Genomic DNA, 259,479 nt, shown 5'->3' with positions numbered 1-259,479 from the left:
GCAACAGCAAATCGCGATGTCCCAGCACATGTGATCGCTGTAACAGCCAGTCACAGCGGTCACAATACTGCTGGGATATCTGATCCGCCTCCCTCCACCTCGTGTGGGTTTGTGAAGTGGAGAGAGACGGATCGTTGCAACATTGTGTTCCAGAAGAATAGTGAATATCTTTAAAAAGTTCCTAATCCCTTTCCCCTTCCTTAAAAAAAAATATTAACCCTTTCCCTGCTGCGTGATCACTGCTAGCAGTGATCAATATACAGGTCACAGTACTTTACTGTGATCTATTTTTTTTTTTACACTTAAGGGTTAAATTTTATTTTTTTTGTAACCCTAAGGGGTTAAATTTTATTCTTTTATTTTATTAATTTGTGATTTATTTAGTTGGTGGGTGGAATTTAGTGGTAATTTGGGGAATTTAGTTAGGGGTTTAAAAAAAAAAAAAAAAAAAAGTTTAGTTATTTAGTTAAAGTTTTCTTAGCTGTGTTAACTGTATTAAAAATGTTGCGAAAGTATAGCGCAGAGGAGGCTTATGCCCTGTTAGCCGCCGACTCAGAGGCGACCGACACTGCCTCAGAGAGTGACGCAGGGAGTGACGCAGGGGACAGGGACTATGTGCCAGATAGTGCAGTAACATCAGAGGAAATCGCTGATTCCCCTAATGTTCAATATGGCGCAGATGACTGGGTACCCCCTAATCATTTTTCGCCAGACATCCCAGTGTTCACTGCCAATCCTGGCATACAGGCTGACCTGTCTGGCTATAATGCGCTGGATTGTATGGAGCTGTTTTTGGGGGATGATTTTTTTGGGGAGGTAGTTACCCAGACGAATCTGTATGCGGAGCAATATCTTGCACGCAACCAAGACTCCCGAATCGCCAGGACAGAGAGATGGTACCCAACCAGTGTGCCAGAAATTAAACAATTCTGGGCACTGACCATGTTAATGGGGGTATTTAAAAAGCCCACAATTAGAATGTACTAGACTAAAAATCCTATTTTTAATACCCCCATTTTTTCCCAGACTATGCATAGGGAGAGATATGAGGACATACTGCGTTTTATGCATTTTAATGACAATATGAAGTGCCCCCCAAAAGGTCATCCGCAGTATGACATTCTTTATAAAATACGCCCTCTAATTACCCACTTAAATGAAAAATTTGCCACTATTTACACCCCCAAAAAACAAATTTCAATTGATGAGTCCCTCATGAAATATAAGGGAAGACTGGGATTTAGACAATACATCCCATCCAAAAGATCCCGGTATGGGATAAAATTCTATAAATTATGTGAAAGTGGCAGTGGCTATGTATACACCTTCCGTGTATACGAAGGAAGGGATAGCCACCTTGATCCCCCAGGTTGCCCAGATACAGTAGGGACAAGTGGGAAAATTGTCTGGGACTTAATAATGCCATTACTCAACAAAGGTTATCACTTATACATCGATAACTTTTATAACAGCATCCCACTCTTACAAATGCTGTACTGTTTTGAGACCGTGGCCTGTGGCACTATCAGGAAGAGTCGCACAGGTTTCCCAAAGGCTCTAGCAGAAAAAAAATTAAAAAAGGGGGAAACAGCAGCTCTCTGCCAGAATGAACTGCTGGCACTCAAGTACCGCGATAAAAAGGAGGTTTTCATCCTAACTACGATCCATGGGGAAAACACTCGCAGGGTCGCAGTTCGTGGCAGAGAGGAACATAAACGGGTGCCAGTCTGCATTCAGCAATATAATCGGCACATGGGGGGAGTTGATCTATCCGATCAACTAATGCAGCCGTATCTAATCATGCGCAAAACCAGGGCATGGTACAAAAAAGTGGGCATATATATAATGCAGACGGCAGTCCACAATGCCTTTATTATTTTTAAAAAGGCAAATGCTGAGCTGAAATGCACATTCCTTTCATTTCAATTTCAGCTCATTTCTGGGTTACTTGAGTGCCACAGAGGGGGACCATCAGTGGAGCCTAGAAGAAGAATGGAGGCAGGTCACTTCTGCTTTAAGATTCCACCAACCCCTAAAAAACAAAACCCCCAGAAAAGGTGCAGGGTGTGTTACAAGAGGGGCGTAAGAGTTGAGACAAGCTATTACTGCCCTGATTGCCCTTCTCAGCCCGGCCTATGTATTGGCCATTGTTTTAAAGTTTTCCACACCCAGGCCGAATAGTCAACTGTCTGGTTACCAAATCTTGGCTTTGTCTCCCGTTTATCCTGTCTTCTCTGATCCTTGACCTAGGCTTGTCCTATCGTTGTTCCGTTTCTCTTTACCCCTTTGACTTCGGCTTGTACCTTGACTATTCTCTGCTTGTATAGCCCGGCCATTCTAAGGACCGGTATTACAAGTTTCTCTCTCTGTGTTCTCTCTCTTTGTGGTCTGTCTGTGTTTTGGAATCCGTGACAGCGTTGCCCGTGACACATTGTTGCACTAAGAGGACATAGCTGAGCAACATATTAGGTGTTATACTGCCATAGCACACATAAGGATTGCAAAATATACAGTAACATCTCCAAGTGTGTGTCAAAAAGGCAGAAAAAAATGCTAATTGCAACTAGACTTGGTACAAACTAACAAAGAAATGATTCTACGCTGAGGTTTAAAATATGCCTTTTGAAATGCCCTGGGGTGTCTACTTTAAGAAATGGTAGGCCCTTGTGGGGTAGTTTGAACTTAAAACCTGCTAAGATGCTTGGAAATTGCACATGGGCAGAGCGTCAAAATTCAAAGTTCGGTAAAAACTGATATGGCTTGGTCTCCAATGTGCCCCTTCAACATCCACATATCCCCAAAAAGGGTACACATGGGGGTATTGCTGCACTAAGAGGACATAGCTGAGCAACATATTAGGTGTTCTACTGCCATAGCACACATAAGGATTACAAAATATACAGTAACATCTCCAAGTGTGTGTCAAAAAGGCAGAAAAAATGCTAATTGTAACTAGACTTGGTACAAACTAACAAAGAAATGATTCTACGCTAAGGTTTAAAATATGCCTTTTGAAATGCCCTGGGGTGTCTACTTTAAGAAATGGTAGGCCTTTGTGGGGTAGTTTGAACTTAAAACCTGCTAAGATGCTTGGAAATTGCACATAGGCCCAGCGTCAAAATTCAAAGTTCGGTAAAAACTGATATGGCTTGGTCTCCTATATGGCACTGTAGCTTCATGAAATAGTGCCAAAGACATACAATGGGGGTGTCATTTTACTCAGAAGACTTAGCTGAGCATAGTTTGGGGGGTTTGAACTTAGTGGCACATGTGAAATATACACAATGCCTAGCAAAAATGCAATCCATATGTAAAAAACGCACAATTATTTTTTACCACATACTTTGGCATATATTGGTGAAATAATGGGGGCATGTTAAGGCACAATATGCACCTTATGAGATACCCTGGAGTGTCTACTTTTACAAATGGTAGGCCTTTGTGGTTTTTTTTTTGAACAGTCAAACTGTTATAATGCCCCAAATGGACACATAGGCTCATTAAATCCGTCTCTCAAAATTCTACTGTGAATACTGAAATGGATAGGTCTCTTATATGGCACTGTAGCTTCACGAAATAGTGCCAAAGACATACAATGGGGGTGTCATTTTACTCAGAAGACTTAGCTGAGCATAATTTGGGGGGTTTGTACTTAGTGGCACATGTGAAATATACACAATGCCTAGCAAAAATGCAATCCATATGTAAAAAACGCACAAAATTATTTTTTACCACATACTTTGGCATATATTGGTGAAATAATGGGGGCATGTTAAGGCACAATATGCACCTTATGAGATACCCTGGAGTGTCTACTTTTACAAATGGTAGGCCTTTGTGGTTTTTTTTTGAACAGTCAAACTGTTATAATACCCCAAATGGACACATAGGCTCATTAAATCCGTCTCTCAAAATTCTACTGTGAATACTGAAATGGATAGGTCTCCTATATTGTAGCGGAGAGCCGATCTTGCACAGCTATTCTCCACTAGAGATTCCAGTGAGGCTCAGGAACAAGGTGATGTTAAGTCCATAGGCAAGGTTTCCAGCAGGTAAAGTAATACAGCGGTATCCCCATCGCAATCCCAATAACTGGACGACACACAGTTTCAGGAGTAGACTGACAAGCTTTATTCCACAGTTCCTTATAAAGCCCTCTCCCATGCAAGGGAGGAGGTTCTATCACTTAAGACATTATCCAATCTCTAAGTAGTAACCTCCCACAGATCTCCTCCCCTCCTCTAGCATCATAATCCCCTTATTGTGTACACAGTTTTCCCCGAGTTTTGGATGTACCCTAAATACTTGGGGTACATCCACAAATCCAACATCCCCAGATAGCTCTATTCTGGGGGACCAACATACTTAAAAATTAGCCCATTCGGATGAATGGTTCGTGAGATATGGGGTTCCAAAGATTTGACCGACCGCATGGGTAAAGTATCCGAAAACAGTTCCATGCATTTTGGCCCTGCGGTCGGTCACAAACAAGGGAATGAAAACAGGCGAATTGCCTGTGTTATAGAGCCTAGAGAGGGTTTGAATGAATTCCCTTGTTTATGGGGCTCTTTCTACCGAACGGCGGGTCATTCGGTAGTTTCCATACGAATTTCTGGAAGTATGGAGGTCTCAGCGGTGTTTGCCTAGTCAAGTGTCCGATTTTAGTTCCAGACACTCGACGGCAAAACACCGCTGTTCGGTAGTTTAAGATGGCCGCCGCCACGTGTTTGTTTCCCGAATGGCGGCCACCCAGAGGACAAAGACCACACTGCACTGATTGCCAATTACCTGTTTGCAACATTGTTGCAAACGGTAATTGGAGGCACACTCATTCCTGGGTGGTCTGGTTGTTCGGTAGTTTCATTCCCTTGTTTTATTTGAATGATTCTACCGAACAACTAGAGGAATACAATTCTTTACATACATTTAACTGTCATTATACCCGGATACCATGCTTTCTATACATGTACATACACATTAAACCAGCCATATGACCAAATACACTTATTCTCATACATGTCGTGGGACAGCCCGGTACCAATCCGCTACACTGCTCCCCCTTGCCCACAAGCCGGCATACACAGTCTGATCCAACACGGATCGGCTTGGGGATGTCCGGGGGCTCACGGATCATTTCTCTAAGTCAGTTTGTCTTGACAACCCGTCAGCATTTCCATTCTGCTTACCCGGCCGGTACTGGATATTAAAGTCAAAAGGCTGTAGCGCCAAACTCCAGCGCAGCAGCCTGGCGTTGTCTCCAGCCACCCGGTTCAGCCAGACTAACGGGTTGTGATCCGTGAGCAAGGAAAAGGGCTGTCCATATAAATAGGGTTGTAGCTTCTTTAGGGCCCACACCACAGCCAGGCATTCCTTTTCGATGGCGGCGTAGCTTACTTCTCGAGGTAACAGTTTGCGACTGATGTAAGCCACTGGATGTTCCCCGCCATCGGCCCCGACTTGACTCAGTACTGCCCCCAATCCAAACATAGAAGCGTCTGTGTGAACAAGAAAACGTTTAGTTGGATTGGGAGCTGCCAAGACAGGGGCATTTATCAGTGCATTTTTCAATTGTTTGAATGCCTGCTCACACTCCGGGGTCCAGTTTACTTGGCGGGGAAGGTTCTTACGGGTCAGGTCAGTGAGGGGTTTGGCCAGGGCGCTATAATTGGGAACAAACTTCCGGTAATACCCTGCTGTCCCTAGAAACGCTAAAACCTGGGTCTTAGTCCTAGGGGTGGGCCACTGGGCTACAGCCTCTACTTTGGCGGGTTCGGGTTTTTGTTTACCGCACCCTACTCTATGTCCCAGGTATTGTACCTCAGCCATGCCGATACTACACTTGGCCGGCTTCAAGGTCAGACCTGCTTCCCTTATCCTATCTAGTACAGCTCCGATGTGAGCTAAGTGTTCCTGCCACGTATTGCTAAAAATAGCAATATCGTCCAGGTAGGCACATGTATAGTCCTGGAATCCATCTAGGAGTCGATCCACCATCCTTTGGAAGGTGGCTGGGGCGTTTTTCATCCCAAATGGCATGACCTTAAACTGGTACAAGCCAAATGGGGTGACAAAGGCCGACTTCGGGATGGCGTCTGGGGCCAGGGGGATTTGCCAATACCCTTTACACAAGTCAATAGTGGTGAGGTATTGGCCCCTGGCCATTCTGTCCAGTAACTCGTCTATCCGGGGCATCGGATAGGCGTCAGATACAGTCTTCTCGTTCAATCTCCTATAGTCCACGCAGAAGCGGGTTGTACCGTCTCGCTTTGGTACGAGGACTACAGGAGATGCCCAAGGACTGTCTGAGGGTTCAATCACCCCCAGTTGGAGCATTTCGTCGATCTCCTTACGCATGTTTGCCCGTACCGCTTCTGGAATGCGGTATGGCGTCTGGCGCATGGGTAGTTGCCCTGGGGTCTTGACCCGGTGAGTTGCCAGAGGCGTGTATCCAGGTACATTAGAGAACGTGTCGCGTTTCTCTTCCAATAGTTGCTGTACCTCGATCTGCTCCTGTGGGCTCAGCCGATCTCCCAGCTTAACCTCCCCTAAATCTCCGGACAGCTGCCCATCCCCCAGCAAATCAGGGAGGGGTAAGCTGTCAAACTCTTCCGTGTTAGGGGCACAGATGGCGGTTACCTCCTCAGTACGCTCGTGGTAGGGCTTCAGCATGTTCACATGGAGCATGCGTCGCCCCCCAGTCCCTGTGCAGGGGCCGATAATATAGGTGGTATCGCATCTTTGCTCCACCACCTTATATGGGCCCTGCCAGGCGGCCTGTAACTTATCATGTCGGACAGGTTTTAAAATTAGTACCTTCTGCCCGACCTGAAAGCTACGGTCCCTGGCTCCCCGATCATACCATGTACGCTGGCGGGTCTGGGCCTCCTGAAGGTTTTCCCGTACCGTCTTGGTCAACGCTTCTAGGCGGTCCCGAAAGGCCAACACATATGGTAGGATGGGAGTGCCATCTGTGCTCCGGTCTCCCTCCCAATGCTCTCTAATAAGATCCAATGGGCCTCGGACCCTCCTTCCAAACAATAATTCAAACGGGGAGAACCCTGTGGATTCCTGCGGCACCTCCCGGTATGCAAATAGGAGGTGCGGCAGGAATCGTTCCCAGTCCTTGTGGGTCTCTGCGAAGGTTCGGAGCATCTGCTTCAAGGTACCATTGAATCGTTCGCAGAGCCCGTTCGTCTGGGGGTGGTAAGGGGCGCTGATAATAGGCTTAATGCCACAGATCCTCCAGAGGTGTTGGGTGAATTCTGCGGTAAACTGGGTACCCTGATCCGAGATAATCTCCCTGGGTAATCCCATCCGGTAGAATATCCGCATGAGGGCATCCGCGACCGTCTCAGCGTGGATGTTGGTCAGAGCCACTGCTTCTGGATACCTGGTGGCATAATCTACGACCGTTAAAATATACCGTTTTCCTGACGGGCTAACTTTATTGAGGGGGCCTATCAGATCCACCGCTATTCGGCTAAAAGGTTCCTCTATTATGGGTAAGGGGTGAAGTTTAGCCTTCCTGCGATCCCCCCTTTTTCCCACTCTCTGGCAGGTATCGCAAGTCGTGCAATATCTGCGTACTTCCTGGCTAATCCCTGGCCAGAAGAAACTCTGGGTTAGTCTGTACCTGGTGCGACTAACCCCTAGATGTCCGGATAGCGGAATATCATGCGCTATCCGGAGTAATTCAGCCCGGTACCGCTGTGGTACCACTAATTGTCTCCTCGCTATCGGGTCTAACCCCGTAATCTGTTTGGTTGTTTCCCTGTATAAAAGTTGTTTATCCCAGATAAACTTCTCTCCCTCCGCCCCGGGGGAACCCGTGCCAACCTTGTCCCTATACACCTGAAGCGTGGGGTCTGTTGCGACTTCAGCTACAAATTCATTAGGTGGAGCCCAGGGGACACATTCTAGAGGGGGGGTAGGGTTGCTTACCTGGACCTCCGGCAGTGTGTTGTGGTCCTGGGTGCGGGCCTGTTGTCGGGTGACTACAGGGTTGACCTCTCCTGTGGTGGGTGACTGGGGCTCAAAAGCAGACGTGAGCCTCCCCAGATCGTTCCCCAATAAAACCTCCGCCGGTAAATGTGGCATCAACTCCACTTCCCCTGCCCCCACTCCCCAATGTAAATGTACCCTTGCTGTAGGTAGCCGGTACACTGCTCCCCCAGCTACCCGGACGGCAACAGTTTTGTTCAGTTTTGCCTGATCTGAAATCAGGTGGCTCTGTACCAAAGTGATGGTGGCTCCCGAATCTCGTAATCCCCGGACTGCTGTACCATTCAGATATACCGTCTGTCGATGGTGCCGTAGATTATCCACATTGGCCTGGACCAGATCTGCCTCGTGCAGTACCTCCCATTGTTCCACAGTAGTAATGGGGACTGCGGAACCATATGGGGTGGTGACTAGGTCCTGGTAGTGGTGGGCTGCGGCCGCCCTGGGTGGAGGTGGGCCTGGACGAATCCAGGTGGAACGGTCCCGTAGCTGTTGACATTCCCTTTTATAATGTCCCCACTTCTGGCAGTGATGACAGGGGCCAGCGGTGGGTTGTCGGAACCGGGGCTGTGCAGCGGGTGGTGGAGGTGGTGGTAGCGGTCTCGGTGGAGCTGGGGTGTAGTTGTTTCCCCCGAATGTTTTAAAGGTTGCTTTTGGAGCTGCAGGTTTTTGTGACCTGCGTGCATCCAGGTAGTCATCCGCTTTCCTAGCCGCCTCGGTAAGGGAAGTAGGGTTTCTGTCCCTTACCCATTCCTGGACCTCATTGGTTACTCCCTCATAGAACTGCTCCATCAGCAACATTTGTATTACATCCTCCATAGAACGTGCCTTGCTAGCTTGCACCCACCCGAGCGCTGCCCCCTGTAATCGGCATGCCCACTCTGCGTGCGAGTCCTTCTCTGTTTTCTTTAGATCCCGGAACCTCCGCCGGTATGCCTCGGGTGTTATAGCATACCTGGCGAGTATAATTTCTTTCACTTTACTGTAATTCCTTATTTCGTCATTAGGTACAGTCCGATATGCCTCTGCTGCCCTCCCGGTTAACCTTCCGGCCAAAATAGGTACCCAGTCCTCTGCGTTAATTTTATGCAGTGCACACAGTCTTTCAAAGTCTTGCAGGAAAGCGTCTATATCTTCCTCTGCCTCCACATATGTTTTAAAAGCCTGGTATGGTATTTTAGGCTTACCTTCCTGTGGCACATTAATTGCAGAGCTTTGTTCTGGTGCCTGTGTCCTTAGGATGAATTCTTGTACCTCGGCCATGGTCCTGGTAACAATTTCTGTTGGGGGGTTTTCCCCATAAAAGGATAGCCTGAACTGAACCTGCCTCTGGAATTCCGATCCTTGTGGTGTTCCTCCCGGCTCCCTCTGTGCCGGAACTGAATCGCCCTCCATTCTGTACTCTGCCATGAGTTCTGTAACAAGTACTGCTTTCTTCTTATTGCTGGCTTGTATACCCCTAGCCTCTAGGAGGTCCTTTAGCGTGGAGCGTTTTAGCGCAGAAAAATCAATCTCCATCCGTACTCCATTTACGCTTGTTCCTCTGTGAGTTTGGATCCCAGCGCTGCCAACCAATGTAGCGGAGAGCCGATCTTGCACAGCTATTCTCCACTAGAGATTCCAGTGAGGCTCAGGAACAAGGTGATGTTAAGTCCATAGGCAAGGTTTCCAGCAGGTAAAGTAATACAGCGGTATCCCCATCGCAATCCCAATAACTGGACGACACACAGTTTCAGGAGTAGACTGACAAGCTTTATTCCACAGTTCCTTATAAAGCCCTCTCCCATGCAAGGGAGGAGGTTCTATCACTTAAGACATTATCCAATCTCTAAGTAGTAACCTCCCACAGATCTCCTCCCCTCCTCTAGCATCATAATCCCCTTATTGTGTACACAGTTTTCCCCGAGTTTTGGATGTACCCTAAATACTTGGGGTACATCCACAAATCCAACATCCCCAGATAGCTCTATTCTGGGGGACCAACATACTTAAAAATTAGCCCATTCGGATGAATGGTTCGTGAGATATGGGGTTCCAAAGATTTGACCGACCGCATGGGTAAAGTATCCGAAAACAGTTCCATGCATTTTGGCCCTGCGGTCGGTCACAAACAAGGGAATGAAAACAGGCGAATTGCCTGTGTTATAGAGCCTGGAGAGGGTTTGAATTAATTCCCTTGTTTATGGGGCTCTTTCTACCGAACGGCGGGTCATTCGGTAGTTTCCATACGAATTTCTGGAAGTATGGAGGTCTCAGCGGTGTTTGCCTAGTCAAGTGTCCGATTTTAGTTCCAGACACTCGACGGCAAAACACCGCTGTTCGGTAGTTTAAGATGGCCGCCGCCACGTGTTTGTTTCCCGAATGGCGGCCACCCAGAGGACAAAGACCACACTGCACTGATTGCCAATTACCTGTTTGCAACATTGTTGCAAACGGTAATTGGAGGCACACTCATTCCTGGGTGGTCTGGTTGTTCGGTAGTTTCATTCCCTTGTTTTATTTGAATGATTCTACCGAACAACTAGAGGAATACAATTCTTTACATACATTTAACTGTCATTATACCCGGATACCATGCTTTCTATACATGTACATACACATTAAACCAGCCATATGACCAAATACACTTATTCTCATACATGTCGTGGGACAGCCCGGTACCAATCCGCTACATATATGGCACTGTAACTTCACGAAATAGTGCCAACGACATACAATGGGGGTACCGTTGTACTCAGCAGAAGTAACTGAACACATAATAAAACTTTGTACAGGAATAGCACACACCAACTTTACAAAATACATTTGAGAAGTTCTTTGTTATAAGTTTGTGTGCGAAAACCCCCAAAAAACACAATTTTACTCCAATATTTAGCAGAGGTTGGCGGTAAAATGGCTACGTAGAAAGTGTCAAAACAACCTTAGGTAAATAGCCTGTGGTGTCTACTTTATATAAATATATACTTTTGTGTGGCAATTTTGTTTTCTTTTATGGCTATTAGGCTTACAAGACAAACATACCAAATTCTAAAATCGCTCCACATTAAAATTTTATTTTACTCCTTGTGCTTTGTGACCTGTAACTACCAAAAAAAATTTAAAATCCCAGACACATTATATATTCTGTAAATCAGAACAAATAAATGAATTTATTTTTAATTAGTTTCCTTAACCTGCACTAATTATGCACACATTATTATTGCAAAAACTGTAAAAAAAAACAATATTTTTCATTTTTTTTGCATTTTTCTGTATTTTTTTTATAATAAGTAAGCATTTATATATATATATATGTTATATCAAATTAAAGCCCTTTCTGTCCTTTAAAAAACAGTATATAATATGTGCCGGTGCAATAAATGAGAGAGATGCAAATTGCAGTTGAACGCAAACAGCAAGAAAATGCAAAAATTGCTTGTGTCATTAAGCGTAAGTCAAGCTTCTGAAGCTCTGTCCTTAAGGGGTTAATGACAGTGAATTGAGCAGTGACATTGCAGGGGAATGATCTATACACTAAAACTGCTTTAATTAGCTTAAGTAATTTAGGTGACTATAGGGTTCCTGATTATCAGCAAGTGTGACCACCTCTATAAAAGCCAACGTTTTAGCAGTTTCCTGTTATGGAGCATTCAGATTTGTCAAGGAGGAAAGACACCAGCAATGATCTTAGAGAAGCAATTGTAGCTGCCCATCAAACTGGGAAGGGTGGGCAGTGAGAAATATTTTTCAAAAGTGGAAACCATTCAAGACGATTGGCAATCTTCATTGCAGTGGGTGTCAAAGTAAATATTCACCACAAAGTCAGACCTTATAATTCTCAGAGAAATTGCAAACAATCCATCTCAGACTCTACAGGACTCAGTTAGCATGTTAAATGTTAAGTTCATGACAGTACAATTAGAAAAAGACTGAACAAATATGGTTTGTTTGGAAGCATTGCCAGAAGAACGCCTCTTCTCTCTAAAAAGACCATGGCAGCACAGCTTAGGTCTGAACAAACCACAAAGCTTCCTTTGGACATATAAGACCAAAGTGGAGATGTTTGGCCATAATGCACAGTGCCATGTTTGGGAAAAGCCAAACAGAGTCCAAACACCTCATACCAACTGTCAAGCACAGTGGTGGAGGATTAGTGAATCGCCTTGTTTTGCAGCCCTTGAAACCTTGCAGTTATTGAGTTGACCATAAACTCCTCTACAATTGGGTCATGTAATAGGACAATGCATCAGGACAATGATCCCAAGCCCAATAGCAAAGCTACAATAAACTGGATAAAAAAAGAAAATAATCCAGGTGTTGCAATGGCCCAGTTAAAGTCCAGACTTCAAACTGATTAAAATGCTGTGATGGGACCTTAAAAGAGCTGTACATAAGCAAATGCCAGCAAAACTCAATGAACTAATGTTGTGGTCGGGGCAAAATTGCCGTAATGGTTAGATAACATATAATTTGTAGTAACATATGAATAGTAATAATAACAGTTTACAAACACCAGTCAGTTGTAGTGTGCCGGAACAGACAATGCAGTAGACCTGTAAAAAAAAAGAGGGCCCACCTATAGAGAGTGATGTGAAAGAGGGAATGGTGGGAGGGTTACCTCGCCAGACCAATCACGGTATGTGAGAGAGGATTGAAGCCCCTTCCACAACTACAGGCCCTGCCTTAAATTTGTAAAGAAGAGTGGACCAAAATTCTTCTACAATGATGTGAGAGACTGATAAAGTCATACGGATTATTTCAAGTTATTGCTGCTAGAGGTGGTTCTGGATGCTACTAGACATGTGCAATTCGTTTCGTTACGAATGTAAATATGGCCGAATTTCGGCAATTCGGACATTTGGATGCTTCCGAATTGCCGAATTTCCGAAGTGCCAAATTGCTTCGGATTTCTGTAAACTGGCAAAACAGGAGAGGTAGCAAAAATGAAGGGAATGATGACAGGAATCTAACCCTAACCCTAGTAGGGGTAGGGTTAGGTGGTATGGTTAAGTATTACGTGTAGGGTTAGGGAATTGCCGAAGTCGCAAATTTCAGAAGTGCCTAACCGAACCGAATTGCCGGAGTGCCTCACCCTACCCCTAACCCAAATCCCTAAACCTAGGGTTAGGGTTAGGGAATTGCTGAATTCCCGAACCGAAGTCCTACATTTCGGTAGTTGGCGAACCAATTTTTTTGCCCATGCACATCCCTATATGCTACTTGTGAAAGGAGCACTCTGGGGTCTCATGTTGGGTTAGTGACTTGAACAGATTCCATTAGGGACATCTGAGATCACTGTTCAGAAGAGTGCAGTTCTTGGAACAGCTAACATACTGAGCAAAACAGTCAGTCAGTCTCCCAGGCCTCTCGTAGAAAACCCAGGAGGGGTGAGAAAATCCGTTATTAATTATATACTTGCATATATATATATATATATATATATATATATATTTGTGGTCAAGAACAATAGGTAGAGTTGTTTGTGGTGGTGTTAGTCGGTTGTGGTGAAACAAAACAGACATACAGGTAGGCCTGAAAAAAAATTTAAATTAATACAGTATTATGTTCATGAATTGATGTGTAGAGTGTAAAACGTGCTTCTGCGTGAATAGTAGTTGGCGAAGTGAAGGGCATGAATTTTCATGCCCTCACAACAGTATAAAAAACATTCAACAAAACCAATAATATCAATAAAAAACAACAACAATGTGCCAAACACAGAGTATTAGTGCGCCCTCCAAAAGTAATACAAGTATATAATCAAATGGTTAATACTTAGATATGTACACAACATAGATGGCAGGCGAATATCAGCAATGCCTAAAAGAGAACCCTATAATACATAGTGTGTACTGTAGGATAGAAGTGAGTAATATATAATAAATGGTTACACTCACGAATTCCAGAGCCATATCAGGCTCTGTATAGTATGCCCAATGGTGGTTAGCAGGCTAGCGGTAAAAACCCATGGACCACTGTAGCAGATGGACCACGGAAGTTAGGATAGCAGCAGCAGTAAATGAAAAATGTATTATAGTGATAAAACACTAGGAGGTTAAAATGCAAACAAGGGCAAAAATCCTTCTGGATATAATAAAAGAGATCAGATGTGTTTCGACAATTCAGTCTTTGTCAATGTCTCTGAAAGTTCCCGTGTGTTGTTTTGCATAAGTATCCTGTTCAATAAGGATGTGACCTCTCACCTCGAGGACTGGAAATTACATCTCATCTCGCAGACCGGAAATGATGTCACGCGCGAATTGGAGCCCTCACAGGTGACGGTAATCGTTACTTGAACAGGATACTTATGCAGCACAACAGACGGGAACTTTCAGAGACATTGAAAAGACTGAATTGTCGAAACACGTCTGTTCTCTTTTATTATATCCAGAAGGATTTTTGCCCTTGTTTGCATTTTAACCTCCTAGTGTTTTATCATTTTAATACATTTTTTTTTTATTATTATTATTTATTTTTGTTGTGCTTTAGAGTTACAGACACGCTTGCACTGCCCCAACAGCGGTAGTGAGAGAATTAACATACATTGTTAAACAGTAAAGGGCAAGTGATAAAACAAGCACATTTTTGTTTTTGTAGTGGTAAAGTTTGATAACAAATACGCTAGATAAGACATCCTACGCTAAACAGTAGCGGGGTAACTGACATAAATGGGTGCCTGATAGTACGAACTAAATAGAAGCCAGTAGGAGTACCGTAGGTTAGTCGTTAGAGGGAATACTGGCGTTGTATATACGTTTCGGTACATGCTTAGGGTAATAGGTAGAAGACCACTGGGCCCACACCACTGTGGATCATAACAGTGTGCCATACTTGGTCTCTGCTTCCCCAGGATGGTTATGAGGGTAGATGCCTATGCAACTGATGTGTTTGGTGTCCTGTCATGGCCCCTGGAAATTTGTTTAGGTGATAAAATGTAAGCATTTGCAATGTGTAATATCCTTAGCTAGGTAGTGATATATATATTTTTTAATTCTTTATTTTTTGTTGTGCAGGGTGGTACATAGCATTGGCAAACGCCACAACAGCGTGTTAAAAACATACTTTCACATGAGCTTGGCAGTGGCTAGTGTGTATGCACAATTTTATGGTAATATTAACAAGCTTAATTACAGGCTTAACCTAGGCGAAGTGTTACTGCGTGACAGAGTAGTTTGTGTGTATATTGGTGTTGTGTCGCTATATTCTACAGTAGTGGGGTAGATGTTGGAACATACTAGTCTGCTAATAAAACAAGACATTCAATTCAGAGCAGAGTTTTTGCAGATATGTAGCTTGGCATTGGATTAAAACAAGTGAGTGAGGAAGTCAGTTAGCTAAACTGGTACAGTACATCCATACCGGTGGCCTCTATGGCTACATCCCTTTGATCATATTAGCAATTTGTGGGTTACCATTAGACATCCCTCGGTTGCCTCTTTAAAGTGCAGACTGACCTTGTGTCAAGCAGTGCGGCCCTATGGCCTATGTATATCATTACATGCAGACAGGCATAGGAGATGTATTTATCGAGTGATAGAGCACCTTCCTCATGTGCTTACAGATGTAAGCCTTATGTTATACTCGAGCTGAATGTACATGCTATGGACAATCGTTAATCTAAACGGTAATCTGTTTCTACATGTTACATTTCAAGGGCCTACATCGGCAGTCTAAAAGAAAAGAAAAGTGAAAAACTGGGAAGAACATAACGGTGTGAACTGAGGTTCTTGGGAGTTCATATGGGGCATATGGGGCTGGGAAAGTTCCACCTGAAGTGGGAAGTCCAATCGAAGAAAAAAAAAAACGGTCTTGTCGGTCTTCTGTGTTCTTTAGGGGGTATTCCACTGTGTGGACAGTGCAGTTCTTATAGCCCATGGGACTGCTGCAGCGGAAAAGCGAGGATCCTTCGTTCCACGAGGAGAATCAAGGTTGGCACATTGATGGTACCGTTGGAGAGGTTCTTCTCGGGACAAAAGTCTCTGAGGTGGCCGGATTCCAGGTGTGGGTGACGATGGGCCTGATGGGTTGTTGTAAGGCGTCGTGAGGGAGGCCCCAGACCGTTAGGTGTCTTCTCGCCTCTGTTAGGTAGGCTATCAGGTAAGAGTCGTCTCCCTTAAACACCCGTAGTTTATGGGGTGTGTGCCACTGGTACTTCATGCCGTGTGCGCGGAGTAAGGTGGTGAGCGGCCTAAGGGATGCTCGCCATGCCATCGTACCTCTAGACAGGTCCGCATAAAAAGTGAGGGACATATCCTCAAATACGTAAGGAGTGTGGTCTCTAAGGGCGGCCATTAGTGTCGTTTTATCCTGACGCTTTTGAAATTTAATTATTGTGTCCCGGATGCCGCCGTCGGGGCCGTTGTGGGTTTGGTTATGCGGAATGTGTGTTCAATGCAGATACCTTTGGCCTGCTTTGCGGGGAGGATCGTGCTCACCAGGCGTCGCATGAGGTGGGGCACTTCAGCGTCTGAGACTGAGTCCGCAATTCCTCTTACTTTGAGGTTGTGAGCCCTCCTCGTGTCTTCCATCACCGCCATTTTCTGGTCTACTTGCAGTTGCTGGCGTTGTATGGAGGCTACGTCTCGTTGTAGCGCGGTGAGTTGTTGGGTATGGCTTTTGGAGTCACGCTTGGCTGCACTCATTCGGTCCGACAGGCCCTGGATGTCTTTTTCCATACCTGCCATGTCAGCCTGGAGGCCTAGTCGTAGCTCCTTCAGCAGCTCTTTCATCGCTGCACTATACTCTGCATCTGACGGATGGCTGTGGCATTCTTGGTGATGGGACTTTCTCAGGTTTTTAGTGGAACACACGTGCTTTCCATTGGTTTTATCCGTAATCTCTTCATTCCCAATCTAATTAAAGGTACTTTGTTAATGGTCTATATATTGTGAGTCCACTCTGTGGTATTGTGACAAGCTACGGGGATTGTTCCGTCCATGTGAATTACGGTAGAGCTCCTAGTCAGCTCTATCAAATGTGAGTGTATATTGCTTTAATTCACTCCCAAAACTTCACCAATTTATCAAATCATATTGCACTATTGTGTTTCCTCTCTGTTTTTTTATCTTTGAGGTTATATGCGAATTATTTGAAAAACTTTTGTGTACGTATATTATTTTATAATTACTATCTGGGGCGCGGTTCCTCTTCTTTTTTAATATGACTCTTCTTTCACAAGGCTGGGAACCCTTGTATTGGTTACCGCTGCCCATAAATACTTTACATTTAATATTGGAGTGAGCATCTATTACATACTTTTCTATATCTGTCTATAATTTATAGATATGCTATTACATTATTATGCATTGTATACTTGGTACCACTGTGCTGCATTGTTGGCTAATTCTGTGTGTATTTTCATATTGTCTTAAGCTTTAATTTTATTGCTCTACACCAAGCATGTCAAACTCGCGGGCCGCAATGGACCTCCTTGCGGCCCGGCGAGCACATGCCTAGTGTAAAAGCAGAGTAGGCACCTGCTCGCCCCACATTGCAGGTGCCTACTCTGCTATCATTTACCCAGCCGGAGGAGAGGAAGCAGGATACAGGCGGCAGCGAGGGAACTTAGTGTTCCTGCTCTTCACTGCTCCCTCGTGCCGTCTGTAGTGGTGCCGGAATATGACGTCATATTCCAGCACCCGGCATCACTAAACTGCGCGCGAGGGAGCAGTGAGGAGCAGGAACACTGAGCTCCAGCTAGAAGATCCCACGGAATGTGGTGGTGGGGGTGTTTTTTGATGGCCGCGGCTGGACAGTGGAGTACCAGAGGCACGCCACGTCACGTCACATTCCGACGTGAAGTCAATGTGCTACACCTTCACAGGGTTTCAAGAAGTAGCGGGAGGATTTTTTTTTTTTTTTTAAATGGCTGTCACCTTCTGGGGTCTTTTTTGGAATGTAAGTTTTATCTACCTGTTCACCTACAGCTGTGACATCTTGACCCGGTGCATGCGCTTCAGCACCTGTCACTTTATCTGCCATGAGACCACAGTTTGAAAGCAGTTTTAGATATATCCTAAGTGAAGAATTTTTTTTTTTTTTTTTTTAAACAGCATAATTAAATGGTCATTTGTGGTATATCTACTAAACATTGATTTTAAAATGTTTTGTATTTGGGTAGTGGAGTGTTTCTTTAATATGCTTCACATGCCTTTGCAGCAAATTTCCCTGATCTTCAGAAACTATAGATCTTTGTACATCTCTTGGTTTGATAGAGTAAACACTATTAAGATGAACGTCCTGAGCAGGTGCTGCATTTATTCATAATTATTCAGGTAAAAAATACCCTGGGTGTTCTTTTCTTCTTTACCATCTGCCCTTCTCAGATTTGTCAGATAGGGGTGCGTTCTCACAGTGGGAAGAGGGGAGGAAAAAAAAAAAAAAGACACCAGTTTCAAAAACATGGGCCCCGCATTTGCCTCCTCCGTGTCAGCCGTGATTGCACTGCTCTATGCAATCGTCGTTCATTTAGCACTTTAGGAGAAGCCGCATTCAAGCCTCGCAGTGCGCCCGATGGTGAAGACCAGAGAACAGTGGGTTGAAGCTGCATGCCTAGACGCCTTCATACGGCACTTGAGTTTGGTCCAGAAATCCCAAAATATTCTGTCGAGGCTCTCCAGGATAAGGGCCATTGTGGTGCTAGATTCGGGCGTGCACCATTTCGTGGCAGAGAAGGAGGCTATCGCTTGTAGCGGTTAGACACCCACCACAGCCCTGAAGATGTTGCTGGGATATCCCTCCATGGCAAGGAGGGGGACAGGGAAAGACCATCGGAGTTGCAGAATTTGGAACAGTCAGCACAGGGATCGGCCGCATTCCCTGCACCAGCCGTTAGTAGGCTGCTTGAAGGCCGCAGGTCTGCTCCACTCCTAATCTGCAGAACTCTAGTGGGTCGATGCCCAAGTGTACTCCACCAGAGCTCACCCTGTTATTTCTTACGTTCAGTAAGTTTTAAAGCGGCACTGTCATGCCGAATTCAGTTTTTTTTTTTAACCCCCCTCCCGCCTCAACTACATCCAATCGACCCCCTAGTCATCCCCAAATGCCCCTATGCCCCCCACATTACCTATTTTTGATTCTTTATTTTCTGCCCCGATCTATATTCAGGGCGCCGCCATCTTTGTGTGGGTAGGTGAAGTCCCTGTGGGACACGTCATCTACCCACACTAGATAGCCCTGAGATTCCCGCACATGCCCAGTGAAACATCTGGACATGCGAACGGGAATTTCACCTATTCACTCATTCATCAGACAGACGAATGAATGAATAGAAAAAAATCAGACGAACAAACTAACACTGTGTATCAGTGTTCGTTTGTTTGTTCGGTTTATTACAAGGAGGGAGCTACCGGCGTGCAGCTCCCTCCTTGCAATATGTAAAGACAGAAGCGGCAGGGAGCAGTGCTCCCCACCACTTCATAAGCCCCCCCAGGTCCCCTCCTCACTCTATGGGGGTCAATATGACCCCCATAATAGCACAAGGGAGATTAAAATCTCCCCAATGCCCCTACTCGCTATATCGCGAGTAGGGGCATGTCCACTAAACAGTGAGCAGCCTGTGGCTGCTCACTGTAAAAAAAAAAAAAAGAAAAAAAGGGGTAATAAGGGGGGGGGGACGGGGGACCTACTGTCCTCCCCCGCCGGCCCCCACCCCTGGACGGCGGGTGGGGGCCATAATGGGAATGAGGGGGAACCTACTGTCCTCCCCTCAGGCCCCCACCCCTGGGCGGCGGGTGGGGGCCATAATAGTAATAAGGGGGGGGGAAACCTACTGTCCTCCACCCCCCGGCCCCCACCCCTGGGCGGCGGATGGGGGCCATAATAGTAATTTTTTATTTGGGTGGGGGGTGGGTGACTAGGGGCTTGGGCACCCCTAGTCACCTTGATGGGGGGGGGGGGGGAATTTACTTAGTGCCCCCACCTGCCGCTCGGGGGCCGGGGGGGGGCAGTAGGTCTCCCCCCCCCTTATTACTATGATGGCCCCCACCCGCCGCCCAGGGGTGGGGGCCGGGGGGGGAGGACAGTAGGCCCCCCCCTCTTATTACTATGATGGCCCCCACCCGCCGCCCAGGGGTGGGGGCCGGGGGGGAGGACAGTAGGTCCCCCCCCCCCCTCATTACCATTATGGTCCCCACCCGCCGGCCAGGGGTGGGGGCCGGGGGGGAGGACAGTAGGTCCCCCCCCCTATTACTATTATGGCCCCCACCCGCCGCCCAGGGGTGGGGGCCTGGGGGGGGGAGGACAGTAGGTTCCCCCCCCCTATTACTATTATGGCCCCCACCCGCCAGCCAGGGGTGGGGGCCGGGGGGGAGGACAGTAGGTCCCCCCCCCTACTACTATTATGGCCCCCACCCGCCGCCCAGGGGTGGGGGCCGGACAGTAGGTGTCCCCCCCTCTTATTACCATTATGGCCCTCACCCGCCGGCCAGGGGTGGGGGCCGGGGGGGAGGAGACAGTAGGTCCCCCCCCCCTTATTACCATTATGGCCCCCACCCGCCGCCCAGGGGTGGGGGCCTGGGGGGGAGGACAGTAGGTTCCCCCCCCTATTACTATTATGGCCCCCACCCGCCAGCCAGGGGTGGGGGCCGGGGGGGAGGACAGTAGGTCCCCCCCTACTACTATTATGGCCCCCACCCGCCGCCCAGGGGTGGGGGCCGGACAGTAGGTGTCCCCCCCTCTTATTACCATTATGGCCCCCACCCGCCGGCCAGGGGTGGGGGCCGGGGGGGAGGAGACAGTAGGTCCCCCCCTTTATTACCATTATGGCCCCCACCCGCCGCCCAGGGGTGGGGGCCGGGGGGGAGGACAGTAGGTTCCCCCCCCCTTTATTACCATTATGGCCCCCACCCACCGCTCAGGGGTGGGGGCCGGGGGGGGGACGACAATAGGTCTCCCTCCCTTATTTTACTTTACGGCCCCCACCCATCATTTAGGGGTGGGGGGCAATATTTTTTATTTTTTTTTCTACAGTGAGCAGCCACAGGCTGCTCACTGCTTACTAGACATGCCCCTACTCGCGGTATAGCGAGTAGGGGCATATTATTTACTAATACCAAGTCATTTTTACTTGGTGTTAGTAAATTTGGCTGAAAGACCAATTTAGGTCTTTCAGCCTTTTAGTAGATAGCTCCCTGATACCGTGGGAATTAGGGAGTTATCTACTAAGCGGCTGTAAGATGCAGCCGCGGCAATGAATAGGATCGGAGTTTCATTCATTTGAATGAAATTCCGATCCGAACAAAGTACCGAATTGCATCCTAACACCAATGGAGAAACAGTGCTCATTCTGTTAGGATGCAATTCGGCAGTTTTGCCGGCGTTCTGTCTAAGTGACAGGACGTTCGGCAATACTGACAGGAAGCATTGTGGGAACAGGGAGGAAAGCTAGGGATCATGGGAAAATTGCTCTGACCAGCGGAAATGAAGCACACTTTGCTCCTCCGCTGGTCAGAGCTGGTCAAGCGGAGGAATCCTCCATAAGACAGAGTCCCTACTTTGTCTTATGATTTTAAAGAAGACAGGAAGAAAAGAATAACAGATCCCGAGAGAGGGGGAGGAGAGGAAGAGATTGAGGAAAGGTAAGTTCGGCATGACAGTGCCGCTTTAAATTGTGGTTTAAAGAATTTTCTGCTTAATTTGTAGCTTTTGTCACAGAGCTTTCAAAGCATGTGACCTTCCATTATGGCAGACAGGCTCCGCCCACAAATGCCATATATTTATAAAATTACTTATTTACTACGTTTTCAGCTGTGTGAGACCATTAAATTAATTTTACCATTACATATCTTACCAGACATGGACCTGTCATTCTGTTGTCTATTGTGCACTTAACAACCATGGGATACTAATTTAACATTTATGAAATTTACATCACATTACATCACTAATTAATATAACTAATTACCAATATATTCAACTAGATTTTGAACATTGTAGATGAGCATTTTATAGCATATAATCAATATTTTCAACTGCTTAAAGGGACACTATAATCACCAGAACAACTACAGCTTATTGCATTTGTTCTGGTTAGTAGAACCATAACCTGCAGGGAATGACTGCTGTAAACAGTCTTTTCAAATAAAATGCAGTGTTTACATTACAGCATAGTGATAACTTCACTGGTCGCTTCCTTAGGCAGTCCTGCCTAATGTACAACAAGAAGAAAGAGGCTGCACCAAAAGGAAATATTATATAAAAAATATGAAAAAATAAATCCATATATAGAGAAAAATGTAAAAATAGAAAAAATAAGTTCCAATAAATATCAGAAGGTGAATAGGTATAGTCACTGATTCCGCTGGTGGAGTATATAAATTCCCCTGGTGGAATGTATAAATATATAGCCAAAAATAATTTATTATATAAAATACACAATATTTAAAACCATTAAAGGACCACTCTAGGCACCCAGACCACTTCAGCTTAATGAAGTGGTCTGGGTGCCAGGTCCAGCTAGGGTTAACCCATTTTTTTATAAACATAGTTTCAGAGAAACTGCTATGTTTATAAATGGGTTAAGCCTTCCCCCAAATCCTCTAGTGGCTGTCTCATTGACAGCCGCTAGAGGCGCTTGCGTGATTCTCACTGTGAAAATCACAGTGAGAGCACGCAAGCGTCCATAGGAAAGCATTGTAAATGCTTTCCTATGCGACCGGCTAAATGCGCACGCAGCTCTTGCCGCGCGTGCGCATTCAGCCGACGGGGTGGAACGGAGGAGGATCGGAGGCAGAGAGCTCCCCGCCCAGCACTGGAAAAAGGTAAGTTTTACCCCTTTTCCCCTTTCTAGAGCCGGGCGGGGCACCCTCAGGGCACTATAGTGGTCCTTTAACGCGTTTCACCACTGGGGCTTTATCAAAAATGGGTTTATCAAAAAAATGGTTTTAAATATTGTGTATTTTATATAATAAATTATTTTTGGCTATATATTTGTGCCACTATCTTTTTACACACTATTTTAATTTCTCCTGGCATTCTACTCAACTAATCCTAAGGTGGGGATTATACCACCAACGCTACTTCCAGAGTGCAGTGTGGTCTGCACTCTATTTAATTGGATATTATCACCCCCTGGAGGACAAGCATTGACATATCCTACAAGCGGGGATTATTCCGCTGTATGCCTGTTATACCTGAGCTAGCCATAGCTCATGCAAATGTGAGTGGTATACTTTAATTTTATTTTATGTAATATTTCCTTTATACACTCCGCACGATTGGTCCTCTTTTTTTGTGTCTTCCATATCACGAGACGATTTAAACAATAAACAGAGAAGATACTCCACCAGCGGAATCAGTGACTATACCTATTCACCTTCTGATATTTATTGGAACTTATTTTTTCTATTTTTCTCTATATATTGATTTATTTTTTCATATTTTTTATATAATATTTCCTTTTGGCGCAGCCTCTCTCTTTCTTCTTGTTGTACATTTCTCATATAGAGGGTAAGAGGGTTACCCTCTGTTAGGCCGCTGCCTATCCACTGTATTATTAGCGCTAACCTAACCTTTTTTCCTGCCTAATGTGCAGAACTGCCATTCGGTGTCTCCACCCTCTGCATGCAGACACTGAACTTTCCTAATATTATAATTATTATTGCTGATTGGCCAGGGCTGTGTTTGACTTGTGCTGACTCTGCCCATGATCTGTCTCCTTGACCGTCTCAGCCAGTCCTATGGGGAAGCATTGTGATTGGCTCAGACCACCACTTATGATATCAGCAGGCAGGGACAGGTCTAAAGCAGAGCCAGGAGTTGTAGACTTGAATACAGGTAAGATTTTACTGTTAAGGAGGCAAGAGGGGGCCAGGGGAGCTAGATGGTGTATGATCCCGTGCATGTATAGGAGTCCACTAAGGTATATTTCAGACAACTGCAACTTCTTAGATTTAGTGGTGATGCCTGGTTGATACCTAGTAACATTAAAACAGTTTTTATAGGTTAGGTTATGTAGTAAATTCCACCTATTACCTCACTTTAGCAACTTCGTTTTTTATATTTTCATACAACTGCTTATTTTCTCTTTTTGGTGTAAAAAACTATGCAAAAAAAAAAGAAAAAAATTGTGGTTTAAACAGTATGGGGTCGGGAATACATGTTTGTCTTCCTGACTCTATAGTGCTTCTTCAATCCAGGATTAGGCAAAAGCATCAAACTGATGAGCTACGCCCAGCAATATGGGTTCTGGTTCAACAGCATATACGCATGTCTAAGTTTGTACTAGTTTTTCACCATAATCTAAATTTTGTTATTTTTTATTATAGTCAATTTATTGTTGCCTTTATATTCCCAGTGTAAACAGTTTAAAAACATAAATAAATACAAAAAAATAATTTGGTTTTGCAGCTCAAGATTATTGCAGGGAATGAGACAAAAATTCAAACTATTAAAAAGAATGATTAATTAAACCAGATTTCTGGATATACCACTTGAAACGGTACCATGCCAACTTTATTTCACCTTTATTTTATATAGTTAACAATGCTAATTATTTACCTCTTGCTTTGACACAAAAAAGAAAAAAATATAGAAGCTCTTTATCTGCCTTGTTAGAAGGAAGAGAAAGTTTATATATATATATATATTTATATTTATATACACAATCTATGAAGTAAGAAATCACCTCTCGGATAGAACAAAGAAGATCACAATTAAAAGGGGGGGAAAAAAAGTGCTTTTCTTGACCAGAATATGCTACTGTATGTTTCACTTCTGCAAGGGGTTACACTAATATGCATTTATATTGGGGAGAAAGGGAAGGAGGAGAGGATATTTTGCAGTTTAATAATTAAATACACACATTAAAAAAATATATATCAGAAGGGGAAAGTTCTGAGAAAACAAAAATTTATGAGCGTTCTATAGTGTTACGGAATATAAACCCCCCTTAAGAGCCACATTTATAACCCTTACAGATCACAATCTGGTACCTAAAGACCATATACTAGTATGGAACGAGTCTGCTTATTTTGCTTTTGCAGCTCTACACGACTGTGCATTTGTTAATGAGTGGGACATTCCATTTTGATCTTTAAAGGCTGGCTTGTTAAGTCATATTTATACACAACTTGTCCTTAAGGGGTTTAAAAAAAAAAAACAGACTTAATTTTCAATAGTTTCACTGTTAAAGTCCTATAATCCGCAACACATTCATTACGCACCATATTTGCTTTCGAGATCTAAACTGAACAATCCAGTTGCTAGAGAAACCAGCACATTGCAAAGTGACAGTGCATGGATTCACTCCAGCTAAAGTGGCGGCTTGCTCATGGAAATATTTTTATATTTCTATTTAGAGAAAAATTCATATTGAATCACAAGCATTCCCCCACAATACTTAAAGCAAATCCAGTCACTTGCCCCCTTCTTCCTCATCCTGTTTCCAGGGTGATAACTGTATTGAGATCCAGCTGCACTGCAGTTGAGAAAGTGACATTGTGATTGTACCCCACTCACTCCTAGTTTACCTCCTTTCCCACTGACCACAGCTGCCTCCTTGGGATCAGTGATATGCAGGTTTACCAATTAAGTGCACTCAAGTGAGGGAGGAAAACTAAATAAAAGGAAAATAAATATTTATACAAAAAAAATTGGATTAAGTGCAGATGATTTAACTCCTCTTACCAATTAAATTCTCCAAGATTGTATAAGACTCACCAAATGGCAAATATTCATAGACAACGGTTTTGTGGTATATTATTATGAAAGGACCAGTGTACCCAGACAGGGAGTCTATCATTTTGGAGTCTAGAGAAGTGTACAAGTCAAAGAGCTAATCCTGCAATGTTTAAACAAAAGCATCACAAAATAAACAGAGTATGTGCTAGCTCATAAGCAAGCAAGCAAAGTGGTTTTACTATGTCTATGCTGGTGTGTGTAAATGGTTTGCAGTTAGCCAAACTGCTGTACTGACTCACAACATAATGTAAGTTTCAACACTGAAAGTAGCTAGAAAACAAACAGGAGAGGCAGGTAAGAGGTCACATGTTGCACATATGAATTCTAGTGACCAGGGCATATTTTCATTTTCAAGAGTGACGGGAATGGGATATAAAAAAAAAAAAAAAAAAAAAAAAAAACATGCTTTCTTGTTCTTTTATCTGTGCTGTTCCTAAGCTATTGGCTGGAAAAGTAGAGAAACCGAATTCATGTTGCATTGCAAACTGGTACTGCAAATCCAACAAAACCAGAGTTAGGAAGGAAAAAGTGTTGATTTTTGCAAATATAAATAAAAACATGACCGTTGCCATCTATTTCCACTCCTGAGGGCAGAATAGACACACACACAAAGTCTTCATGGGTGTCTATCATGCAGTTTAGTCATTCTAGTCTTTGAAAACTAAAAGTTTAAAAAGTCTGCAGGCCAACAAAGATGAAAGTTTGTCTTCCCTAAAGCTATTTTACATTACATAAAATGCGCATAGCAGCTACTGACAGATACTCTCTATATTATGCTTGCCCATGCCTTTAAAGGGCACCAGGACATAAAAAAAAGACATGATAATGTGGTGATGTTTGTGCCATGGTTGACCACAGCTACTTTAAGGTTGGCAACCCAGGCAGTCTTCAAAAGAACTAGTGATAAAGAGTTATAACTGAATGGGCATTAGCTAGCCCCCAGAAACATACACAATCTCCTTAACAGGACATCAAGATCTAGTCGGTAATGGAGACAAATGAATGCAAGAATTATCTAAATAAATTAAAAAAAAACAAAAAAAAAACAGTTCAATAATGGATAAAAAAAAAAGTCCCTCTGATGAACTACTCTGAGAAGGAATACAAATTGTTAGTATATTTTTTCTTGCCTAGAATGATAAGTACAGACTTCAGTATCTCTACTCTCCCAAGTTGCCAATATAGCATGAGGATAAAAATGAAGTTTGTAAAGAGAAAAAAAAACATGACAGTGTAGTCCAAATAAAAAGGTTGATTTTTGAGAATTATCTTCCGCAAGCAGTTCCTCCAACTCATCCAGTGAGCAACAAGGCTGGCCTCTTTTCCCCACCTCTGGAAGAATGATTGCCTAGTTAGAAGAAGCCGTAATAGGGTTTTCCAGTTCCAGGCTGGGGTGCAAGTTGCTGTAACACAACTTACAAACTCTGCTGGGCTCAAATAGTTGCTGGCTAGGAACTGGCATTTTCTGATTACAGCAGCTGGAGCAGAAAACATTCCCACAATTCCTTTCAGAGAGAGAGAGAGAGAGAGAGAGAAAATAACATATTTAAACTGTGTTACACATAGGGTTAGCAAGTCCTCAAGCACTGTAGCTGCATATCACTGGTGGAAGATGCCTTGGCACAACCCAAAAAAACAACACACTTTATTTTTCACCAACCACATTATATTTCCTGCGCTGGTAGGTTGCAATAATGATAGGGTCTTTAAAACCGTAACAAATTGCCAATATTTAAACCCATGTTTGACATAAGTAGGAATTGATTTGTAAATAAAATGCTGCAATTTTTGGTCTCATGGGTTGGTGGACAAGCAATATGAATTTTGCTGCAGTGCACAGAAATGCACAATAAATACATAAGCTTGGTAATTCCGCATGAAGTATAAAAAGCATGTTTGTTTTTTGTGGTATGAACCATTGTTTGAATAAAGCCTTTTATACGGTGCAATGACAGAATTCTGTAGGTATTAGAAGACAGACAAGGAAACAAGGCTTGACAAATCTATTGAAAAAGCATGCAACTGCAGTAAGTGTGCATGCTCAGGAGAAGGATATAGCACATGCACAACAATAATAATGTGATGGTGATAAAAACACTACCAAAAGAACTGGTTTGTCCCAAACTGGTTACAATATATAAATATACACACACTATTCTATAAGCACATTCATAATAAAGAGACATTTCAATCATCATAAACATTGCTTATAATGCAAGTGGTATATTGCTAGGAAGCAATGAGTGCAGTCATTTGGCTTTTTGACAAACTGTCCTCGAGACACGTGACAAAATAATTTTTTTTATAAGATTCCCAAGCATCATAGACTACCCACTCAGCTGCAGAGATTTTATGGCCTCAGTTATCCAAATATTTGTACTACACAAACATGCACTACCTACAACGAAATGGTGTGAACATGGAGGTAAAGGAGGAGTTGGCTGTCTAATCTATGTTGCTGCTTAGGACAGCTGTCCAAAAAGACCCTATACATGGGAAGATGTCTGATATTTTACTGGGACTGGGACTATAGAGATATAAAAGTTGCTATGTGTAAGTTCTTTAGTGTCTAAATATATACAATCAATTATTGCACTGTATCATAACACAATCTCAAAAAGGGAGAATGACTGCTTTCAGAAGATCCACAAATTATAGGCATTTGGTTAGCCATTCACAGTTTCTTAGACAGAAGATATATCAACACAATGCCTACACAAAACATACAATGGCAGGTTTATTATTTATTCAGAGTTGGTGGCTAATCTATAATATTTGCTTCCTATATATTGTAGATCCTAATGTAGAACACCATTTACATATTCTGACATAAATCATGGTATCGGAAACTTTTCTTTAGGGTTTGTCAAAACACCATGTCCACTCCCGTGTTTTGAAGTGGTGATAGTGCTTGGAGTCTGTAGATCCAAAAGTTTCAATAAGAAACACTGCTCATGCTCAAATATTTTAATGAAGTGTAATTCCACCTCAAGCAGCGTCATTAGTACATCATTAGCCGGCCGAGAACAAGAAATTAGCTGATGCTCTCAGGAAATGAATGAACATCAGGATTGGCTCTGCAGAATCCTGATGCTGGTTAGCAGCCATGTCTGAAGGCTCAATGCTAGGTGGAACCCAGGTAAGTGACAAACTGTTGCTAAACGGTATGCACCCTGCTGCTAGGGACCAAGCGCAAAAAGCTGCCAAAGCCACACCAAAAAAAAAAAAGCCGACATTTTTTTTGGTTTCGATGCTGCCCCAATTTTATTTCACTTTCTTCTGACCCTCTAACTGCTTATATTCCTATTGCATTCTCTGTACAGTTCCTAGAAATCTATCCCCATCATTGCCATTAGCACAAATACACCACTCTACAAACATACAATTTAGCTAAAGACTGTGAATAGGGAAAAATAAAAAGCCCAAAATAGTTGCAGAGCCTAATACTAACCAATACATCAACAGGGCATTACTATGAATTAGAGTGGTTTGGTAGGATGTTTTACTTATGACTATATGAACATCATGTTAAGCGACTATTACTTTAAAGGAACAATATTGCATTAGGAATACAAATCTGTATTCCTAACACTATAGTGTCCCTGTCCCAACTCTTTTTCGGTCCCACTCCTGAGTGCAATAAAAATGTAAAAGAATATACTCACCTTTTTCCAGTGCAGACTTCCTCTGCGCTGCTCACCTCTACACATCTAGTGATGTCACAGAGGCATGAGGCTCTCTAACTCAATCCGTAGTATTAATGGGGAGCTACTGATTGGCTTAGAGTTTAAACTGACGCTCTAAGCCAATCAGTATTGCCCCTGCCCTTCCTGAAACGGAGATTCAGAAGTCGGTTGTTGCTTGGGAATCTGAGGATTGGCATTGGAGGTACACTTTAGGGTTAAACAGTTAGAGAACCCCTTAAGCCAAGGGTGCGCACAGAGGCATCCTAGCACAATAACAACTTAATTTAGATAAAGTGGCTATGGTGTCTGGAGTGTCCCTTTTGAAAGGACACTCAAGACCCCTAAAGCACTTTAACTTGCTGAAAAGCTTTGTGTGTGAAGAGTGTCTCCTCTTTTTTCATTTTGCAAGAAGTGCAAGAGATTGACACTTTTATAAATTAACCTGCTAACACCCCATTGGCTTTCAAGCAGACAACCAATCCTGTCACTTCTTGGTTTGATAAGCTCAGTGGAGCGAAACTCAAGAGGCAGCAATTGCTCAAAGGACCTGTCTTCAAAGAATTTTCATTGAGCTGCATTGGGAAGTCTGTGATTGGACAGTCACAGGTAGTCTTGGGGGGGTTAGAAGGGGAGGGTTTGCAAGTTGTTTTTAGATATATCCCAAATGGAAAAATGCAAAGTTAAATGTATGAAAGTTTTAATTTGGGGGTATAACTACTAAACAGTGATTGTTATGCATTTTGTCTTTGGGCAGTGGAGTGTTCCTTTACGGCCAAAATAGCGGAACTGAAAAAAAATCTCTAAGTCAGCTTTGCTTTCAGTTCACCTACTCTGGCCGTATATTTGAAACTCACTTTACTAAATACTAACCATGTTAGTATTTTATAAGGAATACTAACAATCACATAAACACCGTTAAGGAGTGTGAATGATTGAAAGGGGAACGACGGTCCGACTTAAAATTTTAAGGTGTTACAATTTACGCAAGATATAATGCCAACTTTAGCTAGGTGACAGAGGATACATTGAAATAAATGGAGCTACGTACCATTGTCTTTTACATGGGCTTTGTTTGCTTGGATGTCCAAATTAAAGTTTTAAAAAATATTACCCACAAATGAATTGGCACTTAAACTTACAATTAGTAGGTCATCATCAGATACCGTTTAAATAATCTGGACTTTATTTGTCCAAAATAACATCTAAAAGGGTATGAAAAAAATATAAATAAAAATTATTGACATAAGCACACACATACACGCAGCATGTAAGCTGTTCATTTCATTCAGCATATACAACTCTATTATGGCAAGACTGTCTGGGACTGTCTGGGAAATAAAGGCATCTCTTTGCTCCTTCAAACCTTCCCAGTGATGATGTGTATGTGCTGAAGAAATCAGGGTGGGAAGGTAGGAACACTGTTAGTTTGGTGATTGTAAATGGACAAACTGACTGACCGACCTCAACAGAAGCTCACCACGTTTCAGCCACAGCTTCTGTATTCCTGTAAGGAGTGAAACACGGCTGAGTGTAGGAAGGATTCCAATAGTCTCTGCGTTTATCAGTATTTTGGAACATGGCAGCTGGGCTTAGTGGGACTCTCTGCTTCTTACCTACAGTGATGTTTCCTGCTTGCTAACCAGAACTTGCTCTCACAGTTATAGCAGTTCACAGCTAGATGATCTGGTAGCCACCTTGTCACCTAAAAATACAAAAAAGATAAAATAAAATGTTTCCATCTTGTTCGAATTGAAGATGAAAGCGAAAACTGACTTTATACTTGAAGAGATCACATTAGTAAAGGTGAAAAGGGACGACTATTAGCAGTTCCTTGGGATACTCTCAAATGTTTACCATAAAATGCAGAGGCCTAAATTGCATGTGGCAAGACCATTACATGCACAGTAATATTTCTACCATCACAACAAGAAAAGAATTCAATGAGGGAGTTTTAGAAAGCCAAACCAGACTGGTGATGTTAGTACAGAGGATGGAATATATGCATGCATTTGTTTTAAATGGAAATAGAAATTGCAAATAATTTCATTCAAAGTATGCGTTTGCAAAAAGGGCAGACAGTGTTTAAAGTGTTTTATTAAACATAAAATCAATCACCCTTTCCCTGACATCAGTCGAAAATGATCAAAGTGCAGATTAACCATTACAAAAAATTCAGTTTTTGTGTTTCTTACAAAATTGCAAAGCAAATGTTTTGAAACCACGAATCAAATTCCATTGAAGAAGAGAAAAATAAAAATAGTTGGGCAACTTCATTTAAAGGGTATAAAGCCAGTTTGTCTATTACTTGCATAATGTGAGTTTTAGCGCTATACAGCTAGAGGGCTACCAGTTGGCTACTCTGGGTTATTCATGTTATAAAAACACCCAGTGCGATTACATGCAGGCAAGAAAAACTGGGATATATACTCATGTTAATTACAGGAATGCAATCAGCTGTATGCCAATTAACAGATGAAACTAAAGGAATAATCGGTATAAAGTATGTAACAATCTTTTATGGGCTCCCCCACCCTCTAAACTCATTTTGTTCTGGTTTTTTATTTTGTACTTAGGAGGATACTAGGATCGATCGATTATAAGTCTGGCCAATATTGCCCAGCGGTCCTGGGGAGGGAGGGCCGCAGCAAGCTCTTTCTTCCCTTCAGCTCCCCTGTCTAAATCTAGTGACCGCGCCGGCAGAGAGTTGCCACGGGTTACCATGGCAATGCTCCTCGCGGCACACAGGCCGCAAGATTTAGACAGGGGAGCTGCTGGGAAGGTAAGTAAGAGCTTGCTGTGGGCCCCCACTGCACAGTCCATGCCACTTGACCACCAGGGAATGCCATATTCCCCCTCCTTGGCCAGGTAAGAAGCAGGAGGGAGGGGGACATATATATATATATAATCCTAAAAGGTTATGGTGGGGAAAAATTGTGATTGAAAACCCCTTCCACCTGAAGTCTGTGGATAGTTAATACAATGTTAAACAAACCAGTTTTGCATCTTCTCCTAAATTGTGTTCCAAGCAGTTGTATACTGCAAACACAGATTAAAAGGAATCCATGTTGAAAATGGAATGAGGCAAAAATGTGATTTTGTTAAACTAATTTGCATATGCCCACCCAGAATCCTTTGCGGTTGCAACATCGCTGCAGTTTTGGGATTTCTGTGGGAAAAGCAAGTCTTATGGCTTGACTGGTGTGCAGATTTTTGTTTAACATTGTATTAACTATGTGTGTGTATGTATGTGTGTATGTGTGTATATATATATTTGAGTAAAATTAAAGGGGGGGGACATTTTTTTAATATATATATATATATATATATATATATATATATATATATATATATATATATATATATATAAAAAATAAAAAAAATGTGTCCCCCCCCCTTTAATTTTACACAAATTACATACCTACAGAAACACACACTCTGCATTCATTATACACACACACACACACTACACAAACACACTGCATTCATTATACACACACACACAAACACACTGCATTCATTATATATATACACATACACACACACACACACTGCATTCATTATATACACACACACACACACACACACTGCATTCATTATATATACACACACACTGCATTCATTATATACACACACACTGCATTCATTATATACACACACACTGCATTCATTATATACACACACACTGCATTCATTCATTATATACACACACTACACACACAAACAATGCATTCATTATATACACACACTACACACACAAACAATGCATTCATTATCATTACATACACACACTACAGAAACACACTGAATTCACTATACACACTCTGCATTCACTATATACACACACACTACACACACAAACACTCTGCATTCATTATATAGACACTACACAAACACACTGCATTCACTATACGCACAAAACACACACTACATACACACACTATGCAAACTCACTGCATTCACTATACACACACTACACAAACACACACTCTGCATTCATTATACACACACTCACTACAAAAACACACTGCATTCACTATACACACACACACACAAACACTGCATTCATTATACACACACACACTGCATTCATTATATACACACACACTGCATTCATTATATACACACACTGCATTCATTATATACACACACTGCATTCATTATATACACACACTACACACACAAACAATGCATTCATTATATACACACACTACACACACAAACAATGCATTCATTATATACACACACTACACACACAAACAATGCATTCATTATCATTACATACACACACTACAGAAACACACTGAATTCACTATACACACTCTGCATTCACTATATACACACACACTACACAAACACACACACACAAACACACACTAAACACACAAACTCTGCATTCATTATATAGACACTACACAAACACACTGCATTCACTATACGCACAAAACACACACTACATACACACACTATGCAAACTCACTGCATTCACTATACACACACTACACAAACACACACTCTGCATTCACTATACACACTGCATTTACTTTACGCACAAAACACACTCTGCGTTCAGTGATATATATATACACACACACACACTACACAAACACACTCTGCATTCATTACATACACAAATATACCCTGCATCCACTACACAAATATACCCTGCATCCACTACACACACACACACACACACAGCTCCACTAAACACACTGCATCCACTACATGTGGCATGTATATTTTGTGCATTTACCTTTAGAAATAGTTTATTTTTTCAAAATGGTAAATGTACAGAATATCGGTAAGTTAACGGCTATCGGCCTGAAAGTTTCCATATTATCGGTATCGGCTCTAAAAAAAAAAAAAAAAAATCTACATCGGTCGATCCCTAGAGGATACAATACAACTATAACGCAAACAAGGAAATGCAAGAATATTCAAAATGGGGGGAAAAAAACAAAACAACCCACAAATGGAATAGCCTCAAAGAATGCTAGAGAGCTATACTGATTTGGACACACTTACAGTTAGCCAGGTCACAAAAGCAAAATCAAGCACAGACAAGGTCTTAAGAGTTCAAGTAAGTAAGGAAAGGGATAAGTGGTCCCTATCAGTCATCAAATCCAGTAAGCTCCGTTTCCATGCAGAACACTGCCACAGAAAAAGAGAAGGTATGATGATGGTGGAGAGCAGAGTGGAGAGCAGAGTGTAGCTGTACCTCTGTGTCCCGCTTGTCCACCTGCTCCCAGCTGGCTTCAGAGAATGGTTCTGTGCTGCAGCCTGACAAACAGCTGGGATCCCGGTTGCTTTCAGAATCAGGGATTGAGGTCTGTAGGGGGCAAGATCATACAGGAAGTGGGTAGAAATGCTCAAAACTGCATCATGTCTAAAGTTTCTGATCCTTGGATGCCATCATCATCTGCAGTACAGACTCGGTTGCAAGTAACTCTAATTAGGAATTACTGATTTCTACAACTCAAAAAGACCCATTATAAAAGTTATCAACAGTGATTTCATATATGCCTATCAGTGATTAACCAACAAACTCAAACACTTAATTACGCAATAGTACTCACCACCTCATCTGTAAATTCCCCATTGAAATTTTGTGGGATATTATGTAAATGGCTTTCAAGACGGCAGCGAAGCTCTTGCACCTGTTTCTTCAAGGTTTCAACCTCCTGTTGGTGACCACTCTCCATCTGTCTGAGCCTTTGTTGGATTGCATCTACATAGAGTGGCATTCCATCATCATCTAGATGGTTTCGTGCGGGTTGCTCAGGGGTATTTCCCACACGAGCTCTTCCACCACCATGCAATGGGCACTTGTGTGGGAAGTTTCTTAGCTGGGTCTGGGAGTGGGTTGTGCAAGAATTTTGCCGAGAAAGTGCCTGCATTCCTCTTCGATTGTCTCCATTGAGACATGGCTCATCAGGAATGGGAGGAGAAGATTGGTCAATGTTACACGGAGTGTCTGCTATGCATTCAGATTTTGGGAAGGCACTATGACTGAGGGGTGAAGGGGAACACGTCCTTTCACTATGGCTCTGCAGTCCCACCATATTAAGGCCATCCTGAATTACCTCACCAGGACTCTGAGACAGTTGATTTGCTGCAGTCACATGATCCATCCTGCAAGGCCAGGAAGTCGGAGAGTCATCTGTCAGGGTGTCTGTGGATTCATCCAGAACTGGATGTGATGAAAGTGTTGGGGAAGGGTTGTTGAGAATGCCCTGCATTTCACTTTCCAATTTTGCCACTAGTTCTCCTTCTCCCACTTCTGGTTCAGAAGCATTAGATGTAAACTCTTTGGGAACATCATGTTCTACTTCCTCTTCAGAAGTTACCGGAGTAGAATAATCTACTACATCTGCATTATACTTATCACAATCTTCCCTGTTTGAAAGGTCAGCAACAGAACACAATCTCTCTGGATTTGCAATTGCTGTTCCCACAAACCTCTCACACTCTTCTTCAGAGCTCTCAATTTCAGACGAATCTGTAATAGTCCCTTCCTCCTTTTGTCCAGTTTGCTCTGACTCCTCACAATTCTCTGCTTCCTCTGTGATCCCTGTCCTCCCTGCCCCAATTCCTGGTTTACCTGTGTGTTCTTCATTCCCCACTTCCTCTTTGCTAGCCTCCTGCAAGATGTTCTCCATCTGTCCCTCCCCAACACCAGCAGCCATTGAAAGCTGTGCCCCCAGTGACAGCCTTTCTCCCTCTTGAAGATCATCCCCAGGGTTCCCCAGGCTATTTAATTCCAAAGAACGTCGATGCTCCTGCCACTTTTCATTGAGGCTTGGATCACTGCTGCGTCTGTTCGTGCAAGGTACAGTCATGTCACAGGTTGTTGGTATGTCATCATATGAACGGGTCTTGGGTAACCTGGATGGAAACAAAACAAATCAGTAAGTACAAATATTATTATTTATATAGTGCAAACAAATTCTGCAGCGCGTTACAGTGGGTGGACAAACAGACATGTAGTTGTAACCAGATAGGTTGGACACAGGAAACAGAGGGGTTGAGGGCCCTGCTCAATGAGCTTACATGCTAGAGGGAGTGGGGTAAAATGACACAAAAGGTAAGGATAGTATTAGACTAGTGACAGTTGCAAGAGAGCAATACTTAATTCAGATCTGTTTAGCCGCTACAAGTTGTTTTTGCATAAACATGGTGTGCATTAAAATGAAAATAGGTTATCAAACATTTCATGTCACTAAAGCAACATAGTATTTTCCCCCTAATGTGATGTAGGAAATTTACAATTTGAAATGAAGTGTAACATTGTGAATGCAGAACAAATATCAGAATTAACAATTAATTGTTAAAAGCAATGCAAACTCAACAGAAAGGTGATTTAAGAAATCAACTCTTATAGTTAATCCATCAACTTATTTGTTGGAGATTCCTTTAATTATAGAAACAAAAATACTAAAGATCAGAGTGGAGAAGCTTGACTTTACGCTTTTGGAAAGTTCTGTTTATTGTTAAAAAGACGGATTTTACACAAATCACATCAACAGTGCCTAAATTCTATTTACTCTAAGCACTGTAATAAGTTGTAGTGGCTAAAGTGCCCCTTCAAGTGTAAGAAATGTGTTCGGCTCACAGGAGCCGAGAGTTAATTGGAACCTGGTATAATGACAGTTGATCTCAGCTAATAGCATTCTACCAAAAATTAAAAAGGGTTACAAATGGCATGGTGGTTATTGTTCCAGGAGTGCCCTAGAATGTCTCCAATTTAAACAAAACAGTGAAAGTTTAGTAACAGCTTGATTTCTTATCTGGGAGCTGCCATGTGACACCCCCACCTCCACCGAGCCTTGAGGAGGGCTGGAAGCTCCTGCTCATGAGCTTCCATTTGCTATCCAAAGCTGAGTTAAGCAGCTCGTTGGGTGTAAGAAGCACCTGATCGCTCTCAGCCAATGAGCTAAATCCTGCACTACCAAGCATAACTCTGAAGAGAACTTCCAGTTGAGTAGCATCACATAGCGGCACCTGGTGGACCCCAGGTAAGAAGACAAACTGTTACTAATCAGCACCTGACTAGATCTTTGGGGAGGGGGAGCAAGGCACACTAGAGTGGTTATAGTGCTGAAGTAATTACAGAAAGCAGTGGTGTTCTTCAGCAAATGAAAAGCCAGTTAACAGGCACAGATTAATCAGCTAATCCAAGCAGGTTACGCTTATTAGATTTTGTCCTGTGCTGGTGGACTGTGCAGACATATTACCCTAATAGCTGTCCCTGAACTCTCTTCTGTGAGCACAGTACCTCTGGCATACCAGACCTAAATTTCAAATTCCTCAGTTACAACGTGCAGACATTTTTTCCGCTTATTTACTGTATGTTTGATGATAGCCTTGAAGTTGGTTTTAAGCGAGTGAGGGAAATGGATCTCATATGATATAAAACCTGCCAACCTGCAAAGAGGCTGCTCCTCTGCTGATGATCCACAAGCAGGATAAGGGGTGCAAGACTCTTCACTAGGTGTGGATGGCGATGATCCAGGGAGGTAGACTGCACTCCACAACATCAAATTCCGCACATGGCATACAGGATGCAGTACCTAAGAAAGCATGGAATCAAAGAGGGGCAATGATAGGTTACAGGAAGCAAACTTCAGCAATTTGCGTTCCATATAATTAGATGGGGAGATTTAAGAGAGAGCATCTGGATGTTTTAGAGAACTGCATTAAGAATCAGAATAAAGAAATTTCAGAGTGCAGTTTGCATGTTCAAAAGGTGTACAAAGGAGTGTACATGTTAAATGAAAAATCTATACACCATGCCAAAGGCCAGTAGAATAACAGGTAACAAACTTACTGTTTCTGACTGAGAGGAGTACAACAAATTTTTGAAGGCCCGATTCCCGGCACGCAGTAGTGACCAAACTGAGCATGTGCGTTCTTGGATGTGCTTTTCACTTCGCTCCTTAGCATTGTTACAGAGGAAGGTGCCAAATAGACAGGAGTATGTATGCTGCACCAGCTTCACCTGCAGGAAAAAACAAAAGCTGTCACTAGCACTCCCCTCAGCGTGAATGTCAATTGACCTTGCACATGCTGTACACCGGTGGGAGAGCAAAGCGCTGACGCCAGCAGGTATGTAAAACTTTTTTTCCCCTGCATCAATCATTTAGATCACCATCAATGATCTTTGCAAATAATGCAAAGACCCCAGAAGGTCACAAAGACATTTTAATGACACATTAGATTGGCAGAGTGCTGAACATCACTCATTAAAACCATTTCATGGCCCTACAGTCCTTCAAGGTAACCAGGTACATTATTCCACATTTACAATCACAATATGGCATGCTATTCCTTTACAAGGTTTATCAATAAATGTCTCTTCCAGAAGGTTGCTCTCATATGTGACAAATCCTATGCTTAAGATATTTTAAGATAACTTACATAATGGAAAACTAGAAGCACTAAAACTAAGGGATTATTGCTATGGTATGATTTATTACTGAGCTCTCCAATGAAGTATAGAGCTTGGTTGCTTCATCTAAGTGTTGCTTCTAAGTGTGTGTGTGGTTGGAGATATTCTGGAGAGTTTTACAGAAGCTTCAACTGTCTAAGAGTTGTGCTAAGAGTTCTTTTTTACTGTTACAGGTAAGATTCATCTGTAGGAAAAGGTTACTGACTGCACAAGGTTTGATTTCCTGTTGGTAATTATAAGGCATTTGATTGGATTAGGTAGCTACTTGCTATTGATTGCTATTTAAATTAGCTATTGTTTGCTAATAAGCAGAGGCCTACCCAGGTGTTAAACATTCCTAGTGGGAGGTGATTTTAGGAGTATATAAGGGTAGTTGTCATTAGCTTGGCTAATAGAGCTTGGTTGCTTCATCTAAGTGTTGCTTCTAAGTGTGTGTGTGGTTGGAGATATTCTGGAGAGTGCTGCTTCTAAGTGTGTGTGTGGTTGGAGATATTCTGGAGAGTGCTGCTTCTAAGTGTGTGTGTGGTTGGAGATATTCTGGAGATAAACTGGAGGTAATCTGAGGTATCCAGGAGGATAAATAAAAAAAAAAGGTAAAATTTGTTTGATTTAAATTATTCGCCTCATTGGAATGGCAGACTTAGTTCAGTGTAATAGTTGCTTTGCATTTGTTTCACGTTCCACTTTTTGGAGGTTTGGTTGTTGTCTAATCTGTAGACAGTTCTCTATCTTGCGGCAGGAGATTGTATTTTTGAAGTCTGAGATTTGTAAATTATCTGGTAAACAAATTCAGGCTGGAACTGCTGCAAAGCCATTGCCGCAGAGACATACTAGGAATGGCAGATGGATTACTGTAGGATCTGGTAGACTTGGAGTTGTGGATAAAAGGCATATTGCACAGTCTGTTGTTCTACATAATTCATTTTCTGCACTTTCAGAGTGTAGTGGTGTCCTGGAGATAGGCACTGAGGCTAGTGGTGTTGTGCAGAGAGGCACTGAGGCTAGTGGTGTTGTGCAGAGAGGCACTGAGGCTAGTGGTGTTGTGCAGAGAGGCACTGAGGCTAGTGGTGTTGTGCAGAGAGGCACTGAGGCTAGTGGTGTTGTGCAGAGAGGCACTGAGGCTAGTGGTGTTGTGCAGAGAGGCACTGAGGCTAGTGGTGTTGTGCAGAGAGGCACTGAGGCTAGTGGTGTTGTGCAGAGAGGCACTGAGGCTAGTGGTGTTGTGCAGAGAGGCACTGAGGCTAGTGGTGTTGTGCAGAGAGGCACTGAGGCTAGTGGTGTTGTGCAGAGAGGCACTGAGGCTAGTGGTGTTGTGCAGAGAGGCACTGAGGCTAGTGGTGTTGTGCAGAGAGGCACTGAGGCTAGTGGTGTTGTGCAGAGAGGCACTGAGGCTAGTGGTGTTGTGCAGAGAGGCACTGAGGCTAGTGGTGTTGTGCAGAGAGGCACTGAGGCTAGTGGTGTTGTGCAGAGAGGCACTGAGGCTAGTGGTGTTGTGCAGAGAGGCACTGAGGCTAGTGGTGTTGTGCAGAGAGGCACTGAGGCTAGTGGTGTTGTGCAGAGAGGCACTGAGGCTAGTGGTGTTGTGCAGAGAGGCACTGAGGCTAGTGGTGTTGTGCAGAGAGGAACTGAGGCTAGTGGTGTTGTGCAGAGAGGCACTGAGGCTAGTGGTGTTGTGCAGAGAGGCACTGAGGCTAGTGGTGTTGTGCAGAGAGGCACTGAGGCTAGTGGTGTTGTGCAGAGAGGCACTGAAGCTAGTGGTGTTGTGCAGAGAGGCACTGAGGCTAGTGGTGTTGTGCAGAGAGGCACTGAGGCTAGTGGTGTTGTGCAGAGAGGCTTGAAGACTATGGTGAGGCCTAATAGAAAGCAGTTGTTGTTGGGGGATTCCATCATAAGAGGTGTGGAGATGGACAATGGTGGTCTTGTGAGGTGTCTTCCCGGAGCTACTGCTCACAGAGACAGGAGACGTATCTGTAATATTGTTAAGCAAGCAAAGCAGGAAGGGGAATTGGATGTACTTGTCCATTTAGGGACAAATGACTTGGCTTGCAATGAGGTTTCAGAGGTTAAGGAAGTTTTTAGTGTTTTTGCCAATGATATACGGCAGGTTGCTTCCACACTGTCATTCTCTGAAGTTCTGCCTGTGCATAACACTCAGAACGACAGGCGGATGCGTATTAGGGACTTTAACTTGTGGCTTGGTGAATGGTGTCGGGAGCAAGGATTTGGCTTTATTGTTCATGGTAGCTCTGTTTGGAATGGAAATAAACTGTATAAAAAAGATGGTTTGCATCTTTCTCAAAAGGGAACAAATGTTCTCAGTGAGCAGTTCAGAGGTTTTGCTAGGATGTTTTTAAACTAGGAGGGGGGGGCAAAAGGGTGATAAAACATCAATCCAATTGTCCCCCAAAACAAGGACAGAAGGTGCCTGTAGCAAGTGTGTTAAAAAATGATAAGCTTAGAGTCATGTCTACAAATGCTCGCAGTTTAGGGAATAAGATCCATGAACTTGTGGCAATAATGGCAACTGATAGTGTAGATTTAGTCGCTGTTACCGAGACATGGTATAATGAGAAAAATGACTGGGACATAGCAATACCAGGGTACTCTTTATATAGAAAAGACAGGGAAGGCAAGAAAGGGGGAGGGGTGGCCCTGTATGTAAAGGATAGCATAAAATCTAGCCTAATAAAGGTTAGTGAGGCGAACATAGAGTCCGTTTGGGTTACGTTAGAATTTGGTAATCACACAGTAACTCGTGTAGGTGTGATTTATAGGCCCCCAGGACAAATTGAAGAGTTAGATAATTTACTAGTTGAAGAAATAGCTAAAATGACAATGAAGGGGGAAGTTATCATCATGGGTGACTTTAATCTTCCTGATGTGAATTGGAAAACAAAAATAGCTACTTGTGCCAGGAGCACACATATTCTAAACTCCCTACTGGGATTGTCTCTAAAACAAGTCGTTGAGGAGCCAACTCGTAAAGAGGCCATACTAGATTTAGTGTTAACAAATGGAGATTTGGTATCAGATATTACTGTAGGTGAAAGTTTAGGATCCAGTGATCATCAGTCAGTGTGGTTTAATATAAGAACAGTGACTGAGTCACACCACACAAAAACAAAAGTTTTAGACTTTAGAAAAACAGACTTTTCTAAAATTAGAATATGTGTAAAGGAGTCATTATCAGACTGGAGCAATTTATATGGAGTCCAAAATAAATGGGATTATTTAAAAGTTGCACTACTAAAGGCAACAGAAAATTGCATTAGGCTTGTCAGTAAAAGCAAAAAATTCAAGAAACCACTGTGGTACTCCGCAGATGTGGCCAAAATAGTAAAAAACAAAAAGTTAGCATTTAGTAATTATAAAAAAAACCAGAGTGAGGAAGACAGAATGACCTATAAGATTAGGCAGAAAGAGGCTAAGCAAGTTATAAGAGCTTCCAAATCCCACACAGAAGAGAAAATAGCACAGTCAGTAAAAAAGGGGGACAAAACTTTTTTTAGATACATAAATGAGAAAAGAAAAGTAAAACAAGGATTAGTTAGATTAAAAACAAAAGAAGGAAGGTATGTAGATGAGGATAAAGGTCTAGCTGACTGCCTCAATGAATATTTTTGTTCGGTATTTACAGATGAAAATGAAGGAAAGGGACCTCTGTTAACAAAAAGGATAAATGAGTCATTTATTACACGTGAGTTTACAGAGGAAGAGGTTCTATTTCAACTGTCAAAAGTAAAGACAAATAAGTCAATGGGACCTGATGGAATACACCCAAAGCTATTAAAAGAGCTTAGTGGTGTACTAGCAAAACCATTAACAGATTTATTTAACCAATCATTGATAACAGGAGTAGTCCCAGAAGATTGGAAGTTAGCGAATGTTGTGCCCATTCACAAGAAAGGTAATAGGGAGGAGTCGGGCAACTATAGGCCAGTAAGCCTTACTTCAGTAGTGGGGAAAGTGATGGAAACCATGTTAAAGGATAGGATTGTTGAACATCTAAAAACACATGGATTTCAAGACCAGAGACAACATGGGTTTACTTCAGGGAGATCATGCCAAACTAATCTTATTGATTTTTTTGATTGGGTAACTAAAATTATAGATCAGGGTGGTGCAGTAGACATTGCTTACCTAGATTTCAGTAAGGCTTTTGACACTGTTGCACATAGAAGGCTTATCAATAAACTACAATCTTTGAGTTTGGATTCGAATATTGTTGAATGGGTAAGGCAGTGGCTGAGTGACGGGCAACAGAGGGTTGTAGTCAATGGAGTATATTCGAAGCTTGGGCTTGTCACCAGTGGGGTACCTCAGGGATCTGTACTTGGACCCATTCTCTTTAATATTTTTATTAGTGATATTGCAGAAGGTCTTGATGGTAAGGTGTGTCTTTTTGCGGATGATACTAAGATATGTAACAGGGTTGATGTTCCAGGAGGGATAAGCCAAATGGAAAATGATTTAGGTAAACTAGAAAAATGGTCAGAGTTGTGGCAACTGACATTTAATGTGGATAAGTGCAAGATAATGCATCTTGGACGTAAAAACCCAAGGGCAGAGTACAGAATATTTGATAGAGTCCTAACCTCAACATCTGAGGAAAGGGATTTAGGGGTGATTATTTCTGATGACTTAAAGGTAGGCAGACAATGTAATAGAGCAGCAGGAAATGCTAGCAGAATGCTTGGTTGTATAGGGAGAGGTATTAGCAGTAGAAAGAGGGAAGTGCTCATGCCATTGTACAGAACACTGGTGAGACCTCACTTGGAGTACTGTACACAGTACTGGAGACCCTATCTTCAGAAGGATATTGATACCTTAGAGAGAGTTCAAAGAAGGGCTACTAAACTGGTTCATGGATTGCAGGATAAAACTTACCAGGAAAGGTTGAAGGATCTTAACATGTATAGCTTGGAGGAAAGACGAGACAGGGGGGATATGATAGAAACATTTAAATACATAAAGGGAATCAACACAGTAAAGGAGGAGACTATATTTAAAAGAAGAAAAACTACCACAACAAGAGGACAGTCTTAAATTAGAGGGACAAAGGTTTAAAAATAATACCAGGAAGTATTACTTTACTGAGAGGGTAGTGGATGCATGGAATAGCCTTCCAGCTGAAGTGGTAGAGGTTAACACAGTAAAGGAGTTTAAGCATGCGTGGGATAGGCATAAGGCTATCCTAACTATAAGATAAGGCCAGGGACTAATGAAAGTATTTAGAAAACTGGGCAGACTAGATGGGCCGAATGGTTCTTATCTGCCGTCACATTCTATGTTTCTATGTTTCTATGTACTGGTACAAATTTCAATGGGAAAACCTCAGAATTAGAACTACTGTTGGCATCGCAGCGCAGCAGCATAAATGCCTTGAAAAGAGATTTTCCACATGCAATAAATACCTAGAGGCACAATGTACAGGTTTAATGGGTTTTTGCAAACTTACAGGGATCAAATGTAGGGCATTCCCCTTTTCCATACTTGCACATTGAAATTTGACAGATTGGGTTGCTGGGCCTATGTTGCCTTTGAGACCGTATAGCAGCCCAGGAATGAAAATTAACCCCATCGTGGCATAACATTTGTAAAAGTAGACAACCCACAGTATTCATAATGGGGTATTGTCCAGTCTTTTTTAATAGCCACAAATGCTGGCCAAAGTTAGCGTTTTTATTTGGTTTTTGCATTTTTATTTTTTTACACAAAAACTGCACTTTGAAAATACATTGGCCGCAGGCGGCGAGGGAGCAGTGATCTCCCTGCTCAGCTCCCTCACGCGTACAGCAGTGACGTCGGAGCCGGAATATGACGTCACTCCGGCTCCAGCATCACTAAGAGGCGCACGAGGGAGCTGAGCAGGGAGATCAGAGCTCCCTTGCCGCCCGCCTCCACCGCTCACCTGTCTGCCAGACCTCCCGACAGTCTGCCAAGCTGCAGCCAGCCCCACCGGACCCCAGAAACTCCATGCCAGCACTCCTAAAGGTAGCTGGGCTGGGTGGAGTAAAATGTATGTTAGGGAGTTTGTATGTGTTTGTCAGTAAGAGTGAATGTGTGCTTGTCAGGGAGTGTGTGAGTGTATGTGTTTGTCAGTGAGAATGTATCTGTTCTTGTCAATGAGAGTGTATATGTGTTTGTATGTGTGTCAGTGTGTGTGCCATTATGTATCAGTGAGTGTGTGTGTGTGTCACTGTGTGTATCTGAGTGTGTGTGTGTGTGTGTGTGTGTATTTGTGAGTCAAGATGTGTGTGCCATTATGTATCAGTGAGTGTGTGTGTATGTCACTGTGTGTATCTGAGTGTGTGTGTGTGTGTATTTGTGAGTCAAGATGTGTGTGTCAGTGTGTATCGGAGTGTGTGTATCTATGTGTAAAGGTGTGTGTCAGTATGTATATATATGTATATATATATATATATATTTGTGTGTGACAGATACATATACACACAGAGAGATATACACACACCGGCACATACAAACACAGATATACACACCTTGACACACACACACACTCACACACAGATACACAATGTGTGTCAAGGTGTGTGTATCTGTGTGCCACTGTTTGTCAGATTCATACACACTGGCACATACAAACACAGATACACACACCTTGATACACAGACATATACAAACACAGATACACGCACCTTGACACACAGATACATACACACAGACACACACTGTGTGTCAAGGTGTGTATCTGCCAGTGTGTGTGTATCTGTGTGCCACTATCTGTGTGTCAGATTCATACACACGGGCACATACAAACACAGACACACATACACAGATACACATCTGTGTGCCAGTGTGTGTGATTATCTGTGTGTCAGATATACGACTGGCACATACAAGCACAGATATACACACCATGACACACCGGCACATTTAAAAAATAAAAATAAATTGCCATTTTTTTTCGGGAAAAATTAATTGGGAACCCCTGCTCCAGAGAACAACAATAGAAAAGTTACAGGGTCAATATAGGACTTGCCCGATTCAGTTTGCTGGGTTTGTGTTGCCTTTTGAGACCATATGGTAGCCCAGGAATGTCAAATAACCCCATCATGGCATACAGTTTTCAAATGTAGACAACCCAGGGTATTCAAAATGGGGTATATGTCCAGTCTTTTGTAGTAGCCACTTAGTCATAAACGCTGGCCGAAGTTAACATTTTTTTTGTTTTATATAAAAAAAAAAATTAAAAAAAAAAAAAGATTCTATATATGCACACATATAACACACAGAAAAAAATTATAGATTTGCACTCCATCTTACTGGTGTCGTTGCCCGGTGGGCGTTTCAGTTTGCAACCCAAACTTTCATCAGGATAACATGACATTTAAAAAAAACAAAAAAACAATCTTATATACCCATCACCACATTACACTTACCCAATAACATAGAGGGTGCTCCCTGCGACCGCTATTCCTGGAGTCTGACCGGGTTACTCTATGACCTCGATGATGTCACCATGGACTGCGTCGTGACATCACCCAGGTCATCCACATGGCAACCAGACGCCAAGACCATGCGGGTAGAAACCTCGCACAAAAGAACTATGGCAACAGAAAAAGAAACAAACTAACCGGAACATAGCCTAATCTCACCTTGCCGGTATTATGGTGCAGAGCAACACCTCGAATAAAAGCATTGAAAATAAAATCATAACGGAGGCTGGAGGCTCCGTGGGCATAATTCAAATTAAAGAAATCGAAAAACCAAGACTAAATACTACGATCTAAATGTTCAATTACTGACTATAGTTGTCCCAACACTGGTTTTCCCTGGTGCTCCTTCACATTAATGCATGTGTCCGTTCTAAATGAACTAAAGGGGAAAACTCGAACCAGAATAGAACCTTATTTACAAAGAACTACAAACAAGACCATTACTATAATACCCTAAAATACCATTCTAAAGGGATTAAGGTCGCATAGTATGAAAACAAATACTCAAGGGCAAATGTGATACCGTCTGCGCCAGTTGTAAGCTCTATAAATGTAAAATTGGAGAAACAAATTTACAATCCAGATTCAGACCATTCATGAACTGGATAAATTGATATGGTTGGTATACCACCATGCAACAGTATGCAAGGTGTATTATCACTGCAATTCTTACTCACCAACACAGCTCTTAACCCCAAAACTATATATTCATGGCTACATTGCCACCTGCAAAAGCAGTGAAATGGACAGTTCGAAAAATATTTAAAGGAGTAAAGCTGTATATCTCCCCGTATGGGATTATTACAGGGCAGTACATGAGGAGATTAATTGCTGAAGTAACAATTAAATCAAAGCTTTTGGCATCATAAATTACAATAATCTTAAGTACATGTGGTGCATGTATATTGTACATTCATAATTCTCAAACTATAGGTCCAAAATATATTTCCCCCGGGGTGGCACCATAGGCTATTATTGTGACCTTTTCTTGCACCTAAATATGCCAGCTGATGTCAAACTCTGTGTGGGGTAATCAGTCAATCAAAACCATAAATTAAATCTTAGAAGAGAGACTCATGCCTTCAGGGTGATAACAGAATCCAACTTACGAAGATAGTCCTTTATGTCCCAGGCTGAGGTAGATCTCCCAGAGAATTAACAGAACAATGAAAAGCAGACTTGGCCCTATAAGGGGGGCCAATCCAGAGTTAAACCAACAGCGCATATTGGTAACTTTGGACATCACACTTAACTTAGAGGCACAGATTCAGATAAAGACAGAACCTGTAAAAGCGGAGATTCCGATCCCCCTGGGTGGGCAATCTCAAAAGGTGACCAGGGTTTCATCAAGAATCATGATACCAAATCCAACCTATACACGGAATCAATAGCAAGAGCTGTCATACCCAACAGGTCCACCAACTCTCGCCTAATCCCTTGCTAATGAGTTGGAACCAACATAACTAAAGTTAAGGCTATGCAATCATAGAAATACTGATAATGAGTATTTCTCATTAAGCCCATGATGTTGAACTGTATTTAGAGTCCTAATCCAAAAACGTTCACGTTGGAGCAATAGTTTACTACATTCACCTCCCCTCCGAAGTGGGGTTATGTGATCTATAGCCATCAACTTTAAAGAGGGTAAAGTGTGGCCCAAGTCCAGAAAGTGTTTAGCCACTGGTTTTTCGGTCTGATCTCTGTAGGCTGTCCGGATGCTGGACCTGTGGTTCCTTATCCTCTCAGGCAAGGGAAGGTCAGTCTTGCCTATATAGGACAACCCACATGGGCACGTTAATTTGTAGACAACAAAATCTGAGGTGCATGTCAATCGGTGTTTAATCGTATACGGCTTCCCTGTATGTGGGTGTGCAAAGACCTTTCCAGGTACCATGTGGCCACTAGTCATGCAGCCCAAACATCTGTAACACATAAGTTTATTATTGGCCTTTTAAGTTGATAACTTTGAATAGGATCAGTATGGACTAGTAAGTCTCTCTCAATTTTTTGTTCCTTTTAAAGCACATCATAGGTGGATTCCTAAACTCCACAGGGAGTGATGTGTCATTGGTGAGGACCCTCCAATTGTTACTGATGAATTTTTTTAAACTCGGGTGATGTAGTGGTATATACAGATGGAAACACCAGTCGTGGTGTCTGGACCTCCGTTATGTCAGTTGCGGTTTCAATTTGGCATCTCTGTAAGGATTTAAAGGGAAACTCCAGTGCCAGAAAAACGATCCATTTTTCTGGCACTGGAGGGTCCCTCTCCCTCCCACCCACCAATCCCCGGTTACTGAAGGGGTGAAAACCCCTTCAGTCACTTACCTGGGACAGCGGCGATGTCCCTCGCCGCTGTCTCCGCCTCCGCGATGCTCCTCCCAGTGATTGCGTCGGCCGGTGGGCGAGACTGATCTCGCCCACCGGCCGAGGAGACGTAATGCGCATGCGCGGAAATGCCGCGCATGCGCATTACGTCTCCCCATAGGAAAGCATTGAAAAATTATTTCAATGCTTTCCTATGGGGGTTTTGAGCGACGCTGGAGGTCCTCACACAGCGTGAGGACGTCCAGCGACGCTCTAGCACAGGTTTCCTGTGCTAGAACCCAGGAAGTGACCTCTAGTGGCTGTCTAGTAGACAGCCACTAGAGGTGGAGTTAACCCTGCAATGTAATTATTGCAGTTTATGAAAAACTGCAATAATTACACTTGCAGGGTTAAGGGTAGTGGGAGTTGGCACCCAGACCACTCCAATGAGCAGAAGTGGTCTGGGTGCCTGGAGTGTCCCTTTAAGGAGTGTGTGTTCCTTAGAGCCTCTTTTTTCAAATTTCTCCCACATCAAGTTAATTTGTGCCTTGGCATTTTCCTGATCAGAATTATTTCTAAACACACATAAAAACTGGGAATAGGGAAGGGACTTTCTCAGTGCCCTTGGATGGAAGCTGGTTGCATGTAATAGGGTATTCCTATCTGTGGGTTTCGTGAAGAGAGTGTGGGCTAGTGTGCAGCCCTCTCTGTAGACTCTTACATCCAGAAAATCCACTTGCTGTGGGTCCATAGTCACTGTGAGTTTGTTACTGGTCGCTCTGTTGATAGCCTGGATCATGTGCTCTACATCCATGATAGTGCTGTTAATCACCATGAAGATATCGTCAATATAGTGTGTGTATGCCAGTATCTTCTCTTTGTATGGTTCCAAGATATGTATCTGTTCAAATTAGTACATATATCCATTTGCATACATAGGTGCCATTGCTGCACCCATCGATGTACCCGAAATTTGACTGTACCATGACGTCTCAAATCTAATGTAATTTTGAGAAAGAACAATATCCAATAGTTCCAGTGTATATTCCACTGGTGGACCATGGTAATGTGTAGATTGAAAGAGTAGTATGTGCAGGGCCTGTATCCCGTCCAGATGAGGAATCACTGTGTACAGGCTTTTGACATCACAGGTCACCAATATGATAGAATCAGAAGGTAGTCTCAATGAAGATACCATCTTAAGGAACGCTGGGGTGTCCTTAATGCAAGTCTCCAGATTTTCAACAGTTTTGTTAAATAAAAAGTCCAACCACTTAGCAACTGGTTCTAAAATGCCCCCCCACAGCAGGTACAATTGGTCGGCCAGGCGGTCTGTCAAGGTTAGTGGTAGTGTGCTGGTGAAGCGCTCTAGAATATTAAATTATAACAGTTGTGAATTTTTATTATAATATTAACAATTAGTGAATAGACTTTAACGTGTAAGTATATGTATAAACAGTACCTATTAGGTATACACAAAGGTGTCCTAAGTTGGTAATCAATACCTTAAAAAAAACAGAATATACCAAACATAGTGTAAACTGTGACAAAATGAAAATAGATTTAAATTAAGAGGGAAAATTCCCACTCACACTTTGGAGAGCTAATAGTGTATAGCTCAATTTGATCGCCTGCGGGGTCCGTGAAGGCGACCCTATCCTTTCTTTTTGCTGGATATTGCTGTCTTGAAACTCTGAAATGTTGAAACATATATATATGGTGCAGTACCGTATGGTTCCAAATAGATTTGTACTCACAGACACAGAGCCATCCACATCGGCTCTGATCAAGGGTATATGTGGTTAAGGACCACACACCTTCTTTAAAAGAGCAGGAACAATGCCACCAGTGTTATAGAAATATAAGTATATTTATTACATAAAACTATTTGTTTTGAATATTTTTATTGTTTTCACAATATAAACGCATTTATCAAACTGATTTGTAATAAAGCAAGTAGTTGCCCGCGCAGGGGCATAAGCATTGGTAAATAAAGGTGCAGACATTTCGGCGCTTACGCAGAAGCGGATTCGTCGTTGCCTGTGTAGCAGAACATATTGATTCATATTGTAAACTGATCTATGTAATTAAATTGGATTATCGCTTAAGCAAACGTAATTTCTGGTCGAGGCGTGGGTATGCAATTATCTATGTATTGATAAAGACAGAAACACCATCTTGGAAAAGCGTTGAACAACACTATTAGCTATATATCTAGTTAATTTATTTAGTTCTGCTCTGCCTAAGCCACATTAAAAACTCGGTAAACAAAAATAAACTAGAAAAGGAATTAAATGAAAGTAAGCCTTGATTCGCATGCCCTTAAATACCACTACCAAAAGAACAATCAAACCTATGCACCAACAATGGCACTTCAAGGGTATATTTAGTAATACCATATTTAGTGCCTTACTGCGTGTTAACCCTGTCAGTGCCCGTGGCGACATTGCGGCCCCCTCTCAGGCTCCATGTAGATCAAGGCATACATAACTGTGGTTTGCTTGGCACATTCCAAGATAACAAAAGGTGCATCATTTGTTATTTGGGGACCTTGAAACTAAAGGTACTAAAAACAATCAGATATAGAGCGCGTTGTGTAATAACAGTTGACTAGGGCCTCTGAGGGCAACGTAGAGCAAATAAAAAAAAAAAATTAAAAAAAAAAATTAAAAAAAAAAAATATAAAAAAAAAAGCAACTTTTTTGTGCATATTAAATCAACAGTAGTGAATTCTCAGCGTGTATAAACTCAGTCCACAAGCATTGGGGGGGCCACGGATACGAGCCTTCCGAGCGGGGGAACCGGCTGCTGATGCATCTGCGGCTGATCCCAGGGGCACCGGTCCTCCGCAGCATCCCCCCAGGCTGCGCCAAGCCTCCATCCGGGAGATCCGCAGCACAGCGGGCACTCGGGGACCCACCAGTCCACAGGACCCCCCACCTAAAGTCCGTGTGCCTGCCAGTCATCCCCTGCACCCCCACCGCGCCACTGGGGCCCCAGATGGTCGGGGTGAAGGTCGCCCTGTGTCTCACCCTTCTCCGGCCACTCGGGGCAAGCGCCAGCCTCCTCCCAGCCACCGGTCCACCGGGGGCTGCCGCGCTCCACCCCACGAGGGCTCACAGCGTCGGGGACAGCTACCTCCAGGCCCTCCTCAAAGCCTGAGGGTGACGGCACTTCAGTCCCCGCGTGGCACAGTCCAAGGATCGCGGCATCTGGCCAGCGGGTCCCAGGAACATCGCAGCAACATCCCGCCTGGCCCCCCCGCCCACGTGTATCGCCTCCAGGGCCCGCTTCACCCGCAGCTGTAGCATCCACGGGGTAGCTTCTGAGGGTAAGACAGGGCTGTTGTGGGCCGTTAAGTCCAGGGTGTGTGTTGATCCTGTAGCTCAGGCAATAATCGTCCCTTGACTTCGGGTCTAGATAGCAGGCGGCCGCGGTTAGGCAGCCATTGCCTGTACAGGAGGCCAGCGTGTACCTCGGGCGGCTGCGTCCGTCCCAGGGCTTGCATCCTCCATGAGGCCGGGATTACCCCCACCGGCCGGGGGGGGGGGGGGTGGAGCGGGGCCGCTGCTCTCACCCGTGTAAATCCCCACCAGCGTCCACATAGCTGGTGTGCTTTTTCTTCCGGTCAGGCAATCAGGCATCTGTTCTCGGTCTGCAGCTGCCCACAAGCAGGCTTATGCAGGTGTGTAGGCCGGGTTTATCAGTTTCGGTGCTCCCCGTGAATTTTTGGCCGTAATCCGGTATCATATGGGTGCTCGGGTAGTGCCCCATTGTATTGCAGCATGTAATCCGGTCCTGGGGCAGGTTTTTAGCAAGTTTTATGCCGTTTTTTAGGGCTTAAGCTCGGAGCCTCCGTGTTCTGCTGCCATGCTGCTTGGCGGCCCGGCCCCGCCCCCCATAAAACTATTTGTAACAATAAAAAACTATATATAGCAATATAAAAACACTGTATAGGCATATAAAAAAGTCCAAATAAATAAAGACCGGTATTCTCCAAGTTCCAGGACGCGTTTCGCTTTAACAGCTTCTTCAACTGGATAAAAAAGTTTTGCAAAGTGTAAACAACGAATGAGCAGCTTTAACACCAAGTTCTTATCTTTAAGAGTAAGTCCAGTGGTAGTGTGCTGGTGAAGCGCTCTAGAATATTAAATTATAACAGTACTTGGATGGGGTCCTCCTTCACATCCTCTATAATGATCAGCATGAGGTCGAGAGAGCACTTGATAAGAACTGCCGTCCACTTTTTACACATCGTAGGTTTCTGTCGTCATATTGTGGGTATATTACTGACCCTGGAGCCCCTTGGAATTTGTAGGTTACAGTGATATTTAGACAAAAAAAAAAAGATCTAAATCAGTTTCTCGCTTCTTAAGTCTTAGTAATTCAAAATATATGTATTTCAATGATGTAGTGTTAGGCAACTCTGAGGTGTATTGCAAAATTTCCCCTTCACTGTATATAAATCCCCTTCACTGTATTGCAAAATTTCTGCCTGCTCTGATAGCCCACCAGCCAACGTAAAAAAAATCTTCGATGAAAAAAAAAAAAAAAAGTGTAGCATAACAAGCAAAGGTATATACAGATAATCGATTCCAAAAAATTCCAATAGTTAAGTTAATAGAAAATCACCATGTACAGAGAGATAACAAAAAATAATTGACCGTTAGTATTTGTTTTCATACTATGGGACCTTAATCCCTTTGGAATGCCCTTTTTGGGTATTATAGTAATGGTCTTGTTTGTAGTTCTTTGTAAATAAGGTTCTATTCTGGTCCAAGTTTTCCCCTTTAATTCATTTAGAATAGACACACGCACTAATGTGAAGTAGCACCAGGGAAAACCTGTGTGCTCAGTCCTACTGGGACATCTATAGTCAGTAATTGAGTATTTAGATCGTAGTATTTAGTCTTGGTTTTTCTATTTCTTTAATTTGAATTATGCCCACGGAGCCTCCAGCCTCCGCTATGATTTTATTTTCAATGCTTTCATGTGAGGTGTTGCTCTGCACCAGAATACCGATCTTACTAGTCAGCAAGGTGAGATTAGACTATGTTCCGGTTAGTTAGTTTCTTTTTCTGTTGCCATAGTTCTTTTGTGCGAGGTTTCTACCCGCATGGTCTTGGCGTCTGGTGTCCATGGGAATGACCTGGGTGATGTCACGACGCAATCCACGCAGTCAGACTCCGGGAATGGCGGTCGTAGAGAGCACCCTCTATGTTATTGGGTAAGTGTAATGTGGTGATGAGTATATAACATTGTTTTTTTTTAAATGTCATGTTATCCTGATGAAAGTTTGGATTGCAAACTGAAATGTCGATCTTTTACTATGGACATTAAAAGTTACGCTTTACTTTACATTTTTGGAGTCCTGAGAGTGCTATCTTTAAGACAGTTAGATAGATAGATAGATAGACAGACAAGATAACGTGCATCGGCCTGTCCTTCATCTATCAGATCTTGGACTATACCACGCATTCAAGCCGAACTTAGAAGAAGAAGCATTCCATTCCCGGGTACTGCCAGGAAAACAGAATTATTTAGATTAATGCAGATACACATCGACAACTCTGGCGCAGGGGAAGGATCTAGCGGGAACATCAACATGCCTGACTTACAAAACAATTTTGAGTATTATTATCTTGCTTAATTGCGGTAATCGTATGCGTTAAAAGAGCCGCTTGATGAGCCTCCCTAAACGTAGTAAAATCTTACTCGTATTCAAGTCTGCACCTGCTTACATTGTCCCGGTTTCCTTTTGACCTGCCCACTGCCTGCTGACATCAGCATAAGTGGTACCCTGATCCAATCACAATGCTTCACCATAGGATTGGCTGAGACTGACAAAGAGGGAGATTGGGGCAGAGTCAGCATGATTCAAACACAGCCCCACAGGCCAATCAGCATCTCCTCATAGAGCTTAATTGAATCAATGAATTTCTATGAGGAAAGTTCAGTGTCTGTATGCAGAGGGAGGAGACACTGAATGTTTTGATGCATTTTAGGCAGCCATGACCCAGGAAGAATCTCTAACAGACATCTTAGGAGCAGCCAGTGAAGTTATCACTAGGCTGTAATGTAAACACTGCATTTTCTCTGAAAAGACAGTGTTTACAGTAAAAAGCCCGAAGGTAATGATTCTACTAACCAGAACAAATTGTTGTAGTTGTTCTAGTGACTATAGTGTCCCTTTAACTCTACCCCACCATGATATTTCAAGTATACTCCCATGTTTTAGAAGGTGAGTAATTTCCCTTATTAATGGAATTAAATTGGCCTTCATTATGTTAGAGGGATCGTATACAATATTTATGCCCATATAATTAAAACCCTTCTTTTCCCATTTAAAGGCGTTTTCTTCTATATACATGGGTAATACAACCGTTTTTTTGGACATTGAGTTTATAATTTGTAAGACGGCTGTATTGCTCTATTATATTCATTACTTATGGTACTGAAGAGATAGGGTTCACAAGAGTTAATAAAGTGTTGCCCGCATATTGATTAATCTTAGATTCTTTATCATTTATTTGAAAGCCCCTTATTTTTGAATATGAACGAATTTCATGTGCTAGTGGTTCGGCCACTAGGATATAGAGTGGAGAAAGTGGACAGCTTTGGCGAGTACCATTTGAGATATCAAACCATTCAGACCTAAATCCCCCTCCCACTATCCTGCTCGATGGGGATGAATAAAGGGCCATAACTGCTGAAAGAATCAGTCCTGAAAAACCAAAAACCACTAAATTTGTTCTCATAAAGTCCCAGCTAACTCGGTCAAAAGCTTTATCCCAATCGAGAGCCATAACGAGAAAGGGAATTTTTGTAGCATGGACTTTTGCATATATATGCCCCCGCCTCTTATTTATTTGGCGTACAAACCCAACAGGTATTGTCACGGGGAAATACTCTTTAAAAAAAAAAAAAAAAAAAGAGGCTGATTACAGACCTCTCCGCATCTCACTCCTCCACTATCCCCAGTTTAAATTCTTTAATTCCATCCAAAGAAATCGCTCTACAATACGCCACAATAGATAATGCGGTTCAAGCCATCATGTCAGCCGGGGTTGGGGCATGGTTGAACAAGACAGACAATGTCAATGCCTTTAAGTTACTCCCGATTCACCCTTCATTATGGCATCTCCATGGTAAGTGGAGAAACTAGTATTACTTTTTTAATAGGCTAACATTTGGTTCTAAAAGTAGCCAAAAAATGTTTGACACCTTTGCCGAGGTCTTATGCTGGTTACTCCTTAACTCATAAAACTGTTGATTTATATAAACGCTTATTAAAATGCATGTGTTATATCGATTGACAGTGCTAAAAAAAAAAAAAAAAAAAAAAAAACTTAGCTGCTACCACACTGTAATGTGCAATTCTCAAAAAAAAAAAATCACATCAAAGACAGACTTTTTTTGTACCAGATTCAGTGGAGCGCTTAAATATGTGCATAAAACTGAATAGTACACCTAGTGCAAACAAGGAAAATGTTATACATCATATTTTTACTTAGCCTTGAACATCCAATGTTGTGTATACCTTTAAGAAAAATACAATTAAAAAAAAACAAACAGAAATAGTGCAGTACCCTTATGTACAAAAGTGTGATTATACATATAAATTGGACCACTCACATATTCTTGCAGGACATCAGGGGAGAGGTCCGGAGAGGAAGAAAGAGCAGTTGTAGATGTGTGTTAAGGAGGGCACAAGACAAGAGGAGAGAGATCTGATAAGGTGAGACGAGACAGAATCTAGCAGGCAAGTGGTGGGGCGAGAGGAAAGGATAAGCGCAGCCACCTCTTGTTCAGTAGCCTGGGAGAAGGTTGGAAGGGTTGGAGAGGCATGATCCAGGTGAGGTTAAGAAAGTAAGGGGCAAGGTGGTGAGAATTCAATCCTTAGCTGTTCAATCTTGTCAGTAAAGTAGCATGCAAAACTATCGGCTGTAAGGTTAGTTTGAGGGGTGGTCTCAGCAGGGCAAAGAAGAGAGTTAAAGGTATGAAGGAGACGCCTGGGATTGTGGGAGCATGAGCTAATAAGAGAAGAAAAGTATGACTGTTTGGCAAGGGCTGTGCAGTATAAACGCAATATGAATTTGTAGTGTAGAAACGTCTGACTCGGTGTGAGACTTACATAGAATCAATATATATATATATATATATATCTATATCTAAGTGTATTTTGATATAAAGATGAAAATTTATCCATACTTACCGTAATTTTCCTTTCCTGGTCATAGGCCATGGCAGCACAACAATGGGTAGCTCCTCCCTATCCCTAATTAGACAGGAACAGATTTAAATCAGGGGTATAAATACCCCCTCCCACCAATGAACCCTTAGTCTTTGTTAACAGCAATATCCCAGGGCGGAATCTAAGTGCTGCCATGGCCTATTACCAGGAAAGGAAAATTACGGTAAGTATGGATACATTTTCATCTTTCCTGGCCATATCCATGGCAGCACAACAATGGGTAATACCCAAGCAATAACCCAGGGAGGGAAAAAGGAAAGAAAAACACAGATTCAGACATTCTTTTAAATGCTGGTGTATTAGAAAACATACGTGCAATAGAAAATAATCAAGTAGAGTTAACTGCAGATAAGACTGATTTGCCAAAGGAGTCTGAGTGGCTGGCTTTAACATCAATCTGGTAGTGCTTAATAAACGTGTTCGGAGAAGACCAAGTGGCTGCTTTGCAAATCAGTTCAGGTGACAAATTAGCTGCTGCTGCCCAAGATGAGGAAAGGGACCTCGTGGAGTGGGCCTTGAGCCCATCAGGAATTTTCATCTTTGATGCTTGGTAAGCCTGAATGATGGCGGCAACAATCCATCTACTAATGGCCATCTTAGAAGCCTGAAGCCCACTTCTGGGACCGTTGGGGAAGACGAATAGTCTTTTAGAGATCCGCCAGGCTGAAGATCTTTGTAGATAGATAGACAGACATCGCACAAGATCTAACGGAGAAGGTAGAGGTTCAGCATCCTCAGTAGAAGACTCAGACTGAAGAGCCGGGAGTACTATTTCTTCGTTAATGTGAAAAGCTGACACCACTTTAGGACGAAATTCGGGAACAGTCCGTAAGATAACTCTGTCCTTATGAAAAACTGTAAAGGGCTCTTTAGTTGATAAGGCATGGAGCTCAGACACTCGTCTACCAGAGGCTAAGGCCACCAATAGAACCGTCTTAATGGTAAGTAACTGAGGAGAGATGGATTCGAGAGGCTCAAATGGAGAATTGCTCAGAGCTTTCAGCACCAAGGGAAGATCCCATGGTGGGGCGAAGGGCTTGATAGGAGGCTTGATTTTTAAAACTGCAGCCATAAATCTGATCACGTCTGTGTTCAAGGCCCATCTTTGATCCGTAAGGGCCGAAAGAGCTGAAATATGTACCTTCAGGGTATTGTAGCTTAAACCCTTATCAAGACCGGATTGTAGAAATTCCAGAATCTCCTTGGTGGAGATAGACTGGATATTCCTGTGGTTGGATGCAGCCCAGGAGGAAAAAACGTCCCAGATTCTGTAGTAAGTGGAAGATGTAGAGCGCTTCCTTGCTTGTAGTAGAGTATCAATGACAGCACGAGAGAATCCCTTGCAGATCAATCTTTCCCTTTCAATTTCCATGCCATCAGCTTGAGGGAGGCAGGGTCTGGGTGGAGGACAGGACCCTGATGCAGAAGGGAAGGAATATTCGGAAGCTGCCAGGGGTCTGCACTGCAAAGGCTCAACAACAGAGGAAACCACGGTCTGCGAGGCCAAAAGGGGGCTATGAGGATGATGGATACCTTCTCCAGCCTCAATCGTCTCAGAAGGGGAAAGATGAGGGGTGTAGGAGGGAATGTGTAACCTAGGTGAAATTCCCACTCGATTGAAAGAGCATCCCTTCCTGAAGCTTGGGGATCGAAATTCTTCGAAAAGAAGTGCTTCACCTTCTTGTTCTCGTGTGTTGCCATTAGGTCGACTTGTGGCATGCCCCATACTTGAGAGATGTCTTCGAACACCTTGTATGACAGACTCCATTCCCCCGGATCTAATTCCACTCTGCTCAGGTAATCTGCTATGGAATTCTGGACTCCCGGAAGATGAATCGCTGTTAGGCCTGCTAGATGCTTCTGGGAGAAGGACATTAGTGGCCTCATAATGGACATCAGTTGTCGACTCCTCGTTCCCCCTTGATGGTTTAAGTAGGCAACTACAGTGGAATTGTCTGATCTGATCTTGATCCACTTGAAGCGAATGAGGGGCAGGAGAACCTCTAGAGCTTTTAGAACTGCCAAAAGTTCTAATTGGTTGGAGGGAGTCTCTGTTGCTGGAAAGGTCCATTTCCCTTGGACAAACTGATGTTGGAGGTGAGCCCCCCATCCCCACTGGCTTGCGTCTGTGGTAATAACAGTCCATGTAACGTTTCCCAATGGAAACCCTTGGAACAGGGATTTCTTCTGTAACCACCAAATCAGAGATTGATGGACGTGAGGGGGAATCTTGATAGGCTGAAGTGGATTTCTCGTTCTGAATTGTAGGATGAAATTCTTCTGGAAAATCCTCATTCTCCAATGGGCCCATCTTGTCAGTCCGATGGTGGAGGACATTGTTCCTAACAGGCTCATGCATCTTTCTGCTGAGGTCACATTGGATGCCAACATGTCTTTGACCTTGTTCATCAACTTCGTACCTCTTTCTGGAGACAGTCGCACTGTGCCCGACAGTGTGTCGAATATGGCCCCCAAATATTTCATCTCCTGAGCTGGCTGTAATTGGCTCTTCTTCTCGTTTATCTTCCAACCATGATGGCGTAGAAAACGTAGACAAACCTTCCCATGGGTCTGAAGGGTAATTGAGTCTTCTGCCAGGATGAGGATGTCGTCTAAGTAATGGTAAATGGCTATGCCCATTTTCCTGAGTTCCGCAATTAAAACAACCAAGACCTTGGAGAATGTTCTTGGAGCCGTGCTGAGACCGAACGGCAGGGCTCGGAATTGAAAATGCCCTTCTTCCACCGCGAACCGAAGGAATTTCTGATGTTCTGGAGCAATGGGGATGTGGAAATAAGCGTCTGCCAAGTCTATAGAAATCATCCATTGGTGTGGAAAAACGACCTTTATGATGGATTGAATAGACTCCATCTTGAACTTTCGGATGAGGAGATGCTGATTTAGTCTGCTTAAGTCTAAGATAGGTCTCCAACCGCCTGAAGCTTTCCTGGTGAGAAACAGGTGAGAGTAAAACCCTTGACCTTGCTGTTGCTGGGGAACTGGAATGATGACATGTCCTTCTTGGAGTGTCGATATGAAATATTTTAAGGCCTGTCTTTTTTCTGCGTCTCCTGGCCACTTGGTCGTTTGAAAGGAGCAAGCTGGAGGGGGTCTGAAGAATTCCAAACGATATCCTCTTCTTACGATATCCAACACCCATTTGTCTGTGGTGGATAGTTCCCAAGCGTTTTGGAAGAGTAACAGACGTGCCCCCACACCTATAGACCGGGGGGGGGACCAGTCATAAAGATCTGGGGTTCTTGTTGAACGAGGCACCTCTAGACTTACCGCCTCTGGTAGAAGACTATCCACCTCTCCAAGGCTGGGGTCTACCATGCTCCCTTCCTGGCTTGTAAGATCGGGCATCTCGAAAGGAGAAATAGTCTGGGTATCGTTTGGATCGAAAGGAACCTCTGGGTTTACGATCCTGCAGAAGAAAAGCTCTTTTGCCTTCAGCAGCTCTCTTAATACAGTCATCCAAGTTTTTACCAAACAACATGTCGCCGTGGAAAGGTAAGGCACATAAACTAGATTTTGAAGAGGTATCTGCTATCCAGGACCTTAACCATAAAGCCCTCCTGGCTGAAACGGAGAGGGCCATATTTCTGGCAAAGGCCTTAACCAGATCCACCGAAGCGTCAGAAGTAAAGTCTACTGCAAGCTTTATATCGTTTAGACTGTCCAGAAGACTGGATCTGCTCCTGCCTCTTTGGATGTCTGCTTCTAGATTCTCCATCCAGATCTTTAAAGCTCTGGAAACTGAAGTGAAAGCGACTGCTGGATGGAGGCCTGTGCCAGGAGCCACGTAAGCCTTGGTGAGGTTCAGATCCATTTTTCTGTCCATAGGGTCTCTAAATGAGCCAGCGTCATCAACCAGTAGAGTAGTGTGTTTGGCCAGTCTTACTACGGCTGCATCTACCTTAGGAGCCGAATCCCAACAGCTGGAGTCTTTCCTCTCAAATGGATAAAGACGAGCAACCCTGCCTTGAGATGTCAGTTTTCGACGAGTATTAGACCATTCGTCTTGAATCAGCTCCTTGATAGTCTCATGAGCTGGAAATGTGGCTCTCTTTTTCTTGAGATCAGCGAAAAATCTACTGGAAGTAGAAGGTTGCTCTGAGGATATTTCCTTGAGACACAAGGATTTGCGAACTCTGGAGATTAAATGGTCAACTTGAGCAGGCTCCATGAATTCTGGGGCATACGATTCTTCCTCTGAAGAGGACGGCCCGTCCCTGTAGGGGTCCATGGACTCATCTGAGGATTCCTCTTGAGAAAACCCGAAGGATTCAGCAAATCTGGGTCTCTTGTGGGACTTCCCAGCTTCTCTGATGCCCTGGGAGACCGCATGCTTGATAAACTCCATCACATCTGGAGTAGGGGCAGTAGTAGAAGCACCAGCGGCTGTAGACAGGCATTCTGCGCAGAGACGTTTGCCTTCTAGTGGTTTACTGCTGCAGGCTTCGCATCTCTTCTTCATAGGCGACTTGCCTTTGGAAGTTATGGATGCTTTAATTCCCGTAGAGCTGTCATAATAGGGAAATACAATTAAACCAGGCACTCTTTTGTTAGGTATAGATAAAGAGAGAGAAAAAAAAAAAATAATGATGATGGCTTACCTATAACCTTTAGATTGTGACCTTTGTTTATGGATGAATGCCTCAGAGTCCGATGAGAAAGACTTGTCCATCTTCCCTGATATAACATAGGAAAGAATTGATATATTTATACCCAAAAAAGTATAAAAATTCAATATGTGAAAAAAAAGGGGATGTGCCTTTAAAAAATAAAACCATACCCGAGTACAGAAAACTGGAGGCTTGAAAATAAATTAACAAAACTGGAACAAAAGATGCTGCAAGAGCTCCCAGGTGTCCAGGCAACCTGAAACAGGTAAAGAAATTCAATTTTGGCGCCTTTTTAAAGGCGGCGAATGACGTCACCGATGACGTCACCGCGAACCCGGAAGAATGCTCTGCGCATGCGCGCGAATACACCGCGCATGCGCATAAGACCGTATGACGCGCCCCAGATCCGCGCATGCGCGGAAACATCTACAGACGCAGCCACCGGTCCGCGCATGCGCGGGAGAAGCATAACGCGGCCGTCAGACCGCGCATGCGCCCGCGCAGGCGCAGAGCACCAAGAGGACGCCGCCAGGATGGCGGCAAGCCGGTAAGAATTTAAAAATTTTAAAGGGAAAGAAAGGAGAGCACAAAATCCTTATTTGAAGGAGAATGAATGGCACAAATAGGTGGAAGGGGGAAACCTGACAGCCCTTAGCAATTTAATACGTAAGTTAAAAATGCATTTAAACTTACTATGCCCGTCAGGTAGAGGTGAGAAGAATCTTCTGAAGATGAGGTTCTTCTGCCACTTCCTGCTACCGCTTGGTTACTGCAGGGAATGTTCCTTATTGGCAATTTTTTCCTTGCTACCCCTAGGGTCATTGCAAGTGGCTCCTGGTCACTAAAGGAGCATCTCCAGGGGGTTATCCTTTGCGCAGGGCCACGTACTGGAGACTTCCCAAGGAAGAGAGGCTGAAACTCCCTTGAGGCCGAAGGTAAAAACCCTCAGGTAAGCCAAAAAGAAAAAAGTAAGTTCACAGTCTACACTGACTGGAGTCCTATAGGGATAGGACAGGAAAAAAAGACTAAGGGTTCATTGGTGGGAGGGGGTATTTATACCCCTGATTTAAATCTGTTCCTGTCTAATTAGGGATAGGGAGGAGCTACCCATTGTTGTGCTGCCATGGATATGGCCAGGAAATATATATATCAAAATACAGTTCGAATACAATTACATATATTTTTAAAATTATTTTAAATTATAATATACAAGAAACTATGAGTAGGGGAAGCAGACTTCTACCATATAACACCTAACAATAAAGATGTCGCTGATAGAGGCAAACTTGCCCAGTACCTAATGGAGACTCCATATGTAGCTCTCAATATTGAGGATGCTTTGCTGAATATATCTAATCATTAGAGCTATCTATAGAAGATTATATATATGCACCTTTATTCTTATGGTTATTAGCTTTATGTGTATACATATTTCTGAATAAAAGATATAATACATACCTACATGTATATATTATATATAATGTTTCACTGCATTAGCTCTATATTGAATAAAAAAAATGCAAAGTTATGCACTTCGGCGTAAAGAATACACAAGCAACGTATACCTTTAATGGAAGTGAATTAGGGATAACAACACACGAAAAGGACTTGGGAATTGTTATAGACAACAAACTATGCAACAATGTGCAATGTCAATCAGCAGTGGCCAAGGCCAGTAAGGTATTGTCATGCATGAAAAAGGGCATTCATTCTCGGGACGAGAATATCATTTTGCCTCTCTATAAATCACTGGTAAGACCACATATTGAATATGCTGTGCAATTTTGGTCACCTGTTCTAAAGAAGGACATCATGGCACTAGAAAAAGTGCAGAGGCGGGCTACAAAATTAATAAAAGGAATGGAACATATCAGCTATGAAGAAAGGTTAACAAATTTAAACCTATTTAGTTTAGAAAAACGTCGCCTGAGAGGGGATATGATAACATTATACAAATATATTCGGGGCCAATACAAACCATTGTGTGGAAATCTATTCACAAACCGGACTTTACATAGGACACGAGGCCATGCGTTTAGACTGGAAGAAAGAAGATTTCGTCTAAGGCAAAGGAAAGGTTTTTTTACTGTAAGAACAATCAGGATGTGGAATTCTCTGCCTGAAGAAGTGGTTTTATCAGAGTCCATACAGATGTTCAAACAGCTACTAGATGCATACTTGCAAAGACAGAATATTCAAGGATATAATCTTTCAATGTAGGGTAATAACTGCTTGATTCAAGGATAAATCTGACTGCCATTCTGGGGTCAAGAAGGAATTTTTTGTCCTAGCTTGTTGCAAAATTGTGCTTCAAACTGGGTTTTTTTTTTTGTTTTTTTTTGCCTTTTGGATCAACAGCAAAAACAGGTGTGAGGAAGGCTGAACTTGATGGACGCAAGTCTCTTTTCAGCTATCTAACTATGTAACTATGTAACTATGTAATAGATATGCCTTATTCTTTTATTGTACATTTACAAACAATTCGGATCCATAGTGTTTTAATAAGCACTTTGTAATAATACCATTGTTTAAAAATTGTAATCATTGGGCATATAACGATAAAACAGCAGCATAATGTCATTCTACACGGAGGAAAGTGGGAGGAGCCTATCTCAATGGTTACACGCTGTCTGTTCTAGTCTCTCTGACGTCCTCGAGTTAATCATACCGGATAGGTCTATCCGGCGCGGGAAATGCCAGCCACGCCCCCTATTAAGGTAGGACACCTATTGACTGTCGGACTTACAACAAAGGATATATAAAGGACTTTCCGAGCAGTATACTGTTTGCCTCTGACGAAGGTGCTTTGAACAGCACCAAAACGCGCGTCAGGCGTTTGTCTTTTTTAGACTTTACACTTTTTCACAGTATGGCACTGTAATCACTTCACCTGTGTTTTGTTTTATGTCTCAATAGATAGTCATTTATTTCTAACACAGTAAGAGGTTGAGCATATCTAGCTAAGCAGACAACATAGTATCTTAACAACTAGACACTCTGTTGTTTTCTAGGCTGCTACTAATTTAAGCAGCTTTTGCCACATCTATCCTGCTTATACATCTTGACTACTACTCGGTCTATAGATATGCCGTGAGCATTCTAAGCTTCACGATATCTATATTTCTCCAGCTCTCTATATATAACTTTATATTATATGTATTAAAACCCAATTCAAAATGGTCCAGAACTATGCCACTTTCAATTTTACAATATTATTTACCACAATTATAATTCAACAGTTTGCACTTAAAATTCATCTATAATGTTGTTGTTTTGTTTTTTCTCTCTTTTTTTTATGATTCCTTGATGTCATTTAAAAATGTCATAACAAAGTATGATTTAGATGATGATATGGCACCTCAGTACTCGCTCTACCCCAAATTTCTAAGACTATTTTTAGATAAAAAAATAAATAAAATAATAATAATATAATTCGTTTTAAATGGATACACACACACACACACACACACTGGAAATACACTAACACAGGACTTTCATCAGGAACAAGAGATACATAAATATATATAAGTATATGTATATATATATATATATATATATATATATATATATATATATATATATATATACACATATATATACACATACATACATACATACATACATACATACACACACACACACACACACACACACACACACACACACAAACAAAAGGGATTTCAGCCTACAGTAGAAATTGGAGGAATGGTTTGAAATGGACAATCAATCAGTATAAAATCCAGTACTGTTGGTACCTGGCCCCCTCGAGACTACATAAAATAAAAAAAAATCAATAAATAAAAAAAAAAAAAAATCAGATAAATGCTGAAGGGGCGGTGGGAACCTCTGAACTTTGTCTGATTAAAGGACCACTCTAGGCACCAAGACCACTTCAGCTTAATGAAGTGGTCTGGGTGCCAGGTCCAGCTAGGGTTAACCCATTTTTTTATAAACATAGCAGTTTCAGAGAAACTGCTATGTTTATAAATTGGTTAAGCCTTCCCCCAAATCCTCTAGTGGCTGTCTCACTGACAGCCGCTAGAAGCGCTTGCGTGATTCTTACTGTGAAAATCACAGTGAGAGCACGCAAGCGTCCATAGGAAAGCATTGTAAATGCTTTCCTATGCGACCGGCTGAATGCGCGCTCAGCTCTTGCCGCGCGTGCGCATTCAGCCGACGGGGCGGAACGGAGGAGGATCGGAGGCAGAGAGCCCCCCGCCCAGCACTGGAAAAAGGTAAGTTTTACCCCTTTTCCCCTTTCCAGAGCCGGGCGGGAGGGGGACCCTGAGGGTGGGGGCACCCTCAGGGCACTATAGTGCCAGGAAAACGAGTATGTTTTCCTGGCACTATAGTGGTCATTTAATGGTGGCACTGTGGGAAAACATCAACATTTTTGGATTGGAATTTAATTAATTAATAAGATTGACCCGTTTATTGCCACATTTCCACCGAAGATAGGTTTATTAAAAATATTTTCAATACATTTGAAAATGTTTCAATAAAAATCATACGAAAATCTCTTTTTTGGAGCAAGAAACAGTTACCCCACAAAATAAATATTAGTTTAACATTGAAAACAAATTACATTGTGAGTTTGGTTTTTGGATTCCCTTTATTTACATTCAGTTTTTTCTTTTATATTTGGAGAGTCACTGCCATGAAAGAAGGATAGACCCTCTGCACGAGACGCTTCACCATATTTATTAAATATTCGTTCTCCCATATATGTTGACTTCCTACCTCCATTATCTGATGTTAAACACACACAAAAAAACAAAAACCCATAATTCCCCCAAAAACCTTTGTGGTTTGTGGGTTTGTTTATTATTGACTACACTTACCAAGAAGGCCTCATTGAATTCTAAAGAGCAGGGGAACTGCCTCTGTAGTTGGTGTACACAATCCAGCCACTGCAGAAAGACTGGACAGCGCTCATTTAGATCTTCAGAATTTTCTCCATGCCCACAACGGTCTGCAAATTTGTGCCCAAAATCCAACCACCCAGTTTCCACCAAGACCTGAAAGCCCTGCAAAAAAACCAGCAAAGCTAGAACATGAGAAACGACTCATTCACACCAGACATTTTTCAGTTTAGTAGTTATATATCCAAAGAAACATGTATGCATTTTTCTGCATGTTTTCTTTGGGGGAAACATGGGAGAAGAAAATAAAAAAACTTGCAAAATGTTCAGATCTGGTGTCTGCAAGGTCTCCCCCTTTTCCCTGGCAGACTGACCAATCAGAGGCTTCTCATTGATCTATACAGATATATAAGCACCCATGAAATGGAAAGGCTGCATGTTCAAACCAATTCCTGTTCTGCACACAGTCTTAAATGCATCAAAAAACTTTCCAGTTCTGTTAGAATACTAGATATTTACCTCTAAATATGTTTTAAAAAATCCATTCAGACCCCAAAAAGTGATGTTTAAGAAGTTCCTGTGGGTTCACTGTCAAGCAAGTCAAGTTATTTTTCTCATCAAACATCTAATTGTAGCGCATTCAAAACAGAATTGTAAATTAAAATTCATGACAGCACAAGTGATCCAACTGCTTATCTGAACAATTTAAAAAAGACAATACTACGCGAAATAGATAGCTCATTTTATGCACCTCTATGGTCCGGTAATAAGGGTCCAGCAGCAATTTGGCGAGAGCTACAATCTGGGGAGTGCGGTCCCAACCATCAGAACAATGCACGATGACGGGACGTTGGTCTCGATCCACTGCATGTACTACCATCAGAGCAGACTTAAGCAAAACAGAGAGGTGCTGTAACCACTTTGTGCCCTCTAGGGCAGAAAGCCAACTAAAAGAGGAAAGATAGAAATGCACAATGAGACCATGGGTGTTTTTCTTGTAGTTACCTGATGCAAAAAAACTGTAACCCTTTTTAAAACAAAACATATCACAGACACAATTGGCTAAACATGAAATCAAATACATCAAATAATCCTAATTGTGATCCAATGTATTTTATAGAGAACAGGAGCAGGATTTCTGACGCCACAACTTTATACAATGAGTGCCAGACCCATAACAGCATCATGAATAATGTAGCCTCATTTATACAATTAAATGTATACAAATACTCTACTTGGGCATTAAATGAATGGAAATCGCAGGGGGAGCTCACAGTAGAAACCAACACACAAACTAACACAAAAAGCAATACACTGCTTGGTATTCCTACCCTGAGCTTCTGTGTGCTGACTCTAGACATTTAAAGCCGAACGTTTTGTTTTTTTAATTTGCTTATACGTGTTCAATTAAGGCTACATTATCAGAGACCTGGTGTTAAATGTAAGGTGTTTATGTTTGTTTGTTTGTTTTAAAAACAAAACAACATAATCTTAAAACGCCTTCTACCAATAAGGTAAAAAACCCTATGTTGTTATGTATTTTATATACAGAATACTCGGTTTCTAGTTATGTTTTACATATTCAATTTTTATTTTGGCTCTAACACATTAATTTCTTAATAATGTTGAGGTAATATTTGTTATACAACTGCATTGTATCAGCTCTTATCGAAATCATGTACATTTTTCAGAAAAGGATTCAGTTCAGTAATGACAAAAACTAAATATATAAAGACACATTCAAAACAATTAAGTTGTAAGAATAAATCATCCTGATTTTCAGCATGAAAGATTTATAGATTAAAGCAAAGAATTGTACGTCTACAGTAAACTTCTACATCAGTTTATAGTAGACATACAATTCTTGATGTGTATCTCACTGAAAAATCAAAAAAACTGGGTCTTTTATTATTAAGGTTTAGGTTATAGTGTATAAGTAAGAATTTAGTCATATGCTGCGTTCATCTCCACATGGACATTGCTTTCCATAAGTAATTTATACAAATGTTAGCATCCTATGGCTTCAATTGGCAATATGCACTGGGTGAGTTACAGTTTAAAGTGGTAAAAAATGAATAAAAACCTTTATATTTCGAGCTAGAAAGTGTTCTTTCAATAGTGTGTTATGTAGGCCATACATTCACTACCAAACCAAAATCTGAGTCTCAATCCATCCCAATACGGTTAACTCTATCAAAATAATAAATAAATATATTTAATGAGAGTATGGAATTAGTTAAGGACTGTCTTTTAAAAATAATAAATTATTTACAAGCTCTTTATAAGATATTATGTGTTAGAATGGTTGCACAGGGACTTCAGGTGCAATGTTAAATTATACATTTATCTCAGCCTGTACATTGCAGTTCCGTGTGCAAGGGGAGGGAAAAATGTGTGAAAGGAAAACAAAAACAAGAGATAACTTGATGAGAACACAAAGGTTACATACATGTTTCTACAAACTCTCACCTATTTGGGTCAGGTATCTGTGTGCAAACTAGCCGTAGGCACTGGAAGCTCTTGCGGATGGAGTGTATATTGGCCATTCCCATAAAGACAACCTCACAGTTTGGGTAATACTCTGACATAAGACAAAAAAAATTGCAGTTCATCACTATTGGTGTTTCAAAAACAGAGGCATGAATAGGACAATTTGAAGTGAAATTTTTTTCAGTTTTAACCCCTTATGACCGGAGGGCGTACTATTACGTCCTTTTAAAAGCGGCTCTAAACGCCGCAGGGCGTAATAGTACGCCCTCCGGTTTTTAGTAACTTACCCGGTCGCCGGCGGTCCCACGCCGGCGATCGCGGTTGGGGGGACTCCCAGGGAGCCCCCCCGCGGCACATCTTCCTCCTCCGGTCCCTCCCGGTCATGTGAGAGTGAGGTCCTTGCGAGGACCTCACAATCACATGGCCGGTATAGCTGGCTTCTGTATTGCCAGCAGGGGGACCAACTGTAATGACAGTTGGTCCCCCTGCTGGCTGGAAATAAAATTTAAATAAGTTAAACAAGTGTAAAAAAAAAAAAATATATACTTAGATCATATATATATATATATTATATATGATCTAAGTATATATATACACATATACATACACCGTCTAGGTGTATTTTAATATTAACATGTATATAATTATATATATATTAATATCAAATTACACGTAGACTGATACTGATTAAATATATATATATAATTATGGTTATATATATATATATATTTATAAATAATATAAAAAAATAAATATGTAAATACGTAAAAAAAAAATAAAAAAAATAATTACAAATAAAATATTAAAAAATATATAGATGTGTTTTATTTCGTTCTAACTGTATTGTGATATTAATATATATATATATATTTATATCAAAATACACGTAGAACGAAATAATATATTTATCTATATACATAAATATATACGTATATATCACTATATATATACCTATATATAAATAAAAATATTTTAAAAAAAAAAAATATATATATATATATATATATATATATACATATATTAATTCTACACATATATTTATGTAATAATTTTACATAATTAGGTATCCTAATTAATTACAATTAGCGGGACCTGCCTGACCACCCATGCCGAAAGTATAGGGAATTTAATTTGCTAGCACTATATTTAACCCTATAACTTTCCAAGACACCATAAAACCTGTACATGGGGGGTACGGTTTTACTCGGGAGACTTCGCTGAACACAAATATTAGTGTTTCAAAACAGTAAAATGTATTACAACCATGATATCGCCAGTAAAAGTGAAGTTTTTTGCATTTTTCACGCACAAACAGCACTTACACGGACGATATTATTGCTGCAATACTTTTTACTGTTTTGAAACACAAATATTTGTGTTCAGCAAAGTCTCCCGAGTACAACAGTACCCCTCATGTACAGGTTTTATGGTGTTTTCAAAAATTACAGCGTCAAATATAAGGCTTGTGTTTCATTTTTTTCACATTAAAATTCGCCAGATTGCTTACGTTGCCTTAATGACCCTATGGTAGCCCAAGAATGAAAATTACCCCTATGATGGCATACCATTTGCAATAGTAGACAACCAAAGGTATTGCAAATGGGGTATGTCCAGTCTTTTTTAGTAGCCACTTAGTCACAAACAAAATTGGCGTTTTTTGCATTTTTCACACACAAACAAATACCAACGCTAACTTTGGCCAGTGTTTGTGACCAAATGGCTACTAAAAAAGACTAGACATCCCTTATTTGCAATACCTTGGGTCGTCTACTATTGCAAATGGCATGCCATTATGGGTGTAAATTTATATCCTGGGCTACTATACAGTCTCAATCTGGCGAATTTCAATTTCAAATGTAACACGCTATATTTGACCCTGTAACTTCCCAAAACACCATAAAACCTGTACATAGGGGGTACTGTTTTAAACGCAAGACTTTGCTGAATACAAATATGTGTATTTTATTGCAGTAAAAGCAAACAGTATTATGACATTGACAGTTAAAATGTCATGTAGAACGAAAAAAATTAAAAATCTTATTTTCTCCCATTTTTTTCATATTAAATTATGTTTCATAGCTAAATATTTGATATTAAATGTAAGCCCTGTTTCCCCTGAATAAAATGATATATAATAAGGGGGGGTGCATTTAATATGAAAGAGGTGAATTACGGTTTGACAGACATATAGCGCAAATGCCAGGTTTTGTTTCGTTCACAACTTGTACATTTGGCTGCGGTGTTAAGGGGTTAAACTCTGCATTTTGTGTTGCATTTTAGGAACTTTAGCACATCAGAGAAAATTAAAACTATTTTTCTGTTCTAAAATACATTACTGATTTTCTTTAACTCGGCCTTTGTCCCTGAAACGGTTAACCGCACATTACTGGAAGTACTGTTGCATGTACCATGGAATAATTAAAATAAAAGTATTTGTCCCACATATAAAGCAGCAGTACTCTCCAATGGGACCGAGCAAGGTAGATAGTTACACACAGGGATCCGGTGTTCACTACTTCTTGAAGAACTTTCTAATCCAAGACCTCCCCTTCCATGGGCAGAATATAGAATTTCTCTGAAGACCTTTCAATAATAAATATGCCAGCATCAAATTATTTCTAATTAGGTTTAAAAAAATAAAAAATAAAAGCAAACTATGGTCTTTATTTAATTAGCTTTTCAAATTCTCATATGACTTTATTGGAGACTTCTGCAGATAAATATTTTCTTCAGTACAGGTATTTTAACTGAACTCAGTTCACTTGTCAGACTTTCTCAATCACACTGAGAGGAGTGCAGCTAGCGTTTACAAGTTTTAACTGCGAAACAAGCCTTTCTCAAGAGGAGACTACTGGCTCCACATTAACAGACTATTTGAAGAGATCCTTAACCTCTTCGAGTATGGTCCAATACCCCCTAAAAAGGCAACAATTATGAAAATGGATGGCTTGTTAAGTTTACCAAAGTCACCAACTGCCCAATCTCTACTAGAGCTGATCTAATTGTCCGCTTTCAAACCACTCAGAACAAAGCCCTGTTCGTTGGTACGGGGTGAAAACAATGCTCCAGGTTCTCCGAGCCAAAGAAGTTGCCTACCGCTCGTGAGTCCCCAGGATACTCCAGTTCTATTTCGGGTAGATCTGGAAGCAAGCATGAGCGGATTGGGCCTTATCAGAGCCAATGATACACAAATGACTAGCCTGGACCCTTCCAAGATCCCTGTATTCATACCTTGATCACCTGGGACACTATTCTAATGTTGCAGTCACTTGACTGGAACTTTGTTCGTGTACCCAGGCGGGAGTGAGTCTCACCTAGTCTGGTAGACCATCTGAAGCCTATGTTGCATTTTAGTTGTTAATCTGTATGTTTTTGAACAGTATTACCTTTATTTTTCCATTACAAGTTTAATTTTCTTTTCCGATTCAACAATCTAAGTTATCACTCATGACCAACATTGATTTTCTCCAGATATAAACCTAATTAAATTCCCATGTAGCCATTTTTTCATAGAACTCTGTCTGCTAGGAAATGTTCACATCAGCATATTTTAGAGGGGATTATCATTATGTTATTTAAATAGCGCCAACAAATTCCACAGCGCTTTACAGTGGGACGATGAACAAACATGTAGTTGTAACCAGACACGTTGGACACACAGGAACAGAGGGGTTGAGGGCCCTGCTCAATGAGCTTACATGCTAGAGGGAATGGGGTAAAGCAACACAAAAGGTAAGGATAGTATTAGACTAATGACAGTTGCAAGAGAGGAATCAGTCAGGAGCTATTAACAGTTTAATTGACACGCTTTTATGAAGAAGTGGGTTTCTAATGATTTTTTTGAAGGAGTGGAGACTGGGTGAGCATCTAACGGAGGAGGGAAGCAAGTTCCACAGGAACGGTGCAGCCCTTGAGAAGTCTTGAAGGTGAGCATCAGATGTGGGAGTACGGACAGAAGATAGACATAAGTCTTCAGCAGAGCGTAAGGGCCTAGTCGGGACATACTTGTGTATTAGGGAAGATAGACAGCATTATGTAGAGATTTGAAAGCAAGAACCAGAATTTTAAATGGAGTCCTATATCTTGCAGGAAGCCAATGTAGGGACTGACAGAAGGGTGAGGCATGGGAGGTGCAGGCGGACAGGAAGACGCATTTATCATGGACTGTAACGGCGCAAGTTGGGAGCATGTAAGACGACTGAGAAGCGGATTACAGTAGTCAAGGCGAGAAAGGACTACAACCCCTTCCGACCTTTAACTTGTCTTTATCTGGTTAGAAATCTCTCTAGTGTGGGTGGGGTAGGTTTGCCATATGGAGTCCACTGGCTAAGTCTTACACACAAGATATTGAACTCCTTAATATCCAGTCACCATGCAAAAACAGCATGGTGAATGCAACATACAGCCAAAATTAACAATTTTAATTATATGTTTTGTTTTTAACATCTGCATCTAAGTTGTGGGGTGTGGATATTTTTTAATTGAGCTGTGGATAGATGTGTACAGATCTAGTCATCAAAAATTTGTAGGAAGGAGAAACGTTAGGGTACATACACCTTTTAAAACAAAACGTGCTTTCGATTTCACTAGCATACAAAAATCTGCCAAGTTTACTTTACATTTTTAAACAAAGTTAGCTTAGACACATCCCTGGTATTTTATTTCTACGTCATACCCTTGTATGTACAAATGCATTAATAGTCTCACCAGGACATTCACAGCCTCCTCCTTTGGCACGGTTAGCCACTGCAGCAGTATAAGAACGAGCATCAAGAATCAACAGCTTTGATGGCTGTACAGGCGGGGTTTCAGGTGTGGATATATGTGGAACAGAGGAATCTGTAAGGGGGTGAAGGGAAAAAAAATGAACAAACAAATATAACACTAAGGCTAAGCATCAACAGTCAGGCTAGCATTATATCCACAAAATATCAAAACTCTTTGCATGCTTAATTTGCATGTCAATGAGCAACATCTGATTATCTTCAACTTATTTGGCTCTGAAAATTTAAGCGAACAGTGTTCGGACTCATACCAAAATCCACGTCTGTAAGAACTCCCCCATTAGCATGAGTGCAGCTGCCATTGGCCATTTTGCCTGGGCTGGCTTTGTTTCGATCGGTCACACATGCCCTGGCCAAGGCCTGAACAAGGTTCTCGTCATCTGCATTCCTCCAACCCCACCAGCTGACCTCAGGCTGACCACAGCGAGCGATTACAGCCCCGTTACTCTGGTGCCTATGAGGAATATGGAATTGTAGTCACCTGAACAAAATATTATTTGAAAAGCAAATGTAAAACTGCATATTTCAATGCATGACAAGGGCTTCGAGAAACCTTTATAAAATGTCTGAATCTGTATACAGTGCTGTAAAGGAGTACATATAAATGAAATGCATACAACAGGGATGTAATGAATAAAGAAGCCACAGGCACCAAGCACTATGGCATATATGTATGGTGGCAATAAAGTTAATCTGTTTTGACTGGGATTTGAATGTGCGGAATTATACATCTTGTGGTAGTTGGTCAGTTAGACAGGTATCTGGGAAAAATTGATGACACATCTGTTTCTGGGGGCTGGAGCTGGCATGGGATTTGTTGAAAGTTGCAAGCAGAAAAAGAGCTGGAAAATGGAACAGTATAAAGAGAAGCAGCACAAGTTTAATCCTCCTCCCTTTACTTTTATTTAATTGTATTGTCATGGTGTTTTGAAGCATTGGGACAAAAATCATCCTCGGGGTCAAGTTCTGAGGAAGGATATGGTGTTAAATGGTTTTAAATAAAAGGCGGTGAGGTTAGTTATGACTGACTGGCAATATGGTGGTTAATAAAGTTAAAAGTTGGTGAACCGTATGTTATATGGTTACAAAGTTATGGTTGTAAGCCCCTTGAGCTTTTAATAAACACCACAGCCAAGCCCATTGAAAAGTAATTAAACGTTGTCTGTGGTTATTCTGTGGTCTCCTTTTATTTATACGAATTCTGCCTACTATACATATAATAAATTAAGAATAATAGAATCCTGGCCGTTAGGAATTCTCACTGTTGGCAAGGTCACAGATTATATAATCTTAATTGACAATTATTATGTTTTAATATATTTACTTATACTTGTGTATAAGGGGCTAATCCTGTAAGAAAGAAGATCATTAAAATTCTTTGGGCTGAAAAAAATCCTCACCGGTACACCACAGCAGGAATACGCTTCCAAGCGCGGAAGCTGGCAACACTCTCCAATTCTTTGTCTGTTATAGAGGCCGGGACAATCAGCTCCTGTGGATAACTGGAACAAAGCCTGCGTAGAGACAGACATGCTGAAAATAAAAAGACTGAAAAAGAATTGCTGCACATCCCTGCCTTTTGGGAATACAGGGGAATCAACCAAAACAAAACAAAATAAATGATGCAATAAACGGTTTCATTTAATAAATCACTGCATGGTCTACTCACTGAATGCAATTTTCCATTAATAAATAATTGATGATTTAATTTAGCTCAACTCTGCTGCATACATCTGTTAAAATGACTTTAAGATTAGCGGTAGGCATTATAACCATTTCATCGGTTATACTGCCTGGCACTGTACCCGCACGCAGGGTTAAAAGGGGTTTGAGTAGGCCAGCACTATATGCATTTATCATACCAGCCCACCCACAGCCATAACCCTTACCCTTATAACACACTTCCTTCGCACCATACCAGTAATGAATGCTGTGATAGGCTGAAAGCAGTCAGCTGACACATTTTACTGCACAGGTTAACTCTTCCACATTAGCCCAAGCAGCACAGAGTAGACAGGCTACTGGAGACTCATATTTAGCATTAAGACCATTTAACTTTGAATGGAAGGACGGCACTAAAGGGCAATGAGTTCAAGTAGTTACAGTGCCTATAGTATTCTTATAACTGTATGCACCAACAACCAAACTGATCCCGGTTATCTGCAAATAATTCTCGCCTCAACTATGATATTCAATTCAAAATAAATCAACCATGTTGCAAACCAAATTCTTACCGAATTTCCCTGTAAAGGAGGAGGAAAAAGGGCTGCTAATATAAGGGTAGGGGGAAAGAGATTTAGGATTGAGCTACTGGATCTGTATCAGATGAATTGAAACATACAGGAAATTCAGTTGCAATATAGTTTGTGAACAGTCATCACTAATGTTATAAGATTCAGCTGAATCTAACAGATAACCAATATGCAGTTAAATGGAAATGCATTTTTAGATGAAATACCAAGTTTGCTTTTTGTAGATAGCCAAATTAATTAAAACAAGCAAACTGTGACAACCAAGGTATCTGATTACTGCTTGGCTGCCACTCCGCATTAAATGAATAAACCCCAGAGTGAAATGATTGACATGGTGAAGGCATGTCATTCAGAGATTTACCGGTTATGACAGCAGGAGATTAGAAGTGAAACATAGATAAGTACCTAAATTTTTCATTAATATTGGAAATTCTCCAAGCGTTATCCATGTCAAACCCCATTCGCTCAACCTCATTCTTAAATCGTGAAATCACATGATCACCTGTAGAGTACATACACAAGAGAGAGGACTGAAACATATGAAGAGGAAGGAAGGCTAAGCCAACAAAAAAAATACAGCACATTGGTTAGTCACAAAGAAAAAACATAAATGGACTTGGTCACAAATTAAGAGTAACAGACTGCCAGAGACATCAATGAGTGAAGAGAGGGACAGATCAAAGCAGGAAATAATGTTAATCAAAAGACAGCATGAAGATAGTAAAGCATTGATTGGCATTGAGAAATGTAGGTAATAATGATGGAGAGCATGCACACCTGGTCGACAAAGGTCCCCATGCTGTTCTTTCTCACTGGCATAAACTTCCATGCACCATGCGTGGTACGCAAAGGAGAAAAGATCTTCGATTCGAGTTGGTGGCCGAAGTGCAGCATTGAGACGCTTCTGCCACTCCTGTACTTGTTCAAAGTTTAGGAACTGGCACCTGAATCCAAAACACCACTGCTAATCTTTCAGGTTTCTTAAGAGCAGATTAAAGAAAACTATACAATCTAAAAGCATAGCCTATAAAATTGCATCTCATCAACTGTAAGCTCATATGAGCAGGGCTTTTTCACCTAGTCACTGTAAATATATTGTATGTGAATTGTAAATGCTAATAACGTAAAAAACATTGCTACACAACAATTGGTTATATTTAGTACATATTTCACATTAAAAACAGAATTTGTTACATATCCAGATTTGATTTATCATACCTAATTATTCTCATCCAAACCGCACTTTATGAACTTTTTTTTTTTTTTTTTTAAATAAAGCATTTTATTTATTTTTACACGTGTGGGCGCACTGTGTGATGGTGGTGAAAATCATACTTTAACAATATATTAATGTATTTTTAACAATGAATAAGTTTTATTGTTGCATCAACAAATGTACCTGATTACTTTGCAGTCCTTGCATGTAAGGTGAAGCTGGAAAAGATCTCGACATTCCACAGATTCTATCAGCTGTAGAGGAACCTGAAACCAAAACTGAGCTTTAAAATAGGTTGACTTTCACATCTCATGCAATCCACTAGGTAAAGGTTACCCAGGTCGCAGATTACATGAATATTAAAAACAAATGATCCATTTCATCTTCACTTTTCAAAACGTTGGGCAATGATGTAAATGTTAAAGGACCACTATAGGCACCCAGGCCACTTCAGCTCAATGAAGAGGTCTGGGTGCCAGGTCCTTCTAGTTTAAACCCTGCAGCTGAAAACATACCAGTTTCAGAGAAACTGCTATGATTCACTGATGGTTAATCCAGCCTCTAGTGGCGGTCTCTCTGACAGTCGCTAGTGGCGCTTCTGCGATTCTCACTGTGAAAATCACAGTGATAAGACGCTGGACGTCCATAGGAAAGAATTGAGTAATGCTTTCAGATGGGTGGTTTGAATGCGCACGCGGCTCTAGCCGCGCATGCCGATCTGACGTCGGAGGGGGTGGGGTGGGGTTCCAGAGCACAGAGTGAGCCCGGCGCTGGAGAAAAGTAAGTGGCTGAAGGGGTTTTAGCCCCTTCAGCCCAGCAGGAGGTGGTCGAACCTAATGACCCTATAGTGCCAGGAAAATTAGTTTGTTTTCCTGGCACTATAGTGCTCCTTTAAATCAGCTTGGAGAAAAATAAACAAACTATACAACTAATTTCTTTTAGAAAAAAAAAAAAAAAAAAAAAATATTTAAAAATATATTATATGAATAAAAAAAATGTATGCAAAAATAAATAAATGAAAGGAAAAATAAAATTCCATTTAGAGTTTCCAAAAAATGAAGGACTGGGATATGAAAATGCAGTGATAGGCAGACTCCTCCAAGACTTAAGTGAAAAGTTCTTATGGTGTTTAGTGAGACATTTTATGGATCGCTGCTGGCAATTACTTCACTGGCAAAAAAATATATATATATGTATATATTTTTTTTTTTTTTTTTTTTAAATGTTAAAAACAAAAAAAAAAATTTTTTTCCACCTTCCAATTTATACTATTTAACACACAAAAAAAGGATAACTAAATAATAGTGCTGGAGTGAAATCTATCAGTCACAATGCAAAGACCCTGTATGTGCAGTGTTTCAGTAACTCCACCTGTGTCAGCTTTAATTAGCTATTCCAAAATGAGAGTTTTAGGATGGCTAATGTTAAAGGGACACTATAGTCACCAAGACCAATTTATCTCATTGAAGTGATCTGGGTGCACTGTCATTGTCCCCCTTAGTCCTGAAATGTAAAACATTGCAGTTTTAAAGAAACTGCAAATATTACCTTGTATGACTAAGACTGCCTATCAGACAGCCACTAGAGGCACTACTGGGATTCTAGCAGACTATGTCCCTTAAACATAGTTAGACATCCCCGCTCTCTATATGAGGACATACATTAAGTGAAATCCTCATATAAAAGTAATGTTTTTTTGCATTGCTCACAGCCCATGTGCATTAGGTTCCCCTGTCCGATGACGTTGGAGGAGGAAGAGCACTTACCCATCCCTGATTTAGATTGGCGCTGGTATCGCGTGAGTAAATAAAAGGTTTTTAGCCCTTTCTGTGCTTTTGAGAGGGGGGGGGGGGGGGGGGTCGGACTCTAGAATCCCTTCAATTCCCTGCACACAGAATAATTAATTTGTGGACAGTGCTGAGCTGAAGATCTTCGACAACAGATTAACTGCACACAAGGCTTAAAATTTCACCTTCTACACTAATAGCTAAGCCGTAAAAGTTACAAGACACTGAAGGGTTAGTGAAACAGTCACCAGGGCTACATTTTAATTTGTGAATGGCTAGTGGCAAGTGGTAATTTTGAGCTTGAATAGCAGGATCAGTACTTGGCTTCTGCTGTTCTGAAGAAGCTCAACCCCAGCAGAACCCAGATAAGAGGCAATTTACTGCAAAATTCTTAAGGGGAAATGGCAGGTAACGTTGGTCATTATAAGCACTACCGTATAATTCTCGTGATGCATTTAAGTAACCATTTATCAGATTTGAAAGATACTTTACTGTGCACTTTAACCTTCATGTCCAGTTTACTCAAAAGAAGAAAACAAAACAAAAACACAAAACAGCAAAAACAGCCTCCTATTGTATGTTCATATTTTACTATCGTAAAGTAGATATTATGAGAACAAGGATACTTGCATTGATAAAAGATTCTTTGAGTTTGAGATTTAAACGATAGTTGGAAAGAGAAATCACTGCATCCTGGGCTCGACCCACATATTCGGTGCTCTCCCCATGAAGCTCTTGGAAGGGGACCTAAGAATACAATATCAGGCATTACAAACTGTGCAGGAATACTTCGGTGAGCAGAGAAAAGGAAAAAACACTTTAAAATGCACGTCATGCCTATCATGACTTGGCCTTAAGGATCCATGACAGAATAATTTCAACATGCTATATTTTACCAGCAGTGACAATTTCCCGGCTGCTACTAACAGGGATACCACATGTATCATTAGATGCCAGGGCTTCACGGTCAGCAGGGGTCAGAATTAGTGGTTCCACGCTGACCGATGACCTGTATGCAACACTCAAAGTGACCACGGCATACAGTCCTTTAAATGGGGCTTTAAATTAGACACTGCTACAACTCTGTGTGAGCAAAGTAAATCCCTGTTCAAACCAGGGAGACTCCAAATTCAATTGGTACCCGGGGCTCCTCTCGGTCAGCTTGAGCCACAATTGGTGGCCTCAGACTGACCGATGACCTCTATACAGTGAAAGCTGCATACAGTCCTTTAACTCACGGCAACTGAGCAATTGGGCCCAGAAACTGTGATTCTAGGGCTGTACGTTGATTAAGACAGACCCCAGCGTCCGAACAGACCTTGACAGGTTATCACTGCATGCCCTGTGAAATTTTTACCAGTTATCCAGCACCGATGTGTATTCAGCACTCAGCACTGAGATTACAACATTGCTTGAACAGCCACAACAGCTCTAACAAGCGCAGTATTCGTATAGTGGTGAACATATTTGTGGCATAAGAGTAACTTGCACATTTTTGGTTAAGTAGACGTTTCATATAACACATAGTAGTTGCTAGGCATTGCACATTTTCTAGTAGTTAGTTGCAAGATAAGGTTACATGCAGGCAGTATATTTAGTTTAGCTAGGTACATGCTTAGGTATGAGAGATATAACATCACCCCTTAGGCCCCCATAGACATACATGGATGCAGTTAATAGGGTATGAGATATACAGCTTCACCCCTTAGTCCCCTATAGCTACACATTAATGCAATTAGATCTGCTAGAAGCCACTATAGGTATACTTGCTGAAGTAGGGTTGTGCAGAGGACAAGGGAGAGTGCTGCTGATTAAGAGTAGCTTATCTGAGCTGCAGCTTACGAGCGTTAGTCCCTGAGACAGTTTATCGTTGCTGTTGGCGGATTCTTGCTGGAGTTGGGTTTTGTCTCCGCGGGGAGCCGCCATCTTGGTGGTCTCGAGACCGTTCTTGGAGGGGAAGTCCCACTGCCGACCGATGCCAGTGCAGCTCGTTCTATGTAGTGGGGAAGCAGGCATCTGACCTCCGTCCATCCCTGCTGCTCTGTGGGTTGTACGCTGGCTGCATGCGGTGAGGGTTCTCGTGGGCTGCGGCTGCTTTGCGATGTGCTTGGTCCTCCGAGAGCCTGGGTCAGCCGTGGTGGGAGGCTTAATGTTGTTTGCGTGTGGTCGCTTGGGAGCAGGCTGGAAATGAGGTGAGTGGGATGTCCAGCTTCATGCTGGGGCACCCTGCTTGGTCCTTGCGGCCTGCTGTTGTCGGGGCATGGGTCTCTTGCGCACATGGTGGTCGCCATTTTGGGTGCAGCGGTTTCGTCCACTGTATCTCGATCAGGCCTTTAGGGTGAGGACCGGGATCACCCCCCCCTGGTCCAGGGGGAAATCGGGACTGGGTCCGCAGATAGTATCCGTGTTCGACGGGCTCCAGTGGGCAGGTTAGTGGTGTGGCGGCCGTCCACTCCTCTCACTGCCGGGTAAGGTCTCGCCTGTTGCCGCAGGGACCTCTCCCCTGAGGAACTAAAACCCCGAGGGTAAGCCTCTCCTCAGCTCTGGTAGCCCTAGACATCTGGGGTCGCAGTTGTGGGCTGTTCACTCCCTCCAAAAGCCCGGTTTACAGGCGTAAAAGGTTATATTTAGCAGGAGCTGATCTGTCCTGCGACCGCTCAGCTCGGCGGCCCGGCCCCGCCCCCAGCACTCTAGTTTTTAAAGGAACACTATAGTCACCTAAATTACTTAAGCTAAATAAAGCAGTCTTAGTGTATAGATCATTCCCCTGCAATTTCACTGCTCAATTCACTGTCATTTAGGAGTTAAATCCCTTTGTTTCTGTTTATGCAGCCCTAGCCACACCTCCCCTGGCTATGATTGACAGAGCCTGCATGAAAAAAAAGACTGGTTTCACTTTCAAACAGATGTAATTTACCTTAAATAATTGTATCTCAATCTCTAAATTGAACTTCAATCACACACAGGAGGCTCTTGCAGGGTCTAGCAAGCTATTAACATAGCAGGGGATAAGAAAATCTTAATTAAACAGAACTTGCAATAAAGAAAGCCTAAATAGGGCTCTCTTTACAGGAAGTGTTTATGGAAGGCTGTGCAAGTCACATGCCGGGAGGTGTGACTAGGGTTCATAAACAAAGGGATTTAACTCCTAAATGGCAGAGGATTGAGCAGTGAGGCTGCAGGGGCATGTTCTATACACCAAAACTGCTTCATTAAGCTAAAGTTGTTCAAGTGACTATAGTGTCCCTTTAAGAATGACAAGGATCTCCTAGTCATACTGAAAACAGTCAATAGATGGCGATCACAGACCACTCTACTGTTTAAGCTTAGAAATTCCTTTGTCAATATCAGTACTGATATTAGCAGAGGGAAACCCCTTTGGATTAGAAATAGGTGAAGGATTAGAATTCGGACTGGAGCCAGCAAAGGAATACATCTGATGAAATCAGCAGGGAAATTCCAAATCATTCTACCACAATTGCTAGAGCTATTATTAAATTACGGTTATGATAAGGGTTAGGATAGGAGTTAAGTTTAGGATTGATACTTTACACAAAAAAAATAAAATAAAAATTATGTTTTGTAACTGTAAAGGGGAATTGTAAAGAGGTCTGACTACTGATAAAGATGAGAATGGATCAAGAGGGAGAGCGGGCAGCAAGCAAGTTATGCCCAACAGGACACTCTATATGCTCGTCACCCCATTTACATGGCATTGGGCTGACTGTACCCAACCACAAGTATTGGATACAATAGCTCCCATCTCTTGCATACAAGGTTCCCTAAGAGAGGCTGTTATGTAATGCATGGCCCAATGGATCCACTGCTGGCAGTTACTGGCTAAGGCCAAAGACTGCAACCACCCGACTCTCACATGTACTCACATGCCTGAATGCAAGTCCACACAAGCCAAGCCTGTTATAGACTACTATACTTTCATGTTCCTTTATGTTTATTTAATAACAAGGTTCCAGGTCTCACAGACCAACGTAAACTTACCAGGTCCCATATGCATGATTGAGGGAAATATTAAACACACATAATCAAGTTGGACCATATTATAATTTTGTTAAGAAAAAAAAAAAAAAACCTTATATAAAATAACAACTTAGTAAACTTACAAAACGAGCAGACTATACAACTACAACCCTCTGTCTAGATAGACAGTGGTGTGCCGGTACTGCCCATTCTGGTATTCATATGGTGGTCAAATAATTGCCTCATACTCCCTCAGGACAACCATCTAGGTTCTTACTGACCACTAGAAGCAATAATTGGGACATATGTCTATAACTTTTTGAAGGTGATCTTTAAACTTGTGAAAATAAGAACATGGGAAGGATTAGGTTTACAGATAATATTCTTCATACATACCTGGAGGCTTTCATCTTCCCGGATTAGCTGCTTTCGAGGGAATATGTGGTTGGCTTGAATGCACTCAAGGCTGCTCTGACTTTCTTCATCCTACAGATAAAAAAAATAAAAAAATTAATTTATTTATATATAAATATATATATATTTTCTGGTGTATTTATTGTTATTATTGTGAACAAAAATCCAGCAAAACAAAAGGACATCCCAGTGAGAGAATTAATTGCATACAACTCACCATGATTTATGCAGCAGTGAGAAGGAAGGTGTTTGGTACCCAAGGATCTGTCCACCAAAAGGAATATATATTATACCTGCAATACATTTAAAAATACCAAAAATCTTATATTGCTCTAAAATTTAAAAACACGCAACCAGACACCTCAAACCTCCATAGAACAGCAGTCTCATTTCAAAAATCACATTCAATTTTAAATGCAAACATATTAAAGGGACACTATATAGTCACCAAAACAACTTTAGCTTAAAGGACCACTATAGTGCCAGGAAAACAAACTCGTTTTCCTGGCACTATATGGTCTTTAGGTCCCCCCCACCCTCAGGGTCCCACTCCCACCGCGCTTAAGGGTTTAAACTCTTACCTTTCTCCAGTGCCGGGCAACTCTCCTCCCTCTTCCTAGGTCAGCGCCGAATGCGTATATATGTAGGTCTCTGTATGTCTGTATCTGTATGTCTGAGTGTATGTGTCTGTGTGTCTCTGTATGATTATTTCTGGGTTTGTATGACAGTGCATCTGTATGACTGACTGTGTGACTGAAAAACGATGCCTGTGTGCCTGTGGCTTGGGAGGAAAGACACACAGGTGAAGATGCATTTTCTTTTTTTAAGGAGGTTGGGGGACACCAAAATGCATCTTCGCCTGTGTAACTAAAAATCCTAGCACCGACCCTGCATGCCCCTGCAGCCTTACTGCTCAATTTTCTGTCATTTAGGAGTTAAATCATTGTTTATGAATCCTAGTCACACCTCCCTGCATGTAACTTGCACGGCCTTCCTAAACACTTCCTGTAAAAAGAGTCACCTATAGTTTATCCTTCCTTTATTGCAAGTTCTGTTTAATTTCGATTTTTTTTATGCCTTGCTATGTCAATAGCTTGCTAGATCCTTCAAGAGCCTCCTGTATGTGATTAAAGTTCAATTTACAGAGCAAGAGAAAATTTTTTAAAGGATCACTATAGTGTCAGGAAAACAAAGCAGTTTTCCTGACACTATAGTGCCCTGAGTGTGCCCCCACCCATGGCGCTGAAGGGGTTAAAACCCCTTCAGTCACTTACCTTAATCCAGCGCCGGGCTCCCTCGGTGCTGGTGACCTCTCCTCCCCTGCTGACGTCAGCTCCCTCGTCCAACGTCAGCGGAGCCGAATGCGCATGCGCGGCAAGTGCCTCACGCGCATTCAAAGTGTCAATAGGAAAGCACAGCCACTAGAGGCTGGATTAACCCCAAATGTAAACATAGTTTCCATGAAACTGCTATGTTTGCATCTGAAGGGTTAAAACCTGAGGGACCTGGCACCCAGACCACTTCATTGAGCTGAAGTGGTCTGGGTGGCTATAGTGTCCCTTTAAGGTTAATTACATCTGATTGAAAGTGAAAACTGTTTTTTTCATGCAGGCTGTGTCAATCAGAGCCAGGGGAGGTGTGGCAATGGCTGCATAAACAGAAACAAAGGGATTTAACTCCTAAATGGCAGTGAATTGAGCAGTAAAAAATGAGAGGCATGATCTATACACTAAAACTGCTTCATTAGGCTAAAGTTGTTTAGGTGACTATAGTGTTCCATTAAGAGAGAAATCATAATCTATGGATTAACAAAATTGTATAAAAAATTTTATTTTTATTTTTTTTAATTATAAGAACACCACACATACACACTAAAACGTAAGCATACATTACGTACCTTGCAGAATGTTGAAGACTTCGTAGGTCTTGAATCCTTTTAATACATTTTACCAAAATATCTAAAAACAGGAAAAAAAATATTTGAAAGGTTTATTTAGTGGCTTTTAACTTTTTTTTGCCATGGAAAAGGATTCTGATTGATAGGCTTTTTCCAGAATTATATGAATGAGAGAAACTATGTTAAATAGTATTTTCTCAATTATTGCACCAGAAAGGTGGTAATACAGTTGGAAAATATACTTCATAAGGTTAAGAATATAAGAGACACATAAACCATCCATCAAGCAAGATCAATGGTAACAAAATGGAATAGATCCATGGGTTACAGAACAAACCACATATTGCAGAATTTGAAATTGCAAAGGGTGGGGGGAGGTGTCTGAGTCAATGTAACTTCTGCAAGCATCAGCATGCTGTGCCCTAGTAAATGAACAAAGAATAACAAATACATCTGTACACACCCAGGAGAAATACATTTTAAAAGAAACTATATATTTGAGACTTATTAACACTTAAATAAGACGAAAACAATGGGGGCTGCTGGTCCCACTGTTTTCTATGGAAGACTACCCCAACGTAATACTTCAGGCAACTTTTTGGACCATAACACTTGGATAAATCTCCCACACTTCGTTTCTGGCACACTCTGAGGTACCATGAGGCACAGCACTGCATCATGGAACCCTGGTTGAAAGATCACACTTTGCTTCGGGACATCTTTTCTTACGTGACTCAATGGCGAGCTTTATCATGCAGCTGCATCTTCTAAATTTACTTGTTTCTAAATAAAGATAACAACATTTACTCTTGAATCCACAGATTGTTTATAGTTCTGTATAATTTTGTGTTTCTATTTATAAACTAACTGACACTGACTGGGAGGGAACCCTGATCAAATAATCATTTTAAATTCCAAAGCACAATAAACAAAGTAATTCCTGCCCTCTGTGCCTAAAAGCAGAGGCAACCAACAGCTATTTCCCAAACTATTTTTTACTATTACTTGAATAACTTGCCATGAACCTGAGCAGACATTTTATTTAAACAAGCTTGTAGAGACTATAGCACCTGTAACATTGCCATTGGTCTAATCTAATCTACTCTAGAGGGAACAAAATGGACAAAATCTGTCTATCATTTGTTTCTGAGCTGTATGGGGACTCTGTTGGCACCAAGACCACTTCATCTCAATGAAATGGTCGAAATGCCATGTCCCTATAATTTTAACCTCATAGAGGTCTCATAGAAAATGTTAGATGCCTCATAGAAAATGTTAGATGCCTCATAGAAAATGTTAGATTTGCGCACTGTGGCATTTCTTCTACGCATGCTCAATAGTCTACCAATGTTTCCATGTTGGGAAACATTAGATTGGATGAGATCATCAACACTGATGATCTCAGCCAACAAGGTGGAGCACAACATTGAGACTGGGACGGCAAGGGCAGAAATAAAGTAAATGTCACCTTTCAAGCTTTTATTACAGTGTGCTCCTCACAGAGCGATCACATGGCTGACAGAAGTCCATGCCGCAGCCTGCGGTGGGACTGACACACACTAGTGTGTTATTTACCCTATAATTAATTACAATAATTAAAAGGGGTACGCACGGATCCCATCGAGCAGTGTTCACAGCTGGCAGAGTGCATGCAAACTCGCTAAGGATAGCTAAGGCAAATAGCTATGGTAGGCAGCGAAGAATAATATAACTAAGACAAACATGGGTGAGGGCTGTTTAGAACAAATAAATATACAAAATTACAGAATAAGATGAACAATATCGGGACTAGAAATTACAACAGAATTCCTGAACAGAAGGAGTGGGATCTAATCACATAGATAAGCAAAATATATGTTGAAAAATGTTTGAAACAACAATGTTACAAAATGGGTTATTTTGTTTTAGATTTTATTCATATAAAATTGTTTCATATATGAATATTTGAAGTGAAACGAATGCACCGTTTCTCCTGAACAAAATTAGTTATAACAAGTGTGGGTGCACTTAATATGAAAAAGGTAAATTATGGTTAACCCTTTAAGGACCAAACTTCTGGAATAAAAGGGAATCATGACATGTCACACATGTCATGTGTCCTTAAGGGGTTAAACAGACTTCTAAAGCAAATTCCAAGTTTTGTTTTGATGGGAACTTGTACAATTGCCTCCGTCCTTAAAGGGACACTATAGTCACCTGAACAACTACAGCCACTGTCATTTGCCACTGGTCTGTCTCAGCAGTTAAAGTCAAAATGCACTGAAGAATCCTGCTTAGAAGTACAGTTTTATTGTTCCTTTCCCTCTCTTGGTGCCTGGAACAGTACTCTAAATCAAGAACACAAAAAGATTGGGCTTGATCAGCCCAAAGCTGCTTAATTGCATGCAGTTCAGTCAGAAACTAAACCACAAGTCCAGTGTATATGTGTATTTAATTTATATTCACATCCCAAGCCTAACCCCCCTCACTCCCTCCCTCCCAAAAAAAAGGGAGTAGATTTTGTAATTTCATCAAAATCTACTAAGCAGACTGGAGGGTGGGTATATGGTTTCTAGTTGGTTCAGAAGACCTTTATCTAAAAAGGACCAGATAGTGTAATACTGTACATTACATAATTGTAAGATAACCATTATGTTATGATTACTCCACTATTAGCACTTTACCCCAAATCTGCTCTATATAGAAAAGACTTCTTGAATGTTGCCTTGTTCTTAGAATTACTTATTCAATGCTGCCAACAAAAACAAAACAATCATGCAAAGCTGCAAACAGAAGAAAGCATACTGAATACATTAAGGATCATCAACATATATTTAAAGGAACACTATAGTCACCTAAATTACTTTAGCTAAATAAAGCAGTTTTAGTGTATAGATCATTCCCCTGCAATGTCACTGCTCAATTCACTGTCATTTAGGAGTTAAAGGACCACTCTAGGCACCCAGACCACTTCAGCTTAATGAAGTGGTCTGGGTGCCAGGTCCTTCTAGGGTTAACCCATTTTTTCATAAACATAGCAGTTTCAGAGAAACTGCTATGTTTATGAATGGGTTAAGCCTTCCCCCTATGTCCTCTAGTGGCTGTCTCATTGACAGCCGCTAGAGGCGCTTGCGTGATTCTCACTGTGATTTTCACAGTGAGAGCACGCCAGCGTCCATAGGAAAGCATTGTGAATGCTTTCCTATGTGACCGGCTGAATGCGCGCGCAGCTCTTGCCGCGCGTGCGCATTCAGCCGACGGTAAGGTAAAGGTAAGTTTTTACCCCTTTCCCCTTTCCAGAGCCGGGCGGGAGGGGGTCCCTGAGGGTGGGGGCACCCTCAGGGCACTCTAGTGCCAGGAAAACGAGTATGCTTTCCTGGCACTAGAGTGGTCCTTTAAATCACTTTGTTTCTGTTTATGCAGCCTTAGCCAAACCTCCCCTGGCTATGATTGACAGAGCCTGCATGCAAAATAAAACTGGTTTCACTTTCAAACAGATGTAATTTACCTTAAATAATTGTATCTCAATCTCTAAATTGAACTTTAATCACATACAGGAGGCTCTTGCAGGGTCTAGCAAGCTATTAACATAGCAGGGGATAAGAAAATCTTAATTAAACAGAACTTGCAATAAAGAAAGCCTAAATAGGGCTCTCTTTACAGGAAGTGTTTATGGAAGGCTGTGCAAGTCACATGCAGGGAGGTGTGACTAGGGTTCATAAACAAAGGGATTTAACTCCTAAATGGCAGAGGATTGAGCAGTGAGGCTGCAGGGGCATGTTCTATACACCAAAACTGCTTCATTAAGCTAAAGTTGTTCAGGTGACTATAGTGTCCCTTTAAAGACTCTGCAACATAGTACAATTTAAAAAGTGTTAAGAAAACACTGCACAATCTTTCAACACACAAACAGTGTTCTGAGTGAGCATCCCTTTAAAACTGGATATAGGCTAATACAATACAGTAAAATAGCATTGTTCTCTGCAAGCCTTCCCAGGATTCAATAGTTAGAAAGACTGAACACTAGTCTTGTGGGACCTCAAATAACAAACATTGCAAAGATGAAAAAAAATACAGTGTTTGGAGATATGGGACAGCAGGCTGCCTTGTCCCTAAAGAATGTAATTGAATCACGCTAACCAGCCAGGCAAAGCTAACACACGACTCACTGTACATTCCTGAGAACTGGAAACTAAGTAAAAGCCAAATAGTACTCCTTTATTTTTATCAACTACTCAAGTCAGCTATTAGAATTGTATAGTAAACAGAAATATAAAATGCATGCAACATTTCATTCACAAATATACTTATTTTTGTACTGCAGATTAGTAGACAGCATTTATAACTTTACTCGTAATGCAAAGTGAAGTTTAGTTTTCTTCTCATACAAAGATGAATCATCTCTTTAAGTGTTTTTTTTCCCAAATACACAGACAGGTATACATATAAATCTATATAAAAACTAAACAATGCTGTTTGGATTTGGAAATGGTGGCAAACTTATGTTTTTTGTGCTGGAAGTTTACGCACCCCCCGCCACACTAATATACCTGGGTGCAGGGGGATCCACCATAAAATGCAGTGGTTTGCACCTCAAAGAGAACTTTAATTTACTACCATCCAGCTATTAAATATCAATTTAACCCTTTGATTCAAATATATCACACACAAAAAAATAAGGTGCAAGAGCAAAATATCTAGTCGCCACGGCAACCTGGCACCTGGGACATGGTTTCACCCATTGTACAGTGCTGCAAAATTTGTTGGCACTTTAAAAATAATAATAATACATGCAGATTAACACTAATATGCAATTTAGGAGGGGCGTGGCCGACAGCCGAGCTACATGGCAGCACATTGATTCAGCTCCTGAGCTGCACGAACAAAAAAAAAAAACGCAAAAAACTGAGGTATTTAGCCATAATGGGAAACCACAAAAAGGCTCACCCTGCCCCCCAGCATTCCGGGAAGACCCCTACAGGAAAATCGGGTACTGTCACCCGTTTATTCAGGGAATATTCCGACCGCGTGGCGGACCTCGGCGAAACCAATATGGCGCCGGCAAACATTGACTCGGATCCGCCAAGCCCCACAGCATCAGACACATCACACACATCGATGGATACCGATATTAAAGACATGCTGAGAAATCTGCCATCCAGAGCCGACCTGGCACAGATGCTGGGGAAATTGGAAACTGCCTTCCAGCAGAAGATGGAGGGCCTCAACTCAGAAATAACTCAGGTAGGCCGCAGGGTCCAAGACCTAGAGGATGAAAGGGGGTCACACCAAACATTAATGCACTCCCTATCAGCTAAAGCCCAAGCCCAAGAAAGGCACTTATCTATGATGCAACGCTCTCTAGACGACATCGATAATAGGGGCAGGAGAAATAATCTGTGTATAAAGGGAATGCCCGAAGCAGAAGGGGAAAACCTATATAACATCCTGGCCTCGCTACTCAATCTTATACTCAATCGTAATCCAGACTCCCCGGTCATTCTGGACAGAGCACATCGCTCCCTACGCCCCAAAGCAGCGGTAGGCGATACACCAAGAGATATTATCTGCCACATCCACTACTACGCTCTAAAGGAAGATATTCTGAAACACCTCAGGGAAACCTCCGGTCCCATGTTATATCAGGGACACGAAATACAGATCTATCAGGATCTTTCCTGGCACACTTTGCAAGCGAGAAGGGCCCTAAGGCCGATCACAGACCAGCTCCGAGCACGCAACCTACGGTACAGATGGGGTTTCCCCTTTGCCCTCATTGTAAACACCAGCGGAACCACGTACACGATTTCCGCGCATCAGGACATCATACCCTTCACCAAAGTGCTGAACCTGGCAGAAACAGCCATCATGGACTGGTACGCTCCGGATCCAGCATTAACTGCCCCATCTCTACAGCAGAGACCACGATGGAGATCCCCGGCTAAGAAGCAACGGCTGAATCAAGCTGGACACTCAACAAGCAGAAGGAGGACAGACCAAAGCCGCAGGACACTAAACAGTCTCGACTATCATTTTCCAGTCGTATTCCCACGATACCCTTCTATACACGATTGTTTTTCACTACAGTGACGCTGGCCTTTGCTCCCAGATAGGGCCATCTACTCCGACTTGGACATACTCCGACTTGGACATAGGGCCATCTACTCCGACTTGGACAACCTCAGGTTGTATAACTGCATATGTTTTTACCCTCTGTAACTGTGAAAATGACATACACCGGTAGTATACGGGTGACTTGCGACGCTGATTAGATATGACCATAGGATTACCCAGTACTTTCCACTCTAAGGAAATGTAAACGCCTCATGACGAGATGGGAAGACAAGGGTACTGACTGACCTGGGCTAAACCGGTCCGAGGGGGTAGCAAAGCCCAGATACACTAAGATACGATGCACCCTAACATTTAGAGAAGGGGTTAATATACCAACACTTGACGGAAAGAGGGTATCCCGGGAAGGGAAAGGTACTAAGGAGGGAAGAAGAGGGGAAAAAAAAAAAAAAAAACTACCTGAAATATAAATCAGAGGTACCAAAAGCACGAACCTCGCATTCCCCACATGTTTGATCTACCCCCCCCCCCCCCATAAGGTTTAACTTGACTTCCTCCTTCACTACCCTATTGCCCTTCATGACATTTACCTCCACAAAGCATTAACAAGCTATTTTGCGGTTCAGATCCGTGTGCTCCAAGAGCCCACTATGTTGTAATTTGTTAAAACAGTGAATAACGATACTTATAAAAAAGGAAATATCAAGCAAACAAAATAAATAAATAAATAAAAATAAAAAACAAACAACCTTGTCCACGTCCCCGTCCCCCCCCCCCCAACCTTGCCCACTGTAGACTACGGGACTTCTCAGGGGCGGACCCTAGTTATTTCTATTTCTATAGTTGCCAAAGAGCAACGCCAGTAACCTCACGACATCTTTACTTGTGGTTTCACCAACCAACACTACTTTTTGTATATAGTTTTGTTTTGTTTTGTTAAAGTTTGTATTTCATGCTGACATCGCTTATTGCGGTAACACCTTTCGGTTTACGAATCTTTGTACCGCTTGTCATTCTATTGGCTTATCTCAAACAAACAGGGTACCCACCACACAGCGCCCACAGATATAGGCAAAGACACCCACCTCATACGATCACCGTAACACCTTCCCCACCTCCCCCCTCCCTGAACCCTCAGCTATGGCAACAATTTCAATACTTTCACATAATGCTAGGGGGCTAAATACCCCCGCAAAACGTCACATGGCCCTCACGGATTATCATAAAACAAAAGAGGAAGTGGTATTTATCCAAGAGACGCACTTTCGCAAAGACTCAGCACCATCACTAAAATCTAGACACTACACAAAGGGATACTTTAACAATTACGTAGACTCGAAATCACGGGGAGTAGCGATCCTCCTCTCCCCACATCTGCCGTTCACGTACAAAGAACATATGTCTGATGACAGTGGGAGATATATCTCTCTGGAGGGCCAAATGGGCTCAACTCCAATTACTCTGGCTAACATTTACCTTCCTAATAGAAAACAATTCCAGGCCCTACGTAAGATAATCAAGCAGTTGGTACAATTCACTAACGGCATGTTGATCTTAGGAGGCGACCTCAACATCTCCCTAGATGGAGCACTAGACACTACATCCCAAGCCTCTACATAACAGGCTTCAACACGGGCACTTATCCAAAAACTTAGGACTCGCACCAGCTCTATGATTGCTGGCGAGTTTTACACCCCGCTGAGCGGGACTTTTCCTATTACTCATACTCCTCGTGCTCCTACTCGAGAATCGACTTGTTTCTCCTACTACACAGATTCCTAAACTTGGTCCACTCCTGCAAATACGACTCAATCACATGGTCCGATCATGCACCAATCTCTCTCTCAATTAAGATCCCCTCCCTCCACCCCACTAGGACACAATGGAAGCTGAATGATACTCTACTTAACCACCGCGACGTACGGAATCAAGCTGAGACCTCCCTGGGACAGTATTTCGAGCTCAACACACATCCGGTATCCACTTACTCAATCATTTGGGAAGCACATAAGATAACAATAAGAGGTACGTTCATTCAGGCAGCCTCTAGACTCAAAAAGCTGAGGGAATCCCGCACACTCAGTCTCACCAGAGAAATTAGGAACTTAGAGGGAACACATAAAAATATTATCTAAACCTTACCACATTCAAGACACTGGTAGAAAAAAGGACCAAGTTAAGTACGATTCTCGACATCAATACTAAACGCTCCCTAGCCAAGACGAGAAGAACATTCTACGCACAAGGGGGTAAATGTGGGCGCCTTTTGGCCCATGCACTAAAAAAAAAAAACAAAGGGAACACACATTCATAGTGGCCATTCGCACTAAAGAAGGCAAACTCTCACATTCAATGACTGACATTCTCACAGAATTTAAAGATTTTTAATCCTCGCTGTACAATTTGAGACAAACCCCCCAGCGGCGGCGGACATCCGCGATTTCCTTTCTCATAGGATACACAACACCCTACCCCACAATCTCCGAGAATCCCTAGAAAAACCCATTTCAAGGGACGAATGCCTCCAAGCAATCAAACATCTACCACTAGGGAAAAGCCCAGGTCCTAACAGGCTCACTGCCAAATACTATAAAACATTTTCCCCCTTAATAATACCCCACTTCCAAAACACGTTCAACTCTCTGCTCAAAACAGACAGTCTCCCCCCACAAGCCTTGAACGCAACGATCACGCTACTTCCAAAACCAGGGAAAGATCCTACCCACTGCGGCAGCTACAGGCCGATCTCCTTGATAAACGTTGACTTAAAGCTGTTCACAAAAATCCTAGCCAACAGACTCAGACCACTGTTACCAGGACTGATACACAGAGACCAATCGGGATTCATTCCAAACAGGGAAGCCAAACACAACACCACTAAACTGCTGAACCTCATACACAAAGCCATGAGGGATGGTTGTCCCAGTCTACTCCTGTCAATCGATGCCGAAAAAGCCTTTGAAAGGGTAGACTGGACTATGCTGTCACACACCTTACAATACATGGGTTTCAGCCCAAACTGGCTCAAATGGTTTGACGCCATATACTCACATCCCACGGTGAATATTAGGGTCAATGGTCAATTATCGGAACCAGTGGCAATAAGGAATGGCACCAGACAAGGGTGTCCCCTGTCGCCTCTCCTGTTTGTCCTGGTCCTGGAGCCCTTCCTTCAGGGGATTAGGGACAAGGCTCTAATTGGAGGCATCACAAGAGACACGACAGAACACAAGATAGCAGCGTTTGCAGACGACATGCCATTCACAATCTCAGAACCGGTATCGTCGATACCTCACCTAATGGCTGAAATGGAATCCTATAGCAAGATTTCTAATTTCGAGGCCAACCTCAGCAAGTGTGAGATATTGCCGCTAAACATTTCCCCTCACGACGCAGCCATTCTACAACAAGCACACCCATTTGTATGGGCACCCCACACTATAAAATACTTGGGTATTCACCTAACTAAAGAGGAGTCCCGCCTATTTGAGAGTAATTTCCCTAGCTTGATGAAGGGCACACACTCAGATCTCAGCACCTGGAATAAACCCCAATTTGGTTGGTTCTGCAAGCTGAACATACTAAAAATGAATGTTCTGCCAAGGCTCTTATATGTCTTGCAGGCATTACCAATTGCACTACCTAAGTCATGGTTCACGATGATCCGGAAAACCTTTACGACTTACAGATGGGCTCACAAGAACCCAAGGCTCGCTTACTCACTTCTCACACGACCGAAGGACGAAGGGGGCCTCGGCCTCCCAGACATAGAAAGATATCACCAAGCGGTCCTCCTGACTAGATTGTATGACTGGACACATCCACACCCGGCCGCACAATGGATACACATAGAAAATACTTTCTTCAGAGCGCCCATTTACACAATACCATGGCACAAATCCGGACAGCCGTTCCTACTACAGTCCCCACACCCCGCAATTTCACCAACCCTACGCATGTGGGCTAAAGTGAGGACTCATCAGTCGATGTCACCATACCCCTCCCCGCTATACCCGATCACACACAACCTTTTTTTATACCGGGAGAGGATGGTAGAGCATTCAAACAGTATCATGACTCACATTACCTGCACCTAGCGGACGTTATTGTTGGCACGGGAAAATCAGATGAAACCACTGCAAACTATCACGGGGGGTCACAATGTACTGCAAACATTTCAATATAGACAGCTTTCCCACTTCATACATACAGGGCCACTGGCACACAATTCTGTTCGAACACACACACAATTGGAATTACTCTGCAAAGAACATACCTTAAAGAAGAAAATCATCTCAGAGATGTACACAGCGATCGCCAAGACAATGCCTCACCATCCCCCAGCATTCACCTCGTCCTGGGAAAAGGAACTAAACACCTTTCACGCCCGAAACGTGGCGCACCATATTTACACGAATTCATAGGTCCTCTAGAAACACCGGAACCCAGGAGAGTAACTACAAAAGGGTAGTGAGATGGCATTACACCCCGACAACTGAGATCCCTATTCCCAACGCACTCACATCACTGTTGGAGGTGCCAAGCACCTGAAGGCAACACCACACACATCTGGTGGTCATGCCCAGTGATCCACAGTTCTTGGAAACGCATTCATGGGATGATACAGTCAGTCCTAAACACCCACGTCCCTTTTAACCCAGAACTCTTCATATTCTTGATTACTCCCAGAGACGCACCTAAATTGACATCAGACCTACTAACTCACTGAATCTGTGCAGCGAACCAACTTATACCTGCATTATGGAAGCACCCGAAACCACCATCCATTCGAAAGTGGATACAAAAAGTCGAAACAATTAGGGGCCTAGAGGAAACATGCCATTCCCTCACAGATAAATACTCCACATATATAGCCACCTGGCAACCCTGGTGCGACTACCTCAATAACCGCTCAATGTAACCATTTTAACATAAACCAGACACACACCCCATTTTTGGAGCTTAGTCCCCCCCTTTATTGAACCACCAAGCACCATCCTATTTCCCCCATACTCATACCCGGACATCGAGATAGCTATTTACAGAGTTGTTAATAGAGTCCCGGGAACAACAAATGCCTTATCTTAAATCCACTGTGATAAATACCCATTGCTATGAGCCAAAGTTTCAATCACTTTGTTGATAAAGCAGACTTTCGCCTTATGTTAAAATGTGATGTAATGTACATGCAAACTAACTGTGACAAGTTACTAAGATGAATACCGAACTAATTTCCTCATTTTCATTGTCATGTCATTTACTGTCATGTCATTTCTTGTCCTGTTATCTTGAAAAGCAATTGACAATTGATGTAACTGTGCAAATCCTCAATAAAATTTAAAACCTTAAAAAAAAAAAAAAATGATAATATGCAATTTAGGAGCTTGACATACCGGTCTTGAAAGTTCTCATCTTTAACAGTGCAAGGTATAGGCGTACTTAGATAATCTATAAATATTTCTTGCATAAAAATAAAATAAAAGCTTTAAAAAGTTTTAATGTTGTAGTAAATGCAGTCATTGTACAAAGCATGGCATTTTCATTGTTGTAATATGAACAGTCAGCTTGGAGTCAACCAGTTTACAAGCTGCTCAGTGAAGCAGGTGACTGTCACACCTGCAGTGACATGTGCCAGAAAGATGCAGCTCTGTAAGTAGTAAACAATGCATGGTATTCATTAAGAGTCAGGCTCAATAACTTGAATTTCCAGGAAAGCACAGGAACATGAAGCATATGAAGAGACCAAGTCTGGAGGAACTAAAAGAGTGCCAAAATGAGTGTGTGCAAATAGTATATAATTTCCATAGTCTGCATGAAATTTGCTTTGCAAGTAGATCTTTGCACTCACAGCAATGCTTATTAGTCAGCTCAAATCACATCCATTCCTCTCGTTATTAGAGTCCAATACATTTTGCACTCTGTAAAATAGAAACAATGATAAAAAGCAAGAACAATATCAAAAATATAGATGTAAAACGTATGGAGTAGCTATAAAGCAAGACAGAAGGTTATATAGACGAGCATAATGGAAAATAAATTGGAGGTGGTGTGACTGAGGAACTATGGAGCTAGTATGTTCTAATTTGCAACATTATTACCTCTGTCTAGACAAACAGCACATAAACTCTGTGACGTCAATCTGGTGCTGACAGATAAGAATTGTGACATTAGCTCCTGTCACTTACATGCTGCAGTGTCCCAGTATTTACAGGTCATACTAACTACCATAACATACTATAATAAGCAAAATGTTGCTCAGCACTAAAGGCCACAAAAGTGCTCTGCATTAGACCAGTTGCACACACCATGAATTAATCATGTATTGCCCCAGAACCATGGTACTTGTTTAAATAAAATACTTTAGGAGGTGAAAACAAAAATGAAAATCTATGTAAAGATTGTTCCATGTTCAACTTCAAGTTACATTATAGTCCAAAGGTTATTCAACATGAAACACAGTTTTGTAACATGAGGCTGGATATTCATGAAATACTTACATTTTTGGTAAACACGTTTAATTAATCAAGCTAATTGCAGTTAATCTGCAGAGAGAACATGCACTTTTTTCCACAGTAAAAATTTTATAACAAACATAAGTTTGTTAAAAAAAAAAAAAAAAATACCTTAAACCAGGGCTCGACAAATCCCAGGTGCCAGGTCGCCGTGGCGACTAGAAATTTTGCCCTGGCACCTGTCAGTCTTTTACCTACAGCGGCCAGCTGGGTAAACAATGTTGCCCGTTTTAGCATGTGAGGAATGGAGGCGGCCACCCTGGGGATCATGGAGACAGCAGGCTGGGGCAGCGCACAAGGGAGCAGTGGACTTCCTGTAGCTCTGGTCCTTGTGGGCCGCATGCGACACGCGAGTCTGACACGCTTGCTCTAGTGGCTGTCTCACTGACAGCCGCTTCTGCGATTCTCACTGTGAAAATCACAGTGAGAAGACGCTGGATGTCCATAGGCTAGCATTGAGTAATACTTTCCTATGGGCGGTTTGAATGCGCACGCGGCTCTTGTCGTGCATGCGCATTCGGATCTGAAGTCGGCAGGGGGTGGAGAGTTCACCAGCACAGAGGGAGCCTGGCGCTGGAGAAATGTAAGTAGCTGAAGGGGTTTTAACCCCTTCAGCCCAGTGGGAGGGGACACACACACACCTAATGACCCTATAGTGCCAGGAAAACGAGTTTGTTTTCCTGGCACTATAGTGCTCCTTTAAGCCTATGTACACTATGTGCTGAAAGAGAGTCTGGAGTAGCTGAAATGGTTGGGGTCTATCAGTATCTTGATGCTTTAACCATGTGCACACTGTGTGCGGAGAGATAATGGAGTAGCTGAAATGATTACAGTATCAGTATTTAATAGAAAGTTAAAGTTATTATAGCAGGAGCACTACTGAAGAGGAGAGGGAGAGGGAAAGCAAGCCTTTTACAGAGTAATTCAGTGTGTGGTGATCTCTGTATTGCAGCTCTGTGGGATAGTTATTAGTATATCTTTATTGTGTCCAGCTGTGTGTTATTTCTCTGTAGTCTACGCAGCTCTGTGTTTTTTTATAGGTATCTGTGTGTTGTGCCCAGCTGAAATGCTGCACATACAAAACACCAAGCACCATTACCACTTTAAATCACTAACATTAAAGAAAGAGAAGAAAAACTCAAAAACAACTATGTAGTTCACTGCTTAGATGAAAACAAGTTAAGAGAATTCAAATGAGAAGGTTGCAAAGCAAACATAGGTGGAACATGTGATCTGTGCATGGTAAAGATAAACACTGGATGCTTCTGCTGAAGTGCTGATATGCAGGATTTACTGACTGTGTACAAACGGGACAGGATGGACAAGAAATAGAACAATTTACAGATTAATCAAACAAAACCTATTGTCCGTATCAGCAAAACAGGCTAATGATGATCCCTAGCCCTGCAACTAAGGCTACCATGAAACCAAAGCCATTAGGTCACAGGCATGTTGAAATCCATGTAAAGTTATAAAGTTTTAAACAGATTGTAGTAGGTCATTCCTCTCAAGCAGTATTACATAGTGATTGTTTTAGGCAGCTATTCCCCTATATACACCTCTAAGAGTGGTGGGCTACTTCTGCACCCATATGTATTCGTAGGCTAGTATATCTCACATTTGCATTAGCTATGATTTATATTTTACTTTTGCTCTTTGTCCCTGTCCTTTGTTTTTAGGAATATTTTTTTTCCCCACCGGTTTCTCTCTGTTATGTAGGTGCACTGAGATTGCCATAGGGACCTATTTTAGGCATCTTTTCCCTGTATACCTTTCAGAGTAGTGGGATTATTCCCCACCCATAGGTAGTACAGGAAGTAGCAATTTCATCATATACAAATCAAGAGAAGTGGTATTATTTTCCACCCAGGGGTACTTGTAAGTTAATATTTTAATTTACATTACTTGATAATATACAGCTACATAGGTTTGTATGTGAACTCTCTGCCTATGGTGCAACGAGGTAGTCATAGCGAATGACTTAGGTAAGTAGCTATTCCCCGGTATATCCTCAAGAGTAGTGGGATTATTTCCAACTCATTGGTTTCTGTAGGTAGATTACCTTTGTATTGGCTTTAAAATTTATATTCCCCATTGCTTTCCCTTTCTTTAGTTCTGGGAGTGCTTAGGAGGGTGAACAAATTAGGGCTTTAATATTGTGTTATCTAATATTAAGGCAGTTAGACTTCTGCAATAAGGTTTTGCCTCCTTTCATTCAGCCAACGGCCACCTCTATTTACCACTCATGTAGGACAGTCAACACCTTACTCATATTATATCCTATATGTTTATTTGTTTTGTTTTATTTTAATATACCCTTAATAAAGTTACTTTCAATCTTTTTTATTTAGCAGCCTATTTAGCTGTATAGGTTTTTTCACACCTTAACAGCTTCACTTATATTATTAGATTTATGGGACAGGTAGTATATACACCCCAAAGAGCAGTTTTATTCACCAGAAATTATAATTATTTTGAACTGCTTAATAAACTGATCGTGGTTCCCATCAGTTTATCCACCGTTTAAGTAAAACAGGTTGCGTTTTACTATTGAGAAAGCTCAGACTGATCATGGAAAGGACTAGCATGCTAAACTGTGGAATAAGGGTAGCGTTCAGTGTGGTAAAAACAAGGACTCTAACATACACTTCACAATAATAGAAAAATTGACCCTTTAGTGATGAAGTCAATGAAAAGTAGCAAAACAAGATGCCATCATTTTAATTGGACTAGAAACAAAGCTATGTTATATGTGTACAGCTATCCTGAAGAACAGAACCAAAAAACAGTTTAATGGCCTGAAAGACAGTGGGCTATAATCTGATATCACGATCCACAATATCCTAATTTCAAATAGGTTTGAGTATTTTTTTCACAAATAAAGAAAAAGCAAAAAAATACAACAGTGTAAAAAAATATTTTGATGCAATCAAGCAGAAATGTTAATACACAAATCACATACCATCCAGGATAAGGAGATATAAAAGCAGCACAGGGGTGGGACAGCATCTAAAGAGGATGAGTGTGTGGCAAACTGATGCAACAGCAATTTGATGTTTAAGGCCAGCTTGAAGAAGAATATAAAATATTTGTGGCTTATAACAAAATATGAAAATGGTTGCCTCTCCAAATTTGTCAATGTATCGGTCATGACAGGTTCACTTTAATAGTTCTGTTTTGTCACAATTAAAATTTAAAGCATCACATTGTGGCAAGGGTAGTTGCTCTATTAAGGTTATTTCATTGTTGTGTAGACCACAGCTATTTCACATTCATATCCCAAATACCTTCCGAAAAGGAACAGTTTTATAAAGCCCCTTCACTATTCCCATGATTGCTCTCACCTTAGACCAGATTCCTGTATAACTCAATAAGTCCTTATTGAAGTAAATCTGCACCCATTTTCTCAAAGCAGCACAATATTCAGGAAGAATAATAAATATGATAAGGAAGCCAACGGTTTCAATCATTTCATCATTTCAGAAGAGCTTGCCTAATCACATGTACTTTCTAAGCAGCCAATCAAAAGGAGTTCATCCTCAATATGTTCATGACATTGTTTACACAGAAAAACAACAACTCAAGACATCTCGAAATACCCTGCACACAAACACAGATAATATGAACAAAACATCTCCCCTGTTATCTGTCCCACCATAAAGCCACAGACTAACATTGTAAATATTGATCAGAGTTTCCGCTAGCTAGGTCTGGATTTTTTACATAACACAGACATGCTCAAGGACAAGGGGGCTGATGTGGTTAATTCAGAGTATTGAAAACAAAAACATAACACACTAGACTTGTGCAAAAAAATTTTTGGAGAGTTCGACCTAATCAAGTTCTTTTTGATCAACACCCAAACAAATAGTTCTGTCCAGGATTTCCTTGTGTAGTCTTATTTATAGGGGGAGTGGGAGACTACAGGTACATGATTCTTTCAGGAGTGGATTCAAAGAAATATGATACTAACAAAATGCCCAAAAATGTTTTTGCACAAGTCTACTACATACTTATAAATTCTACTTAAATACACTAGAACAGTGTGTGTATATATATATATATATATATATATATATATATATATATATGCTGTGTTTCTACTTTATTTTACTTTATTTCATGCAGCAGGGGGACTACCTGTCATTCCATGGCTATTCCGTCCATGTGATAGTGAGGTCCTCGGAGCGTGCATGCATGCGTGGAGGGGCACTGTGCGTGCGGAGATCAAGGCCCACTGGACATTTTCTGCAAAACCCGCCACCGCCCACCTGAAATCCCAAACCGGTAGGGACCAGGTTGACTACCCCTGGTTTAAATAATAAAATGGGGATTTAACAGAAGGGTCGCCACTTCTCTAGAAGTTATACCACTGAATATGACTTAACTTGTGTTCATTTTTTTTTTCCCCCATGTCATGTCCAGTTTTCATTTCAATTTAAAGATATAGCAAACAAAATTACAATCTAGTTTACTCTTGTCTCGTTGCAAATGAGAAAAAAACTGTATTATTTATTTCTCTATCCTAACTGCCAGGTACCAAGGACAGAGTATAACACAATGCATGGCAAGGAGGCACTCTGTTACAAGATAAAGAGGTGGAGCTTTTACATTTAAATTTTAGTATACATACCTTTACCAATGTGTGTTAAATATAGGGATAAACAAATTATCTGGTCCCTCGTTAAAGTGCTGGTCCCTCGTTAAAGAGTCCATGTTGTGCCATTTTGAATGTTTGCTCTTCTTCACAATATACATTGTGCTAACAGTTTTGCTAGCAAATTTATAGATTGGGAAAAAGACCCATTAAAAAAAAAAAAAAAAAACACAGGTCACATTGTTTTACACGAGGGATATTACTACAAGTCTCACCCTTTTTAGACTATAACAATATTTTTTGATAATTACTACATCACTGCATAGTTCTTGTGACTTTTTTTGCTTGTAAGAGACTGTAATAGTACTTATATGCTTTACTCAAACTTTTCACCGAACAGTTATGTGAATTACCCATAACCGAAACAGGAAATGCAAAACACATGGAATTAGCAAAACACACTTCCTAGGATTTATACATCCTGAGATCATGCTGATAAATTATGGTGGAGTTCAATCTTAGTCAGAAAAACTTGAGCAAGCCCAGTCATGAGTGGAAGGCGGACAACTATGCTCACTCCAGTCAAGCCGCTACTGAACAACAAACTACGTCAGAAGCGTCTTACCTGGGCTAGAGAAAAACAGACCGGGTCTGTTGCTCAGTGGTCCAAATTCCTCTTTTCTGATGAGAGCAACTTTTGCATCTCATTTGGAAACCAAGGACCCAGAGTCTGGGGGAAGAATGGAGAGGCACACACTGCAAGATGCTTGAAGTCCAGTGTGAAGTTTCCACAGTCTGTGTTGATTTGGGGAGCCATGTCATCTGCTGGTGTTGATCCACTGTGCTTCATTAAATCCAGGTTCAACGCAGTCGTCTACCAGGTGATTTTGGAGCACTTCATGCTTCCTTCCGCAGACTAGCTTCATGGGGATGCTGACTTAATTTTCCAGCAGGACTTGGCACCTGCCCACACTGCCAAAAGCACCAAAGCCTGGTTCAATGACAGTGGAATTACTGTGCTTGATTGGCCAGCCAACTCGCCTGACCTGAACCCCATAGAGAATCTATGAGGCATTGCCAGGTGAAAGATGAGAGACATGAGACCGAACAATGCAGAAGAGCTAAATGCCGCTATTGAAGCATCCTGGTCTTCCATAACACCTCAGCAGTGCCACAGGTTGATAGCTTCCATGCCACGCCGCATTGAGGCAGTAATTGCTGCAAAAGGGTCCGAAACCAATTACTGAGTCCATATGCATGCTTATAATTTTCAGAGGTCCGATATTGTTCTATGTACACTCCTTGTTTTATTGATTGCATGTAATATTCTAATTTACTGAGATTGTGGATTTGGGGTTTTCATGAGCTGTAAGCCATAATCATCGCACTTATGACAAATCACGGCTTGAACTATCTTGCTTTGCATGTAATGCGTCTATCTCATAATAGTTTCCCCCTTTACGTTGCATTACTGAAATAAACTAACTTTTGCAAGATATTCTAATTTTTCGAGTATCACCTGTTTGCATAGAGGCTCATTCATCAGCTGCCGCTCTTAGCCAATGAATAAGCAACAAGATCGGCATCCAGCTTCTGCAGCACCAAGATCTGAACATTTTTTGCAGTGTGGCATGGTGCATTTTCCTGCTGAAAGAGGCATATGCAATCAGGGAACACCACTGCCATGAAGGAGTGTATGTGGTTTGCATGAATCTCTATCTAGGTGGTACATGTCAAAGTAACATCCACATAAATGCTAGGATCCAAAGTTTCTCAGAGCATAACACTGCCTGTCTTCTTCCCATAGTGCATCCAGCTGCCATCTCTACCCCAGTTTGTTTGTTTTGGGTGTGTTGGCAACAGTCAGTCTTGCTCAGCTCTAACATATTAGGCCACCCGGAAAATACTGTAAAAACTGGTATTAGCCCCTGACAGGAATAAAGCATTGTATTTAAAAAGTATGTGATGTTTTCAAGTATATTTTAAAAACATATTTCAAGTGATTTTTTTTTTTTTTTTTTTTAAAGATGTAGATCTTTTTAAATCTAATTTTGTTTATCATAGTTTTATGTTTAATGCGTAACAGGATTACAAGAAAGCAACCAACATGAAGTTTATAATTAAGTATACAGCACCAACAAATTCCACAGTGCTATACAATAGGTGGACTAACAGACTAATATTTGCAACAAGACAAGTTGGACACACAGGAACAGAGGGTTATCAGGGTCCTGCTCCAACAAGCTTACATTCTAGAGGGATGGATAAAAACCTGCTACCTTACTGCAAGTACGAATACTAGGCAAAAAATGATTACATTTAGAGTTCAAATCAGCTCTTCGATAAACAATATAGCACTCTGTATACTTCTAACCTAATATCAGACTGACATTGTGAGTACAAGGACATAGGGACCCATATTATAGAAGTGGGACGGCCTACAGGCAATGTAGCCAGCATGTTGAGCTGGTACATTGAAAAAAAAAAAAAAAAAAAAAAAAAACGTTTATCAAACAAGTGAGCTTTGCCTGTACTTAAAGGGACACTATAGTCACCTGAACAACTTTAGCTTAATGAAGCAGTTTTGGTGTATAGAACATGCCCGTGCGCAGTCTCACTGCTCAATCCTCTGCCATTTAGGAGTTAAATCCCTTTGTTTATGAACCCTAGTCACACCTCCCTGCATGTGACTTGCACAGCCTTCCATAAACACTTCCTGTAAAGAGAGCCCTATTTAGGCTTTCTTTATTGCAAGTTCTGTTTAATTAAGATTTTCTTATCCCCTGCTATGTTAATAGCTTGCTAGACCCTGCAAGAGCCTCCTGTGTGTGATTGAAGTTCAATTTAGAGATTGAGATACAATTATTTAAGGTAAATTACATCTGTTTGAAAGTGAAACCAGTTTTTTTTTTCATGCAGGCTCTGTCAATCATAGCCAGGGGAGGTGTGGCTAGGGCTGCATCAACAGAAACAAAGGGTTTTAACTCCTAAATGACAGTGAATTGAGCAGTGAAATTGCAGGGGGAATGATCTAGACACTAAAACTGCTTTATTTAGCTAAAGTAATTTAGGTGACTATAGTGTTCCTTTAATAACGATGACTGCCCGATGGGTTTAAGGTTAATACCTCAAAACCACCATCTTCCTGTTGTTACAATATTAATCCAGTTAACTTTCTTCTCAATTTTATGGTACTTAGATGTTTACAAAATTAAACCTGCTCCAGACTTGCCAATTAAAGAAAAGGGTCCTTTTTCAGCAAGAAAAAAAATGCATATCTGTAATTATTTGTGTTTAATAGGTCAAGTAAATACATTGCATTACCGTGCACACAACCAACGTGTTGTCCGTAAACTGGTAACCTAATATTAGATATAAAGCAATACTTCTATTGCAGAGTCTCACTGCATGTCTTACAGGAATACCTAATGTTGGTATGGATTCTGAAACTTGCAAAGCTGCCAAGCTGTCTGCAACCCTGTTCCAGTATCAATTTCCCTTTGAAACACGAAGAACCACAACTATACGCTGTTACATTAGCAATATTTGAAGACCAGCCATTGCGGTTGGGTTGGCTTTGGTGTCAGGATATCTAGCATATCTATCATAGCTAGACAGGGTTAACTCAGCTCTCTCAGTCTACCATTGTAATCCAGGTTACCCGAAATCACACTTAAAGGAGATTATTCACACCAGAACTAATACTACTTAATTTAGTGGTTCTGGTCCATAGAGACCAGTCCATTTTCTGATTAAAGGCAGTGTTTACATTGCAGTCTAACACCACCTCTAGCGGCTGTCACTCCGACAGAAACTAAAAGGCCTTCCAACATTGACCTTCTCCACGCTCTGCATTGAGACTCTGAACACTTCTCATAGAAATGTAGTGACATAGAGGGACAATATAGCATTAGGTATACAAATCTGTATTCCTAACGCTATAAAATCCTTATCCCCAAGTAGTTTTTGCACCCCAGGTGTGCAGTATAATGTTAAAAATAAATGTAAAAAAGCTTTACTTACCTTTTCTCCAGTGCCAAGTCTCTCTCGGCACTGCTACATACATCTCCCTGCGAGATGCTGTGTCTGCAGGATGACAGTCCACTTCAGTGCTCCTCATAGAGGAGCCTTTTGGACAGTAGGCGTATGCCAGAACCCACCAACGATGCGGTCACATGACAAACCAGGACAGCACTGCATCATGTCATCACAGTGTTTCTGGTGATGAGAGCCAACAACTTATATTGACAACTCTCCAACCCAGAGAGCTTGAAGATGTGACTTGAAGCCATACTTCCAAGTCTTAACTACTAAAACGAAACTATTTGAGGGCAAATTAAAGGGGAGGTTGGGTACTACTGAATTCACTATAACAACTTCAATTCGATGAAGTTGTTATAGGTAATATATTATTCCTTTAATGCTGATTTGTGAATATCCATATCAAATGAACATTTTTGATGTTGTATACTAAACGGTTCAACATTATCAAGGAACTTTCTGACAACTATGGTGATATGTACCACAGATAGACCGATTAATTATTCCACTGAGGATTAGAGATGATATTCAGCATATTTCTGATTGTCGGTATTGGCATTGTAATTTACCAAAATTTCGCCAAGGAGTCTCCAAGTTGTGACCTCAATCACACCTAGCTTTAATTCCCACATGCAGAACTCAGCTGAAGGCAGGAAAGTAAGAGTGAATAATTTACTGTACTGTACTGGCTACCTGATGGGAGTTTGACTGATGACAAAAGTAACACTGTACATAACAGAATAGCAGTGATCCCAGCATGTTCGGACAGTCTGAGTGATTTGAGTGTGATTTCAATTACCATGTTCAATTAATAAAAGATATAGAAATAGGATACAGCTGGGTGTCTAAAAACAAAAAAAATATAACAAATAATAGTGTAACACTGTTATAGGAGGTTTGGAATGCCCCCACTTTGTATGGAACTCACAGACAATTTTAGGTCCTACCTTTCCCTTTCCACCCCCTTCTTAAATAGGGTTCTTCCTGATTTCGCCTGGTGTGTTCTTGGGTGTTGTCTTCTAATTTGCAAATCCCTGAAGCTGATTTCCCCTCTCACCGCTGATCGTGATCTTTTCAATCTCTGTCTTGTATTTCCCCATGTGGCTGTTGCACTTCGGGCTTGCGTTCCATTCTCGCAACTCGTGAGTTCCAAATGTTCACTAAACTTTATTGTCCATGGAAGGGTAGGACATACAATTGTTAGAATTTTTTTAGGATTGTACACAAGGTGGTCCCTAAGGAAGTTTCATCCCAAGGAAGGGATCTTGGGAAGCTGTACTACCAAGTTAAGTAGTTTTTTCCATATACTATCATTTTGGGGTGTATTGGATAAGTTTTGTGTTTTACATGTTTAGTTAATGCAAGATCTGTTTAGGAATTGGGTTACTTTTTCAGGTTTAAATGCACAGATTAAATAGGTAATTGTTATTGGCAAATCAGGCTAAAAGGTCACCACTAATCTATCTTCATAGGCTCTGGAAAATTAGATTGGTCCATTCCCAATATGTATAGTGTAAAGAGTCGTCATTCAAAAGGTAAAGTTCTAAAAAGTGGTGTGGTAACTATTAAAACCACGAAATGTCACTGACTATTGTTCCACTATTTGTGAAACAATGCTTTCTGTGTATTAGTATCCCATCTTAATACAGGGCTTGAAAAATTGCTTGGACTCTAGAAGGTTTTTTTTGTTTTTGTTTTTTTAAACTAGCAAAGTTTAATTTCCAACAACAGAAATAGAATTCTTAAAGGGACACTATAGGCACCTAGACCACTTCAGCTAATTTAAGTGGTCTAGGTGCAATAGGACCCCATCACACTTAACCCTGGAAAGGTAGTTATTGCAGGTTTTTGTTTTATTTTTTAAACTGCAATAATTACCTTTATGTGTTAACTCCAGCCACTAGAGGGACTTCCGGATCGTTAAGCGACTTTTGGCCGCCTGACACTGGACATCCTCACGCTATGCATGAGAACTTACAGCGCCAGTGCAATCCCCATAGGAAAGCATTGAATGATGCTTTCCTAATGGGAAATCATAATGCAAGCATGGCCATTGCCGCACATGCATATTCGGTCTCCCCCGCCGTAGTCAGGTGAGAGAAGATGAACCCTAGCCAGAACAGAGGGTATTCGGCGCTGGACCCAGGTAAGTGACAGAAGGGGATATTAACCCCTTCTGCACCACAGAGGGGAGAGGGAGTGGGAGGGCCTTGACAGAGATGGAAGCTATAGTGACAGGAAAACAAGTTTGTTTTTCTGGCACTTTAGTTTCCTTTTAATGTAGTGATTCTGGTGTCTATATCCTGCCCCTGTAGGCTTTTCAATGTAAACACCGCTAGTCACTCAGACAGCCAATAGAGGTGATTCTCAGTCCAGAGCTACAGAGTAGTCAGCACTGACGTTCAGCGCCTCCACACTCTGCATGGAGGCGCTGAATATTCCCCATAGAGATGCATTGACTATGCATTCAATGCATGACCATTAGGAAATGCTGATTGGGGCAGCACATTGTTTTGTCATGCATGCACAATAGCCTTACAATGCTTTCCTATAGGAAAGCATTAGCTTGGCCAAGTTCATCAAGACTGATTGAGGCAGGGCCAGCACAGGGAAGACGCCGACCCAGTAGCAATTGTAATATATGGTACTAGTTGCTACTCACATAGTTTAATGTCAGCTCTCTATCTTATACATAATCAGTATATGCATGTATTCACAATCTAGTTATTCCACATATAAGTTATGCACATATAAATGTCACATTCTGCAGATGAGCACTTTCTTCATAGGGGCAATAAAGGACAGTAGCTGCTCCCATATATTCACTGGCACTTTATACCAGATTGTCATCTGGACTTCACAGTATATCTTCTTTATGGTATTACACCAATTGTTGTGACGATATACTATTTATCTATATTATTCATACCTCCGATATCCTCTCTTAGCACCGCACTTTGTTGTTATTTATAATGGTTTCCATGGCATCCTACTGTTAGGGAAGGTAACCATGTGAACGAGGTCACATTTCGCACAATATTTCCGGGTTACGTTACCCACACGCATGCACACATGCACTGGGCACCCTTTTGCTTTGAAAGGTAACCATGGGAATGAGGTCACATTCCCGTACGGCACTTCCGGGTTGCGACACCCATACGCACAAGCAAGACGCCGACCGAGTAACAGGCATCACCTGCGGTGAGTTAAATTTTCCTTTATCTCCTTTTTTTCCCCCATCTTACTTTTAGGTATTTATTACAGCACTTTAGGCTGACATGTTGTTGTTGTTGTTTGTTGCTCCTGAGGAAAGCCCCGGACGTGGGCTGAAACGTCAAGATTTTATGAAATAACCGAATAAAGATTTCTACTTTTTAAGCTACAAGACCGTGAGTGCTAGCCTATGTTCTACTTATTTTTGTATATTTTGGCTGTGGCTATCAGCACCCGGCATTAAATATTATGCAATATATTGCAGGGTAAATGAGTGCAAGGACTGGACTACTTTTGTTCATATATAAATACATACATACATGAACTTGCAATGGGACAGGTTTCTCACAGTAGTATAATCCCCCTTGCAGAATTCATCAAACTTGATGTTCTGAAGGCATAAGAACACAAACCGCTATCATCATGATACAACAATCCAATTCTTCTCTCTTTCAAACCTAAGCCCCAGTGGCTACCTGAATGAATGGTCCTTAGGCTATCCCCTTAACCCCTTAAGGACACATGACATGTGTGACATGTCATGATTCCCTTTTATTCCAGAAGTTTGGTCCTTAAGGGGTTAAACCCATTCCCATTGTAAACTTCATAAGCAATTGTGTATGAAATCACGTATTGAAAACAGACAAATATTCCTTGGCAGCCAAAATTGCAAATGCAAAAAAAATTTACCTTCTGTTTGGCAGAGTAAGGTGAAATGTCAGAAAGTGCGTGACTCACTCGCTTGGAATTTGGATTTTGTATCTCACCTCTGTCACATGACTGCATTAACATAGTTGGGAATTAAAGAGACCAAGTATGTTAATACAATATTTCAACTGTGCCTTACTAGTGTGTGAATGTCACAAGGCAAATGTGTGATAACTTGTATTACACATTGCTTTGTATCTCAAAAACTTGTATCTAAAAAAAATATAAATAAATTAAATGCCCGAGCACACACATATTATAATGTTTAAATTACAGAATGCCTACATCAGGGGTAGGTAGCCTTTTAGCAGCACTGTGCCGAAATAAGATTGTGATGTCCCATAGCATGCCGGTCCTATTTTTATTTTTTAAATTGAGGTGTGCATGTTGCTGTATTCTGCTTGTGTTATTTATACTGCAGTTGCTTTGTATTTGTGTGTATATGAGGTGTTCTATTGTATATGTTCACATGTAGTTTGTGATGTCGTGTATGATACCTATGAATGTGGGCTGTGTATGGGGGCTGCTTGTGGAATGGGGTGTGTGGATAGATGTGTCACATTGTGTATATGTATGGGGCTGTTTGGGGTATTGCATGTGAGAGGCTGCATGTGGGGTTGTTTCCATGTATGTGGATTGTCAGATGTGTTGAGTTTATGCGGATTGTGTGTTGTGTTTGTGTGTGGGCTGGTCGTATTATTTGTATGATGGGAGGGTTATTCTGTAGCTCTGTGAATATCTAGCAGTGTGGGTGCCATCACTACTTCTACATGCTGTAATGCATAAATTGAGGATTGTCCTTCACCACCTTTTCGTATTAGCAGATATCTGAAGTGTCACTGGGACTCCTGATATGCCAGAGCCTGTTTGGCTCTAGCAGCCTTGAGTGCCGTGCAGAGACACCTCGAGTGCCATGCATGGCACACGTGCCATAGGTTGCCTACCCATGGCCTACTGCAATGAAGAAGATCTAAAGGGCTCATCTAGTCTAAGTTTTCCTCTTGCATGTTATAAAACATCTAGGGATGCACCAAAATTTCAGCCAAAATGGGCCTAACCCATTTCGTCCGAAAAAGGATAAAATCTGCAGAAGATTACACCCATGTCATGCTCCCGGGGTGGGTGATCAGGAGCGTGTGGTGTGTTTGTGATTGGGAGCGCGCAATGGGTAGTGTGTGTAGAGTGATATTATATCATTATATGGGCAGTGTTTATATAGTGATATTATAACATTATGGGTAGTGTGTGTAGAGTGTTATATCATTATATGGGCAGTTTGCGTATAGTTATATTATATCTTATGAGCAGTGTGTGTATAGTGATATTATATCATTATGGGCAGTGTGTGTATAGTGACATTATACTGGCAGTGTGGGAATAGTGGCAAATTATTTTCCTTTTTCAATGTGTTGTATATAATTTATGACTGGCAACCCTTAGCAGTATAATATGTAATATGAAAAGATCCCTTATAATTAATTGTATTGGCTTGTAGTTTTCCAAATTAGATTCATTAAACTCATTAAAAAGTCTAATATTAATAAAATTATAGAAGAAACTATTTTAAAATCATTTGCAGAAAAAAGTCAGTTTCGGTTTCAGCCAAGAGCATCCTGAATTTTCGGTTCCGGACCAGAATTTTCATTTTGGTGCATCCCTAAAAACATGTCATGCTTTTGTTTACATTTATAATTAAAACACTGTACATGCAACATCGAATCAAATTGTTAACACCACAATATAAGTCAGAACTGTCACTTAAATAAGAGCCTTAAGGCACTAACTTTTGCCACAACAAATATAAATGTTAAAAACTCTTCTCTCCATATAAATTGCTCATATTATTTGTTATTTAAAAAAGTAATTTGTTAAAGAAAAGCAGTAGTGGTGCAAAGCATTTTCTTTACTATCTTGCTAGAAAGGGTACACAATACTAGGTTTAAAGTTTATTTAATTTCTTCAGGTTCAGAGTGTATCAACCTGTCAAATTTTTTAAATATTTTTTTAAATAATAAACAAGAACAAATAGTAAAATGCATGTAAGTCTCAAAAATATAACAACCATAATGCCAGCTGATAAGGGCCTTCATATTCAGAAACCTATGCTATTGGTACTGCCTCACACATTCCTTTAGGTTGATGGCTGAGAACAAGCAACTGCAGAGCTATGAGATTATTAGCCCAGATTATTTGATTACGGGCATAATTTAAAGTTGCATCACTACAGTATAACCTTCATTAGATCACATGGTTTTCCATAACAACATAAATTATCTTAATCTAACAAGAAAGTTACAAAGTAGATCTTGACTGTAGAAAACAGTTGTAATAAGTCATTTTATCATTTTGAGACTGAGGATCAAACCAAAACAAAAAATGTGCAACTTAAACTATTTTAGTCACTATTTAGCAAAATAACATAACTAATGGATTGTGGTTAGGGGAGTCAACTTGTCTATTCATGATCTGTCAGTTATTCCCTTCAAGCTAGAAGACAGAGTGATCTATTCATCCAAGCTCAGCATCCCTTCAAGCCAAGAGTAGTTATTTCAGACAGACAATTATTGCTCTTACTTTAATAAAGTTAGGATGTGAACCAGCAAGATAAGAGATATGCACTTCTCATTTATAAATTAAAGGGACACTGAAATGTTATACCTATGGTATCTTGTCAAGTGTATAGTGCAAAGATTTTTCAAGTACAGTCCCACTGTGGAAATCCAAGGTTCTCCTAGAATGTTATAACAAGGAAGCGTCGCTTGTACATTATGCATACAAATAGATCCAATTTTTGAAGATGGCAGACTGTGAGTGTAGGAGCCAGTATAGACTAGCACTTGCTGCATATCCTTACAAATTTTGACAGATGCAAAAAGGAAAATAAATAAATAAATAAAAAAGGTATCAAATCATAAGACACGTACTAAAAACAGGTTGAAGAGGTTTATAAGTTTAGACTAGCACTAGACCAGGTTATTTAGCCAGTGCAATCGCTGCCATATAGAAATACAATAAACGTATTGCAAGGGCTCTCAAAACTATGTAAACTACAGCTAATTATAGAAATATTTAAAATATCTAAAACATTAATTTAATGCAACAATCATAAAATAAACTGCATAAGATCAAGTATACACTACAGCGAACGGCAAACACTCTATAAACCCTAACAAACCTAAAATAAAATAAAAAGTGCTATTGTTAAATTGTGGTGCACTTGGGCTTTTGCAATTTATTGGGCGATTTAAGCAAGCACATTCTGTTTATATTCTGGATGCTTTACACTTTTTCTGAAAAAATTATGCTTTCATGTACATCTGCAATTATTTTCTAATGAAACAGATGTACCTATAATAGCTGTAATTAAAGTACCAGAGTGGAAGCCAAAACACTATGACAAACATGGTTAATGATCTATAAACATACAAGTAGAGTGTGTGTGTACGTATACACACACACACATTGATAATTCACACATTGTATTATATACACATCAATGTCATGGACAGGGCTGTATGTCGCCCTTGGTTTTGTACAATAGTTTTCATTGAACTCCTTTATTCAGTGTGTGTTTATGTCATAGCCCTGGCCTGGCATCCAGGGCACGTGAGGTACATGCTAGGTCCCAGGTTAATATTAAATAGCCCGTGTCTGTGTGATGGACCAGCAGGGACTGTGTGAGAGACACCAATAACACAGTACCACAATCACAATAACACAGTATGTGCAGCACAGGCTCATTGTATGGAGACAGAAAGTACCAACACCACTACAAATAAGACGGACTGAGCACAGTACCGTGCGGCCCGGCGGGCTGGGGTCCCCGGTGCCGGCTGTCTCTGCCCCCTCCCTGCTGTCAGTTGCTGTCAATCCAGGATCAGGGCTCTTCCTTCCTTCCTTCTCACAACCAAAACAACATGGCGGAAGCGCAAGAACGGGAACGGCCAGGGGAGCTACGTCATTTGCGCAGAAACCCACATGCACAAAATAGAGCGCGCACGGCCACGCCCCCTCATAGTCACCTCCAGAACGCGCAGACACACCCCCTCCCCCCTGCACAGGCAGACAGTACAAAGGCAGACAGGCTACGCATGTATGGGCGTGGTTAGAAAGTTCACTGTTAGTGGGCGGGAACACAGCGTGTTATTATTATTTATTTTTTTTCATCCCCTCCCCCATTCCCGAACACGTCTGGGAGAAGACTCGCGGTGCGGGAGTGGGCCAACTCAAAGGTGGGCGTGGCCTATCCTATCACCCAAACAAACGTCTTAAAGAGACAGTGTGTGACACGAGATGTAATATTTATAAATGTAGTACAATACTTTGTTGCAGTTCATAAACTCTCCCTGTGTTTATCTGGGTATCAATCTGTGCTATACAGAGTAGACTACACACTTAATGGACGACTAGACTACCGCAGGGCCTAGCTGTGCATTCAGAGACAGCGGTGTCTGCATTGGATAAAATATCCACAAATAATTAGATTCTGCATTATAGCCCCATGAATGGCAGGCACTATTTAACCCCTTAAGGACCAAACTTCTGGAATAAAAAGGAATCATGATGTGGTGGAATCTCGGTAAAAATAAATTTAGTAGGCCGAGATTACCACGTGGCATGTGTACGTGCATATGCTGACGTATCGATCAGTTAGTTGCACGTGGCAAGATACGATCAGTAGTGTACGGAGCATGTGCAAGAATACAGGATGTAGTATTCCCCTCCTCCATTGTGCTGGACAGGCCATGCGGTCAAGCAGGAAGTTAATTCTTATTTGTATTGATTGGTCAAGAGAATGTGCGGGTGGAGCTTAATATGGGAGGAGTTATATGCCTATATAAGGAGCCTGCACTATTGTCCGGGGCTCAGAACTTGTTGTATTTTGGTGACATTAGTCCCTCTGAGTCCCGATCGGTGAACCGAATAAAGAATCTCTTCCTTCCTGAAGAAACCTGTGTCCATCTCTCTGTGCTTGGCTTCCGTCAGTTTCTCCGGTATCAATGACATGTCACACGTGCCATGTGTCCTTAAGGGGTTAAAGGCGTGGTGAGCTGTCAGCACCCTAGTGGGCAGCTCTGGCTTTACCTCAGACGTTGCTTTGGATATGCTGTACGTTGATTTTATCTGTTTTTGTTTTTATTTACAAATTGTAGGTAGGGCACATAATACTGGTTTCTAGGGATCGACCGATTATCGGTTTTACCGATATAATCGGCCGATATTCGGTATTTTCAGCAATATCGGTATCGGCCAATAGGGATACCGATATTGCCGATAATACCAACCAGGACCGCCAGGCTCATTACAAGCCCGGCGGTCCTGAGGGGGCGGGCAGCAAGCGTTTACTCACCTCCCAGCAGCTCCTCCAGCTCCCCAGTGTAAATCTCGCGAGACCCTCGGCCAGCTCTGACGCCCGCGGGTCTCGCGAGATTTACACTGGGGAGCTGGAGGAGCTGCTGGGAGGTGAGTAAACGCTTGCTGCCCACCCCACCCCCACCCCCCTCCCCCAGCTAAGCAAATGCCACTGGACCACCAGGGATTAACATATCCCCCCTCCCTGGCAAGGCAACAAGCAGGGAGGGGGGACAACAATAAATAAATAATAATAATTAAATATATATATAAAAAAATAATTTCATATAAAAAAAAAATGTTTTAATAAAACATGCCCCCTCACACATACACTATTATTATACACATACACTACACAAACACACTGTGTATATAATTCAGTGTGTTTGTATAGTGTGTGTGTATATATAATGCAGTGTGTTTGTATAGTGTGTGTATATAATGCACACTACACAAACACACTGTATTATATACACACACACACTATACAAACACACACTGCATTATATACACACACACTATACAAACACACACTGCATTATATACACACACACTATACAAACACACACTGCATTATATACACACACTGCATTATATATACACACACTATACAAACACACACTGCATTATATACAAACACACTATACAAACACACTGCATTATACACACACACACACTATACAAACACACTGTATTATATAAACACTACACAAACACTGCATTATATAAACATTACACAAACACACTGCATTATATAAACACTGCATTATATACACAGTGTGTTTGTGTAGTGTGTTTATATAATTCAGTGTGTGTTTGTGCAGTGTGTTTGTGTAGTGTGTTTATATAATGCACACTACACACACACACACACACACACTCTGCATTATATAGACACACTATACAAAACACACACACTACATTCACTATACACACACTACACAAATACAAACACTCTGCATTCCTTATATACACACACTACACAAACACACACACTTTGCATTTAGTATATACAGCATTCACTTTACACACACTGCATTCACTTTACGCACACTACCCACAGACTACACAAACACTCTGCTTTCATTATATACACACTAGACAAATACACACTGCATCCACACCACTCACACTACACAAACACACACTGCATCCACTACACACACACACTGCACTAACACTGCATCCACTACACACACATACACAGCTCCCCTGTCTAAACACACTGCATCCACTACACGTGGCATGTATATTTTGTGCATGTACCTTTAGAAATAGTTTTTTATTTTCCAAAATGGTAAATGTACAGAATATCGGCAAATTATATCGGCTATCGGCCTGAAAGTTCACAGAATATCGGTATCGGTATCGGCTCTAAAAAATCAATATCGGTCGATCCCTACTGGTTTCTTTGTAAAAAGTGCTGAAAAGATGATGTGTGTTGAGACAAAGGGGCAGGACTATCGGCTGAAATGTTCTAAATAAATATGATATAAACAGGAAAATTTACCTCATACTTACAGATATTTTCCTTTCCTGGCAATATGCCATGGCAGCATTTACTCATGGGTTAATTCCCTCCCCCACACCCAATGGACAGGTAATAATTATTGTAGTAATCCATAGTATCACTGTTAATATTTCCCGGACCCCAAACCATGTCCACTGAAAACCAATAAAAGTGATTTTCCTCACCTTGTCTCCGGAATCCCACTGCGCTGCCGCACACTCCTTCTCATGTGAGGCCATCCTGAAGGTGTACCACCAGAATGTCAGTCTAATCCAATGCTCCTTATAGGAGAGCATTGGGAACCGTAGGCACAGGTGTGGCCCTCACCATGGACTGCCAATAATTCTCTATGACAGACTATGAGAGCCAGGAAGTAAAAGCCCCAGCTCTCCTATCTAGAGGGCCTGCAAGCCTTCTAACTATTAAATGAAAGTAACTTGGGGACACTAAAAAGGGGGGAGTAAATGTAGGCACTATAACGATTTTAATTATCTGAAGTTGTTATAGTGATTACAGTCAGGCCCGGACTGGCCATCGGGCACACCGGGCAAATGCCCGGTGGGCCGCGGTGGCCATGGGCCGAGGCCGGCAGGGGAAGGTCCCAGGATCTCCCCTGCCGGTCTATGCAGGGCCGGCACTATCTGAGCGCCGGCCCCGCTGTTTTCAATGAAGGGCCGATGAGGAGATCAGAGATCTCCCTCACCGGCCCCCTTGGAGAGAAATGCGGCTGGGGAGGGAGGGAGAGGACCCGGCGGAGCTCTATCTTGCAGCTCCGCCGGGTTCCTCTCGCAAGATCCGGCGCGTTGCCATGGCAACGACCGGATCTCGCGAGAGTGAACTCTAGCCCTCAGGCTAGAGTTCACTCACCACTGGACCACCAGGGATGGTGTCGGAGTGCCGGTCCCCCCCACCCACTCACCAGCATGCCGGTCCCCCCCTCCCAGGTTAAAGGTAAGAAGGGAGGGGGGGACATAATGCATACTCTTATTTTATTTTACCCCCCCAACACTCAATCCCTTCTAACATGCACACACATCACTATCACACACAGCACTCTCACTCCCATCACACTCAGCACTCTCAACTCCCATCACACTCAGCACTCTCAACTCCCATCACACTCAGCACTCTCACTCCCATCACACTCAGCACTCTCACTCCCATCACACTCAGCACTCTCACTCCCATCACACTCAGCACTCTCACTCCCATCACACTCAGCACTCTCACTCCCATCACACACAGCACTCTCACTCCCATCACACTCAGCACTCTCACTCCCATCACACTCAGCACTCTCACTCCCATCACACTCAGCACTCTCACTCCCATCACACTCGGCACTCTCACACCCATCACACATAGCACCAAGGCCGGCGCTACCATAAGGCGGCCCAGGCGGCCGCCTTAGGGCGCACCGGCCCTGGGGGCGCAAAATCAGGGTGACCGGAAGGAGGGAAGCGCACTGCGCTCCCCTCCAACCGACGACCTATTGTAGCGTGGCCGAGCGCCCGGTTCTGCGGGCGCGCGAGGGAGCACTCTCCCATGTGTGCTTCCTCTTCAGCTCCCTCGCGCGCCGCATACTGATACCGGAGCCGGAAGATGACGTCAATTTCCGGCTCCGGCATCCCTACGCGGTGCGCGAGGGAGCTGAAGAGGAAGCACACATGGGAGAGTGCTCCCTCGCGCCCGCCCGCCAGCCAGCCTGCCTACCCGCCAGCCAGCCTGCCTACCCGCCCAGGAGCCCAGCAGCACCACTGGACCCCAGGGAATCCCTTCAGCACTCCAAAAAGGTAAGGAGGCTGGGGGATTAAATTTAAAAAAAAAAACATGTGTTAGTGTGTGTGTGTCTGCTAGTGAGTGTCAGTGTGTGTGTCTGCTAGTGAGCGTCAGTGTGTGTGTCTGCTAGTGAGCGTCAGTGAGTGTGTCTGCTAGTGAGTGTCAGTGTGTGTGTCTGCTAGTGAGCGTCAGTGAGTGTGTCTGCTAGTGAGTGTCAGTGTGTGTGTCTGCTAGTGAGCGTCAGTGTGTGTGTCTGCTAGTGAGTGTCAGTGTGTGTGTCTGCTAGTGAGTGTCAGTGTGTGTGTCTGCTAGTGAGCGTCAGTGTGTGTGTCTGCTAGTGAGCGTCAGTGTGTGTGTCTGCTAGTGAGCGTCAGTGTGTGTGTCTGCTAGTGAGCGTCAGTGTGTGTCTGCTAGTGAGCGTCAGTGAGTGTGTCTGCTAGTGAGCGTCAGTGAGTGTGTCTGCTAGTGAGCGTCAGTGAGTGTGTCTGCTAGTGAGTGTCAGTGTGTGTGTCTGCTAGTGAGTGTCAGTGAGTGTGTCTGCTAGTGAGCGTCAGTGAGTGTGTCTGCTAGTGAGCGTCAGTGAGTGTGTCTGCTAGTGAGCGTCAGTGAGTGTGTCTGCTAGTGAGCGTCAGTGAGTGTGTCTGCTAGTGAGCGTCAGTGAGTGTGTCTGCTAGTGAGCGTCAGTGAGTGTGTCTGCTAGTGAGCGTCAGTGAGTGTGTCTGCTAGTGAGCGTCATTGTGTGTGTCTGCTAGTGAGCGTCATTGTGTGTGTCTGCTAGTGAGCGTCATTGTGTGTGTCTGCTAGTGAGCGTCATTGTGTGTGTCTGCTAGTGAGCGTCAGTGAGTGTGTCTGCTAGTGAGCGTCAGTGAGTGTGTCTGCTAGTGAGCGTCATTGTGTGTGTCTGCTAGTGAGCGTCATTGTGTGTGTCTGCTAGTGAGCGTCATTGTGTGTGTCTGCTAGTGAGTGTCAGTGTGTGTGTCTGCTAGTGAGCGTCAGTGTGTGTCTGCTAGTGAGCGTCAGTGTGTGTCTGCTAGTGAGCGTCATTGTGTGTGTCTGCTAGTGAGCGTCATTGTGTGTGTCTGCTAGTGAGCGTCAGTGAGTGTGTCTGCTAGTGAGCGTCAGGGAGTGTGTCTGCTAGTGAGCGTCAGTGAGTGTGTCTGCTAGTGAGTGTCATTGTGTGTCTGCTAGTGAGTGTCATTGTGTGTCTGCTAGTGAGTGTCAGTGAGTGTGTCTGCTAGTGTCAGTGAGTGTGTCTGCTAGTGTCAGTGAGTGTGTCTGCTAGTGTCAGTGAGTGTGTCTGCTAGTGTCAGTGTGTGTGTCTGCTAGTGAGTGTCTGTGTGTCTGCTAGTGAGTGTCAGTGTGTCTGCTAGTGAGTGTCAGTGTGTGTCAGTGAGTGTGTCTGCTAGTGAGTCTCTTACTGAGTGTGTTTGTGTGTGTATTAGTGAGTCTGTTTGTCTGTTAGTGAGTGTGTGTTTGTCAGTGAGAGTGTATGTTTTGTAAGTGAGTGTGTATGTATGTCTGTCGCTGTAAAGATATAACTGGTATGTGAGCGCTCCAATTAATTATGCAGATCTACATAAAAATCAAGATGAAAATATCAATAAACTTAAAAATGACCAATCTCGCCGAGATCACCACAATAACCACCATAAACCACAATTGAATGTACTGGGTGAGTCTTATCTGAATCAGAATACTCTACACATATATATAAGAGTATAACAAAATATCATTTATTGTATAATAAACTAATCATAAAAAATGAAACAACATCTCAAAACGTCCAGTATCAGATGTAATCGTGATGAATAGTAAGGGGCCCCTTATTCATATTCTTGTCGACAAAGGACTGATGTAAAAAATCCGAGATGTGCACATTAGCATAAAAACTATATGTGAACTCAAAAAAGTTCAAGCAGTAGGCTCCAGTCCAGTCCGTGAAAAAAAATATATAAGTGGATAAACGGATAGTGCCCAGACGACCAAGCCGTCTTACGGAGAGGGAGCTCAAACACCAGCCAAACACCCTGGTCAAGACTAAGAGGGAAGCGATAGGGATGGCCCCAAAGGTGAAAAATCACATCCAGATATGGAAAACTATGGGGATATCACTTCAACAACTTACCCTATCCGTCCGACCATCGGGTGAGAAACTGGGAGCACATAAACTCCAAACCGTGAGGGCTGCAGGAAAAAGGCCGTTCTCGCCAGGTCGCTTGCCGAAAATCAATGGCGGGTCGTAAAGGACGAATCGGCTGGGAAGTTCAAATCCGTCGGCGGTGTGGTGAGGTGCTACCTCACCACACCGCCGACGGATTTGAACTTCCCAGCCGATTCGTCCTTTACGACCCGCCATTGATTTTCGGCAAGCGACCTGGCGAGAACGGCCTTTTTCCTGCAGCCCTCACGGTTTGGAGTTTATGTGCTCCCAGTTTCTCACCCGATGGTCGGACGGATAGGGTAAGTTGTTGAAGTGATATCCCCATAGTTTTCCATATCTGGATGTGATTTTTCACCTTTGGGGCCATCCCTATCGCTTCCCTCTTAGTCTTGACCAGGGTGTTTGGCTGGTGTTTGAGCTCCCTCTCCGTAAGACGGCTTGGTCGTCTGGGCACTATCCGTTTATCCACTTATATATTTTTTTTCACGGACTGGACTGGAGCCTACTGCTTGAACTTTTTTGAGTTCACATATAGTTTTTATGCTAATGTGCACATCTCGGATTTTTTACATCAGTCCTTTGTCGACAAGAATATGAATAAGGGGCCCCTTACTATTCATCACGATTACATCTGATACTGGACGTTTTGAGATGTTGTTTCATTTTTTATGATTAGTTTATTATACAATAAATGATATTTTGTTATACTCTTATATATATGTGTAGAGTATTCTGATTCAGATAAGACTCACCCAGTACATTCAATTGTGGTTTATGGTGGTTATTGTGGTGATCTCGGCGAGATTGGTCATTTTTAAGTTTATTGATATTTTCATCTTGATTTTTATGTAGATCTGCATAATTAATTGGAGCGCTCACATACCAGTTATATCTTTTCAGTTTCATTTAATAAGTCGCTCCCTTGTATGTGACGCAGCCCTACTGTTATTTCATCCCATTGGGTATATTTATTTCTCACTGTCAGTCCATATTACATTTACATTTTATGTCTGTCGCTGAGTGTGTCTGTTAGCTGGTGTGTATGCATCTGTTCGTGAGAGTGTGTGTGTGTCTTCAGCACTTACCTTTCTCCCTTGGCGCTGGGGATTCCTCCGCCTCTCAGCTCCGAATGCTCTTGCCGCGCACGCATTCAAACCGCCCATAGGAAAGCATTACTCAATGCTTTCCTATGGACGTTCAGTGTTTTAGAATAGCGGAAGCTCCTCTAGAGGCTGTCAGTGAGACATCCACTAGAGGCTGAATTAACCCTCGGTGAAACATAGCAGTTTCTCTGAAACTGCTATGTTTTCAGCTGCAGGGTTAAAACTAGAGGGACCTGACACCCAGACCACTTCATTGAGCTGATGTGATCTGGGTGTCTGTAGTGGTCCTTTAAGTGTGTGTGCATCTGCATGCACTGGCGTACATACCGCGGTCGCAGGGGTCACAGCCCTGCAACCCCTGCGACCAGGTGCCCGCCGCCATGTGTTGCGGCCCCGGCCCGCGCAGAGTAAGCGCGAGAGGGGGGGGGGCACGGATCAATTTGCGCACTGGGGCCCCATGGGTCATGTGTACGCCACTGCACCTACCCTGGTGTCTGCCGCAGGCTGTGTGGAGGGGGCGAGGATATGAATGACATCATATCCCTGCTCCCTGTGTACCACACAGCGTGGCTGGCGCCCTGTGATGGGGCTGGGCTGCAGGACAGGACTCCAAGGAGCCAGACAGCATGCATCCAGGGGACAAGATTGAACTGATGTAAGTATGTAATTGTGTATGTCTATGTATGTATGTATGTCTCTGTATGTATGTATGTATGTATGTAGGTCTCTGTATGCCTGTATGTCTGTACAAAATGTATGTGTCTGTATGTTTCTGTATGCCTGTATGTCTCTGTATGTACAAATGTATGTGTCCGTATGCCTGTATGTCTCTGTATGTACAAATGTATGTGTCTGTATGCCTGTATGTCTTTGTACCTATGTGTCTGTATGCCTGTATGTCTCTGTATACCTGTATATATGTATGTGTCTGTATGACGGTATGTCTGTGTATGTCTTTGTATGCCTGTATGTATGTGTCTGTATGCCTGGATGTCTCTGTATGTATGTTTCTGTATGTATGTATGTGTCTGTATGACGGTATGCCTCTGTATGTATGTCTTTATATGCCTGCATGTCTCTGTATGCATGTATGTCTCTGTCTGTGTCTGTATGTCTCTGTATGATTATTTCTGTGTTTGTATGAACCTTATTTTAAACGAGGGTGGGGGGCACCAAAATGCATCTTCGCCTGTGTAACTAAAAATCCTAGCACCGGTCCTGCATAGCACTCTCACACCCATCACACATAGCACTCTCACACCCATCACACATAGCACTCTCACACCCATCACACATAGCACTCTCACACCCATCACACATAGCACTCTCACTCCCATCACACACAGCACTCTCACACCCATCACACACAGAACTCTCACACACATCATCCACAGCACTATCAAACTCGGCACTCTCACACACATCACCTTTAGGACTCACACACACATCACACTCAGCACTATCACAAAACACATCATACACAGCACTCTCACACACATCACACTCAGCACTCACGCACATCATCCACAGCACTATCACACTTGGCACTCTCACACTTGGCACTCTCACACACATCACATTTAGGACTCACACACACATCACACTCAGCACTATCACAAAACACATCATACACAGCACTCTCACACACATCATACACAGCACTCTCACACACATCATACACAGCACTCTCACACACATCATACACAGCACTATCACACTCAGAACTCTCACACACATCACACTCAGCACTATCACAAAACACATCATACACAGCACTCTCACACACATCACACACAGCACTCTCACACATCATCCACAGCACTATCACACTCGGCACTCTCACACACAGCACCCTCAGCACTCACACACATCATCCACAGCACTATCACACTCAGCACTCTCACACACATCACACTCAGGACTCACACACATCGCACTCAGCACTATCACAAAACACATCATACACAGCACTCTCACACACATCATACACAGCACCCTCATACACAGCACCCTCACACACATCACACACAGCATCCATCATACACACATACTGCACCCCTCACATACACACCGAACCTCCCCAACACACTGCACCACACACATACACAATACTTTCAAATATATATATATATATATATATATATATATATATATATATATATATATATATATATACACACACGCACACACACACACACACTACATTCCTGACATACACACTCTGGATACCCTATACACACACTAGATTCCTTGTAAGCAAACACATACTACACCCCTAAACACACACTCTCTACAAACACTACATCACATATACACACACACACTTGCTACATCCCCTATACACACATTCTTTACAGACCCTAGCCACATATGCACTACATTACACCACAAACACAACACGACTAAAACCGACCTTATTACACAATACCACACCACAATCAGCTCACTCTATACAAACACACACAATCCCACAAGCAGGCTCCAAACACAGCACGATACTCTTTCCTGGCATTTTTGTCTCCTGGTATCCATTTATAGAGACACCAGAGACAAGTTGCAAGGAAACACAGTGCAAGCATGTTATTAAATTTGCTTGCACTGTGCAGAACAAATACAGGGCTTTTTTCTCATGCTAGAGCTCTTTAGCAGAGCTCTGCGCATGGTCTGCCCTGGCCTGCACTTTGAGAAGGGGGCGTGTTTGTCGTTAGTGACGACAAAACACACCCTCTCTGCACCGCCCCTTCTTAGTGGGCCGCTGTGATAAAAAAATGCCCGGGCCGAATTTTTATCCCAGTCCGGCCCTGATTACAGTGCTCTTTTAAAAGAGTAGGTTATCACATTCTACTAAGTAGACTGCAGAGTGATCATATTTTGCCAATAGAAAACAGCATGTTTTAACATATGCTCCCTAAATTAGCTTGGAGTATTATGAATCCCCCTCCACTCCTCCTTTTTCTTTGGTTCCTCTGCCAACGCTGCCGTCCTCTACTCAAGTACCTGTCACTCCGAGTCCTTGGTAATGTGGCTCCCAAAAGCTTTCTGTAATTCACCTAGATAGTTTCATAGCATAGACTATTACAAATAGAAAGAAAATTGGTAGGGGTATGCAGGTATGTAAAAGTGTGTTGACTCACCTTTGTTTCCTTGAGTTTTCTACTCAACCTTATCCTCCTTGGCTGACATCTTCCCCCCTCACCACAAGGGTTTCGAAGATAAGGAAAACAGACTGAGGGGAGGACAGGGGCAGAACGAAGAGGGTGGGCAGTGCAACCCTTGCTATCTTGCTTTCAAATCTCTACATAATGCTGCTCCCACCTATCTATCCTCCCTAATACACAAGTTTGAGGCTCTTTGCACAGGGTTCTGTGCTTTGGAGGATCCGTTGAATATGATATTGACCCCAGAAGGCCAACATAGCCCACGATTGTGATTACCTGCTGAGGCTCTAATATTTGCCGGCCCCCGAGGGAGATACTTTAGGGTCAGAGCAATGAGTCTTTCCTAGGCCCTTTCTTATACCTCACTTTATCTTCTTAAAAGATGATCTAATGTGATTTCATTACTGCTGTAGAGGTTATATATATTAGTTTGTTTCAGCTAGTTTTTCCGCAGTTAGCGGACTGTGTGTGTATGTATTTAGCAGTCGGTGTGTATGTATTTAGCAGTCGACATGTGTATGTATTTAGCAGTCTGTGTGTATATATTGCATTTGTTGGAGATACTAATAAATATAATAAATATAAGCTTAATTTTATCTATTTATATCCTTATTTAAAATTTGTATTCTTGAACTCTCTGTTTTGTTCTTCTTTTAAAACAAAAGTTGTTAATTAGTTCGGACAACTGTACGAGTTGTTTTTTCTAAACTTAAATCTCAGTATTCAGGTTTATTTGCCGTGTTGGCACTTTGAGGAAAAAAAAGTTGGCATGTATTGCGGTTTGGGCACTCAGGCTCAAAAAGGTTCGCCATCACTGCCCTAAAAGGTTTCTCAGCAACAGCAGTCATCAGTAAGGAGGGTGGTGAGAGTTAACTCATTGACATACGTGCCAGGCAAAGTATGTGAAAAAAATAAAATGAACTACATAGAATTAAAAAAAATATATGATATGTTTATATGATATATGATATGATTATAGCAACGGAAAACATTACTGCTGAGCATGGGCCGGGTCAGGTGCCGCGACCGGGCCCCTGTAATATCGGCTGGGTGGGAGGAAGTGACACCCTGTCACTTTCCCCCAGCATCATGCAGAGAGACAGCACAAGACGGAGAGGAGGCAGCCGCAGCATGAGGGGAGAGGAGCATGAAGAGCTCCAGACCCCTCACTCCCACCAGCAGCAGCAGGACCAGAACTCCAAGCCACCCTACTGGACACATAAGGTAAGCAAGCAAGAGGATGGCTGGAGATATTAAAATATCACTTGTGTTTGTGTGTCAGGGTGTGCATCTGTGTGTGTCAGGTTGTGAATCTGTGTGTGTGTCTATATTTCAGTGTGCTTCTGTGTCAGTGTGTGTCTGCACACACATCTGTGTGTCAGGATATGCATCTGTGTGTCATTGTGTGTGGTTTTAAGTCAGTGTGTGTATCTGTATTATGGTGTGTGTATGTATCAAGGTTTGTGTGTGTCAGAGTGCGTGTGTATATTATGTTGATGTATGCTTGTGTTAAGGTGTGTGTGTTTGTGTCAGTGTGTATCTATATGAATTTGTGTGCATGAATATCTGTGTAAGTATGTATGTATGTATGTGGTAGTGTATGTGCATACATCCAAGCAGTCATACACCAGCAGAACATCCAAACACGCTCCTGCAGTCTAACACAAATATTACATACAAACACACCCCTGCAATCAAACACAAACATTACAAACACACCCCTGAATTAAAACACTAAAACTATATACAAGCACCCCTTCGAACACCAACACTGTACATTACATTATAGTGCCAGTAAATGCTGCAACCCTGTAGAGATATACAACCTAGAAATTTTGACTTGCGGCGCCTTGAACCTAAAAAGTTTGGGAACCACTGGCATAGCCTATAGTTAACTTTTAGCTAGGTATTAGCTTATACTGAAATTGAGGAAGTAACATTAATCTTTACACTAACAGGACTGTTGTTAAATCCTATCCATGAGTGAGAATATTTGCTGGACCGGTTACTCAATAGCAGGGGTGGCCCAAAAATGAATTCTCATTTGTTGCCAAACTAGAGCTCATTCCATGATGCTTTGCTGTCATAGCATCATCTTCATGGAAGCTGAATACCGAGCCGCCCGGTTATTACAGAATGAGCCTTCCCTCTGTCAGCACTGGGTGTGCACATAGCAAGATGTCAGTAAAGCTGTGTGATGATACATTGTAACCAGGAGCCGCACAAAACACGCTGACTTCTGACTCACTTCCGGCATTAACAGGAAGCAGCACGTTGCACCAGGAAGTGCTCCCGGAGCAGCTGGAGACAGGTGTGTGTGAGCATTTTAGGGATAATCTGGGGGTACTTACCTGTCACTCACCAGCAGTTCATACCTACCTGGTTTATCTATTAGATAGTTAAATGCCTGCAGGTTTCTAGTTCCCTTCTTTGATTTTAATCATAACAGCTTTTTTTTTTTTTTTTATTATTATTTTTTCTTTTAAATCTGGATGCCTTTCAGCCGTTCATTTCGATGGCGGTAAAATGATTAATTTGGGGTGTATTTACTAAAGATCATATTATATCCAGATAGACAACATTTGGTGAAAATAACAAACATTTAACAGGTTTGGCAATTTTCATATTTACTAAATTTATATCTGGTTGAAATTTAGGTTGTAATCATTCTGTACCATGAGGTTGTCTCTGATGATAGTCTGCCTTTAAATGACTAAAGAGTCCCATAAACAAAGTTCATTGTGCTTATTACACCATAAGCCCTCTCTCATCTCTGGCAGTGACTTAAACTGACATTGTTTTGTAAAAATCAATGCCACTATAAGAGAGCAAACCAAAGCTTTCATTCTGGCAGCGCAAAACATAAAAAAGAGAATCTAGGCACCCAGACCACATCATCTGAATGAAGTAATCTGGGTGCTATGTGTCCCACCTCCCCTTGGTCTAACCCTGCAGCTAAAACATAATTTTGTTCTGCAGGAAGGAACAAAAATGTTTTCAGAAAATTGTTACCTGACTCCATTGGTTGTCACACTGAAAGCCACTAGAGGCACTGCCACCTAAATAGTGCTCTCAAAGAGGAAATAGCCTCCCAAAGCTTTCCTATTGGAAATCATTGCATTGACTGAGACCATTGATCTCCATAATCTCAACCAAATAGACAGGGCAGAATGCCAGAGATCAGTGCTGCTTGGGAGAAATTGTAAATAAAAACATTTGTATTCCTAACGCTATTGTGTTTCTTTAAATATGGTCTGAATGTGTTAATTTCTTCCCTATTGTGCATGCAGAATGCACTCACTACGCACACAATAGGAAAGACTTACATTGTCATCACACGAGAGAGCTGAGTCACAGACTGCATGCAGCTCTTTAAATCACTGTGGCTCAATTACTGCATTCAGGCACATGGATTCTCTGAGAGAATAAGATCCATGGGATCTGGGAAGACCCAGATTGGGTCTTCCTGCTGACAGTGATTGGCACTGGGATGTGCTTGCTACTCCTTTTGCCAACATACTGGCTTCTTAACATATAGACATCAGTCATAGAGAACACAAGAAGCATTGGCTAGAGCAGGGATAGGGAACCTCCGGCACTCCAGATGTTGTGAACTACATCCCCCATAATGCACTTACACCCATAATGCTGACAAAGCATCATGGAAGGTGTAGTCCAAAACATCTGGAGTGCCGAAGGTTGCCTATGCCTGGGCTAGAGTGACTTATTTGGGAACCACTGGTCTTGACCAAATAAATTATTAGTAGGTGTGGGAAATACTTATTTTTAAATAGGGTGTTCATCCATTCTATACATTGTTAAGCAATTTTACTTGCACAATGTAGAGATGACATCTAATCAATTTCCAAACTAAGCAAACTTGTGTACCATGACAGGTACACTTTAAGCTTTCATTGTTTATTACAACTTTTTTGACACTACTGCATATTTTTGTTCTTAGAATGCCAGTTCTGCCACTAGAGGAGCAGCATGTGGATCACAAGGATGGAATGACTGGAAAGTTACGGTCTTTACCTGCCCTGGTGAGACTTGTTAATTCAATTTTAGTTTTGTGCGATTATTATCATAACATCATCAAAACTCAAAATTTCATGTCCTATATTATTATATGTCCATACATGTTACTAACCACTGAACATCTCCTCCAACCTGATATTTGGAAATAGACATAATAAATTGAAATGTATCCATTGTATCACTTGGTTAAATAATTGAAACCAAATTTATATTTGATTTACTTTACTTTCTATTGGTCTTAAATGCTCCATATATAAATTTAATTGATTGAGATTGATATATATATATATATATATATATATATCAATCACATTAATGGCTTCCCTTTTATTAAATAAATAATAAAAAAAAACTTTTACTTACCTGTAATCCACCAGTCTCCTCGTAGGAGGTTGATCTGCCCACTGCTATACGAATCATTTATTGCTTGTACTGTTTTCTCAGTTTTTGTTGTTGTTTGTTTTTAACTGAGTGTACATTGGTAGACTAAACTACTTCTCTCATACTGCATTATAAACATTAAAATGCTAATTTACTCAGTTTTCATAAAACCATAATACAGAATTTGAACAGTAAAACAAAACCGAGAAAATAACTATCTCTTGTTCTATCCCTAGGACCCCAAGCGGGCTGTATCTAGGCACTTTGTGCTGTATTTGCCTCCTCCAGCATTATGTAGTCCTGCTTTGCTTGAGGAGTTCTTAGAGAGATCTGAATTTATCATACAGGATCTGCGTTGGTTGCTTGCACTGGCTCATGATCTTTTTTGGTGTCAGGTAAGAGTGAAACTATTGCTTCTTATAACAATCTCTAACCAATGGTCCTATTGACATTTTATAGTTAAAGTTGTTTCTTGTTGTGCTGTTTGATCTAAAATACTTTTTTATTTCAATTTTCAGTTATTTTTTCTTATCTTTGCCAGGTGATATATGATGAATCTCTACAGAAATGTCTTGACTCCTTCCTGAGTAACTGCCCACGGAGCTATGACCCCCACCCTCCCTTTCCACCAGCTGTGCAGCAAGTTCAGAGTGAACTTCATCGTTGTGTCTTCCTCACCTTCTTGCGAATGTCTACACACAAAGAGTCCAAGGTACAGAGTTTCGTATAGTCAGGAAAAAACCTTGGATTTCATATGTTACAATTTTATTCCATGTGCATAATGCTGTTTGTACTCTGCAGGATCATCACATAACCCCATCTGTATTTGGGGAGATCATATACAATAACTTTCTCTTTGACATACCAAAGCTAATGGATATATGTGTCTTGTTTGGGAAAGGAAACTCTGCCCTTCTTCAAAAAATGATTGGTGAGCAACACATTTACAACCTATTGTCGTTACCTTGTCTAATTTTTTGCTGTCACTTTTGGTTCAGTATTGTACAACTATATTTGTATACAATTCCTTTTGCACGTTTCCCCATGTTAATGTATTATTGTCATTCACACATCTTTTATTTCTCTCTGTATTTATGCCCCGACAATAGCTTTTCTTTTTATCAGTCTTTGTTTCATTTTTATTTTCACTTATATTTACCCCACTTCAATTTGGATGTCCTTGTATGCTTCTACTTTCAGATAACATTTTCCGTCACCAGCCTAGTTATTACCAAGACCTTGATGACAGTGTGCCAACACTGTTACAGGTATGTAGCAAGATAATTGCGTGGGTGGACTTGATAAAAACTATTTGCCCTGACACAGGTTTTCTGCTCCGATAGGTATTGAGCAGTATCCTGGTAGTCTGTGGAGTTCAGCAGGATAAAGACTCGGTAGAGCTACAGAAACTGGGAGAACAAAACCGGACAACACCTCTAGACATGCCAGTGGAGGTCAGCAACCCATATACTCTTTATGTTCTCTTTATCGATGTTCTATGTTGATCTTTTTTTCACCATCTATTCTGTCCTGTTTTAATCCTGGCTCTACATTAGGAATTGCAAGATGCTGTAATATATCTTTGTGATTCTACAAGCACGCTTTGGGCTTTCCTGGACATTTTCCCAGCTTCATCGGAAACTTTAAAGAAACATGACTTCCTTAATCGGTAAGTGGGATTAGGTAGAGTAAGACCATGTTTCCTCTTGCATATCTGCAGCATCTTCCTGGTTGTTTGGCTCAGTTTGACCATCGCTAACTGAATGCTTCTGGGCTTGCATAATTTTAATTGAGCCTCACAACCAGTTATGGAGCTCCAGTGGAATGAGCAATAAATCCAGTATCACACACACACACACACACACACACACACGTCTCTACTATAATTATCAGCTTTAGTATCTTTAACAAGGTTACTGGCAGAACATTTTTTTTTTTTTTTTTTAAAGCCGCTAGAGGATCTTTAATTGCTGTTTTTTGAGAAATCCTGGAACCCTAGTACGATATGTTGTCTTACATAGATGATAAAGGTGCTGTGGGGGCGGGGCCGGGCCGCCGAGCTGCATGGCAGCAAAGCACTGAAGCTCCGGGCCTGAGCTCCAGAAAAAGGCACTATACTCGCACGCAGACTGCCCTATAACTGGATTTATTGCCATAATGACATGGGCAATCACTCAAGCTATAACCCGGTACCAGATTATCGCCAAATACATACTGGACACACTGAAACAGCCCACTCCGGCCTACACGACACAGTCGGCTTGGATTAAGATGGCCGCTGGGAGAGAACCAGCAACCGATCCTCTGGCCAGATAAGGAAGCATACCAGTCATGTTGGCCTCCACGAAAAACGTGCCGGCTTGCGATGCGGCCCTGCTTCTCCCCCCCCCCCCCCCCCCCCCCCCGGCCGGTGGGGGTGATCCCGGCCTCCTGGAGGTGGCACGCTCCAAGGCGGGATTCGCCGCATGAAGATCACGCCACTCTCCAATACAGGCAAGGCTGCCTACGTCTGGCCCGCCTGAATTCTAATCTGGGAACATACAAGAAGAGGGACACTCTCAGCCTCCTGGGAACACCCGGTAACTACAACGAACAAAACCGCCTCTGCATGCACGGAGGATCTGCCTCACTTAGGGAGGCCTAACCATTGAACCGACCGTTACGAGACAGGTGGGACTTTGGTGCCCAGGCCGCATGGCGGCGGCGGCACACTCCGGGGCGGAAGACACCGCGCGGGGACCAAGCTGGTCGCCTAAACGGGCAGAGGCAACAAAGACAGCCCGCTTGAAAACTTACCCCTGAAGGAGAAGCGACAAGAGGGTCTAGCATGGGCGGCTCACACTGGCCCTGGCAGAGCCAGGCACCGGACGGATCAACCAGGCCGTGGCTTCGACTACGGGAGAGGTGGGTGCCCGGGCGTCTGGGTCTGGGGTCCCCGGAAAGCCTAGTCCCTGGCTCTGTGAGCCCGGTGGGGCAGGACTGCGCCGCCCCCCCGACGGACCGGTGGTCGTGGGGGGGCGGACATCGGTCCCAAGTATGCGGCCGGCGTCGGGTGAGACGCGGGAACACACTCCTCAAGGGACCCACGCGGAGCTGGGGAGGTGCAGGGAGCGGATGGCCGGAGGACTTTTGTGGTGGGGTCCAACGGACAGTTTGAGCTCCCGAGTGCCCACGGAAATGTGGGGGACCCGACCGGTGAGCGGAGATCGACGTGGGGGTGAGGAATGGTGGCCTGGCGCCCCAGGGACAGTGTGGAGACAGCACCATGAGGGACTCCCCCAGACAGACATGGGGACTAACATAGCTAACCTGTCGATTGATAGCTTGCATTAGTATCTTGAAAGTTGCAATTTTTATTTTTATTTTTATTTTTTGTATTCAAAATCACTATGTAGACCTGAAATGCCAAAGAAATATACAGGGCACACTGTGACGCCCATAGGGGCCAAGGATTGATGTTGTCTGCCGTTGCATACTTAATGGCTTCCCGTTGCAGGATAGCCTGTAAAGTCGCTTATTACCGCATACTTGATAGCCTGATAGCTTCCTTGTATCCTAATGCACAACAGCTTAAAAACAGTTATGCTCCTTAGGTTAAAAGTTGGAAAGGGTTTATGTTTGTTTAGCAACATATACGCTGTTTATGCCAGGGTGCCCATAAAGGCTAAAAGTTTGATGCTGATGATTACAGCATTCTAAATAGATACAGGTCCTGACCTGCTTAGCATCCAGATTGATACATACCTCCATGCCCACACCCTTACCTTAAAAAGGATTGTGCCCTACACGTTATACACGCGGCCTACTCAGGCTACATCTTACACTATACAAAAATCCGCTGTTCATCATAATTTTTCACCTCTAGACTAGCACGCATAAAAACGTTTTTACTACTGATCACTTACATAACCAGGCTGCTGCATTGGGTGACGAATATTAACATACTTAAATCTAGGCATAGAAACGACCTTGCCCATTGAGATGTATATATGAGTTACCAGCCTTGACGATTCTACACTCATTTCCAGGCACGCCTATTCTGTGATTAACTAACCGCAGCTATAATATTAATAGACAGGATTTATTTTTACATCTAGAGGTCTGACTAATGTAATACTCTCACCATATAGGACTATCGCACTATATGTTTCAGCGGATATATGAGCTTATATACAATGCATACAGTTTTGTCTTTGTTTTCGTTGCCTTATTAGTTTTCTCCAAACCTTTCATCAAGATATATCTGTTCACGCCCACAAAGCGCAGTTATTAGATACTTAACCATGCAGCTTAACACCCGCGTGCAGCCAGAATAACGTTAAATTGATACATTGTGTACAGTCGGTGCCGTAATACATGCAAATGCATCCCTGTAAAATATATGTATGTTCGAATGACCTGATCAAATCGCCTCTGCGCAGGCGATAATCCGCATTTACTTTTATGAACCAATACTCTGCGTAGGCGACTGTTCGCTTTAATGAAAATTTGTTTGATACGTGAACTCAAGACACGATACCAATAAACATATTAAAAAAAAAAAATAATAATTATAAAGGTGGAACTTTGCTGTAATATCTTTGCACTGTTATAAAACACACAGATTTGGTACTAGAGTATGGCAGGCATCTGCAGAACCTATGTCTTTGGACAGCATACATTTAAACATAACAAGGTATATTCTTTGTACCCCTCAGGCTGAGCTGTTTTTATGAACTGTGCTGCCCAGAGCTAGAGGATGCAATAACCAAGAGGACATTTGAAGACAAAGGGTAAGCACACAAGAATATTGTATTGCTTTCCAATGGGACAACCCTCTTCCCCCCACCCCCTTCCATATAGAACGTCCCTTTTTAGTTTTCAATTCCAATTAATAAAGGGTGCTACCATGCTATAGATGCAGACAAAAGAAGGAAATGTTTTGCATACTTTAATAAATTTACATTGCATGCCAACAATGTCATAAAAAAGTATACAGTCATATCCAATACCAAGTAAACAGTTAAAATAAATGCAGGAGAATCTTATAAAATGACGGAGAACTTTAACTGCCGATAGCAGGTTAATATCATAACGTTGGATATATATAAGGTTATTCACTTAAGTGAGATTTCAGAGTGAACTTTTAAATTTTAAGGCAAAAGAAGAAAAATTATAATTATCTCTGAATTTTTCCAACTTTGCTATTTTTACCTTGAATTTGACATTCACTTCTTATTCACGTTTAATTCTCACTTTAGTAAATAACTCTGCTAATAGGAGATTTGTTTTCACCTCAACTTCATTTGGCACGCTGATCTGTAAGCATTGTATTGGGCAGGAGGATTATTTTCTGGTTGCTACTGGGCTGTAGTGATTGTGATGCTTGGAATAACCCTTTAATATTGAATGTATATATGTTTATTTTATTATTCACTACTCCCTGTATACTTTAATGCTGAAAGTTCTGCAGCTGTATATTTTTATGACAATCTCTGATATTTCATGTGCTTGTTGTCTCTCCTCTGTTTTTTTTTTTTTTTTCTTGCTTGGGGTATTTACAACCTTTCACTCTATGCAATGTACAACATCCCACTCAACCCCTCCCCTCCTCTAATAGCATGAGTTATTTTAAATGTTAAACTCTGTCATATTGATCAGAATAACTTTAGGAAGCAAGGATTACATTTGTCTTTTATTAATTATTTTAGGCCAATAAAAGAGGTTACTTACTGAAATTACACTGTATAACTTATTTCTTTGTGAATGCTAGTCTCAATTCTTATTAGTCAAATTCTTCAACTGTAGCATTCACTTTTCAAAGTTGTTTGTAAATCAACATTAAGAATTCTGTACTAATCTCTTCATAGTTTACAGTCTGATCTCTGGAGAAGGCTTTCTCACTCCAGGAAAAAGATGTTGGAGATTTTTCACATCATCCTGAGCAAAACATGTCTTCAGCCCATCTTGGAACACAAGTATGTAACGGTTAGAGCTCTACCAAATAGAACTGTTGGCCAACCACACAACTCCCCTTCATTTTGGTGACATTACATCCCACTGTACAGCGCTACGAAATTTGCTGGTGCTATATAACATCATAATAATGGTATTTCCTTATATAGAAGAAGGGGACACTGAACTAAACAAATAATGAAGATGCCTTATATGGCATGAAACCAAATGTGTGTGGAGCCTGTAGTTATAATAGTAATTTTGTAGAACAAACTGAGACAGCTACCACTGCAAATTATTCAGTGAGGACATGTATTTGTGCAGATAGTTGTGTATTTGTATGATCCTTTACCATGACCTTTGTGTAAAACTACCTAAACATTTGTCTCTTGTGTTGCAGGGCAGAGAATATTCAGCCCTATGTGGAGGATTTCTTGCAGATTTTGACAGTGCTACTTCCAGAGAGAAGGTGAGAATGAATTAGCGTTATGAAAAGAGCAATATTGTCATAGAATAGGATAAATCTACTTCTTAATTTGTGTTGCATCCAGCCTCTGTTTTTTTTCCTAGTGTGGCGCTTGTCTTAAAGGGACACTTCAAGCAACATAATGCGCTGTAGTAGTTGCATTGTCTAAAGTACCCTGACCATGTTCCGCTGTTTCATATCAAATCATTTAAGACATGCCACAGCACTCTCCGCTAATCAATTTCATCCATGTTGAACAAAATTGACATTGATAATGCGGATGTGTTAATTGCTCATTGTTACTGTGGCAGAGATGGGAGTGTTCCCTCGCAGGCAGGAAAAACCTTGGTTTACATCTTGAATTTTTTGTTAATAAACCATGGAAGTCTAGGCAGCATACCTACTGCAGCATACTGTAATGGTTACACTCCAGGTTCCATCTTGCCTTTTAATTCACTTAGTACTGCAATTGCATACTTTTGGAAATGGTACTGGTGTTTTATTTTTATTTTTTTTTAACATTGACACCGATTTTACATATAGTTTTTTCCATTTACATGGATAATGTCAGGCGTTCATAACGTGTATGATGATTTCTGTTCTGGCAACATGTTGCTAGCACTGATGCTTGCTTGAAGCTCTTTATATCCCTCTTGGCTACAGGTTTCTTTGTGATTATGATGAGCTATTTCCCGTGGCTGACGATCTGAATTTGCTACAGCAGGTTTCTCCATCAATGTATCCTTTTCATATATCATTACGAATAGGCTAAGTAGGCTTGGAGAAGAGGCAAGATGTTGATTGTGTGTTAAGTCCTTAACCTCTTTCAGTGATGAGACCCGCACTACATACATATTGCATGGAGTGCAAGGAGCATATGCTGATACTCGAAGACCCATGACCCATCCTGCACCTTCGTTACAAATAAGCCCTGTAAGAACTGCTGAAGGAGCACAAGCCAACAATTATCAAAACTCTCATAGTCTGGAACCAGAGGTAAAAGTCTGTCACAAATCAAAAATCTACTACTTTGTGTTTTAAAGCTCCATTATGCAAAGGTGATCAGCCTCTTACTCCCCGCTGAGGAAGGTGGAATTTCTTTCACTGTCCTTCGCTTGGCTCGGATGCCATAACTGTAGCTAATCAGAAACTATAATGCAGCATAATAGCCACTCCTGCTCTTGAATATTCCTTGCTATGGCATTTTCCTTCCTATACATTCTAACTTGTATTTTCTGTCATATCTGCTTATTCAATTTCAATGTATTATTTCTTATATTGTATTATCTTCCAGCAGTACATCCTTGTACTCCCTAATTCCAGAACTATTACTCTTTACTCCACTGACCTTATATTATTCCATCTTTCTCTGTAGTGTTCTGGAGCCACTGCAGGCCCATACCTCAGTGGGGTAGAGCTGGACTCCCTGGTGTCACAAATAAAAGATTTGCTTCCAGATCTGGGAGATGGATTTATCCTTAACTGCCTTGACGAATATGCATATGATCCCGAGAGAGTCATAAATAATTTGTTGGAGGAAAACCTCACCCCACGGCTGCAAGAGATGGACCGCACTTTGCCCAGGTATTAAGAGGCTAACCATTAGGGGTGCCTGCTGTTCTCAGTCACTTGTTACAGGCTATACACTGAGATTTACGTCACTAGCTTAAAGGCATCAAATGAAGCATGGAACCAGTTATTACATAAGGAAAATGTTGTAGAAAGGTGAAATAACATCCCTGTGCTTTCTGTCTATTGTTCGGTAAAATAGATTACAAAGCAGCTCACCAAATGTTTGGTATGACGGAGGAGTCCATGATGTCTCATGCTTTCTCCAGTGAGCATATAAAGCCTGCCCTGTTAATACAACATGAAAATATCTCAAGTGGGAAAAGGGAAAGCTCTAGTGGTGTCTTAAAAGATAATTATTAATGCATTGAATTATTGATTGTGAACAAATACGCACTGTTGTTTTTAAAGTAATATTGGTGCCCTTTGTCTTTTAGACAGGAAAAGCTGGATCCTTGCCCGCTTGTTTCCTCGAGATCAAATGTCTTTGCAGATGATGAGTTTGATGTTTTCAGCAGAGATGTTGTGGACACTTCACGAATCTGGAAAGGAAGGAGGTGATGATCATTAACAGAATTCATATAGTCTGTCTGAACAGACATGCAATTGTAAAAGCTGTTCATGTGCAAAATGTCTGGTTCACTATAACTGCATTGTTAAATTGATTCATAGATACAAGTATGTTGGGATAGAAGTACATAGATGAATGTATATCTTCCTAAGCCGGTTTGTATTGATCAGCATATCTATAGCTACATCCATGCAGGAAAAATATATTAAGGGAACCAATTTTAACCACTGCACTACCAAAAAGCATGGTATACGTGATCAAAATGGGAAATGGGTTACACAAACATCATAACCACTTCAACCCATAGTAGTGGTTATGAGGACAGGAATACTTTGGCCATTCCCCGGTAAAGGGGTAAATTGTTTTACTGTGTTTTGCCACTTACCTGGGTCCCACTAGAAACTGAGCCTTAAAGAATGGCATCTGAATGACATCTGGCTTCTGCAGAGCTCCAAAAGCTGTGAGCTTCCACTAAGCATTCTCAGTTAATGAATGCACAGCATTAATATTAGCCAAATGAGAATTTTCATTCCGTTATTGGAATTGGAGTTGCACCTCCAGTAGCTAGTTGAAGTGGTCATTGTGCTTAAAGTAACTCTTTAATGTTCAATACATCCATATAAGATTATTTTGTATGTTATGTGTACATAGAAAACAAAGAAGTAACAATATGTTTTGTTTTTTTGTTTTTTTAATAAAAATTCAGTAATGAATACTTCTGCAAAAACAGAATGTAAAAGGGTTTAACTCCACCTATAGTCCATTTTTAGAAGTGCAATGGAGCAATATACAAAGAAGAGGAAGGGAACATCACATAGTGTACGCCAGTTTTAAACAATGGTGCAAAGTGTATTCCTTTATGATCAGGTACATCAATTTTTGTTTGCTTATTACATATGCTTTATTACCTAATACAGGAAACAGGAGACAACTGCCCAGCTTTTGGCAGATAAAAGTTTAATCTCTGCACAGAAGGAGCGGTACTCCAAGTATAGCATGGTCACAGAGGAGCTCATTATGGATGGTGATTATGATGATGAGTATGATGACACCTATGATGGGAACCAAGTTGGTGCAAATGATGCAGACTCGGATGATGAGCTAATTAGTCGCAGGTAATGCCACTTCTCTCTCACTATTTATCTCTTGCCAAACTCTAACATTTCGGATTAATTATTAATTAAATATAGAGTTTTAGACCAAAATAACCCAAACTTTAATCCCATATTTTAAAAATATGAATGACACAACCCACTTTTTATGTACTCTCCTCCCAAAATCACACCCATTCTCCTTTTTTTCCCCTCAATTCTTCATTATATTGTAACTTCAGATTCTAGGTATCAGGAGATTGTTGTACATACATAAATCTCACAATAGATGTCAACTGTTAATATACATTATATTTATTATTTTAGCATGTGTATATAATTTTGAATGTATGTGTAGTGCTTACAGTGCCAAGATTCCCCTGGCGCTGCCCCCTCAATAAGTAACGAAAACATTTTCAATTCTTTTACATTTACCTTGAATCCTAGGGCACCTTTGTTCTGGCCTCCTCTTTTAATATCACTAAACTATATCGCTAAAGTGCCTACTTCCACGTTAATAGCATCACTTCTGATGGTCTTTAGAATTAAATCAGTGGCTAAGGGCGTCAGCTGATGCTCTCAGCCAATGAATTCTGCCCAAATAGGAACAAAATTGAAATATCAATTATAGGATGGATATCTCTGTTTTTGATATGTCAGAATAGAAGGTAGGACCACCGGCACCCAGTTAACACGAGCAAGTGTCAAGCTGTTTGAAAACACTATTTGCCATCTGACCGCTCCAGTGTAGTGGTAATGGTGACTAGACAGACCCTTTAATATTTAATAAAAGTGTTTTTTTTTTTTTTTTTTTTGTAATTAACCTCTGCTTTCTATATTCAAGTTCTGGTTGTAGCGAATTCATTGTATTTTTGTAGAAACTTTGCAGTTAGTGTTTTCAGTTTACTACAGTGCATCTGCAGAAGTATTTATTTTCTGGAATACAGACACATTGCTAGTTGTTCTATCAAAATAGTTACCAGAATGTCTATATTATCTCTATTATAAAACAAACTTTGTATAGTGACCTCAAATATTTGTGAGTAGATTTTAAGAATGTAATACTCAATATCCTCCTATATTTTCTAGACCCTTCACTATACCTCAGGTTCTGAGATCACGGGAGGAGGTGGTAGAAGACTATCAAGAGGATAAAGAGGAGGCAGAAGAAGAAACCATCAAGGTACAAAGAAATTTATTGGGTCATATCCACTGTGTTATTGGGATGATAACCAGGTCAGAGTGCAGTTGAAAGAACAATTGGACGTATATTTTGTAATTCATCAGTAGACACATGAGGAACAAGGTGCACTCCATAGAATGCACTATAAGACAAGAGGGTAGATCTTTTAAACATACATGGATTACAATGTACCTATATCATCATTTCTTTTTGGAAAAAAAAAAAAGAAAGACATCTCCACCTGGCAAAAAAAAAATTAAAGTAGTGGTTCTGAAAATGACTACAAAAGTATAAATTGTACATAGATATTAAATAATCTATGTGGTACATAGATTGTTAAATTAGTAAGATGGGATAGCCGTGGTTTGCCCCTCTTTTCTAACCCTTTTTGGTCAGCAGGTGTGGGGATAAAGTTCAGGAGGCTTGCGGTTTATTACTTTAAGAATTATCATTAGCAAATGCTGTAGCACTATATAATAGAACAAGGTCACAGAAAGATTTAAGTAGAAATGGTATTACATTAAATGGGATCAACATTATAGTGCAATGGAGCAGAGAAGGTAAAACTATAATACTGTGTATGCATGCACACCAAACCAAAGCAATTGTACTAGGGTCAAACATTTGTTTATTTTTGGTAACTAACCTGTTTGGAATCCTGGCTCTTAAATTGCTTGTGGATATATAATATTTATTTTTTTTCTTTTTCTTCAGAATGATCACTTTGTACAGGACCCAGCAGTACTTAGAGAGCGGGCTGAGGCACGAAGAGCCAATTTCTATGCCAGAAAAGGGTAAGATTCAATTTTTTATTTACCTTATATACTCGAGTATAAGCCGACCCGAATATAAGCCGAGGCCCCTAATTTTATCCCAAAAAACTGGGAAAACTTATTGACTTGAGTATAAGACTAGGGTGGGAAATGCAGCAGCTACTGGTAAATTTCTAAATAAAATTAGATCCTAAAAAAAATATATTAATTGAATATTTATTTACAGTGTGTGTATAATGAATGCAGTGTGTGCGTATGTGTGTGTGTATGAGTGCAGCGTGTGTGTATGAGTGCAGCGTGTGTGTATGAGTGCAGCGTGTGTGTATGAGTGCAGTGTGTGTGTGTATGAGTGCAGTGTGTGTGTGCATGAATGCAGTGTGTGTGTGCATGAATGCAGTGTGTGAATGCAGTGTGTGCAGGGCCGGTGCAAGGATATTTGCCGCCGTAGGCAAAAAAAATTTTGCCGCCCCCTCCCCCCCCATATGTCCTGACTTCCCCTCCTCCTCCCTCAGTGGTCCTTACCTCCCCACCCCCGTGTTCCTTCACTCCCCCCCCCAGTGGTCCTGACTCACCCCTCCCCTAGTGGTCCTTACCCTCCCCTCCCCTAGTGGTCCTTACTTCCCCCTCCCCTCCCATAGTGGTCCTTATCCCACCCCCTCCCTCTCATAGTGGTCCTTATCCCCCTTCTCCCTCCCATAGTGTTCCTTATCCCCCCCCATCCCTCCCATAGTGGTCCATATACCCCCCCCCCCCCTCCCTCCCATAATGGTCCTTATACCCCCCTCCCTCCCATAGTGGTCCTTATCCCACCCCCTCCCATAGTGGTCCTTATACCCCCCCTCCCTCCCATAGTGGTCCTTATACCCCCCCTCCCTCCCATAGTGGTCCTTATACCCCCCTCCCTCCAATAGTGGTCCTTATCCCCCCTCCCTCCCTCCCATAGTGGTCCTTATCCCCCCCCCTCCCTCCCATAGTGGTCCTTATCCCCCCCTCCCTCCCATAGTGGTCCTTATACCCCCCTCCCTCCCATAGTGGTCCTTATACCCCCCCTCCCTCCCATAGTGGTCCTTATACCCCCCTCCCTCCCATAGTGGTCCTTATACCCCCCCTCCCTCCCATAGTGGTCCTTATCCCCCCCCTCCCTCCCATAGTGGTCCTTACCCCCCCCCCCCTCCCTCCCATAGTGGTCCTTATACCCCCCCTCCCTCCCATAGCGGTCCTTATACCCCCCTCCCTCCCATAGTGGTCCTTAACCCACCCCCTCCCTCCCATAGTGGTCCTTATACCCCCCCCCCCCCCCATAGTGGTCCTTATACCCCTTTTTTTATTTTATTATTAATTTTTTTTAATTTTATTTCTTATTTTTTTTTTTTTTATTTTTTTCGTCCCCCCTCCCTGCTTGATATATGGCAGGGAGGGGGGCTCCTTCCCTGGTGGTCCAGTGGCAGTTCAGTGGGGGGAGAGGGGGGCTGGCAGAGCTGTACTTACCTGTCCTGCAGCTCCTGTCAGCTCTCTCCTCCTCTGCGCCGTCCGTTCTGCTCTTCTGTCAGCTCCCAGTGTAAATCTCGCGAGAGCCGCGGCTCTCGCGAGACTTACACTGGGAGCTGACCGAGGTGCTGAACGGACCGGCGGAGGAGGAGAGAGCTGACAGGAGCTGCAGGACAGGTAAGTACAGCTCTGCCAGCGCCCCTCTCCCCCCAGTCTGTATTATGGCAATGCAAATTGCCATAATACAGACAGTGACTCGAGTATAAGCCGAGTTGGGGTTTTTCAGCCCAAAAAATGGGCTGAAAAACTCGGCTTATACTCGAGTATATACGGTATTTATTTTTTTATATGTTGGAAGCGCTTCAGACCTGTTTTTTTTTTTTTTTTTTCCTTCTTTTGGATCAACAGCAAAAAGATATGTAAGAAAGGCTGAACTTGATGGACGCAAGTCTCTTTTCAGCTATGTAACTATGTAAAGCCAACTATACATATACTCTCTATGTCACGTGTGTGTTTCTACCGACTATTCCTTCTTATTTTAAATCTTGTTTCATACAAAGTGCAAATTATTCTGTTATATTAACATCGTAACATCACTATCATGTTAAAGGGACACTTCATTGTAATGAAGTCTTTTTTGTGAATTGATGCTGTGTCCCATTTTTATCTGGCGATGTAAAACATTGCCATGTTTGACTAATGGCAATGTTTACATTTGTTAGAGAACACGCCTGTAGTGGCTGTTACACTGACCGCTTCTAGAGGTGCTTCATCATTGAGGACCGCAAGGCATGATGGTGCCAATCATGTCCCATGTGTCCCTTTTGGAAAGTATTTGATTGGAAGAGTTTAGTGATTGTCACACATGCTCATTGTGTCCTCAATGCCTATTTATAAGGATTGCATTTCACCGGAGAAGTACGTTAGCTATTCAGTAGCCAGCGTAATATAGAAGCAGTATAAAATTACCTCATCACCAGAGGCAGGATGGCTGCACCAAGGAGACACCCCCAGTGCTGCATTAAAGGTTAATAACGTTAATGGTGTTTTCTTAAGTACATTAAGGAACGTGCTATAAATAAATATACATTAGTATTTCTTTAAGTCTTAAGTTTTGGCATGCATATTGATATGTCTAGCAGGATTTCAGCCAGTGCTGCAACAGTAATCAGTCATTGATTATCGAAATTGACAGAGCACTATGACAGAATGTTTACACACAGCAATGGATGATTTAGTTACTTTTGGAACATCTTAATGTAAAATTTAACGTGCAAATAGAAATTTCATCTGAGAAGAACAGAGATTTCAAGACTCCACATGAAATGTAATCAGGATTAATAATTCTCTGTCCACAGAATTCGTCCAGATAATTCTGCAGCATTACAAGGAGCAAACAGGGGCCAAGGGCAGAGCCGTGACACTTTGCAAGAGCGCAGGAAGAAAGAAACCAACAAAGGAGCTAGAGCCAACCACAACCGCAGGGCCATGGCAGACAGGAAGAGGAACAAGGGCATGATACCTTCCTAAATGCAGTACTATTCACCTCAGACAGACAATGGTTCTCTCCAAAGACACAATGTTGGGACTTGGTTTTGTTGGCAATAATCTGTAGCACTTTGGGATAGTTTGTACATTTTAAATGGGCCCAGTCTATCCACTACATTTTTGTGGCATACGCTTCCATTTTCCTGAAACTGTACATTAGAACTATCGTGTACATTAGACGTATACAGCTTTGTTGAAGTAAATATGTATTGCTTACTGAATTTTAAAGTCTCCGATTCTAAATAGCCACATAATATCTTTTTTTCTTGACTGTAGTGTCTTCTTTTCAGGAGTTTCCAAGTTCTTGCTAGAAATCCCCACAGACCTCACGTCACATCTCTTTGGACTCTTCCCCGTTTTTCTTTTTGTTTTTTTGTTAAACCAAAATGTTTCCCAGCATATCTTTTTTTATTTTTTTCCTTTTAAGCAGGTGGTTGTGTTTATGATTGACTATTCATAAGTATTTTAAAGACGTATAACCAACGATACAATTTAAAGGAACACTTTAGGGTAGTGTAATGTAAAAGAAAACATGCTAGCCCATCCCACCTCTCCCATTTTAAATAACTAGAAAACTCACTTTATTTCCAGCGCTGTACGGTTCTGCTGGTGCTAGCTCCGCCCCTGATCCGACTCCTTAGCTGACATCTTCAGAATTGATGATCTCAGCCAATCATATTGCTTTCCTATAGGAAAGCATTGATTGGCTGAGAGAGTCACGGTTCGGCTGGTGCTAGCTCCGCCCCTGATCCGACTCCTTAGCTGACATCTTCAGAATTTATGATCTCACCCAATCATATTGCTTTCCTATAGGAAAGCATTGATTGGCTGAGAGAGTCAGTTCTGATTATCTTAGCCAAGGAGGCGGGCGGGTAGCTGAGCCAAACACAGCCATGGCCAATTATCTTTTCCTCATAAAGTCACTGCACCTCTATGGGAAAATGTCAGCGTTTCCATGCAGAGTGTGAGGAGTGGCCACTAAAGGTGTTCCTAGGCTGTTATGTAAACACTGTAATTTATCTGAAAACACAGTGTTTAAAACAAAATGCCTGCAGGGAATGACTATACTCATCAGACAAACTACATTAAGCTGTAGTTGTGCTGGTGACTATAGTGTTCCTGTAAGCTTCAATTCCAATCAGTAGGCAGTCTAAAACAAATAAATAATGTGGTAGTTAATCAAAATGATGTGACTAATGTATGAAAAAATATTTTAACTGGTTATGTGGTGCATAATTGCTGTGTAAAATATACTGTTAAAGGGACACTGTAGGCACCTCTTCAGCTCAATGAAGTGGTCTGGGTGCCAGGTTGTCCTAGTTGTAACCCTGCAGCTGTAAACAGAGAAACTGTGATGTTTACACTGCATGGTTAATCCAGCCTCTGGTGGCTGTCTCCCTGACAGCCACTAGAGGCCGGTTCTGCGATTTACACAGAGTAAATCGCACTTATTTGACAGAGTGCAGTATCAAAAAAGATCCCCATAGAAAAGCATTGAGTTATGCTTTCCTATGGGCGGGTTTGAATGCGCGCGTGCCACTGGCCGCACATGTGCATTTAGTGCCACTCGGAAGCTGACGTCGATGGAGGAGGAGAGGTCACCAGTGCCGTGGGAGCCCAGAGCTGGATTAAGGTAAGCAAAGAAATGGTTAACCATTTATTCACCGCGGAACGGGGCCCTAGTCACCTAAATGGTGACTAGGGCTCTATAGCAATAGGAATACATATTTTTATTTCTAACGCTATAGTGTTCCTTTTAACTCATCAGTGGTAATAATTGCAGTTTCTGAGAAACTTCAATAATTACCTCTGAGGGATAACTCCTCCTCTAGTGGCTGTCTACCGGAGTTGAAACGGACTTTTGCTCCGTTATCTCACATTAAATAATTGAATAATGCTAGACGTCCTCACGCTCTACATTAAGACCTCTCCTGCATCAGATTTTACCCATAGGAAAGCATTGAATAATGCTTTTCTATGGGGAAACCCTAATGCGAGCGCGGCCATTGCCTTACATGCACGTTAGGTCTCCCTTGCAGGCTGACGAAGGCAGGGAAGGAGCGTGGGTGGAGCCTGACCCAGCGCCGAGGGACATCAGGGGTTTTAACCCCTTCAGCACCTCGGGAGGAGGGCCCTATAGAATCCCTTTAAATATAGACTCCATGCCATCCACCCTGACATCAAGATAAGGCTTGACACAGTTCCTGCGCAATATCTAGCCTAGCATCCTCCCTGGACTGCTAAGATCCAAGTAGAATAAAAAGGAATGGAAATGGCTGCCGAAACTGTATGTCCACAGGAAAGGAAACCATGCCATTGCCTTGCCAATTAACTTAATTTTTATTTTAAAATCCATTACAAATTGTAAAAAATAATGTATTAACATGTCCCACAGACTTAACATAGTCCAATACCACGTGACAGCTGGATAGCACCAGAACTATCTAGGGCAAGCATGTCAAAACTAAAATTTTCATAGAAACATAGGTTTATTTTGAAAAGTACAGTATAAAAAAAAAAAAAAAAGCATCCCCCTCTACTAAATCCCAGTCCCCCCCATATACTAAATCCCAATCCTCCCCCTCTACTAAATCCCAGCACCCCCTTTCTAGCCAACAAGCAGACTCCACTCACATTGCCACTGCCAGTATGCGACTCCGGAGTGAGGCCTCTGGTATACACCAAATGGCGCCGTCCGCACCCTGTGCCAAAGCGGATCCTCCCGCTACTTCTTGAAACCCTGTGAAGGTGGAGCATGTCGTTGTCACATCGCCTCCATCAAGCCCGGACTGGCCATCGGGCACACCGGGCATATGCAGGGCCGGCACTATCCGAGCGCCGGCCCGCTGTGTGCCATGAAGGGCCGGTGAGGAGATCAAAGATCTCCCTCACCGGCCCACTTTAATAGAGCTGCGGCTGGGGAGGGAGGGAGAGGACCCGGCGGAGCTCTATCTTGCAGCTCCGCCGGGTTCCTCTTGCGAGATCCGGCGCGTTGCCATGGCAACGACCGGATCTCGCGAGAGTGAACTCTCGCCCGCAGGCTAGAGTTCACTCACCCACTGGACCACCAGGGATGGATGGCAGAGTGCCGGTCCCCCACCCCCACCTCTCCATGGTTCCACCATGCCGGTCCCCCCCTCCCAGGGTAAAGGTAAGAAGGGAGGGGGGGACATAATGCCTTATTATTAGTTTTTTTTTTTTTTTACTACTCCAACACAAAATCCCTTTTAACATGCACACACATCACACACAGCACTCTCACACACACAGCACACACAGCACTCTCACACACAGCACACACAGCACTCTCACACACAGCATTCACACACATCACTCACAGCACACACAGCACTCTCACACACAGCACTCACACACATCACCCTCACACACATCACACACAGCATCCATCACACACACTGCACTCTTCACATACACACTACACCCCCTGCACCCCTCACACATACACACAGAACCCCAACACACACAATACTTCCAAACATATTTTTATATATATATATATATATATATATATATATATATATATATGAAACATGTGTATTGTTTATTGTGTGTGTGTGTGTGTGTGTGTGTGTGTAATTAATATATATATATATACACACACACACACACACTACAGCACCCCTCACACACATACTGCACCCCTAAACACATTACATTCCAGACACACACTATATCCCTTACCCAAATCTGGATCATATACACACACTAGATCCCTATATACACTCTGATTCCGTTATATACACACACTAGACTCCTGTATACACACACACACACACTACATTCCTAACATACACACTCTGGATCCCTTCTACATACTCTGCCCTGGAAGAGCATTGACCCAACGCTCACTTTGAGAGAGGGCGTGTTTGTCATTGGTGATGACAAAACACTTCCTCTCTGCCCCGCCCCCTTAGTGGGCCGCTGTGCTAAAAAAATGCCCGGGCCGAATTTTTCTCCCAGTCCGGCCCTGTCCTCCATGTACTCCACTGTCCAGTCGCAGCCAATGCAACACTGACCAACACACACACTTACAGACATACACATACTTACTGACACACACACACACACATTTACACATTCCTGCACACACATCATTTTCTTTATTGCTCCCTACCTTTGGGAGCTGATGTGGGGCCTCTCCCTGGGGTTCAGTGGGGATCATCTATCTGCTCCTCACAGCTCCCCCACGCGCAGTTTAGTGGTGCCAGAATATGACGTCATATTTCGGTGCCCAGCTTCACTACAGACAGCGCACGAGGGAGCAGTGAGGAGCAAGAACACTGAGCTCCCTCGCTGGCCCTCCTCCCTGACCGGGTAAGTTTTAGCAGGGTAGGCACCTGCAATGTGGGGAAAGCAGGTGTCTAATCTGCTTTAACACCAAGCATGTACTCACGGCTCACCGGGCCACAAAGATGTCCATTGTGGGCCGTGAGTTTGACATGCTTGATCTAGGGCAGGCCTGTCCAACCTGCGGCCCCCCAGATGTTGCTGAACTACAACTCCCATGAGTCTTTCAATGAAACGGATAGCCAGGATATCATGGGAGTTGTAGTTCAGCAACATCTGGGGGGCCGCAGGTTGGACAGCCCTGATCTAGGGCTTAACCATTAAACAAATTCTAAACAAAGAAAGAAAAGCTCCACTAAACGGTAGAGAGTCTGGTAAATAATATGTATCAATATACTTAAAGGAACACTGTACAATCAGGAACACAAACATGCATTCCTGACCCTATAGTGGTAAATCATTATCTAGACCCCCTTTCCACCTATAAATATAGAGAATCTTGCCTTTATACCAGTCTGCTGGTGCTGGATCTGCCTCCTTGGCTGACATCATCAGAGGTGATGATCAGAGTTAATCACAATGCTTTCCCTAGAGCAGGGGTGCCTAAAAGGTACATCCCCAGATGTTTTAAAACTACAACTACCATGATGCTTTGCCATTCTTCTTATTATTAATATGATATTTATATAGCGCCATCAAATTCCGCAGCGCTTTACAATGGGTGGACGAACAGACAGTTAGTTGTAACCAGACAAGTTGGACACACAGGAACAGAGGGGTTGATGGCCCTGCTCAATGAGCTTACATGCTAGAGGGAGTGGGGTAAAATGGCACAAAAAGGTAAGGATAGTATTAGTTGGTAAGGACTAGTGACAGTTGCAGAAGAGGAATCAGTCAGGATTAACAGTTTGATACGCTTTTATGAAGAAGTGGGTTTTTAACGATTTTTTTTAAGGAGTGCAGACTGGGTGAGCATCTAACGGAGGAGGGAAGCCCTCGAGAAATCTTGAACGCGAGCATCAGAGGTGGGAGTACGGACAGATGATAGACGTAAGTCTTCAGCAGATCGTAAGGGCCTAGACGGGACATACTCAGCAGGTAATCACAATCGTGGGCTATGTTGGCCTTCTGGGGTCAATATCATATTCAACGGATCCTCCAAAGCACAGAACCCTGTGCAAAGAGCCTCAAACTTGTGTATAAGGGAGGATAGATAGGTGGGAGCAGCATTATGTAGAGATTTGAAAACAAGAACCAGAATTTTAAATTGGCTTCCTATAAAATATAGAGCTCAATGTAGGGACTGACAGAAGGGTGAGGCATGGGAGGTGCGGGCGGACAGGAAGATGAGCCTCACTGCCTCATTCATTATGGACTGTAACGGCGCAAGTTGGGAGCACGTAAAACCACTGAGAAGCGGATTACAGTAGTCAAGGCGAGAAAGGACAGTGGAATGGACAACACCTTAGTCGCATCTGGCGTTACGTAGGGGCGGAAGCGCGCAATGTTTTTGAGATGGAAATGACAGGATTTGGCGATAGATTGAACATGAGGCTTGAAGGAGAGGTCGGAGTCAAAGAGAACACCTAGACAGCGAGCCTGCGTGGTGGAGCTGATGGTGGCACCGTTGACTTGGAGGGAGACAGACACAGGAGTAACAACACTTGAGGGAGGAAAGACCAGAATTTCAGTTTTGGTCAAGTTTAGTTTAAGGAAGTGGGCAGCCATCCAGTTAGAAACAGCAGAGAGGCAGTCAGAGAATCTAGTCAAGAGGGACAGGGAGAGATCAGGAGAGGACAGATAGACTTGCGTGTCATCCGCATAGAAATAATATTGGAAGCCAAAGGAGCTAATGAGTTTACCAAGGGAGGCAGTATAGATGGAGAACAGTAGGGGACCAAGGACTGAACCTTGGGGGACACCAACAGAGAGGAGTTGGAGAGAAGAAGCAGAGCCAGAGAAAGAAACACTGAAAGAGTGCTGGGAGAGGTAGGAGGAGCACCAGGAGAGAGCAATATCTTGTAGTCCGATATTGCGGAGGATGAGAAGAAGCTGTTGATGATCAACAGTGTCAAAAGCCGCAGACAGGTCAAGGAGAATTAGGATAGAGTAGTGTCCACGAGATTTTGCAGCAAGTAGATCATTGGATACTTTGGTCAGTGCCGTTTCCACAGAGTGCTTAGCGCGGAAACCAGACTGAAGCGGGTCTAGCAGAGAGTTGGACTCGAGGAAGTCTTTCAATCTCGCATACACAATTCTTTCAAGGATATTGGATGCAAAAAGAAGGAGCAAGATAGGACAATAGTTGGATGGGGAGTTAGGGTCAAGATTGGACTTCTTAGAATTGGGGTTACAGTTGCATGTTTGAAGGGCAATGGAAATATACCAGAGGAGAGAGAGAGATTGAGAATTTTAGTGAGAGGTGGAGAAAGAGAAGAAGACAGAGTACGGATGAGATGCGAGGGAATTGGATCTAGGGAGCAGGTGGTGGGGCGGGAGGACTGGAGCAGAGCAGAAACCTCTTGCAATGTAGCGGGTGCGAATGAACATAGCAGAGGGAGTGAAGTTAGGGGAAGTATTGAAGGGGAAGATGAGAGATCTCTTCTCTGATTGTAGAGATCTTGTCAGTGAAGTGAGTTGCAAAGTCTGAGGTGGTCAAGTTAGTAGGTGGAGGAGGAACATCAGGGCGAAGAAGAGAGTTAAATGTGTGAAATCGTCGTTTGGGTTCGCGGGAGAGTGTGGTTATGAGGGTATTGAAGTAATTAACTTTTGCAGAGGAAAGAGCCAAGCTGTATGAGCTTGGCATAAATTTATAGTGGAGAAAGTCAGACGCACAGTGAGACTTTCTCCAACAGCATTCAGCAGTTCTGGAGCATTTTTGGAGGTATTGAGTGAGCTTGGTGTGCCAGGGTTGTTGTTGGGTGCGCCTGTGGCGTTTAAACGTACATGATGCCATGATGTCTAGTTGAGAGGAGAGGGTGGAATTGTAGAAGGTGGTTGCAGAACTACAAAGACATACAAAGCCACAGGGGAGTTGTAGTTCTACAACATTTGGGGGGGTCTACCTTTTCAGCATTACCGCCCTAGAGGATGTATATACAGATCACATGTGGCTGGCTCAATTAGCCTCTGTGGTCTTTCCTGCTTCACTCTGCACAGAAAACCATACAAAGTTATTTGCGAACGTGTGAATTGTAAGAGAATTTTAAATTCAAAGCCAGAGTAGCTGTACTGAAAATTTAGCTGATTTTGAGATTTATACTAGTTCAGCTATTTTTAAATTTGAAATTGATCCTGAATTATCACACTTGTGCAGGTTGACTCAGCCCTTCATCCTTCCGAGGGACATAAAATGAGTACCATAAAATTGGGTAATAGTAACATCCCCTTGATGTTGGGCAAATGTAACATCAGGACATACGTGGTAGCCAGAGTAATCTGAATGTTCCTTTCCTGGTGTGGATAGAGCTGATCTCTCTCTCACTATATATACACACACACACACATATATATATATTTATTTATATATATATATATACACACACAGTCAAAAGTACAAGATAGCACTCCAGGGACTTCCAAATCAAATGAATAAAACTTAGCTTTTATTAGCTCAAAATAAAATTCAACGTTTCAGTCTGTATCACAGACTTTCATCAGGATGATGATAGCAGATTGGAAGAAACTCAAGCAGATAATGGTTTCCACTAGTTCAAGTGAGTGTCCCAACTTGTGTGACAGACAATCTAATATAGGCCATTCAAACCTTCCCTCAGATGTTTCTGCACCAAACATATTTACAGGGACAAACTGGCAGCTGCATGGGTATTTTGGTTTTTTTCACCGGCCCTTCCTTTCCAGGGTTACTATGACACTAAAAATGCCAACAAGTGTAGTGCTAAAGTACCTTTTCCCCCCTTTTATCTACCACCAAAACTACAGCTTACATAGTCCTTGTCAGAGACCACTTGGAAGAATCTGATGGTATCCTAAAAGCCACTAAAAATCTAAAAACACCAACTATCAAGCCTGAAAGAGAACACAGAACAGACTGATAGACACAGTTGGAAGCAATAATAGGACCCTGGTTACATGATTGATGCTGAATTTTGGGTATGCTCACAACTTTGAGGTTTGAAGAACTTGTTTGATATGCAAAACACATTCCATATGCTTAAAGGACCACTTCAGCCTAATGAAGTGGTCTGGGTGTCAGGTCCATCTAGGGTTAACATAGCAGTTTCAGAGAAACTTGTGTTTACTTAAGGTTAATTCAGCCTCTAGTGGCTGTCTCATTGACAGCCGCTAGAGGCGCTTCTCACTGTGTTTTTCACAGTGAGAAGACGCCAGTGTCCATAAGAAATCATTGAGAATGCTTTCCTATGAACTGACTGCACGCGCGGCTCTTGCAGCGCATGCAGCCGATGACGTCCGAAGGAGAGTTCCCAGCACTGGAGAAGGGTAAGTGTTTAACCCTTTCAGCCCGGCAGGAGGGGGGGGCAAGAGGGTGGGGACCTATTAATACTATAGTGCCAGGAAGTTTAAAAGGAACACTATAGGGTCAGGAAAACAAACATGTATTCCTGACCTATGGTGTTTAGTCCACCATTTAGGTGACTTGCCCCCCCCCTTAGAAGGTAGTAAAACTTACCTTATTTCCAGCACTGGCCCCGCCACAATCAGCCTCCTTGGTGACATCAGAATCTCTTTTTTAGCCAATCCCTATGGGAAAGCAACTGATTTGCTGAAATCAGGAAGGAACGACCAAAGGCTATTTTGGCCAATCAGCATCTCCATGGAGAGCATGGAAATGAACCGTTGAAAGGCAGTGCTGCCTACTGTGCAGCACAGCCACTGGAGGTGTTCCTAGGAGGCAATATAAACACTGCCTTTTCTCTGAATAGACAGTGTTTGCATAAAAATGCTGGCAGGCAATAAGAATACTCACCAGAACAACTACATTAAGCTGCAGTTGTTCTGGTGACTATAGTGTCCCTTTAAGTATCAACAATGAGATAGAAATGTCAAACACACAACAATTAATTGTGTCAAGTACAAGCACTCCAAACTTTGTTTTTAAAATGTATTTTATTAAACAGGTGTATAGTTTAAGCACGATAAATACACAAAAGAAGACATCCGCCAAGATGCAGGAATCAAGTCTGTAATTTTCAATCTCTCTGCCATACTTGTTTGAACAGCAGGCACATGCAGTTCAGTACATGAGGATCCGTACACTTGTCACTGCAACGTTATTCTTCTTGCTCATATTTGTGTTTGATGTGTTCCCATAATTTCTATAAAAAAAGAAAATTAAAAAAAAAATCATCCCCATTCTTTCACAGTATATTTACACCACAAAGCTCAAACGAAAAACAGCTTATACATCAGGGATAATAAAGTTATTGAGCATTACTGAAAAAGTGTTTCATCACTATCCTCGCTGCAGGCTCTACAATGAAATTAAACACCAATCGAAAAAAATAATTGAGCAGCTTTACAGGAAGCATGTAGTGTGGCTATTAACAGAGAAGGAGATAAGAAATTCGAGATTAAACAGAATTTGCAATAAAGAATGTTTTAACATTTACAAGAAGTGTTTAAGAAGTGACATGCAAGGTGATTGTAAACCCATGTGCGGTGTAGTGAGTGCACAGTGTGTGAGTGATATTAACCGTGAAGGGAGAGCTTCATTGTGTTTTATGTGATATCGCCGGCCCGGCAGCGCCTGTCACCCTCAGTCTGTCTCTCTCTCTCTCAGCCTGATACTTGCTATCCAGCCAGCATAACGCGGGTTAAGCACGGTGTGACCGCACGTCCCTCCAGCTCCGTGGCTGCCCTGCTGTAGTCCCCCCCGTTTCCCGGTTACTGCCGGTCCAGCCATGTCTGTGCTACCGATGACCCCTCCGTGTCCTTGGCCGCCGTACTCACCCCTTGGTTTAGGTGACTGTAAAAAGCATCCGCTCCCTGGTCGAAGGCCCGCTCGAACAGCACGGCCCCGAGCACGATGGTCAGCGTGAAGGTGGATGTCCGGCGGAACAGAGACCGGTACAGCGAGCTAAGCGCCATCCTGCACGACCGCTGGCAGCACGAAGACGCACACCTACTGCGTCACTTCCGGTGTTCCAGCAAATTTCCTGTGCTGCACATGCGTGCTAGCACTCCTACTGCTCCGTCACAGCAAGGTCCTGGAAGGTAAGTAAAACTAGTTTTACAGTTTCATTATAGTTAGTGCATTCACTGAGCTTAGGACATGGGACATTTAGGGTTAATGTTAGGGTTCAGATTAGGGACTTGTTCATATTTAGCGACATTTCACATTAGGGGAATATCACTAAATAGTGATTTCTCACACTTTATTTTAACCCTTACCCCAAGGGTTAGGGTAAGAATAGAGTAAGAGAGGTTAGAATCACTTACCTAACCCTAATTTGAACCCTGACAGTAACCCTAAATGTCCCGTGTGCCTAAGCCTAAGTGAATGCACTAACTATAATGAAAGTGTAAAACTAGTTTTACTTACCTTCCAGGACCTGGCTGTGGAGGAGTAGCAGGAGTGCTAGCACGCATGTGCAGCACAGGATCCAGCTGATTCCCCTTCCTCACCGATGCACCAGGGCAAAGGAAAGGCATCGCTCTAGGACGATTTCCGGTCACATGACAAGAGCTCTCCTGTGCGCATGCGTGTTTCATATTAGTACTATTTCTAACCGGAAGTGGCGGTGTTACATGTGAGAGACAGACTCTGTGTTGGCTGAGCAGTGCTTATCCTGGTAACGGGGAGCGCTCGCCATGGGCAGGAGGTATCTCTGTGATTACTGTGACCGCAGTTTCCAGGATAACCTGCACAACCGCAAGAAACACCTGAATGGCGTCCAGCACCAGCGCTGCAAGAAGGCTTGGTATGACCTGTACAGAGGTGAGCGAATACAGCCGGTATCGGAATACAGCCAGTATCGAAAAACTGATGGTATATAGCCAGTATCAGAGAGCTGACGGTTATGCGGTTATGCAGCCAGTATCAGAGAGCTGACGGTTATGCAGCCAGTTTTAGATAGCAGGGACCTAATGGTATGTTGCCAGTATCAGGGACCCAATGTTATATGATGCTAGCAGAATGCTTAGTTGTATTGGGAGAGGTATTAGCAGTAGAAAGAGGGAAGTGTTCATGCCATTTTACAAAAGTCTGGTGAGACCTCACTTGGAGTATTGTATGCAGTACTGGAGACCGTATCTCCAAAAGGATATTGGAGAAGGGCTACTAAACTGGTTAATGGATTGCAGGAAAAGTTAAGGATCTTACCATGTATTTTGGAGGAAAGACAAGACAGGGGATATGATAGAAAACTTTAAATACATAAAGGGAATCAACACAGTAAAGGAGGAGTGTATTGAAAAGACGAAAAATAAGAGGACGTAGTCTTAAATTAGAGCGGCAAAGGTTTAAAAATAATATCAGGAAGCATTACTTTACAGAGAGGGTAGTGGATACATGGAATAGCCTTCCAGCTGAAGTGGTAGAGCTTAACACAGTAAAGGAGTTTAAGCATGCGTGGGATATGAATAAGGCTATCCTAGCTATAAGATAAGGTCAGGGACTAATGAAAGTATTTAGAAAATTGGGCAGATTAGATGGGCCAAATAGTTCTTATGTACCGTCACATTCCTTGGCCTAAACAGTGTTACTACAGCTGCTGTGTCTGCTGCAGAAATGGCTGATTGCTAGAACTGTGCTTTGACTGTTTCTCATGGTGTTCAGCTATACAAACACCTTCAGAAAAATGGTTATTGATCTCTGAAGGATCATGGGAAATGTAGTCAGGCGTTTGCCAGAGCTGACCTAGTTTTGGTGCATATATAGGGTTTGTGGTAATATGTCTGTAATCAGTCTTCTGCTTTGTGTAATTCTCCAGATGCGTCCGAGATCTTGGCAGAAGAACAGACAAAGAAGTTGTGCAGGCGATTTATCCAGTCTGGTAAGCACTGCGTGTCTCTTCTGCTCCTCAGACATGGGATGTAACCTATTCATGAGTAGCTTCCCTACTCTGCTGTGCCTTTGAGGGCACCCCTTAAAAAATACTAGTAACCACCTCCCCTCCTCTAAGTAGAGTAAATGCAGGATGTTTTTGAAATCACAGAACGAAAACTGGAATAAAGAATAGAAGAAAAAGTGCAAATGAACTAAATAAATATAAAATAATAAATCTTGTATGGGTGGTATAGTCTGAATATATATTAAAGCATGTCTTCCCTCATCATAGAAGCCACACCATACAAATAATGTCTTGACGCACGTTTCACCATTAACGCAAGAGCCTCAACGGCGAAACGCGCGTTGGAACGTTATTTGTATGGTGTGGCTTCTATGATGAGGGAAGATATGCTTTAATATATATTCACACTATGGTTACTAGTATACTAGTATTTTTTAAGGGGTGTCCTCAAAGGCACAGCAGAGTAGGGAAGCTAGTCTCTCCACTTTTAGCTTTCTCTCATGCCTATATATACGATCTTCTGCAGGGCTTGCTGCTCTGCTAGTATTCAAACCACATTTATCTTTGTCCCTCCTCTCTATTTATTAGACTGGCAACATTTGTTACTTTTGCTAGCAGTTACATTTACTGTTATTTTGTATCTACTTTTTGCAGTATTTCTTCTTACTTCTAACTACCAATGACTTACAGAGTGATATTATTGAATTCTTATTGTTTATTTCTGTTATTTCTTTATTATCCAAATAATAGGGTTATATTTCTTTATTACTTTATTTATTTTTTCCTTATGTGATTTAGGAGTTTTATTTACTCCCATCTAAGCAGAAGCTATATTTACTCTGCTTATTCTTATTTTTTATTACATCAATTTTTTACACTATATTAATTCAAAGTTACGTTTTATCTGGGTTACTCGTATTTCAGAAGGGTTCACCTAATATGGTTCACCCTTTTGATTCTTCTCTCTATTATTTAGATCTTTTTTTCTTATTTGAAAGATTTGAGGACATTTACTTTAGTGCTTAAAGCGGCACTGTCATGCTAAGTTTACCTTTCTTTAATCAATTCCTCTTCTCTCCCTCTGTCAGGATCTGTTCTTCATTTCTTCCTGTCTCCTCTAGTTTTCTTTAAAACATAAGACAAAGTAGGGACTATTTTGTCTTATGGAGGTTTCCTAAGCCTGACCATCTCTGACCAGCAGAGGAGCAAATGTGCTTAATTTTCTATGGTCAGAGAAATTCCCCTACAATTCTTACCTTTCCTCCGTGATCTTGCAATGCTTCCTGTCAGTATTCCTGAACATTCTATCACTTAGACAGAATGCCGGCAAAACTACAGAATTTCTCCATTTGTGTTAGGACACAATTCGGGACTTTGTACGGATCAGAATTTCATTTGAATTAATTAAATTCCGATCAGATTCGTGCCGTGGCTGCATCTTGCAGCCGCTTAGTGGATAACTCCTTAATTCCCACAGTATGAGAGAGCTATCTACCCGGTCTTTCAGCCAAATTTACTAATACCAAGTAAAGATTACTTGGTATTAGTAAATTCTGCCCCTACTCGCTATATCGTGAGTAGGGGCATGTCTAGTAAACAATGAACAGCCTATGGCTGCTCACTGTTGTAAACTCACCCCCCCAAAAAACTAGTGTCCCCCCTCCTGAGCCGCGGGAGCTATTAAACTGAAGGGGGACATAGCGTCGTCCCGTCCCCCTGTCGGGTGGGGGCCCTAAATGAAAATGGGGGGACCTATTGTCCTTCCCCCTCGGCCCCCACCCATGAGCGGGGGCCCTAAATTCCAATAATGGGGGGGCTATTTTCCTGCCACCCAGCTAAATGTACCCCCCCCTAGGTTAGTAGGGGTCCCAAGCCACCAAAAAAAAAAAATAATTCCTACCTACCCCCCTCACCCTAAAAATAGTGAAGGGGGGGACAATAAAACTAAATGCCTGTAAAGAAAACAAACTTACCATTTGATGTCTTCTTTTTTCTAAAAACCTTCTTTTTTCAGCCCCGAAAAAGGCCAAAATCCATAATATCCGTCGAACTTTGAAATTAAAATAAAAACAGAAAATAAAGATTAAAAAATAGGTAACATGGGGGGCTTAGGGACATTTGGGGGACAATTAGGTGTAGCCCTGGGATTGGGGGTTAAACAAAAACCAAAACAAAAAAAACGGGATTCGGCTATGACAGTGCCACATTAATTTACCTTACAATTTAAATATTGGTCAATATCATTTATTTTTAACCAAGCTGTTTAGTTTTTTTTTTTCATAAAATAAGTCAAATTGCTAAGCAAGCTGTGTTTGTTTAGTAACTGAACTCAATGTTTTGCGCACTCTATTGTAAACATATGTGAATATATCCCTTTAAGGGTACATATATGTTTGCTAACAACATATCAATTATTTATTTTTACACAAAAAAAAATGAGCTATCAATCAGTTCCTGGTATAAAGGACTATGCATATGGTATAGCTCTCTATATCAACTAAGTGATGGGGAGAGCAGGATAGCTATATTAAGTTCGGTTAATTTGCTCCTGATTACAGTAGCTACAGTGCATGCTGTTATGACAGATTTAAATTTTCTCTGTTCATGTTGTCATAATCTTGCATTTATAGGGTTTCCCCACTCCAAAAAATACTTGTCCTAAATGTTTAATTTTTTTTGTTCGGTGGACATCATTTTGTAGAGCAGTTGTAAGACATGACTTCATTCTTTCAGGTCAGTGTGACTTTGGCCCTGGGTGTCGCTTTTCGCATATGTCTGTTCAGGAATTGGATGCTCTGAAAGCTCATGTGGAAGGTTTGTAAAATATCTTTCTTTTTTGTCTTATTATTTTGTTTCATGTTCATAAGTACCTAGTAGATTTGTACCTAAAGAAATATTGCAATGTTAAATATATTTTTACATTAGTGTTTCAATTAATGATTAGATTGCTATGATTACTCTGAAATGCGTTGGACGCATTTGGAATCAAACACGCTGAGAGTTATAATGCCAGACATAAAATCCTTTGAAAATCAAAAGTCTAGGGGAGAAATAGCCTTTAGTGGCTCTAAGTCTGATAAACATTTCTCTTTCTGAGAATTGACATTGTTTTACATTGCCTTACAAAGGAATGGTGTCTATGAACCAAAACCACTTCATTAATATGAAGTGGTTTTGGTGCCCAGAGAGTCCCTTTACATTTAATACTCTCTACTACCCCATCATAAAGTGTAGAAATTACTATTCGATTGTGTGGCTCTTCAATTTCCCTATTCATCGTATTGTACCTAATGATTCCATCATACCATTCCCTCACTCACCAGAGAGGGCACCTCAAGGTGGATTAAAAAAAATAAAAATTATCTTTGACGGTTGCAAGATAAAGATACAATTAGCAAGAGGCTTCTTATTGACAATATAATTGAAGTGCTGATTCCCAAGTGCCAATAAATAAAAGAAACCATCATAACATATGGTTACATTACAGGATGTAGAACAACAGAAGCAGAATGCATTTCATGTCCAGGAACTAAGCTATTACAATGTTTTTATTTTGTGCCCTTTTATGCAACCATATCTTCCCTTATGGCTTTGCGTGGATGACATTTAGATCATCCACTTTCCATTCTTCAGCAGTGACATATACTTCTACAAATATTCCAGTCCCTTTAATATCTCCTTCATATTGTTATGCTTTGTTAGGCTAAACCTAGTCCTACACGAAGTTACTCTCTACACTCATCCCACTCTTAACCTTTTCATCGTCAATTTGCTTACAAATTATAAAAATGTATTTCTCCTTCCTCCTCTGGCAAAGCAATATCGTACATTACCTTCACCTACCATTTCATGCTCTTCAAAAAAATCTTTCCTTTTAAAACTGCTTTTATGGAATAATGTACACACTATCTCATCTTTAACAGATTGACTACTGTAACTCCCTTTTTTGGTCTGCAATACAATGTCATCCCACTTCAACTCATTTGGAATGCTAATGTCACAATCAGTATATCCTTCTACACATGACACGCCTAAACATAAAAAAGTGTTAATCCTTCTTGCCGTACACTCTGCATTACTTACCTCACATTTATTCAGTTCTTCACTACTGAATCATTTGCTCTTACATTTGTTGTTCCCACAGTTGTCAACATTAATATGGCTTCATGCCACTCTTTTTTTTTAATTGTTTGGATACAATTATCAGTGAACATATTAGTCTACTCTACGTTTTGTCGTGGTAGTTTTAGCTATCTGTATGTTCCAGTAGTATAACACCATACATAGGGTGCAGTGTAAATAGTCATGGTAAAAATATGATTGGTTGACAACTATTTAAAAATGGAACGGGCTACGTAATTGTTACAGATCGCCCCAATAGTCTTATATAGTATCATTTTATTTTTTGTAGCCATAAGATTTCAGATCTTTTCAACATGTTGAGAAAAAGCAAACCAAAACCAGAGTCTCACTTATGGGAATTTGCCTACACATTTATTTTATCAGTCACAAATATATGGTATACATCTTACCTAAACACGTCTGATTATAGATTTCACAAAGTGTTGTCAATAAAACCCCTGAAATCATCACAGGACAGGACAGCACCAGATTTTCCAGCAGAAGTTATGCAGGAAACCGTGCCTAACATGCCTCATTGTCACACGAAGCATTTCATCTGACAAGATTTGTCTACGTGATGAACTATTCAGATAAGATGCTGGGCAATTGATTTGTGGATCCTGTGTTCCTGTTAGGTGAGCGGATTGACAGACCTCTGTTTCTCCCTCTGGAGTCACGCCATCAGATGGTTCAGATAAAGGGCTAGGGGAGCAAAGGTCTCCATGCACAGGTTCCAAATTTTAAGAAAGTGATCTGTAGTATTGTTAATGGCTGCTGTCATTTTTTCCATTTTGAGTATATAACACATATCAGTTTCCACTTGTACCTGTGCTTGGGGGTTCACCCTTTCATATTTTGGCCAAGCACAGTCTTAAAGCTGCACATACTCTGCATTCCCTATTGAGAAAGACCACCCAGGGCTCCAAGGGTAGGGTTGCCTGAAGACACTGTGACAGTCTTTCAAATGAGCTGCCCATAAGTGCTGGAACTTAGAACATATTCGCCAGTTGTGCAGGTATGTGCCCTCCTCCCTGCAATTCCTGGAACAGGTAGAGGTAATTCTTGTAGGTTGTAGATACCATTGTGACAGAACTTTCTAACAATTTTCTTTAACATTGGTTGATAGTGTAATGCGCAATGTATTAGTAAGTATTTCATTCCATTTGATCTCTACCAGCATCTAACTCATTTTCCTATTTAGTGAGTTTACTTGATCATGCAGGCAATGTCATAGAAATCAAATGAGTGTTTTTTTTGTTTTGTTTTTTCTTCTCTCAACTAGATGCTGCATGTAAAAAAATAAAAAAATGCTATTCAACTTCGCTGTAATCAAGCCCTCTGACAGTAGTCGTCTTACAACAGCTGTGTTTGTCCACTATGAGATCATCAAGCTTAATGACCTTTATCCAATCAAATGCTTCTTATAGAGAAGCATTGCATCAGTTGTTGCAATTCATTACTTATGTTTGAGAAGTCTGTCCACATACTTTTGTATGCTGACATCGGACATAAAATAGAATTGATTATTGAAATGTTTTTCGTCTGAAGTCACTAGGCGTGTAGACATGGTAAAATGGCACTACTTTAAGTTAAAGGGAGCAGAGCCATTGTAATGTATGTTCAGGTAAGTGCAGCCCTCTTGGTTTCATATGTAAACATATTTGGGAGTCCAGGACAACTCCCATGGATTTGCACCCCCTCCTTGAGCCATGTTTAACTTTTCACTGCAGAGAGCCTCAGCAGGAAGGATTTCTCAAGTAAGTGGGTTAATCTCATAGAGAGCAAAAAACGGGGCGCAAGAGGATACTGAGAATGGGCTGCAGCTGAAATAGCCTGCACTTCGGTGGGTCCCTGCTCAGATCTCAAGCTGATTTTTAGCTCATCTTGTGCCATTACAGAGAGAACATCTCTGAAACATGTCAGACTGGTCCCACCCATATGGGCAGTCCAGATCCAAATTGCCAGCAAGTTCCCTCTGCACGAGAGACACAGCAACCCCAGATGATCGTTTCAGCTTTGTGAGGCATAGCTGATATCTCTCTAGGCACCGTGAGCAAGAGATCCACGTCTGGATTACCCTTTAAACTTGTGGAGAGCAAAAAACAGGGTGAAAGAGAATACTGAGAACGGGCAGCAGCTGAAATAGCCTGCCCTTCGGTGGGTCTCCGCTCAGATCTCAAACTGGTTTTAGCTCATCTTGTGACATTACAGAGCGAACACTTCTGAAACATATCAGACTGGTCCCACCCATACGGGCAGCCCACATCCGAAATGCCAGCATGTTCCCTCTGCACGAGAGACACAGCAACAGGTTAATCTCATAAGAGCAGGCATTGGGTTACTAGAGTAGGAGTCTGACCTGCCAAAAGTGGGGTACACTGGCATTGTGGCAGATTAATGCAATTTATGATTATATAATTTAACTAAACCTCCATTATTGTTTCCTAAATTAGGTCTTCAAGAAACTATTAAATTCTGTGAGCTTTGAAGTTGTTGTTTAGCAAATTAGTGAGTTCACTGGATAGAGAGTAGTTTAATTTCAAGTCCTATGGTACATTTGTCATCCCTTCATTTTAAATTAATCTGCAGTTTGCTTGTGTAAATGGTACTTTAAGTTATGAGAAATGTTCTTGCTGTCTGTTATTCCAGTAAAAGCTATAGGTATAGGTGGTAGGAAGTATTCTACACTTACATACATTAATAAATCTTGAACTATTTACACAGTTTTTAACTCTGTTTCAGTGATTATGGTCAAACAGGTCCAATTTCAGTTTGTGCCTCTAGTAACATCGCTTGCATTATATGATAAGCATATAGCGATTACTGGCTAGAATTAGAACTGTGCAAGCAGTAATGCAACTGAGAAGCTTTATCGGGATTACGAACTGTAGGATTATCTGCATGCTTGTATGTTTTTTAGTAAGGTTGTCAGTGTATTGATGGAAACAGTCCTGTGGTGAAGTGAGTGTTGGGATAATGGAAGCAAACAAGGGGAGTCCCTCTTAAACCTTTGGAGAGGCATAGATGGCTCACATAAATGTCACCTTATAATGACAGGTCAGGGCTGGCCTCCTTTTATTTTGGTCTGCCCTTGATGGAGTTCTTTGACCCACAGCTTAGCTCCAAGGTAAGTTGAAGATGATACTTCAGAGCCAATGCATCTTCTCATCTGGGGCAGTTACCCTCCATGCATAAGAGAGCAAGTTGACTTCCCCACCTAGGAAGAGGATGAATGTGTGATGAACTGGAGAGTGGATGGCTATGAGTTGTGTGTTCCTCTGGTGCAAAGCCGAAAGGTAAGTTCTGCTTAGATGGTAGTTTATCTCAGACAGAGTTTCCTTAGAAAGGTCTCAAAAAGCCTATTATAGCTAATGTAGTAGGAACAGAATACAGCTGAAATCCCCACTCACACTCATCTACCTGACTGCTGCAGTAAAAATCCGTGATCGGCATGATGACCAAGGAGATGGTTTGGTTAAGTAATGCAGCAGATTGAAGAGGACAAGGAATAGGTTATCCAACACAAAATAATAAAACATAATAAACGTTACCCAACGCATCAAGTAGGCATATGGAGTGGCCAATGGCTTCTCAAACCATTAACTTTTGTATCTGTGACCAGTCAGCATGATGGTCCGGTAGCATCTGTGTGTGTTTGGGTTTTTTCTTTTTCCTTGTATTTACGGTGCTGAGAATTTGAGTTTTGTTTTACACTTTTTTCACAGCGGAAAAGAAGATGAAAGAGGAGCAGAGTAGACAAGCTCCCCCATGCACAATAGAGAGCTGGCTAGAAGAGAGGGCCAAGAGAAAGATTAGACACAGTGAAAAGTAAGTCCACCAGGGGGAGCGTCTTAAACTAACTCACATAATTAAAGTCTGCTTCCTAAATATAACTTGCAGGCATGGCTTAGTCTTTTGCATATTTTGTGGGATGTCCTTGCTGCTAATGGTAATTATAAAAGGTTTTTTATATCTGTGATGTCCTTTTTGTTTTTTTAATTGGCTGTCCATGCAGATTATGCTTTTTGCCAAATAAATAACTCCCTTTCATTCAGTTGCATAAAGTGTGTGTGTGTGTATTGTATTTATCTCCACTGCCTGTAAATAGGCATGCTAAGCACCAATATGACTTTACCTTAACCCCTTAAGGACCAAACTTCTGGAATAAAAGGGAATCATGACATGTCACACATGTCATGTGTCCTTAAGGGGTTAAAGAGAAAATATATTGCCAGGAAAACAGTTTTCCTGGCACTGTATCTCCCTATAGTGTCCCCCTCTGTCACAGTCTGGTAGACAGCCACTAGAGGTGGAGGTTACCCTTAAAGGTAAATTATTGCAGTTTATTAACAACTGGAATAATTACCTTTGCAGGGACCTGGGACACTGCACCCTGACCCCTTTAATTAGCTGAAGTGGTCTGGGTGTTTATAGTGAGCCTTTAATGAAGTGCTTTGGGAGTATAGATGATGCCCCTGCAGTCTCACTGCTCAATTATCTGCCATCTTTTAGTTGCATCACTTTGATTGTGCAGCGCTAGTCCTGTCTGACACTCACACAGTCTCCTTACAAACATCCTCTAAAAAAGTCCCTTTTTAATTTTTTTTTTGTTTCCCTTATTGAACAGTGTATTTTTATTAGAATTTCTTATTTTGTACTCTGTTAATGGTTTGCTTGAGTCGGCAACAGTTCCGTGAGTGTGCGTGTGTGAGATTAAAATTCATACTGTGCTATAATTTCTGAATGAAAATTAAACCTTTTATTTATGCAGGCTTTGTGAGTCACCGCTAGGGGAGGTGTGGCTGGGGCTGCACAAACAAAGTGATATAACGCCTAAATGGCAGAGAAATGAGCAGTGAGACAGCAGAGGCATGATCTACACGTTAAAACCAATTAAACTACAGTTGTTTTGGTGCTTGGTTTGTCCTTTAAGTCGTTTCTAAGCAAATTCGAATGCTTTTTCCTTTACTTGGAGTTCACTAAAGCCAATATATGTCCTGTAGTAAAGTCTTTCTCTGTAATCTACTATTTTTGCAGATCATTAGACAAATCTTTGATTTGTAACTGTCCTGTCCTATATGACATGTTTTAGGTCATATAATGGTAAAAAAAAAACATTTTGTCATGAACTGGGTACTTTGAAGCTATAGTCTAGGTGTGCACTGTGAGGGCATTCACTCCGATTTCGTGCTTCAAATGGGACTCCTGTCTCAGTCCTCCACAACAGAGTAAATAGACACTTGGCATCAACCCCTTTTCAGTGAGTGAAATTTCAACATCCAAACAAGACCTGTTAAATGTTGCATATAGTGTCTTTCAGACCTTGGCAAAATGTAACTTCGTTTGATGCTGAAAATCTAAAATAATTTACTTGGGTTTATTTACTAAGCACCAAATTGTAGTGAGTTGAAAATGAAATTTGAAGTAAAAATAAACTTGACTATAGCACAGTTAGAGAATTTAAAAAATCTACACATTCTGCCATTTGGTTTTCAATTCACTCCAGTTCAGTATTTTGTGAATAAACTCCAGTAAAGAGATGGTGTTGCCAAGTCTTCATTCATTGTAGTTAGATCTTTCAAAGTTTCTGTTGGACAGTAGGTCCCCCCCACTTATCCTTATTTAGGGCCCCCACCCACCGCTCAGGGGTGGGGCCGGGGAGAGGACAGTAGGTCCCCCCCCACCATTCTTATATAGGGCCCCCACCCACTGCTCAGGGGTGGGGGCCGGGGGGGAGGACAGTAGGTCCTCCCCCTCTATGTTTTTTAGGGCCACCGCGCGGGGGCTGGACAATAGGTCCCCCCTATTGTGATTTATAGCCCCCACCGCGCAGGGGTGGGGGCAGGACAGTAGAGCTGGGGCCAATATTTTTTTTTTTTTTTACAGTGAGCAGCCACAGGCTGCTCACTGTTTACTAGACATGCCCCTACTCGCGGTATAGCGAGTAGGGGCGTATTATTTACTAATACTAAGTAATCTTTACTTAGTATTAGTAAATTTGGCTGAATGACCAATTTAGGTCTTTCAGCCTTTTAGTAGATGACTCCCTAATTCCCACTGTATTAGGGAGCTATCTACTAAGCGGCTGCAAGATGCAGCCAGAGCAATGAATAGGATCGGAGTTTCATTCATTCGAATGAAATTCCGATCCGAACAAAGTCCCGAGTTGCATTCTAACACGAATGGAGAAACTGTTAGAACGCAATTCGGCAGTTTTTCCGGCGTTCTGTCGAAGTGACAGGAAGCATCGTGGGAACAGGGAGGAAAGCTAAGGATCATGGGAAAATTGCTGTGACCACCGGAAACGAAGCACACTTTACTCCTCTGCTGGTCACCGCTGGTCACTTCGTAGGAAACCTCCAGAAGAGAAATAGTCCCTACTTTTTCTTAAGTTTTAAAGAAAACTATAGCAGATAGGAAGAAAAGAAGAACAGATCCTGAGAGAGGGAGAGAAGAGGAATGATTGGGGAAAGGTAAGTTCGGCATGACAGTGCCGCTTTAAGTAACCTTTGAGATTCAAAGGGTTATCCAATGCATTGCTTTGAGAGTACCCACAGTTTAAATAGTTGGTATTTGATGCAGTTCTGTTTAAATATATCCTTTTCAGAGAACATTGGAACTGTTAGGAATTGGCCCAAAGTAGCCTGGCTGGTAAAATCATACAACCATTTTACTAGGTTTTGCTATTTCATCCTAAAAACAGCAATACCCTGTCAGTTCCTTACAAATTCCAATATAGTGAATATTAGAGATTTGGATAATTTGCTTAGTAGATACTACTTGGGCCTTTGTCATTAATGAAAAGAATCAAAAACTCTATAGCATCGGGAAACATTTCTGCTGAACAGGGGCCCAGTCGGGTGCAGCAGTCCTTTAAGACCACAACAAGGCCCCTGTAGTGTTAGCCTGCTGGGAGGAAGTGACGGCATTTAAAACATTACATTAAAACACACCTCTGCAATCTAATGCAAACATTACATACATACATACCCCTGTATTAACACTAAAATGATGTACAAACACCAACACTGTACATTATATACTAAAGCTCTAGTATATTCCACAGCTCTGTACAGATGTACAACCTAAAAATTTGTTTTGACTTGTGGCACCTTGGAAAAATATTGAAATATTAAGGGGCGTCTTGAACCTAAAAAGTTTGGGGACCACTGCTATAAACTATTTTATGGCACCAACACTTTCTGCATTCCAATTAAGAATGTGTTGGTTTTTTTTTGGTTTTTTTTGTGCAGTTAGGTGCATGTCATTAGCAAATGCCACAACAGCGTACATAAAGATAAACCAGTTATACAGTGACATGAGTAGTTGCACTATTTTTTCTTTCTTTTTTACGTAAGCAAGTTGAACTTAACCGACGAAACTTCATAGTATGATATCGTGTATACGTATAGGTTGTAACATGCTAGTTAGGCACTTCTAGGGTGAGTGAGTATCTGGTAGTTTGCTATCCTTTAAGAAGTTCTAGACAAAGGAAATAAAAGTGAAAACAATCGAAGATCTAACATGCTAGCAAGATATAACTGGCTGACACACTGGCTACACTGGGTTGGGTAGGAGTCTGCCTGGGACACTTAGCCTATGCCACTTAGAGTCCAGATGAGATGGCTTGGTACCGGGCTCTGCCTCCCCTTCTTGCTCTTTCCGTGTGCGGCGTCGAAACAGGAAGAGCTGTGACTTCCATGGGCCAACGTTCCTGTGTACTTGGCAGCATAAGGGAGCGACCTCTGGGTCATATCGGTCCCGCCAAGGAAGTCTAAATCTCCGTTGTCGAGGTGGGTTGTGGCGGCCATGCTGCTGGGTATGCTGGAAAAGCGTTGTCTGCCGCTGTGGCTTCCTGCGCCTTCTCTCTTTCTTGGCTGTGCGGGGGGGAGGGGGTGTTTATACATGCCGCGTCGTGTAGCAGGATGTCCCCCGGAAGCCGCTGGGCCTTCAGCAGGCGTGTAGGGTAGCTCTTTGTGCTGCTCTCCCTCAGGAGATTGATTAGGTGTTTCCCTAATACGAGCTTTCAATTTGTCCCAGAAGCCAGCAAAGATCGCATCCAAGCGCTCCTCCTCGTGTCTCCATGGGCTGTTTCAGACCGGACTTGTTGAGCAGAGGATTGTCTGCCATCTTAGGTGAGTCAGCTGCGATCAAGAGTTGTGGGGTAATCTGCAAATATAAAATACAAATAATAGTGCAGACTGTCTGAATACACTCCTATATACTTAAAGAAATCTTAGGGAAAAAAACTCACATGTCCCAGAGCCCTATCACCCCTGGCTCTGGGTTTGTAAGGCTCTTTTGGAGAGGGGATATCCCCACACTGCTGAATTCTCCAAAGGATATGTTCACTGCCGATCCCTGTTGTGCTGTGTGTAAAAACAGAAGGGGAGGACCTCCAATTGAATAGTATCTTAAGTAAGTTTATTACATAAAAAATTAAAACCCTTACTTGGGATGTGGTGGGTATGGACCCACAGAGTCACCCACATAAAAGCATGAACAAATATTGTAAAAACGCTTCCTGATTGCAGTCCGATCAGTCCGATCACGTGACCGCTTCCGGGTCCGCCAGTGACGTTCGTGTGATGCGTTTCGCCCGCCTCCACAGGCTTCCTCCGTCGCCAGAACCACTCTGTCAGCAAAGGAGCCAGGAGAGCAGCCGTCTCTCCGAAGCTTGGGCTTGTGTAGGCCGCAAGCCACAATTGGGATGTGCCGGTGCCAGACAGGCTCACAACGAGTATCCTCCGGTGCACCGAAGACCCTTCGACAAGATGAGTGCTTATTGCGGTCTGATTAATGGGTGGCCTGGGTGTAAATAATGAATTATCAGGACCAAATGCAGGAGCTCTTGCAGAGCACATCTGGCTTCCTTGGAAGTCAAGCTCTGCCCACTTAATGTTCTTTTATCTGTTTAGATCTCCATCATCTGATTGCAGCAGAAGTGCCTCCAGTGGCTGTCAATGTGACAGTCCTTATAGGCATGCTAAGCTTGCATTGAAAACATGTAGTTCCTACAAAAGAGCAGTGTTGTCAGTTGCATGGTTAGAACTACAGGAACATAGCACCAAGACCTCTTCATTGAGATGAAGAGGTCCGCGTGCCTATAGTGTCCTTTTTGGTCCTTGAATCATTTGTAAAGTTTTTATTAAATAAACACTGCAAAAAAAAAAAACTTTCAAATTAATTCATCTGCAAAAATTTCTATTTGACTTTAATAGCAACTTCTGTACATAAATAATCTGGAAAGTAGTATGGAATCATTTGAATATCTTGTGAAATTGAGGCCTTTAGTTTGTTAGAAGCAAACCCCGCCTCCAAGCTTACAGTCTTGGGTTATTCTGCTCCCTTACACAAGAATTGTACAACCTACTTTGTAAATATAAAACTTTCTCTTAATTTTAGATCATATCATATCCCATAGGGGAAATACACAATTTACACTCTTTTATTTAAATAGAATCCCATTAACGGCTGTAGATCTCTTAAAACATGTAAGAACAGTGTTTTCACTTCCTCTTGATTCATATAGTGGCCCACCAGGGATTTTTAATAACAGAAATAAAAGTGACATATTGTTGAGCACACATCGAATAACACCCATATTTCTTATGAAGCCTTCTTGTGAAACACTGTGGAAATTGCCTTGTACCATTCAAAATTAGCTCACCATTTAATTCACACAACATTATACTTCATTTTAATGTGCATATATATTAACCCTTTACAGACTGCAATAGATATTCACACTAAAATGGCTCAAAAAAAACTCTTTTAAACCTCCCCAGAAGATATGTCTGCAAGTAGATACAGGTTAATATGTCTAAATGAGAGATTTTTATATAATCTGTATTACCTATCCGGTGATTTTCTTCACTAAACTATTCAAATTCATATTACATTGCTTTTGTTAATCTCAAAATTAAAACTACCATTTTAATTAACTATATATAAGACATGTAAAATAATTACATTGCAGATTAAGATTTATAGAACTGACGACAAAGTAATTAAACCAAAAGGCATTCAGATACAGTGCTTCAGTGATGATGAGTCTCAATGGAGATTCACTAAGTAGTAATAAAATGCTCCCAGTAACCAGACCCTGCGCAGACTGTATAGTTGCTGTTATGCCATGTAGTTCTCCCAGTGAGAATGTAACACCTTATTAAATGTTAGCTCCAGAGAGGGTTCTCGTTGAAGCGTTTTATCACCACTTTGTAAATGCCTCCTGGGAAGGAGTCATGTTTGAGCAGGGTTAAAAGGGGGCTGTACACGACATTCCAAAACATGTTATATTGTTAACCCTTGGTACATACCATTTAGTAGTTTAAAATGAATGGATAATAATATCACAAGCACCCATATCCAGTTCACTCAGCTTTAAAAGTTAAGTGAAATGTAGTGATCTTAAACCTATAAGAAGTGTTTAGGGGATGTGGTTTAGAAATAAAATATCTGGCAGGGCATTTGAAGAAAAAAAAACTGCTACATAAGTTCAAGGATGCAAAAATGCAAAGTATATAGGTACCAAATGCATTTATCAGCAAAGACTTTTCATCCCAATATGAATAAGGTATATAAATAACGTATTGTGTCCTCAATGCAAATCTAGTTTGCTACTGTAGGGGCGGGGGGTCAACTTATTTATGCACCTGGGACTTTGTATACAGTGTTTGATTTATAAACGAAGTAAGGAAAAATATATATTATTTATTGCTTAATACAAACCAAAGTCTATATAAGATAAAGTTCTATAAATAATGACCATTCACTCATGAGCCATGTTTATTGGGGTAACTAGGATTTTCTAATTTGCATTTAAGGCTCATAAATCAGCCAAGACTTGTTACATACACTTATGTTTTCTTGCAATTATACATGAGCTCTGTGACCTATATTGCACACGTTTTTATGGAACTAGATTTTCCCTGTTTAAAAAAACAACAAAAAAAAAACAACCACAAACTGCAGGATATCATTGGTTTAATGTAGTCCTGTGACATATATTTTATGTAGTTGTTCCTGTTAAAGTAAATTAACAGAGTACATTGGCCGTCCTATTTGTTTACAAGGGGAAGTAGCTGCCATTTCACTTGCCAAAAGAAATTCAGGGAGAGCGGCCGAAAATGCATTTTGATCTCTGCAGTTTTGTTCTGATCTTTCTAATCACGTTTTTTTTTTTTTTTTCTCCATTCTTTATTTATGTTTGGTAAGGCAGGAGTTACAGCAAATTAAAAAGCTATTTGACAATTGTAGATTATGCTAGCTTTAGTGTATCTATAATCTTAATTTTATTAATGACAGGAGGCGAGTATTTGCTTTAGTCTCTCTTTACTAGAACTCCACAGCAGCACAGAAAAACAACCAATCAGAAAAAAAGTTAGGTACTATAAAACCTCCTTCCCATTGCATCATTTCCTCTTTCAAGCTGCGACAAAACAGAACAAAGGCAGAAAAAATAATGGGAAGCAACGAAGTCCAGATACGAAGAATACAGCAATGTTTAACGTCTGAGAAGAACTGTCAACCAGATCGCGTTGATGGACTGAAAATAAATAAGTCAATGTCTACCATCCACGACGAAGTGCCACACTAGATAGCGCTGAAGGACTGGAAACTGAAACGAGAGAAAAACAGAATCGAACAGGTTGATTATCCAATGAAATGTATTTTGAATAAACTTGTAGATACCCAATGTAGCAAACAAAATTACCTTAATATGTAGATATCCCAACCCTACTTACGAAAAACAGACATAAGGACAGGTGACAGGTAGCAGAAACAACAAGCAGAGTTGTATACGTACCTGATTAATCCAAACTATAAAATTAAAGGGAGGGATAAGAACGGGTGGGAAATACTCACTTCCTGTCATTAATAAAATTAAGATTATAGGTACACTAAAGCTAGCATAATCTACAATTTTATAACATGACAGGAGGCTTCGTATTTGCTGTTTTAACGCTCAGTCAACAAATTCCACGCTGTTTGTTTCGCTGGTACCCATTCTCTGAGCTACCCAAGCAAACCCAAATGGACTTTCCAACTGCGATAGATGACAATACAGCAACCGATGGAGATGCCAGTTGATGAAGTATCCCAAAAACGGAAAAAACATCCTCCTCTGATAGATCCAATGTACGTGGGGTCGCGACCTGTTACCTACCAGCCGGTCCATGAGCTGGCAAACTGACCTATTAGCCATTTCCCTGCAGTTATAAAATGTCGAAGGTCATTTGCGGACTTAGGGCCGCGATAAGACACTGCCACCATGTCACAACTCTTGATGTATAAGGTTGCTCCACCAATCGTGCCAGGGGCACCCGGCAATGTGGCCTTGCAGGTAGACCTCCACTCTCAAGGGATGTGCCCAAGTCCACCACCAAGTCGCAATAGAACCGAGTAGGATCTTTCGTTCCCTCCTGGCCTATCCGGTGAGATGTCTCATCCGAGAATAAATTTATAATGCAGGCAAGAGTGTGGTCAGACTAGCCGTATCCTAAGTGATTCCAATATTCCAAATGGACTGTGTAATCCTCGGATGTGGTAGAGAAAAGACTCCAAAAGGACGTCCATTCAGGGTTCCGAACTGAACTTGTGTAGAGGAACGGTGGTCGACAATTCAGGGAATAGTGAATCCCAGAAATATTAAAGGGATGGGAAGTGCAAACTGGAGCGCAGATTTCCATGCGGATTTGTCCTCGTCTAAGAGTGAAAGATGTTTGTGTAGGAGTAGGGGCACACCAGGTACCTCCATAAAGTCTCATAGGTCTCCTCGACGGTAGTTGAAAAGTAGGTTAGGTTAGCAAGAATCCAACAAAACGGCTCCCGTGAGGGATAAATAGAGTATAGATGGAGGGTCCACCATCTCCGAACCCTGTTCACCAGGTATGCGCTCCGAGGAGACGGGGCAGTCCTGCCATCTTATCCCAAGATCTTAATGACCGGGGAAGTCAAGACAACCGGGGTTTCCGGTCTTACCGTGTGATCCATACGTACGGTTTACCTTCAGACCGGGTAATAAGCCTTCCTTAATCTTGTTATCCGAACAAGGCAGTACCTGTTTGCTCCATGAAGGTCTCCGTATCTCCTGATATCTTGACATGGGAGAAACTGTCTGCGCAGTTTGTTCGTAATGGTCTGGATATCCAAAACAGAAAGCAATTCTCTGTATTATATGGTGCAGAATATACCAAAACCTGCACTCTCGTAATACCGGAGGTCCATCCGTTAGCCGTACCATCTCCGGGAGTGTGTGTAAATAAGTGGCAGTCTCCCCCCGTTATACCTCTGTGAGTATTTCTCACGTGTGTTACAGCGGTCCGGATCCAGTAGATCCATTACAGTAGATAGAATAGAGGGATCCAGTCTAAGTATGTATATCTTGCATGACCAGGCAGACCTCTATAACGAAATCAGTAGCATGGACGTCAGCTCTAATTGAATGCAGGAGGGACGCCTCTCTATGTAGTCATCAATGTTTTGCACAGGTACAAGCCTGTGTGATGAACAAATGGCCGGTACTGTAGAGCGTCGAGTGTATGAGAGAGCCGCGTTCTCTACTAATGTGATCGCATACCGTGATAGTGCCCGGCTGCTAGCCTGAGCGGGCCGCACCCATTAATAACCAACAGCAGAGTCTACATCCGTGACCGGTTCTCTCTTAGAATGTGTCCTCCAAACCTGTCCTCTGTATCCAGCCCAGTATCTGGTTGAGGTCGAGGGAGGGGCTGCGCCCTCTAATAACAAATCAGTATCCGGTTCTGTATATGAGAGGGGTTCGCCCTCTGTTTCTGAAAATAAATATACTCGGATCGAGGTGATGGAGGGCCGCACCCTCCTGTGATCCAAACTAGAGTCCCTAGAGACTCAGGGTGACCAACTGCAGGGCACACCACTTATTAATGTCAGCATAAGGCTGAGGGCAATCTTCGGAAACAACGATGGAAAACTATCAACCGACTATCTGGATCCCATGCGCGTTCGCGGGGTCCAGGAAGACCGTTGGTAGTCTGAGGAAAGCTGGAGACGTTCTCCGCAATCCACGAGTGCCCGGGAGGTCGGAGAAGGTCAAGTCAGGCCTCTCGACGACCCGAGCGAAAAGGAAGTCATGAAAAAACAAAAAAGCAACAATTAACGTAGATAAGAGTAAATACACCAATTCTATCTCAGATAGAAGGCAAATAGCAGGCCGGAAGGTAATAAAAGTAAGCCCCACTGGACAGGGCCAGGAGCTAACCTAACGCGGGAAAAAACTACCGACACCTATAAGGATTCCGGGAGGCAGATACGCAGACAAGGAAAAACACCGCTTTCTCCTGTAGGTGTCTGAGTACCGGTCCTTGCCTGTGCGAAGTTCTCCTTGGAGATGTGCCGTCGCCGGTTTGGAGTAAACCGTGGATGTGTCCGGGGTCTTCATACGAAACCCTGCCATTCAGGCATGAGGTTTAGGGCCTTCTCCCTTCCCACCATATTCAGATGACCGTACATTGGTGTCCTCTTGGATAGTATGGCAATGGTACTTGTCTGGACACCTGCCTATTTCCATGTCACTGGTGGGCACTGGTTTTTCCTCAGTGATATTCCCCCAGGCCTGCGGCCAAAAGGGGTTCGGCTCCAATAGAGCAGGCCCGTCAGAAGGGCACAGGCCCAGCAGGCCAAATGAATGGACACAGAATAGTTGGCCAAGCAAATAGGCACCGACATAGTAAGCCAATAAATGGGGCACAGACATAGCAGGCCGTTCTAATGGGCACAGACATAGCAGGCCGTTCTAATGGGCACAGACATAGCAGGCCGTTCTAATGGGCACAGACATAGCAGGCCGTTCTAATGGGCACAGACATAGCAGGCCGTTCTAATGGGCACAGACATAGCAGGCCGTTCTAATGGGCACAGACATAGCAGGCCGTTCTAATGGGCACAGACATAGCAGGCCGTTCTAATGGGCACAGACATAGCAGGCCGTTCTAATGGGCACAGACATAGCAGGCCGTTCTAATGGGCACAGACATAGCAGGCCGTTCTAATGGGGCACAGACATAGCAGGCCGTTCTAATGGGGCACAGACATAGCAGGCCGTTCTAATGGGGCACAGACATAGCAGGCCGTTCTAATGGGGCACAGACATAGCAGGCCGTTCTAATGGGGCACAGACATAGCAGGCCGTTCTAATGGGGCACAGACATAGCAGGCCGTTCTAATGGGGCACAGACATAGCAGGCCAATCCTGGGTTTCATATTAAATGAGTAATGGGGACCTCTGAGTTTGGCATAGTCCCCTAAATGTCTGTAAATCCTCCGGGTATCCTGTGACCTAGGACCCTTAGACACTAATTTTAGACAGCGTACTACTGTGTGAATAAACCGTAACCGGGACTGGCTGTCCCTAAGTGCCCAGCAGGCAACATAGAGGTAAAACCCGTTATATTGGGTTTAAGCTGGATATGTTCCAGTGATATAGTGTCCATAAAATCAAGCTCTGCTGAGCAATACCTTCTTTAAAGTGCAAATTGTAATGCACATGTACATACAGATCTGTATGATATATCTTATCTTTATTGTAGGTGGTCATCGTACCGCCTGAAGGGTATAGTACTCATGGTCTCTTCAGGAGGTCTCTTTAACTCAATGAATCTTCCCAAGAAGCCTGATAAGATAGAATAGTATCGGCATAGACAGGACTGACATCTACCGTCAGTGAAACTCACAGCAATCCGTGATATCTATAGCACTAAGACTCACAGCAAGCCGTGCTATATACACTGACATAGAACTCACAGAAATCTGTGATATATACATAGTCATAGAACCCACAGTAATCTGTGATATATATATATACACTGGCCTAGAACTCACAGGAATCTGAGAACTCACAGTAATCAGTGATGTATACATATACATAGCCATAGAACCCATAGTAGTCTGTGATATAAATATACATATGGAAACTCACAGTAATCTGTGATATATCTACCTGAAACTCACAGAAATCTGTGACATTTACACATGGAAAGCTAACAGAAAACTATAAATAAACACATGGAAAACTACCAGTAATCTGTGTAAATAAACACATGGCAAACTACCAGTAATCTGTGTAAATAAACACATGGCAAACTACCAGTAATCTGTGTAACTAAACACATGGCAAACTACCAGTAATCTGTGTAACTAAACACATGGCAAACTACCAGTAATCTGTGTAACTAAACACATGGCAAACTACCAGTAATCTGTATAACTAAACACATGGCAAACTACCAGTAATCTGTATAACTAAACACATGGCAAACTACCAGTAATCTGTATAAATTAACACATGGCAAACTGTCAGTAATCTGTATAAATTAACACATGGCAAACTGTCAGTAATCTGTATAAATTAACACATGGCAAACTGTCAGTAATCTGTATAAATTAACACATGGCAAACTGTCAGTTTTTCATGTGTTTATTTATACAGATTACTGACAGTTTGCCATGTGTTTATTTATACAGATTACTATCAGTAATGTAAAGGAAACATTCCCCAAAGAAAATAAAAGAGCCAGAAAGGCACATAAATCTCACAACCAAGCATAGTTCATAACAATCATAAATAAATCACACTAAATCCCAAAGCCACCCACTAGAAGCAGGAGGCAGTGGTACTCTGACCTGTACTGATGCGGAGCAGCAAAGAAAGAGGAAATGATGCAATGGGAAGGGGGTTTTATAGTACCTAACTTTTTTCTGATTGGTTGTTTTTCTGTGCTGCTGTGGAGTTCTAGTAAAGAGAGACTAAAGCAAATACGAAGCCTCCTGTCATGTTATAAAATTGTGTATATTGGCTCATGCAACAGTCTGCCATTAAATTTTGTAATATATGCACTTAATTACAAGGACTACTGTAATTGTGTTATCCCACATTCCAATGTTTAAACATGCATATGGATTAATTATCAAGTCCAAACTTTAATTATGAAACGGCCATTACGGGGTAGACTAGGGCGGGGGGGCAGAGCGTTGCAGTGGAAGTATGTACCCAGTTCTCTAAAAGTCCCGATCTTTCTTCCCATTTTCTTTTCAAATTTTCTTGAAATTTACATAAAGTTATACGAAAAAACAATTGATGGGAGTGCAAAAGGGGGAAAAAGGGAAATGTGGTAAAGAAAATTCTCAATCCATAATCAATTATGCACATAAGGGATCATAGGCTTTCAAACAATCATGAAATAAAACAAGAAACCTAAAAAAAATATTATTCTACGTATCGTATTATTATATGTAAATCACTAGCCCAGAATCTAAAAATAAAGAAGTCTCATGGTTTATAAAACATGATTTTCTAAATCAAATAATGCTCTTTTCCATCATTTTAGCAATCTGCATGAACTTTTCGGTAAATAAATCACACCAATGCCATACAGGAGATATTTTGATCTGGAATGCACCCCTCTAGCATTGTGATTGATCCATTGCACCCTTTAATATTTACTGATTGGTGTCAATTATTTATGACAAGATAAACTGCTTCTGATAGTTTGGAAACCACACTGCATTGGCTGTTGCTCCTTTATCGTGTCTTGTTTGACTTTGGGGAGTCAAGGTAAAATGCTGTCTCGTTAGTTAAGGTTCAAGGCATGATGGTCAGTTTTCAGTGTGGATACAAAAGAAGCAAGATGCTATGTATATTTAACACAAGTTTACTTTGCACATCTCAGTGAAGAATATCCGGAAGTGGAAAAGTAATGTTTGTGTTCAGCCCTGTTTTAGCCTTAAACGTCTGATATACTGTTGCTTTCTTGACAATTCAATTTAGTCAATAGCCCTCTCTGTAACCACCAGCAAGCCATATTTCTTTTAACATGATCTGTGAAAATTTGCATTGCTGCTCAGGATTAACATCCTGAATCCTGACAAATGTTTCTTTTTTTTTTTTTTTTTTTTTACAGTGCTGTTATGTCTGAACCTCCCAGCTATCATCTACCTCCTGGCTGGCCTCCACTTTGTGAGCTGCCGCCATCGCTTCACCCCCCTACATCATCCGAATGGGATGAGCAGCAGGACCTGGAGTGGGGCTGAAACTGATCACTCAGCTATGTGAGAAGAGTTGATAGAAGAAGCTTGATGTTGATGTTGCACATAGACTGTAAATAAAGTTATTTTTATAGATAAACATTTTGTGTATTCATTATTTACTAAATTTCACTTTATTTCTTTATAGCTGGGTGAAACTAACAAACAAAGTAGGTCATATAAAAAAAGTTAGGTGGAACTGTAAACAGTTTTATCAAAAAAATAAAATTGGGATCCTTGAGTACGAAGTGCAGTGTGGAACAGTCTTTCATCCAGCAGTAGAGGATAAATAAAATAGTAAAGTAGGGAAGATTTGGGCAGAGTAGGAAGGAGAGTGGAGAAGATAAAAGATATACATTAAGGTGAAAGTATGTAGAGAGAAGAGGAGGAAAATAACTTATTTTACTCCGGACCTGAATTCCTCCAAGAACCTATATAGAATCCAATGAGTCCATGTGTTTTTGTATCTCAATGCACCTTTTTTAGAGGACTCATTAAAGGACCACTAAGGGCACCCAGACCACTTCAGCTCAATGAAGTCTCCTCCTCCTCCTTCTGACATCATCAGCTGAATGCACATGCGCGGCAAGAGCCGTGCGCGCATTCAGCCGATGACGTCGGAAGGTGGAGGAGAGTCCCTAGGGCCGAGGGAGCCCGGCGCTGGAGAAAGGTGAGTGTTTAACCCCTTTCCTCCCCCTTCAGCCCAGCAGGAGTGGGACCCTGAGGGTGGGGGCACCCTCAGGGCACTATAGTGCCAGGAAAACTAGTTTGTTTTCCTGGCACTATAGTGGTCCTTTTAAGCCACTCGAGAGATTATGACTTCTCCATACAGGACACAGTGTCTACAAAAGAAGGTACATGAGCAGATTCCAGTGTCTTGTATTCAAGAGAGTGCCAGATTCACCATATGACAGGCAAGTTCTGTTTGCAGAGGAGCCAACCTTAAAGAGGAAATACGTGCTAGGTCGAATGTCAAGTATGTCTTTTCCATCTACTTGACATATACAGAATTATTGTTTAAACACCAGATTTTGTCCAGATTCCCACTGCATTGGCAATTATCATATTTACTAAAGCCAAATATGGTCAGAATTCAGTCTACCCATGCAAATCTACAGCAATCGCCTGGATGCATTTGCATCTGAATCCTATGCAAAGCACTGTTTTTAATAAAATTTGGGGCCAAATGCACCCTGGTAGGATACATATTTGCAGATTATCATTCACTTGCTTTCATACTAGTGAATTATAATTTGAAGTACTATTTGACCGCTGGCAGAGCAGCGCAAGGTTTATGTGGCAGCTAGCCAGCACTTGGTAGACCGCCGCAACATTAAAAAAGTAAAAAAATAAAGAAAAATCCAGTAATGGTCAATAACCCGCATATTACTGTAAGGGAGGTTTTAAACCTCTCTTTGCCCCCACCTGCAATGCTGCAGGAGGAGGCATATCTACTGATATGTTAATACTAGCAACTGGTCAGACAGATTACTGTCCACCACCTTTCCAGGGGGAAGCTATTATAATATTTAGCGAGGCAGAACTTGGCATTCCAGAGGCCACCACCCATTGGCAGCAAGTCTATCAATTCTACTGAAATGTTAATACTAGTGCAATTATTGTTTTATTTAAGAGACATGAAAGTCAGACAGATTGCAAGTCTATCAATTTTAGAAGGTAAAAAACACTTCTCATTTTTACTTTTTTTCAGAATGAGAACAAAAAAAGGAATCCAGTAATTGGAAAGGGAGGGTATTGAAATGTATAGGATGGGGATTGTTGGGGGAGAGCCACTGAAATCCTAAAGGAGTAGCCCAAGAGTGCGAGGTTTAATCGTGACTGATTCCAAATTTTGTAGTGTTGTGCAATTATTTACTTACCCAACCAACAATGAAAATGTATTCAAAAGCTCACATTTGAATTCATGGTTTCTTTGGGGTGTGGATAATAATTGACATTACTATTTAAAATACATAAAGGCAGGGAAGTATTTTAGGCACTGCTCTAATGGCAGACAAATACACACATAAAGTTAAAAATGTCTTTCCATTTTAGTTAGTAAAAAATAAACCCGCTATTAACCCCTTAAGGACACGTGACATGTCATGATTCCCTTTTATTCCAGAAGTTTGGTCCTTAAGGGGTTAAAGAATCACTACAAGCACCATAACCACTACAGCCTGTTGAGTGCAGCTTAGATGAAGAGGAATTTATAAAGGAGTGGGAGGAAGCGGCAAGTCAATGTTCCGCACGATTTATGCAAATCATTTGTAAATTTGAGAATAAGAAACTAACAGAACTTGAAAAAAAGATCGAAAGTGAAGTTGAAAAAATTCAACAACTTAAAACAGACCCAGCTTTTGGTCCCAGTGAAAATAAATTGCAAACCAACTTAGAAAAATACCAGTCTATAATAAAACAAAGGAAACACCAAAAGTTCCTAAGAGACCATAGGGATTTCAAAACGGGTAACGTGTACAAAAGGTTTAATAATAATAAAAAAAGAAGGGTTGACAGTGACCAGATTTCAACCTCAGAATATTAGTCAAGTGAATCTGAGACAGACTTAACAGTGACCCCCTCTACCACCAGTTACAGCAATAGGGGGATCCTTAAAAAAGGAGTTACTTTTTTAGACCACACGCAGGGGGAAAATCGCCCCTTCCTGAGACCGAGACCCAAAAGACAGTACAACAGAAGGAACCGGTACTAAAGGACAGACAAATTGTCAATCTATCCAGTTACATTCCAACTCGATCAGAACTGGATCTATTGGCGAACGGCCTGTCTTATATCCCTACACCACCTTTTCACCTGAAAACTTATCTTGCACAAAAATTACCTCTTGAACGAAGAGAAAAAAGCAAAAAATGTAGGTTTGGAACTTAGGGACTACCGTCTAACTATGATTTTAGCTGAATTGCTAGAAGAGAATGATACGACTGAAGTAGCCAAATATCCTCAAACAACTTTGAGGAATAAAAGTCGTTTTTGCCCTAGATTAGGAGACTCAAAATATGTTGAAACCTTTGTAGAACTCGTATGTGAGGTGATTGAGAAGATTTCACCGAGTTAAATAAGTTATAAACCAAACTCCAATCTAATGGCAATAGAGTATAGGGCTCTGAAGGACTTACAAGAGAATCAGGCAATAACAATCAAACCTTCTGACAAAGGAGGAAATATTGTCATCATGGACACTCCAAATTATGTTGAGATGAATAAACGGATTCTTGAAGATCAGACTACCTATAATATCTTAAAACAAGATCCCACTCAAACATTCTTAGAAAAACTAAAAAACATTTTAGTACAAGGTCTAGATGACAATATTATTTCAAAAGAAGAATTCAATTATATGGTCATTGGCAGTCCTCGTATCTCCACTTTTTACAGTCTACCTAAAATCCACAAACTGTATAAAGTCTTAACAGGTAGACCTATCATCTCAGGAAACGACAATATGACTCAAAATGTTAGCGTATATTTGGATTAAGTCTTGAAACCATTGGTAACCAAACTCCCATCATACCTGAGGGATACCAAACAGACGTTATCAGTCCTAACTCAGGTCCAACTACCGGCAAATTCCTTAATCTGTAGTTTGGACGTTGAGTCCTTATATAGCTCCATTCCACATCTTCTAGGCATAAAACATACAGAATATTTTCTGAGGAAGAGAGGGGCACATCTGGACAAGCACACAGATCTTGCATTGAGTCTCCTTAAATTTGTGTTAACACACAATTTTTTTCTATTTGATGGGGTGTTCTACCACCAGGTGCAGGGGCCGCTATGGGGACATCGTGTGCACCCTCATATGCCAATCTGCACCTGGGTTGGTGGGAGGAACAAGTGATTTTCTCATCTCCCCCCAAGAATCCCCTGACCCAGCACATTTACCTTTGGAAAAGGTACATTGACGATATTATAATCATTTGGACTGGGTCAGGGGATCAGTTCCTCCATTTCGTGCAAGACTTAAATATTAATGACCTTAATCTCAGATTTACTGCCGAAATTGGCACTCCCTCACTAAGCTTTCTGGATCTTGTCGTATCCCCGGATCAACAAGGCAGGATCAAAACAAATTTGTTTAGGAAGAGTACAGCAACTAATAGCTTGCTGAATTGGAAAAGTCACCATCCGATTCAACAGAAAAAGGGGATCCCAACTGGCCAATACCTGCGCCTAAGACGTAACTGCTCTGATATAGAAAATTTTAAGATAAAAGCAAAAGAATTGCGTCAGATGTTTAGGTCCAAGGGATACCCCAATAAGTGTCTAAAAAGGGCATACCATAGGGCTCTCCTAACAGAACAGGAAAGTCTTCTCAAAGAAAATATAACCTCCTCCTCGTCCTCAAAGGAAACAGAGCAGAAACAACTAAGATGCATTGCCACGTTCGATGGTGGCTGGGATCAGGTCAAGACAATTATGAATCGCTTCTGGCCCCTTTTAAAACAAGATGCACAGTTGAAAGATGTTCTTCCTTTACATGCCTCTTTAATAGCTAGAAGAGGTAGGAACCTAAAAGACATGCTAGTGCACAGCCATTTCCAACCAAAGAAACCACCAACACATTGGTTGTCAAATAAAATCAAGGGCACTTATAGATGCGGAAGGTGTAAAGCTTGCAGTCATATAAGTACAAGCTCAAAAAACTTCAGTGACAGCACTCACACAGACAATTTTGAATATTTATCATTCTTCAACTGCAATTCAAAAGGGGTGCTTTACCTGATTACATGTCAATGTCAGCTCATGTATGTAGGCAAAACTTTCAGACCCCTTAAGAAAAGAATTCTTGAACATATTAACTCAGTTAAAACAGCTAGGAACATTGAAACCCCCGTCTCCAGACATGTCAAGATAGCCCATAATGGGGACCCCAATGTCCTCAAATTTGTGGGCATTGAATTAATTAAACCAGACCAAAGAAAAGGCAATTGGGACCAACGTCTGAGAAGACGTGAATGTTATTGGATATACCGCCTAAAAACATTGTCCCCTAGGGGACTTAACAAAGGTTTTTCATACTCTCCTTTTATTTAAAAAGTCTCTAAAATAATAATTTTTAGAACATTTAATAACAAATTTATCGCTATACCTTGGCGAGTCCAACCATTCGCGAACATTTTTCTCTCTGACGCATAGTTTATTCAACTTTAGAATCACAAATAGCACAACATTCCCCTTTTCTCTCTAGTTGCCTTTTTCACTCTGACATGAAAGATAAAATATTAACACGTTTATATACTTATTGTCTCAACTGGAATATACTTCATCTAGTGACAAGAGAAAACAGAAGACACTCTTCTCTAGTGACTGAGACAAAGAAGAATTGGTGGGTCTATACCTTTAACTCAAGACATTACTTTGTATATACCCATAGCGATCGAAAAGCATGTTATAAATTATGAGCAGATTTTTGCATACATTTATTTAGCATTAACAGTAAGAGAGACTATTAAAGTTCTCCTGATAACTGTGGAGCTCATATGTAATCCTTTAAACTTCTTTCAGATCGTTGTCAGTCCGGGCAAAGAGGGAGGCAAACTAGCTGCCAATCACTCTGATGCTGTGGCTCATACTCCACCCACAGTAATCCCACGTGGTCGCACAGCGACACGTCATCAATGACGGAACTCACCTTTACCTCTCTGATTGGCCAGCTCACATTTAAATACCAGGGGGGAGATCGGGCGGCAATTTTCAGCCCCTGACGTAGGAGTCTTGTACTCTGAAAGGCGCGTCGGGTTTTTCTTCTTGGATCTCCCTCACTCACTGAGCACCTCACGATGCACGAGGGAATCCTTCATTGACACTTATTCATTTTTTCTTTTCGTTAGCTTAAATGTTTATTTCTTTAGTAGCTAGACTAGTATAGTGATTGCAGTCTAAGGGGACAGAGCATAGCAATTTACCAACGATAGAACACCCATGAAGGTGTTAAGGGGAGGTTATAGGAGTTCAGAATAGTGGTGATTATTAGGAGATTTCTTCCTCTATTGTATTACTTCTACCACTGTATATATTCTATCCTATCACTCCTAAGCATTTAATAAGCAACTTTAAAGCTATTGAATAACGGACAGTTTGTGTCCTTTCTTATACTATGCTATACTGTCTCCACTGCTCCACCTGTTTAACTACTATAAGATCTTAAGGTATTACATTTACTTTTTTCTCCTCTGTGGATTACTCAATAGAAATACATCTCAATATTTTAGCATTTGATATGCCTTAATTGTTATTTGGATATTGAGATAGGATCATAGGATCTCAGGGTTTAAACCATTTCTTGGACACTGACACATTGTACCCTCTCTACAGTATGTTTAATAAATTTACAGTGTATCACTGTTTATGTTAGGATACGTGTTTATCTAGTGTCTCCAATATCTTTATAGGCTTTCCCTGTAGCTACCTTTTTCATTTGGAGATATCTATAGGTATATGTTTGTATCAATTGGCGTTCTTTTTCAAACACCAGGTTGATTGGGAGCTTCCCCCTTTTCTTTCTTTTAAAGGGGAGCTATCCAATCTGTATATCTTTCTGTAATTTTTATGTGACCAGTCCACCTGCAACCTCTTACTAACAGGTCCAATAAGATATCTCCTTTCTACTATATCCCATGGGCTCATTTTAGTTTAATGTAAAGGAGAATACAAATAGTTCAAATTTTTCAAATCCCAGCCCTGATTTCAGCTTTCCGTCAGTGTTCAGTCCAGCTGAAATCAAAGCCAAATCCAGACTCATTCAGAGCCTTGTTAAATAGTGTAAACTATGTCTGGATTTCACAGTCTAATTCGCCCCATTTGGTCATTTAAACTTTAGTGGATAGACTCCTTTGTAGTTTAATTATATGATTTTTAAAAAATTTTTTATTAGTGTGATCTATTATAGATTAAACATATTGAATACATTTTATATAAGTTAACCTAAATACTTACAATTTAGCTTTCAATGCTAAACACGTTGTTCTGAAAATTCTAAAATGTGTTTTCAGTGAACGTCAAGTTTCAGCATCTGTCATCGACATCTGTCATGGTCCCACCTCAAGCCCATGGACGGCGCAGAGCTGCAGCATTGTTTATGTACGCTCTAAGTGTGTCATTGTAGATAACATACTGTAAGGAGCAATGCTTCTGCCCTGCTACTCAACCCTGCTCTAAATTTGGTCTTAGCCGCATGTCTTCCCTTACCATGCATTCTACGCTTTGTGTATTTATCTTCACTTGCTCCAGGCTGGATACACTGACAGTGTGATTATTCAATATTGGCACATGTTCTACATTATTGTTCCTAGTGTTTAGTGCCAGTCTGGAAGCTTCTTAGATCGTGACCTTATTGATCAGGCCTAATGGTTTTCCTTCTGTTTGTGTTTGAATGGTTACTGACTCACTGTCAGGATCGGGACAGGGATCCAACACGCAAAGTACAAACAGGAGGTAGGTACGTATACCGGACCTTAGAATGGCCGGACTAACGTAAGGAGTAAGCAAAGAATGGTCTAGAGACAAGCCGAGGTCGAGGGAACGAGAGAGCAGATAAGCGAGACACAAGCCGAGTCAAAGGGTAATAGAGGTAAGCAGGGTAGAACAAACAAGCCGGGTCAAAACCAAAGATACAAATAGAATACAAGAGCACTGAGTGACTAGACAAGCTAGAACCATGACAGGGCAATGAACAAATGCATAAAGCCCTACTTTATACCCTGGTTCTAGATAGGTAATCACGCCCCCGACGAGTCCTGATTCGTGGTCGGGACTTGATTGACAGGTCGGAACGGATTGTCGTCATGACGTCGGCTACTGAGTGCCGCGTCATAAAAGGAAGCGGGTCCCTCGCGGCCGGCGTGTAAACGGCCGAGAGAACTGCGAGGAACGAGTGAGTCAACCCCTCTGAGAGGATGAACGTCTAAGTGTCTCACCTCCTCTGAGGTAGAGACAACAGGTACCCTGACACTCACATTGGATATAAATTGTGTTCTGGCCTCTAATCCGATAGCACAACCATCACCTTTGTACTTTGCTGCAGATGTCACCTGAGGGGACAACTTTATGTGGGGGACAGGTGGCTGAAGCCTTGGGCTATTACCTGCATATAGGTCTCTTATAATGTACTCCCACATGCATGTAACATAGCTAAAACTGCCTTCTCCGCACTTACCTAGAGCATAATCCAAATAGGGTGGAAAGGCCATGATCCAAGTTTAAAGGAACACTTGAGTCAGGAATGCAAATGTGCTTAAACTGCCTATAGTGTTAAAAACCCATTTTAGCCCCCCTGACCCCCCTTAAAATGAAAAAAAATGTAACTTAATTCAAGAGCTGCACTAGCTCAACAACGCTCCACCCCCCTTGGCTGAGATCATGACAATCTCAGCCAATCTAATGCTTTCACATAGGAAAGCATTGATAGGATATCAGCATTGTGCGGCAACAGGCTGCATTGGCCACTCAGCATCTCCTCATAGAGATGCATTGACTCAATGTATCTCTATGGGAAGAGTTCAGGGCTAGAGGTGTTTCCATCCAGGAAGGCAGTGTTTACAGCAAAAAAACCTGCAGGGAAAGACTATGCTGATCAGAACAACTACATTACAAGGACACTATAGGCACCCAGACCACTTCAACTCATTGAAGTGGTCTGGGTGCAGTGTCCAAGCACTTTTAACCGTACAAAGGTAATTAGTGCAATTTTTTATACACTATAAGATTTTATCTTTAATAATGTTCACCAAACCTAGTCAAAAGTCTAGTTGCTCAATTCTCTGCCATTTAGGGGTTAAATCAATTTGTTTATGCAGTCCTAATCACATCCCACTGCCTGTGATTTACACTGCCTCCCTTCCTGAAAAAGACTCTAAATTTACAATTCCGTAATAGCCTGCAGGAGACTCATGTGTAATTAAAGGTCAATTTACAGAGCCAGGGGAACGTCTGAAGTAAACACACTCTGCTGTAAGATCTAAATGAAAAACAAATCTTTTTCATGGTGACTGTGTGATTTACATGCAGGGGAGGTGGGTTAAACGAGAGTAACTGATCTAACTTTACCTTAATTAATGTCAGGATCGGGACAGGGATCCAACACGCAGAGTACAAAGAGTGGAAAGGTACGTATACCGGGCCTTAGAATGGCCGGACTAACGTACCGAGAGTAAAGAATAGTCAGAGACAAGCCGAGGTCGAGGGAACGAGAAGACAGATAAGCGAGAGACAAGCCGGGTCAAGGGATAACAGAGAAGCAGGGTAGTACAACGAGCCGAGACAAAACCAATAGAGCAAACTAGAATACCAGAGCACTGAGTGACTAGACAAGCTAGAACCACGACAGGGCAATGAGCTGAAGTAAGGAGTAAGCTTAAATACCCTGGCTCAGGATGGAAATCACGCCTCTGACAAGTACCGATTGGATATCGGACACTTGAGTGACAGATTGCTCGTGATAGCGTCATGACGTCACGTATTGAGCGTCCTGCTAGAAAAGGACGTGGATTCCTCGCGGCCGGTGTTTAAGTGACTGGATGAACCGCGAGGAACGGAGGAAACAGCTCGCCTGGACGGATAAACCACCAAGTCTCTACCTCTCTTAGAGGTAGAGGCCTCAGGTACCCTGACAGTACCCCCCCTCTCAGATACGCCCACCGGGCGGAATGAACCGGGGCGAGATGGGAAGCGGAGGTGAAATGCTCTGCGAAGGCGAGAAGCATGGACGTCCTCCTGAGGTACCCAACTCCTCTCCTCAGGACCATATCCCCTCCAGTTGACCAGATATTGCAATTTTCCCCTTGAAATTCTGGAGTCAATGATGGAGCTGACCTCGTACTCCTCCCGACCCTCCACCTGAACAGGACGAGGCGAGGGGACCTTAGAGGAGAATTTGTTGCAAATGAGGGGTTTCAACAAGGAGACATGAAAAGAGTTAGGAATGCGTAAGGCAGGTGGCAGAGCAAGGCGATACGCAACCGGATTGATACGAGTGAGAACCCTGTAAGGGCCTATGTAGCGAGGAGCAAATTTCATAGATGGAACTTTTAGGCGAATATTCTTAGTACTCAACCATACCCTATCCCCAGGAACAAAAACAGGAGCCGCTCTTCTATGTTTGTCAGCGTGTTTCTTGAACAGCGAGGAACTATGTAATAGAATTTGCCGAGTCTGATCCCATAATTTCTTCAGGTTGGCGACATGATCATCAACCGACGGTATCCCCTGAGAAGAGGAAACCGAAGGAAAAATCGAAGGATGAAAGCCATAGTTCATGAAGAAAGGGCTAGAGCGAGTTGAATCGCAAACAAGGTTATTGTGTGCGAACTCCGCCCAAGGAATCAGACCGACCCAATCGTCCTGGTGTTCGGAAACAAAGCAACACAGATACTGTTCGATCTTTTGATTAGTACGTTCAGCAGCTCCGTTAGACTGAGGGTGATAGGCAGAGGAGAAGTTCAATTTGATGCCCATTTGAGAACAAAAGGATCTCCAGAAACGTGAGACAAATTGAGAACCTCTATCAGAAACAATCTCTGAAGGAATCCCATGTAGGCGAAAAACCTCTCTCGCAAAAATCTCCGCCAATTCAGGAGAAGTCGGAAGTTTAGGCAATGGCACGAAATGGGCCATCTTAGTAAATCTATCCACCACCGTGAGAATAACAGTCTGTCTCTTGGAAGCAGGCAAATCAACGATAAAGTCTATGGACAAACAGGACCAAGGTTTCTCAGGAATGTCCAAGGGGTGTAACAGGCCACATGGAGATGCATGAGGTAGTTTAGTCTTGGCACAAGTCTCACAAGCTGCGACGAACTCCTCAATATCTTTTCGAAGTGAAGGCCACCAGAAATCCTTGGATATCAGAGAGTATGTCTTGCGAATACCAGGATGACCAGCTATTTTACTTTCATGAAAACATTGTAAGAGCTCCAGTTGAAGTTCAGGAGGAACAAAGTTTCTTCCCTCAGGAGTGTTTCCGGGAGCTAGATGTTGTGACTTCAAGATCTGGTCAAGTAGCGGAGAATGAATTTTGAGACTGGTATTAGCAATAATATTGCATTTGGGTACAATGGAGGACAAAAGTGGTTCAACTGAAGCAGAGGGTTCATATTGGCGAGATAGCGCATCGGCTTTAGAATTCTTTGACCCAGGTCTGTAAGTCAGAACGTAATTGAAATGGGTAAGAAACAACGACCAACGAGCCTGCCTGGAGGACAGACGCTTGGCCTCTCCGATATAGGACAAGTTTTTGTGGTCTGTCAGAATGGTAACAGGATGTAATGTACCTTCCAATAAATGTCTCCATTCTTTCAGAGCCTTGATAACCGCTAGTAATTCTCTGTCACCAATGTCATACCTGCTTTCGGTACCGGTCAATTTTTTAGAGAAAAATCCACATGGATGTAATGGTTTATCAACACCCAACCTTTGAGATAGAACAGCACCTAAACCAGTCTCTGATGCGTCTACCTCAAGCAAAAAAGGCAGAGAAGTGTCAGGGTGAACCAAAATTGGAGCGGAAGCGAAAAGCTCCTTGAGAGTCTTGAACGCAAGGAGAGCTTCAGTAGTCCAATTCTTAGTATCAGCCCCCTGTTTGGTCATGTTAGTGATAGGTGCAATAATGGAAGAATAGCCCTTAATAAAGCGCCTATAATAATTGGAAAAACCAATAAATCTCTGTATGGCTTTAAGACCTGTGGGTAAAGGCCACTCTAGAATGGATTGGAGCTTATCCGGATCCATCTTAAATCCCTCCCCAGAGATCACATAGCCGAGAAAGGTTACCTGGGTTTGATCAAAGCTACATTTCTCCAACTTGCAGTACAAGCCATGCTGGAGAAGCTTGTGCAAAACCCTCCTGACTTGCTTGTGATGAATCTCAATCTCACTAGAATGAATGAGTATATCATCTAGGTATACAATGACGCAATCTTGCTGAAATTCCCTAAGAACCTCATTTATCAGATCCTGGAACACAGCTGGCGCATTGCATAACCCAAAAGGCATAACAGTATATTCATAGTGACCATATCGAGTATTGAATGCCGTCATCCACTCATGTCCCTGCTGGATTCTCACCAAGTTATATGCCCCTCTGAGGTCTAACTTGGTGAAAATTGTAGAGCCCTTCAAACGATCGAAGAGTTCGGTGATCAAGGGAATCGGGTAGGCATTTTTAATGGTTATCTTATTCAAGCCTCGATAATCAATACAAGGTCTCAAAGAACCATCTTTCTTTTTAACAAAAAAAAATCCAGCCCCGGCAGGGGAGGAGGACCTCCTGATGAATCCCTTGTCTAAATTCTCGTGAATATATTCCTCTAGGACTGAGTTCTCCTTTATAGATAATGGGTATACATGACCTCTGGGAGGCATGGTACCAGGGAGTAGGTTAATTTTGCAATCAAAGGACCTGTGTGGGGGTAAGGTATCGGCTTTCTTTTTGTCAAATACTGCCTTTAAATCTAGATACTGAGACGGAATTCGTGTCTCTGTAGGATTGTCAGGGGTATTCGATGTATTAGTTAATCCAAGAGGTAAGACCTTCCGCAAGCATTTTTCTTGACAATTCTCTCCCCACGAAACTATCTCCCCTGATTCCCAATTAATAATAGGGTTGTGTCTCCTCAGCCAGGAGTACCCCAGGACTATGGGAATAGACGGAGAAGAAATGAGCATTAAGGATATATCCTCTTTATGCAGGATGCCAACAGTCAAGTTAATCGGTATGGTCTCATGGAAAATAACAGGCTCAAGTAACGGTCTACCATCGATGGCCTCGACAGCCAGAGGTGTCTCTTTTAACTGGGATGGAATAGCATGCTTGGCAGCAAAACCCTGATCTATAAAGCTCTCAGCAGCTCCAGAATCGATTAGTGCCATAGTCTTAACTACTCCCTTCTCCCACTTTAAAGAAACGGGTAACACAAGCCTGAGCTCCTTGTAGTTGTGAATAGAGGACAAAGTAGAAACACCCAAGGCCTGTCCTCTAGAGGAACTTAGGTGCGAGCGTTTCCCGAACGATTGGGACAATTTAGGCGTAAATGACCCCTGACTCCACAATACATACATAAACCCTCCCTTCTCCTGTACTGTCTCTCCCTTTCAGTGAGATGAGTACTGCCTATCTGCATAGGTTCAGGAATACGTAAGTCTTCGAACTCAGAGATTTGAAAGGTAGGCGCTAGTTTAAAGGAGGGTCTACGGGTCCTATCTCGAGTGTTCTGCCTCTCTCTTAAGCGTTCATCAATACGAGATATAAAAGAAATTAAATCCTCCAAATTTTCAGGGAGTTCTCTAGTAGCGACCTCGTCAAGAATTACATCTGATAACCCATTCAGAAACACATCTATATAAGCCTGTTCGTTCCACTTAACTTCTGCCGCCAAGGATCTGAACTCTAGTGCATAATCCACAAGAGTTCGACTGTCCTGTTTAAGGCGCAACATTAATCTAGCTGCATTGACCTTTCTGCCAGGAGGGTCAAAAGTTCTTCTAAACGCAGCTACAAAGGCATTATAATTATAGACTAGTGGATTATCATTCTCCCATAAAGGATTGGCCCATCTCAAAGCTTTTTCAATGAGTAGAGTAATAATAAATCCAACCTTTGCTCTATCTGTAGGATAAGAGCGGGGTTGTAATTCGAAATGGATGCTAATCTGGTTTAGAAAGCCACGACACTTCTCCGGTGACCCGCCATAACGTACTGGTGGGGTAATACGGGAAGAAGCACCTACAGTGGCTACCTCTAGACCTGAGACTGCAGGAGAGATAGAAGGAGTACGTGTCTCCTCAGGTGGATTACTAGCACGAGACAAAAGTGCCTGTAGTGCCAAAGCCATCTGATCCATCCTATGTTCCATGGCGTCAAACCTGGGATCCGAAGAACCAAGCTGACTGTTTGTACCTGCAGGATCCATTGGCCCTGTCGTAATGTCAGGATCGGGACAGGGATCCAACACGCAGAGTACAAAGAGTGGAAAGGTACGTATACCGGGCCTTAGAATGGCCGGACTAACGTACCGAGAGTAAAGAATAGTCAGAGACAAGCCGAGGTCGAGGGAACGAGAAGACAGATAAGCGAGAGACAAGCCGGGTCAAGGGATAACAGAGAAGCAGGGTAGTACAACGAGCCGAGACAAAACCAATAGAGCAAACTAGAATACCAGAGCACTGAGTGACTAGACAAGCTAGAACCACGACAGGGCAATGAGCTGAAGTAAGGAGTAAGCTTAAATACCCTGGCTCAGGATGGAAATCACGCCTCTGACAAGTACCGATTGGATATCGGACACTTGAGTGACAGATTGCTCGTGATAGCGTCATGACGTCACGTATTGAGCGTCCTGCTAGAAAAGGACGTGGATTCCTCGCGGCCGGTGTTTAAGTGACTGGATGAACCGCGAGGAACGGAGGAAACAGCTCGCCTGGACGGATAAACCACCAAGTCTCTACCTCTCTTAGAGGTAGAGGCCTCAGGTACCCTGACAATTAAGCAGTTTTGGTGTATTGATCATGCCCCTGCAATATCACTGCTCAATTCTCTACCATTAATGAGTTAAATCAGTTTGTTTATACAGCCCTAGGCACACATCTCTGCATGTGACTTACACAGCCTTCCTAAACACTTCCTGTAAAGAATCATTTAATGTTTAAACTTCCTTTAAACATGCCCAGCCACCTTACTGTTGTGAAAGCACTGTAACAGTTCCAGTTGGAGTTCAGGAGGAACGAAATACCGTGCCCTAGGACCCTGTCTAGGAGCCAGATGCTGTAACTTCATGATCTCGGCAAGCAACGGAGAATGAATCCTGAGACTCGTGTTGGCGATAATATTGCACTTGGGAACTATAGAAGACAAAACCGCCTCAGATATAGTAGAAGGTTCATGTTGGCGAGACAAAGCATCGGCTTTAGAGTTCTTAGAACCAGGTCTATAAGTGAGCACGTAATTGAAATGAGTGAGGAACAAGGACCAACGAGCTTGCCTGGCGGACAAGCGCTTGGCCTCCCCAATATAGGACAAGTTCTTGTGATCCGTCAAAATAGTAACAGGATGCAAGGTCCCTTCCAATAAATGTCTCCACTCCTTTAAAGCCATGATGACCGCTAGTAGTTCCCTGTCACCAATGTCATATCTGCTTTCAGGCCCAGATAATTTCTTGGAAAAAAAACCACATGGATGTAACGGTTTATCCACACCTAACCTTTGAGACAAGATAGCGCCTAAACCTGTCTCTGAGGCGTCTACCTCGAGTAGGAAAGGTAAAGTTGTATCAGGGTGAACTAAAATCGGTGCAGAAGCAAAAAGTTCCTTGAGTGTCTTGAAAGCAACGAGAGCTTCAGTAGACCAAGTCTTAGTGTCAGCCCCCTGTCTGGTCATATTGGTAATAGGAGCAATAATAGAAGAGTATCCTTTAATGAAACGCCTATATTAATTGGAGAATCCAATAAACCTCTGAATGGCCTTGAGACCCCTGGGTAATGGCCAATCTAAAATAGACTGGAGTTTATCCGGATCCATTTTAAACCCGTCCCCAGAAATCACGTAACCAAGAAAGTTTATCTGAGATTGGTCAAAACTACATTTCTCCAATTTGCAGTACAACCCATGTTGTAGAAGTTTGCGCAATACCCTTCTGACTTGTCTGTGGTGGGTCTCAATTTCTCTAGAGTGTATTAGTATATCATCCAAATATACAATAACGCAATCCTGTTGAAATTCCCTAAGAACTTCATTGATCAGGTCCTGAAATACTGCCGGTGCATTACAGAGCCCAAAAGGCATTACCGTGTACTCATAGTGCCCATAACGGGTATTGAACGCTGTTTTCCACTCGTCTCCCTGCTGAATTCTCACCAAGTTATACGCCCCTCTGAGATCTAACTTGGTGAAAATCTTGGAGCCTTTTAGACGATCAAAGAGCTCAGTAATCAAAGGAATCGGGTAGGCATTTCTAATAGTTATTTTATTCAAGCCTTGATAATCAATGCAAGGCCTTAACGTACCATCCTTCTTATTCACAAAAAAAAACCCGGCCCCGGCAGGAGAGGAGGATCTCCTAATGAATCCTTTGTCTAGGTTCTCACGAATATACTCCTCTAAGACTAAGTTCTCCTTAGTGGATAAAGGGTATACCGTACCCCTCGGAGGCATGGTCCCAGGCAGGAGTCTGATCTTGCAGTCAAAGGGCCTGTGTGGAGGTAAAGTGTCAGCATTCTTTTTGTCAAAGACTGCCTTTAAATCCAGGTACAGAGGCGGTATTTGTACGTCTGTAGACTGGGTAGAATTAGCCGGTGCGTTAACTACGCAAACCGGTGAGACTTTCTGTAAGCACCTGCTCTGGCAACCCTGGCCCCATGAGACTATCTCCCCTAGTTCCCAATCAATAATAGGGTTATGTTTCTTTAACCACGGATACCCCAGGACTATAGGAACAGAAGGAGACGAAATAAGCATAAGAGATATACCTTCCTCGTGTAGGATACCAACAGTTAAGTTAACAGGTATGGTCTCACGAAAAATAACAGGTTCAGATAATGGTCTACCATCTATGGCCTCAACGGCCAAGGGTGTATCCCTTAGCTGGGATGGAATAGAGTGTTTAGTAACAAAAACTTGGTCAATAAAGCTCTCAGCAGCTCCGGAATCTACCAACGCCATAGTTTTTAGTACTCCCTTCTCCCAAGCTAAAGAAACAGGTAGCAGAAGCCTGTGATCTTTATAATTATGTATAGAGGACAAAATAGAAACACCCAAGGCCTGTCCTCTAGAGAAACTTAGGTGCGAGCGTTTCCCGGGCGATTAGGACAATTTAGGCGTAGGTGCCCTCTTACTCCACAATACATACACAACCCCTCCCTTCTCCTGTACTGTCTCTCTTCTTCTGAGAGGCGAGTATTGCCTATCTGCATAGGTTCTGGAAAAGCTGAGGTTGTGGATTCAGGACTTTGAAATGAGGGAGCTAGTTTAAAGGAAGGTCTACGGGTTCTATCTCGAGTGTTCTGCCTCTCTCTTAAACGTTCATCAATACGAGAAATAAAAGAAATTAAATCCTCCAAATTTTCAGGAAGCTCTCTTGTAGCAACCTCGTCTAGAATTTCATCTGATAATCCGTTTAAAAATACGTCTATATAAGCCTGTTCATTCCACTTAACTTCTGCCGCCAAGGACCTGAACTCTAGTGCATAATCCACAAGGGTTCGGTTATCTTGTCTAAGGCGCAACAATAATCTAGCTGCATTGACCTTTCTACCTGGAGGGTCAAAAGTTCTTCTAAAAGCAGCGACAAAGGCATTATAATTATAGACTAACGGCTTATCATTCTCCCACAATGGATTGGCCCATCTCAGAGCCTTATCAATGAGTAGTGTGATAATGAATCCAACCTTCGCCCTATCTGTAGGGTAGGAGCGGGGTTGTAATTCGAAATGAATACCTATCTGGTTTAAAAAACCACGACACTTATCCGGAGAGCCACCATAACGTACAGGAGGAGTAATACGGGAAGAAGCACCTACTGTGGCTACCTCTAGACCTGAACTTACAGGGGAGATGGATGTAGTACGCATCTCTTCTGGTTGATTACTAGAACGAGATAATAAAGCCTGCAGCGCTAGAGCCATCTGATCCATTCTATGATCCATGGCCTCAAATCTAGAGTCGGAAGAACCAACCTGAGTGTTTGTACCTGCAGGATCCATTGGCCCTGTCGTAATGTCAGGATCGGGACAGGGATCCAACACGCAAAGTACAAACAGGAGGTAGGTACGTATACCGGACCTTAGAATGGCCGGACTAACGTAAGGAGTAAGCAAAGAATGGTCTAGAGACAAGCCGAGGTCGAGGGAACGAGAGAGCAGATAAGCGAGAGACAAGCCGAGTCAAAGGGTAATAGAGGTAAGCAGGGTAGAACAAACAAGCCGGGTCAAAACCAAAGAGACAAATAGAATACAAGAGCACTGAGTGACTAGACAAGCTAGAACCACGACAGGGCAATGAACAAATGCATAAAGCCCTACTTTATACCCTGGTTCTAGATAGGTAATCACGCCCCCGACGAGTCCTGATTCGTGGTCGGGACTTGATTGACAGGTCGGAACGGATTGTCGTCATGACGTCGGCTACTGAGCGCCGCGTCATAAAAGGAAGCGGGTCCCTCGCGGCCGGCGTGTAAACGGCCGAGAGAACTGCGAGGAACGAGTGAGTCAACCCCTCTGAGAGGATGAACGTCTAAGTGTCTCACCTCCTCTGAGGTAGAGACAACAGGTACCCTGACACTCACATTGGATATAAATTGTGTTCTGGCCTCTAATCCGATAGCACAACCATCACCTGTGTACTTTGCTGCAGATGTCACCTGAGGGGACAACTTTATGTGGGGGACAGGTGGCTAAACACTTCCTGTAAAGAATCGTTTAATGTTTAAGCTTCCTTTATTGCAAATTATGTTTAATTTAGAATTTCTCATCTTCGGCTCTGTTAATAGCTTCCTAGACACCGCAGAAGCAAAGAAAGTAAGTTACCGGTACATCTGATTGAAAATGAAATAATTTTGTTTTCATACAGGCTGTGTGAGTCACAGCCAGGGGAGGTGTGACAAGGGCTGCATAAACAGAAACAAAAGTGATCTAACTCCTAACTAGCAGTGAATTAAGCAGTGAAATTCAGTGGCACGATCTGTACACAAAAACTGCTTCAATATGCTAAAGTTGTTTTGGTAACTATAATGTCCCTTTAACCCCTTAAGGACACATGACGTGTGTGACATGTCATTATTCCCTTTTATTCCAGAAGTTTGGTCCTTAAGGGGTTAAGCTAAAACAGTTTTTGTGCTTAGAGTTTAGAGTATACCCTTTTCAGTCTCTCATCACATGGTATTGTCTGCCCACTTAAATGGCAAGTGTAAAGTGTTCCATTCATCTCTATCTGTTGAATGGGTCTCACTTCCATACTGTACTTTTCTTATGTTTTTATTATCACAGTTATTTTGTTGTGGTGTATTGTTCAAAACTTAAAGGAACACTATAGTGCCAGGAAAACAAACTTGTTTTCCTGGCACTATAGGGTTATTATTTCCCCCCCCCCTCTCTCTCAGAGCACCCCTCCCGCTGGGCTGAATCCAGCACCGGGCTCCCTCGCCGCTGGTGACCTCTCCTCCCCCTGCTGGCGTCAACTCCGAATGCACATTGGTGGCCAGAGCCACGCGTGCATTCAAACCGCCCAAAGGAAAGCATTACTCAATGCTTTCCTATGGACATCCAACGTGAGTTCAATGCGATTTTCGCATTGAGGGATGCAGAAGCGGCCTTTAGTGGCTGTCAGTGAGACAGCCACTAGAGGCTGGATTAACCCTCAATGTTCTCTGAAACTGCTGTTTACAGCTGCAGGGTTAAAACTAGGGGGACATGGCACCCAGACCACTTCATTGAGCTGAAGTGGTCTGGGTGCCTATAGTGGTCCTTGAAGTGCCTGAGATTCCAACTTTACATTGTTTTCCTTTGGTGCAAGATACAGATTATTGTCCCATCGGCTGAGATGTTGGAGGTTTAATACCTTATTGGTTGTTTCACTACAAAGTATAGGGTAAATAATGTTAACTGCCACAAACCCCACCAGAGCTGTAACCATACCCAATCAGCTTAAACTTGTATCGCACCATCCTCCAAAGTAAAAAAAAAATGTGCAAAAAGGCACTTCAAGTGATATACTGTCACGGGTGGTGGTCCGGAGACGGGGACTCCTGTATGTCTGATGATGATAGGAGTTATAGTGTGGAAATGGACAATCAGGGTCTGGAGCAGGGTAACCACACACCTCCTGGTGTTGAGCACCAGGGTTTGTGCGGCCACATACCAAGGCCCTGATGCAGCTTATGCAGATTCCAGGAGCTTGATAATATGCAGATATGTATCCATTACTAGAAACAAGGCACCAAACAAGATAACAAGACAAGACTAGAAGAATCCAGAACCGGAGCAGAACAGAAAGCAGAACATGTACACAATTCATGAGAGAAACAAGAACAGGACGTGAACAGGACACGACTTTACATACCGTATATACTCGAGTATAAGCCGACCCGAATATAAGCCGAGGCCCCTAATTTTACCCCCAAAAAATGGGAAAAAACTTATTGACTCGAGTATAAGACTAGGGTTGGAAATGCAGCAGCTGCTGGTACATTTCTAAATAAAATTAGATCCTTAAAAAATTATATTAATTGAATATTTATTTACAGTGTGTGTATATAATGAATGCAGTGTGTGTATGAGAATGCAGTGTGTGTATGAGTGCAGTGTGTGTATGAGTGCAGTGTGTATATGAGTGAAGTGTGTATATGAGTGTAGTGTGTATATGAGTGTAGTGTGTATATGAATGCAGTGTGTATATGAATGCAGTGTGTGTATATGAATGCAGTGTGTGTGTATGAGAATGCTGTGTATGAGTGCAGTGTGTGTATGAGTGCAGTGTGTGTATGAGTGCAGTGTGTGTATGAATGCAGTGTGTGTGTATGAATGCTGTGTGTATGAGTGCAGTGTGTGTGTATGAATGCAGTGTGTGTATGAATGCTGTGTGTATGAGTGCAGTGTGTGTGTATGAGAATGCTGTGTGTATGAGTGCAGTGTGTGTGTATGAATGCAGTGTGTGTGTGTATGAATGCAGTGTGTGTGTGTATGAGTGCAGTGTGTGTGTATGAATGCTGTGTGTGTGTATGAATGCTGTGTGTATGAGTGCAGTGTGTGTGAGTGCTGTGTGTGTGTATGAATGCAGTGTGTGTGTATGAATGCAGTGTGTGTGCATGAATGCAGAGTGTGTGTGTATGAATGCAGTGTGTGTATGTGTGTGTGTAATGCAGAGTGTGATGCAGAGCCTTGGTGGGGGGTGGGCATTTTTATTTTTTAATTATTATTTTAATATTTTTTTTGTTTCATTACATTTTTTTATTATTATTATTTTTTTATTTTATTATTATTTTTTATTTTATTATTATTTTATTTTTTTTATTTTTATTATTATTAATATATATACACATTTTTTCGTCCCCCCTCCCTGCTTGCTAGCTGGCCAGGGAGGGGGGCTCTCCTTCCCTGGTGGTCCAGTGGATGGGCACTGTGTAGGAGGGGGCTGTGGGGGCTGCAGAGAGATGTTACTTACCTTTACCTTACTTTACCTTACCTGATTTACACTGGGAGCTGACCGAGGTGCTGAACGGACCGGCGGAGGAGGAGAGAGCTGACAGGAGCTGCAGGAAAGGTAAGTAACATCTCTCTGCAGCCCCCACAGCCCCCAGTCTGTATTATGGCAATGCAAATTGCCATAATACAGACAATTGACTCGAGTATAAGCCGAGTTGGGGTTTTTCAGCACAAAAAATGTGCTGAAAAACTCGGCTTATACTCGAGTATATACGGTAAACTGGGAATACAAGACAAAATAAAACGAGACAAGAAATACAAAGCAAAACAAGAGGAGAAATAACCAAGTACTATATATGTAATAAACATTGGAGATTTAGACATACATAAATAGCCAAGATGAATGCAGCCCACCACTGCGCCAAAATACTCCAATTACGGTGGGTCCTAATTGTCTAGATATGCATGACTAAATAAACAATAAAACACACACAGTACTTACCTGCAAGGAAAGGAGCAGAGGAATGAGACCACTGCTTGCAGGAACAGACTGAAACAAAAAGGATAAATGGCAAAGGAACAGCTGTGGCAACAAAAAAACATATACAGGAATCCAGGAGACTGGGAATTGCAGGAACAGAATAAATGAAAGAACCCAGAGAACCCATCATAAATAAAACCAGACATAGAATAGATAACCAGAAAAAAACCAAGAAAAACTAAACAAATATTGTAACCAGAAGTCATGGCCAGAAATGATCCGCAGACAGGAACAGGATGTGACATATGCATGCACAATTAGCAGCTACCACTATCGTGTACGTGTCTCCTATATCCCAAACAAAAATGCAAACAAGCAAAATTAATTTTTAGTATGAATTTGAAAGTAACAAAGTGTGGCCACCCTAGATCTTTCAATTTAAAGAAATTAATATTAAATCCCCTTTGTATGCCATTTCTTCATGAAACACGGCAGGGGGGAGGGGGGAGGGGGGAGACTCACTGTCCACTTTAAATGTCAAATTGATTTCTGATTTCACCATTCTACTTCATAAATCCCTTCGTCCCCAGATTACCCGATCCTTAAGATACATGTATAATATTTGACGTTTCCCTGTCCTTAATTCGCTATGGTGGTTAAGTTTGATGCCGCCAATGTATTTAATGATGCATTTTTTGCGATATTGATGCCATTTTCACTTAGATTTTCAGTACAGAATGCCAATGTGTTCAGTGACTCCAATGTAGTTTTGAACATGGATGTGGACAGGTCTAAGTCTTCCTCAACATCACACATCTCAGATGGACACTGAATTTGCATTCTCTTGTATCGACTGCTTCTATGACATATGGTGGGTATAGGGATTATATACATATATCAATGGTACATAATATCCACTCGTATAAACAGATTTAGTTTCTGTGCCTCTACTTGCTTTTTTATTTTAATTTTCACTCCTACTTAACAGATAGAGATAGTTTTGTACACGTCGGAAAATACATGGACCAACTTTACAGACAACAACATGAAAAACTTTAGTTGATCCTATGTCTTCTGGCAAGTGTACAATATATTCATACAACAGCATATTATTTCATATGTAGCCATCTAGAAAAAAACATGGTTGAAAAAATATGCAGATGTCAACTTAGCAGCCATATGTCACAAGGGCCCAGAAGCAGACTGACCACTCAGGCAGATTGGCCATGAACCAGGGCCGGAGGCAGTCAGAGGCCAGACTGAACAGCCATGCTATGGCTGAAGAGATCATAATTCCTCCCTTATTACAGTGATAGAAGAAGCTGCAGCTGCCTGGTACTCAGTACAAGCACACTCCTTTTTTGTACTGACCCAATGTCTCCCTGCACTCATCTCAGGCCCCATGTCTCCCTGCACCCACCTCAGCCCCCCTGCACCCACCACAGCCCCCATGTCTCCCTCCCTGCATCCAACACAGCCCTCCTGCACCCACCACAGCACCCATGTCTCCCTGCACACAACACAGCCCCCATGTCTCCCTACACCCAACACAGCCTCCTGCATCCATCTGTGCCCCCTGCACCCACCTCAGGGCCCATGTCTCCCTGCACCAACCTCAGCCCCACTGCACCTACCTCAGGCCCCATGTCTCCCTGCCCCCACCTCAAGCCCCCTGCACCCATCACAGCCCCCATGTATTCCTCCCTGCACTCACCACAGCCCCCATGTCTCCCTGCACACAACACAGCCCCACTGCACCCATCACAGTCCCCATGTATCCCTACACCCATACAGCCTCCTGCACCCATCTGTGCCCCCTGTACCAACCTCAGGCCCCATGTCTCCCTGCACCCACCTCAACCCCCCTGCACCCATCACAACCCCCATGTCTCCCTCCTGCACCCAACACAGCCCCCCTGCACCCATCACAGCCCCCATGTCTCCCTGCACCCAATACAGCCCCCTGCATGCACCCATCACCCATGTCTCTCTACACCTACCTCTGCCCCACTGCATTAACCTCAGCCCCCCTGGCCCCTGCACCCACTTCAACCCCATGTTTCCCTGCATCCACCTCACACACATGCAATTATTACAATCATATATAGTACCAACATATTCTGATTTGCTGTAAAGTAGGTAAAACAAGATTAATGATTATTTCTAACATAACTCATTGAAATACAGGAACACAACATCACTAGCAGCATCCCACACACGCAACCCCAGAAGTAGCCTCCAAATATGTATTTCAAGGCTACTTGCATGGCTGCACTTGTGGGGGACACTGCTTGTGATATCAGAAAATACAGTGGAATCGTGTAATTAAATAGGCTTTATTTCTTTATTTTAATAGGGGGAGGTGTGAGAGCAACTGTTACTCATCCAAAACCAGTGTTTTATTAAAAGACTGTTTTTGGTTGGATTAACCCCTTAAAAGTAAGTAAAGTTTGGGGGCCCTGCTGGTGTGGAAGTCATGACTGTGTGGCTCTCACACAGCCCTTCTGGGTGCTGGGCAGCATGTACATAATTAAACAACGGATGGATCAGCGCTAAGTGACCAGACAGAAAGTTATTTTTAAACCAGGCAGCAAAACCTAAAGTTTGAGGCTCCCTCAAAAACCTTGAAATAGAAAGAGTGTACACAATAGAACAGAGGTTAGGTTAAACTTTGTATCACCACTTGAGGAAGCCCTGTGATGGTGAAACGCATTTAGTTTGTTTTTACTTATCATTGCTTTATTAAAGGAATATGAGCCATTTTACACTTTTCTGCCACCTTTTTTACTTTTATTTATTTATTTATTTTAACCTAGTCACCTAGAATTTTGGAGACATTTTCATCAAAGAATCCCAGGTGGGGATTATACAACCCACACCTAGAAAACTGAGCAGTAGTTCCTGCTTAAATAAATGTGAGTATAAGACCTTGCCACTGATTATCTATACCAATTATATACAGATATCACTATTTTTTGCCTGGTCTTTTTCTTTTTGGGACACCTCAACTCTGAGATACCATCACTTACATCCTACCAGTGGGGGATCAACGCCACTGAATGCAAATTACACCTGAACTTGTACTTGCTCTACAATATGTGAGCAGAATTACTACATACTGTATAATCTACATCATCTGTTTGTGATGTATTACACTATTCTAGTTTCTTTTGTTTTCCTATGGTGAAATCGGATTAAAAGAAGCAGTCATCTCCAGATTTTTACAAGAATATCAACTCCAGCTATAAAATGGTCCTGTCCTAATCATTTATGCACCTCATATTTTGGACTTTTTATTATTTTTAATAGCTCATATATTGGACTTCTTTTTTTCTGATAGTTTTTTTTACTATATTTAGGATTATTTTAATATTTCCTTAATTTGTGGCGTAACCTAACCTCTATTCTAGCATGCACATAATACCTGTATGAGAACCACACAAAGAAGAGGGGGAAAAGTAGTAGTGGCAAAAAAAAAACAACCTGCACCATGAGGTGGCCCCTAATCCCCCGCCGCCCAAGGACCCTGCCAAGCCCATCATCGCAAGGTCCAAGCTGTTGATAAAGCTCAGTGTATGTGACACACATCCAACAGTTCCTGTTCCCTCCGTCCTCTGCCATGTAAGTTTCATTTTATTATTTGCTTCACATCACTTTTGAATTACGATGGAAGAATAAAGGCAAACCTTTTCTCTTGATGAATTTTCCAATTTTCCTGGATTATGTTAAATGATTCTCTCAAGCTTGATGCTTCTACTATATAATAAGTAATTATTCTGAACTTTATATAAAGACACCAGACGTTTTAGCATTACTCACTTGTCTGTATATGTGTTCCGCCACGTAGATTAGTCCACAGATCCTTGGCAACCTATTCTAGATTCTTAGGTCTTCCCAGATCCCTGATATCTTGATTATGTTATGGTCTGATTCATACATGGAGAATTAATGGCACACAACTGTATTCCTCCCTAGGATAAAACTGCTGTACTATTTGTATTCTACACAATCTGTACCACTCCATTCTTCATTGGAGAAGATCTATAAAAATTTAATTTATATAGCACTTTTTATTCCCAAAGGGATTAACATTTCTGAAACTGCAAGTAACTACAAAGCCAACAACATAAGTGTAGAATGTTAATAGGAAAAACGAGAGCAGGGTTTGCATTAGAACTGTAAAAGGGCTCTATCTATTATGCTGTGATATCGAAATCTTGTATAAACAAATGTTTTGCTGCTTTTTTAAAAAAAATTACAATGTGGGTGGGTATATATATATATATATATATATGAATGCAAGTAACCGGAATATTTTTTACCTGCCAAAAAGATAAATATACATGGTTATACACAAACTAAGAATTGTCAGGAATTGAAAGTGAATTTCAGATTTATGGTCAAAAGCCATTCTGAAAAAATTCTCCTAGTTAGCTATCCTTCTAGATTGGTTACTTTGTCCTTAAAGGAACACATATTCCTAGCACTATAGTGACCTGCTGGCTGTTTAGATTACATCACCTTTATGTTATCTCTTTATATCTTCCCTGGATCTATCTCCTTGGCGCCGCCATCCTAGTGTTCCCACATGAAGGCGCTACAGGACACGTCATCTGCCCACACTAACTTGCGCTATGAAATTCCAATGAACGTCCAGTTGCAGACTTGAGCATTCGCTTTTGTCCGAAATTCGTACAGGAAATCTTACCATTCATTCATTCACCAGAAAGACAAATGAACGAATAGAAATTACAAAGAACTAACTCCATTTGGTCTTTGTAATATAAAAATAGAAGCAGCAGGTAGCTGTGCTCCTGCCACTTCCTAAATTCCCCAATACCCCCTAACTCTATTGGGGTCAAATAGCCCCTTATCTTACTATAAGGGACGTTAAATTGTCTCTCCTGCCCCTACTTGCTGTGCCGCTTGCAGGGTTATGCTTACTGAGCAGTGAGCAGCCAGTGGGCCAACTGCTTACTATTGTAAAAAAGACACCTCCCCCCCCAAATCCAATAAAGGGGAACATAGCACAGGTTTCCCATGCCCCGATGGTGGGGCACCTATTATAATATTTAGTCTGTGCTTTCACGTGTAACTCTTGAGCCTTACCTACAAGTTTTGCCAATCAGAGCGCTCTGAGGCAGATTGTGCGGCATGGGATGGCTTTATAAGATTTTCCCCGCCTTGCAAAGCTCAGTTTGTGCGGAGCCTTCTCCAGGTGAAGATGGCATTTTTTTGGGAGGGGGGGCGCTTTTCTTTTTTTACAATCAGGTCTTTTTTTATTTTCTTACTTTGTGGATTTTTATTTGGCCTTTTCTGGGGCTGAAAAAAAGAAGATGTTGGTTAGGTAGGGTATTTATTTATTTATTTAGGGGGTGAACCCGTAGTCACTGGGAGCGTGACTGGGGGCTTTAAGATCCATAGTCACTTGGAAGGGTAGTTATTTTTACTATTAGCCCCAACCCGCCACAAATGGGTAGAGGCCAGGTGGTGGAGACAACAGGTTCCCTCTTATCACTTAGGACCAGCTGGGGAGACCCCCATTATCAATTAGACATATTTTGGTCTTTCAGCTTTTTAGTAGATAGCTCCCTAATACCTGTGGCTGTATACTAAACGGCTGCAAGATGCAGCCCTGGACCGTAATTTTATTCTTCTGAATGAAATTCCAAACTGAACATAATAACCAAATTTCATTTAAACACGAATGCACAAACTTTCGACATTCTGTCTGAACGAAATTCGGTTACATTCACCAGCACCCTAGTTTACATGACAGGATGTTTGTGAGTGGCGCATGAAGCAATGTGAGAAGACAAAGCAGGGGTGAGTGTTGTGGGAAAAAAAAGTCAGGCATAGGAAAATACATCAGACAAAGTAGTCCCTACTTTATCTTATGTTTAAAAGAACAGTAGATCAGAAATAAAGCTTCATGTTACGGTAATTACAGACACATGGATCCAGTATGCTTTTTTATTTTGTTTCAACTGTAAATATGTTTGTATGGCTGTTTTTTTTTAGGTTATTGTTGTATCAGGCCCAGCTATACAGGTGTCTCTTTAATGGAAGCAAACCTCTTACTTTTTTTTTCCTATGCTATGTTTTTTAGGGCAATAAAATATCAACGTTTCATTTTTTCTTCTCTAGAAAACCCCTGTCACCCGCCTCTACAAAACCCCTGTCAGCCCTCTACAAAACTCCTTTCCCCTACCTTTACAAAAACTGTCACCCCTTGTACAAAACCCCTGTCACTCTCTTCTACAAAACTCCTCTCACCCACTTTTAGAAAACCTGTCACCCCTTTCAACATAGCCCCTGTCCCACCTCTTCAAACCCCCTGCCCCCCTCCACAAATCCCCTGTCCCCTATTTACAAAAATCCTACTCCCACTCTACAAAATCCCTGCTTATCCCCTTATAGTAGTATCCATAAAAAAAAAACCCCAAAAAACAATATCAGCATGCAGACACTCTACTCACAATTGATTAAGGTCTGCTTGGTACTCCCTCCTGCTGGCTCTGGCCGCAATGCTCTACCACCGAGGCCCGTAAACAGGAATGCTTCCCCTGCCAGGAGTCACTGGATGAAGGTGGAGCACGTCGGTATGGCGTTGTGCGCCTTTGTGTGCCTTTATGCTCCTCCAGAATCAAGTATTGCTGCCCGGCCCCCTGCCCCATGTGTAATAAAAGAGCCGGCCGCGAACTACTAGCATTGCATTTGCGATCAACTGTTAGATTATGTTTCACATATTGGGCACCCCTGTAATAGAGGGTGGGCCAAAATTCAGATTAGGATTTAACAGGTATATAACTTATTTGATAGTAGTTCAATTTGTTTGTTGCACGTACATATTATAACTCATAAATTATAATAATAAAGTCTTGAGAGATTCATCATTGGTAATTTCACAAAGGAACAACAAGTTCCAATAGTGTAATTTTTTTTTTCAAAATTGTAGCTCCGTTTTTTTGACACAAAGAGAAATTCATCCTGAAATATGGTTTCAACAGGATGGGGCTACTGCCCATACAGCCTTGTTTGATGTTTGACATTTGACAATCTGAAATTCCCAGATTAATTGACTGCCACATTCGCCCAACCTTCCAGCTCCCAATTACTTCCGGTGGGGATGTCTGAAGGAGCAGGTATACGTGAACAAACCACGTACACTTAAGCAGCTCAAGGAGAATCTGTGTAGAAATTGGAGCACTCAAGCCTCAAACATTTACTAATATTATAAACAATGCAATCGAAAGAACCTGACTTTGTGAGGCATGTCACATGATCTATTTGCGTTGAACGACATGCATTTGTGCAGCCAATATTCACAATATAGTATTGCATATTTACTAGCCCTTTGCTGCAGTGTCAGCTGTACCTTCCCTGAAGGTGGGTCTGGGTAAGCTTTTTTTTACAAACTGTTCATTAGCACAAATGTTGGTGCTAACATTGCCTTTGATATAGTGCGAATGTAATGTAATGTAAGACTTACTTGTCCTAAGGCATTACTATCACTTTAAAGGAAAAGGAATTTACGGCAAAGAAAATGCTATTTTCCCTTCATGTCTTCCGGCAGCAGACTCTGGAGATTTATAAATCTAAATAAAGTGTGAGGGTTATAGGACTTCAACGAGATTAGCTTTGTTACTAAAGGCTACTTCCCCTGCTGACTACACATCAATCTTATTATGCTTGTTTTGAGAGGCTGAAGTTTTCTGGTCAAACTATTCCTGTATTTATTATTTTTTTCTCCAGCTGATTTTTGAGTCACCTCTTTTTGTCTTCTAAACTAAATTAGGGGTTGTATTAGGAGTTAAATTGTAATAATGTAACGTATATACTGCTTGTCCACCTATGCAGGGGATATGGTTCTAAAATGTTTAATTATTAAACAATGAAATGCGATAAATTAAAAATTTTGCAAATGATCAGCTATTTCGCACTTATTTAGATTTCAATGCAACTATAATTCATTGGTTGTGAATAAATCAGTGATAGTTAATTGGCAAATAAAGGTATTGATAATAAAGCAGCCCAGTGGAAAAAAGGCTAGGTTGTAAAAAAAATATGTGACATACACCTATGGTTCCAGCAAAACTGTAAAAACGAGAAAGCATCTATTGGCCACACTTTGCTTTCTAAAGGAAATCACCATTTCTGAAAGGCACATTTTATGGTTCAGGGTTTTGAGGTTAAGGGGTTGTCACATACATCATCATGATTCACCTTTCACAGACAAAGAATGTGGATGAAAAATCTAGTCGACCCAAAGAAAACATTTTGTTAGAATTGTCATCTCAAGATGAAGATGAAAGACAACTGTCTTGGAATGTCGAACTGAACCGAATTGCTGAAGTGCCGAAGTGCCGAATTGCCAAATTTACAAAGTGTCGAAGTGCCGAATTTCCGAAGTGCCGAACCGAACCAAATTGCCGAAGTGCCGAATTTCTGAAGTGACGAAGTGCTTCGGACTGGCAAAACAGGTAGGGGTAGGGTTAGGAGTAGTGTTGGGGTAGAGTTAGGGTTAGGGTAGGGTTAGGGTTATGAGTAGGGTTAGGGTAGGGTTGGGGTTAGGGCAGGGTTAGAAGTAGGGTTAGGGGTAGGGTAGGGTAGATTTAGGACCAACCCTAACCCTACTCCTAACCCTACCCTAACCCTAACCCTACTCCTAACCCTACTCCTAACCCAAACCTAACCCCAACCCAACCATAACTCTAACCCTACTCCTAACGCTAACACTACTACGAACCCAACCCTAACCCTACTCCTACCCCTAACTCTAACCCTACATTGATAGGGCAGGAAATGGAGGTTCAGGTGCCTCCCATTTGGACTGTCTTCGGCTCCATGGTGCTTCACCAAGCTCATGAAACCTATGGTCGCCCTGCTACTGAGTTGGGGAGTACATCTTATAATATATTTAGATTGTATTTTAATTCTGGCTCAATTAATCTGGACATACCTTGCATGGACTTTGACTCTGTTAGAGAATCTAGGCTTCCTGATCAATTGGGAGAAATCCATTATTGTTTCCACTCAAAAAAAAAAATCTAATTTCTGGGTTATATTGGATTATTGTAGATTCTACCCTTCAAACTCTACAACTTCCGGTGGCAAAATTAGCTAATATCAAGAAGGAGATAGGCGAACACTAGCAACTTCTCAACTCTCTCTCAAACAACTATCGAGAATGTTAGGCCTTCTAGCAGCATCTATACAGGCCATTTTTGCAGGTCTTCTTGGCTATCGAGCCCTACAATGATTACAAACTTCATCTCAAGGACAGCGCATCATACACAGATATGGTAACTCTGGACTCAGAAGAGAAGGATGAACTCCAATGGTGGCTTCTTCACATGGAAGCTTGGAATGAACGCACCATATTCTGTACAGTTCCAGATTTGATAATCAAATCAGACGCAAGTTTGCACGGTTGGGCGCTCAATGCGGAAATATTTCCACGAAGGGCAGATGATCAGACCGGGAATCGACACTCAACATCAATTGTTTGGAACTTCTGGCTGATTCCTTTGCAGTCTGCAGTTTCTCCCCAATTCAAGCCCAATGCCCTATCCTTCTGAAGATGGACAACGTGTCAGCTGTCCGCTACATCAATCACCTGGCACAAAGTACAAAATTCTGACCTACATGGCTTGCGATTTCTGGCGTTTTACCTGGGGTACGGCATTTCAGTCACGGTAGAATATATTCAAGGTCTCTCCAACGCTATGGTGGACCAGTATTTACGCCAACTCAGAGATTCCAGTGACAGGCACTTGGATTCCCACGGTCTTCCAAGACATCTGGAACCTATGGGGTCTATTGGAAATAGATCTTTTCGCTTCTGGTTTGAATGCTCAACTTCCCCGTTTTTTCAGTTGGAAACCAGATCTGACAGCATTGGCTACGAATATTTTCTCCCAAGATTGGTCTTCTTCAAGGAATTACGATTTTCTGCCCTTTCACTGATTGCCGGTTGCCTTTCTATGTACGTTGCCAATCTGGCACCTGGTGATCGTGGCTCCTCTATCGCCGTCCCAACCATAGTTCCCTCCTCTTCAGGAGATGGCTATTGATCTTCCAAGTGCCTTCTTCAGGATACAGATGGTCTGCCTCATACCCTTGTTCTCCAAGGTCTCTCATGGTGTGGTTAATTTCAGGGAACCTTGGTCGGTCGAGGGAGTTTCGCAAATCAACTCTCAGACTTATCAAGGGTGCCCCCAAAATGAGACAGGCTTATAAATCTGCTTGGAGCAGATGGCATAGTTGGTGCATGAAATTAAATTTAAATCTTGTATCGGCTCCTTTTATGTCTGTCCCCCATTTTTCTGACTTCTCTGTAAGATGAAGGTAAAGCCTATCGCACTGTGGACCTTACTGCTGGTCATCAAAGTTTCGATTGGATGCCTGTTGGTTGACATCCTGTCATATGTTGACTTCTCTGAGGAATTTGGTTTGCTGGTTCCGTTACTCCAGAAGGTGTCCTCTTTGACATTTCTCGGAGGACAAAAACCTCATCTAAAATCGTTTTATACCCAGCTTTCCCTGATAGATCTCTCCTTTGCCCTGTAGCATACTTATAGGAGTGTGAACTTCATTCCACTATGTTACGGAATCCTTTGAAACAGGAACTCTTCATCTCCTTCCAAAAGTCACGTCTTCCGTTGTCTACTCTAGCCAAATATGTTATGTCTCTAGCATGTATTGATACCTAGGTTTTTGCACCTCATTCGGTTCGTGGGGCAATGACTTCTAAGGCTTTCTCGATTGGTTGTCGCTTGGAGGATATTATGAGAGCAGCTGGTCTTCGGAGTCTACGTTCCATGACTTCTACTTTAGACTTATTCAACACTTCACAGGAGACATCATTTCACAGCTTTGAACTAGCATAATAGGAGCCTCTGTGTCTTAATTTTTTTTTACAGATTTTACTATTAATATGATGTAAAGTCATGATTTTATTAATGACACTGAGGCAAGTATTATCCCTCCCTCCCATCCCTGGAGGTTTGGTCTTCTAAGGGTAAGTTGACTTAGAAACATAGAATGTGACGGCTGTGTGCCCAATTTTCTAAATATTTTCATTAGTCCCTGGCCTTATCTTATAGTTAGGATAGCCTTATGCATATCCCACGCATGCTTAAACTCCTTTACTGTGTTAATCTCTACCACTTCAGCTGGAAGCCCATTCCATGCATCCACTACCCTCTCAGTAAAGTAATACTTCCGGATATTATTTATAAACCTTTGCCCCTCTAATTTAATATTATGTCTGCTTGTTGTGGTAGTTCTCCTTCTTTTAAATATAGTCTCCTCCTTTACTGTGTTGATTCACGGTAAGTCTTTTTTGATTACTGGGTTGAATCCTTGTTATTGACTGTCAAGAGCTTAAAGGACCACTATAGTGCCAGGAAAACATACTTGTTTTCCTGGCACTATAGTGCCCTGAGGGTGCCCCCACCCTCAGGGACCCCCTCCCGCCGGGCTCTGGAGAGAGGAAGGGGTTCAACACTTACCTTTCTCCAGCGCCGGGCGGGGAGCTTTCCTCCTCCTCTCCTCCTTCCTCGCGACGTCATCGGCTGGATGCGCATGCGCGGCAGGAGCCGCGTGCGCATTCAGCCGGTCGAATAGGAAAGCATTTACAATGCTTTCCTATGGACGCTGGTGTCTTCTCACTGTGATTTTCACAGTGAGAAGCACGCAAGCGCCTCTAGTGGCTGTCAATGAGACAGCCACTAGAGGTTCTGGAGGCTGGATTAACTCTCAGTATAAACATAGCAGTTTCTCTGAAACTGCTATGTTTATAAAAAAAAAGGGTTAATCCTAGAGGGACCAGGCACCCAGACCACTTCATTAAGCTGAAGTGGTCTGGGTGCCTAGAGTGGTCCTTTAAGGTTTGACTAAACTGAATTTCATGTTATGTATATATATCTGATATTCCAATATTCCATGTAATGCGATATTATGCCATAATCCAGTTTTATACTTGGATATTACCATATTCTCCTTTCTCTTCCAGAATGAGTTCGACATCCCGGTTAAGGCTCGCAAACCCTCTTAGTGGAGCCCCACTTTTCATTTGGATTTGTTGTCCTTGTTCGGGACACTGCCTATTATGCTATGAGGATTGGCTGATTGGCAGTTCCTGTTGCTAGGAAGATATGCCTCCAGGGCCGGACTGGGGATACAAAACAGCCCTGGGAAAAAAAATCTATGCCAGCCCCATAAGTCATTGCGCCATATATTGTCGCATGTAATATGTAAGGCTATGTCTTGCCACCCCAGATGATTGAGTAATTATATATATATATATATATATATTGCTTTTTCTAATATAATATATTGGTCCTTTCAGAGTAAAACATTTAATTATACAGTAAGCATACTCACATGCAGACACAGACAATCTCACTGACACACACAAGCTCATTGATACAAAGCCTCATAGACAAACAATTTCACTAATATACATAAGCTCATTTACATAAAAACACAAGCTCACTCACTAGCAGACACACACACACATGCAAGCAAGCAAGCTCACTAGCAGGCGCACACACACACAGCTTAATGTAGTGGTTCTGGTGTCTATAGCCTGTCCCTGCAGGCTTTTGAATGTAAACACTGACTTTTCAGAGAAAAGGCAGTGTTTACATTGCTTCCTAGTGACACCTCTAGTGACAGACACTCAGACGGTCACTAGAGGGCTTCCTGTGTCAGTGTGGATTGGCTGAGATCATCAAGCTTGATGATCTCAGTCATAGAGGCAGAGACCAGCATGACGTTGGAAAAAAAAAAAGGTGAGTAAAACACTATTTTTACAAACACACACAGACACTACGACTGACACACACACCATGACAGACATACACACACCATGACAGACACACACACCATGACACAGACAGACACACACACACCATGATACAGACACACAGTGACACAGAGACACACACACGACACACACACACACAGCATGACACAGACACACACACAGCATGACACAGACAGACACACTCCCACTGACATACATACTTGTTGCTACCTGTGTGGGTGGGTGGGCAGACTGATAGGTGCCCCTCCCCTTCTGTGCCCTCTTTTGCCCCCTGTCCTCCTGTGTGCTTTTTGGCCCCTTCCCCTCCTGTGCCCTTATGTAGCACCCTCCCTTCCTGTGCCCTCTTTAGCCACCTCCCTTCCTCTGCACTCTTTAGCCCCCCTTCCGACTTGTACCCTCTTTATGTACCCTCTTTAGCGCTCATGGGGAATATCCAGTGTATTAACCCATTCACTGCATCACATGGGGAATATCCAGTGTATTAACCCATTCACTGCATCACATGGGGAATATCCAGTGTATTAACCCATTCACTGCATCACATGGGGAATATCCAGTGTATTAACCCATTCACTGCATCACATGGGGACTATCCAGTGTATTAACCCATTCACTGCATCACATGGGGAATATCCAGTGTATTAACCCATTCACTGCATCACATGGGGAATATCCAGTGTATTAACCCATTCACTGCATCACATGGGGAATATCCAGAGTATTAACCCATTCACTGCATCACATGGGGACTATCCAGTGTATTAACCCATTCACTGCATCACATGGGGACTATCCAGTGTATTAACCCATTCACTGCATCACATGGGGACTATCCAGTGTATTAACCCATTCACTGCATCACATGGGGAATATCCAGTGTATTAACCCATTCACTGCATCACATGGGGAATATCCAGTGTATTAACCCATTCACTGCATCACATGGGGAATATCCAGTGTATTAACCCATTCACTGCATCACATGGGGGCTATCCAGTGTATTAACCCTTTTGTGCTCATCTTTTGGCCCCTCTCCCCTTCCTGTGGCCTCTTAGCCCCCTCCCCTCCTGTGCCCTTTGTAACCCCCCCGTGTGCTCACCTTCCAGCCTTCCTGAAGCTCTTCTTGCGGCCGCAGGGTAAGCTCTTCTTGCGGCCGCAGGGGAAGATCTTCTGGGGGCCGCTGGGGGAGCAGGCTGTTCTGTCTCTGCTCCCCCTCCCTCGCGCGCAGCTTAGTGAGACCGGGGCCGGAATATGACATCATATTCCGGCGCCGGTCTCTTTCTAGCGCGCGAGGGAGGGGGAGCAGAGACAGAACAGCCTGCTCCCCCAGCGGCCGCCAGAAGATCTTCCCCTGCGGCCGCCATCCAAGCTCTCCATGCGGCCGCAGGACACCCACATGTCTCCCCGCCCCAGGTGCCGACGGCCCACCGGGAAATTTCCCGGTATCCCGGTGGGCCAGTCCGGCCCTGTATGCCTCTCATGTTATTTACTGGTTTCTTTTATACTCATTTAATGTTATTTTTCTTTGCGTCATGTTAATAATAAAATATGTAAATTATATTTAACAGCTTAATTTGTAACCCTAGAAGTGTGCATGTGTCTGTAAGGGCTAATGCACTTTTTGTAATGGAAGAGATTTTGCAAGAGCCATACAATTGGGAAACAGTGAGTGAGTGTGTGTGTCAGTGAATGTGAGTGCGTGTGTGTGTCGGTGAATGTAAGTGTGTGTGTGTGTCAGTGAATGTGAGTGTGTGTGTCAGTGTGTGTGTGTGTCAGTGAATGTGAGTTAGTGTGTGTGTCAGTGAATGTAAGTGAGTGAGTGTGTGTGTGTCAGGGAATTTGAGTGAGTGTGTGTGTCAGTGAGTGTGTGTGTGTGTCAGTGAATGTGGGTGTGTGTGGATTGTGAGTGAGTGTGTGTCAGTGAATGTGTGTGAGTGTGTCTGTCAGTGAGTTTGTGTCTGTCAGTGAGTGTCTGTGAGTAGGTGTGTCCAGTGAATGTGTCTGAGTGATTGTGCGTGTCTGTCAGTGCTTATGTGTGTCTGCCACGGAGTGTATGCATCTGTCAGTGTGTCTGAATGATTGTATGTACAGTAAAAAATTAGAAACCAGCGCACTCCCTATCTACTAAGCAGCTACTTTCGTGCTGACAGATTTTGTAAGTTTTATTAAAAACACCTAATCTAGGCAAAAAACAATGGGGATTTAGTTTTTTGCTTAGATTAGGTGTTTTTAATAGAGATTCGAAAGAAATAAAGGGAATTGACAATAATAGACATGAATTTAAGATTACACTTTATGCTCATAATATCTTGCTTAATTGACCTTTCCGAAAATTTCAGTTCCTGCTGCAGTAAAGCTAATTAATGAACGAGTCTCTACTCTAACTACAAGCTAAACTTGCCTAAAACACAATCCATAGTGTATGGTTTGACCGAGGATCAGAAATCTAATTTACAACAAGATTTTAATTTTAACTGGAATAGGGACTGGATAGAATTTCTAGGTATCAGACTGATGTTCGATTTAGAGAAAGTACTTTCAAATAATTATACTGTTTGATTTGAAGAACTTCAAATCAGTAAAATAAAATAGATCGAGATATCCTGGATGGGGATGATTAACATGATTAAATATTTTTTCCTCCCTAAGATACTATGTTTTTAGAATTGATTCCTATACGTGGCCCATTTAAGACCTTAGAGGATGTATCAAAGCTGTTGCTCTCCTTTGCTTGGGAAGAGGGGGAAACCTAGAATAAATAAAAATATAATTAGAAAAGACTTTTCCCAAGATTTACTTGTTTTTGAACTTGAGTTTACTACATGATGTTGGGATCTCAGAAAAAGCTAAAAACATAAACTGGATTAAATGTGAGGCTTCTCTGATTGGGGATGCAAATCTGTTCCATTTATTTTGGGTCAAACCCTCTTTATTTAATTCTATAAAAGTTAAGTAACAAGCCATTATTGAAGGGTGCAGTAAAGACCTTGGCTGTGATCATATCAAGGCTGGGAATCCAAGACTACTTCTCATTCGTTACCAGAGTTCTTAAATATTACATATAGGATATTGTTTTAGCTGGCTGGACAAATTAAGACATTTTCATTTTAACAGATAGTAAATATAATATTCTTACATTTAATTAAATTTAATTAAAAATGTCACTTGCAAATAGAGACCAAACAACTTTATTGATGAAGCTACTTTATTAGATGATTTTATTAGTTAGAATTAAGCCTTTAAATTGATATGCCGTGTTAAAAAATGTAATTGTAGTCATCAAGATTCTGTTGAAGAATTCAGTTTAAAATTCTTCAATTCTAAAAGGTAGAGATCATTTACAAATCACCCCTTCGACCCAGAGTGGGTATGAATGCTAGACCATGGTCAGGAAAAATGTCAACTCTATTACTTTGCAAGAAACATATTACAAATTACTTCATAGATGGTATTTAATTCTGTATTGCTAAGTTTTATAGAAATGTTTCTGACCAATGCTGGAGATGTAATCTAGATAGAAGGTACCTTCTATCATGTCTAGTGGGACTGCACAAAATTGTGTGAAATTATATATGAAACAACTAAATTATTCAAAATAATTTTTAAAACAGAGTTTACTCTAAATTCCCGTATTTGGCTTTTCTACTTGGAACTCCCTAAGAAAAATAAAAGTGGCCTTATTTTGGCTACCAGTATATTGCTTGCTATTAAGTTAAATACTGCAAGAGAATGGTGAAAATCTAAATTCTTTTCTTGTGCAGAGATTATTAATCAAATCTCTTACCAAGGATAAATGGAATGATATTTTTACTTAAAGAATGGGAAATTACCCTTATATAATAAGATATAAACCCTTTGGTGCAATTATATTTCAAAGGAAGGGATTGTGCTAAAATTATTGATTATTATTAATCGAACAATTTCATGTCTTGCAATGGTAATATATATTTTTTTTTATTCTTTATTTTTGTTGTGCGTAAGCTTATAACAATCGCTCGAGAGGTACCCCAAACGCAATCCTCCAGCGCATTAAAACAGTCAAACATAGAGGTACATAATAAAACAAGCACATTTTCATAAACAGTTATAAACAATCTGGTTTTACGTTGCTTAGGTATTGTTGGGATATGACAGAACTTTGTTAGAAGGTTGACCATCAGATTTAACAACTAGTTAATGTTTGTACAGGCTTAGACATTTCTATAGTAAGTTAAACTGGCTTAAACTTTGTTTGTTTTAGGTTCGCTATATTATAATATAAATGAAAAAATAAAATAAAAAAATGTTGATGATGAAATCAAAATGAGGCAAAGACAGCTGGTTGATATAGCGTAGAGATGTAGGCATGCCTAACTGTCTGTGGTGATAATGTATGCTAACGGTCTAAGTGTGTGGTACATGCTGGCAGAGTTATAAGTTCACACTTATCTGTATGAGCTTGTTAGGATTTTTCCTTCACTTTTAAGATATGCTGGGTGTATTGATGATGTCCCTGCTAAATGTATACCAGCTAGAACAAATAATACAGAGTTATCAGGCTAATAATGAAGGCGTCATCGTAAAGCTTAAAACATATGCAGGTTTTTCCACTCCCGGTTCATCCCCTATCAGCCAGGTGGGAGTCTGTGGCTGTGTGCTATGAAGCTCGCCCGTGAGGTATGGTGGAGAGTGGTGGTGGCAAAGGTGCAAAGGCTTAAGTATTGCCAAGCTGAGTGCTGTCCAGGCAAGTGGTAGCGCAACAGTGCCCACATGGTTTACTTGCGGTATAGTCCAGTGTCTGTCCCAGGCGGGAGCAGATTCCTCGCTGCCGTGCCTTGTCCGTGTGACCTTTATGATTGCGGGCTGTCACTGCATTTTCCCGATGCTTTAAGAGGGTTGTTGTGCAGGTCTTCGTCACTGGGGTTCTGTTTCTCCCTTCGAGGACACTTTTAGTAGGTGCACGTGGGTGTAGTAAGTCGCCGGTGTCGTCCTCCATTGCTGGCTTGTACCTGTGCCCGAAACGGCCCAGCGCGGTCCCGGCTTCTCCGCCGCCGTCTGGCATGACCCGAGTTGAATCTGAACAGGTACTTGCCGGTTTCTATTTGGCCCCTATCAGCTTCCCTTCAGTGTGAGGTATGTGCCTCTGACTTTCCGCCTACTTAGGTGCCTCTGCATGTGGTCTCCGCCATCTTGTCTGCGGTCCAGGGGGGGGGAACGGGGCCAGTCCCCCCTAAGCTCGTGTGTCTCTCGCACCGCTGGTGAGCAGGATAGCGGGGCAGCGGCCGTCCACTCCACTCACCGCCCGAGCACTCCCCATCATGGGAGACGGATAGCACTCCTCCGAGGGACTAAAACTGAGCAGGAAAGCCTCTCCTCGGGACCAGGGTGGCTGCTTACACAGGGTCGCCGTTTCTTATCGTCAGGTGGGTATTAAATCGATTTTTAGCGTTAAAATTCAGAGAAGTTGGGGGCGGAGCCAAGACTTCAAGCTGAATGGACATATACCGCGTGAGCTCCTGCACACCTTGCCGATTTTCGTGGGATAACCCCCCAACCAGCAACCTTCAGACAACAAAAACAAGCTACCTTGGTTGGGGGTACTGTGCTGAATCCACAGACCCCTTCTTCGAGCACATAGGCGAGCAGGTGGCTGTGGAGGAACGTCATGGCCTGCAGGCAACAGAAAGTCCTGAGGCCTAATAAGGGCCTTCCTGGTGGCAGAGACACGGAGAAGCGGCCGATCTCACGGTCACTTGCCTACCAGGAAACCGCTTTACGGTGGTTGAGCCTCTCATCCCCCCCCCCTGCCAGAGAGGGTTATCCTGGCACCCTATCAGGACCGGTAGAAGCATAGACGGGAACACAGAGAGCGGCGCTGCAAAAATGGAGGCTGGAGTGCACCAATTGAGCTCACAACCCACACTCGAGTCCAGACTGGACAGACTATTCCACACATTTTGGCTGAAGCTGGCAAGTAGAGCACAAAGTCTCTCACACACTCGGAAGCCAACCGACTCACCTCTACAACCTCACCATGATCCACTACCCAGCACGGGGGTATCAGCCTCACAGAAGAAAAGCCTGACACCAAGCTGCAAGCACCTGCAGCATGCTGACGCAGTCCCTCCCTCTCGCCTCCCTGGAAGATCACAGAAGTCAAAGTGCCAGACACCTCTACAGCCTCCCCGAAATTTGCGGGCCCGGCCAGCGACCTTTAGCCCTGGGAGGGTGCGCTTACATCGGCACAGACCGAGACGGGCAGATAAGCGGCCTGCTCGGAAGCATGTTACAGCACAGCCTGTGTCACCCACGTGGGCAGCAGAGAGGAAGGGCTCACACAGAGAGTCTCAGAGGTTCCTATGCCACCCCTTTGCCCTCCAGCAACTAGATGGGCAGACAACTGCAACAGGCCCTGTCAAGACCCGACTCCTGGAGAGAGCAGGAAGCTGGTACTGCACATCACTCATGTTCTACAGACCTGTAACCAGACACCACATGAAGACAAGAAACAACAACAATCCTGGCATTAACAAGGACTGGCATGTGTGGCCTACCTGTGGCATTGGATAAGCCTTCGATGGCAGCGACTTTGCTTAAGATGTAGTTAATCCTGTTTCCTGCGCAGAGCCCCCTGTGCAGAGCTTACCTATTCACAGTAACAAGTACCCAGTTACATCCCTGTTGATTTATTAAAAGTTAGCATGTTCTACAACACCAATTTTATTTTAACCTACATTTAAATGACCCATGCTATATTTACCATACTCTTTTAAACACCTGTGTCTAACATGTACTAATTGTTCACACACTGATAGCTCAATCTTTAGGTGGACATACCTGACTAGTCTGTGTATTCATACTCTCAAATGTCCAGAATTAGCAAATATAGTTTTATCTTTACCACATTCATATGTTTATTTAAGCTATTGTGGCTCTGACTTTCATAATTTGACTTATATAACATTTAACCACACGCCTGTATTTGACTTAATTTAATTAAGCTTGAACAAAAAAAAAAATGTGCAATGCTTACCTGTCTTGCATGCTGAAATTGCTCCTCTCTTTTGTTAAGCTGGCAAGACTGCCCAATATGTTATTATTTTTCATGCACAACGAAAATAAAGAATTGAAAAAAAAAAAAAAAAATTCAGAGAAGTTGCAGGAGCTGCTCTGTAGGGCGACCTGCTTGCATGGCGGTCCAGCCCCGCCCCCCATGGTAATATTTTTTGTTACTATTATTTTTTGTAATGTTTGTGTATATTTGTATGTTTCTGTATTTCATAAAATCAGTTAAAAAAATATATTTAAAAAGAGACGTGTATTGTTTTGTCTACACTATTTTTCTCCTATAGACGTCCTGTCTATAGAAGAAAAACGATGTAGACAAAACAATATAAGGCTTGTATGCAACCTTGTGTCACACTATGCCACAAATGAGGATTCCTCATCCCACTCCAACCTCAGGGAACTCAGTTGCATAAGAAGGTAAAGTTCCTATAGTAATCTTTAAAGAGAAAAGACACAGAGCTAACTTGCTCTACTGGCCATAGGCCAGCAGTTGTGATCGACAGATCTGGGAACGCACAGTGCCCAAATCTATTTCTGAGAAGATACCCAGTAAGCCCTAGAGGACTCTCCAAGTGTGTTGACTGTGTCAAGAAGGTCTTCTCCCCAAGGCTGATAGCGAGGACTCAGCAGGTTGGATTCCCAAGATTAGGTAGGTTGCTGAGAGCGCTCGGTCTTCTGCGGAGCCAGGTTCTTGGTGAGAGCACCCTGTTCGAAACCGTGTCCAGAATCTGACACGAAGGTCTTCAAAGATCATGAAGAATGGGTCCACCCGTTGGAGTATCGGTACAGCAGCCATTTTAAACAAAGACCTCAAAGGTAATGCAAGGCAGGACAAACAAAGAGTTGCTGTCTAGAGGATCACGGAATCCTGATCCAAAGGATGGTAGGGACAGGCCTAACGCGATGCCGCAAAGCTGTGTGAGAGCAGGGAATCGACCGCATCTCCTGCCTCAGTCAACCAGATAGGCCACTTCAGGATAAATCCTGAGAACACCTGAAAATGCCAGAAAGAAATCTGACCAGGCTGATCAGAGTGTTCTCTAAACAAAATGTAGCAAGTTAGTCACTAATAGGATAAATAATTATCTGGATATATGCTTAGCTTGATACTGCAGATAAGAAGCTCAGTCAGCCAGCTTCTTAATTAATTGGCATTCAGGCCCTGCCCCTAAATTTAAATCATTTTATGCCTTTTTGTTTCAAAATACTTTATAAAAACAGATATAACCTATCAAACAGAGAGTTGGAAAGAAGACACATTTTTCATGTCAGCTATGTAATTGAATGAATAACTATTTGTATCCTTATATAATGAAAGTGTAAATTTTAATAGGTGAGAAAAGGGCACACAAACATGACTTATTTGAATAATTAGGAGACATGTTGAAAAACATGTCTTTCTCAAAACTGCATTCCTCGGCTTTGGCAAATGAAAAGTTATTTTTAAGTGCATTCAGCATTATCCCCGACATAAGAAGATGTCAATGTTACCTATTCAGAAGTAGGAATAGCACACAATGGCCTTTAACAAGGTAGTCAATCTTCGATCCAAACCATTTTTTTGATTCCTTGTTTTGATTCCTTGGTACTTTTTATCAGTATGTTTTTGCCACTCAACTTTTTGTATGCATTTAACATGCAGTTTATGTGGCTTAGGATAAGATGTGATGTATTGCAGGTATCCAGAACAAATGGGAAGATCCAAGAATAGAAAAGGTCAGTTTACATTTTTTTTTCACTTGACTCAATGGCAGGAAGACAGAAAAAAAAGAAGTGAGAACAGCCAAGGTTACTTTGCAGACATTCTAACTGGGCCTGATGAATGGAGTGCTTCATGGGTTTAGTTTCATGACTGATGACTTAATGGTTGGATCGTTTATAACTTAAATTGACACAGCTGTTCCCAATCTCAGTCTTACCTACCTGATCTCAGTTTCTAATTCAAAGGCCGCTTGAGTGCAATTTACAAACCATAATCTATTTCTTATTAATTCTAAAACTAAGGCAAAAAATAAAAAAAGGACATGTGTCCAGCCATGATTGCATTGCAAGCAGACGTGTTTCTCTGCTCTATAGTAAAGAGATCTAGTATATATCCACATATCCATATAACATTCTGGATGCAATCATGGGCCATAAATGCAAAATGGCTGGCCTAGTAGAACTAATGGATATTGGGCAGTTTTTCTTTTCACACAAAGACAACCTCTGGATTTGAATACAGGTAATAGAAGGAGATGTTAGAAGAAAGTGGTTGCAATTTTCAAATAGCGATGTGTGCTAGGCTGTGGATTCTGATACAGGCAGTACTTGTAAACACAATGTTAAAGTCAAGCCCTCCTGATGGATTTTAGACAAATCTGGAAAGAGAAACCTCATAATAGACATGTGCAATTCGTTTCGGTCCGAATATGTATTCGGACGAATTTCGGACAATTCAGACATTCGGGTACTTCTGAATGTCCGAAGTGCCGAATTGCCGAGGTCCCTAAGTTCCGAAATTACCGAAGTGCCGAAGTTCCGAAGTGTCAAAGTGTCAAAGTGCCGAAGTTCCGAAGCACAGTGTTGCCTAAGTATTAATATACTTACCCAGTGAAAGAAGAAGAATGTTACATTGTAAATAATTGTAAATAAAAAGTATACAAACATAGCCAGGATTCAGCTGTAAGCATTTGCAACACTTACAACAATCAAGTAACACACATTCATATAAAATGTAAGTTACTTGGCCAGTCAATGTAATGACAGGAATGAATAAGTAGATAACTCCCTAATTCCCACGGTATTAGGGAGCTATCTACTAAAAGGCTGAAATACCTAAATTGGTCTTTCAGCCAAATTTACTAATGCTAAGTAAAGATTACTTAGTATTAGTAAATTATGCCCCTACTCGCTATACCGCGAGTAGGGGCATGTCTATTAAACAGTGAGCAGCCTGTGGCTGCTCACTGTAAAAAAAAAAAAAAAAAGGTCCCCCCCTCCCGAGCCCCTGGCCCCCACCCCTGAGCGGTGGGTGGGGGCCCTAATGTAAAATAATGGGGGGGGGCTATTGTCCTCCCCCCGGGCCCCCACCCCTGAGTGGTGGGTGGATGCCCTAAATCAGAATAAGGGGGGGACCTAATGTCCTCCCCCCTGGCCCCCACCCCTGAGTGGGGGGTGGGGGCCCTAAATTATAATAAGGGAGGGACCTAATGTCCTCCCCCCTGGCCCCCACCCCTGAGCGGTGGGTGGGGGCCCTACAGTAACATAAGGGGGGGACCTAATGTCCATGGGCGCCCGCAGGAATTTTTCCAGGGGGGGGCATAATTGTAATGACATCTATGCTTGTCCCCTTTTTGACAGTGTCATGAAGGGGAGGAGCATAGTGATTATCACATAAAGCCAGGGTGAATAGCGTTTTCACAACTATGGTGTCAGGAATACATGTTTGTATTCCTGACACTATAGTGTTCCTTTAAGCAAATTAAAGGAACATTCTGGTCACCATAACTGCTTCATCTAAATGAAAATGCTATGATGCCAGGAATCCCCTGGGTGCTCTTTCCTTTAAATGGTTAAACCGCTCTCAAATGGTTTAACCCCAAAGGCTTCCTCCAGCTCCAGGTCCCTCAGTGGTATTCGGCATCTGAAATGGAGTGTCAGGAAGTGCGGATTGACGTCAGGCATGGGTGCCGCTAATTGGCTAGAGTTGACAGTTGATGCTCTAAGCCAATCGCTAGTTCCCAGTTCATTTTTTTAAAAACTTTTTTCTGAATGGGGAGCTACTGATTGGCTTAGAGTGCCAGCTGACCGCTCTAGCCAATCAGCAACACCCCTACCCAGCGGCACTCTGTGCTTCCTGACACTCAGTAAATAAAAGTGAACACATTAACACTGATATTTTTTTTTACCGGGGGAGATGAGAAGGTCCAGAGTTTCCCTGCCAGGCCCAGGTACCAAAGCCTTATGATGTGGTGTCCAGAATAAAGTGGAGGGTTCACTTAATTTGTCCTTCCTGCTCCAATCTCCTTTTCTTCTCCTTCATTTGACAGTCTTCTTTTTCTTCTGACACTGTCTTCTATATTTGGCTCCTTCTGCTCCTTTACCTTTCTGCTTCTTTCTGCTTATTTTGCGCCCTTCTGCTCCTTTCTCATTCTGATTCCTTTCTGCTCCTTGCAGACCCTTTCTGCTCCTTCTCCTACTTTAGCTTTGTGCTCCTTGCTGTCCCTTTCTGCTCCTTCTTCTACTTTACCTTTGTGCGCCTTCTGATTCTTTCTGCTCCTTTACCTTTGTGCTCCTTCTGTCCCTTTCTGCCCCTTGCAGACCCTTCCTGCTCCTTGCTGCCCCTGCTCCTTGCTGACTTCATTTAGCCCCCCCCCTTCCCCCATGCCGCACTTGCCTAATCTATAGGCTGCCCCCCATGCCTCACTTGCCTAATCTATAGGCTGCCCCCCCCCCATGCCTCACTTGCCTAATCTTTAGGCTGCCCCCCCATGCCTCACTTGCCTAATCTTTAGCCTGCCCCCATGCCTCACTCCCCTAATCTATAGGCTGCCTCCCATGCCTCACTCCCCTAATCTATAGGCTGCCCCCCATGCCTTACTCCCCTAATATATAGGCTGCCCCCCATGCCTTACTTCCCTAATATATAGGCTGCCCCCCCATGCCTTACCCCCTAATATATAGGCTGACCCCCCATGCCTTACTCCCCTAATATATAGGCTGCCCCCCCATCCCTCACTCCCCTAATATATAGGCTGCCCCCCATGCCTTACTTCCCTAATATATAGGCTGCCCCCCATGCCTTACCCCCTAATATATAGGCTGACCCCCCATGCCTTACTCCCCTAATATATAGGCTGCCCCCATGCCTTACTCCCCTAATATATAGGCTGCCCCCCATGCCTTACTCCCCTAGTATATAGGCTGCCCCCCCATGCCTTACCCATCTAATATATAGGCTGCCCCCCCATCCCTCACTCCCCTAATATATAGGCTGCCCCCCATGCCTTACTCCCCTAATATATAGGCTGCCCCCCCCCCATGCCTTACCCATCTAATATATAGGCTGACCCCCCATCCCTCACTCCCCTAATATATAGGCTGCCCCCCATCCCTCACTCCCCTAATATATAGGCTGCCCCCCCATCCCTCACTCCCCTAATATATAGGCTGCCCCCCCATCCATCACTCCCCTAATATATAGGTAACCACCCCATCCCTCACTGCCCTAATATATAGGCTGCCCCCCATCCCTCACTCTCCTAATATATAGGTTGCCCCCCATCCCTCACTCCCCTAATATATAGGCTGCCCCTACATCCCTCACTCCCCTAATATATAGGCTGCCCCCCCATCCCTCACTCCCCTAATATATAGGCTGCCCCCCCATCCCTCACTCCCCTAATATATAGGCTGCCCCCATCCCTCACTCCCCTAATATATAGGCTGCCCCCCATCCCTCACTCCCCTAATATATAGGCTGCCCCCATCCCTCACTCCCCTAATATATAGGCTGCCCCCCCATCCCTCACTGCCCTAATATATAGGCTGCCCCCCCATCCCTCACTCTCCTAATATATAGGCTGCCCCCCCATCCCTCACTCCCCTAATATATAGGCTGCCCCCCCATCCCTCACTCCCCTAATATATAGGCTGCCCCCCATCCCTCACTCCCCTAATATATAGGCTGCCCCCCCATCCCTCACTCCCCTAATATATAGGCCCTAAATACTAATAAGGGGAGGGACCTAATGTCCTCCCCCCCCAGCCCCCACCCCTGAGCTGCGGGTGGGGGCCCTAAATTGAAATAAGAGGGGGGAATTAGTGTCCTCCCCCTGGCCCCCACCCCTCAGCGGTGGGTGGGGGCCCTAAATACTAATAGGGGGGACCTAAGGTCCTCCCCCCTGGCCCCCCACCCCTGATCGGCGGGTGGGGGTCCTAAAAAAAATCCCCCCCCAGGTGACTAGGGGTCCCCAAACCCCTAGTCACCCCCTCCCCCCCCAAAAAAGGGTGGGGGCCCTACAGTAACATAAGGGGGGGGACCTAATGTCCATGGGCGCCCGCAGGAATTTTTCCAGGGGGGGGGCATAATTGTAATGACATCTATGCTTGTCCCCTTTTTGACAGTGTCATGAAGGGGAGGAGCATAGTGATTATCACATAAAGCCAGGGTGAATAGCGTTTTCACAACTATGGTGTCAGGAATACATGTTTGTATTCCTGACACTATAGTGTTCCTTTAAGCAAATTAAAGGAACATTCTGGTCACCATAACTGCCTAATCTAAATGAAAATGCTATGATGCCAGGAATCCCCTGGGTGCTCTTTCCTTTAAATGGTTAAACCGCTCTCAAATGGTTTAACCCCAAAGGCTTCCTCCAGCTCCAGGTCCCTCAGTGGTATTCGGCATCTGAAATGGAGTGTCAGGAAGTGCGGATTGACGTCAGGCATGGGTGCCGCTGATTGGCTAGAGTTGACAGTTGATGCTCTAAGCCAATCGCTAGTTCCCAGTTCATTTTTTTTTAAACTTTTTTCTGAATGGGGAGCTACTGATTGGCTTAGAGTGCCAGCTGACCGCTCTAGCCAATCAGCAACACCCCTACCCAGCGGCACTCTGTGCTTCCTGACACTCAGTAAATAAAAGTGAACACATTAACACTGATATTTTTTTTTACCGGGGGAGATGAGAAGGTCCAGAGTTTCCCTGCCAGGCCCAGGTACCAAAGCCTTATGATGTGGTGTCCAGAATAAAGTGGAGGGTTCACTTAATTTGTCCTTCCTGCTCCAATCTCCTTTTCTTCTCCTTCATTTGACAGTCTTCTTTTTCTTCTGACACTGTCTTCTATATTTGGCTCCTTCTGCTCCTTTACCTTTCTGCTTCTTTCTGCTTATTTTGCGCCCTTCTGCTCCTTTCTCATTCTGATTCCTTTCTGCTCCTTGCAGACCCTTTCTGCTCCTTCTCCTACTTTAGCTTTGTGCTCCTTGCTGTCCCTTTCTGCTCCTTCTTCTACTTTACCTTTGTGCGCCTTCTGATTCTTTCTGCTCCTTTACCTTTGTGCTCCTTCTGTCCCTTTCTGCCCCTTGCAGACCCTTCCTGCTCCTTGCTGCCCCTGCTCCTTGCTGACTCTTCATTTAGCCTCCCCCTTCCCCCATGCCGCACTTGCCTAATCTATAGGCTGCCCCCCATGCCTCACTTGCCTAATCTATAGGCTGCCCCCCCCCCATGCCTCACTTGCCTAATCTTTAGGCTGCCCCCCCATGCCTCACTTGCCTAATCTTTAGCCTGCCCCCCATGCCTCACTCCCCTAATCTATAGGCTGCCTCCCATGCCTCACTCCCCTAATCTATAGGCTGCCCCCATGCCTTACTCCCCTAATATATAGGCTGCCCCCCATGCCTTACTTCCCTAATATATAGGCTGCCCCCCCATGCCTTACCCCCTAATATATAGGCTGACCCCCCATGCCTTACTCCCCTAATATATAGGCTGCCCCATGCCTTACTCCCCTAATATATAGGCTGCCCCCCATGCCTTACTCCCCTAGTATATAGGCTGCCCCCCATGCCTTACCCATCTAATATATAGGCTGCCCCCCATCCCTCACTCCCCTAATATATAGGCTGCCCCCCATGCCTTACTTCCCTAATATATAGGCTGCCCCCCATGCCTTACCCCCTAATATATAGGCTGACCCCCCATGCCTTACTCCCCTAATATATAGGCTGCCCCCATGCCTTACTCCCCTAATATATAGGCTGCCCCCCATGCCTTACTCCCCTAGTATATAGGCTGCCCCCCCATGCCTTACCCATCTAATATATAGGCTGCCCCCCCCATCCCTCACTCCCCTAATATATAGGCTGCCCCCCATGCCTTACTCCCCTAATATATAGGCTGCCCCCCCCCATGCCTTACCCATCTAATATATAGGCTGACCCCCCATCCCTCACTCCCCTAATATATAGGCTGCCCCCCATCCCTCACTCCCCTAATATATAGGCTGCCCCCCATCCCTCACTCCCCTAATATATAGGCTGCCCCCCCATCCATCACTCCCCTAATATATAGGTAACCACCCCATCCCTCACTGCCCTAATATATAGGCTGCCCCCCCATCCCTCACTCTCCTAATATATAGGTTGCCCCCCATCCCTCACTCCCCTAATATATAGGCTGCCCCCACATCCCTCACTCCCCTAATATATAGGCTGCCCCCCCATCCCTCACTCCCCTAATATATAGGCTGCCCCCCATCCCTCACTCCCCTAATATATAGGCTGCCCCCATCCCTCACTCCCCTAATATATAGGCTGCCCCCCCATCCCTCACTGCCCTAATATATAGGCTGCCCCCCCCATCCCTCACTCTCCTAATATATAGGCTGCCCCCCCATCCCTCACTCCCCTAATATATAGGCTGCCCCCCCCATCCCTCACTCCCCTAATATATAGGCTGCCCCCCATCCCTCACTCCCCTAATATATAGGCTGCCCCCCATCCCTCACTCCCCTAATATATAGGCCCTAAATACTAATAAGGGGGAGGGACCTAATGTCCTCCCCCCCCCCAGCCCCCACCCCTGAGCTGCGGGTGGGGGCCCTAAATTGAAATAAGAGGGGGGAATTAGTGTCCTCCCCCTGGCCCCCACCCCTCAGCGGCGGGTGGGGGCCCTAAATACTAATAGGGAGGACCTAAGGTCCTCCCCCCTGGCCCCCCACCCCTGATCGGCGGGTGGGGGTCCTAAAAAAAATCCCCCCCCAGGTGACTAGGGGTCCCCAAACCCCTAGTCACCCCCTCCCCCCCAATAAAAATGATCCCCCTACCAACCCCCCTCACCTTAAAAACTAATGAGGGGGGCCTTTAACTAAGTACCTGTAAAAAAAAACAACTTACCATTCGATGTTTTCTTTCTTCTAAAATCTTCTTTTTTCAGCCCCCAAAAAGGCCAAATAAAAAAACATAATAACCGACGCAATTATAAAAAACAAACAAAACAAAAAAAAGAGCGCTCTGTAGGAGAAGGAGGATCGGGCTACTTTCTTTTTGTATTGAGGTAGACTAAGTATGCAACTACAATGTAATTAGAGAACAAACCATGTATCTTATTCACACACACAAATTTCTAAATACATTTATTGAATTTTAAAGGGACATTAATGGGAGTTTTGTTACTGTAGAGCTCTCCTATACACTCAGACACAACAACTATATGGAGCTCCTAGAAAAGAGGGATATTATAATAGAAATGAGAGACTGAGAGATCTGGGTCACAAATAGAGACACCTGGGAGGCATGGAGCAGAAGAAGTCTCACGAAAGCTACAAATAAAATCTCCTTGAATCACCTGCAATTGCAACTCTCAAGATTCCCAGGCATCCTGGAGCTCTACACGTGCCCATAGACAGCAGATTGACCTCCAGATGGGCTCTGTGAGGATATTTATGGTGTGATAAATGTTATAAATAATATTTTCATAAAAATTATCAAAAATGTATTTAATAATTTTTATTATATCAAAAATGGATATCTTGGCACCGTTTCCCCGATTCATGATTTAAAGCTGAGAATTACCCACTATTTTAATTCTCCTAGATCCTAGAGTAAGTTTCATTAGAAGTTATATTTCACATATTAATCACAAATTAATTATAAAAATATAATTTATTGTGACAATAATAATAATATATGTAACATGAGTGACAATCAGTGAATATTTAGGTATAACATAAGTATACAATATTGCAGTTGTTTCAACACAATATAGACAGCTAAATAGCAACAGTTATCAACACGTATGAAGTCTAAGATTTACAACAGGACACTACTTTGAAATCAACTTAACACAGAACAGCATCTCACAGCAGAGTAAAGCAATACAAAATTTGGCTGATAGTCAAATCACATTGAATTAACTCTTTCACTGCTAGCTACAATCCTCATAGGCAAGATATCCTATTATATTGCAATTTTACCACTACAATAATTCTCATATCAGATCATTTACCATTCCTATGTCCATCCCATAAGAATAATTCTAACCAAATTTTACGTTTGCAGAATTTTTAACTTTCCTAATTAAGATTCACTATCCTTAATTTCAGAACAAGTCAATACCTCTGGATAAAAATTTGGTATGCTAACATTTGGCAAATTTACCATTAATATATCGTTATCTTTATTCCACCTGCAGGAATGGAATTTTTATAACTATATATTCCTTAGCTAATTATGATTTCTAATAATTGAAATCTGACCAAAAATTATCCAGATATATATTCCTGCTATTGATAAAAAAAAAAAAAAAATGTAATTTAATTAAATAAAACCAGCATAATTACCAGTAAGGTTGTAGATTTTCTATCAGATATGTAGATATGTCCCAGGAATTTTGAATGAAAGTATGATGAGAGAATTGTATGAAAATATATAAACCGTTTTCAGTTCTGAAGTTGTGTTAGTTGGGAAAAAAATATAAAGAATTAGGTGTGTCCAGCTTTGGCTTCAGATGTCAGATCTTAGATGTTAAGTGTGAGTCTTGAGGTTATGTCTAAGAGTGAGAGTCCAAGAGTGATCTTAAGTGTAAGAGTCTGAGTGTTTGGGAGTGAGAGTCTTGAGTCCATCCTAAGAGTCAGAGTGTCCCTCTCTCTCCTTTGTCCTTCATTTTTAAAGGAAAAAAATTCTCTGCAAGTCACTAGTTGATAGCAGACATCATGCCTTATCTCAGGCTCTATCTCTAATGTTTATGTAAGTCACATTCCTTAGCTTCAGGCTTGAATGAATAGGGTTACAGAGAAAAAAAAATTGTATCTGTCTTTGTATTCTGTTACAAAATGGAGTCACCTCTGTTCTGATGGTGACTTACAGTATACACTTTTAATTTCTGTCTTAACACAAAATGTCTGCTAGTATAAATATACTGACAGCTCTAAACATGAGCCACACTAAATTGATTTGCTTAACACAGTTAACAGAGACCAGGCTACCATGCCTCTTTCAGTCTCTCTTAAATTAACTCAAAAATTTTATCAGCTTGTCTAGCTGTTCTTACATCTCTCTGTGTCCTTCACCGAAGTTTGTTTCACAGATCTTACTTTTCTGTAATATTTTGTTCTCCTTCCATTGCAGCTTGACATAATGGTATCTATTCACTAGTTTGTTATGCCTTGGCATATATGCTTTTTGTTATGCAAAGAAAAACACCATAACAATCTGATAAAATATTTATATGGCCATGTTCTGATATTATTTGCCATTGGATATTTCTAAGCCGTAGCTAATAATTTTCCATTCATTATGATAAATGAGGGAAACCCTGTGTATGTTCTTCTCCATGTTTACATTATGGAAGTCCATTGTGGGAAAGTTGTGCATATGATATATATACAGCATATGCACAATTACACATATACAGTTGCAATAAAAAGTATGTGAACCCTTTGGAATGATATGGATTTCTGCACAAATTGGTCATAAAATGTGATCTGATCATCATCTAAGTCACAACAATCACAGTCTGCTTGAACTAATAACACACAAAGAATGAAATGTTGCCATGTTTTTATTGAACACACCATGTAAACATTCACAGTGCAGGTGGAAAAAGTATGTGAACCCCTAGACTAATGACATCTCCAAGAGCTAATTGGAGTGAGATGTCAGCCAACTGGAGTCCAATCAATGAGATGAGATTGGAGGTGTTAGTTACAGCTGCCCTGCCCTATAAAAAACACACACCAGTTCTGGGTTTGCTTTTCACAAGAAGCATTGCCTGATGTGAATAATGCCTCGCACAAAAGAGCTCTCAGAAGACCTACGATTAAGAATTGTTGACTTGCATAAAGCTGGAAAGGGTTATAAAAGTATCTCCAAAAGCCTTGCTGTTCATCAGTCCACGGTAAGACAAATTGTCTGTAAATGGAGAAAGTTCAGCAAAAATTAATTCCCAAGTTTATCAAGACATTTTGCAGGAAAACTTAAGGCCATCTGTCTACCAGCTGAAGCTCAATAGAAGATGGGTGTTGCAACAGGACAATGACCCAAAGCATAGAAGTAAATCAACAACAGAATGGCTTAAACAGAAGAAAATACGCCTTCTGAATTGGCCCAGTCCTGACCTCAACCCGATTGAGATGCTGTGGCATGACCTCAAGAAAGCAATTCACACCAGACATCCCAAGAATATTGCTGAACTGAAACAGTTCTATAAAGAGGAATGGTCAAGAATTACTCCTGACCGTTGTGCACGTCTGATCTGCAACTACAGGAAATGTTTGGTTGAAGTTATTGCTGCCAAAGGAGGTTCAACCAGTTATTAAATCCAAGGGTTCACATACTTTTTCCACCTGCACTGTGAATGTTTACATGGTGTGTTCAATAAAAACATGGCAACATTTCATTCTTTGTGTGTTATTAGTTTAAGCAGACTGTGATTGTCTATTGTTGTGACTTAGATGATGATCAGATCACATTTTATGACCAATTCCAAAGGGTTCACATACTTTTTCTTGCAACTGTACGTGCAGTGTAGAGATGGCAGCGCTAAATTAAATAAATCGAGATCCACATCGGTGAAAATAAACCGCAGCATTCTGCTCAAAAATGCAGTGTCAGACCGTCAGCACAAATTTGGAAACCCGTTTGTTTACTTTGATCCTATGGCCCTCTGATCGCGAGCGCACCTCCAATAGTTACGGTCCACCAAATCAGACCAGACCACACAGACCCATGGAAAAAGTACCAGTAAGCGCGCTAGATCCCGCTTAATCATATCCCCCAGGCTCCCAGATCGTTACCCGTGAGGTGTATGACCAACAAGTCTGGGGCCCCCAGGAGACTAGAAAGCGGGACTACTTGCGGAAGCAGCTGACCCCATCGCATGCCCCAAATCCCAAACCATCTGACATCCACCGACTCTGTTGAAAGCCCGACACGAGTTCCACCAGGTCGGACCCCTGCCCGGAGATGGGCCCAATAAACGTAGGAATGGCCGATTAACCAGACCCGTCGGCTGGACCCTGCGGAGAAAAGGGGAAAAGGCAATCAGCCTGGTGGGGCGCACATAGGACCGAAACCTCCCCGACTTCCATCTAACAATCCTCTGGATAGCCTGCTCTGAGAAGCCCAAACAGGAAATTTCTGTTGCCGTCCCGATCCGGAAGGAGTGACCCCCAAATTCCTTCCCCGGAATGCCCAGCAGTTCCAGCGCCATCCGAAAGACCCTAATACATTGAACTCTAGACTGATAACTCCCATTCCCGTGGATCAACAGAGGTCCCGTAGCCTGTGGGTGAATGGAACAATGCCCTTGGAAGCACGATACAGGGCATACCCCGGATCCCAAAATCACCTGAATGGTTACCCAAACCCCACGACTGCGAACATCGGTTTTTGAGTGCCGTAAGAGGAATCGAATCACCCCATCTGCACACGATACGTCCGTAAAGAGAATCCCTCCTGGACTCCGTTTACTGGGACTCACCAGTTCCCCGACTCTCAGAGCCCCGAAGAAGGCAAACGTTAAAGCCACCCGGAACAACTGCACCTCAATATCAGAGAAAGAAATCTAAATCGCCAACCCCTCATTGCCAAGGTGACCAGGCGGTCCTTGGTGACGTCAAGCACCCTGGTCAACTTAAACCAAAAGCTGAGACCCAACAGTTTTCTGGAGACCAACACCGGCAAACACCCCCTAGCCTCCCAAAACCAGAGCAGGCACAACAGGCCCTGGACCCGGTCTGTGACCGAGCCAAAGCCCCCAATTTCCCGTTCCATGGCCAATCAGTCCCCCCCACGCATTAGCATACCGGGTCCAGGTGGCTTCCGATACCGAAGACCAAATACATGCCGTCACTCGCTCAGGCCAAGGGACCACAGTTCCGCCGGGCAGGGCGAACCCTATGCATCCTCACCCGGCGCGGCTGCCCAAAACACCTGCCACTGCGAACAAGAAAGAGCATCCACTGTTATATTCCTCACACCTGGAATGTACACAGCTCGACACGATACATTTAAGGACAAGCAGCGCAACATCAGATACCTCAACAGCCGTTCCACGAGAGGGGAAGAGGCCATCAAGCTATGAATGGCCAAGACCACCCCCAGTTTGTCGCAATGGAATACGACCCGCCGATCCCGAAGGAAGGACCCTCACAGATTAACTGCCACAACAATAGGGAACAGCTCCAGGAACGCTAGATTTCTAGTCAGACCTGAGGAGTGCCAATCCTCCGGCCAGAACTCCGCAAGTAAATGTGTACCCAGTATGGCACCAAACCCCACCGACCCTGCTGCATCTGTAAACAGATGGAGCACTGAATTCGGAACCTCCTGCAGTTGCCAGTAAGACCTGCCATTGTACCCGTCGAGAAAAGCACTCCACACAGCCAGATCCTCCCTAAGCACCCAGGCAATTTGCACGAAATGGTGCGGCTTCTTAATCCCTGACGTAGTCGCTGCCAAATGGCGATTGAATACCCTGCCCATGAGCATGATCCGACAAGCGTAGTTCAACTTGCCAAGGAGTGACTGTCCTGCCAACAACATCCTGCTCTGTGCTGACCAGCCGACACAGCGGGCAGCTGGCTCCCCCGAGAAACAATGAGATGCCCCCTTGGTGCGAGGCTGGGCAAGTCATGATCGCCAGCCATAGACCAATATCCATTTGGTCCCAGCGAGTGGAAGGGTGGACCGCCAAGCACTGGTGGAACTGCTCATCGTACCGCCACCATCCCATCCCCCCATAGACCTAACACGCATTCCAAATAAGATTCTGGTAACAAAAGAGGGAAGAGCATTTCTCGGGTGCCTTTTCCTTAATCACGCTGGCCAGCTGGCCAGGATGGAAAAGGCCTGAATCCAATTACCAAAGGTCTTCGGGATTTTCCTGTACCAGAAACGCTCCTTCTCCTTGATCTACTCCATAGCATCCTTGTCCACCTGGGCCAAATCTTCCAAAGGGAGGAGGGAATAAATCTCCACAAACTCCCCTTTCCAAATCTTTTCCCGGACATCCGACTTCAAGTGGGCCAGACCAACACATATAAGCCACCCCTCACTACCAGAGGCTGGCCTGCCACCACACGATCCTCAGCAGTCAACACCAGAACCACCTGAAGACTCACTAGCAGTCCCAGGATCCATCCTCTGCCCTCCCAATCCGTCAGAGAGCGCGGGAACCCTCTTGCCTACCTACAGCCTACTCACCATCCCAGTGTACTGCCTGGCTTAGGATGCTGGGGCTGGAGATCGCACCCCTGCTGACTTCTGTCCAGGCTGCAAAGGCCCCTGGACAGCTGGGGACCCTGTGGATGCATGGCGGGCTGCCGCAATCCACCACGCAGCCCGCAACGTCCTGGAGGTAAGAGACCTCGCGGCCACAAGGTTTCCGGCCTGCGAAGTAATTGGAGCTGGGGCAACTGAAGCAGGCAGGGACACTGTATCCCTGCTCATGGCTGCATGGCGGCCAGCCCGCGAGCCAGATACACTGCTCCTGCTCCACCCCGTAGCCCGGTCCTCCCGAGAGGGACTAAAACGGGCCGGGGATATGGTAAGTCAGGAATGTGAAATCCACCAGAAGAAGAGAGAGCTGGGCATAAACTAATTGCCTTAGGTGACATATAAGCAATAAAATAAGTAAGAAAAAATGTAAATAATAACAATAATCAACTGTGTAAGCAATTACATTATGCCAAATGGTAGTAAACCACAGTCAATTTACCTATCTCTTGCAGACGACCCCGATAGTAAGCCTATTCCTTCATTTGGGGAGAGCTTCCAATAGTTCCCTGCACAGTCTGAGATATGATGAGTACCATCCAGGTTTGAGCCTTGTTGCCCCTTGTTTCCAACCCCTGGTGTTAAAAGGGACCAGCACCCATTGCCCACTGACCTTGCACCCTGAGACCAGGTAATAGTCCTGGGAAAGTCCAACAAAACAATTGACCTCCTGAGTATGTGGATGGTCCCTGAATACATGATCCCTCATTGCCCCCCCCACCTAGGTAAGGAGTAGTGCACCAATGCTCCATCAGCTAGGACTGGCTCACTGTTGAGTAGTCTACTCCACCAATAGCTATGTAGGATCGCAAACAGTAGCCATCTTGGACATTTCACATGGGAGCAAGCTTACACAATAGTGCCCAAACTCAGAATGGAGAAAAGAGCTGCCTTGGTGGGGACCGGGATAACCCCCACCAGTCCAAAAGGGAAAAGTACAGGAAGCCCAGGCTGCCTCAGGTCGAGAGATTGTCCGCCTCTCACATCCAGGTCTCACATCAGGCCACTGAGCCTGTAAACCAGAACCCGTACCTGCAGTAAAGATGAGCTGGAACACACAAGAAGGTTGACCAGGGAACACCAGACCCGTGCAAGTTAATGTGTGGCTTAAGTGCATCGCATAAATGGTTTAACCGCTAATAATTGTCAAAAAACATAGATGAATGCAGGAACTCTGGTGGCATGCTTCTTTTCTGTTTGCAGACCGGCCCTGCCCACCTCTATTTAATTTTAAAAGTTTATCAAAGATTTAACCACCGCTTACTATAACTAGTCCAATGGCAGATTTATAACAGGATGAATTCACTGCAGGATAGAAAATAGTACTATTGTGATGTGGATTTCACGTTTAATTTTATTTTTCAGACCTCACAAACTCATATTTGTCAAATATAGGGGATAAATAAAACATAAGAAATAAAAATCTTGGGGAGTAATATATTTCCTTTAAGCAATTTACTTGTTTTATTTGATTTTCAAGCAGTCTTTGGCATCTGTTCTCAGAAGCATTTCTTTTGATAAATAAATATAAAAATGCATAAAATCTCACAATATTCTACTTCAGCATAATTGTAGATAAAGAAATGAAAAGAGAACAAATCAATATAGCTAATCTCCCATCTTTTGTCGCACCACCAGGTTTCTTGCGGTTTTGTTGAGATCCCACCCATGATTAATTAATTGATTTCTTGCGGAGAACACATGAATTTCACATACTGCGAGTCAGCACATACAAGCTCTGCCGTCAGCAGAACTGATGATGGTTATGTGGTGATGAGATTTGTTACATATGCTAAAATATATTTCCACATGTCATCAGTTTAGGTTTCAGCTGATTTATGGTAGAGGGTGGCAAGGGAAACAAAGGCTTGCTAATTAATCTAGCTTTCAAAGGTATTTTAATCCCATTAAAAAAAATATGGAAATCATCAGCTAAACAGTTTATGAATTAATTGCATAAAACACTAATACATCAAAGTAATGGAATCTGCAATCTGAGCTATTCGCCAAACCCACCATTCCATAAACAAAAGAACTAAAATGCAAGGCGTTGGCCCTAGGAGCCCTAGGTTAGTAAATAAGACCTGTTTTCACTTCTCTTAAAAAATGTTTTTAAGAATAAAGGAGACTTGTGAGAGAGCCTCCATAATGGAGACTTGCTACTCTGCTCCTGTAGGAGCTGGAAGCAGTCATTAGCCACCCTACCAGGGGTGTAACTACAGGGCCCCGTGCAAGAAGGGTCCCTCTTACATTCTCACTTATACACTCACTGACACACACATGCATTGACAGACATGCAGTCGTTGACATACACACTGTGTAACCAATGCAAACTTTCACTGACAGATACACACATTCTCACTGTCAGGCACATTGATATATACGCACTCACTGACAGACATACACGCACTCACTGACAGACATACACACACTCACTGACAAACACAAACACGCTTACAGACGCACACTCTTACTGTTTTGACACTTACTGACACACACACTCGCTGGCAGACACACTCTCACTGACAGGCACAATCGCTGACAGGCACACACTAACTGATTTGATATACACTCTCACTGATTTGACACTCGCTGACACACACACACACATTGACAGACACACACTCTCACAGAAATCTTGTCCCCGGGGTCCCATGTGGCTGCTTTTATCTTGCCCTTCGCCACTGCTCACTCACGCGCCATTTAGTGATGCCGGGGCCAGAGTGATATAATATCCTGGCCCCGGGCATCTCTGCAGAGCTCAAAAAGGAGCAGTGAAGAAGAGCAAGAGCATCAAGGCTCCCTCGCTGCCACATCCTTTCTCCCCCTCTGTACAAAGTATATTTCGTCAAATTAGGCATCTGCTGTCTGGGTGAGCAGGAGCCTACTCTGACTTAGTGGATATACACAACCTTTGGGGAAACCTAATGACATCCTGGGCCCCATGTGGCAGGCAGAATGCAGAGGGCCCAGCATTACTTGCGACCTCAGTGACTCCTGTAGTTCTGCCACTGCATCCTGCCGAGAATGCAAAGCTGCTGGAGCACTTTATCAGTAATTTGATAGGGGACACACTGTGGCATTGAGATGGTCAGCTTAGTTGTCCCCTTTTGAAATCCTGGATGGACTGTCTTAGATTGTGTTAATACAGGCCTAAAGGCCACATAACTCCCCTAGATTAGGAAATTGTGTTAGTGTCTTCCTTCCCACCCTTAAATTTGTGTACCCTTCTGACAGTGGGGAAGAATAATGCCAACTTTGCACATTGATTGCCATGGTTGGAACTACGCTGCTTGAACCACATTTATTGAGAATCACATCTGTTATTACTGGTTCACTACTACCCATAGATGGCCCTTTGGCACCCTCAAGAAAAAATATAAATATTTCTATGACTCAATGAGCATGTCTTAGTGTACAGTGCACATTGGCCTCATCATTGTTTGCCATTTTCAGTAGCCCTGCCCCTGGGGCATAAGGCGAGACCTCACAGAGTGCTATGCACTCTTTAGCAACCTTCTTTATTGAATGAGAACTGTGGGCCTTGAGATCTCCATATCTGGCTCCATTTGAAAGAAGTCCCATTTCATGGTAAATCCTGTTTGTTCCAGGGTTGTGTTCACCCTCCTAATACGGCTTAGGTACATGCATTCCATTCATCTGGACTGTCTGATTTCATACTGATGTGACACATTTCCTGATACCCTTGTAACTACATACATTTTGTGGACTGAACTTAGATGAATACTTTGAAGTGGCTAAAGTCTAGTTCAAGTATGTATACATACTGCATTGTCTTTCACACACTTAACTTTGGTATTAATATATCAGGGTTAATTTATTTATATTCTAATTCTTTATTTTTTGTTGAGCATAATATAACAAAAAATGCTTGCGCTGCTACAACAGAAGCAGCATACACAATAAGATCAATAGAGCAAGACATAAGCATAGCATTAAAATAAAAGCACAATTTTTTTTTTAAAGAAACATCAAAATTTAGGCTAGAATATGTACAATTGTAGAAAATGGTAAAATGATGTTATACTACATATTATAGTCACAATGTATTAGTACATAAGTGTCAAGCTATACTGCACTGTCAAGTGTGTTATCACAGCTGATTAAAGGTATGTAAAAAGGTGCAACATAAACTATGACGTCTTAGCTATGCATTGCTAAACAACATGAGGGAATCCACCAGGTAGACATCTCAAATATATGCAAGTGTTAAAGGGCTGGCCACTGTGAGACTACAAAAATATGGTGTGTCAGCTGAGTGATAAAAACAAAAAGGTAGGCAACTGATAGCAAACGGTAAAAGAAAACTAACACTCTAGCATAGAACCAATGCCAGGTACATGCTATGATAAATTATTTATTTATTTATAAAATATTTTACCAGGAAAGATACATTGAGATTTCTCTCGTTTTCAAGTATGTCCTGGTTCCACAAAACATTGCATTGTTACATTAGGGTACAATAAAATACAAAAACAATATTAATACACAATATATACATTGAACATAGAACAGGTAGAAAATATATAATCAACCATGACACGTGCATTCTGTTTTGAGGTATGTAGAGAGGGATCTCTTAAAGGACTTTAGGCTTAGGGAAGATTTTAAATTGTGCGGGAGGTCGTTTCACAATTGCGGTGTTCTGTAGGAGAAGGAGGATCGGGCTGCTTTCTTTTTGTATTGAGGTAGACTAAAGTTTTGGTACTGGATCGGAGATTATAGGAAGTGGGAACAGCTGGGGAAAGCAATTTGTTCCGGTAGGGTGGGAGTTCCCCAGAAAAGCTCTTAAACACAATGCTGGAAAGATGAAGGGTGCGTCTGGATTCCAGCGACAGCCAGTTTAGTTGTTTTAGCATGTCACAATGGTGGGTCCTGTAATTACATTGTAGCACAAATCGGCAGAACGAGTTATACAATGTATTGAGTTTATTAATGTGGGATTGCGGTGCAGATGCATATACTACATCCCCATAATCAATGATTGGCATCTGCATTTGCTGTACAATCTTTTCCTTTACTGTAGGGCTTAGGCAGGATTGGTTTCTGTACAGGGCACCTAGTTTTGGATAAAGTTTAGATGCAAGCTTTTCTATGTGCAGGCCAAAAGATAGATTGGGGTCTAACGTAATACCCAAGTATTTGAAAGAGTGGACTGCGGTCAGTGTGCCATTTGAATTTGTTTTGATGGATGGGTGGGAATTGTGTATGTTACGGTTACCCTTAGGCTTGCTGAGAGCTGGACCGCTTAGCCGTCTGGATTCCTAGTTGCTGAAGAGGAGAGAGAGGCTTTCCGTAATATTCCATAAGAGTCCTGTAAGTGTAGAACAATCCCACTAGCTATAGCATAGCTAGGATACCTTTCTACCCAACAAAACGAGTCGAGGCTGCGATTTGAGGGTCAAGTAAGAACTGAGGACTGGGCTGACCAGCCTGCTTTTTATTGTCGTTACATACAAAAAGGATACTCCCAGGGGGAGGCATAAAATCACCAATCACATTTTGGATACCTCCCACACATCTCCTCCCCTCAGATAAACAGTTAACATAATTATGCAGTCCATATTTTTAACCAAGTTCTGGATGTACCCCAAAACCAGGGGGTACCCCTTTAAATTCTACACCGCTGTACAGATCTTGTTCAGGGGAGCAACATATCCGAAAACCAACCAGTTCGGATGAATGGTTCGAGAGTTATGGGTTTTCAAAGTTTTGACCGACCGCTCAGACTTCCTGGCCGAAAATGGTTCCACACGTTTAGGCCTTGCGGTCGGTCTCCGTTCGTACGGTGAAACTCCACGAACCCATTGACATCCATAGGTATCCTGGGGGTCGCTGTACTCCCCCTGCGAAGGGTAATCGTCCTACCGAACGGTGAGCCGTTCGGTAGGTCCAGCACGAAGTTATACTATCCTGGAGGTCTCAGCGGTGTTCGCCTGGGTGTGTCTCCGTTTTTAGTTCCAGACGATTGCTGGCAAACACCGCTGGTCGTACGTAAGATGGCCGCGAACACGTGCAAAGTCCTGAAATGGCGGCCACCTATACGTTAACACAAAGGATTCGTGCTGAACCATACCAACGACTGCAAATAAGTCAGACAAGTGCAAATAACATTCAAAAGCACATAGTTCAATAAGGTTTTTGTAACAGTGCTCCCTTTTTGTGGAACACTCTGGCAGACACCGTCTGACCCCTTTTCGGGGCAGACTAAGGCTGTCCAGACCGCTGGTTATGCTGGGCTGAGGTCCGTTTGTCTGGACAACCCGTCCGCGTTGCCATTCTGTTTCCCGGGTCGGTAGGTAATGGTGAAATTGAAGGGTTGCAATGATAAACTCCAACGCAATAACCTGCCGTTATCTCCAGAGACCCGGTTTAGCCACACCAACGGGTTATGGTCGGTGACCAGAGTGAACTCTTGTCCATATAAATAGGGAGTCAATTTCTTTAATGCCCACACCAAGGCCAAACACTCCTTTTCGACCGCTGCATAGCTGACTTCGCGGGGTAGGAGCTTCCGGCTGATGTAGGCAACTGGATGCTCCCCTCCATCTTCACCTACTTGGCTGAGGACGGCTCCCAGCCCGAACATGGAAGCGTCTGTATGGACGATAAAACGTTTATTAAGAGCTGGAGCCGCCAAGACAGGAGCATTAACCAAAGCGTTTTTGAGAGCCTGGAAAGCCTTTTCACAGTGGGGAGACCACAGGACCTGTCGAGGTAAGTTTTTCTTGGTCAAGTCAGTCAGGGGTTTGGCAAGTGTGCTGTAGTCGGGTACAAATCGTCTGTAGTACCCTGCCGTGCCCAGAAAGGCCAGAACCTGGGTTTTAGTGATGGGGGTGGGCCAATTGGCAACAGCTTCTATCTTGGCTGGCTCTGGTCGCTGTTTTCCGCACCCCACCCGGTGACCCAGGTACTGTACCTCGGCCATCCCAAAGTGACATTTTTCTGGTTTCAGAGTCAGGCCAGCAGCCCGGATCTGATCCAGAACCATTCCTACATGAGCTAAGTGGTCCTCCCAGGACTCACTGTGAATCGCTATGTCGTCCAGGTATGCACAGGCAAAACTCTGGAAGCCATCCAGGAGCCTATCCACCAAGCGCTGGAATGTAGCTGGGGCATTCTTCATCCCAAACGGCATTACCTTAAACTGGTATAAGCCGAATGGGGTGACGAATGCCGACTTGGGGATAGCCTCCGGGGCCAGGGGAATCTGCCAGTAACCCTTGCAGAGGTCGATAGTGGTCAGGTAATTTCCCCTGGCTATACGATCGAGTAGCTCGTCTACCCTGGGCATCGGGTACGCGTCCGTCACTGTTTTTTCATTGAGCCTCCGGTAATCTACACAAAACCGGGTCGTCCCATCTTTCTTGGGTACCAGGACAACCGGGGAGGCCCAGGGACTATCGGAGGGCTCAATCACTCCGAGTTGGAGCATCTCATCTATCTCCTGCTTCATTCCTGTTCTAACTGCCTCGGGGATGCGATACGGGGGCTGGCGTAAGGGCGTTTGCCCGGGAGTGTCGACCTGGTGCGTAGTTAGGGTAGTGTACCCTGGCTTCTGGGAGAAGGTGAGGTGTTTGGCCCGGAGGAGTGTATTGAGCTGCTCCCTTTCAGTGGGGTTAAGTCGGTCTCCTATCTGAACCTGGGATACTATCCCTGTGGGGGGACTTTTTTCTAATAGGTCGGGGATGGGTAGACTGTCGGGGTCTTCCTGGGGAGGACAACATACGGCTGTCACGTTCTCAGGTCGTTCCAAGTATTCTTTGAGCATGTTTACATGGAACGTCCTCCTAAGGTTGTTGTCGTGGCAACTGGCTATGACATAAGTTGTGTCGCCCCGTTTCTCTACAATCTGGTAGGGGCCCTGCCATGATGCTTGCAATTTATCTGTCTTTACCGGCTTAAGTACCAACACCTTTTGTCCTATGGTAAAGATTCTCCTTCGGGCCCCCCGATCGTACCATACCTTCTGTCTTCTCTGGGCCGACTGGAGGTTAGCCTGCACGGATCTGGCTAGCTGCTCCATTCGGTCTCTGAGTTCCAGCACGTATGGCACAATGGGGACACCGTCAGTTTCTGTCTCTCCCTCCCAGTGCTCCCGGATCAGGTTTAGGGGGCCCCGTACCTTTCTTCCGTAGAGCAACTCAAAGGGAGAGAACCCTGTCGTTTCCTGGGGCACCTCCCGATAGGCAAACAGGAGGTGCGGCAGGAAGCGTTCCCAATCTCGGTATTCCTGAGTGAACGTTTTGAGCATTTGTTTGAGGGTTCCGTTGAACCTCTCACAAAGTCCGTTCGTCTGGGGATGGTAGGGGGAGCTCAGAAGGGATTTAATTTTGCAGACCTGACAGAGTTGTTGGGTCAATTCGGCTGTGAATTGGGTGCCTCGGTCAGACAGGATTTCCTTTGGAAATCCTACCCGGGAGAACACTTGTACCAGTGCATTCGCTACCGTATCCGCTTGGATGTTGGACAGGGCGACAGCCTCGGGGTACCTGGTAGCGTAGTCCACTACGGTAAGGATGTAGCGTTTACCGGAGGGACTAGGGGTGGCCAGTGGTCCTACTAGGTCAATAGCAACCCTGCTAAAGGGTTCCTCTACGATGGGCATATTGACTAGATGGGCTTTAGGGTGATCGCCTCGCCTTCCTACCCGTTGACACACATCGCAAGTATTACAATAAGTCCTAACATCAGCGTGTACTCCTGGCCAAAAGAATGTGTGGGTAATGCGGTGTAACGTACGGGTCACAGCTAGATGACCTGCCAAGGGGATGTCATGTCCTATCTTGAGGATTTCTCGACGGTATTTGTGGGGCACTACCAGCTGTCGCCTACGTTGTCCCTTTTTCTCCGTCAGGCGGTATAGTTTGCCTTTTTCCCATAGAAAAGTTTCATTATCTGCCCCGCTCCCCCCGGTCTCTGCTCGTTCCCGGTATTTTTGTAAAGTCGGATCATTTCTAGACTCGGTCTCGAAAGTATCTGGGGTGTCCCAGGGTATGGGGCCTAACATGTCAGGGACGGTCGGGGTCGGTCTTACCTGGGTCTCCCGCACTGGTGAGGGTTCTCGGTCCATCCGGGCTTGTGCTCGGGTAGTCACTGGGTTCGCCTCGTTGTTGTACGCTGGAGCATAGGCAGAAGTCATGGGGCCCAAATCGTTGCCCAGTAGTACTTCCGCAGGTAAATTATCCATTATGCCCACGTTCACAGCCCCCTTTCCCGCTCCCCAATCAAGGTGTACTTTAGCGGTCGGAATTTTGTACACATCCCCTCCCGCCACTCTAACGGCCACGGTCTGTCCTGACCGCTTGTGTTCTGGCACCAAATGACTCTGCACCAGTGTGATGGTAGCCCCTGTGTCTCTCAACCCCTCGGTAGATCGCCCTTCGAGCCATACCTTCTGCCGATGGTGCTGGCGGTTATCTGAAGCAGCATATACAGGGTCTGCCTCGTGAAGCGGCCCCAAATATTCCTCCATCGAGGCCTCTTGGTTAACACAGAGGGCGCGGGCAGAACGGTATGGCCCCGAGGGGTAATTGTAATTCCTGGGTGTCTGGTGCGTGTTAAGAGGGCAGTTAGCCATGAAATGCCCTGGTTGCTTGCATCGGTGGCAAGTTGGTCTGGGACGATCAGAATTGTTATTGGGTGGCCCTGAGTGTCGGGTGGGCCCTGCGGGTACCGGGGCTCGGAACTCCGTACGAGGAGGTGCACGGTAAACCTCTCTGGGCTCAACCCGTGCTGGAGCCCGGTAGCTCGTTGGCTCGTGAAGCCGTGAGTCATAATGTTCATCCGCTAATTTGGCTGCTTCTTCGAGGGTGGAAGGTCGCCTGTCTCGCAGCCACTCCTTCCCCTGCTGTTCCATGCCATTATAAAAATGTTCTAAGAGAAACAATTGTAAAATTTCCTCACCAGTCACAGCTTTACTCCCGCTCATCCAGTGATTTGCCGCTCTCCGCATTCGGTGTGCCCATTCCATATGGGTATCGTTAGGCTTCTTTTTCGTGCCTCGAAACTGCCGGCGATACGTGTCTGGAGTTACAGCGTACCGTTTTAGCAGTGTCTCTTTAACTCGCTCATACTGTGTCACTTCCTCAGTACCCAAGGTACGAAAAGCTTCCAGGGCTCGCCCGGATAGTTTCCCAGACAGGATCGTGGGCCATTCTCTGATGGGAATCTGGTGCAGGGCGCATTGCCTTTCGAAGTCCGCCAAGTATTCATCAATTCCTGTCTCGCTCTCTAGAAAGGATCTAAATGCCGCAAAGGGTATCTTGGGCTTCCCAGCGTTTTCGACAGGAACGATTACCTGCGGGGCTTCAGCATTGCGTTGTGCGTTTACTAGGTCAAGTGCGTGGGCTCGGGCCTTTCGTATATCCTCGTCTGCCTCCGCCATCAACTGCTGTACTAGTTCCATAGGTGGGTTTGGCCCGTATAGGGAGAGCCTCTCCCGAACAATCCTTGCCTTTTCATCACCATTCGTGGTTGGTGCTTCCGCCATTGTGAATCTTTGATCCAGTTCGGTCAGTTCTGCGATCAGTTCTTTCCTTGGCCGGTTGCTGGCGTACCCTCCTCTGCTTTCCAGTAAATCTTTTAGGGTGGTACGCTTCAATTTTGTGTAGGTGCTCTCCATCCGTTCCGTACCTCTCCTAGGAAATCCAGGATGATCCCGCCGCTGCCACCAAATGTTACGGTTACCCTTAGGCTTGCTGAGAGCTGGACCGCTTAGCCGTCTGGATTCCTAGTTGCTGAAGAGGAGAGAGAGGCTTTCCGTAATATTCCATAAGAGTCCTGTAAGTGTAGAACAATCCCACTAGCTATAGCATAGCTAGGATACCTTTCTACCCAACAAAACGAGTCGAGGCTGCGATTTGAGGGTCAAGTAAGAACTGAGGACTGGGCTGACCAGCCTGCTTTTTATTGTCGTTACATACAAAAAGGATACTCCCAGGGGGAGGCATAAAATCACCAATCACATTTTGGATACCTCCCACACATCTCCTCCCCTCAGATAAACAGTTAACATAATTATGCAGTCCATATTTTTAACCAAGTTCTGGATGTACCCCAAAACCAGGGGGTACCCCTTTAAATTCTACACCGCTGTACAGATCTTGTTCAGGGGAGCAACATATCCGAAAACCAACCAGTTCGGATGAATGGTTCGAGAGTTATGGGTTTTCAAAGTTTTGACCGACCGCTCAGACTTCCTGGCCGAAAATGGTTCCACACGTTTAGGCCTTGCGGTCGGTCTCCGTTCGTACGGTGAAACTCCACGAACCCATTGACATCCATAGGTATCCTGGGGGTCGCTGTACTCCCCCTGCGAAGGGTAATCGTCCTACCGAACGGTGAGCCGTTCGGTAGGTCCAGCACGAAGTTATACTATCCTGGAGGTCTCAGCGGTGTTCGCCTGGGTGTGTCTCCGTTTTTAGTTCCAGACGATTGCTGGCAAACACCGCTGGTCGTACGTAAGATGGCCGCGAACACGTGCAAAGTCCTGAAATGGCGGCCACCTATACGTTAACACAAAGGATTCGTGCTGAACCATACCAACGACTGCAAATAAGTCAGACAAGTGCAAATAACATTCAAAAGCACATAGTTCAATAAGGTTTTTGTAACAGTGTAATTTGTGTAATTTAGGTACTGTTCCAAAGATCATTGTTGACAGTTTTGTCAGTGTTCAGGAACAGTTTGTTTTTTGCGATCCACTTTTCTACCTCTGTAAACTGGTCTTGGAGCACAGCCTCAAGCTGCGGTAGATCGGATTTGCTTGCATAGATTACGGTGTCATCTGCGTACATGTGTACATTTGAGGATTTGCAGACATTAGGCAGATCATTTATAAATAATGTGAATAGTAGGGGGCCGAGAATGGAACCTTGGGGAACACCACACGTGACTGGGAGAGGGAGGGAGTGAGTCACTGTCAGAAATGGACACATATTGCGATCGATTCGATACATATGATCAAAACCAGGTTAGCGAATGATTACCAATACCTGAGTTTTTTTTTTTTTTAAATGTAACCAATTTTATTGTAAATCTAACACTTAAGTACAAGCAAACAATTATTGCAACACATTTTGACTTTCTTCATTTAGTGTATATGTACCAACTATGATGAATATGAAGTGGTGCTCCTTGTATTTATTTTGTGAGCAGCAAAAATAAGAAAACACTTCGGAGTTATCCCCTCCCAAAATGTGACCAAACAAATCAATTCAATAGAGGTACGCACAAAAGTAAATATTAATACTTATCATCTATAGTATAGATGTTTTTCATACGTGGCACCAAAACAATTGAGGGGGAAAAAAGTCTCTTTAATTCACTGTACCATCTTTTACAGGTTGGCCTAAAAACAAGATTTATTTGTGTGCAGTGGTTATGGTGCCAGGAGTACCCTCCAATAATAAGTATTTTAACAGTTTAAGAACTTACCTAAAATCCACCGGGCACCTGCTGCCCTCTGCAACTAGTAGCACCTCCCCTGAGCTAAGCATAGCTGTGCAGGGTGGCGATCACTGGAGGAGAGCGACCAGCTGACGCTCTCAGCCAATAAGCCAGTCCTGCACTACCTGGCTCAGTGGAGCCAACGGAAGCCTCATGCAGAGGCCTCAGGCTCCAGGGGAGGCAGCAGCAGGTGTTCCCCGGGCAAGTTGTTAAACCATTCTGTAACAGTTTGACTAATTACGGTGAGCGGGTGCAAAGGCACCTGTGACACCCCAACCACTTCAGTGGGCTGGTATGGTGCTTGGAATGTCTCATGAAAAAAAAAAAAAAACTTTTGTTTTGCACAGAAGTAGGAATATACGGTAATTTCTGGTTTGTCAAGTCAACAGCAGTTTTCCACTAATCAATCAAGATCAAGAAGCAGTCGTGCAAAAATAAAAAAAACATAAAAATTAAAAATTAAATTTCTTTTCAATATGGTTAACGTACTGTTTTATGCATTTAAGTCCCTGAATAATGTGTACGACTTATTCTTGGTGTAATTCACAGATAGTAGAGGTTCTCAGAAAGCGATATATGTGGTTCTCTGTGAATACGCTGTCCCACTAAGAAGGCAAGTTTATGGGCATATTGACATGGAGCAGGTACTCTGATTACTCCACGTCAATTGAAGTACACGTGACAAAGTTTGTATGTTAACCTTTGCATGTGATCCAGTTTCAAAGCACCACTGTCATATACAACATTATAATGAGTTGGAGACACCGTGCCTGCTCTTACAGCCTGGCTGATTATGAAGAAGTCATACCATTCAGGTCTGGTGACTTCAACATCAACAATGGTCCCAGGCGGCGGGTTATTAAGTTTGCCACCAGCATGTGCAAAGAATCGTGCATTTATGCGATTCTTAACCACAACAACAGTTAGTTTAGGGCTGTAGTCTTTCCCGGCAGAGTTAATGCAATCCAGAAACTGTGTTATTTCATAATCCACCAAAGTTTTCAGTTGACCATCTCCTACTCCATCCCGATAGATTATGATACGAGCTGGTAGATTTTTTGTTGTGTGAATACCAGGCTTTTAATGCAGCTTGCATGCAAAACCTCAGAGCATCAACAATCTCTTGCTTTTGATCCTGGAGAACACATCGTGAAAACCAACGAGTCATGCCTTGGTTCAAACTGGCAACAAATCCTCCAATAGATCTCCGCCCAGATAATGTGTCATGGTAGCAATCAATGCCAACTATCATCAGGTCCTTCAAAGGTATTTCTACACTCCAGAGTTCACCTCCCATTTTGCAATTCATCTGCAATGCAATTTTTGTAGCAACTGAAACTACAGTTTGAGGTTTGTTCAAAGTCTTAGCGAGTACACACTGGCTGGAAATGGGAAAGTCAACGCAAAAAAATTTCTTTATGGCATCATATCTGTCCTTGCGATTAGTGGACAAAATGCAAACCACCATTTGTGTATCAGATGTAACCTTTTGTTGTAAAACTTTCAGATATGCATCAGTGCTGTCATCAACTTCAAACATTACTGCTTTATTCATTTTTATTCCCCCAAGAGTATTAGCAGCATCATAAATCCGTTTTGTGTAGATCAACAGCCATTTTTCTAAATGTTTTACACGGATTAAAGTAGGCCCTCTGATTTCTCTGGACCAGTCTGCATACTGAGGATTGTATTCTGCTGTTCCCCTGGCCTGCAAAATCTTCTCCGGAGGTGCAATTCGACCAGTAAATGGCAGAAGTTTGGTGTCAAAATTAATTCCCCAGTCACGTAGTTCTTTCTGAACATTTTCATCCTTGTGGATATAGTTTAAGAATTTTCCTATTGGCTTTTCTCTTTCATCAGGTGTTAACCTGGTATGTATTGCCAAATCTTTCATCACAGTAAAATCACTCCTCATTTTATCAGTTAAACCTGTCAGGTAACAAAATTCAGGGATCAGTTGAATTGGTCCTTCAGGAACACCAGATGGCTGTGTTTGGTCTGTAATTTCCTTATTGTATTGTGTTCTGTAGTATTCAATGTAGCTTATTTCACTTCTGTTTGATTTTTTACATTTTGGCTCTGGTGAGAAATCCCAGTTGATATCATCAACACGGTAAGTCTTGTTGTTGTACTTTGTGAGAACAATCTGTCCGATTAATTCCTTGCTACATGCATCACAAAAGTGATGTGCTCCAACTTTTCCATACACGTTGTACATAATATCCAGAACAGTTTCATTTCTTAGGACTTTATGGCTCACACCAATACACAACATTATACTAGTTTCATACTGTAGAATGGAGGTGGTGAAGCCTGGCCATATAGTTAGGTGGTGAGTTTTGATGTCAATAGGATCGTTAGGGTTGTAATAATTTTATGGCAAGACAGGAGGCTTCATATTTGCTATATCTTTCTTTACTGAGCCTCCCAGCAGCAAAGGAACAGTTAACAGTAATGTAAAAAGTTCAACCAATCAGATAGTATAACAGTATTATATGATGTCATCAAACTCCTCCCATATCCTCTTTCTTTGCTGCTTGCCTCCCAGGTGAGTCTACTCCAATTATATTGCTGTACCATTTAACCTTTAATACACTATTTCAATTAAAAAATGAATTACAATGGTCATATACCTTTAACACTTTATTCACTTATCACTTTAACAACACTTTCTGTGGAAACATTTATGCTCTATTTATTTTAATTTCATTCTATTCAATCTTGGACTACTTTGTCAATTTCCTATTAAACTTTATTTAGGTTTCCCCTGCTTTTGTGGTTACTGCTTTTTACTATTCTCAGTTTCGCGCCCTCGCGTTACCCCGCCCGTTCGCATCAGCACTTTGCAAGTGCATTGTTTCCCGCCCTTTTGCTGGCGGCGGCCATTTTATTCGCATTCCAGTCACTGATCAACTCGCCTGACTTCGAATCTGGTAAGTACTATTTTCCTCTTCTGTTTATAGCACCTTAAAGTGCTAATACCTTAATTTCTTTTAGTGATTTTTCCCCCCTTTTATTTCCTTCTCAGGATTTTTTCCAAAAACACCTGCTGTATTATCATTGTTGTTACTAAATAAAGGAAGGCTTTGTGGGTGACCCCCACCATTTTATTATCTGCCACTTCATTATATTGAGTGTCTTTAATATCAATTCCTAAGGTGTTTTAAAACCAATATTACTGTTCAGGGTGACCCCCTTATACAAATGCACTATAATTAAAGTGATACAACACTTTAATATCAATTCTTAAGGTGTTTTAACACCAATATTACTGTTAAGGGTGACCCCCTCATACAAATGCACTATAATTAAAGTGATACAACACTTTAATATCAATTCTTAAGGTGTTTTAACACCAATATTACTGTTAAGGGTGACCCCCTTATACAAATGCACTATAATTAAAGTGATACAACACTTTAATATCAATTCTTAAGGTGGTTTAACAACCATATTACTGTTAAGGGTGACCCCCTTATACAAATACACTATAATTAAGTGATACAACACTTTATTACTACTCAGTGGTGAACCCCACTGTCTATGGTTATAATTAAGTGGTTAACCCCACTGTTTACTATCATAGTGGTACAACCCACTTGTGTATATTTTAGTGGACAACCCCACTAAATATTGAGTGCCGCCTACGTATTAAACTACACAAATATTTTGGGTGACCCCCATCAAAATAATTTTGGGTGAACTCCATTCTTTCAAATTAATATACTTAACTGTTTGGCAACCGCTCTAAGACATACCATGTCTGACAATAATGAGCCCGCTATATCCCAGGTACTTAGAACCTGGTTGGTTTCAACCATTGCAGATTCCATCCCCAAGGCATTAGCAGCCTTTCATGAGAAGACTTCGGCCGAAGTCACCCCTACTGCACGTCAACTCTCTGATTCCGAGGACTCTCAACCCTCGGATCAGGAGGTTACACGCAAACGCCCCTGGAAAGGGGAGAGTAGGTCTGCGGGCAAGGGCAAGGCTCCTGCCAAGTCCCAAAAATTGATTGCCACTCGCCCCGTTCAAGCTAACTTTAACCCCTTAGAGGGTCTACATCCCACACGTTAGACGGGGTTGACGATTATTTCCTTGGATATTCTGATGAGGACCCCTCGGCGAATGCGCTAGGGGATACCCCATCGGAATTTGTCAAGGAAACCTTTCTCACACATAAAGATCTAGATGCTATACTACCTAATCAAAAGGACCCGATTCAGACATCCTTCTGGATGCTTCGGGTGTCCCTTTATTTGACCCCAGGGTCATCAGACACCCACGGTCGGCAGAATGGGCTCCACCAGAGCACATTTCCAACTTTTGTAAAATGTGGTTATGCAAACCACTGGACAAAGAAATTAGGGCAAAACTCAGAGCTGAGTGCCCTCGACCGACCATTCCAAACAAGGTAACTCTCACGCCAGATTTGACCCAAACACAGTTAGAGAGTGGGCCCAGAGAGCCTTATGCTTACTAGGCAACGCTAATGTGGCCATGTCCACCGAGAGACGCTAGGCGGCACTGTACAAACTGGATGCAAAATTAGCCGATCTGAGCTCCCGAGAACTGGGACCAGAGGCAATGGATTACTGTTTGGGGACTCGTTCATGAAAGACCTTTCCAAACATGTAGCGGTGTTCACCACCCTAAATAAGGCCCAATCCTCCTTGCGCAGGGTTTTTCGTTCTAAGTCAGGCCGTTTTTCTGGGAGAGCTGGACGTTATAGAGGCCGAACGAACAGCAGAATCGCCTTCACAGGCTACAGGCCTCGCCCCTCTGAAAACTATTGGCAATCGGGACAACCCCGACCCTACCACAGGCAACTATTCACTAATAGAGGGTCTATCAATCTATCGTGGATCTGCCTCCCTACGCGGAAGAGCTGCTCCAGGTAATAAATCTCCCTTCTTTCAATGTACCTATAGCAGGTCGATTAACCAGTTTTTCCAACAGTGGGAATTACTTTCTCAGGATCTATGGATCCTACACACAGTCCAAGGGTTCAAATAGATTTCCTTTCCACCCCTTCCAGGACACCCCACCTACACCACTACAGATGTCTGCAGCAGACAACCTGACACTACAAACCGTACTGTCAGGTATCGCCACTTCAAGATGGAGGGCATCCATCTACTCAGGGACCTCCTTTGCGTGGGAGATTGGTTCTCCAGCTTCGATCTCAAAGACGCATACCTCACAGTTCCTATTGCTCGCAACCATCGAGCTTTCCTTCAATTCCTCTGGCAAGAGGAAATCTGGCAATTCACATGCCTCTCGTTCGGACTATGCTCCGCACCATGATGTTTCACGAAACTGATGAAACCAGTGATGGCGCTACTCCGATCACAGGGGATTCGATCCATCATACATTTGGATGACATCCTGATAATGGCACAAGACATTTGCAAATTGTTATCAACCCATCAGATTTGCTTACGCGATCTGGAATCCGATGCCAGTCTCCTGGGATGGGGCGCCACATGCGCCCAAGGGTCCACAGCGGGACTTTGGTCCCCATCCGAACAAGCACTGCACATCAATTGTTTGGAATTGATTACAGGATCTTTTGCAATTCGCAGTTTCGCGAAAGACTGTTTCAACTGTTCACTAGTACTGCGCATGGACAACGTCCAGGGGCGGACTGACCACTCGGGCATATCGGTCATGGACCGAGGGCCCAAGACAGTCAGGGGCCTGGCAGCACAGCCAAGCTCCAGCTGGAGAGATCAGAGATCTCTCCAACTGGAACAGCAAAAAATAATAAAAAATAATTTCCTTTATTAGGTTGCTGGGGCCCCTGATGCAGCGCAGGGCCCCAGCAACCTACAGCTCTGTAAATCCCCCCACCCTCACCCTCACCCGAGACCCGGCAGCTTCACCTCCTCTCTGCCAGGTCTCCTGCTTCCTGGCCTACGCGGCTTTGTGTGATGGGGAGAGGCGGAGCCAGGAAGTGACATCACTCTCCTCTCACACAGAGCCTTCGCACAGCCAGCAGGGGAAGGAGCAGCAGCCGGGGAGAGAGCAGAGGGAGCAAGAGAGACAGGTAGGAACTACTCACCCACCCCTCCCACTGTGTCACCACTCACCCTCCCTCTGTCAATGTCACCCCCCCTCCCCCTGTCACTTTCACCCCCTTCCCCTGTCACCCCCTTCCTCTGTCACTGTCACCCCCTCCCCCTGTCACTGTCACCCCCTCCCCCTGTCAATGTCACCCCCTTCCCCTGTCAGTCACACCCTTCCCCTGTCACCCCCTCCCCCTGTCACCCCCTTCCCCTGTCACTGTCACCCCCTTCCTCTGTCACTGTCACCCTCTCCCCCTGTCACTGTCACCCCCTCCCTCTGTCACCCCCTCCCCCTGTCACTGTCACCCCCTCCCCTGTCACTGTCACCCCCTCCCCCTGTCACTGTCACCCCCTTCCCCTGTCACTGTCACCCCCTTCCCCTGTCACTGTCACCCCCTCCCCCTGTCACTGTCACCCCCTTCCTCTGTCACTGTCACCCCTTCCTCTGTCACGGTCACCCCCTTCCTCTGTCCTGTCACCCCCTCCCTCTGTCACCCCCCGTCACTAGTCACCCCCTCCCTCTGTCACTGTCACCCCCTGTCACTAGTCACCCCCTCCCTCTGTCAATGTGTCACCCCCTTCCTCTGTCACTGTCACCCCCTCCCTCTGTCACTCCCTGTCACTAGTCACCACCTCCCTCTGTCACTGTCACCCCCTCCCTCTGTCACCCCCTCCCTCTGTCACTGTCACCCTCCCTCCCTCTGTCACTGTCACCCCCTCCCTCTGTCACTGTCACCCCCTCCCTCTGTCACTGTGTCATCCCCTCCCTCTGTCACTGTCACCCCCTCCCTCTGTCACCCTCCCTCCCTCTGTCACTGTGTCAACCCCTCCCTCCAAATACTCTGTCACTAGTCACCCCCTCCCTCACTCTGTCACTAGTCACCCCCTCACTTTAGTGACAGAGAGAGGGAGGGGGTGACTAGTGACAGTGAGGGAGGGGGTGACCCAGTGACAGAGGGATGGGGTGACTAGTGACAGAGGGAGGGTGTGACTAGGGACAGAGGGAGGGTGTGACTAGTGACAGTCACCCCCTCCCTCACTCTGTCACTAGTCACCCCATCCCTCCCTCTGTCACTGGTCACCCCATGCCTCCCTCTGTCACTGTGTCACCCCCTCCCTCACTCTGTCACTAGTCACCCCTTCCCTCCCTTACTCTGTCACTAGTCAGCCCCTCACTCTAGTCACCCCCTCCCTCTGTCACTAGTCACCCCCTCTCTCACTCTGTCACTAGTCACCCCATCCCTCCCTCTGTCACTGGTCACCCCATGCCTCCCTCTGTCACTGTGTCACCCCCTCCCTCACTCTGTCACTAGTCACCCCTTCCCTCCCTTACTCTGTCACTAGTCACCCCCTCACTCTAGTCACCCCCTCCCTCTGTCACTAGTCACTCACTCTGTCACTAGTCACCCCATCCCTCCCTCTGTCACTAGTCATCACATGCCTCCCTCTGTCCCTGTGTCACCCCCTCCCTCACTCTGTCACTAGTCACCCCTTCCCTCACTCTGTCACCAGTCACCCCTTCCTTCCCTTACTCTGTCACTAGTCACCCCTCACTCACTCTGTCACTAGTCACCCCCTCACTCTAGTCACCCCCTCCCTCTGTCACTAGTCACCCCCTCCCTCCCTCTGTCACTAGTCACCCCTTCCCTGCCTTACTCTGTCACTAGTCACCCCCTCAATCACTGTCACTAGTCACCCCTTCCCTCCCTTACTCTGTCACTAGTTACCCCCTCTCTCACTCTGTCACTAATCACCCCCTCACTCTAGTGACAGAGTGAGTGAGGGGATGACTGGTGACAGAGTAAGGGAGGGAGGGGGTGACTAGGGACAGAGGGAGGGGGTGACTAGTGACAGTCACCCCCTTCCTCACTCTGTCACTAGTCACCCCCTCCCTCCCTCTGCCTCCAGGTACCACCTCACTTTGCCACCTGTCACCACCTCACACACTCTGTCACCTGTCACATATGCATTCACACTGACACTATATACAAAAAAACACATGTAGTCATCCAGACATGCACATGTGCATTCACACGGACTCAAACATGCATATGCAATACAAACATGCATTGATACACAGGTCTTCACAATATACACATCCAAAGGAATGCCGTATTATATGAGAGTTATATTTATAGGGACACTATAGTCACTCAGACCACTTCAGCTCAATTAAGTGGTCTGATTGCCAGGTCCCTCAGGTTTTAACCCTTCAGATGTAAACATAGCAGTTTCAGAGAAACTGCTATGTTTACTTAGCAGGGTTAATCAAACCTCTAGTGGGTGTCATCCTGACGTGCAGAACGTCTATAGGAAAGCATTGAGAAATGCTTTCCTATGGACTGTTTAAATGCGCGCTTGCTGCGCATGCGTATTCCGCTCCACTCGGGAGCCGACGTCGGCGGGGGATGAGAGGTCACCAGCGCCGAGGGAGCCCGGCGCTGGATTAAGGTAAGCTGCTGAATGGCTTTTAACCCCTTCAGTGCCACAGGAGGGGGACCCTGAGGGTGGGGCACCCTTAGGGCTCTACAGTGTCAGGAAAACCGCTTTGTTTTCCTGACACTATAGTGATCCTTTAACATTTATTTAATGCACATATATTTGTGCATTCAAAGGGCCGGGATCTAATTTTGCCCGGGGGCCCCAAAGGCTCTCAGTCCGCCCCTGACAACGTCTCTGCAGTGCGCTATGTGAATCGGTTAGGAGGCTCCCGATCCAAGCTACTATCCGATCTGACCAAAGATCTTTACCAATTCTGTCTAGAACGGAACTTATCTATCAGAGCGGAATATCTTCCGGGCACGGACAACCTAGTCGCGGATTGGTTCTCTCGCCATTGGAGGGATGTAAGCGACTGGCAATTAGACCCCCTCGTGTTCCACCAAATTCATTGCCTTCGCGGGCCCCTTACACTGGACCTGTTTGCATCCCGTCTGAACCGCCAGACGGAAGCCTTTATCAGCTGGCTCCCAGACCCCAGTCATGGGCAGTCGACGCCTTTCTACATCCTTGGCCGGAGACAGGAGCCTATGCGTTCCCACCTTTCTCCATGATCCAACGCACCCTCTACCAGGTCAAAGCCCTAACAGTGACGATAGTCATTGTCACTCCACTAAGGAGAACCCAGACTTGGTTTCCAACCCTGTTAGAATTATCAGTGAACTATCCAATTCTTCTACCTCGATCACCCGACATCCTCAGGAACCCAACAGGGCACTTTCACCCACTCACTCTTCAGGACCGGCTCCAGCTTGTAGCTTGGACCGTTTCAGGGGATCTTGGAACGTCTCAGGACTTTCGGAGACAACTCAGGCTCTCCTATGGGACTCCTGGGCCCCAGGCACTAGTCGAGCTTACATCGCTGCATGGAAGACATGGGTCAGCTGGTGTTTGGAAAGGGACACCGATCCCTTTTCAGCACCTCTGACGATCATCCTAAATTTTCTGTCTACCCTATTTGATCAAGGTAAATCCTATCGATCAATTAATGTCTATAGATCCACTATCTCTGCGGCCCATAATCCCATTGACAATGCGTCAATAGGGAAACATCCTTCAGTCTGTAGACTTTTACGAGGGATCAGGTTAGCCAGACCCCCTCTTCCTAAATACTCCTGTTTCTGGGATATCACTCAAGTCTTTTCCCTTTTAGAATCCTGGACCGCTAATGAAAATTTGTCGCTACGTCAACTTTCGGCCAAACTGGCCTTACTCCTATGCCTGGTATCCTTCCGTAGGGTCTCGGATATCCGAGCATTTGATCACCACGCAGTAGTCTTCTCGCCTGAAGGCGTTAAGTTTCCCATCACCAGACGAACAAAACTAATTCTTCCTCCGTATTCTACCTTACTTTCCTAATAGACAGTCACTCTGCGTGGCACTCTGCATAAGGCATTATTTAGATGCCACCACCACTCTACGCCCCCCTACGGGACCCCTCCTCGTGTCTTATGTAAAACCACACAAACCGGTATCCGCACCCACCGTCGCACGGTGGATCAGATGGATACTAGCGCAAGCAGGCATTGACTCAAATTTTGGCGCATATTCAGTCAGAGGAGCAGCCGCATCCTCAGCCTTTCGCGCGGGGAGCTCCCTCTCAGACATTTTGTCATCTGCAGATTGGTCCAGAGAGTCCACATTCCGTACATTTTATTTCAAACCTATGACACATGCTGCATCTTCTATCATATAGGAGCGTTAAAACAGCAAATATGAAGCCTCCTGTCTTGCCATAAAATTAGGGATTATTCTAGCTTTAGTGACTGAATAATCTAAATTTTATTAACGACAGGAGGCGAATATTTTCCCCCCTTCTTTATTTTCACTTTCTAACACCCGCCCAGGTAAGTTACTATGCATTCCAGTCTACTGGTTACACACACTTTATACACCATCTGCCATAACTTAGTCCGCAGTTCATCGTTACAGTTTACACGGTTGACACAGACATATCATCGACCACAGCAAGAAAGAGGATATGGGAGGAGTTTGATGACATCATATAATACTGTTATACTATCTGATTGATTGAACTTTTTACATTACTGTTAACTGTTCCTTTGCTGCTGGGAGGCTCAGTAAAGAAAGATATAGCAAATATTCGCCTCCTGTCGTTAATAAAATTTTGATTATTCAGTCACTAAAGCTAGAATAATCCCTAATTGCGGCCAATCTGCTTCATATTAATCATCTTCAGAAGTCTTCTGAAAGTAATGTTGTAGAATTGAAAGCAGGTAGGTGAAGTAGGGGGTAACTCATTTGTTAAAGTTATTGTAATCCTCACTGTCTCTCCATTACGGGTCTGGCTGAAAACTTTGCTAACCTTGTCAAGTCTTCTGGGCAAAAATAATATTGTTCCATCAAACGCACAAGCTTTTCCAATCAAGTCTTCATGTTGAAAAAGAAGGCAGATCTCAAGAGCCTGGATTCCATCTGTGGATTGAAGCCAACGTGGTACTGGTATAACACCTATTGTGGTTGTGATACCAGTTTGATATGGTTGGTGCTAAGCTGAATTGGCACTCCCGAAGATCCTGTCTTGGACTCTTTGACATGATCGATTGACTGACGTGTATTAACCCCCAGATCATTTAAATCACGCCTGCGGCCACCACGTTCACCAATACATTTGTCCTGAAATCTGGAGATCTTGAGCTCCTGTCTTTGCCTTGGGTGCTGGACCTGCAGGAGCTCCCTGCCTTCCCCGTCCCACAAGCTCCGCAGCAGCCGCTTGAGGCTGTTCAGTAGGTTTTTCTGTAATATGTCCAGGCAGTTGTGACTGCCCAGGTGTGGTTTGCTCCTGGGCACGTGCTCTCTCACGAGCCCTTGCTCTGGCTCTTCCAGTC

The 259,479-nt window shown here is 42.8% G+C and overlaps 4 protein-coding genes and 1 pseudogene across 9 annotated transcripts; 2 read left to right on the top strand and 3 right to left on the bottom strand.

Annotated features, from left to right (window-relative positions):
• Window positions 1–26,727: 26,727 nt before the first annotated feature.
• MTMR3 (myotubularin related protein 3) lies at window positions 26,728–114,207 on the bottom strand. Of its 4 annotated transcripts, XM_063454744.1 has the most exons (21): window positions 114,037–114,207; window positions 85,117–85,177; window positions 83,437–83,512; window positions 83,202–83,291; window positions 79,458–79,574; window positions 77,224–77,306; window positions 76,602–76,768; window positions 76,230–76,326; window positions 74,973–75,086; window positions 73,824–74,026; window positions 73,496–73,627; window positions 68,768–68,879; window positions 67,050–67,245; window positions 66,278–66,463; window positions 38,170–38,340; window positions 37,767–37,912; window positions 34,919–36,227; window positions 34,561–34,671; window positions 30,959–31,047; window positions 30,823–30,849; window positions 26,728–27,164 (listed from the first exon to the last, which is right to left on the bottom strand). In XM_063454744.1, the coding sequence occupies exons 3-21, from the start codon at window positions 83,437–83,439 to the stop codon at window positions 27,008–27,010; spliced, it is 3,510 nt and encodes a 1,169-aa protein (XP_063310814.1). In that variant the 5' UTR covers window positions 83,440–83,512; window positions 85,117–85,177; window positions 114,037–114,207; the 3' UTR covers window positions 26,728–27,007. The 4 variants fall into 4 exon arrangements, with proteins under 4 accessions (XP_063310814.1, XP_063310816.1, XP_063310815.1 ...); XM_063454746.1 differs by lacking the exon at window positions 34,561–34,671; XM_063454745.1 differs by lacking the exon at window positions 30,823–30,849 and having other exon boundaries at window positions 114,037–114,206.
• On the top strand, window positions 107,404–144,564 carry ASCC2 (activating signal cointegrator 1 complex subunit 2). 2 transcript variants are annotated; one of them, XM_063454748.1, is made up of 19 exons: window positions 107,404–107,459; window positions 129,263–129,344; window positions 129,957–130,115; window positions 130,262–130,432; window positions 130,522–130,651; window positions 130,921–130,988; window positions 131,064–131,174; window positions 131,277–131,389; window positions 134,418–134,492; window positions 135,570–135,677; window positions 136,055–136,123; window positions 136,784–136,858; window positions 136,951–137,116; window positions 137,496–137,704; window positions 138,127–138,246; window positions 139,178–139,375; window positions 140,441–140,534; window positions 141,249–141,328; window positions 144,154–144,564. In XM_063454748.1, exons 1-19 carry the CDS (start codon window positions 107,416–107,418, stop codon window positions 144,323–144,325), a joined length of 2,244 nt encoding a protein of 747 aa, XP_063310818.1. In that variant the 5' UTR covers window positions 107,404–107,415; the 3' UTR covers window positions 144,326–144,564. The 2 variants fall into 2 exon arrangements, with proteins under 2 accessions (XP_063310818.1, XP_063310819.1); XM_063454749.1 differs by lacking the exon at window positions 107,404–107,459 and adding an exon at window positions 127,538–127,612.
• A 9,162-nt stretch (window positions 144,565–153,726) lies between these two features.
• On the bottom strand, window positions 153,727–154,789 carry LOC134612675 (cytochrome b-c1 complex subunit 9). Its single transcript, XM_063457094.1, has 2 exons — window positions 154,583–154,789; window positions 153,727–153,948 (listed from the first exon to the last, which is right to left on the bottom strand). The coding sequence occupies exons 1-2, from the start codon at window positions 154,718–154,720 to the stop codon at window positions 153,904–153,906; spliced, it is 183 nt and encodes a 60-aa protein (XP_063313164.1). The 5' UTR covers window positions 154,721–154,789; the 3' UTR covers window positions 153,727–153,903.
• Window positions 154,790–155,261: 472 nt separating this feature from the next.
• Window positions 155,262–178,930, top strand: ZMAT5 (zinc finger matrin-type 5). Of its 2 annotated transcripts, XM_063457092.1 has the most exons (6): window positions 155,262–155,335; window positions 155,394–155,570; window positions 156,565–156,627; window positions 159,379–159,459; window positions 164,493–164,595; window positions 178,707–178,930. In XM_063457092.1, exons 2-6 carry the CDS (start codon window positions 155,444–155,446, stop codon window positions 178,834–178,836), a joined length of 504 nt encoding a protein of 167 aa, XP_063313162.1. In that variant the 5' UTR covers window positions 155,262–155,335; window positions 155,394–155,443; the 3' UTR covers window positions 178,837–178,930. The 2 variants fall into 2 exon arrangements, with proteins under 2 accessions (XP_063313162.1, XP_063313163.1); XM_063457093.1 differs by lacking the exon at window positions 164,493–164,595 and having other exon boundaries at window positions 155,263–155,335.
• Window positions 178,931–248,726: 69,796 nt separating this feature from the next.
• Window positions 248,727–259,479, bottom strand: part of LOC134612672 (piwi-like protein 1) — a 10,793-nt pseudogene continuing 40 nt past the window's right edge.

This window comes from Pelobates fuscus, chromosome 5 (genome assembly GCF_036172605.1).
Source record: "Pelobates fuscus isolate aPelFus1 chromosome 5, aPelFus1.pri, whole genome shotgun sequence".
Lineage (NCBI taxonomy): Eukaryota > Metazoa > Chordata > Amphibia > Anura > Pelobatidae > Pelobates > Pelobates fuscus.
The sequence above is the reverse complement of the archived record's forward strand: the minus strand, read 5'-3'. Positions and strand labels throughout refer to the sequence as shown.

Excerpts from the sequence above, each read along its gene's own strand:
- MTMR3 (XM_063454744.1), bottom strand. Across the intron at positions 76,327-76,601 it reads TGGGGACCTTTGTCGACCAG|GTGATCATGTGATTTCACGA; the intron begins GTGTGCATGCTC and ends TGTACTCTACAG. Across the intron at positions 36,228-37,766 it reads GAGGAGCAGCCTCTTTGCAG|GTTACCCAAGACCCGTTCAT; the intron begins GTTGGCAGGTTT and ends GTTTCCATCCAG.
- ASCC2 (XM_063454748.1), top strand. The coding sequence starts at position 107,416 with ATGTGGCTGTTGCACTTCGGGCTTGCGTTCCATTCTCGCAACTC. Across the intron at positions 131,390-134,417 it reads AAACATGACTTCCTTAATCG|GCTGAGCTGTTTTTATGAAC; the intron begins GTAAGTGGGATT and ends TGTACCCCTCAG. Across the intron at positions 136,124-136,783 it reads GTGCTACTTCCAGAGAGAAG|GTTTCTTTGTGATTATGATG; the intron begins GTGAGAATGAAT and ends TCTTGGCTACAG.
- LOC134612675 (XM_063457094.1), bottom strand. The coding sequence starts at position 154,720 with ATGGCGCTTAGCTCGCTGTACCGGTCTCTGTTCCGCCGGACATCCACC. Across the intron at positions 153,949-154,582 it reads ACAGTCACCTAAACCAAGGG|AAATTATGGGAACACATCAA; the intron begins GTGAGTACGGCG and ends CTTTTTTTATAG.
- ZMAT5 (XM_063457092.1), top strand. The coding sequence starts at position 155,444 with ATGGGCAGGAGGTATCTCTGTGATTACTGTGACCGCAGTTTCCAGGAT. Across the intron at positions 159,460-164,492 it reads TCTGAAAGCTCATGTGGAAG|CGGAAAAGAAGATGAAAGAG; the intron begins GTTTGTAAAATA and ends CTTTTTTCACAG. Across the intron at positions 164,596-178,706 it reads AAGATTAGACACAGTGAAAA|TGCTGTTATGTCTGAACCTC; the intron begins GTAAGTCCACCA and ends TTTTTTTTACAG.